At 38.7% G+C, this 232,189-nt stretch overlaps 3 protein-coding genes across 10 annotated transcripts; 1 reads left to right on the top strand and 2 right to left on the bottom strand.

Annotated features, from left to right (window-relative positions):
* Nucleotides 1–25,936: 25,936 nt before the first annotated feature.
* Nucleotides 25,937–64,663, bottom strand: reep3b (receptor accessory protein 3b). Its single transcript, XM_084434506.1, has 8 exons — nt 64,342–64,663; nt 44,276–44,348; nt 36,777–36,853; nt 36,370–36,490; nt 36,002–36,115; nt 31,472–31,607; nt 28,145–28,281; nt 25,937–26,818 (listed from the first exon to the last, which is right to left on the bottom strand). The coding sequence occupies exons 1-8, from the start codon at nt 64,371–64,373 to the stop codon at nt 26,738–26,740; spliced, it is 771 nt and encodes a 256-aa protein (XP_084290632.1). The 5' UTR covers nt 64,374–64,663; the 3' UTR covers nt 25,937–26,737.
* Nucleotides 64,664–67,049: 2,386 nt separating this feature from the next.
* Nucleotides 67,050–205,027, top strand: jmjd1cb (jumonji domain containing 1Cb). 8 transcript variants are annotated; one of them, XM_084434496.1, is made up of 27 exons: nt 67,050–67,418; nt 132,145–132,309; nt 166,786–166,899; nt 177,235–177,340; nt 178,703–178,827; nt 179,051–179,194; nt 179,585–179,626; nt 180,031–180,295; nt 181,094–182,754; nt 186,007–186,179; nt 186,660–188,821; nt 190,334–190,535; nt 191,240–191,454; nt 191,652–191,804; nt 192,854–192,943; nt 193,059–193,186; nt 194,877–195,090; nt 195,909–196,108; nt 196,376–196,654; nt 199,299–199,467; nt 199,553–199,643; nt 199,812–199,942; nt 200,391–200,513; nt 202,114–202,253; nt 202,443–202,619; nt 203,755–203,886; nt 204,122–205,027. In XM_084434496.1, the coding sequence occupies exons 1-27, from the start codon at nt 67,284–67,286 to the stop codon at nt 204,215–204,217; spliced, it is 7,632 nt and encodes a 2,543-aa protein (XP_084290622.1). In that variant the 5' UTR covers nt 67,050–67,283; the 3' UTR covers nt 204,218–205,027. The 8 variants fall into 8 exon arrangements, with proteins under 8 accessions (XP_084290622.1, XP_084290621.1, XP_084290623.1 ...); XM_084434495.1 differs by having other exon boundaries at nt 67,070–67,418; nt 179,582–179,626; XM_084434497.1 differs by lacking the exon at nt 179,585–179,626 and having other exon boundaries at nt 67,070–67,418.
* Nucleotides 205,028–206,061: 1,034 nt separating this feature from the next.
* nrbf2b (nuclear receptor binding factor 2b) lies at nt 206,062–213,157 on the bottom strand. Its single transcript, XM_084434505.1, has 4 exons — nt 212,950–213,157; nt 211,943–212,027; nt 208,140–208,180; nt 206,062–208,036 (listed from the first exon to the last, which is right to left on the bottom strand). The coding sequence occupies exons 1-4, from the start codon at nt 212,977–212,979 to the stop codon at nt 207,425–207,427; spliced, it is 768 nt and encodes a 255-aa protein (XP_084290631.1). The 5' UTR covers nt 212,980–213,157; the 3' UTR covers nt 206,062–207,424.
* Nucleotides 213,158–232,189: the final 19,032 nt, after the last annotated feature.

Raw genomic sequence — 232,189 nt, 5'->3', positions numbered from 1 at the left:
CTAAGGGGACAGTATTTCAAATTTCAAACATATAACCTTCAAATTATATAATTTATGTACGCAATCAGAGCAGTATTTATTGGAGTTAGGGTCACATTACACATGAATTACACTATTAGCTACATTAGCTATCATTTAATAAATGATGACTGAATTTAATGAATTTGTTTAATTAATGATACTTCAATCATTCATAATGTTGAAAAGATAAACAATTATGCAAACGTTATAAATGAAATAAAATAATGAATTAATTATTAAATCAGTTGTGGACTTGTGAATCCTTGAAAATTTGAATATTCAAATGTAATTTCCTTTATCAACTATAAGACGAAAACAGCAATTATTCTGACATCGAATCCACTTGCCTCCCAAGTACATTTGTTTTTGACACAACCTTAAAACACCTCAAGACATCCAGACAAGACGTAAGACAACCAATTACTGTGCGATCCGCTGAGGTGGGAACTAATGATTGACTTTCTGAGACAACATCTGCTATTATGGCCTTCTGACGCACTTTTAAGGCAAGTTCAAACAGTCCTCAGAGTTCAAGCCTCACAGTGGCCTCAAGCTGCTCATTCTGAGGTTTGCGGCGTCTCTGTGTCCTACACATAAACCTGAACAAACGTACGTTAGTGCCTTAGTTTCTCTTTACAACACATCTCAGTTACTGAAAAAACCCGTAAAAACATGAAAAGACTTCTTTTCCCTGCGTTTTTTTGGTTAAAAAGCCGTTTAAAATGTCAGTTGCTTAAGGATTTGTAGCAAACAAATACAAAGAAGAATGTATGGAAGCCAAAGAATAAAAAAGATAATTAACTTTAATCTCACAATTCTGACTTTTCTTTTGTTGTTGTTGCAATTGCAAGTTAATAAGAATTCTAAACTCAAAACTGTATGAAATGAAGTCAGAATTGTGAGATATAATCTTGCAATTGCTAGAAAAAACTGAATCTGAATTGGGAGATAAAAAGTTGCAATTACCTTTTTTAATTGCAAGTTTATATCTTACATTTCTGTATTTTTTCCTTCGTAATTCGAAGAAAAAAGTCAGAATTCTGAGATATAAACTCGGAATTGTAAGATTTAGGCCGGGTTTCAGAGACGGGGCTTAGATTAAGCCAGTATTAGGCCTTAGTTCAATTAGGACATTATAACTTTTATAAACATGCCTTAGAAAAAAAAACATTATTGGTGTGCATGTAGAGATAAAACAATGGCACTGACATATTTTAAGATATGTCAGTGCAAGTTGCTTTCAGTTAAAACAGCTCAAACATGCATTTTAGTCTGGGATTAGTTTAAGCCTTGTCTGTGAAACCGGGGAATAAATTTGGAATTGCGTAGTTCTGACTTTAAAACTCGCAATTGTGGCTTTTTTTCTTGCAATTGTGAGATAGTGAGATTAAGACGTGGCAATCATTGGCGGAAACATGCTTCCATATAGAACACCAAGAAAAAAGATTCCGGACTTAAGAATTTGACTGGAATATGTGCTTAATTATCATGAAAAAAAGGGTCAAAACTCAAAATGTATTTTAATCTAATGAATGGCTCAATAATTGGGTTTCAGGGTTCTAAGTAAAGGTTTATGTGTTAAGCTGAGCTCTGATGAATAACAGCAATAAATCTTTAGAGAGTTTTGTTGATGTTTAGCCCGGTGCACTTGACTTTCAGTGGCAAATCAAAGGCAGATAACCTGCGAGATCCATGTGAGACCTGAGCAAATCTACTACTGCATCTTTATGCTACATGTTTGATTTGGACTCCAGCACAAAGCCACATACCATCGAAAGTTCAAAAGTTCAGCCATGAACTTTGTCAGGACTCAAGTTGTTCTGCAGTCGCAGTATTTTCACCCACGCTCTGTCCTGAGTAACACAGATTCCTGTGGACAACAGCAAAATAAAATGATTGTGAAAGTAAATAAGCGGCTTACATTCCATTTCATCTAAATGCCTATTTGCTTGCTTCTCTGAAAAAAACAAATCCATTTTAGCACATTCTGTGAAGAATGGCCAAACAAACAGTAGGGAATTAAAAACAACAATAAATGTGTCATACTGTTTTATCTTCAAGTGTTTTATTACTCTGCACACTTCAGAAGTGGATCAGGTAGGGTTGCTCCAAGGTCAAACGAGCTATAACCGGGCCGAACTTCATCCAGATAAGATGTGGAAACCTCTCCCTTGTCATATAGTTGTGAATGAATATGTGAAAATATCTTATTTGTCATAAGAAAACTTCACAAGGTCAATGTGAGAAATGTGTCAACCGATAACAGCTTCCGTGTTCATGGTTATTTCAAATCACACGTGTATAGGATATATAAAATCATCTATAACTAATCAGTGGCCTCAAACAAGACATAGCCTACTCTTTTTGGGATCGCTTGTGAAAAAGAAGTAGAATTTTGTATTCTTTTAAAAATAGTATAATGATCATATTCTTCTTAAAAAGAATATACTTAAGTGCAAACTGCTTTAAGTCTTCAGATGCAAAAAACCTCTACGTCCGCCTGACATTTTTCTTTTAAATTAGGATTTTTATGTTTTTACTATTTTACTCTTATCAGTGATTTTTTTTGTTGAAAATAAGGCATTTCAATAATTGACTAATAACCTTTTCATTGCCATGAAAGTGAAATTACTGATATTACTGAATTACTGAACCTAAGCCCGTTCACACCAAGGACAGATAACGATAAAGATATAGTTCTAAAAATCGTTCTCAAAATTAAAGAATAGCAAAGTTCGCACCAGCTATAACCATAACGGCACAGAGAAACGATATCGTTGGAATCCCTTTCAAAACGATTTTTTTTCCACCTGATGAACGTTAAAACATTGACAGCCAATCAGAATCAATCCTGCTAATAGCGAGCTCGATCATTTAAAGTGACAGACAAGAACGCGCTAAGAATAAACAGAACGATATCGTCATGGTGTGGACGCTAATATAGTTATCTTTATAGTTACCGTTCTCGGAGTGAACAGGCCTTGTCATTTTTGAAGGCATTTCAATAACCTAAACATATATGGAGCCTGATAAAATCCTCATTTAAAAGAAATGTCAATCAGACTTCATTTTCAGACACTTAATTGCATGTAATTTACATTTAAATAAAAATGTATTGTAGTTTAAACATATAAAATACAATTAGTTGAACTTGAGGGTGTTTTTGACCCACTTAAATTGGACTTGAGTATATCTTTATAATTTCATACTTCAATTGTCTTTGAAATACGGTTAAATAATGTACTGACAAGCATTTATGGCAAACTAAACATCTATTGAAACTTGATTGTCATATTTGTAAATGCATATTTGTAATTGTAATATCAAATAACTACTTTTAAAATGATAATTAAGTAGGCCTACTTTACATGTGCATACTCACATCAAAATAAGTACAAAGGATTCTTAAAAGAATGATTTTGGTCATTTTCAAAAGATGTTAAGAAACGTATAATCATAAAAGTATACTCTCCTTTTATTTCATTAATAGGCTATGATGTTATCTTCATGTACAATTGTTGTTTTTTCAAAAGTACTCTACAAGTGCATGTTCAACACTATAAAGCGCACTTCCTTTTAAATAAATGTAAATGTCAGATTTGTATATTTCTTTAGCCCTGCACTCTTCCCATCATTCTACTCTGAATGACAAAAGCATTGCAGGTTCATTTACACATCAGTGTACACATTTACACATCTTCACTGCCAAGCAGTGAGTCTGATCCCTTCAGGCCTCCTCTGAGAGCAGACGGAGAGCGTCTTCAACACTGCTGATAAAAACAGACTCTGTGTCGACTGTCATCTCACTCTGGATCTCACCAACCCTCTGTCAGACTGAGTTCATTGTGCTGAGCTGAGCCAAACCATGTCAGTTCATGTATCTCCTAATGACATCATGCCTTTATCGAACATTTCTTAACACTATCAATAAAGAATTTGGAAATGCATGTAGATGCAGGGACATCAGATGAATATGTTTTGATGGTGATGCTTTTATATTCATATTTTACCACAATTAAGTGTTGGTGTCTATTTAAGAAAGTTTACATTACATTAAGTCATTCACAATAGTGCAAGCAGTGAATGTGAATTACGGGAACCCATGGGAAAAATTCCTATTGCTCAGTGGTTGTAGCTGCTTTCGTATCTCATATGAGATTTCATTGACCTTTCAACATTTGTCTCAGAACAGAACAAATAAAGATGACATTTAAGACAATTGAAAGACATGAAAGAACTGAGCTGGAGGAAATGAATGTGGATCAAATGGCTCAGAACATTTGGTCTGGCAAGAATTCCATGGGAATTGTTCATATCGAAAACTCTTGGAAGACATACGACTGCAGACTGTGGCATCTTGGAAAATCTGCACATTGTGAGACGTTATGCAAATGTGCGTTCTCATGCACTACAGTGTAAGTGTGTCCACGGTCAAAATTCCAACTAGAAAAAGTGCACTTTAAATATACTTAACCGAAAGAATTAATTGTGGGAAGTTCTTCAATTCCTGTTTTAGACAGTTAGTATAATAGCATAGATTATAGTACGTCATTTGGGACACAACTCTACTGAAACTCTTTTTCTCAGTAGAAACATCAGAGAAGCAGGAGTTCCTTTTGCAGTTTCAATGCAAAACACCTGATGCTCATGGTTTCTACCTCTTCATTTTGTCATGTCATTCCCTCCCCCATCCGCACTCATTTGGCCTGTACATGAACCCTTGCTGACTTTTTACCCTTCACTCCCTATACCTGCTCACACACAAGCAGCTGTTTTTCTCTGTCCTCATACGGATTCCTCGTGATAAAGAACAACATTATAGCATACTTTTAAAAAAAGAAAAACTTTAAATGTAATATCAAATAACACAACAGGTAAAATTATAATCAAGTACTTTATATGCAACAAATCACTTTTTAAAATGCGTTTACGTTTGTTTTGTGTAAAATGTACAGTTTGTTTCACCTGATCAGGGTTTAGAACCAGCTTATATTATCCCACTAGGTGCAAAATAAAAAAATAAATGGCTGTTAAAGCTGAAATGATTTTATTATGTGAGAAGAAAGAGATGATTTAGAGGTGATTTAGAATAACTCAGATGCCTGCAACAACAGTCAGTTACACACAAACTATGCTGACCAATCAAAATCAAGTGTTCATGGTGTAATTTGAATAAACATTATCATTATGATGATTCCATTAACATTCAGAAAGTGAATGACTTTTTAGTGCTATTAGACACACAATGCTCCATGAGCAAATTGTTTTCTGAAGGCTGAACATTGCTCAGTGTGGCTCGTAATGAGTTAAAGAGCACAACATCACAGGTAGAGGTATGTTAAGTCGTTTCGGTATGAGGAAACAGATAACGGTGGAGTTAAAATGATTAATTTGCTGTTCCCATCAGAAGGACGGTCTGAACAGCTGCTATGGACTCTGAAAGCAAGTGAGGAAGACTGGCCCAGTTCATTGGGAGGGCAGAGGCGATATAGAGTGGTGTGTCTGTGACATTTGTGCGCACACACACACACATATGCTGAAAGAGTTACCTCTGTATCTCCCATTACCTCCTTCACGAGAGGAACGCTTTGCAACATTTCACCCTCATCCAACCTGCCATTATCTTCTCTTCGGGTTCATTCCCATGCCAGACCGAGCGAGCAGCGTCATTTATTTTCAACATCCGTCGTTTCAAAAAGAAAACACAGTTTGGCTCTTCTGGGGAGGCTTTCTAATCAGCTTCTGCCTCAACGATCAAAAACGATGAGCTATTACTTGAACGTGACACGAAGCGGTGGGGGCCAGTGAACTGTTTTTGGAGCTGCTTTGGAAGTGTAACTTATCAGTTGGGGAAAACTCTAATGGTGGATAGCTTTAATGGCTCCTCCGCCACCTCATCCCTCATTCCAGCCATCCGTCAAGAGCCACCTTTGTCTCTCCATTTCAGTCCTGTCTTTGATTCAGCAAAGTTCAGTGCTGAGTCTTTCTTTACACTATCACTGCCTGGAGAACGTGTGTCAGCAGCTTGAGCCAGACTTTTAACCTCATGCTTCAAGTCATGACTTCCCCTACAGTCCTGATTATGCTGGAGTCAGATTAAGAATAAATAGATATTGGGTACTTAATATTTATGAAATCTGTATTTAAAGGGCTAATGCGTCAAACATATCTGTCAAATTAGTTTTGGTTACTTTATTTTAGGATTTGAAGGGAGAAAACTTCATCATGCTGACATCTTTGGGGTCTTTGGGAGGCCAAACATAAAGACTTTTAAATCAATCTCAGAAGAACCATAGATGTAAATATTGCGGCAGTTTAGTTTGTGTGCTGTTGTTATTTATAGTGTAGCTACAGTTGTGGTCAGAATTAATGGCACCCCATTACTTTTTGCAACCTCCTTTTGCCAAGATAACAGATCTGAGTTTTCTTCTATAACGCCTGATGAATTTGGAGAATAACTGACAAGAGACCATTCCTCCATACAGAATCTCTCCAGATCCTTCAGATTCACAAGTTCATGTTGGTGCTTCTTCTGTTCAGTTCACCCCACTCATTTTCTATAGGGTCGCGTTTAGGGGACTGGGACGGTCATGGCAGAAGCTTCATTTTGTGCTCAGTTACCCATTTTTGTGTTGATTTTGATGTTTGTTTTTCACCGTTGTCCTGATGGAAGATCCAACCACGGCCCATTATAAGATTTCTAGACGAGAGGCCGTCAGGTTTTGATTTTTTTATCTGTTTGTATTTGCTAGAATCCATAATACCATGTATCTGAACAAGATGTCCAGGACCTCCAGCAGAAAAATAGGCCCACAACATATAAGATCCAGCAGTATATTTAACCGTAGGCATGGGGTACTCTTCATCCCTGTTTGCACCAAACACATCTGGTGGGTTTGCTGCCAAAAAGCCCTTTTTTTGTTTCATCTGACCACAGAATCCAGTCCCTTTTGATGATCCAGTCGTGTCTGACAACTGAATATGCTGGAGTTTGTTTTTGGAGGAGCGAGGAGTATTTTTCTTGAAACCCTCCCAAACAACATGTGGTTGTGTAGGGGTTGTTTGATACATTTTTTTTTCGGCTTTCTGACCCCCAAGACTCAAGTAATCTCTGCAATTCTCCATCTGTGATCCTTGGAGACTCTTTGGCCACTCAAACTTTCATCCTCACCGTCCATTAAGACAATATAGACACACGTCCTCTTCCAGGCAGATTCATAACATCTTTAGTTGATTGGAACTTCTTAATTATTGCCCTGATGGTCAAAATGGGGATTTTCAATTCTTTAGATATTTTCTTACAGCCACTTTCTATTTTGTGAAGCTCAACAATCTTTTGATGCACATCAGAACTATTTTCTGTGGTTTTACTCATTGTGATGGATGATTAAGGGGATTTGGCCTTTGTGTTTTCTCATATTTATACTCCTGTGAAACAAGACGTCATAGCTAGACAATTTCATGTTCCTAGTTACCCTGGTGTGCTAATAAAGGTAAATATTAATGGGAATATATTTTACTCGTAAAAAATTCTAGGGGTGCCAATAATTGTGGCCAATGTGTTTTGGAGAAAAACATTTATTTCATAATGTGATTTCCTCCCCACTTTCAATTATTTTACTTCAATGAAAGGATAGATTTTTGCAAATATTTTGAATGAAAGATCAAAAGGATAAACAATGGAGATTTATTTTTTACAGCCATTTTTGATCATTTTTTACCAGGGGTGTATATATTTATATATGTATATATTTATAAATTATTTAAAAATATTTATGTATATATATGATGTCAATAGTCAATATATAAAAAAAATATTTACCAACCCAATAGTGTACACTCAAACATTCCATTTTTCTTCTACTTTTCTATTTTCTCCATATTTTCTGCAATTACTTCAGCTCATTTATTAGCATTTTTATTACATTTTTGTTAACTTTATACTTTTAAAGAAATTAAGTTTTAATTAAAATGTTATTTGAGAAATACATTTTGAGTTTTAAGTTACAATGCATACAATTCAAAATGCATCAACAGCAATGATGCCATCATTAAATCTACATAATGAATTCCAGTGGTCTTTTCTTTCTAATATCTAGTAAACCTTTTACTTGCCACATTATGTGTTGATTCTCATGCACAGCTGACACAAAACAAGACGCACAATGAGTGTCATGACATGACATCCTAAAATTGACATTTTTAAAATGAGTAGATGTCACCTGTTCATGTTTACTCTCTCTCTCTCTCTCTCTGTGTGTGTCCTTACAAATCCCGTCTGCGGTGCAACTAAAGAATAATTGGCGTGTGGAGACAGCAGGGTAAGATGTGAACGGTGTGGATGTTGAGTGTGGTAGGTGAGGTGGGGAACATTGAGATGAGCTCCTGCTGAGACAGACAGGGACAGATGAGGGCCGCTGGCGTTCACAGCTGGGAATCCAGTCAGGGCCAGAGAGTCTATCAGTGAACTCCACAGCCCTGCTCAGACCCTTCCTGACCTGAACATAACCCCACTGATGCTAATCCTTATTTATTGCCTATTAAAGAGCAATGCTTCATCCTCTCAAGCCATAGTGTGATTTAGCACTCCTCAAGTCCAGTGTCTCACCTTTCTGCTGCTTCATCATGTTAGCACTCTGCGAGCAGGCCAATGCTTACTTTGGGGGCTTTTCAACAACTCCTTTTGAAACATTTGGAAAATTTTACACATTAATGAAAATGTGGTACTACAAACTGTACCTTTAGGTTTACTAAAACTTTGTCTACCCCTAAAAGGTGCATATTGGTCCCTACGAGTATTAAAAAAAGTGCTTAATCGTATTGAATGCGCGCCTCAAATCTTAAAAGCATATTTTTTAAAAAACTGTACTTGCATATAACATAATAATTAAATAAATGGTCACTTTGATGACCGTAAGTAATACTTGTAATAACGTCAAATTGAAAGTTTTACTTTACTACATTTTAAATGATTGTTTAATAACTTTTTGTAGTGGTTTACAGAAGTGCACTTATATTGATGTGTCGACTAACATACTAAAGCACATGTAAAGTACTTGATTGTAATTATTAACTGCACTGTGTTTTTTAATATTACATTTAAAATTAAAATATTTGTATTTATACAAAACTGCAACTTCATGACAGAAATGATATTGAAGTTTATTTCAGTTTACCCTGAATATATTTCATAATTATGAAATTGCGTATAAAGATGCACTTTAAGTCCTACTTAAGTGGGTGAAAAACAGTCTTAAGTTCAACTATTTGTATGCTACAGTGTACTTCTTTTTCACAAGGGAAGGTATCGTTTAGGGTTAAATAGGGATGAGTGTTTCTTCTCAGGTCATAGTATGTGTTACAGCTACTGCAAAGAGAAATAGCTGGAAAAGTGGTATAAAAGGAGGAATGCCTCTGTATGAAAAGAGTGTCGTTTACAGCACTTGGCACAGGGCCGTCTGAAGAGGTACCTGCTAAGTGCCGTCATTAAAGCTGGAGTCAACGTGTCTACAGGACTTCATTGTGCACCACGGCCCTTGTTTCCTGTCAGACCTGGAGATGTGAATTGTCCCGGGGCCCTCCAGGTTGAACCAGAGCTGGGGGCAGAGACGGGACAGAAGAACACAAAGGAATGAGAGAGGTGACGGTGCGAGTCTAGTCATCCAGTCTGACCCTCCCACCCGACCATCTCTTATCTGGTTTGTGACTGGCATTAGGTCTACAGTAGCAAGCATTTCACACTTTTAGTTAGGGTTGCATTATGTCGCGTGACACCTCACCTGCTTGTGAAAAGCGGAGACACATTATCACGACGGGCCCCCGTTTCTTTGAACTGAAGCCCCCGCCCCGGTGAGTTCGTTTGCATTTTATGCCTGTGTCAAAGCAGTCTGATACACGCTGACGTCGTAATGACGCTCTGAACGTGGTGTGAGACGCCGTCCTCAGATCTTCAGGAGCCTCGGGGACTATTTAGGTGGTGCAATCAAAGAGGTTCTCCTCCATAAATTGGCTTTCATACTCAACTTTATAGGCCCTGATTTGTCAGAAGAAGGAGTGAAAGGAGCCGTGGTCAGGGGTTAACTACAGTCCACCTCGGGGAAGTGCTGGGACAGATACAGATTCTGTGGCACAGTTTCAGACAGCTCACAAATGTATGTGATTGTCTCATTGAGGCCACAGCCAATACGTCATTTGTGCTTTTTTTTTTTCTATGCTAAACTGTCACCTCTCCGAACTTTGAATAACAGTGGACCAGAAAGTTTCGGTCGTCATATTTGATATTAATTGATCTCAAATTAAATGGCCTCCATTTTGCGTGCATTTATTCTTTATAGCCACTGATTCACATGTTTAAGTGTTTAGCTATGTAGAAGTTTGTTCATTTGGAATATGTCTTCAAACACAGGAACATGATGTAGGTTTGAGTATGATGTAATGATATACTTGTGCAAATATATACAAATATAATAACAATTAACATACATCATTTAATTATATTATATTAATTGTGCAAATAAATGTTCTTTCATATACTGTATATAATACATCCATGCAATTTTTAATAAAATAAATAATATATATTTAAATTTAATTGTATTTAACTTTATATAAATTACATTAAAATATTTTAATTATTATATTTTTTAATACAATCATGCAAATAAAAAAACTATTTGTATACTTTCATATAATGTATATAATATGTGAATTTATATAAAATATATATATTATCATATTTTTAAATGTAATTATATATTTAACTACATTACATTAAAATATTTAATGAATCTAAATGAATAATATGATTATGCAAATAAATAAAACATCTATTAATACTTTCATATACCAGATATAATACATCCATTTATATAAAATATATATTACTATATATTTAAATTTAATTATATATTTAACTATTTAAAAATATATATATATATATATTATTAATAATTGTACAAATAAAGAGAAAACTCAATTAACATACTTTCAAATTCTGTATATATCCATGAATTTATGAATAATTTATGAACAAATAAGTAAAAATATATAAATTAAATACTTTCATATACTGTAAATAATACAACCATGTGACTATGATATATATATATATATATATATATATAAATTCATATTATTCATCATACTTAAAACAAATTACTGTATGGATAAATTACTGCTGCCGTGTTTATTATGAAAATAAATGTGATTTAGTTACAATGCACATGTTATGTGACTCATCATGAAAATCGCTATGTAACGGTCTCATATTGCATGCTTTATACCCATTAATAACTGTACAGAAACCATACCTTAAGTGAATTTTCACATATTTTTTGCCAAATTTCAATTTCTTGTGAGGTCCAGTTTTCAGAGCACTGTTACAACTGGATCATTCCCCTGAACTGCATGAAGTACTTCCAAGTTTGTTGCCCTCATTATAGTTCAGTATTTCTCCATGTGCTAGTCACAATGGCTTGGGCAAATTCTAAGCAAGAAAATTAAAGGTGAAGTGTGTAATTTCTGTACCACTAGCATCAACAAACAGAATTACAAAAACAATCATTTTCAAACAGGTTTCACGAACACTCCCGCAGTCTATATGCTTAAAGACGTGATGAAACAGAAGTAGCAAAAGGTATTTTCTTCTGTATTGTGACACATCTGAGGGTAATTGATTATCAAAAAACAAAAAATGTAGGACAGGTACTCGGTTCTATTCATCAGTTGTTAACTGGATTTTGAGATGTGGCCGTTCCACTCAAAAGTGAAGGGAGATGAATGCAGAAGACAATACTTCGACAGTGCAGTTAATCGGAAAAAAAATTTATTATCCCTAACCCTCTTTACATAAACTTGTGTAAATAACTATGCTAGTGTGCATTCAATTTTCAATAATCCAGCAGTTCATCATTAGGTATTTCTTATATTAATGGCACTTGCATATTGTCTCTGAGCATGTTTAATGATCCTTTCAGGCTGGCACACGTCTGTCCAGCAGCAGTTTGAGATGCTTTTACAAACACATTACTTCAGTACTTCCATTAGCTTCTTCTTTTCACGTGTAGTCCTCTACCCCCGTGTGCTTGCTGGTGCATTTATCATCCATTTTCACTTTTGTTGAGGCCATGCATCAAATGATCAATCATAGCCGAGTGTTTTCCTTAGCATTGGCCATCTTTCATTGTCACCATCAAAGGACTGTCTCGTCTCCTTTGTGGGAGTGAGAAAGAAAGAGAGGGGGTTAAAGGACAGGAGCGCAGGGTCTCATCCTTACACGACACCAAGAGAAGCCGAGGTGTACAGTCGGTAGCAGCGAGGTATCTCTCTCTCTGTGCTCGCTTCGAGCAATGGGTTTTTCACTGGCCTGCCCTCCGATTCACCTTGAGCCGTTGCCGAGACCTCCATCCCTCTCCATCTGTCACCAGCAGAGAAGCTCTGTTTTACTGCGGCTGGAACCGCGAACAGCAGATCTGGGTTCAGCCAAGATTCACTAGGAATGCGTTTTAACCACATACACTGCATGTGACCCTTTAACACTTATGAGCTTTTATTTATAGACTAGTCAATCAGAGAGAGAAGGAGTTCAGAAGTTTATAACATTCACGGTGAGCACTGGAATAGTCCTACCCTGTGGAAGATCAGCCTTGATACCATTACAGCTGTCCTCTGGAGCTTTTACTGTGCATGTTACAGAAACGACACAAATTTGGTCGTTTAGGTGACATGTTTAAACAAGCAAACTGAGTCACATTTAATATATTTCACATCTATGGGTTTAGTAAGGCTGCATGATTTGCAATCTAATTGCAATTTTTCTGAAAATAAATATTAAATAAGAACAAAATAAATGTGTAATATCTGTAATATTTTACAGTAAAAATAATGAAGTATTCAAGAAAATAATATGATAATCATCATATTGCAATTTCAGTTAAATATTATTATAATAAAAATGATTATTATTTATTTTACACTACAACTGTAAACTTGCAATTCGACTCACCGGCACATTCTCCATCACCAGCAGCCATCTCTGCCTGTTCCAGACAGGACTTATCGTCCCAGCCCAGAGTGCCCTGGAAGGCATGAGACATCTTCTGTTGTGGACCTGATTTTGATGCCAAAGCCTACAACGGAAACAGAGCCAGAATCAATGCCCGCCACAGACCACGTGCTAGAGCCACCTAAGAGCCAACCAAGTAGCCAGACTGCCAACAAGTCCATCCCGGAGCTAGAGCCAAAAGCCATTTCCATCCCGAGGCCAAAGCCCACCATCAGGTCCATCCCGGAGTCCTCACCACGGGGACAGTCCTCTCCTGAGGAGAGCTCATTAACTTCTCAATGGATCCAGCTCCGACCCTTATCCCTGCACCTGAACTCGCTTCAAGGAATCCGTTAGATGATCCAGTCCCACCATGTCACCTGCTCAGCCCAATGTCTCCGTTATCACAGCTGGCTCCATCCAGTTCCATGGATTCACCTGCTCTGCTTCATCGGCTTCGCCCTCGACACTGACTCCCTCCAGCCCCCCGGTTCCGACTTGGGCCTCCTCTCCACCAGCTCGGCTCTGTGAGACGGATCACCTGGCTGCACCTTGGGCCTCCAGGCCCATGTGTCCACCTCGCCCTGTCAGCCTTTCAGCTCCACCTTGGTTCTGTACTCCCTCAGCTCCATTGTGATCATCACTCAAGCTCCACTGGACTTCCTTGTCCGTCCAGTTCCAGCTTGGACTTTCGTCATCCTGGTTCCACTGCTGAATTCTGGGCCTCTGGCTGCGTCTAAGGCCCTTCACCCCTTCGGTTCCACCGGGTTCCTTCTTCCCTCCGGCTCTGCCTTGGTCCTCACTCCCTCCGATGTCACCCCATTCTGCCAGGCCCCCGTCTTCGCCTCAGTCCCTCAAACTGGCAGCATCGCCTTTCTGGCCTCCAATGTCACTCCGGTCCATCATCCATTCGGTTTTGTTGGGGTCTCCACCTTGACCAGCTCCACCTCCGTCGGTTGGCCCAGCAAGCTCCATCCAAGAGACCATCAGACTCCATCAGCTCCGCCGTGGTGTTCCCCTCTTCCGGCTCCTCCTGTTTCCTGTACTTCGCCAGCTCCTCGTTCTCCTCCAAAGCCCCCTCCCTCCATTGCTGGACTAAAGCGCATGCCAAGTGGACACGCCTTTTGGGAGGAGGACTTCTGTCTGGGATTATGTTTGTTTCATGTATATCCTTTTAGTTTAGCATTCTTTGTGACCTTAATGACTCTGTGTTAGTTTTATTAGTTACTTGGTTACTTGTTTCTTGTTTAGTTCACTCATCAACTCTGAGGTTGATGAACAACATCAAGTTCTGTTCAGTTCATTGTCAGTTCACTTCTTGAGTTAAGTGCTGTTAGTAATGTAATTCTCTGTGTATTTTCCTAGTTATTCTCTCCGTATCATTGTTATTTATTCTGCGTCACGCACCTCCTTATGACCACCATATACGTGACAACAACAGTGCAAGTATTTTATTACTTTGAAATTCCTCATTCATAGCTCAGGAGACTAATGTGCTATTCAAGTGGAGTTGAAAATATTGTTATTATGAGTTACGAGCACATGAATAGCCCTGCAATTTGAAGTTGTAGGCAAAGTGAATGAATTCTAGATGATACACAAGTTGCATCATTGGATAGGGCGTGCCAGTTTGAAACATTGCAGCTCTATATTATCTATAAAATAGATCATTTCATATGTCTAAAATATATAAATATCAGTAAGTGGAAAGCAAATCTGAAGTGAATTATAATGAATGCTTTTGCGAGTAATATATAATAATAATACTTTTGTTTTCTTTAGGCTACTTCCGTGTTATGTATCCGACTTGAATGCTTGACATGACGTAGTAACGAACGAGGTACAAGTTTCCCAACGCATTTGTTGAGAAATGTTTGAGTACATATTGTTTTAGATCTCATCTGAAACTCAACAGAATACAAATGTGAGAATACTAGGATCTTTTTTTAAGGAGAAAAGGTCTCAGTTTTCTCTTCATTAAATCCCATCGCTGTCTGAGAGAAGCAACTGAGATGTTAAAGAGATCTAATTTGTGGAAATACTCATATCGCACTGATGCAGATCATACTATCTCCATCATATGAAAGAATTGGAGTCCAAGGATGTATTTTGATTGTTTGATTGTTAATTTACTAGGTCCCGAAGTGACTGTATATTATTTACAGGAAACCTGGAAATGCTTTGAGACAGCTTAAACAGGTTATCCTCTCAGAATCAGCTGTTATCAGCAATTGCTTTGTGTTTTACCTTTCAAAGAGAGGCATTTCCCTGACCCAAGTCAAGCCAATCAAGTGGCAATGACTGCATCTCAGTGTCAAAGCTAATTGGTAGCCGATCAAAATAAAAGCTTGAATGGGAGTTGTCTCTGCACCCAGAATTACCCTGAACTATGGGTGAACCCAGTGCTGCCCATCAAAGAGTTCACTGGAATTGTCCATGTGCCTGAAATCATCTCACATCGACCTCAAATTAAACAGGGAAGTGCTGTGTTTCACAACTGCCCATTCAGTAGAGGAGATGAGGAGATGATTGCATGAGTGACTGTAAAATCCTGCCTTGATGGTGCCTTGATTAACACCCCTTGAAAGAGACCTAAGTTCAAAAGACAGCTGACGTGACAGTGGAGCAAAAAAGATGACTGTACAATGGTGTCCAAGAAATTAACACAAAACTGACGCGATCAGTTATGAATACAAATATAATTGCTATACTCCACTGATATGAACTTTGAGTTTGTTTTAAAAAATAGTTAATTTTGATACAGTGTTTGAGAATGAGATCAACACATATCCGCCTTCATCTGTGTAAGATTACATCATCAGTAACAGTCTAGCAGCCAGCCACATACAGGCACCATCTGCATCCTTTGTTTTTCAACATAAAATGATGAGGTGTTGATTTAAGTTGGCTGACTAAATGGGGAAATGAACATTCATAGATAAAAGATAATAAATTATACCATAATGAATTTCAGAGAACTGAACTTGGACTTATTGAACTTACTGTGACAGTTGCATCTTTGGTTCCAGCTATAAAACACGTGCACCAAGTCAACAACAAATATTGCAATCAGCGTTTTTAGTGCTGTCTGATAAGGCATATATTACTAGTGCTCATTGACCCAGTTCCCAAGTTCTGGTGTTTTAATACCAGAAACATTCCCATTTACACCTGGTGTTTTAATCCGTCTCTTTTGCCCAATTTCAACCACTCCTGTCCTGATTGCTTCGAGGGGAGGGACTATGGGCAGGTAAATGTATGTTTTTTTACCGATCTTTCGATCTAATGGACAAAGTAAGCTCACGCAATTTCATTTCTGCTATGACAGCTGCTAGACCACACCGAAAGCATTGTGTGTGTTAGAAATCAGGAATGGTGAGAGAACATTGTGCTTGGTACGTTTTTGTGTTCAAACCAAACTTGGGTCTTCAAAAAATCCCGTCTGGCTGGCGCACCTCCCATGTTTACACATTAGGTCAGTAGGTGGAGATTAGACGGTCTTTTGCAGCTGTTCGAACACATCCGACCACATGAAAGCAATCCGGTCAAATGTGTTTTCGACAACCTCTGGAATTGGTCGAAAGTGGACCAACTAAAAACGTTTTAGACCCTCTTTGCACCTGTATTTAGCGTCATCCACTTGTGAACCAATCGACCAAAACGCATCTTAATACCAGGTGTAAACAGGTCCACATTCGAGGGAATAGCGAGGGAGTGGTGAATGGTGCTAATTGGATCGCTTGGGGTTCTAAAGGAGACCCAATTTCAAGAGAGGACCCGATATCTCACGAGACCGGGACACATTCCTCCATATGTTTTCAGTGATCCGATCACAAATCATTTAAGACCCTGTTTCCACCTTTATTTAGTGCTGCCGGAACGGAAAACTCATCTTAATTCCAAGAGGAAACAGAACCAAACTTAGTTAGTGTTTTAAACAGATTTTGAAGTTGTCTCATCCCATTGGTGCTACTTACACGAGATCATGGGAACAATAATACCTCATATCATTCAATTTGTTGAGGAAAGGTGCGCTTTTACTTTTCTAGATTTACGATATTTGGTGGGCAGATTACAAAAACCGAGCCCCATCTGGAGACTAGGAAATCATAGAGACTTGAAGGTGGGCTGTTTTGACTTTGGCCAGTAAGCAACCACCTAGTAGTGAGAACATCCTTGCAAAGCTCCAGAAAACACCCAGAATTCCTTAACAACTGCATAGCAACACTGTAGCAATCACCCAGGGGACCCAGAATAGCAACGCCCTGGCAACCACCCAGAACACCCTATGTGGTTTACTTGGTTGCTACTGTACATAATAGCCATGCTAATGTTCTCATTTGAACAATTAAAAAAAATTGTTCTTGCACCTGCAGCAGCAGGCAAAACGCCACCTGCCAAATGGGCAACACTCAGAGCAGTTGTCTGGCTGCCCCTCTCTCTGCGCAACTGTCCTGGCAGATCTCTATCGTGAGCCCCGGCAGATGCTTAGCCAGAGAGATAAGGGCCCAGCGGCGTTTGAGACGTGCTGACAGGATGCTCCATTACACGGTGTAATTACAACCAGAAGCGGCACCAAGTGTGAAAGCGACTGATAACATCAGGTCAACCTGTGAGCAGGGAGTTCAGCGGGAGGTGGAGGGGAAAGATGCATCCCTGACGGGTTATGTTTCCACAGCCCTCAATTCTGTGAGCACACACACCCGACAACCCGCACTCACGCCTCCCTGTGTGTCCAGTAGTGCTGTTGACTCTGCCAGGACACTGAATATGTACATGCTAAAGAATATTCCAATATTACTTGGTCATATTCTGCAAGTATCATATGAACGCATAAGCCCGATTGTCATGATTAACATGTAAAAATGTTTGGGTTTTTTAGATATTTTAAATACCTCATACAGAATATGTTCAACATTTTGATGAACATTTGAAAAAACTGGAAAATGATTACGTACTTTATATGAAATACAGACAGTTTTGGTATAGAAGTTCAGCAACTGTAGACACATTTTTGGAGCAATGAAGAAGCTGTATTTTTTTATAAACATTTTATGAACATACTTTTCAAAGTATCATGACCGACATTTTGCAATTTCCGCAAAATTATTTGCAGAATTTCTAGCAGCCCAAGCTTATTGGAAATACATGCCTGTGGTGAAATTACTGCGAAATATTACATTGCTTCTCGCACATTTTGCAACACAATGTCCAGTAAGTGGTGCTAAAAAATGCTAAAAAGCGTGATCAGTTTTATCCAAAACAAACATGAATCTTGCAACGTTTTATTACGTTGGTTGTTGCAGCAGTTCATCATTTGGCTAAAGGGTTAATGCTATATCGCATTTGAAAATAACATACCACCTTCTTTAAACCATACCCCAAAACTAACTAATAGTTTTAACAAAAGCAAACATGAGGGAAAAAATGCATTTACATTGCGTCACAAGTGCAATATTGTACCAGGTGAGCTACCGAGCTTTACTACATCATAAATGCCATATGTGCTGATTAAGTGCTGATTATGTTTTAAAATTTGTTGATATTTTACTACCACTAGTGGTCATTTCAGCTGAAAACTGCATTGAATTGTATGTATAGGGTTGTTTTGTGATTTTTGCAAAAAATGTAGGCACATTTTTCCAACGAGTTTAGGTTATTTTTTTATAATAGAACAGCGAGGACAAGTGTGCATGTCTTTGTTCCTGTAATGCAGATTGTAGCACTATAACAATATTCTGATCACTGTATAGCATAATCACAATATGGGCCTTAATGGGTAAAGAAAACATGCTGTGGTCACTCTCAGAACATCAGCACTTGGTGTACTGGTGTATAGATGTGAGAAACCACAACACAGGTGAAGCATCACAGTGCCACAAGGTCGGCGAGGGGACAAACACAGGAAAGCTCTCATAAACTCAAACACAGAGGGCAGCAGTATTGCCCTCTCCCTCTCTCGCTCGCTCGCTCGCCTCTGTCCTCGACTTACCCTTACCCCCCTCCAACCCCGGCCTGGCGACACGTGCTGATTCCACAATCAGATTTGTCCGTTTTATTTTGAGGTCCTGACCCCGCCGCCTTTGGGAATGTGAACTTTTCTTGTTTATTGGTGGCCATCAGGCCAAGAACAGCTGTGTGTGTGTGCATGTGTGTTAAAGAGAGGGAATGAGAAGGGGAAGTGTGCAAAATGCCTCCATTTGGCTGGACGTGGATTGCTCCTATTAAGCAACAAAACCAGTCCAGATTTCACGCTTGCTGTGGGACGTGTAGCATCCAACAATTTGCCACCACAGCGTCCTCATCAGCATCATAAAAGCCGGCTTTGGATGGATGGAATGAACCCCAGAGAAAGTGAACAAGCACAAAAATCAGGAAGGGTGCACTTGGTTCCTTCACCTGTGCTCAGTCCTGCTGGGATATTAGTTAGGCTGCTGCTGGGCTGCTTGTATGGAGAATGGGTGAGGCGGAGCAGAGGTTTGCAGGAGCTGAGGAGGAACACCGTCTCCTGTCGCCAGGCTGGATTTATGATGCTTCCTCTCACTTTGAAGGGCAGCTCTGTTTGCTTAGTCCCCGCTAACTACTTTGCATGGCCTGCCCCAGTGCATGTTCATTCACAATAACGCTCCAGTGCCGCCAACCCCCAGGAATAGGCTGACGTGCTTGAAAAAAGCAACATAGGTCCTTTGTTTTTCTCCTTTATCATTTCTAATGCTTTTAAGGAAAACCCTCAAGGCAAAAGCCTGTCAGGAATATGTCCAGGTCATATTTCACACCAAAAAAAAAAAAAAAAAAAAAAAGTAATTATATTTTGCATAAAGAAAATGACACATATTTATCTTTTTATTTTTATTATTTTTCACAACAATTAAGCACATTTACTCCCACAAATGATCACTAATGAAATGTGGGAAAGTTTTTATTACACTAATGTCATATGAAGAAAAATACATCATGATATAAAATAAAGTTTATACATCGTGATAGAATTTGTTACTTTTCAAATTTGTTGTCTAATAAAATTGTTTTTAAATGATCTTTTTATTACTTTAAAGTAATAAGAATTTGAGACTCACCATTGAGAATGCAAACAAAGAGTAAAATATCCAAACACATAGGATTTTTCTAGGCCAAAATTGTATCACAATGCAATTTTTGTAATTATTTGGCATTTCAATCAAGCACATTCACATTCCTCTATTTCGCATTACTGTAATGTGTTAAAAAATATTGGGTCACACTTTAGTTTAGGGTCCAATTATCACTATTAACCATGACTCAATAAACTCCTGATTATTAAAGGTAGTTGTTGAGTTTAGGTATTGAGTAGGATTAAGAGATATAGAATATGGTCATGCAGAATAAGGCATTAATATGTGCTTTATAAGAATGAATAAACAGCCATTATCCTAGTAATATTCATGCTAGTAAGCAACTAGTTAATAGTGAAAAAGTGTTACCAAATATTCAAATATTATTCAAATTATAAAGTATTTATGCATCATGGTAGTATCTGTTAAATTGTCTTGCATTTCAGTTAATTTTGTTTAGTTACCAGTTAACCATTAACAATACTGAGAATTACAAGCAAATGTAAAAGTAAAATGCCCAGATGCATTGTGGTAATGAGCGTTTATTTTTTTTATCTATACGATCATAAAACATGCTTTATTTCTTTCTGCAAAATCTAATTTCACATATGACCTGGACATTATCTAATGAAATTCACCCCTTGAAGCCTCATCTTGCACTAATCCATTTACACTAATATCGCCACAATAAAAGGTTTTTAGGAAAAACAACACATCCCGACTGTTTGCAGCACTGACATATTCAACCCAAACAAATAAGTGCAAAACCAGGGGGTGATAATAACAGCAAATCTGATCATACGGAGCGAACTAATGGAGTTTCAAAGCGAGGGAACGGGAGGATAGATCGTGCCATCTGCACCTCTCCACGGCACAACACACTGTCTACAGCAGCAACAGGAAATCTCTGCAAAGTTCAGCCATGGGTCAGTGTAGACATCGCTCCTCCCTCTGCCCTCCCTCCACCACACACACACACACACACATCCACCTGAGCAGCCTTTGAGGGGTCATGAGGATTAGCGACGGGGCGGGGGCAGGGGAAAAGGGGACACAACTACCATATAATTCAAACAATTAAGGAAACATTTAGTTAATGGTGCAGTGTGTGTTAAGTGTGCGACTGACCTTTTCCTGAACCCATTTATGAACTTCTGTTTTGGTGTGTGTGCACGAGCGTCACACGGATCTCTGCATGTCCAAACTCCATTTCCCCGCAGAGAGCGTAAACTTTAGCCAAATATTGTTTGTCTTGTGTAACCGAGTGGCATACGTCTTCAGATAACCGCTGATGGGAGGTAAACTAAACTGCTGTCAGTTTGCTGAGCGCTGATATGCCAGCAAAGTTTGCACGCCGCCAGCAATCACTAATGTCTCTCCACACAAGTGCTTGTGAGATATTATCGTGCAACTGGTCATTCCCATGCAGATCTCTTGCTGGGCACGATAAGGTCACCATTATGACTAAACCGGCACACGCGATTCCTCAGATGACGGAGAAATTACCCATGCTGCCTGTTATCTCTATAGAGCAGCACTCTATGATTCCATAGCAGAACATGAAGAGCCAGCAGGGGCTGCCTGACCTCTCTCTAATCGTGAAGTCAAATCCTGGTCAAACCCTGAGGGACAGCCGTGACGGAGGAGGCCGTCCTGACTCCATACATGTGTTTGGAGCCGTGATTAAGCATTCCAGGAATGCGGTATGAAAATAAGCAGCTTTGATTGAAAACAAACAAACAAACAAAAGATTATTCATGTAATCTGACCAGGACGTTCAGTCACATGGAAAACATTCATGTGTCTTTAATGGTGTTTGCTGTCAAGAAGGCTTGAATATGAGCCGTTCTTCATATTTTTGTAGGCAAAAACCCCGGACACACAGTTAGCATTTTAGCACTTCCAGCTCCATCATCCTGAAGTCATTGGGCTTTTTGAATGAGTTTTAAGTTAAATGGCTGAAATACGGGCTGTGGTTAACACCAAAGCTATGTAAAGCGCTTTGGTGGCCATAGGTCCATGAAAGCGCTATATAAATGCAGTCCATTTACCATTTACCATTTAACACAAGCACAAGATATTTTCATGTTTTTATAAAAAATATATCAAATACCCCCTTGTGATTTTTCTAAGCTTTTACTTGTCTTGAAAAAGGTGGTTGCTAACAAGTAACTAAATGGGACTACAGAGTTTTTTGGGGATATTAAACATCATCACGGCATACAGGTTAATTCATCTACTCGCTAGTCTGCTTTCACAGCCTCTTTGTGTTTATAATCACTCTCTTGCAGACCATTCAAACTCAAATTTGCAGGGAACATTTTTTTAAATAAAGAATGAAAGAGTTGTCGGAAGCTGGCGTTGAAGTCTTTCAACTGTGGTGTAGTTCTTTTACAGCCTACATTTAGCTTTTTACTTCTGGTGATTGTATTTAGGCTTCAAAACTCATAAAAGCTGTGTTAATTTGTTCGTTCATTATCATAATGAACAAAATGCAAGCCCGCAGAGCTTATTTTCTGCAGTAATCCAAAAGCCAATGGAAAATCCTATTGAGTTTTTGTCAATGGAACCAGGGTGATGCTAACTTATAGGATGGCCTACAAAAATACATCATCACCAGTTGACCCTGCATGGGGGATATTTAATAATACTTATGTTAAGACTTTTTATAGAAAAACTATTAGATCACAATGTCCTTCCAAACTCATAAGAATTCATTCAGCGGCTATCCAGCTCAAAAAGACAAAAAAGTAGGCCTACCACAAAAGTGGTTCATATGACTTCGGAAATCATTTGATGGATTTTGTGATTGAAATTAAAGCTGTTGTTCAGTGGAAATCCCTCAAATGCACTTGTGCATATTCACAATTAGCACGTTGTGACTGCATGACATGAGAGAACCAATTAACGTTATAGACATCAAAAAGGCGCGCATTCACGCGGCATACTTATTCAAAATCATAATATTTGAAAAGCAGTAAAATCTTCAAAAACTCACCTTTTGTGTTCCACTGGAGAAAAACAGTCATATTACTTACTTTAGAACGACATGAGTGTGCGTAATTGATGACAAAACTGACATTTTGGGTCTTGAGACCTGTCACAGTGAGACAAGCACATTAAATACATACTGTTATAGCGCCCTCTAATGGACATCTAATATAGTGCAAATGCAGTCTGTTATGACAGCTCTAGCAGTGTAGTAAAATGGACAACATTGACATCTCTAGACTAGAGCCGCTGTTAACTGGTGAAAAGCACTTAAAAAGTGAACCAAAAAGGTCAAAATGTGCCAAATGACTAGTAAATTTGTTCCCGGAGCTCTTGACTGCTCTTACCTTAATGATTTCTCTCAGTTTGATTGGAAAGCTCACTGCTGCCTCAACATTCACTATTGAATTATCAATTTAAATATCAAAATTCAATCAAACGTGGTAGTTACTGATAAATTAATTTATTATAAATTACAGATTTATTATTATTATTTAATTGTACTTGCAAAAACTCTAGTAACAGGTTTAAAATGTTGATGAATGTAGTCAAATAATAAAATGGGATTATTAAAAGTCCAAATGTCACTTCCTGAGTCTGGAAATTTGGAACATTGGAACTATTCTTGGAAAATTGTAAACGTTACCTTAACAAAGTCTGTCATCTAGTGGACGATACGCGTAATAACAATCTACATTGTAGATCTACAATCTATATTGCATGCAAGCAAGCTCAGATTTCCGTTTACCCTTTGAAATCGTCAATTGTATTATGCATTTTATTAGACTAAATCAGAATCTGGAAACTTAAAACATTAATTAAATTAGAGTTACTGTATGAAAGAAATGTTAGAAGTCATCTTCACTCCTCTCCTGTCTTCCACTGAGTGAAGCTCAAAGCTCAGGTTCTGTTCTGTCCATCCTTTATCTATCCACACGATTCATAAATCTTGACTTTTTCTTTCCATAAGAACAGCACTGTCCTAAACTAGTGGCAGTGGTGCTTGATGATATACAAGTCAAATATTTGTACACCCCTAGCCATTCATTATTATTACTGACTTTGAAAAGATAAGTCATCAACCAGCATTATCAAAACCATCTTCAAGAGTTCACATGTATGCTGGACATTATTTGTAATTCATGTATGAACCTTTTTTAAGATTAACAAATATATGCATGTATTTCCCGATGTTATGAGATCTATCTATCTATCTATCTATCTATCCTTTAATCCATTCTTCAACAGACAGATCTATCTATCCACACAGATCTATTTATCTATTCTTCAACAGATATATCCACACAGATCTATCTATATCTATGTCTATATCTATCTATCGATCGACCGACCTATCTATTCTTCAACAGATATATCTATCCAGAGATCTATCTATCGATCTATGATCTATTCTTTAATCCATTCTTCAACAGACAGATCTATCTATCTATCTATCTATCTATCTATCTATCTATCTATCTATCTATCTATCTATCCACACAGATCTATCTATCTATCTTATCTATCTACACAGATCTATCTATCTATCTATCTATGATCTATCTATTCTTCAACAGATCTATCCACACAGATCTATCGATCTATCTATCTACACAGATCTATCTATCTATCTATCGATCTATGATCTATTCTTTAATCCATTCTTCAACAGACAGATCTATTTATCTATCTACACAGATCTATCTATCTATCTTATCTATCTACACAGATCTATATATGATCTATCCACACAGATCTATCTATCTATCTATCTATCTATTCTTCAACAGATCTATCCACACAGATCTATCTATCGATCTATCTATCTACACAGATCTATCTATCTATCTATCTACACAGATCTATCTATCTATCTATCGATCTATTCTTTAATCCATTCTTCAACAGACAGATCTATTTATCTATCTACACAGATCTATCTATCTATCGATCTATGATCTATTCTTTAATCCATTCTTCAACAGACAGATCTATTTATCTATCTACACAGATCTATCTATCTATCGATCTATGATCTATTCTTTAATCCATTCTTCAACAGACAGATCTATCTATGATCTATCCACACAGATCTATCTATCTATCTATCTATCTATGATCTGTCCACGCAGATCTATTTATTCTTTAATCCATTCTTCAACAGACAGATCTATCCACACAGATCTATCTATCTATCTATCTATCTATCTATCTATCTATCTATCTATCCACAGATCTATCTATCTATCTATCTATCTATCCACAGATCTATCTATCTATCGATCTATCTATCTATCTATTCTTTAATCCATTCTTCAACAGACAGATCTATCTATCCACACAGATCTATTTATCTATTCTTCAACAGATATATCCACACAGATCTATCTATGTCTATCTATCGATCGACCGACCTATCTATTCTTCAACAGATATATCTATCCAGAGATCTATCGATCTATGATCTATTCTTTAATCCATTCTTCAACAGACAGATCTATCTATCTATCTATCTATCTATCTATACCTTTCGATCTAAGATCTATCCATCCACACATATCTATTCTTTAATCCATTCTTCAACACAGATCTATCCACCCATACCGATCAATCTGTCGTATCTATCTGTCCATCTATCCGTCAATCCATCATTTAAATGTTGCTCTTAAAAAGTGCAAATATTCATTAATATGTATTCATCCATTAATCCATCAGCTGCTCCGCAGAAGAATAAATGTAATTTGGTTATATAATAATGTGTGAAACAATGTGTAGCAAAGAAATAACAATATTTGCATTACAACATTCCAGCTTTATTCATAATTTGTATTCATTTTGAATGACATCAATCCACACGACAGCACAGTTACCTGCACACCCACAGAGATGTTATATTAAGTGTGGTCTTCCTCCCAGAAGAACGTTCTGCATGGAGACCAGTAGTGAAGGATTTCAATCGAGGATTTAAAGAATGTGCAAAAGGGGTTTCCTTTAAACCCATGTACCATCAATAATAAAGAAAACAGTCAGCTTTTTTTTTCTCTCTCTCTCTTTTTTTTTTTTACACATTTGAAAATTGTATTAAAACATCTAAAAAGTCAACAAGAACACAACACTGCCTTTTGTTCTCTTTGGTATTTTCTCTATTACTGATTAGAGACAATTTTGGTCTGATGCTGACAAATCACTGTCAAGTTTTGAAGAATCAGAATTATTACCAAAACTACAATTGTAAAAACGACTTAAAACGTATCTAAAAGGCAGCAAAAGATGAACGAAAACAGAAATATAAAAACCCACATCCAAGAAGAACATTTCTAAATGCAAATACTGAAACAAAAGACATCTGAATGTCAAATTCAGACCAATGAAGCCATGCATTACAAATACAGACATCAGTCAAACCCCATACACTTCAAGCTCATAATACTCACTGTATGTACACATTTGCTGGTAGAAGTAATAAATAGATCTGTTGGTATATCCATGAAAAAGTTAAAAAACAGTCCACAGCCCTTGTGAAAAGAGAAGAATATGAACACACTGGTTGTCTGATAAAGTGAACACATCTTCCCGCACATCAGTAGTCAGCTCAGTTCTCCATGCTGGTGTAAGTCAAGGCATTAAGCCCTGGTCTTTTCCTCCCTTTGATCTTCAGAGATCCATAACGAGCCTGCGACCAATGAATGACAAGCATTTGTTACCAGAATTAAAAATCACGCATTCCGTAAATGAAGAGGCAAGCTAATAATAATATATGATAATATATGATCTGATGAAGGGCTGTAATAACTTCCATCAGTGACGTCACTTTACAGTAGTAAAACAATGCATTTGAATTTTGAATAACGGGTGATCCCACCATGCATAAATTACATTTTACTATACTATTCTTACCTGTAAATGTAACCAAATCAAATTCATGTGAATATTTCAATTTTGCAAATCAGCCTGTGTGAGTTGTGACTTCTTACAGCGTGCAACATACGCGTGTCATCAAAACGCAATGCAACAGAGGAAAAAGGGCATAATTGATTAAAAAAATATATTGCTTTTGACCAAATATTGATTGTTGTATGGTAAATGAAGGTTTTACATTAACCGAAATTTACATTTAACACAATAATGTTTTTGGTACAACAGTTACTGTAATGTGATTATGATGATATCATTATTGTCCTTTATATTTGCAAAAAAATTACAGTAATGTGTTGCTATGTTCAGACGAGGAAATATCTTTTTGACCTGCTGCTTTCAAACTGTGGACAAACAAAAAAACTTTATTTTTTATTTTTATAAAATATAGAAAATAATATGTGGCTTTTGAAAAAATGCATTTAGAAGTCTTTTAGTAAGTTGCACCAATAAGGATTAATCTTAAATCTAGATTAAATCAAGGTTTATCTAATAATTCAGTTGCACCAAAATAAGTAGGTTTACATTTAAACCATCATTTTAATCCTGGATTTAAAGGCCCTCTAAAATCAACATTTTAAGTTTAGCTTTTAGTATGAATATGTTCGTCACAGAGCAATACGGGTTGGAGATGTGTGTTCTGTTGCTCAAACGCTCTAGTTTTATTCCATTTTCGAACTGTACGTTGGTTAAGAATGAAATGGCTAGAATTTATTCACACCTCTACTATTGTATACAACGTATCATCAGCGCTCGGATTCGCTTCCATGGTGCTGTCAAGTACGATGTGCAATATGTGCGGTAAACTAAAGCTATTGGCTATTCGTAAAGGGAGAGGAGCCATTCAATATGTCCCACCTTAGCTTCGATTCGTTCCCACCCGATTTGTTAATCTGTGTTTAAAATTAAGTGGCGCAACAACTCGATTTAAAATAAAGCCCAGATCAACAAATCCTAGATTTGCTGTAAAATGTGCTGAATATAATCCTTATTGGAGCAATCCACCCAAAATGTAATGTTTATTTAGTTATTGAGTCTTGGAAGAACAAAATGGAGATGTGCTATTGGGTTTAGATGGACTTACATCTCTGCGCACTTTTGAGCGGGTTATTTTGACGCTCTGAGATCGTCTGAGCCCGTGATGAGACACGGCTTCATCTTCAGAGAACACACCCTTCCCCTCGTCATCACTTCTGTCATTGTCATCACTATGATAATACTCTACAAAAGAAACAATTTGAGAGTTAAGAAAACATGATGAACACATAGATCAGGGTATTATCATACATAACAGCAGGCAGAAGAGCAGGCATGATCGAGATCAGTGCTACTTAAAAGCTTATCCTTCAAGACACTGAATTTACACCAACATCAAATGGATGTTATCATATGTCAAAAGTTATCTATTACACAATATGTTCTACATTGAAGACTGAGTAGAAAACTTTTTTTTTTTTTTTACATTTATGCATTTTGCAGACACTTTATTCATTTACATTGCATTAGAGATGCACCGATATGAAAATTTTGGCCTATACTGTTAACTTCTTACAAACCGATAATATTTGAAAGCCGATAAACGATATATTGGTAAATATATATATTTCGATAAATCGAAATCCAATTTTTTAATTACAAAAATAAAAGTCTCATCATTAAAAGCCATGAAATAGTGTTTATAATTATAATGTTCTCATTATAATTGTATGTAGCCTATATAACAGACTTGCGCTGCACATGCTGCACTTAACTGTATTTTCCAAAGTGATTCCAATCATATTTCAAGCAATTCAAAAGCATCAAGGCAAACAGTGTCAAATAAGTGTCTCAGCTGAAGGACATAATCCACTATTTATCAGCTTTAATATATTGGACAAATTTTCTTAGAGCCAATAACGATAACATTAAAAATGAATATATATATATATATATATATAGATATATAGATATATAGATAGATAGATAGATAGATAGATAGATAGATAGATAGATAGATAGATAGATAGATAGATAGATAGATAGATAGATAGATAGGCCAATACTGATATGGTGGCTGATATATCAGGCATCTCTACATTGCATTCAAGGTATACATTTTTTATCAGTTCTTGCTTTCCCTGCTAATCGAGCCCATGACATCGCCATTGCTAGCGCCAGGCTCTACTGTTTAAACTACAGTAAGGCTAAAATACATTAATATTACAGCAAAGGAACAACAATATGCAAAATGACTAAGGTGACATTATGCTGGATAGGAAACCTTTTTTGATTGGACGTCAACAACAAGGTATGGGAAGTGTTTTCTCCTCATTTTAAGAAGTTGATAAGCCTATTTATTTATCCAACTGTGCATGATTATTTGTTTATTATTTTGCATTTAGTATTGCTTTTCCTTGTCCATGTATATGGTATTAGAACAGATCTATTTTTGGGTCACGACTGACCGGTTGAGAACCACTGATCTAGTTTATTGTGAAGGTTGGGAATGTGATTCCAGCCGCGGAGAAAGGACAAGCGGGGGAAGAGAGAAAGAGAGAGAGCAGCTGCCGGGTTCAGGCCGCTCCTGGCACCATCACCTCTGGGCTCCCCGGGTGGCGCTGGGAGCTAGGCAGAGACAGCCTGTGCCAGGACGCCTAAAGGCAATCCAGCCAGAGCAGATTCACTGCACACTCCATCACCAGAATGATACCACCAAAAGACAGGCTATAACACGACCATACAGCACTGCACAGAACTGTAGGCTTAATTTATATTGTGTGTGCAGTTCTCCTTTCCACCATCAGGGGGCAGAATATATACAGAAACCAATGGTTCTGAAAAGCCTTCCTTTGTTTGTTTCCACACCCACCGCTGTTTTCAATAACTGAAATATAACAACTTCCGTGGGATTTGGAAAACTATGCAATTCATTTTCCAGAACTATTCTTTTAAGGCCCTGTGCAAACTAAGCAGAAAGAGATTTGAAAGACGACAAATATAAAAGACACAGCTGACATGTCTTTGTTATTTAGACTGTTAGCAGCTCTGCAGTCCAAGTCTGCCTTATAACCAGGAGAGATACAACTTCTCTCAACCTTGGCATGAATTTTACTGAGCATTTATTGAGCATCTGAATAACAGTCGTAATATATTGTATGCGATATGGCTAATTCATATTTGTGTGTGTGTGTGTGTGTGTGTGTGTGTGTATGTAAGTATGTATGTATGTATGTATGTGTGTGTGTGTATGTATGTGTGTGTGTGTATGTATGTGTATATATATATATATATATATATATATATATATTTTATTCTTGGAGATTAGGATAATGAAAAAACAAACAAACAAAAAAAACGGACAAAATTGTCACACTCTAGGAAACTTACTGGGCAAATAATATATTTCAAATCATTGCAATATTCACAATGCTTAAAATTATATTGCTAGCGAAAACACTCAGATCAGACCCCAGTACTTGTGTGAATGTGATTGACAGGAGAGCATAAAAATATATACAGGCATGTTTTATGTCATGCCTGTCATTCAAAGCGGACTTCTGCATCTTTAGAAAAAGCAAAACCCAATATTAAAGGGTGGACGAATAAATAACACACTCGAGCCTCTCTCTTCATAGGCTACCCCCCGTTTTTAAATTCAAACTGCAATTAGCAGCTCGTTTGATCAGTCGGGATCTTTCACCTTGGCTTTGAGCCTCTGAAAGGGAATGCCATTTTGGAGGAGCTGGCTTTCTGATGGCTTCATTGCAGATGAGATGAAAATGACCTGGATGCCAGCGGAATTTCAAACGCGGCGGGCACATTAGCATACTGAGATAGAAGCACATTAGGTATTCTGCTCAGAGGCTCCCTGAGCTGTTTTTTCCTCTTCATCTTCTCACAAAGCGGCACTAGACTATACCTTTCATGCTAGGAATGTGCCTTTATTACTTATGACCCTCCGTTGCTTGAGACAAACACCGAATCCGTTCCATTTGCTTGAAAACCAGTTACCATTGCAGTGATTTCCAAAAGCGTGTGAGATTTGGTTGAGATATCATTATGAAAGCGCTATGGCTTTACTTGCACAACAGACGCTTTCCCAGCTCCTGCTTGCTGTGTTTGGTGGTCACACAAAGGCTGTGTCTGAAACCTCGCACAGGTTTAAATCTTACTGATAGTGAGCATTGTTGTGATAAAATATTTGTGTGATCACCTCTAAAGCTCACTTGAATTTGTTCGACATCATTAGACATGATGTTGTAATGCTTCGGAAGCTCGTTTGAAACGTAGTAGCTTCATAAAAATACTCTAAGTTTGTGACTGAACAGGCAGAGCAAGGCATCTGCCTTCTGTTGTGGACGCAGCAGAGAAACAGCAGTGCGAAAGGAAACAAAGGATGGGATGTTAATAATTAATCTGAGGTAAGATATACCAGCTCCGTCGGGTTGGTCCATGATGGCTCTTCTGGCAGGGTTGGAGCCGTAGGACGAATACCCGTCGTCGTGAGGGATCTGGGTAAGGTCGTGCATGCTGAGGCTCCTGAGCTTCTCTGTGATGGCACCTTGACCCTGTAGAGACAAAACAACCCCCAGTTATGATAAACATGTCAGCGCTGACATTGACAACACACAGAACAGCTTTAACGGAGCGTAACGAGGCTGCATGGGCTTCCATGATGACATCATCACAACATGCATGTATGGATGAATGTTTCAAAGATTTGGGCTCTGTTCCAAGTGACCTGTTACCTAGTGACCTGCTCCATTGTCATATGAACCTCTGGAACAAATAGCGCTCCTCACATGACTCTCTATTTCAAAGGGGTTGGCATTTGCATGTCAGCAAAGCATTTATTAATTAAACAATGAATTAGGGCCCGGTTCACACAGAATGCAGTGTTTTATTTCACTGCACTTATTTTACATTGTTTTCCAGTGTAAACGTGCTAGAAGGACATACAGTTTTACTGCATTCTATTGGCCAGTTCAGACAGCACAGACAAACACCAACAAACCAGTTGGCCATTGGATTTTGAATTTTATGAAAAATAACTCTCATATGCAGTGTTCTTGGTTTTGGAAGAGAGCTTAATTGAAGAAAAAAAAAAAAACTTCAGATGGGAACATTTTAGGCCTCATAACACAAATGTTTTGAACTGATAATACCAGATAATACAAGCAGTACTTAACACCCTGTTTGAGTCAGAAAAAACTGAAAAACTATTTAAAAAATGGAAAAAGGAAACAATGAACTAAAAGTTGTTAAAATGATATTAACAGCATGCTGTAGACACTCTATGGAATTACCTGCACTGGAGAGAGCAGGGCTGCAGTATTCCTATAGGGCAGTATATGTCAGTACAAGGTAACAAGAAAAAGATCATCAAACAGATTTCACAAATAAAACAGAAAGAACATGCCAGAAAGAGGGTAAAAGGAAGGAAAAGGAGATAAGAAAGGGAAAAATATGGTAGCTTTCAAAAATAGAGATTGACAAGCCTTTTCTCAACTTTAGAGACGCCTTTCAATAACGGCAGGCATGCTTTCAGAGAGTCTGGGCAGGACAGTGGCCAAGTGAAAATTGGAGCATTGTTGAGCAGCCCTGTGATCTGCTTCTGATTAGTATATCAGCATGATTTCCTTTACGAATACTAATGGCCTTGGGTTGGTTTCACAAAAGAACAGTGACCTTTGCTTGCAAATGAAAGTCATTAGCGCGTCATTTATTGCTGGTATTGCAGATTTGTGCCAGCGCACTTGTGCTCTTTGCTACATTAAACACTGCGTATATGAAACATCATTTGCAACACTTTTACTTTCATAATGTGATGTACACATTTGTTTTTTGTTTTATAAAGTTTTGGAATAAAGCACCTGATTATATAGTGAAATATTACTACAATTTAAAATAAATGTTTTCTAGTTTAACCTCCTCAGTCCCCGTGTCCACATACGTGGACACCACATTTTTGGCTGTGTGCAGCTTAATACTTAATTCTGTGTAACTGGAACTGGTTTTTCACAAACATGGACACTTATACTGCCATCTGGTGGTGTCAGGAGAAAAAAAAATGTAACATAAATAATTTCAAGATGGCGGAGAACAGAGGCGAAATGTCACGCAGCCACATCAGACCAAAACGCCCACAAGGTAAAAAATGTAATAACATTTCATCGTTGATTCTTGTTAAGTTATGCATAGTAGTGTTGTATGATTAAAATGGCATGCACATTTGACAAACTTTTGTAACAGGAAAGATTTACTAGGCTGCTAAACTTGATGTCCACATATGTGGACATTGGGACTTAACTTCGATGAAACTGTATAAGAATTTTAGCAAAAAAAATGACAATTTGTAGCTGCACAACTTGCGAGCTTCGTGGCGCGCGTGCACACACACACACACACACACTCTCTCTTGATCACTCGCGATCGCACACACAGACACTCTCTCGCCCATTCACGATCGCGTGCGCGAACATACACACACTCTCTTGATCACTCGCGATCGCACACACAAACACTCTCTATTGCCCATTCACGATCGCGTGCGCGCGCACACACACACACACACACACACTCTCTTGATCACTCGCGATCGCACACACAGACACTCTCTCTTGCCCATTCACGGTCGCGTGCGCGCGCACACACACACACACACACACACACACACTCTCTTGATCACTCGCGATCGCACACACAGACACTCTCTCTTGCTCATTCACGATCGCGTGCGCGCACACACACACACACACACACACACACACACACACACACACACACACACACATTCTTGCTCACTGCGATCACACAAATAAAAATAACATTCCTAGTTTGGAGAAGTTGAAGTTTTGGAGTGTTACAAAAAAGAAAGCAAATTTTCAAATTTTTTTTTTTTGGATATGTTTTTTATTTGGATATAAATTTTGTTTTTCCATATCAATGTTCAGAAGTGGTGATCAGTTGACAGCTCCGCCCCTCTCTTCACCGAGTGTCCAAGATATACAGCCAGAGGCCAGATGAAACGTCCACAAAGTCACAAAGTCGATCATCGACCTCCGGCCTAGGGTGTCCTGGTGCCACGTGCACTGATGGACACCCTTATGCTTGAACATGGTGTTCCTTATGGACAAACTGTGACTAGCCCGCTCGGGTTCAGATCAGGGGGGCCATTCCTCCCAATCACGCCCCTCCAGGTGTCACTGTCGCTGCCCACGTGGGCGTTGAAGTCCCCAAGTAGAACGATGGAGTCCCCAGTCAGAGCGCTATCCAGCACCCCTCCAGGGTCCAGGGATCAGGTCGTCGAAGCCCCCGCCTTCGACTGCCGCCCGATCCTCTAAGCACCGGCCCCTTACAGTCCCACCTACGGGTGGTGAGCCCACGGGAGGGCAGCCCCACGTCGCTTCTTCGGGCTGAGCCCGGCCGGACACCATGGAGGAGGCCTGGCCACCAGGCGCTCTCATACGAGCCCCACCCCGGGCCTGGCTCCAGGGTGGGGCCCCGGATAAATTTTCCAACTCACCTGGGCTGAGCTGTGGGTCATGACCGAAAAGACAAGATCCCGGATACAAGTGGCCGAAATGAGCTTTCTCTGCAGGGTGGCTGGGCGATCCCATAGAGATAGGGTGAGAAGCTCGGTCACTCCGGAGGAGCTCAGAGTAGAGCCGCTGCTCCTCCACATCGAGAGGGGCCAGCTGAGGTGGCTCGGGCATCTGTTCCGGATGCCTCCTGGACGCCTTCCTGGGGAGGTGTTCCGGGCACGTCCCACCGGGAGGAGACCCCGGGGAAGACCTAGGACACGCTGGAGAGACTATGTCTCCCGGCTGGCCTGGGAACGCCTCGGTGTCCCCCTGGAAGAGCCGGACGAAGTGTCTAGAGAGAGGGAAGTCTGGGCATCTCTGCTTAGACTGCTGCCCCCGCGACCCGGCCCCAGATAAGCGGAAGATGTATGTATGTATGTTCAGAAGTTATACAAGAGTAACAACGAAAAATGTTCAGGCACAGGCTGTAAATAAAAGAGATTTGCACTTTGTTGCACAATGGTGTATTGATTTTTTTCTGTGAATTCAGACCCAGTGTCCACATATGTGGACATCATTTTTTTCAAAAAGTGCTTCATGTTCAAAGATAAATTCTGGTTATTATATATATTGGTCCCCTCCTAACCCCAAAAAGCTAGAAGAAATCTAAAATGCACGCCAAACCAAAGCTCGGGTCTGAGGAGGTTAATATATTTTCAAATGTAACGTATTCCTGTGATGGCAGGAATTGGTTGAATTTTCAGTAGCCATTACTCTCTACATGAGTCTTCATCCTTCAGAAATCATTTTGATATGCAGATTTGGTTCTCAAGAAATATTTCTTAATATCCATGTTGACAACTGTTTTGTGCTGCTTTGTATTTGGGGGATATTTCCAGGATACTTTGATGAATAGAACATAAAACTAAAGAACAGCATTTATTTGAATAGAAATGGTTTGCAACATTAGAACAGTCTTTACTGTAATTTTTGATAAATGTAATGTCCTTGCTAAATAAACGTATGCATTTACTTTATTTACAATCCCCAAACTAAATAACACCCGACTGCCTTTTAAATGGTAGTTTATTTCTGAGTGAAACAGAATTTATAAAAGAGTAACTTACTGTGTTAACTATTAGCAAGATATTATTATTATTACCAATAAAGGCTGCATCCCCTACAGCAGTCTCTTTCCAAAGCTATTACAGCTATTTGGCCATTGTTTTAGAGGAAAAGCAAGTTATTACATAAAGATGAAAGATTACAAAGACAAATATTGTTTTCTTCTCTTTAATAACTTGCAGTGATGAATATTTTTTAGAAAATCATGAAAGTGCATTAATAAAAAGTAAATAGGGTCCATTTTCATTTCATGTTGACTGTCAAAACAGCTCGCTCTCATTCTGTTTGTCTATCTTTAACACACACACACTTGCCTTGACAGCGGCAGACACAGCAGCAGTTGCAGCAATGCTCAGTCCCTGCTTGCCGAAGTTCACCATGGTCTCGTAGCTTCGCTCTTTTGCCTGGATTATGTAGTCGTCAATTTCCTTCAAGAACATTAGGACAAGATTGAGACCTTTCTGGTCTTCAGGCACAGCATCAAACAACATAATATAGCAATAATATAATAATACAGTACTGGAAATGAAAAGCAGTACTAGACCACTGGTGGTCTGTTCTTATAAGGTTGCAGAATAACAGGGAAACCTTTCATTTTGCAGTATGGTGAATACTAACACAATATAAGTGCTTTGCAAACCCAGTGTTTTAAGAGGTAGATAAATGTGAAGAGGAGATTCACCCTTTCTTTGGAGGAAAGCAGAGGATGGAGGGCTTTTCTGTAGATGACACTAGCTCCTCTCGTGTAGGGAGACAGAAGCCAGATCACAAACGCAACCTTGATCTCGTAATAGAGGGGAAACCTTTAGATCAGAGGAGAGAAAGAGAGATACAAGGACCCCCGTTACATCAGATTAATGAGCTCACATAATTACACTCATTAAAGCTGTATTCCAACAAATTAATTTGTGCTACTCTAAATTAAAACAGCAACTTCGTTTCATTAAACCCTGATTGCTTCCCTGCATTCCTTGGACTAGGGAAACAAAAACAAGATCTTAAATGAAACGGATTGCTTCTTTAGCCTGACATGAATCACTTGTAATCAGGTGAAGCTGGTGTGAAGGAAGCCTCGAGTGTCAGACTCACCAGGCTATGGTTAGATCTGAGATGGTCTCCACTACTGTAAACAAGGCAAAGACAATCCAGTACATCATCCATCGCACCTGAAAAAGGAACAAAACAGCAAACAAACAAAAACAATAGATGTTAAATTTACACAGTTTATGTTAAGTGCAGTAATATAAAAAATGTGACCTAAACCAGTAATCAATAATCATTTTTAATGTAACAACCAATGTTTATGTTCTTTTTTAAACAAACAAACAGATTATCAACCCCCACACCGGTTATTCACCATAGCATAAAAATAATTCTTGGCCATCGATGTCAAATCAAAATTTCCCTTAAATCCTGTTTGTTAAAGCTGCAGTCCGTAGTAGAGATGCGCGGATGGGCTATTATTTCACCCGCAACCGCATCACAAAAATCATCATCCGTCCGCCATCCAGCCGCACCAACGTTTTTGACCAATTTTCAAAACCGCACCCGCCCGCCATCCGTTGATTTGTGTATACATATATTTTTCATTTGATTGGTTCAACCGCCCGCCACCCGCCCGAATTTAATTAAAATATTATTTTTCGTCACGTCATCCGCCCAATCCGCGGTTTATCCGCGGCTGTAACCGCCAACCGCGCATCTCTAGTCCGTAGTGTTTCCTCTTTGTCGCCATCTCTGTTCGAAATCTGCAATTGCAGTTATTCGCGGAATTATCAACTTTACGTGGGTTGTGCCTCGGCACGGCACAGTGCGGATGAATCCAATGTTTTGAGGAGAATGTGCGGCTGTCAGTCGCCGCGCCGGTGTGGGTACTGTCATTCGCAATCACAGATTCTACTTTTTGGAAATATGACCAACATAAAAATTTTCACCGGAAAATGTCATCTGAACAAGTAAGTTACATTGTTCTGACCAACTAAGGGAAAAAAGTATTGCAGTAAATCGCGCTGATTAAATCTAACGATCGCTTATCATATCACACCAAACCGTGCAAATTATACTTTGTTCTCAAATTGTTAATGTTAACAACATCAGCACTGCGTGACAACATTTAATGCCCTTGTTTTCGCATGGGCCCGGCTCTTTTTTTCTGTAGCCACTCCGAAGTCCGAAGTCTTTTGCATTTTACAACAGGTGAATCTCCGGTTGTCACTGGTGATTGTCGTTTGAACCTTTCTGGATCCGCCATCAAATTGATACGTTTAATTATATCAAGTGCTGTGAGAAAAGGCTATAAATCTCCACCTCCAACATCCTCACACTCAACATAGCCTACTAGCCGAGACTCCTTTATGTGCACAGATGTGACGTAATAACGCATGCTCAAATTTCCCGCGGAAATCCACCAGTACCACTGGAATTAAGAACATTATTACAAGCTTACCGTTTTGAATCGAGCTAAGACAAGCAAGCAGATAGTTTTGAACACTGGCTGGTAATGTACTTGTTCAAAAATGTATTTTGGATAATTTTAACCCCAAAAAGTTACGGTCTGCAGCTTAAAAAAAAAAAAAAAAGTGACCTCATCACTGTCGCAAAATAAACCTGACGAAAAGTGGTATTTTTTTCAAAATAAACCTGTACATTATCCCACAATGAGAGACATGAAACTAACATGGCTATGCTGAAAAATGACTGTATATGACAAATGGTCATATATACAGTTTACCATCAACACCAATTTTTTGCTTCAAATTATATGCTGTAATGATTCACTTTGTATATGGCTGGTTTAGTTCATGGCTATAACACTTTCAATTAAGACTTTTACAATTCCTATGGGAAAATACTTCTGGAATCAAGGTCGCTAAGAAAGTGGGCAGGCACTGTTGCACTCCATGATGGACTGATGATCTAATGTTTAGTGAAAACAACAACAACAACACGCTATATACATATATATTGAATCCCAAAGTGCAATAACCACTACTCTTAATGTAGTCTTAGCCGCAGACGTCACGACGCCCATGGACCGCTGGCTGAATGTCTGATGCATATGCCACACTTAACTGGAAACGCTTCAGGATTTTCAAAGTTGTCATTTGATTGGCTGAATTCTACAGTATGTCGGGGAGACGTGTGTGTCACGTTCTTTAACGGTCCGCCTGAAAACAAAGATGCCGTGACGCCAAACCCCCTCACGGAAGAAGAATGCCGTTGTGTTTACAACTTTGACAAAGGGGCTGTTTACACCTGGCCACTTCATGTGTTTTCTCAGATCGGATAGCTATCTGATTTATCAAAACGATTCCATTTACACCTGGTCACATAAATGTGTTTTTGCGAAACGGATTTAAATCCGATCTTCAATTCCCGCGCTATATGCAGATTTAATGGAGTGCACGTCAGGAAAGCAACAGATATGAGCTGCATTTTATTGATCATCAGCTAAAATTTCTAAATCAAAGACCGCAATAAGAGAGAGCGGCAACAGCCCTGGTAAGATCATTTCGTTTCTTTACTTTTAATGATGATGATTGTGTGTTAAGCGTCTGCGATTTACTTTCACTTTGATTTGCGACAGTGTGCACGTTTGCTTAATGAATAGATGCTCAGCTGCTCATCTGCGATGACGCGCGTGTTCCAGTAGCGTCGTCATATCTGGCTATAACATTACATATAGCCTATAACACGCTCTCACACGTTTATATTTTAGCATTTTTGGGAGGAGTACAATTTACATATGTGGTTTCAACAACCAGATGCATTTACACTTGTCCAGTTTCGTCTGGAATGCGGCCCAGACCACCTCCTGAAGTGGTTTGAGCGATCGGATTCAAATCCGTCTCGAATGCGTTTCGGAGGGCATTTACACCTGGTCTTTTCACGATCGGATAGCTATCTGAAGTGGTCAGGTGTAAACAGCCCCAAAGAGCGCTTGGCAGGATCAACTAAACGCTGGATTTTCAAAAGTATCTGAAGTAGGTGTAAAGTTTGCAGCTCTTAAATACATCCAAGAGTTTTGCACACCAGTATGTTATTGTAGGGATATCGACGTTACATTTTCACACCCCTAAACATGACGTAGAACAAAACAAACTGTGATTGGTTGCTTTACATGTCAGTCAGACGACCTCTGGGCGGTCCTTGGCCAATGAAAGCTGCTATGGTGTCCAGAAGGTCCAATCTGAAGGTCTGGTTATGCGAGACTACTCTTAATGCAGCATTGATCACCTAATGCCAAGATGCATCACAGTCACCCAAACATAAAACACCTGATACCATGCTAAAGAAAATATATAAAGAAAATGCATGCATTTTTTATTCTATTCAATAGCGTGAACGCATAATCTTTCCACACAGAGTGGCTTGCTAACACAAATCCATGCGCACCTCTTTTCCTAGGAGGAGACGGAAACAGTCGAGTGTAACAAAAAAATCATTATGGCCGTGACATTAATTTCCATCCCAGCTCTCTGTGCGTGTCTCTCTGCAGCAAGACCTGTTTGGTATGCTCTACCTCTCCTCTGCTCTCAACCACAGCGCGCTTTCAGCCAGCTTCTTAGCATTTCAATTTCAAACGCCCGTGCAGACAGTCATGTGATCCCCAGCCTTGAGCTGCAGCTCTCGAAGGTATTAGGTGATATTTTCAGCCTCACTGAACAAAGTCAAATGAATCCATGCAGAGGCAGCATTACCAGCCTGACAGGAGGCGTCAGATTTAATTGGTGTCCTCCCAATGAACCTTCAGCGGTCTGAGAGAGATCAATGCGTTGCATCAGCCGCAGGAAAGCTGCCGCTCCGTGACAAACTGTCAATCGAAATCCACCAGCAGTGATCTTTTCTAGTAGCCGGAGCGCTTTGGTTGCTGACCGCATCGATACATGAAATCTAATCAGATCTAGAAGCCTTCCTCCCATAATCCTCCAGACAATCCTATTTATTACAAGTCGGCAATTACGTGGCTTCAATTAGAGAAGTATACGAGATGCAAGCAGAATTTCAACAGCTTCTAAAACTGGGTAAAAGGCGATTCAAGAATGGGCTGGCGCCCAAGACAAGCATGCCTTTCCCGTTCCGCACTGCATGTGGATAAGGAGCTGTGTAGACTCGATTTCCAATGGAAATAAAAGCCTTTGAAGAGTCCTGATTGTGAATGGACGTATTCCTTTCCTGCTCCGCGTGTGCACCATGGAGTTTCTTTGTTCAAACATTTAAACTGAGCAGTTAGACATACGAGCTGACCCACTCTGTTTATCTAACAAACAGGAGTTGTAGGCATTGTGCAGATTTGCTCGGAGTGGAAAAACCGCAGTGTGGTTTCTAAGAGCATCTAGTCTATGCTAGTAAACACAGGCTTTGTCAAGCTGCCTTTAAACTTTATTTTAAGTCCAACATAAACCAGCGACTCCAGTCGACCGGTCCTATAAAAAGGCCTGCAGCACAAAGCATCATTTGTCCAGTTCTATTTTGAAAATGATTTGAAAGAGCTTTCTCTATTACCCGTCTGCACTCAAAGGCAAACGCAGCAACGGTTATGACATGTTTTCAAAAAAGCTGCTTTTGTGGTCGATTGAGCTTTCTTCTTTTTTCCAAAGGTTTGCTATTAAAAGTCTAAGTTTACCGAAATTGACTTTCCACTCGAACATTCAGGAACATTAAACATTCTAGCAAAGCATATAAACATCCGTGATCTCGGGCTGCCGGTGTCCCTTGTCCTGAGTTGAGTGATACTGCTACTGCTGTTTACATAAACGTGTCCTTATACTGTGTAATGCATCCACATCTCCAGATCAAATATATTATGGGCTTGACAGTAAGGTTGGCCTAATGGCTGGCTTAAGAGTGATTCAGGCTAGTATATATTAAATATGAGTACAATAACATGCGACAAGTTTGACAGAATCGTTTATTGATATTTAAACATTCAAGCTGCACATTTCTGCTTTGAAATGCTCCAGAACAATGGCATGGTTTACTTCTACTGTAGTTGTTACTGTAACCACTATTTTTGACATTTTTATATAAAAATATATGCATCAACATGATATTCTGTGCTACACGGTAACAAAATGGTCATAATTGTAACAGTAAAGAAATGTAAAAAAAACTGTTTTTGGAAGGGAAAAGAATACAATCTTATTATTTACCACAGTGTGAGAGTTCACATTTTATGGTTTTTCATTTAAATAAATAAATTAAATAAATTTGTCTTGTGTCAGTTTGTTACATCTTATGTTGTTATACGTTTATTGCATTATTTAAGTGTTGTGTGTTACCATGCTCCATGCTCTTTTACACTGTATTTCAGTCAAAAGCTATACTTGTGATGAACTTTGATTCATTATGTAGCTTTCTCTACCACCTATGTTTTTATGGTGGGTTTCAGAATATTATAAAAGTATAAAACGGATTTTACTACTTTGGCATATTAACATTATCAGTTAATCAAATATACATTTTTAAACTGCTACCGTATTTTGTATGGTAAAAGCACACCAATCATTTTTAACAAAAATGTCACAGATTTTTACAGTGTGCTCCACACATGCCTGTCGAAAGGGCTTAATCTGCATTGAACATGGACCATTCCTTCAAGCACACTTTCCTCGCTCTGTTCCCAGTGTCTTGACAGAGTGAATACAAATCTGAAATGTTTTGCATAGAATTTTGTTGGTTTCCACCAGATGAAGCCTTTCATTAGGAACCATTTTCTAAGGAAATGTTAATGCTCAGAAAATCATTATTGTTGATACCCATGACTTGATACACCATTGTTGGCTGCAGGCTGTTACAGTTTATGCAAAGATTTGTTAAAACAAGAAACGTTTTTTTTAAACTGCTTCAACTGGGATTTGGTTTTAATGAAGTGTGCATTCTGCAAGTAAACAGGAGAAGATGGAAAATAATACAGGAGAGTGAGACCTGGTTTGGCAACTCCATAAAGGTTCCTGGCATATTTTAATATTGAGATGAATGACATATAAAACAGTCCTGTTCAGGAGAGGTAGCATTGGCGTAGCTTTTACAAGTGAGGAGCAGAATGCTTTTCACAGATGAAGTAACTCAACGCAGCACCGATACAAACAGGCTCCAAGTAGAATACTGAAATACTACCAGTACAACCACTAAGGAAACCTAAAATTAGCCATCTGAAGTAGACAATTGCATACGAGCAAAGAAAAATAAATGTTTAAAGGGATAGTTCACCAAAAAATAAAACTTCTGTACATTTACTCACTCTTATGTTGCTTCAAACCATGAAACACGAAAGGAGAACATTAAAAAAAAATCTTTATTCACCATGGAAGGTGAGTAAATAAACTTAAAAATACACAATTTGATTTGAGTGAACCATTCCTTTAATCATTTCACAAGAACAAAGGGCACACTAAAGGGCCCTACACACCGGGACGAATATCGGCTCGCGTTATTCGCCAGCGTTTTTCAACGCGTTTTTTGTGTTCACACCCAAGCGATTTTCGCTGACGATGTGCAGAGTGAACATGCAAATTCATTCCCTAACATTAGATGGCGCTTAATGTAAAACAGAAACCACTCCATAACAATTCTCTTTTATCAAGATTTTTGTAGTCGCTGTCGCGTTTGTCATATAGTTCTTTATGTTCCGACACCGAGACCAGCAGCTCTACATTCATCTTGCCTTGCATCTTCCTCGTCTTATTTCTTCCCGGCAGTGTAGACGCAACTTGGTGTATATCTTCTTCGCCGTTACGTATGTGTGCTCGGCAAGACCGTTTTGTGTTTGAGCGCCCTCAAGTTGTGTTTTACTGTAACTTCAGAAGCTCCAGACACGTGAACAAAAGTGCCAATCTCATTGGTCAGATGGTTTTTGACGCGGCGCGTCAAACCAAAAAAACGAACCCGAGGCGTTTTTTAAAAAATGACGCTTTTACGCGTGCCGTTTTTCGCGCCGGTGTGCACACTCACATTGGCGCCCTTTGTTTAGTCACGAGGCGTTAAACGTCGGCGAATATCGCGCGCGAAATTCGTCCCGGTGTGAACAGGCCTTAACAGAAGATCATGACAGTTTTTCCTCAATGAGGCAAAACCGCATTCAACATATTTTTCTTAATCATATCCTGGTTTGCAGGTTCACCACAATGTTGCTTAGAGCTATTGTTGACTATAAATGACACTGATTCTGGCCAGACCTGAATTAGCATTTCATTGCATTGATCTCTCTCCTGAGGATGTGGGATGAGCTCTCACAGGGCGGGTCCTTCAAGAAGTAAGTGCAGAGAGAACGTGTCACCTGATCCGGACATACAAGCCAACACACTCTCCCTCCCAACATGCTTGATCATGCACAGAAACAATAAAGTGCTTCTCTTTTCATGTCCCATTTAAAGGTGTGGTATGGCTTTGTAGTTCAAGATCTGGACTAGTAACACAAAAGTCCATCATCACTGAGCTCTTGAGCAGGTCACTTAACCTCAGGTTATATCAGAGAGGACTGAATTTGTAGTACGCAAACCAAACTGGTTTTGAAAACTCAAATGCCTGCTAAAATAAAAAAACAAACAAATGTAGGCAACATGAATGGACAGTGTGTTTATACTTACGTATTCTTTGACATTTTTGGTTTTCACTGCTTTGTAGGAATAGTACGCTGGGTACAGGTTTCCAAAGACCAGCCTGTGTAAAGAAACAGAGGGTAAAATAAATAAAGGAACACAACTGTAACACTCCAGACATTCTTCAAAAGCAGGACTAATGGGTTCGGATAAATCCTGTTTCTATGTATAGCTCTATTAAAAGCCACTCACTTCCTCGGTCTGATTGTTTACAAGGTAAACAATGATTTCCTTTTCTTTCATTTCCAAAAGAAAAAAATAAGGGCAACAGAGGACACAAAAATGCAGGAGACACCTAATTTAAAACATGTCCTAAGAGATTAAATCCATGTAAACTGCCGTCCATAGAGAGCAAAGGCTGTGTGTGCTTTTGAATGGCAAAAAACTAGCTCTTTTTGGTTGAAAATGGAAACAATTACTACATAATATTAAGGACAGAAATTCATCTAAATGTTATTTTGCAAAAATTCACATTCTACTAAAAGTCATCCTTGAAGTATTAACAAAGGCTGGAATACATTACATGACTTTTGCACAGATTTTTGCTTCGATTTACTGGTGCTAGTTGCCGTAAGTCAGAGCCAGTCTGCAGTTTTGAGTTGACGGATTTCACAGAAAATCGTGTAGTGTATGACGGGCACTAGTGTTGTCACGATACCAAAATTATTGTTTCGATACCGATACCAAGTCAAGTATTGCGATTTCGATACTTTTCCTGAAAAGGGAGAAACACTCTCAAATATCATTGCTGTGCTTTATTTTAAAACCGGGACAACATTCTAACCATATAACACACTAATAAATGAACATATGAACAGCAGATATATTAAACATTTGAACAAAATATGAAATATCAAAATATAAAAAATAAATTAGAGCAATGACATTGAAGGTAAATTTTTTAATAAATTTAGCAGCATTATCTCATTTATCATAAGAAACATAAGAGCTTTATCTTGATTCTGAACTTTGAATAAAAATATGAACAGCGATTATATTAAACAATGTTTAATATTGGTAACATATGATAAGCCTCATTGGTGATATATTTGACATGTGGGGAGAGAGTTGTGGAAGGCCTATACTTCATGTTAAACATAAATATATAGCAGCAAAGACAACATCGGCAGTGTTGACGGCAAAATAGGCTACCGAATAATTCGTTCTGTATTGAGAGGTGCAATATTTGAAAATTGATCATATTTTTTTAAATTACATTTATATTGTATTTATGTCAAAACTTTCAAACATCAAAATGTCATTTATTAATATGTATTCGTGTCAAAATGACATAGAAACATCTTTTCCTATTCTATTTTGCCTGGGAACGCTTCCAACATGCTTGCGTGACGCGTGAAAAATAGTTTTCCGCGCGTCTCGAGCTGCGCCCAGACGCATGTGTCACGCAGGCAGTTAACATGGGAGCCGAAATAAAAACGGACACGACACGCAGCCAGTGTGCTTTACTAAGCACAGCCTTACAAATCTGGAACGCGGTCGTTCTTAGAAGTATCGATACTAATAAATTAAGGAATCGTGACGTTTTTAATTTTCGACTAACTTTTGAAGTATCGGTGCACCGTGCAACAGAGCAAGGTAGGCAACGTACTTCCATATGTCACTCCTCGCGTCATCTTTTTCTACGAGTCGTGGACCATTTGTGCTCGCACATGCAGCCATCTCGCTGTAGTGTTTTGTCACATGACACTGACACCGGCAGGTTCTTTGCTGCGTGCGTCAGAAAAAAAAACACAGATGTCCATAGGGAGGCGTTTTTTTATTATTATTTTTTTAAGTATCGATACTGATAAATTTAGGTATCGTGACGTTTTTAATTTCCGAGTATCGCGATACTTTTGAAGTATCGGTACACCGTGCAACACTAATGGGCACAGACTCAGATATTTCTTTTGATTACATCTAGGGGTGGGCTAGATGACCAAAATCTTGTATAATTTTATTTCACGATAACAATCTATATCACAATATAGTTATTTTTGCTTTAAATAAGGTTTTTACGATATCAAAATTTGATACCATTGAAATTTCATAATTCTTATCACAATTGTCAATATTATTCAAAAAACTAATACTAGCCTAAAAAAAAAAATCAAGTCAAAGTCAACAGTGATTAAAAAAATAAATAAAAAGAGCAAAAAAAAAAACTACAATAGACCATTGTAAATGAATGAAAATACATAAATGAAATGGACCTACCTGAAAAACTTAACCTAGAAATTCTACATTTATAAACTAGTCTTTAATGAGTAAATTAAATATACATTTATGCTTAAAGTTACAAAAGTGATTCAGTCAAGAGCAGTGAGAGATTTTCTCTTTTTTTGTTGTTTGATTAGCATTAAAGGTGACATATTATGCCCTGTTTTATAAATCTATGGTGTCCCGAAAATGTGTCTCTGAAATTTCAGATCAAAATACCCCCCAGATCATTTATTATAGCTTGTCAAAGTTGCCCCTTTTTGGGTGTGTCCCTTTAAATGCAAATGAGCTGCTGCTGCCCCCCGCCCTCGTTCAAAAGACGGCCGATCCTTTACACGAGCTTCGGATACTCTGTCAATAACAAACACGAATTTCAGTCAAATCTCAGAAATAACCAGTAGCGGAGTGCAGCCTTATGGAGAGACTCAGGAAGAGGTTCAACTTTTAGACGCACCTGGACGTTTCTGAATGGTTAGTGGACATGGATGTAGTTGTTGTGGAGTTACAATGATTAATCCCATCGACTTTCATGTACTGTCATTTTTTATTTTTACACAAGTTGACAGTTCCCTGACGTCTTTGTAAGACAGCTGTGACATTTTTTGGTCTACTAGTGTTCTGTGCTCATCTGTGCAGCAACGACAGAACAGTTTGCATGCTTTGCTCCAACTTTTGCCATTGCGTTAGAACTGGTTACACTGTTGTAAACAAAATGGCGGCGCCGTGGGTGGAAACGTGCAGATTAAGGGCCGGTAATATTATAATAATATCCCATTCCTACGTCAGAAGGGGAGCGAAATCAGATCGACTTAATTTTTTACGCTTACCAAAACAAAGCTGCTGGGTTGTCACTTTTCACGTTTTCAGGGTTGGTAGATGCACAGGGGACCCAAATATAGCACTTAAACATGATATGTCCCCTTTAATAATGACAGCAGGTACATTTGGATGCTGTCAAGACCGACTGCACGAATCCAATATACTCGTTTGTTTTCTCTCTCAAATGTTAACGTTCACTTGAGACATAAATGACTGTTTACTTGCAAATACATGGTCACTTTGACACATAGGTGTGTATATTCAACCGTTCAAGCCCAATTAGGCAGCAAAAAGCACTCAGTTCACTTCATGCGCTCTATGAGTCTCAGTCAACACTTAAAAATGCATGCACAGCAACTTCACGTGAGCTTATCCGCGATAGAGAAGCTCAAAACGTTTTAGATCCTGTTTACAACTATATTTAGCGTAGTCCAGGAAGTCCACTTATGATCTGATCTTAATACCAGGTGTAAACTTGGTCTTAGTGTGAGATCCCCAGTAATTTATTATATCATGCCCAGTTTTTCTCTTTAACCATTATAAAAGTTGTCAAGTTTATGATACCAACTGTTATAAAATCGGTTCAGATTTTAAAAGTCAAGCAGGCCAGGTTTCAGAGACAGGGCTTAGATTAAGCCTGTATTAGGCCCCCTTAGTTAAATTAGGACATTTAAGTAGCTTTTATAAACATGCCTTAGAAAAAAACATTACTGGTGAGCATACAAAACAAAGCCACTAAAATATTTTAAGATATGTCAGTGCAAGTTGCTTTCAGTTAAAACAGCTCAAACATGCATTTTAGTCTGGGACTAGGTTTAAGATGACTTAGGTTTAGGCTTAAGTCTGTGAAACCAGGCAGTAGTGTAGTCCAGATAAGTGTTGTCAAAAGACCCAGTACTTCGATACCAAGTCAGTACTAAAAAAAATGAAACCGTTACGGTACCAGCTTTTCTTAAGTACCGGTGGTATCGAAGTACCGGGTTAATCCGGTTCTTGATGCGCTGTCCGAAAGGTGTACAGTTGCGTCCTCTTCATAAAAACACTGAGACATGGCGACCAGCGGCAACGACAGACGCCACAGGAGAGCAAGCGCTTGTGGAAAGAAGGAGAAAGCGGTGCGAACTGCGCTCTCCATGATGATGAGGAAGTATCAGCAAAGAATTTATTTATTTCTAGCCCTTGCATTAGCTTTACTACTAGATACATTTATGGAGATGAGAAATAAAAAGCAGCCCTGAATGGCTGTGATCAGCTGTTCGGCCAAGCTTTCGATGTTACGGAAAGGCCGATCGGTTGGTTTTTGTCACATGACGTGTTGAGATGTTGAGATGTTTTCATCTTGCCGCGGCATAGCCTACATTTGAAATAACGGATTTTCACGCGGAAAAAACGTGATATTTGAGCGGCCCGTAAAGTGGTATCGGGTGCGGTTGTATCGGAGTAGTTTTACGAGCACAGTATCGGACCGACACCCAAATACTGGTATCAGTATCGGTGCATCCCTATTTATGTAATTAAAATCAGTCCGTCAGAAAAGCAGTTCTAGGCTTAAGGCCATTGCACACTGAGTCCGAATTTTTCATATGCGTTTTTTCGTGTTCGTCAGCCTAAAAATTCGTCACGCACAGAAACCTTGCACACTGAGTCCGATGCGTATTTTTTACACATTTGCGGAAAAAACGCAAACAATACAAAATGGATTCGTCAAGCAGTGAGGATGATTTTGTTGCCCTGTCTCTTCTTAAAAAGAAAAGAAAGAGGAAATATGAGTCCATCCAATTCTGACTTTGCGACGAGAGGAAGGAGAGTTTCACCTCCTAATTAAGGAGTTACGAAATTATCCCGAGCGATTTAAAATTTACTTCAGAATGTCAGTGGAACAGTTTGACGATTTGCTAGCGACACTGGAGCCACAAAAAGAAGACTTCCAATTATCGTGAACCAATCCATCCTGAACAGACACACACACACACATACACACGGCCGGCCAGCCGGCGGAAGCGCTGGGCAGACAGAACAGCTGTAGCCTACAGGCTTTAGTTTTTTAACCAAATAATACATTAGTATTCGAATTGGCTGCTCAATCACACCTTCGATCCGAAATTTCGATCAAATTGAAAGGAGTGGTTCCTTTTCTAATACGATCGAGAATCACCTGCCACAATCTGTCTTTATATTCAGTTTTTTTGTAATCTGCATTTTGTTTATCATACAGTGCTTTGTGCTGCGAGACCAAGTGTATCAACTTGTCAGACGCCATTCTGGATGTTGTCGTTTGCTACTTTGCTTGTACGGTGGCTCTGAATAGTCAAAAATCCTCTCAAAACGCTGCCTGTGGATGCGAAAAACGCAGAAAATCGAACCCAATCCGATTATTTTTATTACGGACGAAAGTTTCGGAGGCAGTGTGCAAGCGTGATTGACATAACGTGAGGTCGTATTTATTTTTTAATGTCCGAAAAATTCGGATGCGAATTTCGGACTCGGTGTGCAATGGCCTTTATTCTTGGCTGGATAACTCTTAGCAGATTTAAAAAGCCCTTTTAAAATTAAATATGAACGCAGTTTTGGATTAAATAAAAGTACAGTCAAGTCAAATAAAACACGTTTTATCTCCTGTATAGTTTGGTAACACTACAATAAAATACCATTCATTAACATTACTTAATGCGTTATCTAACATCAACACATTGAGTGAACAATATATTTTTTACAACATTAATTCATGTTTGTGAATGTTATTTATTTAATACAAACACTTGGTTGTGCATGTTTGTTCACTTCATTCATTGTGCATTAAATAATGTTAACATAAAACTTTTGACTTAAAAAATGTATTAGTACATTTTTAAATTAACCCCAAGGAGAATAATTGCTACAGTATATAACTTGTTTATTGTTAGGTCATTTTATCTAATGTTATCTAACAAATAGAATCTTATTGTAAAGTGTTTTTAATACTACAGTTTCCATCTTTGTAACCGTGATATACACTTTAATGTAAATTTAATCTAAATTAAGCTTTGGTACCGGAATTGGTACCGAGAACCGTGGATTTTCACAGGTATTGGTACCGAATAGGGCTGAACGATATTCGGTTTTAACATCGACATCGCGATGTGCGAATGAGCGATAGTCACATCGCCGGAACATGCGATGTGAAGGGTAACGTTACGTTAGTAGCACCCATAGTGTAAGAGAACGGTAGCACACAGTAAACACAAGTTTGTTGTATGGCTTTTTGCTGGGGTGACATAGGCGTTCCGCGTGCCTGCACAGTGAGGATCTGACAGGAACGCGCTCATTCAGCCAACATTCACTGGCAATCCTATAGCTAAAAATGCGCGACGAAGAGGATCCGCCGCAAAAAAAGTCAAAATCAGCTATTTGGGACTAGCCTATTTCGTCTACAAAAAGGAGGATGTTGTTGACCAAAAAGAGGTAGGCTACTTTGCTGGAGTGTTATAAAGTTGTGGATGGTTGTCTTTAAAAAAAAAGTCGTTTCGTGTTCGCATTTATGAGGGAAAAAAACAATGTTACGTGACATTACGGACTCGTCACGCGGCCGTTATGAAAGCGGCAGTAAAAGACTGCTTTAAAACTTTCACAGAGACCTCAAACAGAAAGCACAAAGCCTTTCTTTAAAACGAATTTTGTTTTTTATTAATTGTATCTTAATTTTAATCAGTATTTCATTATCCATTTTCTTGGATTTAATAAATAGCCTAAAAATTAAATATAGCAGCCAGCGCCTGAACTGGAGATTAAGCTATCATCCATGAACCGAAACTCAGCATAAAAGGTAGCCTACTCGCCTCACATACCGAAAAATAACAATAATAATAAAAAAAAAAATAGAAATATAACTATTATCTACAGAAGAACCATTAAAAAAAATAAAAAATTAATCTGTATGAAAAGTGCATTTCTCCCGATCACTGCTGCGAAGATCGCGAGTCAGTAGGCTATTGTCAACTTCATCTTTACAGAAAACACTTGTTTATTAATAAACAATTAAAATGTTTCATTATAATATTTTACATACTATTAATCATTACTTTTGCTGGTTCTAGGTGCCGTTTACATGAACGCGTCACTGAATCAGCACAGAAAACATAATTTTTCGGGTCCTAGAACCTGAAGAACGTTAGGTCCTGTGTAGAATGTTCACCGAATTCTGAGAGAAATATGTTTCTGGAATAAAATATTAAGTGGCCTTTTTGTCACTTGTAATGAAGCTTGCTTATTAGTGAAATTATTAATAACATGGAATGGTAATTATTGACTTTAGCCTGGATTGATGGCTCGCAATATCGCGATATATATCGTTGGGAAAAAAATATCGCAATGTAATTTTTTTTCCAATATCGTGCAGCCCTAGTACCGAATACTGAAATTTTGGTACCGTGACAACACTAGTCCAGATATAAGCTTATAGTTTAACAGTTTTGTATACAGAAACTGTGACCAATAATTTAAATGAGAAATTATCCAGTTTATTTGGATTTAATGTAAACTTGGGTTGGAGACGGAAAAGAGGTCACACTGATATGTTCATTTCAGTGAATCACTAAGATATTCCATTTCATCCTATGAAAGACTGACCTGAGACAAGCCAATAAACCGGCAGATGGGCCCAGTGCCAGCCCTTCATCTGCGGCCTGTCACTCTCACACGAGCCCCATTTATTATGTTCCGCTCGGCTAAATTTGTTTGGGATCTTGCGGAAGAACACATACTAACCTCCTGCTTGTGCAAGACTACCATTGTCACAGAGCAATTAGTGCACGCTCAGAGGTGCCAAACACAAGTTCAGGGGGATAAACCAGGCAAAAACAGGGAGACACACAGATCTGGAGCTGATTTCTGGCCCTAAAGTGCCTGTGGCCCAAATTCCATGTGCTAACAGAGGAAAGCTGCTACTAGCATTCATTTTGACATGCCACGCAGACTTTTCCGAGGTTTCACAGGCAGGAATCAGCCTTGATGTTTCCCAGATGATAATGCTGCTCTCTGAAACCAGTGTTTCACTCTCATACCAAAGCTGTGCCTTGAAAAATGGCATTTCCCCAAGGGCTAAAAGAGTCCTTCAAAGTAGCTTTTTGCTGAACTCGGGTTGAAGCATTCCCACTGATTTAGAAGTACTGTCTTTGCAGACAGGCGGGCTTTCTTGACTCAGCAGTGCATCTAAATTTGGGGACAGCTTCTGCTGTTTTCGCTGCCAATTATAGACAATGTGTTGACACAGAAATTCAGGCCACTCCAATATCAGCCTGAAAACTTGACTATAGTGACAATAACACATCTATCATTTATTTCTATAGTGAACGTCAATAAACAGCAAGATAAGAAAACATAACAATGAAAATAATTTTCTGTAGTGATTCTAGCACATGCAGAACTCAGTATCACGGTGCTAGGGTGTTCTGGGTGGTCACGTCATGTGGCTTATGTCTCTAGACATGACTCTTTCACTTGAAGTCTATGGGTTTAATATAGGGCTGCAATAACTAATCGACAACAAATCAGATTATCAATTAATCTTGTCTATGTACTATGCACGGAAACCATCTGCCAGTCGTGTCACTTTATAGAAGTGAAAAACACATTTCTATGAACAAAACACATCTGGAAAACAGGCAACGCAGAGCGAGATTTGTCCTAAACATGAGAACGTGTCATATTTAGTGCTTTAAACAAAAGCATATGACAGGAAAAGCTTCGCTGTCATAATTATTTCTATCCGATTTAATCAAAGAAATAATCTACAGATTAATCTATTATCAAAATAATCTTAAATTATAATATTTAGCATTAGGGGTTTGTTCAGATCCCTAATCCCAAGTCTTAGCAAACACCCAATGGGGCTTGTGAGCATTTTAATCCACAAGAATTATAACACTGTGCAGTGGATGAGCACAGCACACGTTCACACAGTTCTCCCTGTTGCATGGTCCTCATCCAAGGATCCACCTTGGCAGCAGTTTATTTTCCTGTTGCCATAGAAACAGCAGAGGCACCAAGGCTGTAACAATGGTGTTCGGCTCCACACATCTCTCAACCCTTCCCCCCTCCACTCTCCCTGGAGCACTGTAATTTACAGATCTGTTACTCGCATTCATGTTGCTTTGTGCGCCTAATAACTAGTATTTTTCTTTCATTGGACGATTGTTTTAATCAGCGCCAAATGAGGAAATTCACCTACAGCGTTGCTCAGCAATTTACAGGGAGCTGCAGTAGGCTAGACAATGGATAACAGGGTTTTCCCACAATTCAATTCTAGTCTGTGGACCAGGAACCAAACTCAAATAAACAGACAGAGGTTTTATCTTCTAAACAAGCGGAACGTTTCCAGCAGCAAGTCATTCGTCTTTCTACAGTGAATGACGAATGCTGTATGACGTCACAATCACAGCCAAACAGAAATAAATGAAAAGCAAATTTGAGTTAATGTAACTGTAATTTTTTATTTAAATTAGCAAAACTTAGAATGTTGCTACTAGGGTTGTAACGGTACCAAACTTTTAGTAGTCACTCGTCAGTTAGTCGGTCGTAAAACTTTGCAGTGTTGAATTAAAAACTTGTAAAAAAAATGTTGTCTTGTTTTGTCTTGTCTGTTGGTTATCACTGTCAATCATATAAGCATGCATTTAAACACGTTTGTCATTCCAGAAACTTTTGGAGTCCTACATAGCAGCATAATCTCTAAAGCGCAAGCTCGCTGAATTCTGCACTCTCGCTGAAGATATTTTAATTGTACAATAAATCTCTTATTTACATTGTGTTTACAATTTGTTGGTTATAAAGGATTGTCGACCAATTATAAAACAAAACCTCACATGTTTTCAGTGGTGTTAAGTGGATTCAGACTAACTTACTGACTAGCACCATTATATGCCATTGCGTTCACGCACTCAACAGATATGATTGTGATTGGCTACCATGTTCAACGCTTGTAAAAACACGCTGTAAATAGAAACCTTTGACACTCAGAGAGCGCTCAAACAAACATGCAAACAAACAGAAATGCTGGTACCTGCAACTTTTTTTTTAGTACCGAGCAGTACTGGTAGTCAACCCTAGTTGCTACCGTATTTTTACTGTAAACTTCTGGCAACTAGCTGCTGTTTTTCAGTGTACTGTCTGCTTGTAGCATTTGTTGATGAAATGTTTGCGTGTCTTCACAGGCAGATGGTAGCCTGGAAATCCAAACGCAAATCTGAAAGATTAAGGGTCTGGCATTGAGTAATGAAAATTGCCCAACTCGAGGGGCGGCACCAAGCATGCATTTGAAAAATCTCACTGCACACAATTGGATAACACTACGACCAATCACAACAATACACAGGGTGACGTATCCAGAGCCCCATACGCTTAGCTACCAGCGGAGCTAACTGGTAGATTAGACTCTTGCCGTATCTGGTCGGCAAAACAGCCAAAACGTCTTTCTTGCAAAGGAACGATTTGAGCGCCGTCTTCTGTTCCTCTTTTAGATAAAAAGACAAGTCTAACTCGTTCATTATAGCGGCCAAAGCCATTTCAAACAACTGGTGTTGTTCATCCATAGCCATCTTGCGATGTTTACTAATAACTTCGATGTCACAGTGCTGTCGTCATCCGTTTAGTTCGCCTCTGGCCCACCTATAGCAGATACACCGATGTGATAGGTGCAGCTCGGCTACAAGGGCATATTTAATGAGCATCATTACTCAATTCCAGAGTAACTCGCTGAGCAAATTCAAATCGTGCTCTCGCGAGAACTCTGGATTTCCAGGGCAGGCAGATGGAACAACTTGCAGTGCAGGTTATGTGGGATGAAATTAATGAAAGAATTACTGAAACATAAAAACAAAAGTAGTAATTTCATAAAGAATAAAATAATTAATAATATACTTTTATAAATCATGAACTATTACAAACAAAACTAAAACTAGTGAAATTGTTTTCACAAAAACAAACAAAAATTTTTTTTTTCAAAATTGAATAATAATAACCAAAATAACCCTGCAGGACATAGGTTAGGGTTATTACAGCCGTGTAAACAAAGACAGAAACTTCTGAAGAGTTATTATTATACTTTACATTTACGGTTTAATAAATGAATTAACTGTCCTTTAACTGGATAAAATAGTCTACTGTTACTATTACTCTCTCAACCAAGCAAAACATGTAGTTTGGTGTTATCACCAACAAACCAACAGCTCTGTAATTTTTTAGATATCAGTCATGCAAGTTACTGCTGACTCATTTGTCATGGAAACCCAAATATATATATATATATATATATATTTTAGAAAAGACTATAGAAACATGTCTGAAAGCTATGAATAATTAAATCTGCAGGATGAAAAATATAAAAGGGCATCCTCTCTTTACCAGTATGGAAAAAGCTGATCAGTGTGTTTTGTCAGACATATTTCATGTATTATATAAATAATGCACAATTTTGAACAATCAATACTTAAATTCTTTATAAAGGCCACTCATTTGATTATTTTTAACATTTACTTGAATCCAGGTTGCAAGCCACATGATAAGACTAATAGCACATGAGTGTGTCTCACATTTTGTTGATAAAAAAATAAAAGACTCCAAACATTAACAGTAATATTATAAAAATACGAAAGCTGTTAAATAGCAGATATACCCACACCTGCCACTGCATATAAAGTTAATTCATTATGAATGCGCTACGCTGCTGCTTGGCAACCTTAAACTGAACTCTGCTTTGTGTTGTGCCTAACAAACACCCCTTAATAACAGGTTCTACCCCTTCTTAACTTGTTTGGGACACATCTCACTCTACCGGTTAAGAGGTTTATATCGTTGCAGGGCCCAGACCGCCCAGCCCTGAGAGTGTGCAATGAAGCCATAAAATCTGCTCAACTTGTAGATTTAGCAATCACTTGTTGGAAGGCTTTGATTCTCCTCACTGTCTGCCTGTGGCCTCTCCTCCCACTAAAAAACTTGCACGGCCCCTATGAAACACAAATAAATGTGCTGCACATCAGTCTTTCATTGTTTTCACAACAAGGAGTTGGTTTTCCTCCAGTGGGCCCCTGGAGGAAACGGGACCTGCACTGAGTGGTCTTGAAAGTATTTTCGTGAAGCAGGGTATCGTTCTCAGGGTGTGCAGCTGAAAAAATAAAATCTTCAGATGGGCCTTGACACTCAGGTTTAGGTCAACTTTGAGTTTCCTGCTAAGAAACGGCAAGGCAATGCTCACTCTGATGATGCTGCTGATTTGAATTACTTTGAGCCAGATGCTGAGAGTCTTCTAAAGCACATATGGTTCAGCTCTTGGGACTTAGGGCTGCAACAAACGATTATTTTGATAATCGAATAATCTAACGATTATTAGAACGATTAATCGACTATTCATCGATTATTTCGCCGACTAATCAGTACGTTTGGAACGATTATTCAGCCTTTTCAATTAGTTAAAACACGGAATTATACATATTCTAACTATAATATAAAAAAAGAAAATCACTTCAGCTTTTGAAATGGTTGTTTTAATGAACTTCGAGCAACTAAACAGGTCATTCTCTTTAAGTTTTCAGATTTCTGTCCAACTCAAATCACACACAAATGCTCTCTAAGCATTGTTTAAATTAGAGATGCACCGATTACAATTTTCTAGGCCGATTCCGATTTCCGATTTTTCACTGAGTTTGACCTGCCGATACCGATTTTAGCCGATTCCGATTAAATTTTTTTCTAACCACTTTACAGCACACACAAATATTTATTTTCCATCTTTTCTTTAACCCTTTCACGCGCAAGTTTAAAATATTCTAACTGACACCCCCACCCCCCGAGTGAATATTTTCGCGAACGTTCCCTTTAATGTTTCCATGGCGACGCGTCACGCGATACACCGCAGCCACAATAAAACTGTATGACAGATGTGTCGCTTTTATTTCACTTTTCCTTTTTTATTCAAAATATTCACAAACTTGCTTACCATGTCATCAACTAGCCTATCTGATATTCCGATTCTCAAATACGTGTAAGTGAGTGGTCGTTTAAAAAGATCTTGATCTAATGAGATGGGCGCCGCAATGTTGTCCTGTCAGTCGGATTTACAGCACGTGAATTCATCAGTTTCTCCGAAATAAATGCAAGAAAGTGGCCGGTGAACTGAGAAGAATAGAGTAAACTTTATAGGTACTTCCCCTATGTTTGTCTGATATGAATAACACACATGTCGGCAAATTATATTTGAATAGATTCTTATTGCTGCTTCCACAGACATCAGTGTGTGTTTTACAAACTCCAATGTATTGTTTTAATCGTGCTTATGTGTATTTAAATATCTGAAACCTAAAATAAACATTATGAGGTTGAAAACACTGCTTAGTTGTGCCATAACAGCGCTGAACGCGTCCGACTCTGGCTCAGAGCCAGGCAGCCAACGCGCGAAAGCACAGTTTGAATCTGGCAGTTATGCGACGTCACTGAACATCTAAATGTGGCACCGCACCGTACTCTCATGGGCACAGACATACAAATCTCATATATGAGACCGTACCGCTCAAAAGGTTAATCATGCGGCGCCCGAGTGCATTTGACCGGCATAAAATCGGCATATGTCAGACTGACCGGCCGGTCGCCGGTCATGGCCGATCACGTGAAAATCGGCCAATTCCGGTCACCAGCCGATCAATCGGTGCATCTCTAGTTTAAATATTCTGTTCTCTTTCAATAGAAAAAAAATAAACAAAAAAAATTATCAGCTGCATTACAGACACACTTAAACTGCAAACAATTATTATAAGAATCTTTTTTTTTTAAATTGATATGACAATTGAGCTGAGCTGACAGAGACATTCTCATTCACCTTTTAATTTACAGTATAAAAAATGAACTGACATGATATTCTTCATAACATCTCCTTTTGTAAGTCTTCATGAATATGTAACAAAATACAGGCAAGGGATAAGACTGTAATAACGTTACCTAATAGAGCTACAATAATAAAAACAGCCCCGACTCCTAAGCTCGATCAAGCTTTATTCTATGCAAAAATGAATCATCACATTACTGTAATTATATTATTATTGTTAATATTATTGCTATTATTAGTAGTATTGCATTCTCTAAAAAGAGATTTACTGCTAGTTATTTAGCTTCAGCTGGAGAATATTCACCTCTCACCGGCTCGTCTCGTGCCGGGTTTTTCCTCTTTAAGTGTTTTAACATGCATGTTGTGCTCCCGTGAAAAGCAAGTTCCGCCTTGCATGTATTGCATACGACAGCATTCTTGGTTTGCAGTTTTGTGAAACTTTACACACCTTACTAGTTCGGATTCGTTTGCACTCCGTCATAATTCGCGCTGTGTTTTCTTCTACCGCAATAGCATTTGTAACGGCTGCATTACACTCTAGCGCTACAGCGCCGTAGCGGTCAAATCGCGATATTGCAGGCCCTTACATTAGGTCACGTGGGATCAAACGACTACTCGACAACAAAGATATTTGTCGACAATTTTTTATTGTCGACGTTGTCGACAATGTCGACTAATCGTTTCAGCCCTATTGGGACTACATGTATTTTGCCTAAAAAAGCCTGACAAGGTGCATAGTAGGCTTGCTACGATAGTCGGTGTTACACGGTGTTCAGTTGCAACACCGGTTTCATCACTTGCCCACCGCGGCACCAAAAACCATTTTTTTTTAGTTTTGACTAACTTAGCGTTGTATGATCACGCTCTTATTAATGTGAATGCTTTGAAACCATTCAAATGCGACAAGACTAAAGAGACCGCGCTGTATAGTCCTGTCTATTACACACACGACCCACAGAAAAGACGCGCATCAGTATCAAGTTCTCTTTCGGGCTTGAGCAAAACATAAAACGAGTGTACAGCATATGTGCGCTCAACGGCTGTCCGAATTCGCTCACTCGTTTTCATTCACTCCTTCTCATTCACTCCTTCAAGTGAACAGTATTAGTGGACTAACGTAGGGGAATAGGCCTAACTTAATGAATGAGGGTTTAGGGGGCGATTTCGGATTCAACCCATGTTCTCAAACAGTGAAAAATAGAGGACACTGACAACGCGCTGACAGACAGGACCGAGCAGGTCCTATTAAATTAATATTTAATATGAAACAAAGTCTCAACTTTCAAATTTGGTCAGTCAAATAAAATTAAACAATAAATAGGCCTACTGTTTTGTGGCTCTTTAATGTGTCGTGACAGATTGCCTCAGTTAAAGCCAAGCTCAAATCCACTGACGTTAATCTACTAACTCTCCTGACTGCTTTGTCTGACAAAAATGGTGGATTTTGATTGGTCAGACTCAGATCGCACGTCAATCAAACTCCCTGTAAAGGATGAATTGACGCTAATTTAAAAGTGAAAGTGAAGTATACACCCGATGACACCGATATTACCGGTGTTGTCACAAGTAGATTAACCGGTGGGAGAATATTATCCCCGTCACATCTCTAGTGCATAGCCATTAGGCTATTTTATTTTTAATACTTAACATACAGTACATTGTTAAGAATTGCTTAATAACCCATGTGGGTTACTACTACAACACTATTTATCATGTAGTATTATTTATTTAGGTGATCGATATCAGACGATACTTCTTTCAGTGATTGGCCCCAAAAATCGTGAACAGAGCACCCTTATATAATCTTGGTAAAATCACTAGAGATGCACCGGTCAACCGCTATCAATCAGAATGTGCTGTTTTTTTATAGCCGATCTCTGTTCCGGACTTGCACACAAACATTTCCTAAAATGTAATTTGTGTGAAATATTTCGAGGTCTCTAAACAGGACGTTAAAACAGGCCACAGACGGGACACGCAGAAAAAGCATGCAAAGAGAACACATGCGCCAGCAGAGCAAATACTGTACCAGGCACTGCGAGCTCACTGTTCGCGACGCTCGAAATATTGGAAGAAAAATATAAATATTGAATTGGGAGTGGGGGTTTATAATATGAATGTATCTCTGAAGGGAAGTGACTGTCTTTAGAAAAGTTTCGATGGCATTTTCTTTTCCTCTTACCCCCGAATATTAAAGTAGTGTTTATAAGTGCAGCGGTACCCAAAGAAACACTGCTGTTACATAAGCGCCACCTACTGTCAGCGAGTGAATTAGCATTTTCATTCAGTCCATCTGCTGTTTTTGTTTTGTGCAGTTGTCTTATGTACCATAATTTCACATATTTTTTGTTTAAGGCCAGTTTACCTGATATAGAGTAAATAAACAAACAAACAAACATATTAGCTTAAAGGGGTGGTATGCCTCTTTTTTTACAATATGTAAAATAAGTCTGTTTTCCCCAGAGTGTGCATGTGAAGTTTTAGCTCAAAATATCCCACAGATTATTTACAGCATGTTAAAATTGTCCCTTTCTGAGGGTTCGTAAAAACGCATTGGTGCGTGTGTGTCCCTTTAAATACAAATGAGCTGCTGCTCCCGGCACAGAGGGCGGAGCTTCAAGAGTTCTTATAGCAGCTCTGATTACCTCACGCAGACATGCACTAAAATGTCAGAAACTGTTCTGCCTTTTATGTTTAACCTGGAGTCGGACAATGATGGAGAGACTCAAGAAGAAGAGACAACATGTAGAATGCAGCAGGACGTTTCTGAATGGTTAGTTGATGAATTTATGTTGCTGATGTGGAATTAACTATCTTCAAGTCTTTGATAAGCATATTCTGTCAAGACAATCGATAAAATCGCTTGTGTGGGAACTGTTGTAAGATGCCTACAGAGTGACATGCTATTGCATTTGAGTTACGTACTGTATTGCATGTGAAAAGACGGATGCGACAGCTCGAGCAGACTCACAAATGTTGTCTATACAATAGGGCTGTTGGAACGAATTCCGAAATTCGAATATAATTCGAATATTAAAAAAATCAATACTATTCGAATGCTGAAGTTCCTATTCGAATATTGCTTTTTTAATGTATATTTAATTTTTTTTTGCAATCTTGCCTTTCTCGCCGCCTTGGCTTACACGCATGTGAAAATTAAATGCTTTTGTTTCTTGTGATGAATAAAGTTTTTGAATCGTAACACAATTGTGCACGTTATCCACGCTGTATCATCATAACATTACTGTAAAAAAATCGCAGAGAGCAATGTCTCCACGGAAACGGAGATCACCACTCCTGACAATTTGATTCACAGTCCACACTACAACGTGAAAACGGCGTTTTCAAATGTATCCACTCTGGAGTGCGTTTTCATTAATTAAAACGCCGTCTCAGTGTGGACGGAAGGCCAAAACAGAGAGAAAAATCGGTTATTTTTTATGACAACGCTACACCCTGACTGACAAGCTAGGCGATCTGTCCGAGGAACCGCCGCTAAAACAGGCAAGAATTACTTATTTTCTGCCTCTCTCCTCGTCACGGGGCTTACCAGCTGTCCGCCAAAAGGCAATAACAGACAAACTGACACGGTTTATCTGTGAAGATATGAGACCGATCAACATCACGCATTGGCATTGGCGATCTATAAGACTGTGTAATGTCGTAAATATTAATAATAGGATGAATTTGAGCATTTAATATTCGAATATTATTCGAATATTAAATAAAATAAGGAATGGAATTCGAATAGTATTATAGCGGAAGATTGACAGCCCTACTATACAACAACTCTTCCTCTTCTCAACATGGACTGTGTGTTTCGGGGGCGGGGTTTATGTAAATTTTAGGGTTAGTGATGTCACTAACACAGGAGGAATGTTGTGCAGTCCCTAACAGCCGTTTGTTGTAGTCCTTAAACTATTTCTTAAAAAGCAAATATCTTACTTTGCTTTGAACTTAGAGCGTTGTAACTTTGCAGATGTTGTTTATGCTCAAACAGCAACATTACACACTAACTAAAGTTAGAAAAGTGAAATCATAATCAACCACCCCTTTAAAGTAAAAAATAAATCCGCAACAGGTATCAGAATCGGCCAATTTGCCTATATAAAAACGGCAATCAGAATCGGCCATGAAAAATCATGATTGATGCATCCCTAAAAATCACTTGTAATAAAAAAAATTAAGTAGAAGCTAAAAATAAATAAATAAGCCACTGCAACTAAATACAGGAATCAGAAAAACGGCTCTGAAGTTGATGCATAAACATCCTGACCATAGAAAATGAGGAAAAACCTGTTTAAGACATTTCTACATTTTCCCCTCAGCATTAGAATTTACCTGATAATATCATACTGCTTACTGCATTTTAAAGACCAGTGAGAGTTTTGGGTGTGTGTTCTGTACACACAAAGTGCTTTAAATTTCCAATCGAAAAAAGGCAAAGCAGTAAAACACAACACAGCCACGAAAGCGTCTACGCAGCACAAAAGCCCACGGCATCATTTCAGACAGACAACGAGGTCTTGATTTCTCATCATCTTGCCAGAAGCTTACAGTTATTGTCCTATATTTGAACTTCTACATCGTATATGCTGTAAAATCCTAACCGCAGAATTATAACCTTAAACTAGCAAGGTGGACTGTAATTGGTACTTGCTGGTTTCTGTGACTGACTACATCTCCTCCTAAATGCTTGCTAGTGACTCTTGGACGCTGTAAGGGGACCACGTTGCAAAATGTGTCTTGCCCACAAAATAAACCAAAATGATCCTCTTTCTGCTGTTTGCAAATGAGCTACCAAACAAGGACAGACACATCAATCATTCAAATCTTTCCCACCCTAAAGGCAAATGTGCTCTTTTTGTTGTAGAGATCGACTGATATTTTTAAAGAATACTGATTATTTTTTAAGTTTGAGTGTTCAATAAGTGCTTTACACTGATTATTTATTATTATTTAATGTAATTATTAATTGTTTGGTGTCAGCTTCCGACACAACCTTTCAATAAAAAAAAAGAAACAAATTAAAACAATAAACTAAATATGAATATTTTATCGCTAATAATTATGATTGTTTTATAATTAATTGTTTTTACTGAAAGCAACATGCACTGACATATCTTAAAATATTTTGTTTTGTCTTTAGATGTATATTTTTTTCCTGCCATATTTAAAAAAGATACTTAAATGTCCTATTTTAACTAGGCTAAATCCTAATCCTGGCTTAATCTAAGTCGTGTCTGTGAAACTGGACCAATAAGAATTAATGATGACTATTATAGCTACACAAAGTTTAATCTAAATGGGTGCAAAATAATATATTGTACTTTGTTTTACTTTTCTGTTTAAAATGCTATATGTTACACAATTATTATATATTATAAAGCTAAATAATTATGCAAACATTTCATAAACAAGTTAACTAACAAATACTGTTGTTTTCCTTTATGGACGAAACAAATTCATGTCATATAGTGAAAGGCATGAGATCAAAGAACTAAAGAACTGATTTATTTAGAAAACTGTAAATCTGTAGTATAAATTATGTGATATCTAATGTTGGGGGAAAAAATTTGGTTAAGCAGACATACTTTTTGATTCCCTGAATGGAAAGTAAAATCACATTCTTTCTATAAATGTGTTCAGGCCTGTCGAATGACATCAACCATAAGTTAACGTAAGGTTGATCAAATGTTCAGAGAAATGAGTCACAAGTTTATGACAGCTCCACCTTAACCCAAGAGTAAGTTACCAGCAAGAATCTTTGTAATAGGCGTCAACACGAAAGCATTCACTGACACGTCCATTGTTATAAGAGTAATTTCACTACTGACATAATATCCTCTTATACAGCGGTCCAGTCGTGATGGCAAACTAGATAGCCTATTTATAGCATACAAACACTGGCTTGATGCTGCTGATTCTTTTTCTTCCAAATAACATGAATCCTTCCCAAAAGTCAGGTTTAAAAAACGTAAAGCGCTTAAATTGAACAATCATAGCAAATAAACGTTCGAGAAGAAGATAAATCTACTTTTACAATCTTCAATCCGCTATCATGGATGCTACTAGGCTAACCAGTAAAACGAAGAGCTAGGCTAATTAAACACCCGAGCTATAAAAAATAAACTACTTGTATGGACAAAATGAGGATTATACTCACACGACAGATCTTGATATGATCCAGGACACCATATTTTCCTCAGGATGGAGCCGAGCAGGGAGAGATGCTAGCTAAGCTAACCTTACTTCAACTTCAGTGTACAACTTCAAACGAAGACAAACATTAACTGTCTCCTGAGAGCCTCCGCTCGTTCATTACTGAGTATTACGCACAAACATCTCGCATAAAACTAACTATGAAGTCAAAATTTGTTAAACTAATGACAGTATTGTTGTGCCCATCTTCTTGCTCTCGACCGACGCCGTTTCTGTTAAAGGTGCGCTTTCACGTTGACGTCAGAAATAATTTGATTTCAGGGCTTGATCTTCCTGTTACGTGATTGGCTAATATGACTTGTTTACATGAAACTCGGGCGTGGGTTGGCTAGTTAAAATGTTTGTTAAGTGACGTCGTTTCTGAAACGCAATTCATCACACTCTCAACGCATTCGATGCTGATTCGTTTATAGACACCGGGAGGAGGTACAGACCAATCAAATATAAAAGCGTTGAAAATAAAAACTCTTTGATCTCGTTGGCGTTCTAGTGCAAACACAGATTGGGGGAATGTTGTCAACCTACTTAACCCATTAATACTAACACTTTCTATACTATTTATATTCTTTCTATATAAAAAAACAACAACACCTTGCTATATACTGTGCTAAACGAAATGGGACTTGTCACAACACTTAGCCTGCATATTGTTGCTCTTTTGTTTGTTCAACAGCTTATATTGTCCTCCTCATTTGTAAATCTATCTCTCTATCTATCTAATCATGAATACCAAAATTATGATTTTAATTTGAGTTTAGGCTAATTCTTAAAAAGGATCAGAGTTCAAAGTAACAGATTTGAACCCTATACCTGCTATTTGAACAAGAATCAATGTTAAATATAATCTATATTATTGTATAGCTGCTAAATGTGTAAAAAAAAAAAAAACATTTACACATTTAGAAGCTATAATATAGATTACATTTGTGCATTTTATGCAAATCACAATAGTTAGAAACTGTAATTTCCATCTTTTATATTTTCCTATTTCATATTGATTAATATATGTTGTGCATTATATCTATCAATATATGTCTTGCGAATACATACTCTCCATGAAAGGAAGAACGGCGATGATGCTTTCTAACTGATCAATATACATCAGGCATATACACACATCCACCAACAGATGACATCTGTGAATTGTGGTCTCTCTTGGTAATCTTATTGTTCCCTAAGAAGAGAGATATTCTATACGTCTTGCAGCTTCATGTAGCCTAATTAAACATCTAAGGTGTTAAGCATCTAATATTCTTTTTGTGTAAGCACACATTGGGTTAATAATAACACTTTTTACTCTTAGCAGAAGGTAATTATTTCTTTCATATAGCCTATCCTTTCTTTCATGTTGACATAATGGGTCTATATTAAAGTGAAGCCATGTTATACAATAAATTCAGCCATGCAATCACAGTACAGTACATCTTGTAATTATGTGTTACATACACACTGCGTGTGAAGAAACATGAAAAATGTATTACTATTGTGTGATTTTTCTTGTATTCTCTCTACTGCTGCTTTCTATCATTGATTTTTAAGAAGCTTCTAATTATAAGTGTGCCCTATTGCATTAAACTTTCAGTTTCAGACAGAGATTAGCCGTCCTGCTTTCAGCAGAGTGTCTGCAGGACCAACAACCATCTCAGCCGCGCTCTATGATTTGTGATTCTATCAGCCATGAGATATCTGTCTCCATCTTCTGCTCTGACCTAAAGGTGACACGGACTGATTGTGTCCCGTGGATATGCTTCCCTCTATCAGCACTCCTCTTGTGCTCATCTACGAACAGCCCACAGGTCAACTATAAACTGGCAAAAGTCTGAAGTGTGAACCATCTGTATGGTTGTATGACAGAACGAAAATGAACATATGCTGTGTATTTTCATAAAATGATTCATATGCTAATAGAATTATATTATATATTATTAATAATATTTTTTAGTTATCTTCTTCTTGAATGTTTCCATACTTGATTGGTTTATTGATTGTGATTCCTATTTCATTACAACGGCAGGCCATTTGTCAATTTACATTACAACATTACAGTCATTCCGTGTCATAAATATTTATGGAATATATCATGTCTGACAGGTTTTGATCACTTGAATGGATCATTTTGCATTTGATGGCTCACATGATGAAAGAGTGTTTAGAAGTTGTGAAGAGTTTGACAGTTAAACTCAATCAACTAATCAGTTTGATCAACAATGTGCATTTAGTAATTTTGCAAATTGTAGAGAGTTGTACTTATTCTTTTGCACACATGTGCCACAATTAATGCAATTTTCTTAAATGAATAAGACAGTTAAATCTGATATGAACAAGAAACTAATTGTTCAGAGATCTGAGTATTGTTTTGAGAAAAAAAGTGCAATTTGAGAATTGAGCAAAAGCGATTGAGAAAAACTGTAATGTCATGAGGTCAATTAGTTCTATAATATTGAATTTATTGGTTGATTAATTTTTATTGTTTGTTTTTATGTTCTTCGTTCCTGCGGATACCAAAAACAACAACAACAACTAAGCACTATTTTCAGCACACTGGAGTATAGTAGAAAAGCAGCTTGTCTTCCATTGAGAATGAATCTGTCTGGCGGACGTAGAAATCTCCCTGTTGCGGTTTTACATGGACTTGTGAGTTGTTCAGGCGGAGGGATACCAGTTTTACGTTCGCAGTGATACGGTCCTGTGTTCAGTTTCACGGAGCGCGAGAGCGACCATTCGCGGGTGGAGGCTGAGAGAAATTTAAATCCCCCGGGTTGCGGTTGACACGCAAAAGGCGAAACAAATCACGGTTATTTCTTTCTTTTTGTTCAGAACGCAGTTTAACGGTGTAAATGTGCGGTCGGTAGGGTGCGAGCGTTGAAGTTTTCGAGGGTTTTCGCCATGGTGGTCGGGAAGCGGTTCCTGTGCGTGAGCGGAGAGGAGCCGCTGGAGCCCGCGCACATCGCTCGCTGGTCATGGCGAACCGGAGTCATCCGAGCCGTCACTCACCGAGACCACGACAATCCCGAACTCACGGTAGGACAATGGCTAACATTCTGCGAAAATGACTTATTAGGAGCGGAAGATCTCAGTGAAAATATGGCATTTGTTAACAGGCTGTTAAACGTCAGAATATTCTAGGTTTTGATCGTTTGGTACATGGAAACAGGCTTGGAAGTCAGGCAGGCAATGGAGTCGTGTAGTAGAGCTATATTTGGATCTCAGTCATCGGTGGTGGATTGTAATATTAGTTGTCAGCTTGTGACTTTTATACCTTTTGAAATGCGAATGTTTTTTTTTTTTTTTTTTGTATTCAATTAACGAGATTTTTAATTAAGGGTCTTCTTTAGCTTTAGTGTTTTGCACCAGGATTTCTCATTGAAATATCTAAAATCCTTATGGTATTTTTCCTTTGTCAAGCTTTTAGAAAACATGATAAAACATTTTACAAACAGTTTTACCAAATGTAACAGATCTGTGTAAATGGCCAGGGTCATAAAACAATTCTGGCATGTTTTCATTCATGATGAATATAGTTTCCTAATTTCCCTGGCCCTCCGTTATGTTTATAGATAATTTAAATAAAGAGTTATTATTTTGTCAGTGGTTAAATGTAATAACATATATATGTCTATCCACCTTAAAATGTTTTAAAACAACAGCGCGGTTGACGTGATTATAGGTCCTCTACCCTTAATTCTAAAATTAGCATTTTTGATTTAATTTGATTTTTAAAATTATTATACCTGTTTTTATCTTTACAAGCACAGCTAGCTTATGATGTGCCCATCTATTTAAACGATCCTATTGCCACTTTAATAAAATAAGCACTGTCAAATATTGTGATTACATGAGCATCAAATACAAATAATTATTAATGTAATTAATGTAATGTAATTTAAAATGCAAATGGTGATACTTTTTTTCAGGGTTGTTGTTTCAATAGAAAGTTCAATGAACAGCATGTATTAAACTTATTAAAGTATTTATTAAATAGAAATCTTTTGTAACATTATAAATGTCTTCATTGTCACTTTTGATCAATTTAATGCATCCTTGATGAATAAAAGTATTGAAAATAATATCAAAATTGTTAAGCAACAAAATCTGTTTTTAACATTGTTAATAATAGTAATATTAATAATGATAATAACAATAAATGTTTCTTGAGCAGCAAATCAGCATATTAGAATTATTTCTGAAGGATCATGTGACACTGATGGCTGGACTTTAGCTTTGCCCTCACAGGAATAAATAACATTTTCAAATTTGTTAAATGGAAAACAATTATTTAAAATTGTAGCTATAATTTACAATATTGCTGTGTTTACTGAATATGTGCAGCCTTGATACTTTTTTCAAAAACATAAAAAAATGATTATGTTTTCAAACTTTTGACAGGTACTGTTTATTTCAGCTGTAGGCCGTTACACTAATTCCTTATCCATTTGAAGCAAAATCCTGCCTGGTCTTTGATCAGTGAGACCGCTCTCATGTGGTGGAGATGAATGGAGCGGCTCCTGTCATTGTGTGTATAGAGTAAGTGTGTACAGTACGCTAGCCGTTTGTTTTCAGGGCTGTGTCCTGAGGTCACCAACTGTACTGCTGCTAATCAGCACACAGAACTTTCCACACTCAATAGCTGCCCTGCAGCTGAAAGCTCAAGCTGTAAATGCTTTTGTCTGTTTGCCTTTTTTTTGTTTGTTGGAAAAGTAATAATTAAGCTTGTAGTCTGGTGGGGGCATTTGTGTGTTGCGAGAAATGAAAATAGAATACGGTAACATGGACACTTGTCACTTAAACAAAACCAACAAAATTCCTGTAAAATTTTACTGTAAAAGCCAGCAAGTTGTTTTTATTGTTTAATTTATAGTCCAAGTCTGACGTAGAATATTGTAGAAAATCATAAAGCTATTTACATGATCTAGTCTATTTACCATGAAATAGCAGACTTTTGTAAACGGAGTAAGTAAAATGGCCCACGTATCATTTTGTTGTGAAATTTCTTCAGCTTTTCCCCCGTGACATCGCACCACTGTTATTTACAGAGATGTCTGGGATGATGATGGAAAAGTATCTGATTGCAAAGAACACCAATGCAGCTTTCATTTACAGCCCTCAATCACATTGACAACAACTGGCTGTAAAGAGCTGGAAGTGGCCATGTGATTTGTGGCTTAAGAAAACAGCTCGTAACATGAGACCGGGGGTCGTTCACCGCCCTCCCCCACTGCAGCACAGCATAAAGGCCGCTATGTTCAGCCGTTCCCCTGAACCAGAGTTAACCTACAGAGAAATTGCTCTTTGTTCAGTCTGACTGACACTTATAACCCTGCGCTGTTTTCCTTTGACAGCGAGCCTCCGTTTCCATATCTTCTCTAGAAAGATTCACTGAGCACTCTTCCTTTGTGCACCTTTACTTTGGGAATGACAAGAGTTCTGTCTGAAGCCAGGCGATGACACATTTCCTATCTTAATTGTCGGTGGATTAGGCTTACATAATATAAAGAACCCCTCTTGTAATCTTTCGCGGCTGTAAAATAGTGGTTTAGAACGAGAGATATAACACTTATCGACGAGAAAGGTTTATGGCTGACAGGCCTCGAGTTTAAACATTAAAGGTTGCCCGGAGCGTTAACCTGAGTGCAGGGCATTCTAGCGTGTTCCCTTTCGGGGACGGATTGCGACAGTAGTTTGCCAGGAGTGTTGAAGGACGGCGCATAAGTGAATGCAATGAGGTGGAAAAACATTGAACTTTTGTACTTTATTATTGAGTTAGATAGGCCTCTCTCCTCTCCTGTCTGTCTTCTCATGAAATGCAAAAACCTTCAATTGAACGTGTTAAAGACTAACCTTGTAGTGGACAGTCCGTTACTATATAAATATCTAAATAGAATCCTAGCGTCCTAGTTTGTTCTTATTCAAGAAACCTGCTTGAAAAGGATTTTGTTTGGATAATTTCCACGATGTTGAAAACACAGATGAAATTGTGGAATCTAGTCATAAAAATGGGGGGAAATAAGGATTTGGGAAAAAATGAAAATGAATCTATAGGGACCTAGTGTAGTAGTGATGCTACTGCTTTAGAAATGACGTATTTCATCTTTAGTCTAAGCTTTGTAGCTTTTGTCATCCCAATCTAATAATCAATGTAGATTAAATCTCACAGATGAAATGTTTCTGCTTCATTTGGCATTAGAAGGCCAAGTTGATTGCATTGTGGGATATGGTATTCTGTGAATTGCCCTCTGGTTGTATACTATGTATTGTGGGGTATTCAGTGCATAGAAAACAAATGAGCAGAATATGCACAGTATGCATACTATGTAATATACCATCGCACCCAATGCATTCCCAAACAAACATGCTTTGTATTGGAGAAATGTGCTGTTTGATCACTACTTTTGGTGTATCTGTCATTTAAACTTATGGGTTTAAATGTTTAAACCTTTACATTTTCACATCTTTCCACTGACGAAAGCTTTTACCTTTTTTTTCTGCAAGTTCTCTAATAAAGATCAAATAATGCCACACTGCTGTTAGCCCACTGCATGTGACACATGCTTTTTTCCAGAATTTTTCCTGTTTAACCTGGACTGACCCCGGTCCTGTACCAGCCGGTTTCCTCTCTGGAAAAAACGACTCTTTATTCAAATGTTACTGAGCTCCTCTGTTACAAGAACAATCACATGATAATGTTTACTCATTGTTCTAGCAATATTATATGCACTATAGTTTCTAGTATTATTTACTGTGTTCAATTAGACATCCCAATTAGACTTGTGATGACTAGATCATGAAGTGTGTCACTTCAGACAATTCAATCCTGCAATTTGTTTTGTTTTTTCAATTTATAGATATAGTGATATCTCAGTCCAGTGATCGGACTGTATCCCATAGCAACAACAGCCCAGCGGTGTGAATCACCGTGCAGGTTTGCCGAAACAGACACATTTCATTAGGTTGAGCCACCATACCAACCTAACTCAACTTGGTATGAATGGTATTTTGGGGTTACAGAAATAAGTTACCATGCTAAATACACAATACTAACATGACCTGTTAATGAAACAAATGTAAATTGCTCCTGATGAATAGAATGAACATCATACCTGCTTGCAAATCCTTTTCAGCTAACATGCAAACTACCAGTTACGCAAGTTATTGGTACGTTTCTTTAGCTGTTTATATATCGTGAAGTGATATACACTGCGACTGCCTCTGCACTTGAAGGATGCAGTTGAAGACGCAAACAATTGTGCGACGCTACAAGCGCAGTATAAAGTATAACTGGACAGTAGAGTGCGTTTCTTGAAAGACTTTTTATTTCGTAACGTGACAAAGGTAACATTAGAATAATGACACTTAGGGCTGAGCGATAAAGCGATAAAACGATAACGATAATTATCGCGATATAATTTTTCTCGATAAAACGATATCAAGAGTTCGATAAATGTTCGATAATGTTTATGCGCCAAAAGCGGAACGAAACTCATTTGAACCGCGCGCCACACGGACCATTTATCCGCTCGGCTAAAAAGTCCAAACGGCAGCGCAGCGCGAGCTCACTAGAGCCGATGCGTTTACTCTGATCGCTCTCGTCACGAGATCCAGTGAGAAGCGCTTGAATTCAGCGAAGAACACAAATGTCTCAGTGATTTAAACCAGTTTAAAGGCAGATGAAACAGCGCTGACAAACAGGAGAAACACTGTGCCCAGAAGGCTTTTCCGTCTACAAATTCCCATCATTTAACGTTACCATGGATTTACTGTAATGTTAGCCTAGTAATATTAACTGCACCATGAAATGTGGGATATACATATTGAATTGTATTATATTATTAATGTAGACGATGTATTAAGGACTGATGGAATATAATTACAGTATTTAATAATGTATTTAGGCTACTGTTTTTCATACAAATACCATAGAAACCATAAAGTTACATTTTGCCATGATAGTGAGGTTATCATGATCTAAATGCATGATACTTGATGACCAATGGTTAAGTTTAATAAAACTCAAACAGTCAGAATATTACATTTTACCAAATAAAAATTAGCACATGCAGAAACTAAGAAATTAATTGTCCAATAAAGATATTTATTTTGTTAAGGAAAAATGACAAATGTTTGAATGTTCTACCTCAGATTTGTGAAATGTTCACCAGTTTGGCAAGTGTTTGTCCTGATATGTTCTGACAATAAAGAGTAGTTTAAAACCACAGTTAACGCTCTGGTTTCTACAACTTTCACTTAGGAGCAAAAATCTGCCTTTAAACTTGAAAGAAATAAACTTTTATCGTGATAAATATCGATATCGACTGATATAAAAAAAATTATCGTGATCATTTTTTTGGGCCATATCGCCCAGCCCTAATGACACTGACATATAGCCTCACAACATCTATTCGGTCCGCAGATACTGAATCAGGACAACACGTTTTTCTCAGGCTCTCTTTACTTAAACTGCGTCTGACAGAAGAGTCAACAGCTTTCACGCACGGCTTTTGAAATAAAAGTCTCGGTTCAGAAAAACATTTCGAATTACGGTTTTGGTTGTTGCATCTTTCTTTGTAGACGCTCCATATCGCACACCCCTACTTATGCAGTTCCACTTCAGTTAGGATGCTGCCCATAGGAAGCACACAGCAAGGCAACTCACTAGGTTTTGGAACGGCGCCTATGTCTTGCTGTGAAACGGCTGCACTACAGAACGGTTTAGTGCAATTATGCATATTTAAGCATTTAATTCGGCTAAATGTGCACAGGTGAAATCATTTAGGATATCTGTGCAGTCAAAGAATAAAGTATGTTAGTACATTTATTGGAGCTGCGTTGGCTGACCTCTCTCTGTGTGTACGGACACATTAGCGATGGAGGTCTGAATAGCTCTGGGGTGATGCAATGAGTAAATAGTGTCATATATCCTGTTATGCTCAGCAGTAACACACACAGAGCCTATTCCTCTATTTCTGAATCACACTCATTTGTTTCTCTTGCTCAATTTATGTGGGACTTCCTGCGATTTCGGATGCACTGGAAGTGTTAGTGTGGGTTTCTGTGATGGTAGAGTCTTTTTAGCTCGAGCTAAGACAGCAAACGGTCAGCAGTGAAACACAAACAAGGCTTTCTGTAGGCGGGAATGGACCACTGAGCCAACGCAGGCTTCCAGCCCTATCTCCTTGTGCTGATCCTTCTCTGCTTTTGTTGAATGTGCTCTTAAGCGAAACCAGATGTCTGCCTTTTAGACTGTATTGTATATTCGTTTTCAGCGCATACTTTCACAAATCAAATAACTGGACTGTTACTCTAAGGGCTTGGCTTTTTTTAGCACTTCCATCTGAGGTGGCAGTTATGCTACTTGACGAAGCCTGCTGGAATGCGCTCTTAATTAAATTCGCTCCGAACAAGTAAACTCTTGTAGGCTCATAAAGGTAAATGTGGCTGTGGCATGGATGATTTTTGGCATGAGTGATTTTCTTTGAGAAATACTTTCCCACTTCCGGATTGCAATATTAGAGAGCAATATCTCCACTTCCCTCTTTGAGTAGTCACACATGTTATTGCCCAATGATGCATGTGGAAGTGTTGCATGGACACGGGAAAGCAGAAGACAGGTAAAGTGTTGTAATGCTGCTTGATGTTGTAGAAAGAGTGGTAACACTTAATTTGACTGTGTCCTTGATGGCTGTTACATGTATTTACTGTAGTAATTACTGTAACTTGTGCATAATTATATGCAACTAACCCTAAATCAAACCCTAATCCTTACGCTATAGTAAGAACATGTGTTTATTTAATACTACACTGTAAAAGGACACCTTAAAATAAGGTGTAAATGAAAGAATGTTTGCTCAGAGCACAAACTCTGTGTCTAAACCCAGTTTATATACATCTGAGTCTAAGTGGTTGTTTTCCCTCGATTTGTCTCAATGTCATGACAGCTTGGCAGGATCTGAAGGAGGTTGCTGAGAGCCCACATTTATTGAGTTTTGTTTTGCCTGGGGCTAAAAAGCAACACCCACAAGCTGGAGGCGGCATTGTGGAGCATGACACACCTTTAAAGAGAGGCCCAGTGGGAGGTGTGTACACGCCTGGAGCCGCGACAGCCTTTAAGATGTACACACACACACACACACACACACACACACTCATCTACACATGCCTTTGGCATGTAAGGCACGGCATGTGGCTGCTGCACTTTAGATTTGGTGAAAATCTCCAGGGAAATTTGAGTGCAATTACTGCGAGCAAAGGATCGTCCAGAAACAATGTGAGATCTGGTCTATTCATCATGTGGTGGAACTGTGTCTGCTGCTCTCGAGAAACCTTTGATACAAACATGCCAATTTTTTTTACAATTGTCGAGTCCAGTATTGTTCTTTGTAGTGGCTGAATGTCCCACAATGAATTGTGGCTAGGTTATATGAGAGTGTATATTGTGCAGCAATAGAAATGTATCAGCTGGTAGAGGATGCAGTTATTAAGGGGTTTTAGTTGCGACGTATCTGAATGCATAATTTATTTAATGTGCAGTCCTCAGGTGTGTAACGACTTGTGATCCGATAACAAAAAACAAATGATAATGCCAGGTGGAAACGGGGTCAGAGACTACAGATGTGGCCCATCCAATCAGAATTGAGATTCAGGATTGTCCATTTTATAATATTAGTTGATTTAGTTGTAGCAGCTGCGGTACATATTGCGAAGCTGTTCATGCACTGATGCCAGACTCATTAAATTCTTATGATTAATATCTTTTGCTTTAATTTATCAAGTTCCAAATAGAAAGAGACCCTTTTATTCGTAGAATATTTATTTTTATAGATCCAGAAAATACATAAAAAAAAATCTCTAAAATAGGCATTACCCCACATGGTTATTACAATATAAAACCATTTATTTGTGTGAAAATAAGTTGTTATATGTAGCATAGACGTAATATAAAATTAGGTTACTCAAACGTGAAATGAGATTTTGGTCATACTGCCCACAACCTACAGGAAAATGCTATAGGCTAATAGTTACAGTTTTTTTCTGATTGTTGAAATATTGCGTAATTCAATGATTGTTCAGATGCTTCATCAAAGAACAGTTTTACATTTGAATGATCACTTTTCCTCACTTGTTTTACTTGCTTTATATGATTAAAAACCAAAAACAAAAGGTCATTGTCAGTTTTCAGAAGAAGCAGTAGACAGCAGATGATTAGGCACATCATCCAACTTAAGCTCCAACTTATGACAAATATAAGTTCAGTCAAGTTTCACATATGTCTTTTTGTTGGTTGTCCAATGGATTGTGGGTTGTCTTGCCTTAAGGGGATTACTGAGAGCATAAAATCAGTGTCCTTTAAATGAAGGGCAAGGTTCCTTCTCTTGTGTGAAACACTATTCTTTGTTTGGAAGCTCTATGGGCTTCATTGATTGGTTCCATACAGTGGAAACCTGACCTTTAGCAGATGTTTGAGGTCTTGCCACGACTCAGCGTGATCCCCACACTAGACAGCTTTCTCCTTGTTATGTTGACCAAGGGGTGCTTATCTCTGACAAGATACAAAAAATTAAACCATTGACGTATTTAAATGAGGAAGTCATTCAATCATCACAGGGTTCAGAGGTGGTGATCTGTGATGAACATGGCTGATGACCTGAACACAGCCCTGATGTTCTCAGACAAATCCTATGTTTGATTAACATGATGTCTGATCTGAATGGTTTGCACTGTAGCATATAGCCATTTTTTTTAACAAATAAAAATGTATTTGATAATTGCATTACCATATCACAATGTTGGCTTTACGTCGATTAATCGTGCAGCCCTACACCGATATGACCTACTACGTTTGCATTATGCAGGCCGAGTAAACTGCACGCAATACTATATCCCACAATGCAGTGTTCTCGACTTGACCTTCCACTTACAGTGTAACAACTAAACCAGATGTAGCCTAATTGCAGCCTTGTTTTTTAAAATCTCGTTTTGAACTTTATTTACGCTTTATTGGGCTGCTGTGATAAAGGTCTGTTGTGGAATACTGTTGTGGTTTTAAAATAAGAAAAAAATAGTATAGTATAGCGATGGAAATCTTACTGTTGAGTGGCAGGTGGCCCAACACATGCTTTTAGGAGAACAAAGTAAATGTACCTATAGGTTGCTATGGTGCAAACATTTGAACACATCCAGATAATTAATTGCTTTGTTTCCTTTCCACCATCTCCACATGCTAATGCCCCCTTTTACTTGTGATTAGCAATTAAAACCATCTTGAGGGTGAAAATTAGCTGTAATAATTGGGTTAAATCTGGTGATATGGGCTTCAGTGTGATTAAAGGAAGCTTTTCAAATACACAAAGCGTTTGGCCCCTTAAGCCTAGCACGAGGACCACTTCCACTGGGCAAAGATGCTTACAACACAATAACTTTGTATTAAATCTAATTAGGACAAATTAATGCTTCATCAAAGGGGAAATAACACTGAGGAAATTCACATGTGGATTTCCTATTACATTCCCAGCTCGTGCTAAATGGGTGCTGACGTTTGCTGTGTCGCTTTAGCAGCCTGTGCTAGTGTTTCACCACGGTGGCAAATTTCACACGTTTCAGGGGTACCGTGAACCCGTCCCGTGACCGCAGATTAATCTGGAGTCATTACGAAGGCGGAAGATTCACTTGCACAAAGAATGACGCTGTTTGCGCTTCACCTTCTTCAGAGTCTTCAAGTCTGATGGTTTGTCATTTGCGTGGCATATTACATAAAATTATGTGCCACAGAAATATCACCATCTGGATTATGGATTCTCTACTCGCACCGAATGAGTCATATCTGCGGATTAGTGTGTTTTCTCTTGGATTTTCTCTGTGCATGTCATGGATGAGCTTCCACATAATGGCACAAAGCAGAGACCGCAGAGATAAGGATTTGCCATCTTTCTTCGTTCCTCGCATCTCTGTTTCATAACCCAAAATTCATTTTCATTCTCTGTGCGGATCTTGTTTAAAGGGGAAAGCAGATAATCAAACAGACTTGCTTATGACGTGCCATTTGGTAGTCTGGCAGCGCGAGCAGAGTCAGTGTGCAGGATGTTGTGAATTTGATGTGAGCGCAGCTCCCTAAAGGCCGGCTTAATGGGATGGGAGCAGACACGGCTGCCTTGTAGAGGGATTTAGGAATGAACAGTGTGCGCACTGTTTTTCTCAAGCTTGCTTCATCCCAGTTTGCTGCAGAACCACAGGAAAGCACCGAGCCTTTGTGTGTGTGCGTGTCTGTATCAGGTGTGTGTGTGTGTGTGTGTGTGTGTACATGAGCATGTGTGTGCATGAAGGAAAACAGTCTGGATGCGTTCGCATACCCACTGCTGGAATTTTCTTTCCTGCAGGTGGTTGTTGGCATTAGGGCACTCCATGTCAGGCATGAAGGAAAAGAAAGGAATGCTGGGAAAATATGGAATGAAAAATGGGCCCCATTGTTCCATGGGTAATAAGACATGCTTTGTGCTGTGCTCTATTGTGAGTTTGTCTGCTGCTACTGACTTTGAAGAACTGGAAAATGGGAACATTTAGTGAGAAAAATAGAGCTCTTAAGAAACAAAACATCTGAGAGTGGGATTTGTGCTCCTAAATATTAGACAAAACAAAATCCCTCAGGCAAGTTATGTACTAAAGAAGCATTACTCTTTGATAGTCAGTTGTTATGCAATTCATTGTCAGGGTAGGTCTCTAGTCCTACACAGGTGATGAATTGTGTGTCTCTCCAGTGCAGAATAGATTCACTTACCCGAGACAAAAGTAAATGACTGATAAGCTGCTATTGTTTTAAACCTCAAGGCAACACTTTTTGTCTGTGTTTTATTATGTTGATTATAGTGAAGAATATAGTGATAATAGTGAAGAAATAAATAAAAATAATTACTCCTCTGTTACTTGATATCCCAAGGATTTCACTGCAAGAAAAGCATGTAAAATGTCCGCTGTGCTTAACTCAAATCTTAAAATCCTCATGGATTTGGATGGATCTCCACCAGAAAGCCCTCAAGAATTAGATTATGTAGCCTATATGTAGATGAATTTAATATTATTAAATTAAATAGTGGTTAACTTTAAAGGTGCATTCAGTAGTCATTTAAGTGGTGTACACTCACATGAGATGATGACTGTTTGGCCAAATAAGCAGAAAAGGTCTGAAGCCAGAAAGACAAAGACAAAAAACAAGCATAAATTATTGTTGCGGCATACACTAGGTGGAAGGATTTGATGACACAGAGAATCCTGGTAGTGATCTTGGTTTGAACAGGTAAGGGAATTAATTTCTATATAGACTGCTCTCTAAAGCCCACTAATGTCTGTGTAATCTACTTAAAAACTCAGAAGCGATCATGCTGATCCATGTTAATAGATGGCAGTGCAGTGTCTAATACTATTGTGGTGATTTAAAGTATAAGAAAAGCAGATTGCAAGCTAAAAAACTACTGACTGCACCTTTAAATAACACTTTGTGTTTCTGAAGCCATACACAACCAATTTTTTGGTCTTAGTTGTAAGATGATCTGCATTGTTTTTGGGAACGGTTGTAAATTATTTTCCAGGGTTGCTTGTAGAAACTGGATGGAATTTCTTTAGACCCAGGCTGACATCCTGGCCTGAGTGCCTCATCTGGAACTTTGTTTGCTTTGTCAGTACCCAGTCCTCTTCGCGCCGCTCCCCTGGGGGCCTGAAACTGGGGGCCTGCTCCGAGTATGTCAGAGTGCGGTTTCATCTGAGCGTGGGCGACACGCTGAAAAGACCCGTTGTGCTGCTGCCCTGTGCTAAAACGCAGACAGCACAGAGTCCCGTGCTTTCGTTAAGCGCTCGCATCCTTGAGAAAATGGCAGGAGACTGTTCTCAGCTCGTTGTGTAGCAGTCAGTTATTTTTATTCCCTTCACTGCCGTCACAGACTCATATATTTTGCTGTATATAAAGGAAGCAAAAGACATGGTAAATAATGTGTGTTTCCCCCTCCTGTGGGGGAATGTTTCCTGTAGATGCGTGGGACAGTAATTTAAGGCTGCAGTGGGGAGACATCCCTGAGTTCACACAGATAGCCAGGAGGTCTCGGCAGTCTTGCTCCGGCCGTAGCTCAGGCATCCCAGGAGGCTCCCGATCCACCCACACTCTTCCCACCTCTTTTTTTGGTGCTCCTGCACCTCAGCAGTCTTCATATGTGTGGCTTTTTTTTTTCTTGAATGCATATATAGTACTTTTTCTCACCTCTTTTTGCTTCTTGCATTTGAAGTCCTTCCTTCAGATGTGGCCGTGGTTTGTAATCACCCCAGTGGTTTGTAATCTTGCACTGGTAGAGTCTCATTTTGCATGTTTAACGCAGTTCTGTGCCATTTAACCCAGCAATGATCTTTTTAAATATGGTTTAATGCTGCTATGTGAACGCTGGTGCCTGCAGACTTCACCTGAGCTGAACTCTTCCACAATCACTGTCCCTAACTTTAATATACTAGTCTCAGCCTCAGATGTCATCCCCACAGTTGGTTCTCTGACTGTCTGATGCATGTGTGCACAAAACTGGAAAGCGTGTGTGAAAATCACAGGCTCCTTTCAGATTGCTTGACTGCCATGCAGCTTCTGGGAGTCGTGGTGAATGGGTTTCTATCAGTCAGCCGGGACACAAAATTATATTTAATAGCTTCGGAGGAGGAACTAAACACTGGATTTGAAAACATTTGTAGGGTTTGTGGCTTCAAATCTTTGAAATATGCTTTGAGAAGAAGGTAAACTAGATATCCACAAGCAGAAGTGTCTATTCTGATTTCCAGTGTTTTCTTTACAACCATTTGTGGATATTTTTTCACAATATTCTGAATTATTTATGATCCTATGATATTTCTCAGAGCTGCCTGACACTAAATGACATCGTAAACAATTTACATTGATGCTTTACATGTCAATCAGATGATCTGTTCATGTCTAAAGGTACAGTCACACTTACACTTGTTTGGTGAAATTCTGCAAGCCATTCCCAGTCATTTAAATAGGAATCTGCACAATCTGGATTTTCCTGATTGAGTGAAAAAGTTCCCCAAGCAAGTTTCACTTGTTCAAGTTGGTCACGCCAATTCGCCACATTGACCAACAGAAAACTGATTGGTTTGAAGGTGATTCACATTAATGTGGCCATACCTTAAGCGTGTTTGTGATTTGAGTAAGTGGACCAGACATAATGCCAATAGTCAAAAGTCTGGCCCTACATAATTTTAATCTCCAAACAAAATGGAAAGTCAGAGACAGTTCCTGACGTGCTGGCGAAATGCATGAATGTTCACTTGCGGTTTTGGCCGTGTCCACATGAAATGTGATAATGGAATGCAAGTTTCTTGGGCTGAACTCACTTGCAGTGCTTTCCTGGAAAATCCCATCTGTGAGAATCAGGCCAGGGCTGAAATAAATGCAGCGGCAGAAGGCATCTTAATACCAGACAGAGTCTGGACTACTGCCACTTGGACTCCTTATATTTACCCTTATTTTTATCCTTATATTGTATCTGTGCAAGATTTAACTGCTCAAGTAACAGTAAGATGCAAACGCTTTGACATGTCAAACGTGAAATGCGATGCTCGTAATAGGTTACATTAACTTCAGATGCTAAGGACTGTTTTGGACTGGACCCAAACATTCTTCACTGATAGCCGTTGTTACTGACTCTTTATCACCAAGCAGCTAAAGCCACTGTAATTACAGGTGTGTAAATGTAACACGACAAGCCAATACAGCAATCATGTTGCAGTTTAACAAAATGGGCTCTGATCAAATGCAGGAATTTAGTTATATGATTAGAGTAGCTTTTTATTTATTAAAGAGAGAGAGAGAGAGAGAGAGAGAGAGAGAGCTAGAGACAGAGAGGCCAAGAGGAAAGAGTGGAAATGAAGTTTCCATTCCGTGGTGCAGTTGTTTGCCTTTGCTGCAATTTGGCGAGGATCCTGTGGCCAGACGTCTGCCTTCAATTAGGAGGCTGAAATACCCCACTGTGTTTCTACTCTTGGAATCAGGATGTATACATCATCTTCAACATTTTGAAATTGCTTGGCTGGTGTTTGCCTGTTTATTGAGTAACATGTCTGCAAGCAATTGACACAGCTTTTGGTGAGTGTTTTCAATTAAAAATTCAAATGCTGTCCTGCATGAGGTCACAGGCTATTTTCATGACTTTGCATTTTTGCTGTTTTCAGTAGTTTGCATTCTGCTGTTATGGTGTTTATCTTGGGATATTGTCCACATCCTTTTGCCCAGCGGTAAACTACAGATGATAAACATAGTTAGGCTAAGCATACAGGAACAAACTGGCCAGCATTATCATTTTACCTTAAGCGTGCTGTGAACTCTACACCTCGTGTTATTTCTTGACTAAATATAGTTTGATGGACGCTTTGCCATTGTTTTAATTAGTCCAGACAGTGAATGGGGGCATTACAAAATGCAATTATTATTATTATTATACATCGTATTAATATTTGGACTATATTTGTTACAGGGCTAGCTTAAAAATCGATTCTCATTTTGAAGAACCGATATCGATTCTTAAAACCCAAGAATCGATCTTTCAGGCTGTTTTTAGTTGATGAATGAACACAGCTTTGTAGCGTGCCTCCCATTCATTAAATTGCAATAAGCTTTGTTACTTCTGATATTAAACAGTCTCAGATTTCAAGTTCTGTCAGTTCTATTATGAAATTCGAACAGTGAATACCATTTGGTGCTATTGTGTTATGACAGATCGCTGTAGCTCTTCAGTTCAAGCGAAGCGGCAGCACGGAGCGCACGTGAACTGATCATCTCTTGCGTTTTACTAGTTACAGCACGAAATAAATATGAATGAACATCAGAAGGTATGTTGTAAGACAGTATTTTGTCTGTTTGTTTGAATAAATCTTGTTTTGTATCTGTCATGTCAGAAACATAATTATCATTAAAAATGTATTATTATAATGTTATTATTATAAAACAAACTTCCTTATGTGTAATTTAAAGTAGCCTATACAAATCAATTAATTTGAACGTTTCATTTTATAGTTAGGCTATGTAACAACTGGGGTTCCCTGTATTACATATAGGATTAGTTGAGAGATTTTTTTCTTTCCTTGAGGAAGTTTGCCATGAACTGTACCTGATAGGTAGGTAAGTGATATGAATCAAATTGAAATTGAATCAAAATGCAAGCTTGTAAATCAAAATCGGATAGAATCGTGAAATTTGTGTCAATGTCCTGCCCTAAAAAAAAAAAAAAAGGCTGTACGTATGGTCTGTGTGTGTCCAGACATCACACATTCACATTGATTTACTCTATTCGGGAAGCGTATGCATAATGCACTTCTTATCATTCACAGTGATTAGCAAAAGCAGGCATCTAACATGCACTAGAGTCTGCAGCTCTTTGGTTGAACAGCTGAAATTCATTTAGCTTGATTTACGCAGTCGGCCCCTCAGAATGTGAGTTGCTTGTTGAGAAATATAGTGGCCTCTCGGCAGGAAACACAGATAATGCCAGTAATGATTGTGAAAAATTGAAAGGCCCTTCCCATGATTTCAAGCGCCAGCCCTGAAATGAACTAAAATAGTTTGTTGGGGTGTGTGTGTGTGTGTCTGTGCACATGTTGTCCAAGTAATCAAGTTTCCTGTTTCAGGGTTCACCCGACCTGCTGAACGAGCACATGCATGTGTCATAAAGTTTCACTGCTTGTAATTTTGGGAAAATATTACCACTGTCGATCCAGCAGATCCTTTCCTAATCACATCCTGTTTTCTATGGTAACCACAAGAACATAGCATAGAAGCTCGGCACCCTATGGCAGGAAAAAGTCAGAGAAATGAAAAGAACTAAAGAGCTTGTGAACTGGGTTGAGTTTGTCTAGATTTATGTGATAGCTGCAGGAATTCACATTTCTGCACACAGCTGAAAGACATTAAGACCATGTTGAACCTGAGCCCTGCTTTAAACCCCCCCTCCCCCCACACGCACCCAGATAAAGGTCACCCAATGTCCCGTCATCAACAAACACACTGAGCTGTGAGAAGTGCAAAAACAGATGCATAATTATGACCTAAATCAGTCAATTATTTTTCATGTTATAATTGTGATTGTTTCGATTAATAGATTTGACATAAAAATGCAAAGCTCTGTGGTTCAGCATGAACACAGTTCTGCACTCACAAACACACTAGTTAGAATCAATAAAACTGGAGAATAATGGAGAAGAAATATCTATTTTCACTGGAGAAGAAATATCTAATTTACTCTCATTTAGTCTACACCTTGTTGATTGTAAAGGAAGCATTTAGGAAGCATAGCGTCTGTCTGTCTTTATCCTCTTTATGTCTGTCTGTCGATCTCATTCAGTGTTTTTTTTTTTTCATTTGACATTTGAATTGTGAGCTTTTTGGTTTTCTGTACTATATATGAAAGCATTCTCCAGTAAAATGAACAATTTCATACTTTTCTTGAATAATTGTTTGGAGTTGTTGTTATTGGGTCTGTAGTGAGCAGACATACAGAGCTCCAGCATGTTCATAAGGGACTTTTTGCAGTGACATTTCCCTGTCCTGAAAACACCTCAGGAAGCTACAGAAATGTTTCGTTTTGTTGTCTGTTTTTCCGCCTGGCATGTCGTGAGGAAAAAGAAGGCAGTGGTGTGTTATGCAGAGAGCACATGTGGTACTAATGCTTAGCTAAATGCTGGTGCTGTGACAGATGGCTGTCTCATTCTGTTACTTTTTTTTTCCCCTTCCATCATCCTCTTTTTTTTTTTGACAGAATGACACCACTGATCACTGCAATATCATTGTTATACCAAAGCAGGACAGAATAGCTCAGTGTTAACAAGCCTGTTTTAGGTCACTCTTTGTTTCTTGGTGTGCTTGCATGTGTTCATTCATAACTTCTAGTTGTGTGGTTAGATAACTGTTTGAATACCCAATTATGAAGGAATGCAGCTGACCTGCTTTCCCTGGTGTCGAATAAGGACTCGACGTCTACTGCTTACTAGGGTTGTGCCGATAGACGATAGTATCGTGTATCGACGATAGACAGAGATATCGCCGATGGCAGATGCCTTTGACGATATCAATACGATAATTGGCTCGTTTTCCTATTAATGTATTAAATCATTATTATTATTATGAAGCTAGTATAGTTACAATTATATTTGCCTTGCCTAAATTCATAACGACATCACCACATCAGGCCCGGATTAACACCGTGTAGTGCCCCTGGGTGACAACATTTGAAGTGCCCCCCCCCCAACTTAACGTCCATAATAATTGGACTTTGGGTTCGATTTTTTTTTTTACAGTTTTCAGTGGTTATGAGGAGCAACATGAGAGAGAAATTTGGTGATCGTTGTTTAGGTACATTAAGCCACGTAAAGCTTTTTCACGTTTAAAGTATAAACCCCATGAGAACCGTGTGGAGTCAACCCACAGCCCAACCCACAACCCACGCTGCCCTGCTGAAAATGTGAAGCAGAAACGCTTAATGTCAGATAACGTCCTTAACTTTAACCTGGACTTTTGGTTCGATTTTTTTTACCGTTTTCAGTGGTTATGAGGAGCAATATGAGAGAGAAATTTGGTAATCATTGTTAAACCACGTCATGTCATTGTCAGCATGGTACTTATGAAGTAGATTAGTGGGTCAGAGATGTCTAATGCTTTTTGAAAATTTAAGGCTTTCTTATTCATAAAACGAGTTGGACACAGTGCTCGAATTGAGGGGGGGCTGGGGGGATCCGGGACCCCCCATAAGGTATTAGGGACCCCCCATAAGAAATAAAAAATAGAATTAGGGGGGTCCCTCAGATATTTTTATTTTAGTAAAAATAATAATGACAAATCTGATTAAATGCATGCAATGGATACAGTACATTTCGTGAATTGATTATTTACAATAATTTATTTTAAGTTTGTTTATAGCTAGTTGTCTCTTTAAAATGTAAACGCCCCGCCCCACATCTAAAGAGCGCTGTGCGCGCGCATGACATCGTTGACTGACAGGATTGTTTGTTTGGCGCCGCTTCGGTGAAGCTAATTTTAGCTTTTTAAAAAATGGAGAAAAATAAACCTCCACTCCCAGTCGGGAAGAGAAAGCTTCTTACTGACTTTTTTGAGGGGTAATTGTTTCTCTCTGTATATCTTTCTACTTTATATCTGTACACTCCATGCCGGGGCTTTTGTATTCCTTGCATAAATTGGAAACACTTAGGCTTAAGTTACTAATTTTTCATTATTAATAGTTCTCCTTGTTCTACAGGAGTGCTAGAGATCTCGATGAAGATGGATAAGTAAGGGTTAATGCCCGACGAGGTGTCCATTGTCAGGTATTAATGCGCGTCGGACGGTTGCCTCCGCCGAAGTCCATTAATACCTGACAATGGACACCTCGCAGGGCATTAACCCGCTTATACCATGGTCACTTAACAAATAACACATTTTTAAACCATTAGTTTATATTTTAATTAGTTTTACAATCGAAATCTAAAGGCTGTCATTGATAAACGGACCTTATCTGAGCCACAAAGTCTGATATTAAATATAGAGTCATTTCAGCCTTAATAAGCCTGTTAACAAGCAGAATCACTGAAGGAAAGAAGAGAACAGAAAAAGAGACGAGCAGAAACACAAGAACTACAACTGACTTCAGCCACAGTCTAAGATGTTGTTTGTGGAGTTGTTTAATCCTCCTCTGCTGAGATCTTCACAGATTTAATGTCTCCTTTTCGCTTCAGTTGATTTCATCAGACTGTGGCTGAAGTCAGTTGTAGTTCTTGTGTTTCTGCTCGTCTCTTTTTCTGTTCTCTTCTTTCCTTCAGTGATTCTGCTTGTTAACAGGCTTATTAAGGCTGAAATGACTCCATATTTAATATACACAGTTTTTCGGCTCAGATAAGGTCCAGGTCTGGTTTATTTCTTTGCTCTTGGCTGTGGCATTGCTATGGCCTGCTTGTGGCCCAGATCTGGCAAACAGGAGTGAGCCGCCCAAGTGTCATCATTCCATGCTGCATGTGGGTCAGATCTGCATTCCACAAGTGCCAGATGTGGGCCGGATCTGGGCCGAAACGTGTTTTCTACATTTCTATGTAACACATTATATATAGTTATGTTCAGTTCTCCATTTCAGTTGTGGCAAAAGAGTTTATATATATATATATAAAGTACACTGTAAAAAATTTCTAACCTCCCTAACTCAAAATTTTCTAGTGACTGTAAATCTGTAAATTATAAAATTTAATTTACAGAATTTCACTTGGGCCAATTGCAAAATTTAGATGTTATCAGTCACTAGAAAATTGAGTTAGGGAGGTTAGAAATTTTCACCCTCTAAATCCATATTACTTTAGTAAGTAATTTAAAAGAAGAATTATATATATATACACAATTCTTTATCCAGCGTTTTTAATAAATAGTATATATACGCATATTATGATCAAATATACTGTATATTTTGTATAAAGTGTATATTGCGAGACTAACCAACCCCCCGCCCAAAAAAAACTTGGGGACCCCCCATAAGACTTGACTCAATTCGAGCTCTGGTTGGACATCATCACATTTTTGTATACATTTTTATTTATTTACATTAGTAAGCTACAGGACATCGTCTTTCAAAACATGACCTGCGCGAAAGAGAAAAAAATAAATAATGCGTCATTATTCCCAGCACTTCTGAAAATGCACTTCCGAATGCGTCTCTGTCCCCAGCACATTTCAAACCAAACTGACGCCCATGAGTGAGGTTGTCGGGGTTGTCTTAATCCATTGTCGGCATCTTTCCGCTTGGATCTTGGGCTTTGGAAAGGCGAAAAAAAACGACCCCTCCCTATAAACTTTTGGGGTACCTGGTGTCAGACTTGCAGGTGCCATAGGCGCATCGTTTCACCATCTTGCTGAAAATCGCAATGTTTGACGGTCACGGGGGTCTTTCTCCTTAGTTACAGTTGCTGAGCTAGGATTGGACGAGGACCGTTCGAGGGCGGGGTTTTGCGAACGGTCAATTCTTTATGGATATAATTAATATTATCTCTGTATATATTGTATCATTAACTGTTCATTTTGTATCTGCATCTCTTCCAGCAAAATAATATATATACAAAACATGAAAAATATTTTAAAGTCTAGTCATTATCTTAATCACTTGGTGCCCCCCTATTGGCTGGTGCCCCAGGGCACTCGCCCAATCCCGTCTATGGATAATCCGGCCCTGCACCACATAACCACACTTGCGACATCACATAACCACACATGCGACGTCACCGACGCGCGCGTATGAGGACTCCTCAAAGAAAATATTTTTAAAACAGACTAAAAAAAACTACATCCCACAACTAAATTTAATTGCAAGGTGATCCATTCACAAATTGCCAAGAGTGCTTGTTTTAACAGACGCATCATTCTTATACAGAGCCAAGATGAAGACGCGGCATCGTTGTTCGTCAGTATTTTGTTTCCATAGCACATTAACAAAATATTTAATGACAGTAAAAACACTAAAAACAGTACAATTACAAAATATTAATTATAATAATAATATCAATAAAAGTATATAGGCCGCCTAGGCCTAATAAAGTCTTTAGTAGGTTACACGAAGCATCTGTGGAACTCTGCCTGTGAAAATCACAAGCAACTTCAAACTTGTTTAACAAGAAATATTCTTCTATTTTTTTCACTGTCAATAATGTAAGTCCACAAGAGAAATATTAAGCCAGTAAATTAAGATGCTGTAGCCTACCGTTATATCCACCGTCGTCTCTGAGAGAACGCGCCGTTAATGCAGTGAAAGCGCAGTCCGTTTCTGCTTTTGTTTTCAGGGAATGAGCGCGTTTACATGCACGTTATTAACTCGATTATGCTGAATAAACTGACAATGCATGTGGTCATGTAAACGGATTAACCCATTTTCCTTTATCAGAGTCAAGTCATAAGTAAGTACCGATCGACTTTTAGATGTTTGCCTCTGATTTCTCCCGGCATTTAAAACCCGCGTTATTTGGGCTTATTGAAGTGCGGTGCGCATAAGTGAAGTGCATCCAGACAGAGGAGGACATATCGCAGACTCCGACTCTTTCTTGACCCAATAAATTAAAACGTGTTTTCATGATCTCGTGCAGAAGCAGCCTACAGTCAAAATGCTGCATCTGTAACGGCATGAGAGGATAATGTGTGTCCGTAAATTTCCCGCTGACATGTTGAAATATACAAGAATGTTCAGATACAAGAATGATTAGGATCTTTTTTTTTTTACCTCACTATACCAGGAAATAACCTGATTTAGCCTATTAATAAACACTCCACCTTTGCTAGCAAAATAGAAAAAGATTCTCATTTAAAACGAAGTAATAAAACAAGCAAATTGATGAGTAAATAAGCAAGTTAATAATCAAATAAGTAAGCCCCGCCCCCCTCACGATAATATCGTGTATCGCCGATTTCACAGGCTGACGATAGGACGATATGAAAATGGAGCATATCGCGCAACCCTACTGCTTACAAGAGACTGGCCACAGCTGATAGCATTCCCAAAAGACATTCCAGGATCTTACATGTCAAAACACTGGGAATTAGAGCTTGACAGTACGACAGTATACTGTATACCGTGCAATGGTCAAATTCTGGTAACCTTATGGTTTTGCTGTTCTGTTTATACTATGGTAAGAATATTTTCACAGCTATAATTAGGCAGGGCTCTTCTTTGCATTATTTATACATGATTGATAGGGAAGAAGAAACATGGAGTAATGTGAAAATATAGAGCAGGACGAGTCACACACATATATATATATATATATATATATATATATATATATATATGTATGTATGTGTATGTATGTATGTGTGTGTATGGTCATGTGGTATATTGGCTATTTCTCAGCTGTTCCATTGGTTTGTCAGATCAGAATTTAGTCAAATATTAGTAATATTACTAATATTAGTAATACTGTTTTGAGTCTCCAAAATTCTAAGAAGTTTTTGAGAATGTTATGAGATAAAAACTTTTTCAGGAAAATTCTTTGCAGGAATTCAAGTTCTTCTTAGATTTTGACTTTAGAACATTATAAAAAAAAAAGATATTAAGAACATTCTTAAAATGTTTTTGAGAATATTTTTTTTTCTTGTGTCCAACAAATCCAAAATAGTAAGAGAAGGTAATAAAATAGGCTAAGTATTTTATGATAGTGATGTTCATATAAAGTGTATAGTATCCTGCTGCTGTTATAAATGTAGTTCTTTAGATTTTACAACAATATTCCACAGTATACAAACAGACATTGTAGTATGACGGTGGTCGCTTAATGCATCTGATTAGAGAATTAGCTTATATGCAGTTAGATTTGAGTTAGTTTGACTGTGTTTCTGGCAAGAGGCACACTATGATTATGGATATGTATTCATTTTCATAAGACATTTTTTAGAATTGTAAAATGGCATACAAAATGCCTGTCAAGATTGTCCACGGCGCCTGTAAATTTTCCCACAGAATGCTAATGTTTGTGCAGGGTTTTCCATGCAATTGACCTAGCTATAGAAGGGAACCTTATCCCAAGATTAACCTTAACGCAGATGTTTCCCCCCCCTCTATAATCCAGCCATACACACGGCATCAACGGAGTTCTTGAAACGTCCAGCTAATCAGGTAATCTGAAACAGCCCCACTGCTGTGTTGTTCCTCAAGTGGGAAGGCCGTGATCTCACTCGGACTCCGTCTCGGCCCCTTTTTCTCATTTCCGTCTTCAATAACTCAGACCATTCAAAAGCTCGCAATTACTCCATATCTACTTCCGAGCTTTTGAGTCCACATTATCATTGTTCTCACGTCACCTCTTGTGAATCGCCAGGCCTCTACAGTTGCATTCAGCTCATATCAGCAGTGCTACAATACGGCCTGGTCTCTCGTGGGCTCTCTGAATTATTGATCACAGGCTATAAGTCTGAGCTATAGATGGATGAACTAATCCCGCTGCCCGTGCCAAAATTAAACTGCGCTTGCAATGGAAACATCTGGTCCTGTGCTCTGCGTTGTGACAGATGTAGTATGGGTGCCGTTTTATGACCTTGTATTTAGGCAAACATCTCTCCTTCTGCTCGTTCGTCCCCATCTTTTATAGGTGGCACACTCAATTTTATCAGCAGATGTTCAAACAGAGCAGAGGCGAGAGAGAGAATGCTGGTGCTGTTTTTTCATTTCAAACCTCAGACCCATTGAAGCTCTGCAGAGAGTATTTATTTCATATTTGTTTTTCTCGATAGGTTGACTGAAATTGTGCAATAAATGAAAGCACCAGTGAGCATTTGGAAACCTCTGGAAGGAACCTCTGAATAAGGTTTTAACAGTACGATACACTCTTAAATATAATAATTTTCTTTATGGGCATCTGTGGTTCCATGAAGAAGCTTTAACATCCATAGAACCTTTCCATTGCACAAAAGGGTTGTAGTGTTTGTTTTTGTAGTGGAAGAACGTTCTTTAGATTATTAAAATGTTTATTTTTTACAGTAGGAAAAAATGGTTCTTCAGGGCTCGATAATAAGGACTGCCCGATGGCTCGGGGCCAGTGTGAAAGACGCTCAGGACAGTTGATGGATTTATCACTTACCCGATCGGGCCAGTGCTGCGTCATCACAAAAGTTGCATTCGGTTTTGATATGACAGCACAGCAGCTTTATAAACCTGTCATTAATGTTAATCAAACAACAAAAGACCAATAGAAAATCACTCACTGATCTTGCCTGAACAACGTTTGCAGCTTTAACAAGGATTAATCTATATTTATTTTATTCAGGGAAGACTATGCAGTGCTATTTTACGTTTAATTGATTTTTTTTTTTGAAAATGAATAATTTATTTAATTCGTTTCTTTGTTCTGTTGTATTTATTTGAGCTGTTGCTTGTAATTTGTTTGTTCTTATTTTAATACTGAAGACTCACTTGTCTTCAATAATGTTTGAACCTTATAACTAGACCAGTAGAAAAATTCCTCAGCATCGAGCCCTGGTCTTTTTTTCAAAACTGTTCTTTGGGGAAACCAAACTAGTTTGTTAGTTTGTTTGACCTACAACTCTTTCAAGAAAAAAATATATAAAAAATATGCTCCAATTTTTTGAAGGTTAAAAATGTCATTGAATAAATATGTAAAGGCTAAAAATTGTAAGAGAAAATTATATATATATCCTGTCTGAATATAGAGCAGTCAGCCAACATTTAGAAATGATTTTGATAGTGGGGCCAAAATCTACCAGCCTTTTTAATGACTTTTCTGTGAACTTTTCAGCAAATCTTCGGTTTTAAAATCTATTCGGGAAAAATATATTGCATAAAATAAATGTTAATTTGAATTCATCTCATTTAATAGTTATACCAGCAATCATCCACCTTGATCTCTATGTCAGTATCTGCACCAGCCACTGAAAACCCCATATCAGTCGACCACTAATTAGAATCTTTTGTAATGCCTGAGAGTGATTTAATAAACTCTCTATGCCTTTCTTTGATGCAAATGGCTTGCTGCATTGATAGTCTTGTGTAATCAAAACACATCTCGATCATCTGTTCCACCCATACAAGCAGCACTCTTGCTATTATATTTATCTGCTCTGTGAGTAAAGGCTTATGTGAATAAATCAACATCATTAGTCTGGCTGCTTTGTTTGGTTGCTCACAGGGGCTGTGCGTGATGATCAGTCAATACTACGCTGGAGTTGGCATGCTAGCTGCAAACCTACATAACCTACAAATTACAAAAGCCTTGCGGGAGGGATGGCGATTGGAGCGGGGATGTTTTTCCCTGCCTTTTAGAAAAATCATCTTGTACAACAGCTAGTTTGTAATGCAAAATGAAATGTAGGCTCTCTTTTATCATTGTATGCACCAATACAGTGAGTTGAGCATGTTGTATTCAAGTTATGCGTATAGTGACTAGTGATAGACTGACATATTGGCTTGTATTTGACCATGTCCACTTTGCTTTTTTTTTTTGTGTAGTTTTAGTTTAGGTAGCCAATTTAGTAAAATTGTATAGTAGATATATATTGTGTAAAATAATACAACAAGACTTATGTTAATCATATACCATTCAAATGTTTGGGGTCAGTAATTATTAATATTATTTTTTTTACAAATACTACAAGTATTCAGCAAGGATGCATTCAATTGATCAAACATTTATAATGTTACAAAAGTTTTATTACAAATAAATGCTGTTCTTTTGAACTTTCCATTAGGGGTGCAACAAACTATTATTCTGATAAATGATTAATCTAACAATTATTGGAACGATTAATTGAGTACTCATTGATTATTTCACAGATTAATCAGTAGGCTTTGATCGAATATTCAGCTTTTGCAATTAGTTTAAATATTGAGTTACACCTATTCTAACTAATAAATAAAACAAGGAAATATCTCCAGCTTTTGAAAATGTCTTTTCAACCAAACATATTTTATTCAAAGATCAACAGTCTGTCATTAGTCTTTAGTCTGCCACAAAAAAAACAACATTAAAATCATGAACTCAAGTGTCATTGTTAAAAAACAAAACAATGATTGTTGTAACAGTGTGTAAATCAGACATTTCAGGCTATAGCCTAACGCTAATAAGCCTTATGCTAAATGTATTATTACAACTAAACTGTCGGTCATTAAATAAGAAAACTAAATTATTGTGTAGATGATTTGCTTTGTGTAACCCGACATCAGACATTAGGCCGAAGTATTTTTTTGCACACAGTGCCGCAACCAATCAATCACTCCTTTATGACTGGCTGCCTGCACATTCACTGTCCTCGCGGCTGCTGCAACTTGCGCTCGCTTATCAATGCATATCTTAATTCGCGGATACGGTATCTTTGTAGAACTTCAAAAAAAGAAACAAAAAAGATGCTGCAACCAATGAGCAGCCGGCGGGGGCTGGCTGCAGGACGACTCAACCTCCACGGACAGTTTTTAATGTTTTATCAGACAATAACTACTCAAGATTTTGCTTTAGTAATAATTTTCGGTACAATTAGGGCCGGATTCTGGATTTTGGGACAACAGCTTAGATTTCGGGACCGGGACGTCTGGTCACCCTAGTTGGATTGCCTCCGGGAGAGCTGCATTGCAGTTGTTAGCTAAAGTGCCCAGCTGGTCAAACCGCATTATTGCAGGCCCTTTCAATAGGGCCCTGACACAAATGGAACCCTATAGCCCTCACGTTCTTCCTCTGAGTTCACACTTTCATGACGTAATGCTGCTTTGACTGTCGAGTAGAAGTCTACTGCGGCGCTTGCTTCAGTGCAGGCTTGGCAAAAGAGCATCGAGGGTGCATATAGACCGCAAAGGGGGCGCTTGTGGGGGACTTCTGAATCCTAAAATGACAAATAGGACACGTGGACTTAATGGACATGCGCACGCGGCGGCCATTGTAAGTCCTCAAGACTGTAAGTGCTTATGATGCGTGCCATTTAGGGCAGGGACTGGGGTCGGATGAGATCAATGTTGACTAATCATTTCAGCCCTACTTTCTATCTATCAAAGAACCATGAATTTTTTTTCCTAAGAAATATTATGCAGCACTACTATTTTTGGCATTGAAAATAATAAGAACTAATTTCTTGGGCACCAAATCGGCATATTATAATGATTTCTGAAGGATAATGTGAGACTGAAGACTGGAATAATGGCTGCTGAAAATTCAGGAATAGATGACATTTTAAAATGTATTAAATAGAAAATAGATATTTGAAATTGTAATCATATTTTACAATATTACTGTGTTTATTTTAAACTTCTGTCAAAAGCATTTAATCTTATCACCCCCAAACCTTTGGTAGTAGGCTACACCACACACATATTTGTCCTACAGGCTCAACAAGGTCTGTTCTTACACTGGTGTCTTGTGCTGGGCCTCGTGTAATGTGATGCTAATGGCTGCTGGGTAACAAGAGTGATGTCAGCCGTCATTCACAGTCTGCGTGGGGGCCGTCGTCTTTCAATTCAGCCTGATGAGGTGGAGGATGAACATCAAGCCATTTGCAATAATGAGATGAACCTTGGAGCCAATGCACTGTCCATAATTTATGAATGCCTTCATCTACAGAGAAAAAAACCACTGGGCCTGATCAGTACGCTCGACTGCTTTCTGACATCACATGCAACGAACAACTCCAAACTTTAAAAGCACAAGGCCGTTTGTTCACACTGCTTTTATGTTTCTATCTTTTTGTGCTCTTGTTTGAACTGCTGAATCTTGGCTCTCGGTTAACGCCTCCTCTCATGTGTTATAGCAACTCTACACCCGTCTCCATGTGGAGACTTGAGCTCTTGGCATTCAGTGTAATTAACACGACCTGTATGGCAACCCAGGAAACTGGTTGTGCTTGACTCAAGGCAAAGTTTTTCAAGTTTGGGTTTCACAGCCATAACACAGGAAACTGTTTTCCCAGGCTAGGAAGAGGGGGAGGAGGTGGAGTTTAGGGAAGTTGCTGTAAGACAGCACACTTTATTTCTTCTTCAATGAGGTGCTGATTTCGTGTGTGTGTGTGTGTGTACAGGCATGGTGAGACAGCGGTGTGGTAGCCAGGGGGCTGGGTGCGGGAAAACAGGTCGGCCACTCCCTCCACTTGTACCAGCCTGTTCCATAATGAAGCAGTGCTGTCAGGGGATCATCTTTCTTCAGCCCCGGTTTGAAAGCCAAACATTGGAAGGCGCCTGAAAAATGTGCCGGGCGCTTAAAGAAACACTAACCTAATATGCTCCTTCAGCGAGCACATGTGTAATGAGAAACAGAGGCCCTCTTTGTTCATGCACCATGTGGAAAATCATTGACCCCCCCCCCCCCCCCCCCCACCCCAATATGTAATTTTTTTTTTTTTTTTTTTTTTTACAATGTTATTTTCCTTTAGCTCAAATAGTAGAACATTGCGTTTGCAATGCCAAGGTCATAGGTTTGAATCCCAGGAAATGCATGAACTCATAAAAATTGTATACCTAAAATGCATTGTAAGTCGCTTTGGATAAAAACATCTACCAAATGCATAAATGTATTTTGGCTCAAAAAGGTCAAAATGGGCTCTTGTTCACTTGAGCATAGCACGCCAGGTAAGACTTTCAGGGGTTGATGTTTGGGAATTGTTGTCCAGAGAGTCCACGACCGTTCCATTGCGCACACACTTGACTGGACAGGTTGAACTTGCTCGGGGCTGTGCAGAAAAGATGTCTTCATATGAGGGAGTGGACCTGTCGTAAAAACACCTACATGTGTGTGTGCGCTAGGGGTCAAGGTTATTAGGGAAAGGTGATTGCAGCTTCGCTTGAGCTGACTTGAATGAGCGCCACTTCCCCAGTGGCCAAAACCGTGATTAATATCCTGCCTAGTACGGCCATAAATCGTCAGTAACCATAAAGTGTTGTAAATGAAAGAGCATGTGAAAAAAATGGACACCAATGGAAATAGGGAAATTTGGAAACATCCCTTGAATGTCATATGCCATATACATGTTTCAATATGAAGGAAAGTCAGTTTAGATAGACCTTTCCCCTCTTTTGAGGCTCTAAACATCATCTTATATTTCATTTTCAGTCATTTGACTGCTTTCATGCCTTTAGTTTATGGGAGCATTTCATAAAATGGAAATGATTCAATCCTAATTCTGAATCCAGTGGGTTATGATCAGCTTTGATGTGGTATAGCGGTTTAGCTCAGTGAAGGTAAACAGACTGCTTCATGGGGTGTGTGTCCTGGTGCTGCGCTTCCATATGGCGATTAGAAAATAATGGTGATCGCACAAGTCTCGCCTAGATAACAGTCATTTCCTCTTAGTAAATACTCTCTCTCTCTAGGTCCTTCCAGTCAACCGACGGCTGAGATATTTCTGTATGTCAACAACCTAACATTCTGTTGTGTGTCTAACTCTATTATTCACCAGCGATGCTGCCCTGTTGGCAGATCTACAGCTTTACAGCAATTAGGGGCCAAGCCCCGAAGGGGCAAGGCACCTATTGTATCTGTTAGTTTTCTTATTATTATTATTATTATTATTCTTCTTCTTCCCGAATGGGAGTCAATGGCAGCCCTATCAACGGAACATAGGAAAATTATGAAATTTGGTACACTTCTAGTGATGCTAATGATTAGTAATTGGACCAATTTTTAAATCTCTAGGACCAACTCCATAGCGCCACCACCAGTTCAAAAATTCAACATTGAAATGGTTATAACTTTTGAACCCTTTGATCTAGAGAAATGAAACTTAGTACACCTGATTCCTCTCATCATTCTGATCACAACCAATACATTACATTAAGACTCCGCCCATTACAGTAGTGGCCATTTTGAAAAGTACAGTATTCAGTTTTTTCGCTACTCCTCCTTCAAAATTTCTCCAATTTTGTCCAAAATTTGCTCAAATGATCTTTGGATTGAGCCGCACAGAAATGACTGAACAGATTTTTTTTTATTCATCTTTGTTCAAAAGTTATGATGTCGCAAACTTAATGAGGTTGACCCAAAATTGGTGTAGAGGCTGTATCTCGGCCAAAGTTTGATCAATCGAAACAAAAATTGGTACACTTGATTGGAAGCATTGTTTGAGGGTCCTTGCCAAAGTTGGGAACAGCGCCACCTACGGGTCATGAGATATGGAAAATAGCTATTTTGGTCAATAACTTTTGAACAGTTTGTCAGAAAATCATAAATGTGGTATCTATGGATTCCTTGGGTCATGCCGAATCCATGCATACCGATTTTGCCAGGATGGGATGTACCACGTGTCCGCCATTTTGAATTTTGTCATAATTTGCAATAACTTTTAAACTATTTGACATATCTTCACAAAATTTAGTATGGATCATCGACACAATGTCCTGAAGGTACATGAGAAGATTGAGCACAGCGCCACCTAGTGTTCCAGAGATATAAGGTCTTTTGTAAAAACGCTTATAACTTTTGTAAATATTGTTCAAATTTTGATTTCTTTATGTCATTACATTCTTTGGCTTATGCCGATTCCGTCGATATCTCATTTGTCATTTTCCAACAATGTGACTATCCGCCATATTGGGACAAATGAAAAACAGTTTTTTCGCTACTCCTCCTTCAAATCTTGCTCAATTTTGTCCAAAATTTGATCAGATGTTCTTTGGACTAAGCTGCACAGAAATGACTGAACAGATTTTTGATATTCGCTACCGTTCCCGAGATATTCATCTCCGAAGTTGACCTAGCCTGTGTTTGTTGCCTTATGCTAGTTACCTTAGCATAATAATTGGTTAGCATGCTAACCAGATGCCATTCTTTCTAATGTGGCTCTTCAGCTATCAGGATAACCATAAGCTACATTAGCATTAAGCTAGCTTAGCATGCTAATCTCGTTAACATGTTTTTGTGTGCTTATTCTTACACTGAAGCCTCTCCTCTACAGCTTTGAAATTTACGTCCTCTGAGTGGCGCAAGTTGTTAAACCATGTGTCATGAATCCCGAACCATTACGGTCGTGGGTTCGATTCCTGTGTGGCACATGTCCAGACTGAAGAGGTACTGTGGCCTTAAGTGGTGGAAAAGTTGTTTTAGTTCCACACATGATGTGTATCTGAGAAAGGATCTCCATAAATATAACATGCAGCAAATTTATATAAAACATGTTTTTTTTTTTTTTCAAATTTAGCACACTTGTAGTGATTGTAATGAATAGTAATTGAACCAATTTTAGAGTCTCTAGGACCACCTCTATAGCGCCACCACCAGTTCAAAAATTCAAGGAAGGGCAGGAGAGGGGCAGAGGGGGCAGGAGAGGGGCAGGGGTCAGGAGAGGGGCAGGGATCAGGAGAGGGGCAGGGAGGGGAGGGATGGGGAGAGTTGCTGCTGCTTCAGGGCTTGGCCCCTGTATTGCTGCTTGCAGCTATATTTGAGTTTTGGGCTTGTAGTCTAAATTGTATGTGGTGATACAGAAATACCGACAGCTACCAAAGACTATAGATATACAAAGACTACAACTACAAGTGTGAACACAAATAACCTAACTCTCTTTTGAATTGTCCTTTCTGGTTGCGTGCAACAACAAATACGTTGTTGTTTTTAGATGAGTCATTCAAAACTATTCTCAAACAAGTCTGAATCAAACGTACACATTATCAGTCTGAATCAGTCAGAGTGATTACTGAATAGCTGCTGACTCTTATTGAACACCAAATCATTATTTTCTGTAATGTCAGACTCAACATGAGCTGAGATCCACTGTACTGCGTTGCTGTTATTTTAAGCAAAAAAAAGTTATAAATAAAAAAATACCCTGAATTGTTAGCAAACTAATTTGAGAATGCCTTCAGTTCCTGAATTTAAATTGATGTAGTAAACATGATGCAATTAAAGTTACTGCTGTAGGTGGCGTTTTAGTATTTATAGACACAATACACTGGCTATTTCCAGAAACACTATGTGATTTAACCTGCAGAATATTGTGTTATAATTATCCGAACAAATAAGTGTTTTTGTGTGTTAGCTATTTTATTAAATGTAATGAAATGTATATACATATCATTAATAATAAATCACCTATTTTATAGACTGTATGACGCTATATTAAATAAAACCAATTAGAAATAAAAACTCTGAAATAAAAATAAAATCTGTCAGAAAATGGTGTTTCTCTGTGTGATTGTTGAATATCTTTGAAATGTAGTAATTCAGTAAATTTCTCTTCCTGTCATTCCAATTCAAATTCCAACTCATGCCACTTCTTAATGTATGAATTTTGTCCAAACCTGGTAGGAAACAGGTTTTCAGTTAGCCTGTAACAAGTTATTCCTGAAGAGCTGTCTAAATTGGTGTATGGGGAAGGCCCATGAACAGCGCAATCCAGTACAGCTGATGAGTCCTGCTCATGCCATGCTCAAGCTTGCTTGACTGGATTCCAGTGAATTATTTGTTTGTTGAATCCTTATGCATAATACACATGCTTTTATACCAAAACTGACTTCATAGTTTTGGACAAAGAAACAATATGTGAGGAAAAAAAGTTGTCATATTGAACTTATTTTATTACTTTCAGATATTTACCTTTTGTTTGTGAAGATATCAAATGAGCAACAGATTAGAGAATCCTTTTGAGATTTTTCCCTAGCACTGTTGGCTTGTGAAGGCATGTACTGTAATGAGATGAGCTTGTGTGGCCACCAGTTAGTTTACATTTGGCTCTTATCAGCTGGTCAGAATAATCACCACCTTCCTGTGGAAGGAGCGCTATCTAACTCACTCCCTTTGATCCAGAGGAAGTAGACTATGCATTACATGCAGTGCACAACCTATTTTGAAGAGTCAGTTTTACATTAAGAATATGCTTTTTGTCTTGTGGCCAAACCAAAACAAAAGCATCCTGGTGGAGGAGGAAAGTATTTTCCCATGTTATGTTGAGAGTGCCCTAGATTTCAGCAGCATCTCATCTGGATATACAGGCGGCTATTTTTAGAGCACTTTGTTCATTGGAATAAAACGCATACCAAACCAATAAACGGCACCCTTGGTGAGCTGTTTTGTTTTGTTGACAGATGATGTGTAAATAATGCAATATTTAAATAAATGACGTGCTCTGCTGACAGGCTCCAGAACTTTTTGTGTTTATTTTTTACACCTGCCGTTGTTGGTACATTAAGAATTTATGGATATAAATATTCCTTACTGGCAATTCCTTACTACAATGTTTTGTAATCTTTTTTTTATGTTATTATACATCATTTAAGCCCCTATGATAATAGAATTGATTAACTGATGTTTTTTCTTGCTTATTTCTACAGGTAATTCACTGACTGACAGTATCATATAGCCAATGAGATGAGCCAGGCTTAATGCACCTGTCATGTAAATCATAAAAGGGTGTTGTTTTTCATACTGGTGGCTTAATGTGTGGAATATTCCACATTTGGTTTCCACATGTACTTCTAGTGACAAAAAAAGTGTAGGTAGGCTACTATATTAATCTGATTCAGTCACGTGACCTTTCAGCTCATCCACCTCATTTATAATGGCTGTGAATTAGTAATGGCTGTGAATTAGGGCTGCACAATTAATCGAATTTCTAATCGCGATTACGATTATGGATGCCACGATTACATAATCGTTCAAAGCCGCAATAAAAAAAGAAAAAAATTCCACTCTGCATGCATTTAGAGCATGTTATGAGAGGCGAATCACAACTACTTAAAAAACCCCAGCACAATAGGAACTACCAGACAGTGACGTATGTGTACGCTGAAATAAAAAGTCTTTTTTTGGCAGCAAAACGAACGAAAAACGGACGTTCCTGTCCTGTCAGCCGTTATACTGTGTTCGTAGCGCACACTCTTCAATTGCACGCGCAAATGCGGCGACGCGCGCTGTGTATAAAGTGCAAAGGGAACTACGAGCATGCAACGTTGTAAATTAGTAAGTCACAAAATAAAAGTAAAATACCAATAAATCACCTTACTGGTACTTCGTGTGTTAGCTGAGAAGGATTTGCATGCATGGATGATTTTCATTCTATTCACCAGGAGCAGTAGGCTATTCATGTTTCATAGTTCTTGTTAATATTGTATATTCACCATGGTAACTGTCGTTTCAATATAAACCCCAAAATGCCACCTTATTTTCACTTTGTGTTATTTTTTATATTTTTAAATGACTGTGGTGGCTCATAACAACATTGTAATAACAAAAGCGAGTTTGGGACTGCTATTTAATAGCTTTAGCGTAGGCCTAATGTTTATTTCTTTGTAGTCTTTACTATTAGTCATATTCTTACAATTTATGTGTATGTTAAGTAAAGGGGGACAGTGTGTGTGTTCACAATTTTTAAGTAAACATGTATAATAATATACCTATATATATATATATATATATATATATATATATATATATATATATATATATATATATATATATATATATATATATATATATAATTCAATGTAAATTGTGATAATCGTAATTAATAATCACAATTACAATTTCAAGGGAATAATCGGCAATTATGATTTTTGTTATAATCGTGCAGCCCTACTGTGAATACAAAAACACAAGAACAGAGATACCAAGAAAAAACATTAATAATTTTTACAGATCTCAAGTTAGCACAGACCCTACCAAATCTAAAAATTGCTGCTTCAGTAAGAATCAGACCAATTCAATTTAAGCTATGTATTAACTATCCATTCCTGGTGAGTGTTTTTGGGCCATGTCTGCTGCATTTCTGAAGCTATGGGGGTGATATTTTTGTTTATTATTCACACTGCATCCCGGATATTCACTGTGCATGTTTGGTTTCTACATTAGATTATGCAAGACTCGCATGAAAACAGACTTACAGAACTGTAATGAATCAAGGCTTACATCAGTGGAATCAAGGGAATCAGTGAGATTTTATAATAATAACAGAAGCTCTTTTTACACTCTAGTTTGAGCATCAAAGCTACAGAATCAAAGTTTTTTTTTTTTTGTGGAGATCTTCCCCAGGGGTTTACCAGCTCTAACAGTAGCAACTCATGGCTGTGTTTCTCTCTCTCTCAGAGATGGGCTGACACGTCTGACCTTGATGCTAAATGGATGCTTCTTGAAGCTGTCGCAAAGCATTTCTTCAGACTCTGTGCCAGACATGTCATTCAGAAATGCTTTTAACACCCCTTTTTCTTAATCCAATGTGAAGATGGTGGAAGAAAGATTACCAGAGTTCCGGTTTCATTTTTTTCATTTTTATTTTTGCTTTGTTTTTGGCAGAATCACTACATCTGTTTGCTTTATGATGACCTCTGTGTCTTTGTGTATCTCGAACGTGATTAAGACTTCCTCATTGCTTTAAGAGCTTCATTTAAGCTTCCATGTGCCTATTTAAATTGTGCCTTCAAGGAGGATATTGTTTCTCAAACACTCAGGCGGCTTTGTCATGGTGCTCTTTTGCGGCATTATGCGCTCCGATTTAAGACCTCTCCAGCGGTGAAGTGCCAGGAGGCTGGGTTGAACGGTGTAAGACAATCCTTCTTCTGAGTACCGTCTTCTCATTGATTTTTATTATCAGGATAAATAGTGTGCTGCAACTCTCATTACAAGACTGTGTCTTTACAGATGTATCTCTAATTTCTCAGACATCGCCTCCTGACTCTTCTGCTACTGTTGGCATATGCTAAATCGGATCGAATGGATTATATTAATGAAATGCTATGAGATATCTTTAGCATGTCTGCTTCTCTCCATCATGGTCGAAATTCACTGGAGTGTTTTTGTCTTCAAGTTCATCAGTGACATTGGCACAATGAATCTAGCCTTTCACAGTAATGATTTCTGAAGACACTCTGATGATTAATGGATAGCAAGATCGGTTTTAAAGGTGATGGATTTAAATAGAGCACAAATGGATTAAAAGTTTACAATTTCTCAACTTTTGGTTGAATGACGAAGGGTTACTTTCACAAAACCCTTGCAGTTTCCCCCCACTTCATCAGTAGAGTTGAAACATTCTCTTATGCAGTGTAAAGTGTGCAGTCGGCTTAAAGGGATAGTTCACTTTGAAATTAAATTTTGGTATGTTTTAGCTTACCTGAAGGGCATCCAAGATGTAGGTGTCTTTTTTTCCTCAGTAGTTTCAATTTTGATATTTTAGGTCAAACCGTTCTTGTCTGTCAGTCATATAATGCAGGTCTATGGTCACTGTCTCAAAGAGCATGCACAAGTCCAAATTAAAACAATTCCCCATCGTCCAAATGAAACAATTCCCCATCGTAAGTACACTTTGATGGCCTAAGACACGAAACGAGCGGTGTGTGTGAGAAAACGAACCGTATTTATATAGTTTTTGCCTCTTGAACAAAGCCGCGTCCAACTGATCTGACGGCGCGGGCGGGTATAGATATATACACTGATGTCGCCTTGGCTAATGAACTGCAATGGCGAAGGCGACATCTAGTGTTTCTATATCTATATCCGCCCGCGTGCGGGTATAGAAACACTAGCACTAGATGTCGCCTTCGCTATTGCAGTTCATTAGCCAAGGCGACATCAGTGTATATATCTATACCCGCCCGCGCCGTCAGATCAGTTGGACGCGGCTTTGTTCAAGAGGCAAAAACTATATAAATACGGTTCGTTTTCTCACACAAACCGCTCGTTTCGTGTCTTAGGCCATCAAAGTGTACTTACGATGGGGAATTGTTTCATTTGGACGATGGGGAATTGTTTTAATTTGGACTTGTGCATGCTGTTTTGAGACAGTGACCGCAGACCTGCATTATATGACTGACAGACAAGAACGGTTTGACCTAAAATATCAAAATTGAAACTACTGAGGAAAAAAAGACACCTACATCTTGGATGCCCTTCAGGTAAGCTAAAACATACCAAAATTTAATTTCAAAGTGAACTATCCCTTTAATGCATCAACTACAAATTGCAGAAAATTGACTACTGGTCAGACAAACTTTTTTATTTTATACTTATTTTATACACTACAAGATTTCTTTCTTCTGTGGAACACAAAGGATGATATTTTGGTGTCAGTGTTTATATTCGTCATTCAAAAAGGGAAACCGACGCTGCAGGCTACAGATACGCAAACCGTTAACAAAGCAGTGCGTGCTTACCGTTTTGAATATCAATCCTACTGATCCTGTTAATGTTACAATATTTGCCCAGGACTTCTTTGCTCGCTGTTTTGCTATTATTTTTGTGCTCTGACTCATTCACTGAGCTGAACAGCCAATCAGAGTACTCTGAATCGGCCCAAAAAAAAAACAGACGGCGTCTGACTAGAGCCAACGGTGCGGAACACACCGAAAAAACTAAGTCGTCTGGCACGCATTAAGCCGACGTTGCCCGCAGCCGATTGTCAGCTTGGTGTGTCCCGGGCTTTAGATTGTTAAAATCAGTTGAAACATTCTTTAAAATATTGGCTAGCCACTTTTCCACCGAAATTACCCAGAACATTTTTTTGCGTTTCTATCGCAGTCTAAAGTACCATGAAGATTAGGCAAATTAGTCCGGTGATGTAGGACTGCACTTGACTTTCCAGTTCCCGCTGGATTTCGTCCTCCGCATGTAAGATTAATGCAGCCTGAACCTCGTCGTCGGTCCATCTGTCGTATTTTTTTAACTCAATTGTTGATTCGAATAGCAAACAGCTCTTAATGCACGCACCGCAACAGACTTTTAAAAATGGTTGTTGAAATAAAATGCTGCGTGAATCCAACCAATCAGCATGTTCAGCGCCCAAGTCCCACCCCCAAAAGTTCCTGAACTTTGAAAAAGTACTACCTCGCGAGCAGGACTTCCTGAGGGGGACATTTTTACCCAGAACTTCATTTAGACACTGGTCCCTGCGGTCGAAACACAGAGTACCACCCCAAAGTTCCTGCGGTGGAAACGAGGCTTATGTTTTATCTGCTGAAGAAAGTCTGGAACAACATGAATTAATACATTATGACAGAATTAAAATTTTAACTCTACAGGCAGCATATTACCCTGAAATGATAGAGTTGTACCTACATCTACATTTTATTAATTTATCCAAATTATAAGAGTGGAATACTGTAATTCATTGCAAGGAGATGGTAATAACGTTGTATTATCTAATGTCCAATCTTGCATTCTTCTAACTCTTAACTCTCAAAGTTAGCCGTGTTGTTTATCCGCCGCTGCTTGTTAATGGCTGATATTGGAGAGCGGTGTGTGTAGAAACGCATGGATCAGTTTCGTGGAGGATGTGGTGTCATTATTAGCGTAATAAGACCTGTGTTTTAAAGCCCATTGGCTCGGCTGACTGAATTGCACTAGTTTATATGCAGCGTCGGTGTACAGCATAGCGACCTGTCCACCGCCAACCTCGCCAGCACTGCCTCCGCCAAGCAGGAACGGCTCAGACACAATGGGTTTGCACTGCAGCCAGCAATGCCAGAAACGACCGCATTCTTCTCACTACGGTTATTTCACGATTCTGTTGATCTGTTCTTCTGGATCACAGTTGTATGATAACATTTTGTCTGTATTCTGCTAATAATGGAGAATGACGACAAGCTGTTTCCCACTGACCATGAAACCGCTCCTTATCTCCTGTGGTATGACGTGCTTGTCATTTGTATGCACCACATGTACACCCGCGTCCCAGTCTAGTTGCCATGCACACAACATACTAACCTGCTCAACATGCTAGGAAACGATCACTTTCAGACAGCATTCATGATCGAAGCAACAAATGAATGACCTTCGCTATAGCGCTCAAAGGGAGGCTGGTGTCATTACTTGTATTAATTGTTTGTTAAATGATGGCTGTGTTGGGACCAAAGGCAAAGCGGTGTGGTTTTGCTCTTTTATTCGGCTTTAATGGCACTAGCAGCTGCAGTCACGTTGAGAACACAGATGTGTGTGTGTGTGTGTGTGTGAGAGAGAGACAGAGTTAATTGGTGTGTCTCATTGCCAGGCCAGAGGAGTAGTGCCTTTTGGGAATGACACGGTTCCAGAGGTGCAGCAAAAAGTATTTAATTGGATTCGGCAGATATTCTTCTGTCTTTCTCTTTCTTTCTCTCCCTCTGATTCACACAGTGACTCCATCGGCTCTAACAAACCCTATTCAATTTTGCTCATTAATTTCCACATGTAGCTATAGCAATAGTAGTCCGAAAACAGTAAATCTGACTTTTTAACGAATTGTCTTAAAGATAAGTCCTGTCCGTCCTGGAGATCCTCATTATATTGGTGAATGATTGACACTGTATGGACACATACACACTGCAGTTAAACATGGTTTACATCAACGACACATATCGTTGCATTGTTATATTGTGATATCTCGATATAACGATGTATCATTACACCTCTAATCTGTATAATAGACAAAACCAGTACAATAAGTAACAGTTACTATGCTAATGCGTATTAATAAATGTAAAGTTAGTTCATTATTAGATAATTATTCAAATTTGTGTTAGCGATTTGTAATTTTTCCCCCCCATTTTTCTTACATCATTAAGACTAGTGTTGTCAGGTTATCAATACCAGTAAAATGTCACGGTTTTTAGTACCAACCATAGCAAAACTACTGAACTTTTTTAATATTTTAACTATATGAAAATAATTAAACAGTTTAAATAAGTTATGATAATAATTATAGGTTAATACATTATAACAGAATGTTTGCCTTAATTTATTTTATTCTTATAAATCTCTTATTTACATCATGTCGTACTTGGTTATAATATGTAGACATTACCAATAGTCAAATATAGGAATTATTAAACAAAAATATTAGCTAAGAGATAACTTAACTACATTTTAGTGCTGAAAGCACCACTATTATGCGTGTTTCCGCATGTTCTCAGCATGTTGTAATTACGAGTTCTACAAGGAAGTGAACGCTTTTTACAAGTCAGAATCTTGTAATGACTAATTCAGACATGGTGTGAACGCACCTAAAATCTTTCCTTTCGCTGACAGAATATCAAATATCATATTTTGTAAGATGTTTTTGGCCTAGGCACTCAGTCTAAAGAGGATTTTCTGTCTATTTTATGGTTTTATCACTTAATAACAAATTGGCTTGTGGTGTGTTCATCCTAGAAAATGTGCATTCAAGTCATTTTTTGCACAATACTTTCAATGTATTTTTGAATTAATGTGTGCAACAAAACACAAACTTCATCGTTTTCTAAAATTCTTTATTATGAATGCATAATAATGAATATTAATACAGCCATGCTGTAACTCCTCTTAGCTTGCTAAAGTTAGTTTGGTCTAAGATAGCAACCACCCACCTAATGGGTTTAACTATTGCCATCCATGTTTCTTGTTTACAGTAATGAGATGCCAAGATGGTGCTATCGATATTGCCATGACAACCATCAAAAAATCAGGGTAGTGGGAATGACTCCTTTATTCCATAAAAAAAAAAAAAAAAATGTTGGATGTGCTCTATGATAGATTATGAGATTTTGGACCAGTCTGTTAGCATATTTTCTGAATGTCTTGTTTATGAAGCTTGTCTTTTCCCTCATCAGAGAAACATAGCCTGCTTGCATAATTTGTTGTAATATCTGATTTATGCGAAGACTGTAGCTAAGCAGAATGTCTGTTCTCAAAAGGAGCTGTTCATGTTGACAGCCTGCTTATGCTTGTGTTTAGTGCTTCTAGTGTCAATATTTCGCGATCCTATTGGTGTGGGGGCATGTTTTAATGTGGCTGTCCATTTGACACGTTCTGATATACTCTTCCAGCATCTCGCAGATGCTGTGGCAATAAAACGACTAATGATAGCAATTAGAGGTCGTAATGCGAGATGTGTGTCAAAGCCCTTTTGATATGTTCTCAATATTATGATGGGCCACTTTAATCTGGTTTCAGTGTCAAATTGGCTGTCAGGCCAGCTGTAATGGAAGCAGACCGTTTTTCTGATTTGCTGCAGCAATGGACCTCCCTGATGTAAACACACACACGCTAACACACATGCATGCTTTCGACCACAGATTGTCGGCATTGTTTTTAATATCGCTGCTGAGCGGGCGGTCGGAGCTCAATACAAACAGACCTCTGTGTGTGTGTGTGTGTGTGTGTGTGTGTGTGTGTGTGTACGCAGGTGCCCTTCCCTGTCACTCGCTCTCCTCTGACCACCCACAGACCAGCACACACACACACACACACACACACACACACACACACACACACACACACACACACACACACACACACACACACACACACACACACACACACACACACACACACACACACACACACACACACACACACACACACACACACACACACACACACACACACACAGTCACAGAGCTTTACTTTCAATAACACGAACATGATGTGATGATCTTAACTTCATTTATAATAATCATAACTACAAGTTACAATAATGTTAACTACATTTGGTTGAACAAAATGTGAATGGTGCTAGGGTGTTTTGGGTGGTTGCCAAGGCACATCTGTGCAGTTGCTAAGGTATTTTGAGTGGTTTCTAGGATTGAATGGATTACTATGTGATCAGGTTGATTGCATGCTGTTTGCAAGGCAGGGTTCAAATGGTCCTGGAAAACCTAGAAATATTAGTGTATTATTAGTATTATAAAAGTTAGGGGTGGGTGATATGACCAAAACCTTATATCAAGATATGAGTAATTTTGTTTCACGATAACAATAAATATCACAATATAGTTATTTTAGCTTTAATTAAGGTTATAATATCAAAAAAAATTTAAACCATTGAAATATCATAATTCTTATCACCATTTTCAATATCATAAAAAAAAAAAAAGTCAACAGTGATAAATTAAATTGACCTACCTGAAAAACTTCAAGCAGTAAAAATAAGAAATACTACATAAAATGTATAAAGTAATAAAGCAACAACAATGCATAGTCTTTTCTGTGTAAATTAAATTGTGTCTATCGGTATATCACCCACCCCTAATAAAAGTGTATTATTATTATTATTATTATTATTTTCTCAGGCCTGGTCAAGTCATGGAAATTGATGTATTAGAGTAATTTTTTCTAGTTTTACTCAGTATTTGCTGAGGTAGAAATGGCTCTTTTTGAGTATGATCTCTATGAAGTACTTGATCAGAGGCTTGATCAGCCTAGGCCTAGAAGAGGGTGTCTGCATCAGAGTTTGTATGAATAACTGTTTGCTAGTAACCGCACACCTGCAACATGCAGGATTCAGTCTGAGCAGTAGTAATAGTGATTATTTCTGTAACAGAAAGAATCGGTTTTGTTGCAGTGTTATGAGCCGTAATTATTGAACGTGGCTCCCGCACTGTATAGACTAGGGGTATTGAATTTGAAACGTATAAACCATTAAAGCCAGACTTACTGTGAGCTACAAGGTTGTTAATTGATGGTATATGCTTTTGTTGAAACCATCAGCCTGAATTTTTTTAAATCGTGTTTAACAGTGGAATTCCTGGTGAAAAAACTGCATTGCCCATTCTCCTGAGAAACCTAAACCAATCGGAGAATTGCAACAAGCATATCGCTCCCATGAAGCACTGCAAATGATCGGGCCAGTTTCCCTACACTTTTCTAATCAGTTTAAAGCCCCTGTGTAGTAAATTTTTCAATAATCACCAGTTACATATTTAAAAAGTTTTTTTTCCTGTAAAAAACAAAACAAGTTCCTCATGTTTTAAAATAGCTTAAATATATTTCTACACCCTTGATTCAGTTAATATACGCAGATCTGTGAATATGCAAATTAGCCCCATCTCTTCACTCGCACAGGCTCAGAGATCTACTTTAGCACACATTCTTGTACCTTTTGTCTTTGATCTGAGTTTCAAATACTTTTTTGCTTCAAATCAACATTTGTAATGTTGTGATTCACATGGCTGGTTGGCTTGGTTCATGGCTTATAACTGTAATGAAGATATTTATAAAATCCCTATGGGAAATTTAATGGGAAAAATATTTTCGGAACTGCAAAAGTGGGCAGGCACAAAAGAGCTTACTAAAGCTTTGTGCTGATTTTGGATGGTTTGCCGATTGCTTCTCTCTCTGTGTTTTTTTTCTTTAATGATAAAAGAAACTTTTAATGGTGTGATGGAGATTCTATTTCACAGCTCAGTCAGCTCGAGTAAATCAGATTAAATTTGGCGAGGAGGGCTGTGCCATGAGCATCTCGCCTATTATTCGTGTGAGGAACACAGAAATGGCCTGCAGAAATACGCGTATGGAGGTGTAGGGGTTAATCAGTGCTGAGGTCATCAGAGGGAGACAGGGATTGATGGCTTTATTAGGGGCCTGTGGAAATCCCCTTCCTTTAAGCTCCAGCCTAGCACATGAGCGCTGCTTTCTCTCACGCGTGCTCATGTGAGTTGCATTAGTACACACACACACACACACACACACACACACACACACACACACACACACACACACACACACACACACACACACACACACACACACACACACACACACACACACACACACACACACACACACACACACACACACACACACACATTCCTTTAGTTTCCAAGACTCACAAATACTCCCCCTCCCCTAGTTCTCTCTGTTGGTCTTATTCTTTCTCTGTTCATATCCATTTAATCGTGTTCCCTGGCGTTTATTCTTAGGAAAGGACGGGCAGTAAACAGAGCCAGTTCAGTCTGAGCTCTCACACCTGGGGCCATAGCTAGAAAACAACAGGGAACACCCACTTGTTTTAGTGGCCTTTGGTTCTGGAAGTCTTTTCCCCGTTTATTTTCTCAGTATAGAATCAATACGCAGTTTATTTAAAGCAAGAAAGAGGAAAAAGATTAGACAAGACTGTTTGCTCAAAGGGTTAGTTCACCCCAAAAAAAAAAAAAAAACTGTCATCATGTATTTACCCTCATGTCATTCAAATCCTGTGTGACTTTCATTCTGCTGTGGAAAATATGAAAAAGATATTTTGAAGAATGTTGATCACTTAACCATTTTGATGACCGTTGACTGCCAGAAAAACCCTGAGACTTTTCTCAAAATATCTTTTTATGTTCTTGTCATGTTTCACAGAAGAATGGGTTTAACTTCTGTTATTCTTATACGAGGGAATGAAAATCTCGTCTCATCCCATAAAGCATTGTTTATTTCGTTACCACAAAACTACTGACTAGGGGTGGGCGATATGACCAAAATCGTACGTCTTTACATGAATAATTTTTTATCACGATAACGGTATACAATATAGCTCTTTTTGTTATTTGATCTTTATTATAAAAACGTTTAAAGATGCACATTTTTAATACGTTTAACTTCCTATACAACAGTATATTAGGCTGTTGTCACTTTAAGACGTAATGCAAGGATCTAATATACTGACACACATCCTGCTTCTTTTACGATCGGTTTACGTTCACTTAAATCATAACCGACCTTGTACTTGAACACTTGCCAAGACAGGCATGTTGACATCATTTTGTGCGTATTTCATCGTATAAGTGCAATAAGCCGTGAAAGAGACCTGAATTTGAAATTGTGTGCACAGTTCTGGTGTGTCAGTCAGGACGGGTTTTTAGTTTTTTATTGTGCTTAATAAGTTTTTGTTAACATCAAGTGTGTCCCACACTTTATTTTCTTTATTATTCATGTTTCTTTATTGCTCTAACGTGTCAATAACTTTAAAGGCGCTGTATGTAATTTTTTCACTGTACTAAAGCATAAAATACCATAATATGTTTGCAGATATTTAGGAAACATGCTAAGTTCACATGCTCGTTTCTCTGAAAATCAACACAACAGCCAGTTATTTTACTTTGAAATGTGTTTTTATGTGTGTTTTTGTTTAGTTGCCAGTTTACCCAATAGTATTTCGACACCCCAGGTTGCCAGTTGGCGGAAAACACAGCGTATTACAGCCATGAAAACCAGCAAACAAACCGGGTCAACACAGTCACTATCGATAGACACTTTTTATCATCGCCACATTATATATTGTCATACCGCTCAGCCCTACTTTTGGGTAAATGTGTCAATATATTGAGTATTAACACTCTAAACGTGATTGGCAATGTCCATCTGCTGAGCTGTTTTTTGTTTCCATGGTAACAGCGACTTCTCTGATTGGTGACTCTCTCCACAGTGTTACGGGTGGTGTAGTTCTTCACAGGGAATTATTAAATGTTTTAAAAACTGTTTTGAGTTTCAGTGTCTGTTTTATTATTTAGTGTTGAAGTCCAGAATTGCTGATACTGATGCTTATACTGAGGTTCAGCGAACTACACGAGCACTTGTTGATCAGAGATGTGTTGTTGCTTTTCTAAGTAATCGAATTTGCAATTACTGCTTTGCAGACGATAAAACGGGGCTGAGCTCTTGGCTAAGAAAGCAACCATCCTCGAACACCCTAGCGACTGCATAGTAGTGCTCTGGCAACCGCTTACAAAACCCACACATTGTGGTATCGACTTTTGCCAGCACCATTCACAGTTTCTTTCAAATTTCTTTAGGTGCTCTGCTTCGAAATGCTTTCCCTCTCTTATACTTTGTTCCATCAGTGTGCCTTGCCACGTCTTGATTTGCACTGCGGAAAGACTTAAAGAGTGCTTACAAAGACAAAGAGAAGATGAGCGTGCGTCTGTGTCTCCAATGGCCTTTTGTTCCTCGTCTCGGCCTGTCTTTCTGCTCAAGGTGCATTTAATCTCAGCTGATGTCAAAGCACGTGCTCCAGTGAGAGTGTGAGAGGCTCTTCTCTTATGTAAGCGCGGCATTATCTCCGTAGTATCAGTAAGACGGCGAGGATGTGTCTCATGACGGCTGTGTTTGCTGTGCCGCAGGAACCCTGAGCTCTATGGCTGATAGATAAGCCCAATAGACTTGACCTACTTTTGTTTGTTTACTTTGGGACGCTCCTCGTTTCTCTGGTCAGTGTTTGTCTACAGCGAGACATGTTGTTTCGGGTGACATGTGGGACAGTGTCCTCGGCTGTTTCGTGCGGTGTTTGTTTTAGTAACGTGGCCTCAGTCCATCAGATGAAAGATCATTTTGATGACTTGTTATTCGATAATAATGTGCTTTACATGGGTGGCCTGAGATGAATTGTTCTGTGTTAAAGTGGCATATGGACATGGAGTTCTTTGTTCATTTATGTATGAATGAGCGAAATCACAGGAGTAGTTTTTCACTCGGACGTACGTCACAATATTGAAGACTGAACACTGTGTGCATTCAGTGTTTGGTGTTTTAACTACAGTATAATTATTTTTCGCAAATTAAAAATGTATTTTTAAGAAGTTTAAAAACAAATGAATCCGGTGACCTCACATTGATGTTTGCACAGTGAATTGCAATTGGTCTTCTGAATGGCATTGGAACACTGATATCTCTAATCATCTATGCGTTGCCATTTGATCTCTGTTCAAGTGGTTCTTGGCACAAAACGGAGCTTATCGCTTATTGACATATTTCATCACACCGCCATGATGAAACTGCCATCATTTGTGTTAGAGTTGTGCTATTTCTTCCTCTGTCGGTTGTCGGTGTCGGCCCCGCCAGGCCTTGTCTGCAGCTGAGCTCAGCAGCACCGCAGTGTTGACCGATCTCTGTTGTCATGTGGGAGGGAGAAAGCGTTTGTGAGGCGGGGCTTTAGCGTAAAGGTGGTAAACAAAGGCATTGTTTTAATCTGGAGAAAGTACAGAGCGCGCTTTCGCTGCAGATGTTGCCTCGGGGTCACGGCAGAGCACGGTTTTCTTAATGCTCTCTCCACACATACATAGCTGCGTTTGTTGTTATTTTTGTTGCGCTGTCTCTATGTCAGCGGGTTTGCAGACAGGAAGTACAGTGAGTTGAGGTTTGTTAGATAAAATCTTACAGCTGAAAAGATTTGTGTGATGTGGTTTCATCGTGGAATCTGAATAGAGCACGCTGCTCGTAAAACGTTCGGTTCCTGGTTCACATGCTAATATGCCAGATGTGAATAAATATGGTGAAATTATGTATGCATGTCTTGTTTACATCTTGAGCTGTTTTAGTTTAGGAAAAACCCAAAATGAAAGGAGAAAAATCTGTTACTCTTTAAAGGGCTCTCATGTGGTTAGCAGTCTTGCACAACAGGCAGATTTCTGTATGCTTTCTTTTGTTAGCTCAGATGCTAACACATGTTCATGTCCATTTCCCTGTCCATGATTATTAAACGATACAGTAAATGCCTTTTTTTTTTTTTCATGTTAAAAAAAGTGCTTATTGTTAATCATCAGTGGTTGGTGGTATTAGAGGGATGGACAAATTCATGTGAGTCACTGAGTGCCAGATGAGTCATCAATGTTTTAGTCTATATTAAAGACTTGACAGAGAAGGACTATTCATTTTTAATCTGCATAAAGCCTAATTTTGAGGATATAAAATCTGGATTAGAGGTTATAGATAATGATGTGGGACTGACACAAGACCTCAATACAGGCTGTTTAGACTGATTATAAAAATAACACTGACACTGATTAGATATTGTTGCAAACGTGTAAACACAAAAATCTGCTTGAGATTAGATATTTTTTTGCATCCGTTCTTCCAAATGTGGTTTCAAAACAGATACAAGATCTGGACATCTGATCAATGTCTGACACAATTGGCCACAAAGATAACTTCTCTTAATGTTGCAATAAGCAGATGTGCCTGTACGCACTCGCACAAACTCGCAGCTTCTGTTATTAAGGAGGAAACTTGAATTTTATAAATACAACACATTTCTCTTTAAGGATGTAGTTACATCACTGTTTTTTTTACTCACAGCTTCACTTTAGTGTAGAGAGGCTTCACAAGTAATCACACTCACAATGTACTTTCTCACTTCTGACTTATAGATATAACGATCTAACGATGGATAGTCGAACCATTTGACGTGAATTATATAAATAATTGTATCAATTATATAGCAGAGACATTCAAAACCCAATGATCAAATGTGTTGCTGATCACCGATATCAGATCTGTGACTCTAAATCGGATATGGTCAAAAGATCAGATCTGTGCTTTAAGCCTTGCAATGTAAACACATCTAGGCTATAGTCTTCTCGACAAAGGCTGTCCTGTCATGATATCTAAAGCTGTTCAATAGCATTGAGCCCCGAGGCAAGATAACTGATGCCGTATGATGAAACGGCAGCGTAAACAAGATACTGTCCTTTCTCTTTCCCCTAGGCTCTGAGGAACACAGGATTCTGTCTGGCCCGTGAGAGCGTCTGTGTGTGTGTTTGTGTTTACGAAAGTGACAGATGTAGAGAAGATGTGACGGCCTATGACAGGCAGGGGAAATGAGGACACTCATATCTGCAGCAATGCAGGTTTTCTCACCGTGTACATTGTTATTTTTGTCTCTTATGTTTAAAAGGATCAACACTAGAGGGATGGTCCCCACAGGCTATAGTTTGAGTGACATTAACGTCTCATTTCATCATCTCCGCTGCTTCGTATTGTTCTCGTTTCACCACGAGGATGCCGAGAGCCGCCGGTGTTTCTGCGCCCAATGCCGCAAAAGAAGCTTTCCTCCGCATTAATCTGATAAAAAAAATAAAAAATCACTAAATCCTTCTCTCTCCTGTGCACTTTCTCTCCGCTCCAGTGATTTGAAAGGCAGATTTGTGGTTGCGCGAGGTTAGCGTTCAGCGTCTGGGCCTGCAGTGATTGGACTGCAGCGGTCTGGACTCAGCCAGTCAGGAAAGTCCTGCTGCTGTTAGTGAGGGGCAGATTTTCCAGCGGCGTACACACTCACACGGCGCGGTGAATGATAATCACTCGACAGTCTGAAGCGGCGGGGAGGATGTGCAGACGTGCTTTTAGAAGTCATTTATTGATGAAAGTGTTCTTTCTGTGAGCTCTCGGAAATGTCACTGAGCTTGTTATGAGCTTGTTTTTTTCACATTTTCTTTGTTCCTCTGTGCGTATGCTTATGTAATCTACACATTGACATACATTTATTTGAATTATAAAAGCACAGGTGATTCTTCATGTGAAGTAATTTAATTATCCCCAATTGGGTAATAAAAAGTGTACTTTTAATGTCGTTAGAATTACTCGATGCCCTTAGGAATAATTCAAAGGAAAATTCTGTAACGAGTTACTCATCCTTGGAAAAGAAATGAAGAGTTTTCTGTCCCTTCATTGAAAGTCCATTACACCAAACTTCGGTACAAAGATAATAAATACATTGTAAAACAAATCCATATGAATTGAACATTGAGCTTCAGTTTACCATATTTGATAAGCTGTATAATCAGTATGTGCATTGATCAGTCTTTTTATGTGAATCAAAGCCTAAAGTAATTGTGTTTATTATATAAAGCAATCTTGTATCTTCAGAAGACTTATATCAAACAAACCGATACGACGATGTCTTTATGAATTGTTTGGAGCATCACAGTTTTGGTGGAATGGGCTTTTGATGGACAAAAATCTCCTAGGTTTTATTAAATTATCTTCATTTGTGTCTCGAAGACGCACAAAAAATCTTATGGGTTGGAACAACATGAGGATGAGTAAATGATGACAGAACATTTTTGGGTGAACAATCCCTTTAATGTTCTTTTCTCCACACCTTTCCTGAAATCTATTTATAATGTTACTCAAGGTTTCTTGTACCGTTTTCATCCTCTGACTGTTACAATTAAATGGGCTGTTTCTGCTTCTGTACGTAAAATGATTCATCTTGATTAATGTTTAACTTAAATTTAGACTGAAACAGACTTAGTTATTCGCCCAAAATCATCCTCCACACTGAATCACAATCTAATTATTAACAGATGCCTCAATTTTAAGTTGATATGTCATTTAATCTGTTGCTCCATCCATTGATGTTCAGTGACACTGTTCTTGTGTGTCTCACTATGTGCCCAGTACACTGTAAAAAAGGTCTAACCTCCCCAACTCAAAAGTTTATAGTGACTGGTCACATCTAAATTTTTCAATTGGCCCAAGTGAAATTCTATAAATTTAATTGTTGTTGCAATAGTCTGTTAACATTGGCTCAATGAGAAATAATACGTTGAACCAATTGAAAAACAAAAACCAAACCATGTTATTGGCCCAATTATATAATCATGCATTTAAATTCAGGATTCTGATAAGATACGCAAAGCTGATGAATTACACCTTACATTAACAAAATCAAATTTGAAAAACATCAATTATCAGTAAAAACATCAAAAATACCATAAAATGTAATTAACTGGGGAGTGTACTCACCCAGTGTTTAGAGAAATTTCACTTAAATTTTAGTATTTAGGGACTTGAGTTCATGAAACTGCAGTTTAACAGTTTAAATTAAATATCTACAAATATTTGCTAAAGTTCAAAAACGTCAAAAACACCATAAAATGCAAGTAAATGTTCAGTGTACCTTCACTTGAATTTTTGTATTCTCACAAGAGGTAGTACTTTGAGCTCATGAAACTGCATCTTAACAGTTTAAACATTAAACATCTAAAACATTTAGAAATATTTGAAAGAATCACACACACAAAAAGGAAAAACGGGAAGTACTTCAGGGTTACTTCACTCAGGGTTGAGTGTAATTTCATCTGAATTTTAGTATTCTCACAGAAGGTACTTTGACCTCTTGATGTCCTCTTAAATGGTGAAGAAATGTTGATTGAGAGCAGATGATGTGGCATTCTCCTTAATGCCAGTCTTTGGATGTACCCTCCACAGATGTGTTTTTAAAGCCCCAGTTAAACACAAACACATTCTGGGTGTAAACAGGGAAAGGAAGTTGCATTAACTGACCAATGGTAAGTTCTGTAGTGCTTGAAAAGGATGTCTTGGTGAGGTGATGAAAACTTGCAGAAGCGGCACTGCATGGACTTCTTATGCTGAAAACCTGCAAAATAAATAAATGACAAAGCCTCCTTGCATCAAATAGCTGACGACAAGTGATTTTACATAACACTGCCAAATTTGATTCATTTATGTCTTTAAATCACATGCAGCAATATTTTTAACCTTAAAACATCTTAATGAATTTTAAATTCATGAGGATGTCTTGTGGCGGATCCTGGCAGTAACACTCTGGGCAACAAATTGGAAAGTCTTGCATAACTGAGAGATTAGTATGGGCTAAATAAGGTTATAAAATGCTTTCATGAAACCAGCAAAGGCGTGAATTAACTGTTATTCTGCAAAATACAATGTTATGTATGTAAAATATACTGGGTCCTAAAGTAAAACATTCAGAGAATCGTTCTAATTTGTTTAGCTAATGCTTATCGGGCGCGGTAATGTAATACTCATGTTTTATGGTTTAATGTTGAAATTGAGACCTGCGCTCAAATTAACATACACAAGACTTAATAAATAAAGAGTTCAGTCCTCACTGTAACTTAAATGATGGATAATCTGTCTGGAAATGATGTTCTGTCGATACCCCTCACTCTCACGCTTTTATTTTGCAAGGCTTGTTCGGCAAACACAGATTTTTCACTTCTACCTGATGGATTGGCGGAACACAATTTAATATGTTCAGTGAACATAGAATTAATTTTACCTTCAGACCTTAAGCTAAAATTACCACAATGCATCTTTTTGTTCGGGGATAATTAGTTGAAAGCAATTTGTTGAGTCAATATTTAATTGTCAGTTTCCAAAAAATGTCTAAATATAATTTTTTTCACAGTGTATGAGTATGTGAAAGTACAAATCAGATATGAAAGCTGCAGCAGACAAAATATTTTTTGGGTGCAAAAAGAGCAGCATTAACATTTGGCTTCAGTTCTCCTTGTAAGCGTTCCACACGATGGTGAACAAATGAAAAACATTTGTCATTTTTGGCTGCACTATCCGTTTAAATGCGTTGAGCTTGTGATGGGTTGATTCTCAGGCACAAGGTGAATCAGTGACAGTCGTGTCTGTTGGAGGGGGTCATTTCAGTTCAGTTCTTTTATGATGCGCCCGGTACGCTCTGCTCTCTGATGAGTCCAGTAAATTCACTGACCCACAACGAGTCCAGCAGCTCGCCACGTTCCCCAGGCGTTCATTGAGAGCGGACATTGTCCTTTTGAAAGAGATCCAGAATGGAGAGAAAGATAAAGACGGAGCGTTCTGGTCTATGTGCTGTTAGTTGCATAGCAACCAGCTCTTACATTTCGTAATGTCTGCACATTTGTTGTGTGTATTTTGTATCCCTGCGAGTAATCGCCTTAGAGATCCATGTGTGTGCTTCTGCACGTCCACTTCATTCTTCAAACCAGGACAATGACTTTTCCTTGAGGCTGGTAATAAGGTGTAGTGAATTTTATTAATCTATTCATCATCCCCAAACTGCTCCACCATAAGAACGATTAGTCGAACAGTAAGTGTTAATGTAACACTGTATAATTGGTTGGTTTAGTTTGTTTATAAACAGTATGTGTCATTTAATTCAACGTAAAGTCTTGTGGCTTTTCTCTGGTCCGCCCCGTCACAGGAAGAAAAGACTAACAACTTAATTGAACACATTCAGTATATAGATATTACTAGTATCGGCACAAAAGCCTGTTTATTATCTTTATTGATACATTATTATAGTATAATCACAAAATCAGAAATCCTATATTGATCATTGATCGCCAAGGCAACATTCACACTGTCAGTCCAAATCCGATTTTTGTGCATATACGATTGAAATCCGATTCAGTTTAGCAATTGTGACCGGCAAAAAATCTGTTTCAGTCTGACTGCTCAGCCCGATCTCATCCGCATAGGATGAGAATGCGTTGGACTGCTCTGATCAGATGTCTCTTTCTCACGCCGCGTAAAATGTAAACGGCGGACGTTATAGGAAACATGCTGAAAGTTTGCTGCAGAAACAAGGTTGTGTTGTTGCAAAGTGCCGGATGAGCAGAAAATGACAATATAACGGAGACATGTTTTGAAACCGACGGGTTGTTGTTGTTGTTTAATGCAGATATTCCGGAAAACTAAAGAATGGAGCGCACACACGAATCGGATCTGAACATTGGCGATACACACAATGTGGACAGCCAATCATTTTAGATCAGATTCCAATCGGATACACAAATAATCGGATTTGGACTGATAGTGTGAACGTAGCCTTAATTCATATATGGGTCATTGACGAATAAGGTTTTTAAAAGTGTAAAAAAATAGAATGGAGATATTTGACTATAACTATATTTGAAACCATTTTTCAGTTTACCTAGGTGTTAACAATAAGATTTTGTGGTTTGTACAATCAACACTGTTTTTTGTCATTTTTTACAAGATGGAAAAAATTTGTCACCAAAAAAGTCATTCGGTTTAACCACTGATTTGAAAGTTAAAACCTGATTTGACATTGATGTTGAGATAGTATATAGTGTGTACCACAGAATAAATATTACATCAAATTATCACTGATCTCATAAATGTAATAATTTATTGGACTACTCTAAACACTCCAACATATTCAAGTAAAACATTGCACAGGGAAAGGAGAAAAGGGGCAAATATATATCTGCTTTATATTTGTATTATTGTAGTTCCTTTAGTTATTAAAAACAATATTATTCCATTTAAATATTTACTATATCGGTTTTACCGAATGACCTTTTGACACTTCAAAATCTTTAAAATACCTTTATATGTAGTAAAATATAATTAAAACCTTTTGGATTCAGTAAAAGAGATCAAGTTGTACTACCTTACATACTTTGGATGTTATATATTTGTTTTTTTAATATTATTATTAAGGCCTTTGGACAAAAAAATGACCCGTCACGTCATTGACCCATATATATTGATATATTAGTACACAAACCAGTGTCAAATACCTATGTAGGGTAGAGTGGGGGAAAACGCCCCCCTTAAGGAAAATGTGACATTACAGTGAAACAAAACATAAATGTGACTAGAATTGCCATCCCGGTTTTGAGTGACTATGGCAGGAGTTATTCACCAAATATTAAAATTGCTCAGCCTTCATAATTAATTAGTATTTTCACTGAAAATATTTTTGTACAAAGGGGGCGTTTTGCCCCAGCGGTGGGGTAAAACGCCCTCCAAGGTGGGGTAAAATGCCCCCTTTCTTACCAACCAGTTTGCTTCATAGATCAACAGCAAAATTAACATACAATAGTTTTTAATCTCTAAAGGTAAAAGGCAAGTAATGTATCAACATGTGTATATATATATTAATATTTATTTCAGCAATGTCCAAAATAGCCAAATTTAACTACCTTCCATCAGTGAGCTAACTTTGCTAGCAAGCTAGCTAGTTAATGCTCACTTGAGGTAATTTTTTCATGTTTTGTTCAAATATTTAGATTTTACCACCTGGTTATACTGCATTAAGTGTAAAACAAAGGATTTGATAGACAGAAATATTTTATTATAGTAATTATGATAGAGAAACTATGCCCCCGGGGGGGGCGTTTTACCCCTCAGCGTAGGGGGCGTTTTACCCCACAAGCTATGAGTTTTTAAATTTTTTTTTAATTTTTAAAATATAATTATATTCCTTATAAATAATATATAATCTCAAACTACAGACTTCACTATTCATCTATCATACATCACTGCGATATCCTGCAGAACAATATTCTCTTAAACACTTATTTACTAATATCTGAAAATTATAGCATTTACCATGTAATCCTCTTCTCTTCAAATGTGTCGCTGGTGTCAGCTTCTCCGTAGAGATTTGTATATCCCCGTTATCAACGTAGTGCATAGCAACAGTAAAAATGTATCTTGACTACTTTTAGTGGTTATTTTGGGAAAAACAGGTCGGGGGCGTTTTACCCCAGGGGGGCGTTTTCCCCCACTCTACCCTATATATTGAATAAAACAAGTCCTTAAGTATTTTAATCTGGCAGTTACCCAGTGTTGCTGTTGAACGCAAGAACCTGAGACACATTATTTATATTAAGACTGTGTGGGTTTGTTCGAATGGACAATGGTGTTGATTTTATTTGTGCAGGTTTTAAAAAAAAATTACATAATTTCTTGCGTTTGATGAAAAAAATTCTGCAGATACACCGATACAAGGATTTTAATGACTCTAGTTCTGATTCTGTTTCTGTAATATTTCCATTTCAGGAAGACAGTGGTTGTGAAAAGGTACTTATTGCATTAATTCTCTGCAACATGTTGTGAAATTAAGTCATTTCAGATTTCAGACGAAAGAACTTGTATTGTACAAATTGTGAGGGGAAAAAATATTACCCATTCACATTTATTGTATCTAGCTAGTTTTCGATAATATAGCCTGATATCTCTCCTAAACCTATTCCTGCTGTTTGTTTTGTGAGGCATGTCGTGCGCCTTTTGGAGTCTTTCCATTGATTTTATACAGTTTTAATCATGGTGAACTATGAATCACATGCTTAAAGCTGTTTGTTGATTCTCGTGCTCTGCAGACAGAAGACGTGCACTGATCGTCATGACAACAGCAGAGTTTCAAGTGCCTCTGATACATGTACTGAATAATTCTGTCAGAGTTCGGTCCACATTGGCAGAGGAAAACAGATGTTATAACTATTAATGGCACTGAATGTTTGAAACACGAGAACTGGCAGATGTTCATCAAATTGCCTAAGTATCTATAACCTTTTCGTTGCACATATACACACTAGAGACCTATGGATTAGACATAATAATGAGAATTTTTTTTCTTCACACATCAGCATTTGAAGTAATTGTTTCTGATTATTTTGAATGGCAGTAACTGTTACGTTACACCCCTCTCCAAGACATTGTGTCTTTCAATTCCCTTTAAAGCACTGCCACTAAAAAAAATCTCTTTACTATACAGACACGATACAGTAAATGACTAGTTGGTTGCCAGACAACTAGAACTGATCTGTTCCTACTCCTAAATCATGATCATATTTTCCAGAATAAATGTCTAGCTTTTTTGTAACATCCGAAATGTGCTGCAATTTATTTTCCAAAGCAGCCTATATAATGCAATTAATATAAATGTTGTTTTAAAGTCCCCCTGTAGTCAATCATTTCATCCCTTAAAACTCATCTTTGATCACCAAAATTACATATTTAAACGTTTTTTCCTTGAATTTTTTTCATAAAATAGCTTAAATGTAAATCTACACCTTCTATGAATATGCAAATTAGCCCCGCCTCCACTCACTCACACCAGTTCAGAGATCCACTCGTAGACGATCAACACGTTGACCTGATTGGTTGCAAGGTAGTTTGTGACGTCAGAAACACCAGCGATCTCAAACCGCGTTTTCAAACGGTCTTTTAAAGAGAAAATACTCAGCAATGGTGTTGACTTATGACTTTACACATGGTTTGTCTTAAAGGGGTCATATAATGGTACATGCACTTTTACAAGTTGATTGCACTGAAATGTCTGTTGGCAGTGCCTGTACACAACCATCCTATCATGATAAAAATCCATCCAGTGGTTTTGTTTTAATCTCCTTATATGTTTGACCATCTCTGAAATCAAGCCGTTCGATATTGTGACGTCATAAGATCGTACGCCCCTCCCGCTATTGTGATTGACAGCCGTGTTTCAACACAAGACCCGCCCTGAGCAAGCTGTGATAGCCGTCGTCATAGTAGTCCGCCATTGTTGATATGCTGGAGTAGAATGGCGTCTAAGCGATTGTGGTGTTCTGTTCTTAGATGTAATAAGGAACACAGCAGTCATTTGGATGTTCCTAAATCCGAGCCGTTGAAGAAGCAGTGGCTGAGTTTTGTTTTTGAAGCGATATACCCAAAGGATTGACGCGGGGATTCCCTCACGGGGATTCCCCACGATCGTCTGTGCTTTCATGTTTGCACGAATCATTTCACACCAGACAGCTTCACAAACGAGAAAAAACGGATCGGTACCAACGTGTTCCTGCTGAACCTCCAGAAGATGTGAGTGTAATGTTTTATTAACCTTTATATTAGTATTTATATTCATCTTTGCGAAATTTGCAAACCTTGCTGCAGGCTTCACGATGAATGCGTCTAAGGTTTACACTCAGGGTACATTACGGCATGTTTTCTATGTACGACGTTCTCAATATAATTCATAATCCCACGTTTATAACGAATAACACGTGGTTATTGTGTTAGATACGGTCAGAGAATGTCTAATACGGTGTACCCACAGAACAGAGGGGCGGGGTGAGCAAAGCTCATTATCATTTAAAGACACATGCACTGAAACGGCGTGCTGAAAACAGAGCTGTTTTTGACCAGGTAAAATGAGTGTTTTCTTACAATACTAATGAGAATTTTTAATTAAAGTATATTACAAACTTTTAATTTAGACCCTAAAGAATCATATTAGCTTGTACAAAAATGGCATTATATGACCCCTTTAAAGCATATTAAAAACACCACATAGACATAAAACAACATTAAAAACATTATTTTCACCACAGGGTACTTGATTTATTTAAATAATAAATGCCACTATAATTTATGTTTGTTAGTTTCCATATTTTATATGGATTGTTGTGGCGTGATGGGAACTAAAATACATGTTTAGTGTCTATAAATAGTTGATTTTATTTACCGGTGTTTTACTTTATTTTGGAGTATACAGTCGGAAAATACAGGAATTCGTTCAATAAATACAGTGAATTTATTCACCAGGGGTTTACTTGCCCTGTGCAACATGCTCGACGACTCCAATGGCCAGATTCCAGAACTGTTTAGCAACAAGGAATTTTGCAGCCTCGTTATTTTTCCATTTTCGGGCATTTCCATAGCCTTACATAAACCGGTCAAATCCTGGATGTGCCTGGCCCATGCAGCCCAACTGCTTTTCTAGACCTTAATCTAGTTGTGTAGGGTTCAACAACCAGGCAGGCAGCTCTCATCTCCCCGAGCGTCTGACTGAATGCAGTTATATAACACCCCTGCTGCCCCTTCATGATTTTTGGAGTCTGTACAAGCCTCATCTCTTATGCATGGTCAAGCAGACCAGAGCTGACCCTTTAACTGTTCCCATTAAAAACATTTCTTCTCTCTCTCTCTCTCTCTCTCTGGTCTTGCTCTGCCTGTGTTGTCTGTGAGCTGTGCATCCTGAGTTAACCCTCCGTTATCTCTGCTCTGCTGTGGAGCTGGCACTGGATCCATAATCAGATTAAACATTGGAGCCTGACCTCAGTTTGGTTCTGTGGGTCACGGCAGAGGCACGTGTGTTGGCGTCCTCCATCTGGATACGGGATGGGGAGGTGTCATCTGCGTTCAGCGTTTCCAGACTCTTCCTGCTTTTGTTCTGCTTTGTTATCTTGGGTTAACCCATCCTGCTTTCATAGAATGTGCTTAAGAATTTTAATTAGTGTATTGCTTTAGTTTGCTGTCGCGTGTTTTGATCTATATTGTGTTTCTCACACTTCTCATGTAAATAGCAAATCATTAGTTTAGCAGAGATCAGTAAGCTTGGTAAACCTGCTCCGAGGTCAAGAGGATTTTCACTGCAGTTATCCTTGTGCTTCCAGCTTTAGATTGCCCCTTTTCATCTGTAGTTAAACAGATGCGGCGTAATGTGTAAAAGCTCTGGCATCTTGCAGGATTTGTTGCATCACGGAGATGGTGAAATGATGTTAAAAATGTTCTGCCTAAAAATGTTCACTTCTTGGAATTGAAATCAGAAAGAAATAGTTACTTGTGAGCATGTCATTCTGTACTATTTTCTGCACATTATCTTTTTATTTTCCTCAGAAGAATGTCCATGCTGTGCTTTTCCATACAATGAAAAATATAGTGACCCTGACCAGATTGAGAATCTCATTCATGCTGACTAGTGGTGGTGTTTGGGGTCATGGATCAAACCTGGCGTTTCATTTTGAGTATTTGAGAAGTACAAATAAAGAATACTTGCGAAATACAACTAATGTATAGCTTCAGAAGACTTGGAATATTGAATAAGTACTTTTTATCATGCTTTTTATTGTATTTTTGGAGCTTGACTGCATCCAACCTCATTCACTTGCAGTGTAAAGAAAGAAAAATAATCTTGTTTGTTTGGGTTTGGAACGATATGAGTAAATAATGACACAATTTTCATTTTTGATTGAACAATGGATTATGTACATAGACTTTAGTCCTGGAGTCCATGTTTTGTGTCCGTTTATTACAGTTCTACATTTAATTGGTTTGTTAAAGTTGATGATTGATGGAGTTCTGTAGTCTAGATAGAGATCAGTTTTAGATGAAAATACTTAAAACTGGAAATTCTCGTTTCTCTGTTGAAATGAGTGAAATAGTGTGACACGTTTGATTATTTTGGCAAAGCATCAGTGCACACATTACCACTGAGAGAGATGGAGATCTGGCGTGTTTGACAGGAACTTATGGAGACGGGACAGAATGACCTGCCCTGATTCTGCAACTAACAGACACATACTCTTAAAATATTAGCATGGCATGATGATGTTTGTAGTTGTAGTCTAGACTTGCATGCAGGAAGGTTTGATTTGTTTTTTAATCGTGTGCTCGAGGGCTTCCTCTCCGTTCAGGTTGGTAATCAATCTGAGCAGCTCAGTGTCTGTTGGGTGAGGCTTCATCCACCCTGCTGGAGGAGCAGAACTGGACCATCTGTCTGTGTCCAGCAGCCTTCCCATACTCCCTCTGCTTATTTACAACCTGATTCTTCCAACCATCCTGTGTCTTATCAAAAACGGAGTATTTCAGAGAAATAAAATAACAACAGTGAAATTACTATAGTAACATTTATGGCTGATTTCATTTCTTTATTTTTAAACATTAAACCAAAAAGGTTTAATTTTGTTGGAAAATTGCATAGAAAGCCTCTCTTTTGTTGACAACAGCCGGTTTATAATAGCCTCTCATTACAAGAATTGGAAGATATTTGGCGCATATTGCATTCCTAAATGCATGTTAAAGTGACATAAACTCAGAGCACTTGCAATGATTTTATGTTGAAAAGCATTTACTGCAAACAGAGCTGCTCTGAAACACTGAAAACACCGGATCATGAGCTGCTCGCATGTAAATAAACAGTGTCGTGTGAAATCCACTCTGAAACATGCAAAGTGTAGTTTAATTTAATTAAATCGCAGCCTTTGCAATTTGATATTTGCACTAAGCCATATAACGATTTTGGTTTTATTTTGATTAATTGTGCAACCCTAATTATAGGGTACTATTTGTGGCAGCGGTGTATGCGCCTCTCACTAATACCAGAACCTCAGGCTTTACAGGTCACTGCCTGAATAACCAGCATAAGAAGTAACTGTGCCCTACACACACACATACTCATTCTGGCCCTCTGCCCCATGTCAATTTTTAATGAGAGTGAATTTTTCATCTGGCCAGCAGCAGAGACTCAACTGAGAGGGTGGGTTCAGCAGAAACACAATATGAAGTTAATGTTTCATTCTGAGACAGAGAGAGGGCGAATGAGGAAAGCCGTCCTCCATGATCCCTGCAGTGAAGGGGATTATGGGAGGGAGGGGTCAGCGGGACGGGGGGAGGGGAGAACAGAAGTCGGTCACATGTGTCATTACAGGAATCAGGGCTGGACTTTACATGCCCACACACACACACACACACACACACACACACACACACACACACACACACACACACACACACACACACACACACACACACACACACACACACACACACACACCTACACACACTCAAAATGTAGTAAGCAAACTACTTACCATTTTTGGGCATATTCAGATGGTCATATTAGTCATTTTGGAGGTGGAGAGAACACTTATTTTTCTTTAAAATGACATGGTTGATGAATTATGCATAGTAAGACAATTGACTTTAATGAATAGGTTTATAAGTTGAAAGAATAATTTAGTATGTTTTCTAAACAACGTTTGAGTTACAGTTATTAACGTACATACTTAGAAATAAAGGTGCCAAAAGATGTTTTTTTTTTTTTTTTGCAGCGATACCATGCAATCGCTTTTGGGTTCCTTAATGAAACTTTCAGTAAACAGGTCTTAAAAGATTTTTTTTTTTCTTAATGTAAAGAACATTTTAATAATTTAAAGATCCATTTTTTTTATTATAAAGAACCTATGGTGCATTTGAAAGGTTCAGTCAATGGATGTTAAAGGTTCTTAATGGAACCAAAAATGGCAATAAATAACCTTTATTTTTTTAAGAGTGTACACATCCAGATGTACAGATGCTGAGGTGGGAGTGTCTTGTTCTGTTGTGCAAGGATGTGTGCATCACATGTGCCAACCAACCAACACACTAAAGATGGTGGAAAATACATTTTTCTGAGCTTTTTGACTGGTGGTTATACTTTGGACTGTTTGTGCGATTTATATAGGATTTTTAATTCTGCATGTGCATTTTCTTAATTTGTACATTTTACATGATTTGTTTTGTTTTCTACCATTCAAATTATTAAAAAAAATATTTTAATCACACATCTAAGCGTAATTTTTTTCAGCTTTTCAAACTGTACATCATAATTTTGTGATCCCTTAATTCCCTTGCAGCTTTTGAAATGGCTGATTTTGGTTTATTTTTAATTAATTTAGAATAGTATACAGCTTTAATATTGGTTCAGCTTTAAATAATAGCTGAAATCATGCAGCTTGTTGAAGAGAGGTGTGCTATTCATTTTTAAATGATTATGATTATGATTGTAAACGATTAAAGATCCCATAGATTAAATAGATGGACTTGGGGCTATTCACGCCAAGGACTATAATTATAATTAAAACCTATAAAGTTTTAATAATCATTCTATGAGAACGATTCCATTAGGGAATCCACAACACAACTATAATGATAACGGCACAGACATTCCAATACCATTGGTATCAACTATCAGAAAGATTTTTTTTCCAGCTGATAAAAACATGGACAGCCAATCAGAATCCACATGACATGATCCACATTAAAGAGGTCGAGCATGTAAAGCAGCAGACGACAAAACCGCCATGCGTGCTAATTATAACCAGAACCGTATCGTCCATTGGTGTGGATGATAATAGTTATTATGCTTGGTGTGAAAAGGGCCTTAAGAAATGGTGTAAGGACTAACAGAACCCTAGCTAAAAAGCTACTTTTGGATACAGGCTAGCTCCATTCACTTTGTTTTGGTATTAAATTGTTTTATTGTCTTTCATTCATTTGCCACTGGGTTACTGTTGGGACAACATCCCTATAAAACACCACTGTGAGATTTTTGTTGATATCAGAAATGGGATAGGTTGTTGCTTCAAGTGATACTTAAAAATTGGCCTTTTTCTTCAGCTCAGCCTGCACAAAACAGGGGGGTCCAGATGTGAAATCTGCCCCGACAGGTTTGTTCTTCACTCGTTCCCCTCCAAACACTCATTAGAGAGCCTCACAACCCCAGTCATGGTGAGAGAACCACAACAGGCAGTCAGTGAATCATTTCTGGTATGAATCCACATGATGAAACCCGCTCCTGTTACTGCACGTTGCTCAGCACTGGGGTTGTGCAATGTGCTCTTGGCTGACTCACTCGCGCTGATGATTCCCACAGCTCTCAGCACTAGATCTGTGCATTTCAAATCATTAGCTGGGTGCTTTCTGAACGCACTTTAGAAGTGTTGTGCGCAGGATCGTATTAGTCAACAGATGGACTTTGTCCAGTGGAGGAACAGTTTTTCCAGTTGGAAAACAGGCTCAAAAATAGTGCCAAACCTTCAGTGCGGCTTATTTTTTGGAAACCAGTTCTCCAGCCTATCACGCTACGCCCGCCTTACGCACACACGCGGTGAAAGAGGAGACTTTGACAGGCCAGAAACATGCTGTCTTTACGACATGCTGCATATGTTGAAAACATCCAGCAGCTCAAACACATGTTCTCCCTCTTGTCTCGGTGTCTCACAAACACACAAACGTCCTGCACACCAGCTCCGCTTTGAATCACATGGCTGTGGCTTTCACAGCTAAGCACCGCAGCGGGACAGAGGCACAGTTTTAGCGCCATGACTGTACATTCAGTGGGTCTGCAGTGACCACGTCTGTCCATAAAATCAAATCCAAATGAGGTCATTTAAGACCAATGAGCTTTTATGGCTGTGAAATTGCACTGAACTTTTTTCTGTTACAGTAAGTTGTTGTTTATCAGATGCTCTTGTTAAAACACTGCGAGAGGGGTTCCCAAAGGTTTTTGTCAGCTGAACCCCTTATATGGAAAATAATTACTTGAAGTACCCCCTTAAATTTTAAGTTAACATTTCTACGCATAACAACTACACATTTGTTTGTTCAAGGTACTCTGATGTCTGTTAATGATCACATGACATGCAAGTAAATATATTCCTGTTGTAAATTTGAATTTTACTTTAAAATACAATTGTTATATACATTTTATTTTACACTGCAAGTTACAATACTAATTAAATTCTTCACTTTTAACAAACACTTTTAATTCTTCCCTAGTGAAAAAAAACCTTTACCAAAATGTATTTAAAATACATATATTTTATACTAAGTATACTACAAAATCCATTAACATAATCTGACATATTGCTTTAGACTTACTGCTATTATAATTAAACTTTATTTGGAGAACTTTACTGCACAATGCACATTTCTTAATATTAAGCCTACAATTTGTTTTAATATCACGATTAGTAAGGATAGTATAATATCCGTCTTTAAATGCAAGATATTTAAAGTGTACCTAAAGTATACTTGCAATAGTTCCACTTTAGCACAATCAAATATACTTAAGTATAGACTTTAGTTGGACCTCGGCTCTCTTTCCGGAGAACTAAAGTGCAAAATTAGTTGTTCCAATTTAGCAGACTTTAAGTATACCAGTTAGTATACTAAAAGTACAATTGCATGGTATTTATAGCAAGTACACAAATATGTAAATGTATTTGTAGTATACTTAGAATAAAATAAATGTATTTCAAATATGTTTTAGTATATTTATTTTTCACTAGGGTTTACTTTTTCAAATCCGGAAGCTTGTAACATTTCAAATTCTTGAGCTTTTATTTTGGTGGAATACTAATAAAATGCTGTAACTTTCACAAAAATGTTAGAAATGATGCTAATGTGTAAACTAAACCTAGCCCGTGTTGCATTCCCAAATGCACATTAAACTCGCAGCTCATACAGAGATGGAGTTACTGTGAACTGAGCTGCTCTGAGATGCAAAAAAATTAAAAATTAAAAAATCTGATCATAAGCTGCTTGCGTGCGCACCGAACACTTCACTCTGAACACGCAGTTTATAGTTATAAGATGTTCTGCAATTTAGATGGTACATGTTATATGTCAAGAATGTAAACTGAAGCATGCTTGTTCTAAAGACTTGAAGTGCTTAGATTATGGGTTTTTCTTTTTTTCTTTCCTTTCTTTGTTTAGTTAGACCACCATGGTGTATTAAACCCCAAAATGCTCTATAAGGGGAGTGAAGGGGGTGGATTTCCAATTCCATCCATTTTCTTGTATTATAAAATGTAATGGAAATCATAGTTGTCTTAAAACCAGTGTTATTTATTCTAGCATTATGTTACAGGAAATGTCTGTATTTGGTATCTGAGAGGTGACTGAGTGTCTGACCCATGTTGGGAATGCAGTAACAGTTTTTTTCTCATTTGGCTTGTCCTTCTTTTGTAATGAATCAGTTGTAACTTGATTTGGTTACACTTTATTTGAAGGTGTCATTGTTACAGTATGTTACAGTATATTTAAGTACTGATTAATATTAATTAACAACATGTACTTACTATAGGGTTTGGGTAGGATTAGGGTTTGGTTTAGGGTTAGTTGCATGTAATTATGCATAATTTACTGTTATTACTATGGTAAGTACATGTAACATATGTATCAAGGACACTGTAAAATAAAGTGTTACCCTTTATTCTTTATTTATTTTATTCTGTACCCTGTGTGGATGTAGATTTCATGTTCTGTTCCAGTGAAGTCCTGACAAAAACTCAGCCTTGAAGGGAAAATATAATCTAATTGCGCTCGCAGGGGTTGTTTATTATTTTTAGAGGCAAAGTTGCTTACGTATATAGAACAGAGTGTCAAAGATAATGTCTTGGAGTTTTTGTGCTTTAATATGTCAGTGGTAAACAACATCAAAGTTGAAATTGAATGGCAATTACAACATGATGTAATTACAACAAAGCTTGACCTGGCGCTTTACTCATTAAGGTTCAATGCAATGGGTAACTTTGATGCAAGTCCTGTGAAAGTCCTTAACAATTCCATATCAACTCAAAAAATGTCTTTCCACACCACTTATATGCTTTTATTATACAGCAGGAGAACTTCTCTAGCATGACGCTAATGTGGGCCGTACAGGACGAGGGCTCAGAATGCTAATGTGATCAAGCTTTGACCCCTCTTCTTGCTCTTTCCGCAGGTGTACGTGGAGTTTGACGACCTTGAGTGGGAGAAGCGTGAGTGGGTCAAGGTGTACGAAGACTTCCAGATCTTTCTGCTGGAACATCAGCTGGTTTGGGCCAAAAGGAAGGAGGGTGCCCAGCTGCAGGGAACAAAAGCCAAGCAGATCCAGTGGCCAGCTCTGGTGAGTCATTCCTCCCAAGATCTTTGATCCGGAGATGTGCTGTGCGTTGAGCCGCAGCTGTGGAGTATTTCAAGTCGGAACAATAGCTCTGCGGAGGCAATATGACGGGATCCTTTATGTTGCTGGAATGATTTGGGGTTTGGATGACTCTCAGATCAATGGCTCATGTCTGACAATAAGATCATTATTTGTTTAGAAGGCCTGCTGAAAAGATGGAAAATAACAGAGGGTTTGACGTCCTTTAAAAGAGACAGAAAGGCAGCGAGCAAGAGATTGTAAATGTTTCACGGCTCACGCTGTTTTGATTATGTAACGTTAGCAGCAGCACAGCGCCATCTGGGCCATGAGCACACGATAAAAGATTTCAAAGAGAAATCTTAGTATGGCACACGGGACGGTAGTCATAGCGCCCACACATGCACAGGCCGACGACCCAGCATGTGTCATGGTGCACTTACCCTCATCAAGAACTTGTGGGCACTCTGTAAGTTTTCAAACAGGACATTTTTCATATTCATGACGTTTACGCAATTTTCCCCCCCCCACTTTTTTCACTATTTCTGTTCACTTCCTGCCATTGTTTAAATTAAGTCTGCTTCAAATAAGTGAGGTGAATATAAGGTGAACATTTAATCTGAAGTTAAAGGTACGGTAGGCTATGCAAAGTTACCTAAGAGATCCCACTTCAGAGTGCTCTCCAAAGCTACGCCTCCTCCAAAACTAGGGATGGGTACCGAGAACCGGTATTTTTTTGGACCGGTACCTAATTGGGTCAATACCGGACTACCGATAAGCTTCAGGACAAACGATACTGTTATCGATACTTGTGCTGTTTTATCTCCGTATACTTCTGTGTTAGTAGCGAATTAGAAACTGCTGCTTGTCATATTCCAACCCTGAATAATGGTCATCACATGGCCGACGTTCGACCGACGTAAGTGTGATATCCATGCGCATACGTGTTAAAAATTAAAATTTCGATTCCTCTTATTGATATCTTTGTGTGCATTTCAGTTTGACTTTAAGCCATTCAAACGACTTGCGCGCTGTTTTCTGCGCTGCAAACCCATCCAAAGCGCGCTCACAGAAAAAGTGATTTCAATGTGATTTTAAACCATTCAGCACAAGACGACTTGTGCGCTGTTTTCTGTGCTGCACGCTTGAAACAGTGCAGATCCGTGCAGCTCTTAAAGTGACAGCACTAATATTCCTGCTGATGTCACTATAACAACACCAATCAAACAAAAGACACTTGTTCTTGACTGAATAACTTTTGTAACTATATTTGTAATGTATAATTTTATTTATAAAGTGCAGTGCTATTTTACGTTTGATTACACTTTCTAAACCTGAATACCTGAACATCTTAAAACACTGTTTATTTCGATCATATCATATCTTCATTATCATAAACAACTTACAGAGCTCTGACCTCTACGTCCTGACTGCTGCAGATTCATTTCTGCGTTGATAGCGTTGACATAGAAATGCATAAATCCGAGTCTGAGGACGTAAACAGCTCTGGTTGGAATGTTACGGGTTGCCATCTCGTAAATATAGTTACATCATGGCATGAATGCAGCATAAGCTCGTTGTTTTGGTTTAGGAGGAACTGTAAAAGTTGGCCTCTGTTTGTTTGTGGCTTTTGGTGACTTTTGGTGACTTGCTTAGCCTAACGGAAGTGCTGATGACGTGTGATGTCTGCGCGAAGGTATGGAAATACATATGTTGACAGGCAGGTAGGGCATCTTATCATTGCATTCGGACCAAATGAAATTATCGGACAAACAGTTTTTGGTCCTGCGACTTCCACATAAGACCACCTCTATTATTGATTGCTAACAGGATGTAAATAGAGTTTCAACCAGCATAACAAAAAGTGTTGACAAATTGACAAAAAGAAATTGCCTATAATAGTTAGGCCTAATAGTTGATAGAAATTTTAATAGTGTATTTTGTGTGTGTGCAGTGATATACAGTAATATCACGAAATATCATTACAATTTAAAACTACTGTTTTGTATTTGAATATATTATTTACAATGTAATTTATTGCTGTGATTTAAAGCAGAATTTTCAGCATCACTACGCCAGTCTTCAGTGTCACATGATACTTCAGAAATCATTCTAATATGCTGATTTGGTGCTCAAGAAACATGGAAACCGCGATACACTTTAAACACAATTTAAATAAACAAAATAAATAAAAATAATTTCAAATAAATGCTGTTCTTTTGAAATTTGTTCAGAAAAGAATCCTATCGGTTTTTCTCAAAAATATTAAGCAATTTTCAACAATAATAATAAGAACGATTATCTATAATTGAGCGCCAATCATAATTGAGCACCAACTCAGTATTTTAGAATGATTTCTGAAGGATTGTGTGACACTGAGGACACGGTAGTGTACACAGTGACTAGGTAAACTAGGTCATAGCTCTTACCAGATTGTGTATTTTAGCATGACTGGAACAAAAATATATTTACAAATCAGCATCCATTCCACCAGCATAATTGTTTGTTGGTTTTGGATGGGTTAGTCGAATTTTGTGAACCTACCTTTGTTTTCTGAGTTATTTAACTGGAGAACTATTTGATGTAGTCGATAGACTGTTGACAACGCTGGATGTTCAGAGAAAACATTCTCTGTCATTGTGAATTAACAATGTCCATGCTTTTAAAACTGGGACATATTTTTCACCGATTCTTTACACTTAACACTTATCTAACTTATGATGGGTTTGTACAGTTGTCAAACAACTTAACCTAATTACTTTACTCAACGCCTGACCAAACAGCAATTTCCCAACAAGACTCGCGGGATTGTGTTGTTCTCTGGCCTTCTTTGAAAGCTGTTATTTTTCCATCGTCTTTCCCTCTTTCAAGTTTCCTGTGTCCCTCGCTCACACACAATTTCCTTCACGGCTCCATTATTTATGGCTGCCATTGGAGGAGAGTTTACTGCCACCAGATCTCCTTACTCAGCACTGCCTCTCTCTCTCTCTCTCTCTCTCTCTCTCCTTTTTTGCAGCACATTTTATCCTGTCTCTGTAGTTCTGTTGATATATGAGGCCCAGCACAAGCTCGCTGATTTCTCCTGTGTTCAGATTAGCACACCGGATCTTTTGTCTGAATGTGACCCGAGCAGGTTTCTTCAGTGTTTCCTGCACATTGATTGCATAGTCATTCCCAAACATGCAGTGTGACCAGTGTAGTTCCATTTGTGAATGGTTTGTGGTTCTTTTAAGTGAGTCAGCAAAAACTCAAACTCATGGTGAATTATTGTTTTGAGTCAGTCTAACGACTCACTTCAGAGCGGTTACAGAATTAACATTTGACTCACTGTCTGAACCACAAGTCATTTCAGTCTCAATAAATAACCGAGAATTACTATTGTGTCATCTCTGACTAGTTGTTACCATGACTATGTTTAAATGTAATACATGGTATTTCTCAATGACAAAATTATCTTAATAATTGTGTTCCAAAAAGAATTTTTGCATTGCGCAAAAGTGACAGTAAAGACTTTTACACTGTTTAAGGCTTTTTCTGCATCAGAAACAGATATCATGTTCAGAAGCTTAGCAATGTTTCTGAGGTGGAAGACAAAAAGACAAGTTGCTGTCTAACCCAGGTCTTTAACTGTAGAAGTAACAGTACATCCTTTTAAATGCAAATTGTATTCGAAGAGATTCTGTGTACAGGTTTCTGGTCCAATAAGTAATCTTATCTGAATTTAATAGAAGAAAATGACAGGTCATCCAAAATTTTATATCTTTAACACACTCTGTCAACTTAGATAATTTAGAGATTTCATCTGATTGTGATGAAATGTATAACTGTGTATCATAACAGTGGAAAACTATTTTCATGTTTTCTTATAATATTACCAAGAGGGCCTAACACAGATCCTTGTGGCACTCCATAATTTACTGACGTTATCTTAGATTTTTCCCTGTTTAAATAGACAAAATGATAACGGTCTGATAGGTACGATCTAAACCAGCTTAATGCCCGTCCCTGAATACCAGTGTAATTTTGTAGTCAATCTAAGAGTATTTAGTGTCTAACGCAACACTAAGATCAAATAAAACTAGTATAGAGATACAGCCTTGGTCAGAAGCTAGAAGTCAGTCATTTGTCATTTTAACAAGAGCAGTTTCTGTGCTACGATGGGGCCTGAAACCAGACTGAGATTGCAAGTAAGAGCATAATTTAGCAGACACAACTTTTTCTAGTATTTTAAACATAAATGGAAGATTTGAAATGGGTCTGTAATTTGTTAATTCATTTGGATCTAATCGTCGTTTCTCAATAAGAGGCTTAATGACTGCCAGCTTGAACAGTCTTGGGACATGACCTAGAGACAGAGACGAGTTAATAATATTGAGAAGAGGCTCTTCTGCTACAGGTAACAACTCTTTCAGTAGTTTAGTAAGAACTAATAAGAAATGTAATGTTTCTTGAGCAGCAAATCAGCATATTAGGATCATGTGACACTGAAGACTGGAGCAATGATGCTGAAAATTCAGCTTTGCTGCCAGACAAATAAATAATATTAAAATTAAAAACAGTTATTTCAAATTGCAATCATTTTCTTAATATTACTATTTTTGCTGTATTCTTTGATATTCTTATGTGTGTGTCTGGCAGTTGTCTGTTTGAGATGTTCATCTTGCGCCAGATGTGGTGCGGCTTGTTCGCAACTCTCACTCCTTCTGTCTGATTATCAGTGATGACTGTAGTTTGTTCGTTCAGATCGGATTGTGTTCTACAAACACAGCTCTTCCTGCACAAACTCCGCAAGGCCGTTATGCATTTACGACATCCTGTAAACCTTCTTTGTCAAGTGCTGTATTTTACGCATTCATGCTGATCTAGCCAACTCTCTGATGGCTTAATTGTGTTTAGCCCTGCTTGACCCGTAGCCTTAAGGGCGATCTTTTACTGCTGATAAACGCACAGACCCCTGCCCCGCTGTCTTGTTTAGTGAAAGCTCTCTTCATTTTGCTTTCAAGGGATGAAATCCTTCCGCAGAAGGAACAATGCTGTGGATTAAAATCTTCAAACCCATTATTTTCATCAGCCCACATGAGTGACTTTAATAAACGGTTTGGCTTCAATGTTTTGGCTTGATCATTATGATGTGAAAAGTGTGTGTTTGAGGCCTTATGAAGCAAAATGAAAACCCTTTTTTCCCTTTGTTTTTTTTGCTGTTAAACAATCAAGCCCAGTAATACAAGTTCTCCTGTTAATATTAACTGTAAATGCTGATTAAAGCACAAAGGTTTGGTTGCTTAGACAGTGAAATGGATGTTGTGTAACACACATGTGGTTATTTTTAGTCAGTTTGTGATGGGAATCTTGCGGAACAGCTGTTGAGGTGATAACACATAGTGATTGGTTTAGGTTTGCTCATGTGGCACAGCAACAGATCTACAAACACCCAGAGAACGCACACCATGTGCTCGCTCTTAAGGTCCTTGCACACTGAGGCCGAAATTTTCGTATACGTTTTTTCGCATTCAACATTCGGTGGCTCTGAATCAGCAAAACACCTCTCAAAAGGCTAGCAACGGATGTGAAAAATGCAGAAAATCGAATCCGATCCATTTTTTTTATGACTGACGAAAGTTTGTGAATGTCATTGACAAAAAGTGAGGTCGTATTTGTTTTTTAACGTGCAAAAATTTCTGATTCATTAAAAAAGAACCCCATTAATTGAGATTTTTTTTTATTTTTTTTATTTTTTATTAAAAATCATTTATATTATTATTATTATTATTATATTTTTTTATATATATTTTTTTATTATTGTACAATTATTGTACAATTCTTTTTATTATTGTACAATTTATTGACATTATATGTTGCACCATAGCTTGCACCATCAAAATAAAATTTGAAATCGCAATATTGCTTAGTGCACTTATCAAAATGTAAAAGCTGCGATTTAATTAAGTATAGTGTCTGTGAATATCTATTCAGCAAACTCCATCTCTGCATTTGTTGTGAGTTTAATCTGCATTTGGGTTAGGGCTGTGAAAAGATTAATCGCGATTAATCGCATCCAAAATAAAAGTTTGTGTTTACATAATAAATGTGTGTGTACTGTGTATAATTATTTTGTATATATAAATACACACACATGCATGTATTTATTTAAGAAATATTTGCATGTATATACTGTATATATTAACATATCATTTATATCATATATAAATATAAATATTTGTATATATAAAAAACAAATTTTTCTTAAATATATACATGCAAGTGTGTGTATTTATATATACAAAATAATTATACACAGTACACACACATTTATTATGTAAACACAAACTTTTATTTTGGATGCGATTAATCGCGATTAATCTTTTCACAGCCCTAATTTGGGTGTTTTGTAACTTTTTATAATAGAAACTTAAAGGACTCCAACAAAATAAAAGTTTGAGGTTTTAACTCTTGCAAGGGAAAAAATTAAGACAAGTATTGTGATTTTGCTACTATAATAATTCATTTACTTATAATTAATTAATTTATTATGAAATATTAATTATTTTACAGTGCAGTTTATGTCTTAGAGATGATAATAAGTATTTAATAATACAAAATTATTATTGTTGTTGTTGTTGTTGTTTCTAATAATAATATTATCAACTTAAAAGTGTATAACAGAGGTTTTCAAAGTCTAAGACAGTGGGCCTCCCTTTTGACACAACTTACCCAGTGGATATGTGCCAATGCGACTGTCATGTAAACAGGCAGATCGGATTTTCTGAGGCATTAGGCAACATCTCCGCGGTTTAATGACGAGAGAAACCCTTCTGCAAAGGGACGGATGGCCCGACAAAACGTTGTGTCGTCTATAGGAGAGGAATGTTGACACAACATATCAAAGATTGGCTTGCTCATCCTAAAATTTCGGACCCACTGCTCCTCGTTAAAGTCAATATTTAAACAGAATATGCTCCCACCAGTCATGAGATCTCTCTTGCACACAATAACTGAAGCACATGCGCAGGCTGCAATGATGGAACTTTCGGTCCTCCTCCGCCTCAAAATCATGGTGATGTTTGGCGAACTTTGCATAGGCCTAAATCACAGAGCTAGCATCAAGCATATTTCGCGTTCGTCCATCTGTGCAAGAGAATTAACCCTTTAAGCATGTGCGATGTTTCAGATTGTAGGCTATGGCAAGTGTAAACGTGTAAACGGACGGTAAATTGGGCATCAAGACATGCAGTGTAAACGAGGCCTTATTTTCAGAATAATAACAATTTAACTTTTTAAATGTATTAATTTAATCTAATTATTAGGCTATCATTTTTAACACTCTCCGCGCCTCCCCTGGAATGCTCTGGCGCCCCCCTGGGGAGGCGCGCCCCACACTTCCTTTTCCTTGCAGGGGAGAATGTAGACCCTTAAGAACCTCAATGAATCCTCTATGAATCCTGTGGGGAAACACTCCTTTACTGTTCCCCTATTTTTTGTCTGTGTTTATGTAGTTTTGCTGGTGGAAGATGCACCACTGCTTGTGACCTTTGCTTCTGGTCTCTTTCTGACTGGCTATAAAAATAATCCTGAGGGAAAAATACACTCTCTTTCTCTCTCTCTCTCTCTCTCTCTCTCTCTCTCTCTCTCTCTCTCTCTCTCTCTCTCTCTCTCTCTCTCTCTCTCTCTCTCTCTCTCTCTCTCTCTCTCTCTTTCGGACACTGAGTCTGCGAGCCCTGTCAGGTGGCAGCACAGAGGGCAAAGTGTCATGCATGTGTTTTGTGCAGAGACAGTGTGAGAGAAGAGGTACAGACTCTTCAATGGTTCATTGAGACGGAGGAGTACACAGATGATCTTTCACTGCCAGCAGCACAGCTGGCTGCTTAATGGCAGCAATCATAGACAGCAGCGTATACAGGGATCGCCTGGGGCGGCTCTCTCCTGCCTGCACTGAAAGGACTGTCTCTGTGAGTAATGAAGCCCGGCTGATGGGTGGGTGTGGGACATGACTTCACCAAAACCCCCCTCTGCACATTTGGCTTTGATTTGCGTCGCTGCTCACTTGTGATTTGGGTTTCTCAGTCAGCTCCTCTGCCCACAGAACTATAGATTCATGGGTAAAGGCAGCTGTGAACCTATTTAATGTATAACAAAGGGACATGATTGTCATCCTCCTTTTTATTCCCTTTCATCACACGGTTGCAGTAATGGTATACAGTGTTGACGTGTTTACACATCATATGTGTGTCAGTAATGTGGCTATTTGTTGACTGATGCAGTTCCATACAGTATATAAATTCAGTGACTCAAATAGTGACACTGTTTATTTTTAACTGCACACAGCAATCTCTTGAAATGTAAAAATATTTTTCATGCCAATTATTCCATTTTAAAATGTTTTCTATATGAATATATTTTAAAATGTAATTCATGTGTTGCCTAATATTTTTGTGGAGACCGTGATTATTTTTTTTATTTTTCAAAAGTTCAAATGAATAGGTCAAAACAAAGCCTTTATTTGAAAACTTTTGTAACATTATAAATGTCTTTGTCACTTTGGATCAATTTTATACATCCATGTTGAATAAAAGTATACATTTTTCTCAAAAAGAAAAAAAACCCTCACTGACCCAAAACTTTGTAACGGTAGTGTAAAACTCAAACATTTGGTCTGTTTTGCATTGTATGCCTTAATTTTCCAGTAAAAGTGTGTTTTTGAATGTCTGTCATGAAGCTACATTATAGGTGCATAATGTCCAGATCTATATTTTATTTTATTTTCTGGCAAAAATGAAAATACAGTGATTAAAAAATAAAACAGTTTTGTGGTGTAACTATTGAAAATATCAGCAGGTTAAAAACTGTACTTTTACCCTGCTGTAATTTTAGGCCTGTGTGGGCCAGCAGAAAAAAACGTTTTGTGTACGTTATCTGTACAGTGACCCTTCACTGAGACAAAAAACCCCGTCTGTCGCCCCAAGAGCTGCTTCCTGTCATAATACCACTGTTTCTCTCTTTGTGTCGTCCTCACCCCCGCATCGGCAGCTGTGTGGCAGGAACTGAGACCTCTGTGGCTTACCTGTGTGTTGTCTCTGCTCTCATGTGTCTGCATATGTGTCGTATAATGTGTCATTCTGAGGGCATGTTGCATAACAGCTCTCTCATCTTTTTATCAGACCTGCTCTTAGTGTGTGACTGCAGGAAGGATATTAACGAGAGGATTCGGTGCGTGGGGTCAGGCCTGCATCTTCACAGTGGGAGTGCAGTTTTGTGGTGGTCTCTAATACACCTTCCCCCATTAGGGTTTATTTATAGAGAGAGACTTCCGTTTACACAATCCCGGCTTGCTTGAAGCCTCAGAGAAACAGTTTTTCCAGCGGTAGTGTATGGGGATGTTCACACAGGACATGTTATTGCGTTCTAGCTAGATGGAGCGTGATGAAATGGAACAGGATGTAGGGATCAAAAGAAGTGTTTTAAAAGCTATTTTTTGGATACACAGTTTTACAGGTTGTTAAAAATAGTTGAAAAAAATATTTTATTATTTTCATTCTTAAAGTGGATAGACACCTATAGTTCAAAATGTTACAGCTATTTATATAGTGCTTTTCACAATACACGTTGATTCTAAGCAGCTTTACAGAAAATCATGATGTTAATGTTTGTCATTTCTTAATGTTTTCATGCCTTATTGTACAGATTAGAGCTGAATGATAATATGGGTTTTATTTTGCAATGATGTAAACAATCCAATAGATTTGCTCTATAGTATATATCGGCAAATGTGAATATATATATATATATATATATATGCAGATATATTTGCAAATATACTGTAGGCCTATATACTGTATGTGGATAAATGTATTGGACGTACTATATCCAATTTTATATAAAGAGCATGGTGATGATATATACAATTTATTTATTTTCAATTAGATTATAGGGATGTATAGAGACCCTCATGTCACGGTTCGATACATATCACAATACTGAACTCACGATATGATATTATAAAAGACATGATAAAAGGTTTTTAATGCTGATTAAAATATTAAATTTGGTATTACATTGGGGTGGAAATGAATAGGCTTGGACTTGGTAACCCAATCTGCACAGGACAATAGTGACACCAGAATAAAAGTATTCATGATTCTGAAGCTGAAAATACAGAATTATTGTATACAAATATGCTTGCACTCTGTCACTGTCTAGGTATATTTAAAATAATATAGGACACTTTTTACTGGTAATATAAGACATTTGGCATTATCATAGCAAGTTTAAAGTACTGACACTAAAACTCTGAAAACTCAAATTGTTTTCTCACACAGTATTTTTCATTTTGGGTGAACTATACACATACACATTGTCACTAAACACGATACATATGTTGCATTTTTGAACTGCGATATATTGTGACACGATATATTGTTGCACTATTAGTTAATTAATTAGAGTCATCTATGAGTAAACAATTTTTTAATTGACTTCCCCAAAAGTGTAACATCCAAAACATCGTATGACAAGAATCTGGCGTGGCGTGGGGCTATGTTTTTTCATACCAATGGCAGATAGGAGGGTTTTTTAAAGTGATTTTCTTGCTTTTTCATTTCTTGCTTCAGCTATAGCTGCAAGAATCACACGCTTCACTTTCAAAAAACCAATATGCTGATGCGGTGCGATGCTGACAGTGATGCAACGGCCAAAGATGTCCATCTGAAGCATGTGTACATAGACCAGGAATTAACATAATTCAGATGGAGCGCAAGAACCTGTCCTGTGTGAACGGCCCTTAACACATGGGAAATGCTGCATACAGCTGCCTCAACTGTAACTTTGTGGCTAAAAATGAGGTCTTGCACAAGGGACGTGTTGCCATTGTGTTCCTGTGTGTTCAAAAGGTCTACTGAGGCCTACAGTGTTTTCACTCAGTCTGCTCAGGGTAACGCAATATAGTGCTTTAGCGTGACTGACAGAAATATGTTGTGTGGGAATGAGCAGTGTAAAGGTCATAGATAGTAGTATTTACGTAAGGTCCACAGGACATGACGGGCTGAACTTTTGTACCACTCATAGTCCTAGACAGGCCTCTTCAAAAAGTAGGCTTCATTGTCTTTGCACCCTTTTCATGAATTTTACTGTCTTATTAGCATTTAATGTATTCATAGATACATAGGCAGGCTGTATAAATAACAAAACACAACCTCTCAATATATATGAATTTTTTTTACACGTGAAAGACGTAGCCGCACTAGCCGGTAACAGACGAGCCAGGGAAACACATACGCTCACACACCTGCTCGGAAACGGGCCGCATCACACTGCTGCGACCCTGAAACGCGTGTATGCGCCTCCTCACGTGTCCTACACAACTGTTTGAAGGGATAGTTTACACAAAAATTATAATTCTGTCATCATTTACGCGCCCTAATGCTGTTGCAGACTGACTTTCAGTTTTTAAGTACTGTCAATCTTCAAATATGATGATAAATGCATCATAATTATAATCATAAAGTAGTCCATACGGCCTATATTCCAAGTCATACTATGGTGTGTTATGAACAAAATTAAAAGTAAAAAAAATAATAGCTCAGAAATATCATGCATGCAATTAGAAAATGCACATATTTAAGTGTTGTGCTCCCCAGACACTTATGAGACATATGACAACCGCTAATGTTTGGCATGATTTACACTACTTTACAGTGTTACCTAAGTACGGCGGCTGTGCTATTTCTACATAGGCAGGCGGTCAGGTAACAAGCATGTTCTTAAGTTCAGTGGTACACAGGTGTTTAGGTCAGCATCGGATCAAGGCCACTCTGCCCTGTTGTGGCACCCTATTATGCAAGTTGAAGCCAGTGATGTAACCAGTGATATTACATCACAACTTCCTTGTTCTTTCATCTAATGAAGCGGGACTTTGCCGTCCAGACACATGTCTGGTGATTAGATGGCACAGGTGACTTTGAAGTTACAGTTTTCTCCTGCAAATGCAGTCAGAACAAACTAGCACTGTGCTGTACCATCACACTGAGATCAGGAAATAAGAGAATCGCTGGTGTGAATCTGGTGCATTTACGAGTCAGGATACAGCAGGATCGGTGATCATTGCAACAAGGTGAGTCAAGAGAGTAACATGCTCTGGTTATCAGGAAATTAAATGTCAACCAGTTTTATTTGTGTAATGTGAAAATTTCTGCGTGAATCTGGATATTCAAGACAAAAAAAATGTACACTGTAAAACAAACAAAAATCGGTGAAATTTACGGTAAAAAAGCAGCAGCTGTGGTTGCCAGAAATTTACTGTAATTAAATTTCTGTAAAAAAACCAACATATTTTATTAACACATGACACTAAAGTAATGCAAGAAACAGTAATTTAACAAAGATGTAACTCAAAACCCTAATGCACATAACTGAAGAAAAAAACTAAGAAGAAATATAGTTATTTCAGTGAAAATACATCAAATGTTAAGTGTCACGCAAGGACTTTTTGGAATGTCAATTTACGTTTTTTCACTGGAAATTATACAATTACTTCGTATTCACTTCCAAAACTGTAAATTTAACAGTATTTTACTGTAAAATAATAGACATTTTTTTTTCACCTTTTGTTAACCAATTTACATGTTTTTAATGAAGCATTTTTTACTCTTAAAATCACAATCATTTTTTACAGTGTAGGACTTTATTTACTCAACATAGAATCTAATAGCATATGTGGCCTAAGCGATGTCAACAGAAAAGAAAGTTGTTTCAGAGGTGATGGAGAAAGTCATTACGTTTTGATGAAAGATTATGCATACAAAATGCATACACTCAATGAGATCAGCAACATTCATTAAGTAAATGGGGTCAGTTTTGACTTCATGTTGACTTTAAAGGCTTGCTCTTGCTCGTGGCATAGATTAACTGAGATGTGAATAAAGCTAAGGTAATGTAAACACAGCTCAACCAGTGAGCGCTGCAGCTGCACGTTAGCCTGTAAACAACATTTCTTTCTGGGTTAGGGGTGGTTTATTTTGCCTCTCTGCCAGATATTACATCATACACGCTGAATCTGCTACATCTATAGACGGGCTGACCCGATGAAGGTCAAGGCCACCCCTCCACTGCCCTCCTCCCTGTTCACTTGATCAGACTGCAGTGCACCCAAACCACTGCGTCTCCATTCTAAAGACATGAATTAATACGGCCGGCCCGTGTTCAGAGAGAGAGAGCAGCGAGCAGAGTGCCCGTCTTATAATAAATGTAATGCACGCTTGCCCTTCCTCTTTCTTTACAGATTTCTTTTTGGCCGCATGCCTCCAGCTTCAGAAAAATGTTATTTGGCAGGCTGTTCTGTCCTCATTCTGAGCCTTTCATGTTAGAGCTGAGCTGCTTTGAAAGAGAGAGAGAGAGAGAGAGAGAGAGAGAGAGAGAGGAAAAACAAGCTGAAATCAATAAGACTTTCAAATTAAAGGGCTTATTTCTGTAGAAAATAATGGGTTGTGATTATCTTGTGTCTTATTTTGGTTTTAATGTGTGGAATAAAGTATTTTCTTTTCTGGTTTTGTTAAAACATTATTTATAGTCAACATGGAATCAAAATGTACTCTGTTTATGCTCTTATTACACGTTCCTGGTCCTATTGTGTACAATTCATCACTTCATGTTATTCCTAAGAAAAAAATGTTTGTCGTTGTAATTTTATCATCAATTTATTTACCTCTGAAAGTCTTTCTTTATCCTGTGCCGTCTCCTAGCTACTGGGTAATGTTTCCCAATAGCCAAATAGCCATTTAGGCATTTGTTTTTAGCAAACTCACATTCAGGTCTGGCTCCTTTCTGGAATGGAATTCTCAGTTTTGCCATTCAGTTAATCCCCGATGGATAAAATAAAGTCCTGCCATACATTTTTCGTTGAATGTTCTGTTTCATGACTTGTTTTATAAGCATTTTTATAGACCTTGTTCAAATGTATTTCCTTTGCAGTTATGCAGTTCAATATGAAACTATATTCACAACCCATTTCACTTCTGTAATGTGAAACATTTTTCAGTGAAACAGGATGTTCAAAGAAAAAAAAACATAACATTATACATCAGATATTGATTGAATTGTGAAAGTACCCATTCCATGCCAGAATTGAGTCAGACCTGAAATCAGGTTTGCTGAAACAATGTCTTAATAGCTATGCACACTGTAGGTGAAGTCATTGAAAAGGTTGTTTTAACAGGTGGAGCAAGTTTTGATGAAAGGTTATTCATCAAAGCATGAGATATTTTTACTCTGCAATGATGAATCTGGCATGATAAGACCTGGAATTAGTATTAAGAAACTAAAGTTTTATCTTTGAATTTGGTTCTACAAATACATACCTAAATATCTTCTCTAAAGCTTTAGATTCTGTTGTCTTATGCAACAACAGATGTACAGAAAATGTTAAGTGCTTTGGGAAAACAAAACAGATGTTTTCATCTGCCTAAAGAATTGTATTTCTGTGCAGAGATGGTGCCCTGAAAATATCTTGTTCTCCAGAATGCACTCACTGCGGTAGCTGTGTATTATTTATAGCTTTACTTTTCGTTTTTTCCGTGTGACCTCATTTTCGGCGGGAGGAGGTTGAGGATGATGGGTTTGACAGCGACCGCAGCATGAGAGAGAGAGAGAGAGAGAGAGAGCAGTGCAGAACCAGCCTTTTCCTCAGCCAATGGGAGAAAAACAGGATTGTGAAAGAACTGAATGCATGGCCTGGCTTCTGTCGTTTCTGTAAGACCCTGATATTCACAACTCCAGAGTTAGTCCCCTATAGCCATACATCTGACTAACAACATAAAGTCTGGTCCACATTGTTCAAAAAGCACCATCTAAAAGTAATTAATGGGGATTAACTCACATAAAGCACAATAGACAGTTACAATACCTTGTAAACACAATTTTGTTTCAATGCACCATATTAGAGCTTTCCCAAAGAAGAAAGGCTGTCCAGTTTTATGACATATGTATCATACAGTCATTGAGTGGACTGTGGTTGGACCATGAACTCCAGAGTTGGTTGAGAGACTAGTCTAGAGTTGCTTTCCTCACCCAGACTGTAACAAACCCAGAATACTTTAATCTATGAAGCTTGTTTCATACAAGTTTGTGGTATAGATGACAGTGTACCCTCCATATAGTGTCAGAATGAGTAAAAAGCTTGCCAAGAATAGAAATGGGCTTTTTGAAATATTCATGTAATAACGAGAAAAACTGTCCATTGTTTGGTGGTGAGGACAGCGTTCCCTCAGGAAGTTTGCTCGACTGTGATTGTACACTCAGCGAAACCCTATCAGCACCACAGTACTACTGATCATAAAACTGTCATTTGCATATTCCAGCTGGCTTTGATTTTAAAGCCACAGCTCTCTCTCTCTCTCTCTCTCTCTCTCTCTCTCTCTCTCTCTCTCTCTCTCTCTCTCTCTCTCTCTCTCTCTCTCTCTCTCTCTCTCTCTCTCTCTCTCTCTCTGGTGCCGGAATACTTCTCCTCCCTCAAATTCAGTGTTACGAGTGGGATTTTGATTAATTCACAAAGGAATTTTCTAAGCTTAATTGCTTTAAAAATCCGGCTATCGATAAAATGAGCCGTTAATTGTTTGAGTATTTCGTAGGCAGTCCTCAAGGGCTCTTTGACAATAGATGATGATATAATTATCCATCATGGTTTGTGGAGAGATTGTCCGTTGCCGGAGGCTCTCAGGAGATCAAGCTCTCCACCCAAGACATTCACACTGTAGAAGATCTGAGCAGTGTTTTATGGATTTAAACCTTCTAACCAGTTTTTCTTTACAAATCTAACTTTACATATAATAGCTAAAAGCAGCGGAGGAGGTGAAGTGAATTTAAAAATCACCACAAACACAAGTGTGGAAGTAGAGATGGGTGACTCACAGAATGTTTAGTTTACTACTTGTATATCTCGGTTCAAATCCTAGAAGTTCCGGACACCCCCGTTCACATCGGAGCCATCCATAAAGCTTCACCGGCTCTCACAAAGGCGCCGCTATTTTTACAAGCACAGCTTGAAAGAACACACACAAATTGATATCATGAGTCAAGGCGACCACAATCTCCCTTTTATCTGTCCAGTCCCTGAGAGCAACAAGTGGGCCTGTTGACAGACAGTTGTCCCTTTGTCTCGGTGTCTTCTTCTGAGCTGCTGCTGCTACCTTTAGAGAGTTGTTCTGTGAATACTCTGCTCCATCATCCAGCTCCTTTAATGTGTGTGTTATGGGGGCATATTCTACACTTTTTGTAACACTCTTTGTAATTCCTGAAATCTGTTTATACTTTTCTGATACTGTAACTTTAAGACAGGTGTTTGACTGATATGGGCTTTTCTTAAAGTTGTGATGAAACAGAAGGGCAGGGACATTGTTCTATGCATCAGTTGACACACAAAATTGCCAACAATTACATGAAAAACATATTTTACCTTAACTGGATAGTTCACCCTAAAATGAAAATCATGTTGCATCCGATGCACCGAAATTAGTTTTTTTCCGGAATACTGAACATGAAATTAAAGTTTTCATTTAATTGAAAAGCGAAAAGAAAAAATAATCAAGCTAAATTAACTGAATACTATTCAGGGTGTTGTGTCCTTAGCTGGTAAACCAGTCATAGTAAATGAAAGCCTCTTGATATTTAAGCCAAACTAATTTTGCATATCTAGCATAATGTTTGGTCATGGTGAAGTGCATCTACACACGTTTACCTGTTGAAGCTTATCCATGTTGTGGATAAAACATTTATGGACACTAAGGACTAAAACTAAGCTCCTGATATTTTAAAGAATGTTATTAACCAAAACATTTGTGACAATTCACTTTCAGTGTGAGTAAATGATTACGGATGTTTCATTATTTTGGTTGAAATGTCCCTTTAAACCTCTTTATTAATGTTGCACATTAGTGTCCATCCATTTTTATTTTTATTTTTTTTTTGGTAAAAATCTGACTTTTATTTCAACAGAGCAGTCCTATTTTCCATGGTACTTCCCCTTTAAGAATTTCAGGAGAGAAATTAATCATAAAGGCTAAAAAAATGGTATTAGTGTTGTCTGGATATAGCTACAGATGTAATTTATACTGACACCTCAGCTTAGATGCAGCATCATGCAAAAGAAAACATTTTCATTTAATAATGCACTATTTGCGGTCGACCTTAATCTGTTACACATGTTAAAAGGGACCTCTATTGGTCATGTGATTTCATTGTGAAGCCACTCCATATCAAATACAACCACAGAAATGTCTTGTGTTGAAAGTGAATATCATTTTAAACACATTTTTCAACTGTGCCATTTCTTTGTGTAAAACTTTTTAATGAGGAGTAAATCTCCAAGGCCATTCAGCAGATATGGAGCGTGTGAATTGTGTAATAAGTCAGTGGAGTGTCACAGCAGCCGTGAGAGTGTAAATAGTGTCTTTGTGCCTTATTTTAGAAGCAGTGCACAGTGACAGACTGAGATGGCTCATTGGCTGTTATTTGTGCCTATGTCTTCTCAGCAACCATATGAGAGGGATTTTATGTGTCTCTACTGTGTATTCAGTGACTGCCTGCCTCACCGTTGACAAGCTCCTTAAAAAGACTGAAAAATTACTGCTGAATTCACTGCTATGCCAATTATGCTATGCATGTGAATATGTTCTCAGTGCCTCCTAAGTCATGTTATGTGTTTAATAGACCATGCTTTTGCTCATATTTGGATTCTTTTGGCTACAAGTGGATTATTTGATATTGACATTATCACAATCAACAAAGAGAAATAGATTTGTTTGTGTGTCATTAGAACAAGCCTGAAATATAGTTTGTTCATGTCTTTCAAGTGAACTACAGTTGGTGGTGGAGCAAAAGTTTGAAGAGCATCTTGCTGAGCGACTTACTTGCTAGAACTTGCTACTTCATAGCATTGACACGGTCTTCACTGACATGGTCATTTGCCTGTGGAGACGTTTGTGTGATTTGTTGATTTGCAGTGCTGGTGGTGAGAGAGCGAGAAAGTGAGAGGAGGAAAACAAAGGCCTATTGACAATCAGATAAATGTCAGATGAATCTCACAAACCAACCAAAGCTTCCACCGCTACCACTCACAGATCAGTTCTCCTGCTTGAGTCTCTCTTTTTTGCACTCAACATGAAGTCAGGCAGACAGTTTGCATGTATGCTTTATACTTGAGAAAGCAAATTAAGTACAATCAATAGCTTTAAGATGATGCATTAAGGCTACAATAGGGCCTTTATGAAGGAAAATAACTCCCTGGGGTAAATATATGTAGATGTTCACGTTGTTTTGCAAAACAGTTGTGCTGCTATTGAGGTAAGGTTAGCACAGGTTTGGTGTTGGAAGGTTTTAGGGTGGGTTAAGGGGTTAAAGGATAAAGGTAGATATGCAACGATTGTAATTTTCTTGACCGATTCTGATTTACGTTTTTTTTTTTTTTGCATATTACGATGTTCTTTCAAAGAACTATAATTGACAGCATATACAAACAAAAATCTACTTTTCTTCAATGCTAAATTTTATTTTCATTCCAAGTAAAAAGAATAAAAAGAATAAACTAATTTCAAACAACAACACATAAATGCAATAAAATAAAGAGAGATATGAAATAAACACTGTTTTTCAGGTGGGTATACACTATATTCAGGTAAGAAATGCTACAGGAATTAAAGTAATCAAATATATAATATACTATATAGTATATAAAGTAAAATATCACTGGATAGTCTTCATTGTGAAAATTAAATACAGATTAATGATTACAATTAGTTACAAAAGTTATTCACTCACGAGCAGAGAGTGATTTTCTCTTTGTCTTTTGTTCTTTTATTAACATGACATACAGCAGCAGGAATATTAGACTGCTGTCACTTTAAGAGTTTATGCACGGATCCAATATAGTATTACACAACTTGCGTTATCTTTCTCAACTAATTAGGTTCCAAAACTAACTGTGTTTAACTGAACACTCGCCAAGATGGACATTTTGACATAATTGTGTGTGTATATTTGGCCGTTTAAGCGCAGTAAGCCACTCATTTTGGTACTTGCGACTCACAAGCTGCTTGAGACTGAGAGAAATGAGAATTTTGGAATGACACAATTTTATTAGACTATATTCAACAACAACAGCTCATTCCGTGCATCATACGTCATTATGCTATTTCTTTGTCATTGCATATGCAAATGTCCAGTTTCAGTTTTCAATCCGATCAAGGGTATTCATAGAAATGGAAAAGATTTAAACCACCCCTTACAATCCAACTGAAATTTCAATCGGATTTGGCCAATTCATTCTGATTGATGTGGTTACTTGTAACTTTTTTATTCCGACTGTGCTACTAGTCTGATCAAAGACAGATTATTAGGGTCCATGTAAACACAGCTAATGGTCCTGTTTGTGCAAGCAGCCTGACATTCTCATAATATCTGCCGTGTTAATCATAGGCAGTGGCAGATGGAGTCTGTGGTATTATGGCAGATCGCTGATGGGGGATTCCTGGGGATTCAAACACTGAGCATGACCTATGGCCAACTTTATTACCAGAACAAGTGTTTGAGATATCACTAATAAACATATAAACCACTAAAGAAACCAATGCTGTAGTAGATTATATTTATACTACCATATTTTCTGAAATCTGAATTTCTAAAAATAAGGAGCAGAGACGTTAAATCAATATTGTATTGATTGATTTATACTTTCTCTCACACGAGGCACCTGTCATGGAGTTTCACAGGTGGCACTAAATTAATATTATGAGTTTTGGTCATTCCAAAGGCGAGTTTGAATGTGTCAGAACTCTTACCCCCTTTTCCTCGGGGCACCAGCTAAGGAATTTCGTCTTAGCAGTAAAATAACAATCAAAGATGTTTGTTGAATAGATAAAAGTATGTAAATTGGAGGTAGTTTGTCATCTGATTAATCTGAAGGATTTGTGAGATACCGTTAACTTGTAGAGCCTCTTCTGTATTATCAGCACAAGGAAGACGCAAGTGTAATATTATAATACATCTTATTAACAAAAAGATATACGAGAGTAATCAATATAGGGATGCTCCGACTGATCACATTGTATGACTCGATCGGGAGTCATAAATATCTCACCAACCGATCGCAAATTGATGACACCAGAAGTGCCGCAGTCATGTCATCACAAGTGTGTAGTTATTACGTGGTCTCAAGAAACAATGCATTTTTAAGCCTTGCGATTTGAGAACGAGTGACTTGGTACCGCTCACGCGCAGTAAGCAGTGAAACAGTGCTCATTCGATATGTGCGCGCGCTGTCTGAGAGACACGCAAATAAAGACTATTTATTTTGTTCACAGTTAGAGGTCTTTACAGTGTCTTTAAGGTTTTACCAGTGCATTTCTCACTTTCCAAAGCACCACCAGAATACCTTTGGCAATGTTCTGAACATATGGAGTCCAAACAAACAGCTACAAATATCTGTCATTGAGAGAAGTGAATAAGTATGAAATGGATGTATTGTAGGTTACATCAGTTTTAAGGTTCCCAAACATGGTTATGAATGGATTTGGATGGATCATGTTGGCCTCTCTTTGTTTCAGCCACTGTTCTTGCATCCATAGGGTCCTGAGGAATTTTTATGGCAGTTGGCTTAAACCTCAGGGATTAGTTTCAAGATGGGTGCAGGGCAGAAACTGCCTGTGGACCAATGAGAAGTCCTGTCCTTCCAGCGCTTGAGGTGTCTGTCAGTTGTCATAGCATCCTTATCTGATGGTGTCGGACATTTGTTTGTGCTAGTCCACCAAAATCCAATCAAAATGTAGCAAAGAAGAGGGGCCCTTCCATAAAACAGTAATCAAGAGAGTGAAGCTCAATATCACTCAACACTTCAGCCTATGAAATGCTTATGTCAGGACATCTGTATACAGGTTTGCCACGTTGTCTCTTGGGCAGCTGGCAGACATATCAACAGGCTTGGAGTCCCTGCACTAAAAGGGATATTCTTAGAGCATTCACCCGTCCATCTCCAAACCTGATCCACACAAGCTGCTCTCACTGCGCTGAAGATAACACTCTCTTATTGATCAGGAATCATACGAGCTTGCTGATTACAATCTGCACCGGTGCAGTTCTTCCATCTTGGTGCACAGTGCTTTTCTGGGTTGACACATAATTGGCACCGTATTTCATCTTCATGACCTTAAAGCAGGAGATAAGGCAGCGTTTGCTGAGGTTTATGCCGGAGCATTTGGTGGAATGTTAATTGCATGAATGCGATCACAGCTGCCGAGCTGCTACCTGACCCTATCGGAGCGGAGCAATTTGAATGGTTAAAGTTATTATGCAAAACAGGCAGAACAGAAGAGGAACGCTCCATTAAATGAAATGTCACAGTGTCTAGAGCTTCCGTTTTGCATTAGAGAAAATAGGGAAAAATTATCATCAACCCATAAAGCCTACTTGATGTTTCTTTTGTTCTCTCTGCAATTCTTGTTTGTGTGTTTAAAAGTTTGGGGTCAGTAATATTTTTTTTTATGTTTTTGAAATAAGTCTCTAATGCTCAAAACGTCTGCATTCATTTGGTCAAAATACAGGAAATTTTGTAAATCATGCAGCACTGGGGAATATACAGAGCAATCAAACATGTGATTGACTGAAACCTAGTCTTATTATAAAGTATTTAATGTAGTTAATTTAGCTTAGGGCTTTTTCCTTTGGCTAACGTGATCCTGACCGGGAATTCTTGTGTAATTCTTCCATTATTTTACATTTTAAAACGCCGGTTTTACTCAGACTGTGTCAGCGAGGCGTTTCAGTGAATGGGACTAATTCTGGGACGTGACTCCACACAGGTCATGCTCCCAGTGTGAATGTGATGAGTATCCGGTTTGTTGAAGGGAATGATTAAAAAGTAGTTTCACCAGTAGCATGCAGACATTGTACATAACATAATTGTGAAGGCAGGATCTACAGAGAACGGTCAAAGCAATGCCATTACACGTACATAGAATGAATGAGGACTGAAGAGAGCGCGTCAATAGGAACACAAAGCCAAAACCCATACATTTTAGGCTATTTAGAAATCCCGGCCAGGCGATGATGAAAAAGAGGATGTATAGGTCACCCTTAATCCAGCGAATTACACAGATTCCCAATATCAACATCAATCCACACATTCTGGGTAAGAACTTGCAGTCTGAGAGAATGTAATGCATTTACTAATAAAAGACTTGTGGGAAATCACAGCAGCATGTCTGTAATTTTTTAAAGCGGTGCTGTGTTTGACTGCGCGCTGGCAGTATACTGAGAGACGGAATGAGCGCGAGACGTGGGATTGGGTTTCTGCACGTGAAAATGTTCTTTGATCATGGTGGAGCGCTTTGGGTCTTTTGAGCATGACAGCTCGGGTGCCAAGAACACACTGCGGCATATACGCTCTGGACTTCAGCAGGCTTTTATCAAGCTGTCTGAGAGAGAGGGAACACTCACGCACCCATACTCATTTCCTGCCACATCCTGCTTTTCAGCACGGGCGGCTTCAAATGTCATGCTGTTATCTTCCCTGGCTCCTCATTCCTGATGTGTGTGTGTGTGTGTGTGTGCGCCTTATTCACATGTCTGTGCTTGTGCCTCTTATAAAGCCATTTATAATGGCTTAAATTGGCATAATTGTCATAATTTCTTCACTCTGATGTCATTTCAAACCTGTCTGACTTTCTTTTGTCTATGGAACACAAAAGAATAGATATTTTGATGATAAAGATATTTTGAAATGTCTGTTTGTTTGTTTTTCCATACAAATGGAAGTTAGTGTTCATCAAAACTGTTTGGTTACCACCATTCTTCAAAATATATTTTCCACAGAGGTAAGAACGTCATACATGTTTGAAATAACATGATAGATTTTTTTATTTAATTTAATTTTAAACTATCCTTTTAATTGCAATTCTGAATGATCTACTGGTGAATGGTGGATGTCTGAAATTGTTGGTGGTGCTAAGTATTGAAGTATTCAAATTGTGTGGCTTGTTTAAGCAATTGGACTTGATTATTGCCTGTCAGAAATTGTTGCCTGAGATTGTAGTCTCCAAAAAAATGGACATTGTTGTCTTTAAAAGGTCATGTCTTCATTATTTGGGTCTTAAGCATTATCAGTGTGCCTGTATCTGTAGGACAAACAGAGCTGTTATTTGCTCACAGTTCCTGTCTTCGATTCGGGAGACTGAACATGGTGTCCTGCCCTTGAGGTGGGCACAGCCACTGGAGTGTAAGGAAAACCACCCTCACTCATGCGCTCTAGTGGGCACACACACTTCCCTTTAATCCTATACTGTATTACACACCACGTCTGAGCCAAGGACATCCTACCTGCGAGCCAAATGCCTGTCCCTTCATTTTAATTTATGTGTATTATTGTGTCCTCTCTGAAAGTGCGTCCGGTGACTAATGGGTTTCAGCGGGCTTGTATTTCAGCCCAGCATGGCCATTTGAATACCGAGCTGCTGAGAAAGTCGCCTGGACCCACGAGGAGGAAGCGTGTCCATGGCCTTGCTTACTAAAGCTTTATGAGCTCTTTAAAGGAATAGTTCACAACCCACTTACGTGCCTACCCTCTTGTCACCGCTATGACTTTTCGTGGAACACAAAAAGAGAAGCTATGCTGAATGTCCTGGCTGAATGGACAGATGACATTGAAGACAGCTCCCAAATTGTCATTAAAATTGTGTGTTGAGACATCAAGCAGTCCATTTGATATCCAATGGGTTGTTTTGTATTATTATTTTTTTTTTGGTTACTATGAATAAAAGTGAAAAATCATAAATCAAATATTATATAATAAAAACAAACTGTAATATGCTACAATGTAATATTGATTCAATGTATTGACCAGCGTTGACGCCATTCATGTCAAATACCCTTAAATGTCAAAGATCGCCTTCCTCTTCGGACATGGCAAACTTATTATTATAATTTTTTTTATATGACTTTAAGACGCAGATAATCGCACACTCTCAGTTGATCTCTCTCATACTCACTGTTTGTTTAGGCTTGTTTAGTGCAAATCTACATAGCCTCTTTACAAATCACGATAGTACACAGTCTCAAGTAAAAAAGAGCCAACTGGAGGGAAAAAATCATTATTAACTTAACATTCATTAACTTTAACTTAACATTAACTTTCATTAACTTAACAACATTGAATTTTACATTCAATACCAAAAAAGGTAAAAACGAGAACATTGTGGTTGTGGCGGTTGGTTGTGTTCCTCTGTGGTGGGCTTATGGTATGTTAAGGTGCTTTGTGCAAGATTTGATGTCAGTGATTCTATGGGTTGTTGCATGGCTTGTCAACACTTTTCCTCACATAAAACCACAGCACTGGGTGACTTCAGAAGACTTGAAACATTGCTCATGGGTAATATGAGGTATAAAGGTTTTTATTGTCATTTTTGGAGCTAAAGAGCATCTGATCACATTCACTTCAATTGGCAAAAAGAAGCCAGGACTTTCAGCCAACGATCTACTTCTGTGTTCCACAGAAAGTCATACGGTTTGGAGCGACATGACAGAATTTTCATTTTTGGGTAAACTATCTCTTTAAGTCTTCTTAGTATGTGTGTGTGTTTGTGTGCGCGCACCAGTGGCCTGCTCATCGGGGTGAGTCATTCTGTGGGGCGGCTCTGCCACCTGTGATGGCAGACAGATTAGTTACATTGTACATAGCAACGCCCTTTTCATGGTTTACACTCGCCTCCATGCCACCCCCACCCTCTCTGTTCCTCTCTCACTCTCTCTCTTTCTCTCTCAGATTCTTTCATTTCACTCTCTACAGTGCCACACTGATTTTCTCACCACACAAACAGCCACTGAAAAACTCGTCTGCGCAACAGCAAACCAAAATCCATGACGAGGGGGAAAATACAATAGCAGCCTGTGCGTGCTTGTTCTTTCAGTACGTGGCTCTCAAGAGCTTCCTGATCGCTGCAGTGGCGGAGTGTGTTTGTGTGTGTTAACTGCTTGTGTAACCGGGCTCTGGAGGAAGCAGGCTGCCTGACCCAGTTCCAGACTCAGGCAGGCCGAGAATCATCGCTCACTGAACGGATCGGACTTGTTCTCTGGCACCGCTGACGACAGACTCGCTAACAGTCTGATGCTCAGATACAGAGAGACGAGCGGACGAGGGAGCGTGTGAGCGAACGAACGGTCCGTTTCACTTTTTGGTCCTCCTCGCCCTGTTTCTTTGAGCTCTGCGGCAGCGGAGGCTTTTCTCTCATTCTGTGTTTCCTGTCAGCCACATAAAATGTCTGACATGTGGTTAGCGTCTGAGCAGGGAAGGTCTCTCTTCAAAGCACGCCTCTTCTTTTAAAGACCACGAGACGCCTTTGAGAGAAACTTGTGCTTGTTTGTTTTGTTTTTCTTCCTCTTTTTCTCTCACTCATCCGAGTCCCACTCGAGTTCCTTTAACTTGAGCGGCGCATGTCCACTGACCGGGCTCCACTTTTGGCTTGGGCTCATCCTCAAGACCAGCGAAGAGGTAAACAATCTCTTGTTTTCCGTAGATAAGCCTTTTTACGACTTTGAGACTGTATAGCCTGAAGACATTGAGGTAAATGTTTCATGTTGAGCCGGTTACATCAGGGCGTGTTGGATCATTCATGTGTTCGTCTAACAGGATGTTTATCAACCATCTGCTTGTGTGCAGTCAATTGTGTTATTGTGTCTACAGCTACAGGGCGCTAACTTAACTGGTTGAAAGCACAAGCGCCTTTCGGAGCCTTGCAAAAGCTACAAGCCTTTTCTCTTGAGCACAAAAATCAGTCAAGGACAGACCCAAGTCAGAGTTTACTGGCAGAACTGAGAATTAAAGTTGCAGGGGATTTTTCCTGGTTGTATGCTTATTAAAGCAGTAGTGCGAAAGACACGTGAGCGGCCCAGACAGACGTGGGTGTCGGATAGAACTGCAGCTGTGTGGAAAGCCCCCGCTTATTTAAGACTGGGGATGGATGGTGTGCCTGTTTTTGGCTGGTTGTTGGACAGGGGTCGTCTAGTGTCAGTTAGGGTGATAGGAGGCGGAGGTGTCTTGTGTTTTGACAGGCCTGTTCGTTCATTCCTGCAAAGCTGATCATATCTTCCTGTTCTCTCTCTCTGGGGCAAAGTCTAGAGGGGCATTTAATCTGCTTGATCCACTGAGAAGTGTACTGCCTGAAACGGTGTATGTATGTGTGTGTTTGAGGGAGGAAGGGCAGGGTTGCACTATGACCCATTTAGCAAACAGCTCCTTCAATGCAGCACTGTGCATAGTGCGGCTGTTTCTAATTATGGCTCTCGCATCCGAGAGAGAGAGAGAGAGAGAGAGAGAGAGAGAGAGAGGACTAGAGACAGTCTTGTTCCAGAACAGTCATTTTAGAAGGATAGTTCACCCAAAAATGAAAATGGTCATTGTTTACTCAACATCATTTTGTTCCAAACCTCTGTATGACTTTATCTCTTCTGTGGAACACAAAAGGTAGTGTTTTGAGGAATACCCTGAGTGCTCTTTTCCATGCAAGGAAAGTGGAGGAAGACCACAAGTAGGTCAAAGTGCACCATGAAAGTGGGACATACAACTTAAATATCAGTCTGTTCCTACATAAAGGTAATGGTTTCAGAAGACTTGGAAAACAGTGATGAAAGAGAGTTTTGTTTCAGACCAGTCATTTTCAAACCAAAAGTCATGTGGGTTTGTAACAATATGAGGGTGAGTAAATGATGGCACAGTTTTCTTTTTTTTGAATAAACTATTTCTTTAATTCCTGTCTTTTCTTTGTTTTGATCAGGTCTGTTGTTCAGATTGGTTGAAATGATAAAAGTCTGTTTGCGCTATTATTGGATGTCATGAGGGAATGTTGGTTGGGTTTCAATGTGTGTTTGTGTGTCTGTGTGAGGTTGGATTTGTCAGGCAAAAGTGGGAAAGTACCGTTCCTCCTGTTGGGATGTGTTTTTCTCTGCAGTGTGTGGTGGTTTCTCACGAGTCTGTCTTTTCTTAGGATGTCAGAGGGAATGTGCAGCTTTCTCTTGAGCAGAACACACACATACTGCCAGCTTTGTGCTTCTCCTTAGAAACACATTAGGCAGGAAGTGACCATTGAACTGAAGTCGGTCTTTAGAGCTGACTTGGCCGGGTGTCCCAACCTTCTGCTCAGTTTCACTGTTTTAAGGGGATGAAGTTCTGCGGTGAGGTTGTAAATCTTGTGTACTGCAATATTACTTGGAATAGTATGGCTCGCTCTCTGTCTCTGGGTGCGTTCGCAATGTCATACTGCTAAACTGCTACTAGCAGTCTACAAATACATGTGGAATGCCAAAATGCGCAGTAAAAAACTGCATGGACCGTCTATTTCCACTGCGACAAATTAAGCAGAAGGGATACCAACCACAATCTTAACTAACGTTCTTATTGAAATTTAGAGTTCAAGTGCATTCAATAGTTTCACGAGAGAATCCTCACCTCTGTAGATACGCCAGTAGCGTAGTGTTGTTGTTGAGTGAAAATTAGACAATGAAAGACATTTATGAAACTGGTGGAATCAGCCTCTGTAAGGCCAAAGATGCAGCCACAGAAAGACAAAGAACAAAGAAAGAAAAAAAGAAGCGTAAACATTGAAGTGCATACATAAGATATTTTGACAGAGAAAATCCTGCGTTTTGTTGGACAGGTATGGAAATTACTAAATAGAACTGACTGAAGTATTGGTCATGTTGACATACATCGATAGATGGCAGTCCCAATTTTACACAAAATTGGTTTCTTTAAATACATTGTCACTTGGGATGTATTTAGTAAATTAAACATGCTACATAGTGAGGTCATGCGACACATTTAGTCGGCAGTATACATTAGATACTGCATAGTAAGCTGCATACTTGTAGTGTATTTTGAACATAGTCTCTCAGAGACATGAGAACCGAATTAGTAACGGTTGTGATTGAGACATCCTGGGGGGAAACTAGCCCCCTGCAAACACTGGATACATTGGATATGGCATCTCTCTCCACAACAGATCTGTCGTCTGCTGGAGTTCAAAAACTCTGCCGGCGAGCTATATGATGCAACAAATCTAGATCAGTGTCAGTGCTCACACTTGCTGTGTAGGCAGCTTAGTCATTGATAATGGGAGCAATCTACTTTTCTCAGCCGATGAGGGGTTACTGACACCTCAGGACATGCCTGACTATTAACCTCACTAAAGGGCTTGTTTCTTCTAAACCACTATCAGTATGATGTCATTTCTCTGAGCTGCCCAAATGTTACCTTCAAGCCATGGTAGGCATTTCATGCAGGCTCAAGCCTGCTCATATGCAAATTGGGAACGTGATGCCATTTGTGGTCTTAACGTTATGAGAAGGGTGTGTGTGGTGATTTAAGCAGTCTGCGGCATAACTGCTGTCTGCTGCAACTGCTTTTGCAGATCGTCAGATATTTGGCCAAAACAGTGGGCTACAATTACACGTTCGTGCAGAACCACATTGATAAATGGCAGTGCGTTTGGTTACACTTCATTTTAAGGAGACTTTGTTACATTATAATTACATAAATAATAATGAGCTACCTGTACATGTACTTACTGTAGAGTTAGGGTTAGTTGCTTGTAATTATGCATAATTGTAGGGCCATCAGAATTCCTTTGATTAAATTCGAGGAATCGAAGGGGAGGCGGGGTTCTTGCTTTTGATACATTATTTGAACCCATTATTATTGCCTCATTGTTATAATTGATGTATTTTAAGTCATTTTAAAGGCTATTGTTCACTTTGGTCTATTTTTATTAACACAAAAAATCTGATAACTTGATTAATCGTCAAAATAATAGTTACTGACAGCACTACATAATTTACTGTTAATACTATAAGGACATGTAACGTGTAACTGTTACCTTAAAATAGTGTTACCATTCTTTTTTTTACGCAAAATTGGTTTTTAATTACAAATTCAAAATAGACATATTGCAACTTAGTAAAGTAAACATACTAAACTACATAGTGAGGTCTTCTAACTACATAGTGAGTGCATTTTGAACTTAGTAACAGTTGTTACTCATTCATGGTGCTATTTGTGGTCGTAACATTACATGAAGAGTGCGTGTGGTGATTTAAGCAGTCTGCAGAATACACTAAAAATTTATCTAGGATTTACTTTGAAACAATTTTCCTTCACAAATGGTTAGTGAATTTCACAAATAATTACAAAGTAACGGCAAGTACCACATTGAGTTAAGCATGAAATTTTGATGTCGAAAAACTGAATTGGTATTTTCTTGCAAAACGTACTCTAATAATCTTGCTTAAAAAAAAACTGTTTTACACTGTAACTGCTGTCTGCGGCAACTGTTTTTGCAGATTGTGTGAAATTTGCAGCCCACCATTTTGGCGATTTGCACATGATTTGAGGGCTTGCGTCAGAGAAAAAGAGACAACAGAGAGATGCATTTATGTGTTCAGAGAAAGACAGAGTCCGTCACTGTTAATGACTACTTCGCTGTGAGATCCCACACGTGCATGTATAAGCGCAGTCTGCGTTCCTTCATGACCTTCATCAGATCGTCCTGGAGCGTCCCAGCCTCCCGCACACTATTCTATGCATGAACCCCCCTCACAGCTCCATGCACATTCCTGTGCACTCAGCCTTATCAAATATTCATAGCCGAATTACGGCCCGCCGTGCAGCGGCCAGACGAGGACCGTATTTCGGAGATGCTTTGTCTGCCACGGCCAGGCTGTGCTTTCTCTGAAAGAGCCCCTCCTTTCATTGGCCTCTTTTTGTTCTTGCAGAGGGAAGGGGAGACATGCATTGTGTGTGTTTCCATGTGTGCGGCTGTGTGTGTGTGTGTGTGTATCATGGATCCACTCAGGTGTATTCTGTATTCTGGAGATGCGCGGCAATTATTGCGCTGTCTGTTTGCCAGCTTTGATTGTGATGAGAGGTAACTCCCTAATGACAAGTGGCAGATGTGACCCAGTTGCAATCGCTCAAGGAAGTGCTTTTGTGTTTCTGCGTTTGTCTGTGTTTGTGTGTGGAGGTGTCGCAGGGGTGATATCTGGTTTCTGATGAAATCCTCTGGCTGTAAAGTGCAAATTGCAGCAGTTGTGGTAATGTTGAATGTTTCATTTGGCTTTCAGCAATAGACTGATTGATTCCAGAGGCCGTCCAAATTTTAAATCACATACTTGTTTTCAGAAAGCACTGAGTAAAACTTAGGCTGCACCTGCAGACCTGCTCAGAGGACTCTGTATTTGTTGGATGTTTTTACATTTCTTCTCACAGCTGTATCAAGTGTGCATTTTCCTGAGGTCTACGTTGTGTGTTTTTATTAGAACAACAAAGCCTGGTTTTCCTTTAAGAGATGTAGATCTGCTGTTGCTATATTTATCTGTCCTAGAAACGGCTCGTGTTCCTGTAGCCTTGATTCAACTCCCTATACGCCGAAGAGGAGGTAGACAACAGCAGTGAAGCTCTACTACAAGTCTGATAAATTCACGCTTCATTTCTAGTCAATAAAATTCAGAATAAGCTTCGGATACTCAACTATGAGTAAAGCTAGGTATTGGCAACTACTACTCAATATAACACAGACTAGGTATGTTTTGCATGCACACATTTTCTTCAATCTGAACGAGTTCAATCCAGTTTCAGATTCTGAACATTTTGCTTACGTACCCTAAACGTTGCAGTCCGATTTGCATATTCGTTTGTATCACATCTATCCGGAACACACTTTCAGGGCAAGTGTCAACAGAACTACCGCAAACATAATTTAGTTCTGATGACATCTTTTTTATGGGTAGCTACTATTCTGTAACCTCCGCTGACCAGTTCGTAAGACTTAAAGAAACATTTATCTGATTGAGAGTTGTCAGATTCAAGGATAATTCAATTGGATCGAAATATCATTTGGATCAGTTTCAGTCAGATTGATTGAGATGTTCACATGAAGGCTATCAGTTTTATTTATCCATCAGTCTGATTATGAACAGATTATTAGGTTACATGTAAACGTAGCTTGTTTCAAGCATATACTGTATCATGATTCAACTGTAGGCTTGGTTTATATCTCTTAGGAGGTTTGCATCTCATACGTGGGTTGCCAAAGGTTTTCGAGTTTTAATGAAACTAGGAAATTACATGATTCTGCACACAAATAAATGAAAAATATGCAAAAATCTCACATGTTAAGGAAAAAGAATTACAATTATATAAGTTTGTGATGGTATCGACACAGCCTTAGCATTGACTACTTATAAAATGGTTACTTCAATGCAAAAATATTTTTCATTTTATTGAGCAAATTCATTGTGCCATCCTTCAGCTAAAAGATACAATCCCTTGCACAGTTTCCCATTATAGTTACTATATAATGTATTTTTGGATCCCTTAAAAGTAGTATTAACCATTAACTATGTGCAGCAATTCTTTTTGGGTCTTAATAGTAGGTCAGTTCTCCATATAGAAGTCAAATTCAGTAGCAGTTCACTTGACTGCTTGTGAGGCTGATGAAAGGTTTATTTTGGTAGTGTAAATCTACAGCTAGTCTTTCCCTCGCTGCTGCTGCAGGATCAGGTTCAGTGAGAGACATGCAAGCCAATACAGACTGTCTGAGCTCAAATCTGAAACAATCACAATTATTCAGCTAGACTGCACGATCACAGCGATAGGTGGTCAGACGCTTAGTGTTTACTGGTCTAAAAACTCTTCCTGTTGGTCAGTGTGGTTGAGTTTCACTTCTGCGTGTTGTTTTGGAGGCGGCCAGACATGGGCATGTCTATCTGACCTCTGTTGATAGAAATAGAAATGGTCGGTTGCGAAGCCAAAAGTTCAGCTTGGATTAAGATCACATGCACACACTTGTATAAGATGCAGTGTGTGCAGTTTTTTTTTTATTATTCAGGGGTTACATTATTTATTTAAAGATGGCTCCTTTAAACTCTAAAATAAAAAAAAAGCAGCTACACTGGAAACAAATTGGTGAGAATGCAGTCTAAATGTTTTTTTTCTTACATGAATACAATCTTAACTTGTTAATGACCTCCAGTTACGCTTGTAGGAATTATAGGAATGTCGTAAACGAGAAACTAAAATGACATCTAAATCCATAAGCTCCTGGTACTTAGTGTTTAGAGTTGCACAGCACAGTTGTGGATGTGTTCCCTTCCCAGCAGACATGAAGAATAGCTTGTGATGCTGATCATGTGCAGCTAGTCTCATGACTGTCATGTCTGTGTGTAGTATGAAGACTTCGACCAGATGGCATGCCATTTTCACACACACACGCACGCACGCACACGCACACACACACACACGCTCAACTGCAGTCTACTGTGAGGCCGGGCTTGTAATGAATCCAATTACTGTCCACTCACTCCAGCTCTTGTGTAGTCATACTAGTGCCAATTTAGCCTTCTGATTCAATTAGAGTCTCAGGAAAGACCTCTGATCTAAGGTGAAGCTGCAGATGTTTACTGCGCCGTGTGAACATTCTCTCAGAGCCCAAGCATGCGAAGTTTAGTTCACACAAATGCATCTGTTCCTTTAGCGGTATTGCATCCTTTTGTTATTTTATTCAGGTTTCCTGTGGGTCTTTAAAATGTGTTATTATAATTTGAATAGATATTGAATATGGGGCCAGAAAAATAGGAATTGCGATACAGGCAAATGTGATTATTAAACTTCAAAAGACAATGATTTAATTTAATAAATGTGGGTGGTACACTCTTGTCTCTTTAAAGTAAAAATGCAGTGCCGTTGCACGTTCTACAGGCTCTTGGTTTCAGAGCAGTTCGCAACCAAAGAATACTGCAAAAATCATGCCGAGCGATTGCTAATGAACTACTGTTGATGAATTATGGGAATGTTTACTTAATGGTGTTTATATTGTAATATGTTGCAGATGGTTTTAAGAATGTATATTTTATCTCCCTTGTCTTTTTGAACGATCAGCTACAAGTAGTAAAGCAAAAACATTTCAAAATAAAAGTCCCAATATAGTTTGGGCTTGTTCAAAATGAAAACTCTTGTGGCTTCTTTCACCCAGTGAGGAAAGACTAACACATCTATTTAACACATTCAGAATATTGGCTCTAGTGTTGTCTGTTTATTGCCTTTTATTTAAAGTCATTATTATCATATCAGAAAAATCTAATAATGACTGACCTCTAATTTGTATGTTTTGATATATTATTTAGTACATATTCCAATTATGAATACTGTATATATGGAATAAAACATGCCATGAGTATTTTAAGCTTGCAGTTCGCCTGTTTTGCAGTTGAATGTGAGCCCAGCTAGAATCGGAGAAAAATGATTTATTTTGAGTTTGTATGGAGTTGTTCGGTTTGGATTCCGTATCCATACGGTATTATGGATGTGGTTTGGACATTATTTTATTGGTAAAACTTTACAATGAGGTTTCATTTGTTAACATTTAGTTACCTACATTAGTTAACACAAACTAACAATGTCTACTGCATTTATTCATTTTTGTCAATGTTAATTTCAACATTTACTTATACATGTTTAAAATCAAAGTTTGTATTTAACATTAGTTAATGCACTGTGAAGTAACATGAAACAGTGAACAATTATATTTTTACTAAATAACATTAACAAAGATTAATAAATGCTTTAAAAATTATATCGCTCATTGTTAGTTCATGTTAGCTAATGCAATGACCGTTAACAAAAGGGACCTTATTGTTAAATGTTAACATTTTATTTGTGCAGGTCTTAAAAAAGATTTGGTTTAAAAAGAGCACCTTGTTTATTGGTTCATTGGCAGGAAGAACAGCCAGAAGGAAAACAAATGGGTATTTCTCACTTGAAATGGTTTATTTTTAACCTTAGGTTTACATAATCAGTCGTTTTATTGTATCATACTGTTTATGCTTTACTCGGGTTAGCAATTAATTCTAGGTACTCAGGTTTCAAGAACGCACACTGTACTTTTGTTGTTGTAATACCATTGTTTGAATCAAAAAATAGAAACCCGTAGGTGTGTTTTCTTTCACGGTTCCTTATTTTTAGCGGTTTCCTCGGATGCTGAAACTAAAACAAAGCACATGAAAGTTTCTCTGACTCTACAAAGCATGTGAATATTTATTGAGGTGTGCACTGAGGTTAGTGTATGATTGGTTGCATGTTGGTAAACAGTTCCCTTTCTCATTCCAGCAAATTCACAGCAGTGACTCCAGAGTAAACTAAGGTGTACTATGATGGCTGATGATCCCCATTCAAAATGATGTGAAATGTTGTGTAACTTTGGGTATAAAAGTCCATTCACCCAGCATTAAACAGTGTGATTATGTGCTGTTTAGGTTGGTTGAATGTGAAAAGGCATGCATCAAACTTATTTTTGTTCTGTTTGAGCTGTCAAGCATGACACTCTTTCTTTTTTTAGCTTCTGAAGCCCAGAGCATTGACTAACCTGAGTGTTTTTTATGTCATTACAGACGTTCAAGCCTCTGGTGGGGAAGACCGTGTTTGGGTCCATCACAGCCATCGAGTTCTTCTCTGACAGACACCTGGACTTCCTGACGGATGAAGGAGCCTTTCAGCCCTATCAGGTGAGAGTCTTGCGCTGCGTCCGAAATCGAATACTTCCCTAGATACTATATAGCATGCGAAAACAGTACGCCAAAAGAGTAGTATGTAAGTAGCCGAAACGGTCACAAAGTAAGTTAAAATTCAAATGCAGTACCTACTCAAACAGCACGTGACTTCGGATGCACCGTTGGTCTCATTTGCTTTGCATTCTCTATTACGTGTTACTTTAGTCTGTGTTTACACTGAGATAAATGTTGACCCCTCTCACATCCCTGCCCACGTAGGGATCTGTAATAGCCTTGTCAGTTTATCAATCTTGTCTTCCAAGAGGAATATTCTGGTTTATTTTGGTTAAAACTACCTTCTGGTTGTTTGTCCTTCACTTGTTTTCATCGAAATCTTTTGCTAGTATTCACCCGCCATCAGAATACGTTCCCTCCAGCTTCCACTAATGGATGCTGCTGGGTGGATGGGTACACAAGCTGGTCAGCTATAGTTTGCCTCCATGGGCGCTTCATGCTCAGAGCGCTAATAAGGACAACAAACAGCCTCTTCTATTGTTCTGTGCTCAGCCACTCTCATAAACAGCTTAATTATTCTAGCTTAGATAAAACACACAGTGGCAGAGAGACGGGCTCGGAAAACAAACACACATGACAGATGGGAGGAGATGCTCTCCACTGCTGGATTCATATTCACGACATGTTTTATCCCCAGTGTTGCGGGCTCACCTCCATCCTGCATGACGGATAATGAAAGGCCATCTGCCAGCAAATTATCGTCGCTCTCATATCATCGCCCTGATCCCAAACCTAAGCGTTTTGTGTGTGGGGGAAATTGTTGTGATATTTTTGAGGGGAATAATGAAACGGGTCCTTGTTTTGTGACTACTGCAGTGGTGTAGTTTACGGCGTGTGCTTTCAGTGTTCACATTTCCGTAGGTGATTTTGACTAATCTATGGGGATGCTTGTGGTTAATCTCTGCAGGAAGTAGAAAAAAGAAAATAAATGCGTTTACAGTAAATGTTGCAAATATATCAATAATATGATGGGAAATGAAGATATAATCTGTGTTCCAAAGCTTGACGACATTTGTAGGTATCATATCTGTGCTTGTGATTTAAAAGGTTGTTTTAGTAAGCAGAAAAAATATGCTATCTTTTAAGGCACCTCACTGCATGCCGACTACCTGCGCTCCACTAGATTCCACTAAAATCTCAGCACTACGCAAGCTTCCAGTTAGTATTTCCCAAAGCAAACTGCAGTACCTGCAGTGTCTCAACTCTTTTTGTCATGTGTCTAGTAACTGTTGGTCACAGCAAATTATATTATTTCTAGGGCTCTCAAAATGAACTGGTCAATTTTGACTTGTTAAAAATATTTTACGCAATTAACACAGCATTAGTTTTTTTTCTGTCATCCTCTGGCTGCGCTAGTAATCTTTAAGCATTGTTTACAAGGTTACATGTGTCAAAAACAAAATGCATTTTGGCAGGGCAAGTAAAAATCTGAACCAGTAGAAAAAAACCTTAGTGTTGAGCCCTGATATATTAAAAGCACAGCTAAATGTGACATTTATTACAATGAGTTTATAGAGATTAGAAGGAGAGCAGCAGCATACAAACTGAACAGCAGCTACTGTTAGTGCCGATTGGTCGGGAGTTATTTAATAAAAAAAAGTATAAATATAACACCTGGAGACTGAGACACCGCCGCCGCATGTTCATTTGCTTTTACAAGCAGGTATTGTTGGTTACCACGGCAACCGCTTGCATGTGCACATTGAACGCGAGGCAACAAGGTCTCAACAAGATTGCATGAAAATCTTGTCATGTGCCGGTAACTATACATTATTTAAAGCTATTTTCTAGTCGTTAAGATATAGGAACTGCTTCATTCATAATGCTTCCCCCGTTGGAAGCCTGTGCGCTCTCTAAACTGTCAGGGGCCTTCTTTTTTCCAAAAACATCACGTTATTAACAAACATAAAAAAAATAATAATAATTGAATTTGTGAAACGATTTGAATCTGTAGAAGGTAGAATCACATTTCATATGTGAAGAATACATTTTCACCCCACACCTATTTATATATAGGCCCAATATTGATGCCCAATATTGTAGGAACCACTTTCAGAATGATTTTTCCAGCTGGTGAATAATAAAAACATTGACAGCCAATCAGAATCCATCCCACTTTAAAGAGCTTGAGCATTTAAAGCGGCAGAGACAGAATGGCAGCGCGCGTTTAGAATAAACTGTTGTCTGCTGGTATGGATGCTAATATAGTTATCTTTATAGTTATAGTTATCGTTCTTGGTGTGAACAGGTCTTATGCCTTTAGCTATGCGACATTGCTAATGTAAAGGTGCGGTCCATTTACCCTTGCTTGGTGAAATCTCACAGGCAAATTCCAACCATTCCTTTAGGAACCCGTGCAATTTGGAGTTTTGCGTAAGGGCAAAAAATGTCCCCATGCAGATTTCACTCAAGTTGAGGTTGGACAACTGAATTTGCCTTGTTTATCAACCAAAAGCTGCTTGGTGTAAAGTGACTTCTGAGTGAGCAGTGCTTCATTCATCTCTGCATAATTAACAATGGACACTGAACCTGTTTTTTTTACACACAAAACTGCATTGCTAATGTGACCGCACCTTTAAGACTGGTGTTTTCATTTGTCATGTTCGATTCTTAATGCAAAAGGAAGTACTTTTCAGCATTTCCACAAGGCTCTGAGTATCAGTCACTTATGAGATTTAGTTAGGTTGCTACTTTAGAGCTTATTTAAACATTTGACCATGAGACAACTCACTACAGAGTGTTTCACTCTCAGGTGAAAGTGAGATTATGGTGCTACAGTCACCGATAGCACACTCTCACATTTAACAATTTGCACATCACAAGCGTGTCAGGAGGAAGCAGGTATTTCTTCTTCTCTACAGTTCCTCTTACAGCTGAGAAATGTCCTCAAAAAGGAGTATTCCTCAGTCCCAGATCTGCTGCTGTGACTCTCACGGGACTCTCACACATTCCAACACACCATCTTGTTCGAGAATCAAAAACACGCCTCCTTTTAAAAACTCAAAGTCTGACCTCCGAAGTGCTTGGGAACTGTTGTTTGCTTGCTGGAGTGTGATGAGCTGGCTTGCTCACATCCTGTCCTGGCCTCTTTTCTCCTTCATGGATTTGTTTTTCCACAGTGCAGCCTGATCCAGGGATGGATAGAGGAGAGGCTGGAGCCCAGGAATCTGTTTGGCATAATTGCAACAATTGAGGCTCTGTGTGTGAGGCCAGCCGGCGAGAGAGAGAAAGAGAAAACAGGAGTGCTGTTATGGTGTGCATTACTGGAAGAGACGACTACACGCTTGTGACTTACACTCATTATTCTCTGTGGGCTACATTACTGAATGGGGATTGGGTCTGGGCATGCATTTGCATTCGTTTATCCTTGAGTGGGATGGGAGAGGAGCAATTTGAACTCTGACCTCAGTGTGGCCGCATAGAGGACTTGAGAACTCTATGTAACAATGAAACACTCTTGTTTACTGTCATGGCAGTTAAGGTACATTCACACTGACAGCCATTAAATCGCTGGAGGTCGGAAAGTCGCTGTGCTGTTGGTCTCTAGTAGCTGTATTCAACCATATCAGTACTGTCTGAACTGCCGTTTTAGGGCCTTGATGAATTCTAGGGGATTTTTCAGGGCTGATTTTGGGGCAAATTCTGCAGAAATTGATTTAAAATATAATAATAATAAAACATTACAAGTTTAAATATTTAGTTGTTGACTAATATGGATTTTTTTGATGGCTGATGCAGATATCTTAGCCGATGACCAATATAATTTAAAGATAACATGCACAATTTCTATTTTTATATTACATAATATTTACTCAGATAATCTGAAATAAATTATTTGAAATTAAATCCTATTTGAAAAAAAAATGATTTGAACTTGATAAAAAAATCTGTAAAATAAAATGATTTATACTTTAGATAGAAACGTTTTGTTTCTGTAATACAATTATAGTATTTTCACAAAGAAGTTGTTAAAAAACTTAAACTAACAGTTTGAAATCAAGGATTCAGTCTAATCCTATAAAACTATAAACATTAAATACATATATTTTTTTTAGATTTGCAAGACTTGCTGCTGGCTATGTTCTATGCTTGATGGTCAGTTCCTTATTTCACATCAAATCACCAACTCTCATCGAAAACAAATGACTTCCATTCGCTTTATGGCTGCAAACTGCTGTCACTGTGAATACCCTTTAGTGTTACGCCCTCTGTGTTGAGTGGTGGGATTGTTTTTGCACCCTGCATATGAAAGCGTGCATATATGAGTCACAGTGCACACGCACAATATCCCACCATCCCGTAATGCTATAACAATTGTGTGAAATTGTATTCATGGATACCATGCATCACACTAGCGTACTCTCTTTTAATGAAGAAACATATATCACACTCACATACAGGCGGCTCAGCCACCCTCCCCCATACGCTTACACACTTTCGCACATTCAGACAACTACCGTTTCAGCATGCGTTATTTATACACAAGGCTGCAGTACTCCCTGACTGATTTAATCCACAACGTATAGAATTACTCACTGTAACTGTGCTAAATAAATTACCTCAGCAACACATCGCTTGAAATGACACGGACCCATATAAAAGACACAAACAGCGCACACACGCTTGTATTGCCCCAGCAACAAGCTTTTTTTCACACACGTCACGTATGTAGTATTGCCATAGCAACAGGAGCGCACACATCGTCTGCTCCTCAACAAAAGCTTTTACGTGCCGCTGGGTTTCTGCTCTCGCTTTTTGCGTTTTCTCAACGCCGCAGCGGTTAATTGAGCTGATATTTAGGCCTCTGTTATAAGACGTCACCATTAATACTATAATGGCGTTATTATGGTATCTTTCTTCATGTCATTCCAGCTCTCCGCACAATGATTCATCCTCTGAATGCGTCATCTCTGTGAAAAGCATTTGTAGAGCACTGGAAGGAACATCCTGTCTCCGTGCGCTCGTTCGCTGTTTACACCTCTGACTGATGCAAGCATTGTGTCAGCTCCCCACGCTGGCCACTGCCATGGCAACACTCCGCCTGCATGTTCCTCTCCCATCTCCCATCCGAAAAACTTACTTTTTAAACATTAGTCCATCCTCAAATGCACTGAAATGCTCTATAAAAGTGCGTTTGTGATTTGAAGCAGCGTCCTTTGTGTTAGGCTGGCTAATTAGGTGTATTTGTGGTTACCTTGACCATTTCAAACATCATAGACAGAAGCAGAAATGACTCTGTTCACTTGTTCACTCTGTCCTGTCCTAAAACGTTTCCTTGGAAGCAAAACTGTACAAATGTACCAGCATGATTAAATTTTTTATTAGACTAGATTTGTGAACAGGCTTTTTTGTTGCACGTGGGGCATAAATTTGGCCTGTTTCACCTTGACACGTGCTCGTGTCGTGAACCTTCAGAGGACAGGATGACATTAACGCAGGAGCTATGCTCTTCAGAGAGGGACAGATCAGGAACACGTCTGCCCTTTGTGTGCACAAAGACAGTGGAAAAAGAGCGACGGAGAGAGTGAAGGAAGCAGAGGAATGCTAATAGGAGCACTCAGTCATGTGGAGCGGGATGGTAATGGGACCTCATTCATTCTTAATGAACACATTGTTAATTTCACTGACGTACAGTAACAGCCTGAGCTGCACCCTCTACGATGACTAGATATTGATTTGAATTTGGCACATTAGAGACCATTTTTTATAATGTCGCATACCTCTTCATTTTAGACCTGCTTTTCTGATGATGTAAGAGTTTAACTATTTGTGGTTAATCTGCCATTGAATTAAATTAAATCTGAACGGGTTACCAGAAGCAAATTGTACAAAATATATTTGATATTATTTATAGAATTATGTGGTGCACAATTTTGGTGCAATAGGATTTAATTTTGGGTGGGACTATCTAAAATGTCACTGCAGAAAGGAACATTAACAACAAAAAAGTCCTGTCATGGTTGTTTAGTATAAACACTTGTGTACATGAAGATATAGCTTGTCGTGCCTGGTTTAAGACAGCATAAAAGATGAGTCAAATTTACTGTTGTTCAGCAAAGCTTTGTGGATGAAATCCAATCATTTCAATAGGGAATCCACATGATTGGGAATTTCACATGAGGGCAAAAGATTTCTCCATGCAGATTTTGCAACAGGTTCAAGTTGGTCAAGCGTATTTGCCTCATTGACCAACAGAAAGCTGCTTGGTTTGAAAGTGTGTGAGCTGTGCTTCATGCATCATAACACTTGACAATTGACAGCACACCTTTTTTGCCCTCAAATTTGACCACACCTTAACACTGCTTCTAAGTGTAAAAGTTAAGATCATGAGATGTTTTTTTTGTTTGTTTGGCCTATTTACAAATGTGTCACTGGAAACTTGGTTAGGACATGGTGTAATGCCACATCTACACTGCAAACAAGCTGCACAATGTACATTTTATAATTGATTACACTCACGTAATGGACAGTTCAAGTTTTGTTTAGTAATGTTAGATCAGTCATCACACATGATCACAGGCTTGATTGTTATCATTCAGGCTGGGTGGATTTGTAGTCTTTAGATAAAGTTCTAACGTTGATTATATAGCTGTCAGAAGTAACATGAAAATTTTATGGTTATATATGTACCACCTCTTTCTCTTGTCCATGTGAAATCCCAGTCTCATCTGATCAGCATTAGTTTGTCAGCAGACACAGATGGTGCACAGACAGGGATTCTGGACCTCATTAGGAACCACGGTGTCATTTTACGGGCAGCACCCTAGAGCACGTTCTTACGGGTCTGCATGGCACCAAATCTTACTGAAGAATGTTATTTAGTTATTGGCAGACACACTTCTGCGGCTTATGCCTGTCGAGAACAGCAAATATGAATGAAACATGTCACATGGACAATACAAACAAGATGTTTCTGAAACGTGAGTCCTTCGGAGAGCCAGGGAACAGTATGGAACACATCTGAGCAGCTGTTGGATGGAGAGAGGCTGCTTGTCGAGAACATGGAGACGGGCTGGAGAAAAAGTGCAAGCCCCACGCCCAGCCTTTTTCCAGGCTGCAGGCCGATGGACGGAGAGCAAGAGAGGGGAAGGAAGCTGTTTTTATCTGGGTCAGAGTTTGGATCTGGAAGCACTTTCCTTTTCCCCCCCAGTGCTGAGCACCACCCTGTTTCGCAGTGTCTTCCACCGCAGCGCCATGTGGAAAATCCTGGAACATATTGCTGTTAAAGTGATGGATGGCAGCCCGGTGCGGAATGGGGGGGTGGAAAGAAAAGTGCATCTGCTCCGTCCTTCACAAGGGGGTGTGTGTGCAGAGGAGATGAGATTACAGCTGAAGTCTTGCTGAAGGTCCTCGACCAGACTATAGGAATGAGATCACGTCTCGCTCTGTGATTTAAATTTCATTGTGCTTATTCACAACATTCGTCATTCGTCTGATTGTGAGCTGCTTCTCATTCCTGCTAGTGTGCATTGCTCTGATTGGAAACATTTGGATATGGGATATTTTTCGTTTTATTTGGATGTTCCTCTTTCTGTCGTTAAGTGGAAGGGCAATGGGGAAACCAGGCTGTCCTAACAGATTCCATTCTTGGATGCCACCAAGAGAGAAAGTGCCCTGTGAAACCTCCAGGCCAATAAATAAACCATGTGCCCTGCAATGCTCTTGCTTTAAAATAGAAACTGGAATGAAGGCGTTTGTATGTGTGTATGAGTAATGCGATGGTTGTCACTAGGGAAAGGAGGATACAACAGTTTACTTTCGCCGAAGATTAGGCACACTGGTGATGCAATGCTATATTTTTAAGACAAACCACAGCACCACTTAGTTTCCAATCTACACACATCCTCATTCAGTGCAAACATGTTACTTTATGGCCTCATTTTTGCTGGTGTCACTTCTAAATTACAGATCTGATCTGACATTTATTATGAGCAACAGTGGATGACCTAAAGGAGACATGTCATGGATGGCATGTTTCACGCCAAAGTAAAGAAAAAACATCATCACAACATGACATCACAATGACAGCGGCAAAATGTTCCAGAATATGAAATCATAATAACAATAAGCACATTAACAATCGACCACCTATATTTACGCATCTTCACCTACCAGTATTGACCCGCCCTGATGAACGTCAGTGTGAACCTTATAACTGGTACATGGAGATTAGCCAATTAAAACAGTAGTCATTTAGGCTACATATAGAACTCTTAAAGGCACAGCACTATTGAAAACAGCTGGTTTAATTTTGTTACACTAGACACTAACACTCCGTGGCGTCTACACAACAAAAAGTGTATTGTGACCACCCCTTAAAGGGGTGATGAACTGAGAAAACTAATTTTCCTTTGACATATAAGAGGTCATAGGAATATCCTGTAAGTTTCAGAACTGAAAACTTCCTTGTTAGTCCAATAAAAGCTTTTATTGACACCAGGCACAGCGAACGACAGGTTTTTCAAAGTGGGGATCTATGACGTCAAAGGGTATCAAACACCGCCCCCGCAGCTGAAGATCAACGGCTACTTCAACACTGCCTGTTTAGCCCCGCCCACCGATTCGTGCATTACATGAAACTCATTATAATATGCAAAACTGTTGTCCAATCATAGCAGTGGGCGTTTACTTCCAAGTCTTCAATGTGGCACGTCCATAAAAAACAGAGCTTTCAGGAGCTAGGCTGAAAACCAGTGTAGAAAATAGCCTATTACTTATTCATTTTGATGTTTTTGAATGTAAAAACCAAGCGAACGTCATAAGTTGACCTCAGACAACAATATAATTTTTTTTAAAAAGCCAGTTCTTGACCCCTTTAAGGGTCAAAGAGAGGATGAGATCAAATTCTACACAAAGGTTGTATATGGCCCTATTGAAGTACCTCTGTTTCTGATCAGGGATGTGCTGTCATTCACCCTAGCCAGCAATCACACCACATCAGTGTAGGCTTTTGTTTACACTGTGTGTGTGTGTGTGTGTGTGTGTGGGGGGGGGGGGTTCCAGGGCTCAGTTCATGTGTTCACTAGGCCTGCTGTGTGATTGTGTAAATAACTGGAGCTCCTGTCAGCCCCCGCCCTCTCTCCACTCCTCATCACCATCAACAATTAATGGAAGTGCAGGGCGGATATCCCTCTCACCCTGCCAGACCCATGACACACACACACACACACACACACACACACACACACACACACACACACACACACACACATCTGCTTCACTGTTGGGCTCCTGCTAAGCGGAAATGTATAGCATTGCCATGCCTGAGGAGGTGTGAGAGCTTTCCTGTGCTTGTTTCAGATTCTGTGGGTCACTGGCCTTCATCAGATCGTTCAAATCTCTCTGTAACTGGAAATATGTTAGCGGTAATTGCAATGCCTATTGCTATTGCTCATTACTAAGGCTTAGGGTTTTATTTAGATCACTAAACCTATGTATTACTTTTCATGGCATATCTTGCCCTGCACCGTATGTGCTACAGACATGTGTGACACCTCAAATCATACAGCTTGCTTAGGGGTGGCTGTCACTGTAAACAAGGCTTAAGATTAATTTCAGATTTAAGGTGCAGTCACATTTACTGTTGCTCTGTGAAATTTAATAGGCGAAATCCAGTCGTTTTAATAGGAATCCATGCGATTGAAGTTAAGGTTCCCCATGCAGATTTTGCTATTTTTCAAGTCACATTTGCTGTGCTGACCAACAAAAAGCTGCATGGTTTGAAAGTGACTGCTGTGTGATCAGTGCTTCATAGATCTCTACGCTATTGGCAATGGACACTGGTCCTGGTTTTGTACTCAATTTCACTAATGTAACCGCACCTATAAAATTGATTGCACTCTCACACATTGTTGCACATGGTTGTTGCATAAAGGTGTGTTCACACTTGCAAAATTTGGGCAAAATAGCTCCATCGTCAATCGCATAGCGATGCATGAAGCACCATTTACACCGAGTTTACTTTCCAACCAAGCTGTTTTACTGTGGTCAATGCAGCAAATTCACGTGACAAAGTTGAACCCGATGCAAAATCTACGTGGAGAATTTTTTCACTCACCTTCAAACTCAAGATTTCGCGATCAGCGGTAAATGTGAGCGCACATTAAATCTGATTGATTGTTTGCGTGGCTGATCCCTTAATTTAGAGGTCAAAGAAAACGCTGGGACTGGTCAGTGGGTTCATTATTAACTCCAGCACTGTTTCGACTTTGCATTGTGTCCTTGTAGTTTTGTAAGTGATATGCTAATGTTTTACCTGTTTGTTTGGTTTTGCAGGATGAGGTGGACAGTTTAAGTCCTGTTCTTAGGGACTATCCACATCTCCATGAAGAAGTGAAAGCCTGGGTGAAAGATCAAAAAGTTCAGGAAATTTTTATGCAAGGTAAGCTTGATCACATTTCATCAATTATTATTATAAAGGGCCTGTTCGAACTAAAGGAAATCATTTTTGTTTTTAAATCTCATGCTTTTTAGATGACACAGCATCAATAATTTGTGCCCACCATCCTGCCTTTTTTGTTTCGGCAAGTCAACATTAACTCAAAAATGACCTTTTTTACTTGCTTAAAGTGATCTCAGGTTATGTCCCGTGAAATTAGATGATTATTGAACAAACATTATTTTAACGTTGACTATTTTGGTTGACTCTTCATTTCGGCTAATGGTCATATAGTAATGGTGATGACAATTATGGACTTGAAATTATACAACAATTATACAACAATAGATTTGAAAAAGAGAAGGTGACCTTCAGCCTGCATTTCTTGTTCAAAGTTTTTTCTGTTTTTTATTTATTTATTTATTTATTTTTGAGAGAAGGGGGGTGGGGTGAGGTGGGGTGGGGTGGGGTGGAGTAGTTCTTTCTGAACCGACTGCCAACTCACTTTCAGTCGTAGCTCTTTTCTGGTACGGAATGCCCACTCTTCAGGATCCAAAACAGAAAAGTCCCTTCCTTTTCACTTGGTAAGAATTACAGAAGTAAAGGGGGTGTTGTTGTGGTCTTGGCAGAAGGTCTTGTTTACAAAGTCCATCACAAAATTCCAGGCCCACAATTAGTGATAATTGTTGAACTTGGCAGTTGACAAGGGCAGAATGGAAAGCATCTCAGAGCCAAAGGTTTTGGTGGGGAAACAGCACAAAAATAAAAAAATAAACGGCCTGTGGTTTTGTGCAAACGTCGCCCCATGGTTTATGTGCATGTGAAACTTGATGTCAGGGGGATGCATTTTGGGTTGTTGTGGGCACAAGGACAGTTAAGGGTTATCTCTTCTAGCAAGGCAAATGAGCGGTGTGTTCAGGAGTAATTAATGGGAATGACCTGCCCTGCACTAATGAGCTCTAGTCAGTTTGGACACCTGCCTGCGTTCACTGCGCCTAACAGCATATACTGTAGATACAAGGTTTGATGTGTCATCTCTGAGGTAAAGGTCACCCAGAATGAACAAAAAAGAAAGCTTTGCAGAATGCTCACATTGATTTTTCCGTACAATGAGAGCAGACAGTGACCAAGGGCAGTTGAGCTCCTAAAAAGAACAAAAAGGCACCATGAAAGTAGTCTGATGACTCCTGTGACTCCTGTCCTGTTGAAATGAATTGGTAGCCAGTTATGTGATAATGTGTATAAAGCCACTGTTTATAGAGTAGAAATGCCACGCTGAAATAAAGGGACTGTTAAATTAAATTAGTGTACTGATAAAAATCAAAGTGCATTTTTGAAAGTGTTTCTGGTTCCTGATTTCTCCAGGTCCCTATTCATTGAATGGCTACCGTGTACGAGTTTACAGACAGGACTCAGCCACCCAGTGGTTCACGGGCATCATCACCCACCACGATCTCTTCAGTCGCACTATGGTTGTCATGAATGACCAGGTACATCTGATACCACACAGTGTTTTAGTTCTGTAAAATGTTTTTCTTAATAAGATAATATGGTATGAGACGCATATGCTATTATTAATGTAATTTTTTTTTCAATTATTACAATAAAACTGAAAATTGATGGAAAATGTATGATTTTAAAGCATGCCTTTCATGGTTCATTGTTTAAAAAAAAACAAAAAACATTTGCTCTCTCCTCTGACTCTGTGTGCAGGTACTAGAGCCTCAGAACGTTGACCCTTCCATGGTACAGATGACCTTTCTGGATGATGTGGTCCATTCTTTATTGAAAGGAGAAAACATCGGTATCACGTCGCGACGCAGGTCTCGCTCAAGCCAGAACAGCAACACTGCCCACGTGAGTGTAACCTACAAGAGCACACACCTATCTCCATGCCTTTATGTGCTTTTGTTGCTAGATGATCAGCGCACCTGCCTTCCTGGATTAACATTGTGTTCACTGATATATGCCAGATTGTATTTCTGTCTTGTGCATGTCTGTCCCAGTGTCTGTCTGTGCTTCTTACTGGACGTTGTGTCTGTAGCTAGCTTTGAAGTAAAGTTCCTATGTGCTTTTTTATTTTTTAAATCTTTTTAAAGAAAACTAGAGCCTTGTAGAAAACACATATCATTGCTCCCTTCATCATTAACAAGACTTCTCTGTTCCACCTTGTTTTTTTTGTTTTGTTTTTGTTTGTTTTCTTCTCTGTTTCCCTGTTTTAAACATTAATTGGGGATATGCAAGCAGACCACAGGAGGGAGACCAAGCGGCTCTACAGGAATCACTCAGGTACCGGGCCGTACCCCCCTCTCTCCATAGATTTAGAGCATATCCCTGTCTATTATAATTATTTTGAATTAATTTATTACAAGTGTTAATTTTCCAATTAATGCTTACCCCGATTACCGTTTCACGTGCTGTGCTTTTATGGATTAAATTTGGGGTGTAAATATTTTTTGAGATATAGGTTTGGAAAGCATTTTTAAGAGCCATAGGAACTCTTCTTTTAAGCATAGCTCTGTGCCCACATTTTTTACAGATGTGTGTAGTGCAGTCGTTGCTGGCAAGGAAGTGTTTTTCATATTGGTGGTTTTTAACTTTTAAAAATTCTCTCTCACTCTCTATAACCTAAATCCATTACAAGTCCTCTCATGCTTGTGTTTGCTGTTTGTGCTCTTTTTGTGTTTTTCCAGGGTCATTACACACGTGCCCAGGCCAACAGCCCCAGACCTGTAATGAATTCCTCTGGCTCCACCCCCAAACAGGCCTCTCAGGCCCAGCAGCAGCAGCAACAATCCCAGCATGTGCAGCAGCAGGGATCCCAGCTACACCAGCAGCAGCAGCAGTCCTCACCAGGTCAACAACGCGGCCCACGATCTTCACGTCGGAAAGGTTCCGACAGCAGCGTTCCAGATGAAGAGAAGATCAAAGATGAAAAATCGGACAGTGGAGGAAAAGGTAAATGTGTGTTTCTTATACATAAAGGTGACAGGTACGTCTGTATATTATAAAAAAAAAAAAAAAAAGAAACAAAGTTGCTTCTGTCTTCCCTTACCTGTCTTTCATGTCTTGCTCTAAACATGGTGAATGCAGAGGATTTTTGTATTACTAGTGTGAAATGTTTTCATAAATTATGCTTAAAGGACTATAGGTCTATGACTGAATTGCTTTGATTCAGTTTTGTTAGGATTTTGATGAGAAACGAAACAGCAATTGGAGCTCTTCACTCATAGGAATTAAAACTAAATCAATCTCTGGATTGATTGGATTTTCCTCTATTATGGCTTTCATGTTATGCAAAGGCCTTTTATATTTGGCTCGGTCTAGTGCTTTATGTTTAAGTTGACGAAACCTTCTACTGGATAGGTTCAGTGTTAGCTTCTTGGCCGGATGGCCACCTGGTAAAAGATCATTTAGATCCTTCCATCATAATTCCTGCAGTACAGTGTTTGGCAGGGTGCTGGGTCTGTGAGAGATGAGGTGAGTGCAGCCACCGCAGTGAAATGGACATTTTAAGTGTGCATAAATTCTACCGGAGTCCCATACATCACACTTCTAATGCAGCACTTAAGATTCAATCAGCCTTTAACCTAAGTACAAAATGACATCATCCTTATCCATTCTTGATGAATCAATTGGATCGAGTTTCTTATGCTCTCAGCTTGCATTTAATTATTTGCTGGTGGCACGTTTTGTGTCAAAGTTCTTGTTTGTGTTGAAAATTCTTCCTGACAGAGTGGGTCTCTTTTTTTCTAGATCCTTCTAAAAACAAAAGCAAGCAGACAAACAAGAGGAGGAAAGCAGATGAAGAAGACAAGAAGGGTAGTCTCAAGCGGCTCAAAACAGAAGCGTCTGACCTCTCTGAGAGCAGCGACTCTGAGAACTCTAACAAGCAGAGCGTAGACTCTTCATCAGAGCACTGTTCAGAGAATGAGCTCAAATGCAAGAGCACTTCAAAAGTTCCTGAGGAGGAGGAGGAGAAGTCCCAGGGATCCAAACCCGTGGACGAGTTGAGTGTAATCAACAGGCTGTCTCCCTGGGATGAAATGCAGGATAAAAGTGTCAAGCCGGTGGCCGTGGAGGTAACTCAGCTGGCAGACAGTGAACGGTCTGGAGAAAAGAGATCTCAACTGCCTCCTCCAGCCTCCTGTACACAGAACCAAGCCTCTGTACCGGCAGAGGTACAAAGCTGCATTGTCGAGATGAAAAGCACTGTGAAAACCCTCCCTAAGGACCTTTACTGCACAGGGACACCTCGGATGCCCAAGTGCGTGATTGATATCACAGAGGATGCAAACACGCAGCCCAGTTCCAGAGAGAACTCTGAGGCTGTATCGGCCTTGTTGGCATCACAGAAGTGTGATGCCTACATCCCCGAATCGAGACATTTGGTGCTAAACGCCTCCCACTCAGAGTGCAGGAGGCCGGATGGCGAGCAGCCGCAGAACGCTCGCAGCATAGGCAGTAAAATCGAATTCGCCCACTCTGAGGTCATAAGGCCGGTGACATCAGTGAGTGAGTCAGCAGCCCTGGGCGAGAGAGGGAAGCTCCAGCAGCAGTATACATCTATGGTCATTAAAAATGCCTCTCTAACCGAGGACATCAGGAAAACCCATAAACTCAGTCCTTCTCCTGAATCGCCCAAACCTAAGTCCAACTCGTCCCCTGACATCCTCAAGCCCAAGTGCAATCCTTCACCTGACATCATAAAGTCAAAAACTCACAGCATTCATGAATCCTCCAAGCCCAAACCAAATACATCTCCTGAAGTATCCAAACATAAACCTCGCCACCCTGAAAACCTACCTACAATAGGCCGTTTGGCACTCAAACCTGATCCAGATGTACCCCGCTCCAGTTTTAAGCCTGTGCTAGCCCGTGGGGCACTCTGCGAATCCACAAAAAGCCCTCTTGTTGTCGACAAAAATGAGCATTTTACGGTGTACCGGGACCCTGCGTTGGTGCGTCCTGAATCGGACGGCAACCACGTGGCGTACCTGCACCCACACCTGCATTCACTACATGGTTCTTCTCACACCACGTGTCTCACACCCAGCTCACACCACCCGTCCCACCTCCTCCCTTCTCCCCCCATGAGCCACTCGGTGCACCACCCACACCTGCTGTCCTCCGTACTGCCCACAATTTCACCATCCTCTCTCCTGGGCAGCCATTCCCGGCTGGATTCCACAGGACTCGGGCACCTGGCCTTGGCCCACCACCATTCCCACCAGCAGCAGCAGTTCATCCAGCAGCAACAAGGGTTGCTGGCCCAGACACATGGAGGTGCCTCATATAACCAGCTTGGCCTCTATCCAATCATCTGGCAGTACCCTAACGGTACCCACTCCTACCAATCTGGGTACAAGTGGGTACATCCCGAGAATGCTGTCAATTCAGACTCCAGCCTACGGAGGGTAAGTGTGTGCGCCTGTCTGTTTACTAGCCCTGGCCTTTATAATTTATGTAGACCGTATTGCAGCAACTTGCATTGTGAATTAAAATGCACAACGTGTGACTGAGGTTGTTGTAAGGAGATCCTTTAGAGGATGGACAAATACTATCTCTTTCTCTTGCTGCTGTCAGGGATTGTTTGTTTTGAACTCAGCCTGAAACAAGCTATCCTAAAGCAATTAAAGGGATACTTAAGGATTTAGCATTAAGCTTTGTATTAGTAGAAAACCTGTAGTATTTTCGAATTACCGTGCTTTCCACCCCCCCGAGACGAGAGATTTATGTATTTTTTGTCTGGAAAAAAAATCCTCAGATGATGCAAAATGACGATTTTTGCGTCATCTGAGGATTTTTTTCCAGACAAAAAATACATATAAATCTCTCGTCTCGGGGGGGTGGAAAGCACGGTAATTCGAAAATACTACAGGTTTTCTACTAATACAAAGCTTAATGCTAAATCCTGAAGTATCCCTTTAATTGCTTTAGGATAGCTTGTAGGATTTTTTGGCCAGAGGCTAAAGACTACAGCCAGTAGTAGGGGTGCCCGTCCTGCATGTTTTCAACCCGCCCATAGAGGGTGGGATCTCACTCACAGAATGTACACATAGTGTCAGCCATCTTTTTTTGGAAGCTGAACTAGCAGGCTCTTGTTCTGTGGAGAAAGCTGAGTAGTTGGAGAAAGCTGAGTAGTAGGGGTTACCATCCTCTTTTTCCCGGACATGTCCGGCCGTCGAGATCATCCAAAATGTCCAGGATTCGGCTTTTGCTTTCTGCAGTCGCCATTCATTGTTTACATGCACACCTTTTGTTTCAGTCTAACTGAATTCATTCCGATTGGTGAATCTGAATGTAGTGTTTACATGAACGCTAAACAAGTGACCGGTTGATGTGCGTTTTAACATTTCTAAGAAAATTCCTGCTCCTCTGTGAGAGATACGAGACCGGTGCGTCTCACAGGTGTCGCTCAGTAGGCTAATCACGCCACCGGCCTCGCACCGTTCTCCCACGGCCCTCAGTCTCGTCCTGCTCACCACAGTAAACATAATGAATGGCGACTGTAGAATGCAAAAGCCGAATCCCGGACATTTTGGGCGATCTCAAAATCCCAGGCAGACTCGTCACGGAGACTCACTAGTAGCCTAGTCTTGTTGTTTAACTGCGCGCTCTTACCGGTAGGCGTGGCTTGGGAGTGGCCTCGTAGAGCAGCGAAGCAAGTGCATTCTGGGAGTTGTTGTCTTTCATCCACATAAGCCAAAAATACATTTTCTGGCTTTTCACAGTCTAGAAAGCTCCAAATTCAAAAATTATTTCACATTTCACAAATGACCCATTTTAAATACACATTCATCTTTCCAGAGGTGAAGTATCCCTTTAAGCTTAATGTGTGTGAGCATGTGCTTGGATGTGCTGTATCATGTCTGGACACATTTCCTAGCGATTAGAGATACACGTTCATGATAATTCAGTCAAACTTAAAACTTATTTAAAGGGTTAGTTCACCCAGAAATGAAAATTCTGTCATTAATTGCTCACCCTCATGTCGTTCCAAACCCGTAATATCTTTGGTCATCTTCAAACTCAAATTAAGATATTTTTTATGAAATCCGAGAGCTTTCTGACCTCCCCTATTGACAGCAACATCATTACCAATTTCAAGGCCCAGAAAGGTAGTGAGGACATCGTTAAAATAGTCCATGTGACTACAGTGGTTCAACCTTAATGTTATACAGCGATGAGAATACTTTTTGTGCACAAAAAAAAAAAAGATTTATTATTTATTCAACAATTTCATCTCTTCCTCGTCACTGTTCACGTGAGCTCCACGACGCATACATGTGGTGCTGACGCAGGATCCGGCCGATACTGAGCCGCTGTTCTGACGTAGAACCCGGAAGCGCCGCGCTGTGTTTACAACGTGAAACTCATCAGAGACTGTCAGGGAAGAGAAGAAACTGTTGAATAAAGTTTGGGAGGGTTTGTGCACAAAAAGTATTATTGTCACTTCAAAACATTAAGGTTAAACACCTGTAGTCACATGGACTATTTTAACTATGTCTTTACTACCTTTCTAGGCCTTGAAAGTGGTGATTACGTTGCAGTCTATGGGGGGTATATCTTAATTTGTGTTCCGAAGATGAACGGTCTTACAGGTTTGAAACAACATGAGGGTGAGTAATTAATGACATACATTTTATTTTTGGATGAACTAACCCTTTAAGGAACATTCTGGGTCAAATACAAGTTTAGTTCTGTTAACAGCTTCAATAGCGATGTTTCCATCCACCTAGTTTTATGCGCATTTTGGGATATCAAATAATAAAACGTTGGATGGAAGCACCAAGATGCACATAAATTAAAAAAATTTGCATAAAAACTTGTGTGCTCAATTGAGTCGGATACATTTTTTATCCGATAAGAAAACATGCACATAAACTATGATGGAAACACTTTAACTGAATAAATTCATTGATGCGCATCAAAAAAGACATGTGACACTGCGCCGGGACGGCATAACTGGACAAACCAGCGGATTTCGTTGCACAGCATTTGAAATGCTGTTTTGGTCATTCTCAAAGGAAAGTCTGTCATCAAAAAGTGGTTAATCTTTCTGTCATCACCGCTTTCTGTCATCAAAGTGGTATAATTGCCTCCCAGAACTGTCTTACAATACTACGTAGGATAATGTGACGTGGTTTATTGCGTTTCGTCTGTGTGCTCTGAGGCGCAAGTAATTTTTATATATGAAAATTAGTATATACAATGCCTTTTCTTACTGCAGTAACTTCCATTTTTCTTATATCTTTCTGGTTTTAAGCACCTGTTTATCAGGAAGTGACGATTTTGTTCTCTTCAGCTCATTGGATGGAAACGCTACTCTATCTCCCATTTTTCCCATAAGTTAAATTTGCAACTATGCATGGAAACATAGCAAATGGCATGAAGGGTGTTTTACCACAGAAAATAATACAATAGTTTCCCTATAGACTTTTTTCCATTTCTGTCAACCCAGAATATTCCAAGATAATGTAACTCAACTGTAATTACTTTGTTTCATTTTGCTCATTATAAGCATGTGTGAGAGAAATCACAGAATATCACAGAATAAGAGACAGTCATTCTTATGCACAATTTGTGTGCTCTGACTTCTGTCAGAGAAGTGTATGTTGCCTTGAGTGCATTATGACCTTCTAAGTGTGTGTGTTTGTGTGTTGCAGAACACTCCCAGCCCCTGGCTGCACCCGCCCACCCCTGTAACCTCAGCAGACAGCATGGGGATTTTGAGCCATGTCCCGGGCAGACCAGCCAGTGCAGAGCCTCATAGACCCATCAAGATCAGCTCACACTCCAGCCCGCCACTCTCCAAAACCCCCGGAGAACTCCACAAAGAGTGAGCACGCATACACTTGTGTCTCTCTCTGTCTGTCATTAACACACACGGTTAATCCATTCCCACAGTCCTGCAGTGCCTGGAACTACGGCTAACTGTTAAATACCTTGTGACCAGAGGTGGAACAAATGCCATGTGATAGGAGCACTGTACGCTCATTCAGTGACTGTGCGCATAATTAAACTATTCTATTATAGCCTGCTGAATGTCTGTACTCATTTGAACCACCCCCATTGCAGTTACCTAATATCTGAGAAGGAACATACTTTAGCACCTACCCTAGAATAAATATTAGTCCAGCATCACTATTGCACAAATCCTTCACGTATTAAAATATTCAGTGTGTTTGATAATTTCAGATATGCAGATATATCAGGTTTTTTTGTTTGTTTTTTTTTTACTAATGTTTTCTATCATTCTATTTTTTTTCGGTGTTGACGGTTTTACGTTTTTTTTTTTTTTTTTGTATTGCTTCTTCAGGGATCCGGACAAGAATGTGTTTGTAGACCCTCTGCGTGGCCTGTCCAGTATCCACCTTAAGCAAGAGCCGGACCGCAGCCGGACACCTAACAACAAGGAGCTACACCGCCTCTACATGGAGTCACCCCACAGCAAGCAGCAACTACCACCACGCATGCCTCAGGATGGGCCCGACCGCACCAGCAAATATAAAGAAGAGAACCGCCGCATCCTTCTGGAGAGCATTGAAATGGCCCCCTTCACAGCCAAGATTCGCGCCGGAGAGACAGAGCATGAGCCCTACTCCCGCATTTCCTCCCAGCCCAAAAGCCATGAGAAAGAGGTGGAGCACTCTGTGGCTGATCTGTACAAGTACAAACACTCTATATCCCAGTCCCTCCCGCAAACCAACTACTTCACCACGCTGTCAAACAGTGTTGTAAACGAGCCACCACGACTTTTCCAATCCAAAGATCTCAATCCGTACTTCGACAAGGCACCCGCAGCCTCTAGCCCCTTGTCTTTGAGCTCGTATAACTCTAGCCACACCAAGTCTTTGTCCAAGCCTCCCCCTCTCATTAAGCACCAGCCAGAGGGAGAGGGACTGGTGGGCAAGATCACCGAACAGCTCAGTCAACAAGCACCCATACACTCACTCAGTACCTCAGTGGTGACACTCAGTGAACGCTGCAGCCCAGCCATCTCTCCCTCAAGTCAGCCCAAGGGCATGCCAGCCTTGCGTAGAGCACCAGTCTTTCGCCCGCCCACCCAGCAAGCGCTTGACCGCAAGGAGGGGGCCTACGGTCGCCTTTCTCCACCCACACTCACCCCCATCCAGCCTGTTAGCTCGGCGGGAAAGGTGTCAGAACAGCAGAAACCACCCACCCTGCTCCCAGAGCTCAGGGACGAAAAAAGCGGAGCCGAGCCGGGCTCGGCCGAATCCTGGCAGGCTAGCGGGGAAGCAAAGAGCCACGAGAAAGTGGCCTGGCATTCAGAGAATAGCCAAGGGAAGCCGCAGGCAGCCATGGCATCTGTTATTGTCCGCCCTTCTACTTGCATAAAATATGACGGTTCTCTAGGTCCCAAGATTGCCTCCAAAGAGCAACTTGGTGGCAGATTGTTTGCTGGCCGCACTCAGTCAGACTGCCTGAAAGTGGCCGAGAGCAGGGAATCTGGGAGAGTCATCCTACCAAACACAAATTTGGAGGATCCCAGTGATCAGTACAACAAAAACTTGATTAGAGCATCACCAGGTGTCATTCCCAGCTCAGTAGCAGTTGTGGCCAATTCTGTGTGCAACACTAGGACTAATGAAGCCATTTCTACTGCCAGCAGCACGTTTAGCACGCAGAGCTACAATGGAGCAGATCTGTCGTACTCCATCTCTGGCACTAGTGGTAGTTCCAGACTGGAAAGCACTGCTTCAAAAATCCGCCCTCCCACTGTTGTTGAGTCACAGGAGGGAGGTTCGAGAACCACCTCCCCTAGTTCGCTGCCTCAGGCCGGCTCTGCTGGCTCCACACAGGCCTACTCAAGGAACTATATTCACCTGAAGAAGGCCAAAGCGGCTCTGGCTGCGGCACAGTCTCGTGGTTCCAGCAGCGCCTCTGAGAGCGAGAGCAGTAGTGTCAGATCCTCTCAGGACTCGCCCACCATTGCCCAGGATAATTCCATGCCCAGCAATCCTCCCAGCAAAGCCAGCCCATTGCCCAACGGTCAGCCAGCACAGGTGTGCCAGTCTAACTACCACAAGCTCAAGAAAGCCTGGCTCACACGACACTCGGAAGAGGACAAAAACACAAACAAATCTGAAAAAGGCGGGAATCCCATATCTGAGCTAATTAAGCCATGCTCCGTCAACCTGATTGCCCCTGCTTCTAGTGATGTGGATCTAGGCAAGGACAGCAAAGTACAAGAGGACAAGCTGTCTCAGGAGGACAGAAAGACACGGCGTACCCTCAAGCGTTCCTACGAATCGGGCTCAGAGAGCGGCGATGACTCAGACTCTAGTGAGAGCAAGCTGGAACAAAGGACTAAACGGCAACCCAAGCCCACTTACAAAAAGAAGCAGAATGACCTGCAGAAAAGGAAGGGAGACAATGAAAAGGAGGAGGATGAGGTGAAGCCAAATGGTATTTTCCGGAGTGCCAAGGAAAAAACCAAGCTCAAGCTGGCCAGTACTAGTAAGTGCACCTTAGTCCACATCACAGTTTGAACATGCGTGTTTAGTACACTGCAAAATCATTTAGCTTGCCCGGTCTCCCAAAGGGTCTTAGTACATTTTTAAGGAAATTTTAGTTTCTATGGCACATTTGATATTAGATAAAGTGAATATGTTAGTACATGTTCCAAGTGTTATTTTATTGAAATTATTCCCAGAATAAAGGCTTTAAAATGTAGTAACTTTGAACTACACTCACCAGTGAACCAACATTTTTTTGGATATGTTACCTAGGCTAGAAATTATTTTAACCAATACCTAAATAACAGTTTAGACATTTTAAGCTGTTTTTGTACTGTGGGCAATGCAGCTTTTATAACGTTTTGGCAATCATTTTTAGTAGTTAATATTTAATAGTACATAGCAATTCAATGCTGATTAAATGACAATTCAATCCAGCTTTTATTACATTTTGGTAATAATTTTCAGTATTTAATTGTAAATAGCAATTCAATGCTGATTAATATGAATGTAATAAAGGTCACATCGATAATAGTAAATAATGATAGTTTAGAAACAGACTCAGTAAAGAAGAACCTCAAAATGTTAAATATTTAATTAATCTTAAACGGTAACGCACACAGCGTAGAGGAGAATGACAGCGCTACTAACTTTGAATATTGAGAATTTTGGCATAAACATGTAAATTGCAAACCTACAGTAAAATGATTGACAAAGAAAAAATTACAATAGTGATTAAAATATTTAATTCAAACTAATAAAGGTTTGTACTGGTCTTATTCATCAGGCCTCACACACAATGAAAACTTCTTGTTCCTTTTGAGTTTGGAAAATTTGTTACACAGTAATCATCAGAATATCTCTTCTTCTGTCACTGAAAATGTACAGTTTTAAAAAATAAACTTCTTACGAACACTCATTTTAAGTAGCGTTAGGTGCCTATAGCACATTGAAAATGTACTTGACTGGTAATAAATAAGTTGTACTATTTAAAAAATCATGTTTTATTGAATTTTTTTCCCACTCATATACATGTATATCCCACAATATGGAAGTAAAATGGATTGTGAATGCCGTTGTGAATGTTTCATGTTAACTGTGTGTGAGAAAGAGAGCAAGGTGTGTTTGGTGAACATCTGGATGGCAGCTGTGCAAATAGCTTTTCCTAGAATGCTCACGTTTATGTGGAAAACATCTCCAAGAGCACTTGGGGTTTTATTAGCGCTTTCTGATGATTACTGTGAGCAAAATGGAGCCTCTTTGTAACTGCATTGCTTCTAAAGCTGTAGGTCACTGTAACGGTACAGCAGGTCACAAATGTCAGTTACGCTTGCTTGTGGTTACAACTAAAACATTAACTCTTCAAACCCTGCACACTCACCATCCCCACCTAGTGATAGACTGATACAGTATATCCCGGCCACGCTAATTATTGAGTAATAAATGTTTTTATGCAATACATTGTTTAATGGATAACGTAATGGAATCTATGATATGCAATCTGTGGAAATAGATGGCATTCCCCGATCAGTACTGAAGGACTGGAGGAAAGTAAAGAAGCTAAAACAGACGGGTGAGTCCTTCCTGCAGGATGACTCGTGCTCTGAAATCGGACCCAACTTACAGAAGTGCAGGGAGTGCCGCTCCATCCGCACCAAGAAAGGGGAAGAGTCTGCCCACTCACCTGTCTTCTGCCGCTTCTACCACTTCCGCCGGTGAGTATAAAGTGAGGAGCTACATACCATATTTGCTGTGCACCCAACAGGCTACATGGTAAATAGGAAGGGGTGGTGCTCCCGCACAAATATTCAAAAACTGTAGTGCAGTAGAAATAGACAATATAAAGCCAATACAAAATAGAGAACATGCCAAGAAAAACAGAAGATGGTTGTTTCTAGGTTTTAGAAATGATGAAATAGCTTTTTGCAGAATGTGAATTACATGGTCTTAAAATAATGAAATCTCTACTTGTCTGACAATAAGCAAACATCATTTCCTTGAGCATGAGTCATTTGAATTGAAACTTGTTAAACTGTAGCTATCCCACAATTAATTGTGTTTAAAATATTTATTTAAGTTATTGAGTCCCATCTGTGGGCACAAAGTAAATATAGATCTGTGTTTTCAGTGGCAAAGATTGGGACATGGATTCTAACTATTTTTGACATGTATAAAAATACTTACCGTTGCTAGGCTCCTTGATGGTTGTTTTTAATTATTCTTTCCATTTAAAATAGGCCAGGCTCATCTTGGTTGTTCTGTGAAACGAGTCTAATGTTATCTCACAGAATGCACTAGTATTAAGTACTTGTGCTTTTCAACCGTCTCTTGTGTCAACGTTTTTCTCATTTTGTTGTTATAGAATTGCTCTTAGGAAAGGAAATAAACTCTAATTGTACATTCTCCTCCTCATTTCCAGCCTCTCGTACAGTAAGAACGGAGTGATCCGGATTGATGGCTTCTCCTCTCCTGATCAATATGATGAAGAGGCACTCAGTCTCTGGGCTCCTGATGGTTATGAAGAAAACAACCTGGACCTGGAGACCTCTAAATACATCCTCAGCTACATTGGAGACAAATTCTGTCAGCTGGTTTTAACTGAGAATACCGCAACTACATGGATAAAGAAAGATGGTGCGTTATACTGCCCAATAGAGCCTTTCCTATTTATTTAACAGTATTAAAACATACATGACCTCCTAAAACATTGTTATCAGTACACCATTATATTTACAGCAGACTGTAAGTCAAAAGTGAGAAAGGAAAAAGAAATAGTGGGTGAGCTCTGTGAATGTCCGTTTCATCCTTCCCCTGTTTGCTTTGCTCTGCAGCCAAGATCGCCTGGAAAAGAGCGGTGCGCGGAGTGAGAGAGAGCTGCGACGCATGTGAAGCCACATTGTTTAACATTCACTGGGTCTGCCAAAAATGTGGATTTGTGGTGTGTTTGGACTGTTACAAAGCCAAGGAGAGAAAGAGCTCCAAAGGTCAGTCGTCATTTTCATATTCACCTTTGAACACTGACTGTGCTTGTACTCTCCTGCTGTTGATATGCAGTAGGCTCAAAAACCCTAACTGGACTGGAAAAATGCCCAGATATTTAAAATGCGGGTGCAAAAAAAGTCTAGTTAATTCTTCTGCTTTATTTATTTTTATTTACTGTTTTTTTTTTTACAGTAGTGACCAGTAGCTATCAGATTTCCGTGTGAGTGTTGTTAAATGTGAAGCTATTATGCCAATATATAAAAGCTTTTTTTAATTTTATTTTTTATATAATTTAAATGTGATGGAAAAACAAAACACTAAACTTGGTTATGGTATTTACAATTATTTAGTAAAAAAGGCAAACTACAGCTACAGGTTTTATTTTACCATGCAAAAAAAAAAATGCATTAAAAAAAAAAGCTCACAGGAAAAAGCATACATTGACTATAACATAATCAGTTATTAATTTTTCATTGTCTCTCTCTTGCTTTTTTTTTTAATGATTTGATGAAAGACAAAACTGTTCAGTTTTTTATATAAAAGTAAACAAAATAAGCTTAAAATACAATTAATAAAGACATGTCATAAAAGGTATAACTTGTGACTGCTGGTGTGTAGTTTTCGCTATGGTTTGAATGGCAGCACTTGTGTGTGTTTGTGTGCTGTACACAAACACATTGTACACAGACACATTGGCAGTTGTTCTATGACTGTCTAGCTCGGCTGTCTCAGGGGGTTGAGATGTGCCTCTATCTCTTCCTCGTCTTTGTTCGCCTCATTTAAGTCCCCCATTCCTGCTGCAGATCTTCCTGTCTTCTCCAGGCTTGAATTCTGCCGCAGGGCATAAAAAAACCCCTCCAGCTCTAGAGGTGTCATTTCTGCCGAATCACATCTGTGCATCTTTTCCTAAAAGGCTCAGAGCTCCTTTATTTACTTTGAAGCATAAACACCACGGCTCCTCTATGGGAAAATGGGCCAGTGACAGCGCCCTTCTCTGTGCATGTTGTTGCTCTCAGTCTCTGTGAGTAATCCACCTTTTCTTATTCCGCAGATAAAGAGCTGTACACCTGGTTGAAGTGTGTCAAGGGACAGCCTCATGATCACAAGCACCTGATGCCAACACAGATCATTCCAGGAACTGGTACGGAAAGAGATGCTTTCACTCTCGTGTGATCCCAGATTGCTTGTAGTTAAGCCTTTGGCTGGAACTAGAGAAAGTGTGCTTCTTTGACTTATTTGTTTTGTATGTGTTTTAGTTCTAACGGACTTGGTGAACGCTATGCACATGCTCAGGGAGAAGTACAGCATTAAATCACACTGCTCGTGTGCTGTGAAGCAAAACACCCTCTTCAACAAACTGCCATCCACCAATGGTGTCTCCCAGGTATGTGTGTCAATGGACAGACCATAGTCAGGGTTGATGTCATTTTGTAATTTTACACGAATGCAAACGGAGCTGTGAGGGATGTTTGGTTGTGGTACTGGATGTTGAGAATCTGATATCAGTGCACTTCAAAAATGATTTTCCTACTTAGTATTTTTGTCTTTATTTCCAATACAAATATCTAAACATTCATAAGGTAAGACGCTACAGGCATAGTACTGGTCAGGTTTGAGATTTTGGGTTATTTGGCTTTTCATAATGTTGTTTCAGACTAATGGAAAGAAAATATCCAACATAATCTTTTAAGGGTTTATTTTGTTGTACTTTATCTATTTGCATCTGTAGATTTCAATTACAATACATAATTTCTCAAAATGATTTTTTTTTCTCCTGCACTGAGCCAGAAATCTCCGCTTCAGTTACACCTCACATTACAGTTTTATTCCTACCAATATTTTAAAGGTTTTTACATAGGTGTTTGTTTATATATCATTTGGCTGATTTTAGACAACATATTATTTCTAAAAACATGGTGATTTTTTTTGTTTTCTGGCTGTTGACAGTATTTTCTGAATATGTATGGAGTGATAAAAAAAAGAGAATTCCAGAATCCCTTCCAGAATACATTTGACTGTAATATGTCAACAAAATGAAACTTTGAACCTGAAATTTCGAACCTGAATCCAGTGTTCCAGATTTATTTTTGGGAAATATGCAAATTAGTGTGTAGTTATTTATTTAATGTCATTTGCATATTTAAACATAATATTTCAGAAAACTTGTAATACTTTTTTTTATAATCAACTGGGAAAGTATGATGATATCAATTAGTTTGCGATAAATCAAGACATTTACTTGAGAAGCAAAATTACATCTGCCAATGGGGTAATTCATAGGGAAAAGAAATTTCGTTTTTGAACACCATTGGCAGATATTTAACTCGCTTAATTTTTTTCAGAAAACAAGACTTAACGTGTTTTGCATTTCGTCTAAATATATTTTTATTTTAGAATTTACTGGACAAAGATAAAAAGCAGTGCAATCTTAAAAGAGCCAAATATTGACAAATGAATTGCTGCTTTCACTATTATAATCATTTAAATCTGTTCATTTCAAGGAATGGTATCGGACATACAAATGGAAATCTGCCTCAGCAATTTCTGTAAAATGATTCAGTCAAATGCCAAATCCAGTAATCACATGATAGGTTCATTCTGACCAGTGTGAGAAAAGTAATGGATACCATGTTACAACACTTTGGTTGTAAAGTTTGCTACTTCAGCAGTGACCTGGTGTGACTCAACTCAATTCTGTTCAATAGATTGCACTGTTGATTGTTCATCCAGTAAAACATTAATACATTTTGACAAAACGATCAGATGTGATTTAAGGCCATAAGACAGTACATCCCATTGAGCAAACCATACATCTATCCCTCTCAGCCACATTTCCGTTCACATGAAATGAAATTGGGCATCAAGCCTGGAGTACGCCTCATGAAAGTGCGTGCTCTCAGTGTAAACACAAACTCTCACACTCTCTCAATCACACACAGATTTTCACATTCTGTTCTGCGTTGGAATGTTGAATTCAGTCCTGGTTCATCTCTCAACCACTAAAAGTCCACAATATTTCCCCTCACTCCCCTCGAACTGCTGAGCTGTCTCTGACACACTCTTTCTTTTCACAGGTGTTACAGAACGTGCTCAATCACAGCAACAAAATCTCTCTGTGTAAGCCTGAGGGTGGCCAGCAGAACTCCTCTCTGAAGGTGGAGGCCAATGGAGGGAGCAGTCCCGTCAGCGACACCAGCACTGACAGCAAGTTCACCCCGCCCGAGTCCCAATCGCCTCTGCACTTCCTGGCCGATCTGGCAGAGCAGAAGTCCCGCGAAGAAAAGAAGGGTGGGTACAAAACAATAAAAGTACAATAAAAAAAAGGTACGATTGAAGTTATTGGTAGCCAGGTGCCGGAGGTCTGCCAGCTGCCCCGTGTTTTTCCTTTCTCTGCAAGCGTGTGCGTGCTTGACAGGCCGCCAACATTCCACAATCCTCACATTTAGTGGTGTACGTTACAGGCCTTCTCAGTTGTGAGCTCCCACAGTCTAAAGAGCTCACTTAACCACATGTTTATCCAGTTCTTCAGCTGCTCTCACATGCCGAACACGCTGCTCTCTCCAAATGAACTGCACTTAAAAGACCATCAGCCCTGTGGTCGTTGGCACACGTTCAGTTCAGTTTGTTGCCCAGTGCAGCATATAGAAGTTTCTTCATTTAGCAGCTGTGCTTAAGTGACATTTTTTGATAAGTCTACATTTTTTTTTGCGTTTTATGTCAGCTCTTAAAATATAGTCATATATTTTGCTTTGCTAGTTTTTTGAGCAGTATATTGTTCTCGGTACTTAAAAAAGAGCCTACCCTCAAGTCTGTGATATTCTCTGCTGTTCTCTAGATATGTCTCATATCTCTTTTCCACCAGCAGCATGATTTGAGGCATTTGATCTGGTAAATCTAATACAAAAGGTTATGGGTTTCGCTACTTACATTTCATTGCAGTAAAAAGTCCCACTAAATCAGTTTCCTTACAAAATATTTTAGAAATGTTTTGGTGAAATGTTTTACCAAAAGTCTTACTATTTCTTTTGCTTTTGACTTTCATATGATGTGAAAGAGATTGAAATCTGAGGTTTGAACAGTTGTACACCTGTGCTTCTCTCCTGCAGAAAATAAGGAGTCACTTGTTGGGAAGATAAAAGAGGAGAAGGATCAGTCAGATCCTTTGGAGTCTCTGCACAGTAAAGCATCATCCCTGGAGCAGGGATCAACCCTACGAGACCTCCTCACCACCACCGCAGGCAAGCTGCGCCTGGGCTCCACTGATGCTGGCATCGCATTCGCTCCTGTGTATTCCACTGCCTCGCAGGTCAGAAAAACAACATCTACTGATCACACTCAAACAGAGAGACTGTATTAGCATACAGAGATGGCAACATATACACACCCAATCAAAAGTATGCACATGCTTGACTTTAAAAAGCTTTTTATCTAAAGGTTTATGATTAAAATGAGCTTTTTAGTAATTATTAGACTTGGCGTTTCCATGCTTTTGACTAGTGGACAATATAAATATACAAAAACTAATGTTCATTGTCCTAAAATAGCTTATAGTTTCATTTGTTGTCTTCCACAGATTGTCAAGAGTGGTCGCAGCATGCCCAACATCCTGGATGACATCATCGCCTCTGTGGTGGAGAACAAGATCCCGGCGGGCCGTGGCACCAAGCTGAACCTGAAGCACGAGCCTCTGGAGGAGCCCAAAGCAGAGAAAAAGAAAGCAGTGGAAGAAACGCCCAAACTGTACACTGACATCTCTCACTGCTGGCTCTACGAACGCAGGCTGCTCTGGCTCAAAGACCACCGCAATAGCAACAACTGGAAACTTTTCAGGGAGTGCTGGAGACAAGGACAGGTCTGTGAAACAAACCCACAAAAATTCAAAATCTTACATTACGTTCTGTTCTGCTGGAGCGGTGGTTCTTTTGAAGCCAACAAATTGCCAAAACGGCAAACAAATCCCAATTCTCATGTAGTGTTTTGGGTCACTCCTCTTGAAGCTTTTCCACTGATATTCTTGCTGCCAGGATAATCCTAATAATTTTGTGAACCTCTCAGTGTTACAGATAATCATTATCCATCTATACTTGATTTTGTTTCCTTGATTTATATACATGGATTACCGTGTTCCAGTGAATTTCCATATTTTGTGTCCTGAGGACTATATGGAAAATGAACCAAGCATCAAATATAAATTGGCACTGGCGAGTATATGAAACTGTTAAGGTGCGGTCACATTAGCGAAATTTCAGTGACATTTGGCATGAAAAAAGCGTTGAGAGTGTATTAAGCACTGCTCACACAGAAGTCACTTTCAAACCAAGCAGCTTTCTGTTGGTCGGTGCGGTGAACTGTGTGGGGAATTCCTATTACAATGACTGGATTTCTGCCATGAATTTTCACAAATTTTCGCACCTTTTCTTGCCAGTTGGTTTGATTATCAAATCGCAGAAGCTGAAATTGAATTATATAAATATAGTCTTACACGCTATTTAGTGAAGCTATGACTTCGTTCTTTTACAAGCGAGCAGCTCGTGATCCAGTGTTTTTAGTGTCTCAGAGCAGCTGGTTTTGCTGCTCCACATAAACTTCATCTCTGCAAGTGCTGTGCATTTGAAAACGCAATACACGTATTCCAAAATTTGCAATGAGAAATCTGTTGTAGACAAGTTTTAAGGTCTCCCTGTCGAAATTTTCACCAAAATAAAAGTTCTGTGGTCTAACATTTGAAATCAAAGAAAGTACTTTTTGCTTTTGTTTGGAAAAATAATAATAATAATAATTATTATTATATTAAATATACAATAAGAAAAAATTAGCTCAGCAAAAGTTGTCTGGTTTGTCTTACTTTAGTCTGCGTTATATGTGCAGTGTGTGTCCAAAGAGACAGGCGGCATACATTAGAGACAATTTATTCAGTGTCTACTTCACAAAGGCAATTATAGACATTAAGTGCTTTGATGCTTTTATAAGATGTAATGCCTCTTCACATGTGCTGCTCTAAAGCAGAACATTTCAAGTGGGCATATAGGTACTTTACAATGAAATCTGTTTTTCTCTAATGGACAGAAGGATACAGAAGAGGTGTGAGGTTGAAATCTTGAGGCATACATCCTTTTTCTCTAGTCACACGCAAAAAGAGGTCTCTTGCTGCATCCCGAAATCAGCCTCTATACCCATTATTCCACTTTTTGCACCAAAAGGGCTGTGGATGCCATCTTATGGCGAGATTCAGTAATTAATTTGGCACAGCACTTACAGTGCATGGACATTAGCGTGCATTACATGTGCATTGGCCGTGCACTCATTATTGGGGTGCATTAAAGGATTGAATGAATGCACTCAATATTGCCCACTATGGCGTTGTACATCACTTCAAATTACTGTATAGTACACTAGATAAGGGTATAGAGGGAGATTTTGGACACAGCCTCTGTCTCTGCCGCTCTGGGTTTGAGCTGCACTTCCTTTTCCAAGATGACATTTATTGACTTCTGCTCAGTGGACCATGACTTTACAGCTCTGCAGGAAGTAAACTGACATTATGAAATGTTGGTCTCCCAACACATAGGCTTTCTTGGAAAACCTAGTAAGCTGCCTTTGTAGGCGGAATTTTTAAGGTTCTCAATGCAAAGGCTGTTTCAAAGGGTAGACATTATTATGTTTCTTTCTAAAATTTCTGAAATAGTCAGACAGTATCGCAAATATTCATGCCAGAGAAGGCAGTTCTAGAATAAATGGCACTGATCTCAGTAGACAAATCCAAGATAAGTGAAGACATGAAAAAAGTCAGTTTTATGTTACTGTAGATTCGTACGAGACTCTTTGTCTGTGTATATTTAGCCGCCTATGTAGTGCACGCATTTTTGAGGATGTGCACTACTTAGCCTTGCATGTGGATGTTTTTAGGCTGATCTGTTTTTAGAATTTTCAGGATTTTTGAGAAAAAACTAATAATATTAAATGCTTTTTTTAGTTTGCAGTCAGGCCAGCAGTTTCCGTTTTTACTTACTTTACCACAAATGACTGATACTTTTTTTATTTTAACCGTTATAACTTTTTTCTTCACAAAATATTTTTACAAAAAGAATATTTGGAAATAGAGAAAAAAAAATGAAAAGCTAGAAATAAAGCCGCTATAATGTACATTCATTTTTATAATGTAAATTCATATTTATGAAACACAAAGCTCGCCCAAAAGGGAAGGTGACTGATCCATCGACTCGCCCAAAACACTCACACTGGCCAGTGCGCCATCCTTATTATTGAGCTCCGCAATTTTGCAGATGCTTGTTTGGCACTCAGTTTATAATAAACTCACAGATTAAGGCTTTTCAATAAATGTAAATTGCAACTTTAGTCTTTGGAGTAATCCATCTTGCAATGTCCCTTTTTAACCAGACCTCATATTTTTTTCCACTGTTCAAAAAGTAAGTCTTGGTAGTGTTTGTGATCTCAGCTGTCATTAAAAGGCTATTTCCTGTGTGCTGTTTTTGCAGCCTGTGCTGGTCTCTGGGGTGCACAAGAAACTCAACGCCAGCTTGTGGAAGGCAGAATCCTTCAACCAAGAGTTTGCGGATCACCAGGGAGACCTCATGAACTGCAAGGATGGAGTAATGTCCAACTCAGGAGTCAAAGAGTTCTGGGACGGGTTTGAAGATCTCACGAGTGAGTGCCACCTGAAGTAGACAAAGAAGCATTTATCTAATTAATCGGTCTGTTTCTATTTATGCTGATCACGCTCTCTTTACAGAACGTCCCAAGTCTAAAGATGGAGAAAGCGTGGTGTATCGACTGAAAGACTGGCCCTCGGGCGAGGAGTTTATGGCTTTGATGCCCTCCAGGTAACTCATTAACTTAGGAACACAAGAAGTAGATTTGCCAAGTAGCCATTTAGACATTAAGGGGTTGTGAATGCTGTTTCACGACACTAAACATTTCATTCGTGCATTCTGATCGGATATAGCTCTGGTTTAGTCTTGTTTTAGCATGTGCGTCATCTCATTGTGTAGGTATGATGATCTCATGAAGAACCTCCCCATGCCTGAGTATTCAGACCCCGAGGGAAACCTCAACCTGGCCTCCCATCTGCCCTCCTTCTTTGTGCGGCCAGACCTGGGCCCTCGTCTCTGCTGCGCTTACGGTACTGTCTCTCTCACATTCTCACAGGCAGATTTATTAGTAGCTTGCTATGTTTACTGCATTGTTTTACTGTGGAAAAATGTATAATTTCATCAAAAATTATATTAAATTACTGGAAGGATCTCATCAAACCTGTCATATTTCACCCCAAAAGAAAATAAAAAATAAAATGTGGCCTTTTTTAGGACCGTTTAGATTGTTTGAATTGTGGCATTGTTTTCATGATAATTAAGAATATTTTCCTCTAAATTGTGACATGAAAAAAATCTGCCATTACTGTAATGCAAAAATGCTGTACTATTTACTAAGTATTTGTATATCGTGGTAGTAATTGTTGTATTGCCTAATTATGCTTAATTTAAATGGGATTGAAATGTAATGAAATGGGAATGAAAAACTGAATGTTTTGGTAACATGCTCACTTGAATGATGTATGATCCATGTCACAGGTGTGGCGGCATCTCAGGAGCAGGACTTTGGCACAGCTAGCCTGCACATGGAGGTGTCTGACATCGTCAGCGTGCTGGTTTATGTTGGAGTGGCTAAAGGGAATGGTGTCCTTTCCAAAACGGGTAAGCCTGAGACCAACTCGCCACGCAACTGTCAACAGCCTGTCCGTTAACTTGGTCAGCCGTGTTCGAGAAAGAGACGGCGGGGGAAAAGCCTCTGCTAGAGCTGAATTGTTCCATAAACCCCTGAGCTCAGAAAAAAAAAAAAAAAAAACAGAGAACATGGTTTCCACCCTGGAAACAATGAAATGTGAGAGATGCATCTGGAATGAGTTTTCTCTGCCTGTACATGGCCATAGCAGCACTGCAAAGAGCTTTTCTCTGCACTCATCAGATTAAATCAGTAAAAACTCAATCCAAACCATGGAGAAGTTTCACATTAAAAGGGCCATATTACTATGGTATCAACTCAAAACCATTTGTAGTTTTACATGACATCATCTGCGCTCTCTCTGATCGTCTACAGTTAATTATCCGATTGGTGTCCGCTACAGTAGACAGTTCTCTAAAAGCCATTTTAACTATTCAGGGTATGATGTTACATCTGAAGCACCATAGGTCAGTGGTTCTCAACCTTTTTGACTCCAAGGCCCATGTTCGAAGGGCCCATGACTATTCCATTTGTTCTTGATTTACTGGATAAGCATTTAGGATAAGGATTTTATTTTTAAATAAATATTTACTTTATACATTATGTACTTTATTTTATATTTATAAGATATTTAAAAACTTGGCAGAACTAGAAAAATGTATGATCAATATAAATATGCCTGTGGCTCTTCAAGATTTTATTAATTTCATGACATATCCAGATCTAGAAGTCCCACTTTTAACATTAGGGCTACCTCATATATCCAGGGTTTCCAAGTTGTTGAAGCCAACCCTTAACCCTAACCCTAACCCTTACCCTAAATGAAATGAATGAAACCGAAGGGGTGACCAGAGTTCAGAGACCGGCTCCTGGTCCACTTTGATCACTTTCCTCACTGTCCTGCTCCGCTTTCTGTCTAATCTAACTAATGTTAGTCGTTTTTAGCTATTTTAATGCTTGTTTTGTCTTAAATCATTTAAGTCGCCTTGAATGTTTGCTGAGGTCACGGCCCCCTGGTTGAGAACCACTGCCATTGGTGATCACCTTTGACCCTAAGCAAAAATTTCTTCATAAGTCATGACAACATGCATTCATCAAAGAGATGCAGCAAGACCTTATCATCTGTTGTGTAAAAAAGCAGGCAGTTTTTCCCCCCGTGCCTTAAATATACAGCGTGTAAATGACTTGTACTGGCATAGTTCACACAGACGTTCATCGGTGTGATCGTGGTTGTGATTTCTGAACGACACATTTTTTGTCTTACTTTCCGGTCGTAAGTTTGAAGTAATTTTGCAATCCTTGCTTCGTGTCTCATGCCAACAGCTGCTCCTCTCCCTTCTCTCTTTCCTTCTGCGATGGCCGTTCTATTTTTAGACCACTGTCTCAGACACGAGGAGTGTATATATATATAAGCCAGATGAGCACACACACACACACACTTCTCCATTAATTTTTAAACATCGCTCCGTCTTCACAGGGGGAAGGCGCTCCCTGCCTTTGTAAAAAATTAAGCTGACTTGTGTGATGTGTTTGCTGTGTAACCGCATGAATGTGTTTGTGCCAAACACACAGGAGTGCTGAAGAGGCTGGAGGAGGAAGATCTGGATGACAACGTGAAGAAAAGATTAAAGGACTCGAGCGAGACTCCCGGAGCCTTGTGGCACATCTACACGAGCAAAGACGGCGAGAAGATTAAAGAGTTCCTGCACAAGGTTATTTTGATTTGATTTAAAATAATACAGTGGATCACTGAGGCGACGCTCACTCCCTCTCTCTGAGCGAGTGTCCTCGTAAAACCTTGCGTCCTTCTAGCACGAGGGAGTTTTATAGGATTCATTTCATATGTTTGCAGGTATGTTGTGCGCGTGCTGTTGGTTTAACTCAAGGTTTGTGCGTGACAGGTGGCGAAAGAGCAGGGCGTGGAGATCCCAGCGGATCACGACCCCATCCGTGAGCCGGGCTGGTACTTGAGCCGGAAGCTGCGTCAGCGTCTGCTGGATGAGCACGCCGTTCAGGGCTGGACTGTGGTGCAGTTTCTGGGTGATTCAGTCCTGATCCCTGCCGGAGCTCTGCACCAGGTCTCGTTGCACTCCTTCCTCTTCTGCAATGAGCAGATCGTGATAGTTCTTGATTCTGAAGGATGTATTGTGTTATTGATTATTCAGACCAAAAAAAAAGCCCACTTGATTGACATGGAAAGCAACAAAGCCTAAGGATGCCTTGTTTACCGTGTTGCTAACAAGTGTTCAGACACTTCATTATTTAAAACAAAATAATACAAATCTTTACTCATGTAAAGCCTGACATTTGAAATCATAGAAATTCTATCATTTATTTTAAATGGAACAGTTTATTGAACAAAATATATATAACAAAAGTTTGCATATGTGTTTTTTGTTGAGTATCATATTTGATAGATCTGGCTTTTATGGCTCATATAGAATGATGTAGGAGAATATGAAAAATACACTATTTAATGCAGTTGCTGATATTTATATGGCCAAAAAGGAAGATGAGATTCTGATAGCTTGTAATGTAAATCAATGAGATTAGAAGACCACGTGCATAAAACACATACAGATATCAGTTGTCACGCTATATCCCGCAATAATGTGTCTTCAGTAAGATGATATTTAAATGCTTAGTTTAATGATCAATATCCTGTAGGCAAAACATTTAATGCAATGTAATATAATGATGATTGAGAGATGAACCAATAAATGTTCCTCAAAATCCTAATGTATCATTTGATACTCACATTTTAACATGATTTTTCTGAAAATAATGTATGGGTCGCTTCACTCCAGTATGCGCTCATCTTAAAATATTACGAACAATATAAAAGTTATTCTTACGTCTACTTTATAAAAATGAGTAAAGAAAAAAGGCGCGTGTAACATTACCTGGAGGACAGTTTTAGAATTCTAATAAAAATGCCTTTGACTTGCTAAAAAAGTATGATCTATCAATCAAACAACAGAAGGCATGTGGGTTTGATTGTAGATTGCTAGTAGGTTGTGTACAACAAAATGTAGTTATTTACATTTTATTTATGTACAATTACACACACTGTATGTTATTTAGGGAAGTATATAATGAACCAATCACAGGCGCACTTCCTCTTTCTGTACTAGCTCCAGAAAGTCTTCCAGAGTCTTTATGATATAGTCCCATCAGCGCACACTCACGTTTGTGTGTGTCTCATCCGTACAGGTGCAGAACCTTCACAGCTGTGTCCAGGTGATCAATGACTTCGTCTCTCCGGAGCATGTGGTGCATTCGTTCCACTTAACCCAGGAACTCAGATCCTCCAAAGAGGAAATCAACTATGAAGATAAGCTACAGGTAGAGTTCAAACGCACTGGAAAAATCTTCAGATGCATTTTACGACACAAGTTACAAATATCACCGGTCCTCGGGTCCTTAAAAAGTGTTAAAAATGTGTTGGAATTCATTTTGATAAAATTTAAGGTCATAAATATACATTTCTTACATTTGTGGGGCCAAAAAAACAGGAATAGCATTTCAAAATAAGAGTCCCAGTGGGCTTGTCATTCTAACAGCCTGCCGTTTCTCTCAGGTCAAGAACATCTTTTACCACTGCGTGAAGAATGCCGTGGGAACATTAAAGAGGTGCTGCGCAGAGGAGGAGGAGGAAGAGGAGACCAACTCATGACACCCGTCGACACGTTCCCCCAAATATGCACACTAACGCTCACACCGCAAACCTCCAGTGCCAAGCAGAGAAAAAAAAAAACACACACCAGGAAACTGTATTTATTTGTTACCGACACCATAGCAGTATAGCCCATCAGGATGACTGTGATTGACACGCCACGCATCTGAAGATAATCCGGCAGCGCCGCTGTCACAACTAGTGTTTGTTCGTCTGTTTGCTTTCGTTCCCCTTTTGTTCTTTCCTACTGTATAGTTTCAGTGGAGAATCGTATTTATTTTCAGGAGTTCTGCTCTGTTCTCGATCAAATGTAAATGTGACTTGTACAGTTTGCTAATGGATTTCTGATGCCGCTCACTACTTTGGAGACTTGGAGTTACTGTGAGAGAGATCCGCTGTCTCGTGTCCTCATGCCATATCTTTTGAGAAGAAGAACTGCCAAACAATTGTAAACATTGTAAAGTTCTATTATGTAAAGAAAGACTTAATAAATAACACTTCAGCATTTTATTAAGAAGTATTCACTGTAAAATGGAGACATTTACAAAAAAAAAAAAAAGTTGTAATTTATTTAAGAAAACTCTCATTTCTCCTTTTTATGTTCAGATTTACTATGGTGAACTTTTGAAGTTCAATGGAAAAAGGAAATCGTACTATGCTGTGTAAATATATACATATATACATTCACTGATGTATTTTTTTAAACATGGCTTGCTTCAATTTCAAATTTTAAAGTGCAAGTGTTACATGCTTTGTACATTGAAGTTCAAAAGGGTTTTACATTTTCCATTAAAATGGATTTATCAAATACATGCCTGCCTTTTGCCTTATTGACAAGCTGAAAGAGAAATTCACACACACACACACACACAGTAGTGTCCGAAAGTGATGTCCAGAGGGGATGTTGGTTTTTAATGACCCTACGAGTTCCATTAATCCGTCAAAATGAGGAAAAAATATATATAAGGGAAGAACAAAACAATAAAATTGGTTATGGTATTTATCTAACAAAAGTATATGACAAAAAATGCAAAATACAGCTACAGCTTTTATTTCACCGTGAAAAAAAAAAATGCATAGAAAAACAAAAGCATGCATTGGAAAAAGCATACATTGACCACAACATAAGTTATAAAAAATGTATTGATTCTCTCTTGTTTTGCATGTGTTCATAATTGTCTACACTATTTGGCATGTTTCATTGCGTTATGACAAAGAAAAGAATTGACTCCAAGTATATGATTACAAAATCTTAAACAAGTTTTAATTATATTAAAATAAAGGGCGAAGTCACTTTTGGCCACTACTGTATAGTATGTATCTGTATATAGCTACAATGTATTCGTGCTGCATACATTACTGTAGCTTATTTCATCTAAAACGAGCCTCGCTGCGCAGTTCACACGAGTTTGTTCCCTCGTTGTTTCTTCAGATTCACATAATCTTTCATCGGAATGTAACAAATTGCTCCATAAATTGCTGATGTCTCCAAAAGCGAGAGAAAATAATGATAACCACTTTTAAACACGTGCTGTCATTCAAAGATTGGGCACAAGAGGACGCTATTGAGCTGTTGTGGAAATTTAGAAATGATGACCTCATATTTAATAGAGAGACAGCCTGGAATATTTTAACTAATAATTAAATAATTTATGTTAAAGTTAAACAATTCAATAGCCTCCAACTGGCGGCATAGAAACGAGTGCATTAACACAGAATTCATCAGATGTGCAGTCACAAATGTGTACCACTTTGTTGTTTTACAATAGCTTTGAATGTGGCTCATCTAATAAACTGTATTAAGTATAAGAGTCTAATGGTGGACAAACAACTCAGATTAATGCTTCCACTTGTTAAAATCTTTAATGCTTGTCAGAACAAGTAAACTCACAAAAGAATTATACATAAATTCTTGTTTTCAATATCTTAATCTTGTACGTACAGCTACTGCAGAACAGCCATTCATGCATCAAAACACTTTCGTCGTATGATTTTCATTGATTTTTACATCATAAAACAAAATGTAAAATAACAAAACAATCTTACGCACCCTGATTACTGTGGTAAACCAGTAATTAAACATTGAATTAAAAAGAATAATAATAATAAAAAGAGCAAAATGTGGATTTGGTTCCCTCTTCATGACACAAATATGAGCCATACATTCATCTCTTCCCAGGCGCGTCTGGCACATGTTGGTACGCTTTTGATTAGTGTGAGGAGTGAACCTGGTTTATTGTTAGACGATGTATGATTGTGCAATCAGTAACCTGAAAATATTAGCATCGTGATCCAGACGATCCTTGATTGATGAGTACAATGCAAAATGAAGCTGCAAAAGAACCAATAACGACGTCAGTTCATCCAGAGTTCCTGATGTGGACGAAGAGTGAAGGTTTCGGGACAACTCCATTCCTATGCTGAAGAATGACACGGCTGAGCGGGAAACAGTAGAGATGAGAAACGAAGAAGTGATACTGGAGCACGTGACATGATTATTGCTTATAGTTCTGAATGCAATCGTTTCACACTCCCAAAGTCCCTTCTCCTACAGAAATAATCCACGGTTATTAGCACGGCTGTCGGCGATCTGGCGGAGATGATTCGTTCTAGTCTACAGGACTTCTGCAATAAGGCGAAACAAGAGCTGCTGCCGCAAAGCTGCTTATCTGTGTGTGGAAACAGAATGCAGAACTAATTGCATTGATGCCTCTTGGCTTCCTCTATGCCCTAAATCTGCGCTGTTGATAGACGACTGAAACTGCATGAACACAGGTACTGCACAAAACCCTCACACACACACACTCTCACACACACACACACACACATTATAGATGTAATTCACAGTGTCTGTGTAGGAAATAGTTCTCAATTCCAAGTGGGATTTTGCTGATAAAAAGTCTGATAGCATAGTGTCCGACAGAATCTGTTCGTCTCCAATGTCCCTTTTCCCTTGTACTTCATAACAAAAAAACAAAACAAAAAATGCGTTAGAAATGTTCAAAAAGGCACACGTACTTCAAATAGAGTTGTTTTCTTTCTTCGTATATCCAATCGCTACGGGCGCCGCTGAGAAAAGTCGTGAACCAAACCTGCCGACGGCCGAGTGAGCCATCGTTTACGCCACCGAGCGCGTTTCCAGATCTTTCTAATGCGCTTCCTCTGGCACTCGATGGCGATGGAAGTCTCCCTTTGGTGCGTGAGTGTTCACAGCTTCTCTCCGTCCAGCAGCTCCTGCAGCTCCTGCTGGATGTCCTCGGGAAGCTCCAGCCCGGGCAGGTCTTCCAGAGGGATCTCCTGAGTGGGCATCTCCAGTGGAGGGAGCTGTGGGATGGGAATGTCCTTGGCCTTGCGCTCCTCGGCCGTCTGCGGAAGCACCCAGAGCTCGGACTTCTCCACGAAGTCTGCATCAGCGTAGTGCTCCTTCTTCAGCCGCACGTTCTCCGCCCGTATCTGCTCGTTCTCCTGTTTCAGCCGCTCATTGTCAGACACCAGGCGGTCCACCAGCTTGCGTAGGTCATTGATGGTGGTCTGCTGCTCTTCCAGACGGGTTTTGTCGTCTTTCTGGGCTTTGCTGCCGGCGCAGGGCTCTGGGACGGTGCCTTTGTTCTTCAGGAGGTACAGCCAGGTGTCGTACTCGCGTTCGGAGGGTTGGGCCGTTCCTCCCGGCTGTAGGTAACGGCGCGGCGTCTGGTCTGAGGAGGAGACGTGCTGGAGCGTTCTGGGCTTGTCCTCTCGCTTAGCTCGCTTCCATCGCTCCTCGATCAGTCTCTGCTGTTTGATGTGACTGTCCCTCTGAAGCTCCAGAGACAAGCGTGCCTGCGGAGGGAAAAACATCTGAACATCTCAAGAACTGATCTATCGACACAGCAAAATAATAATAAAAAAACAATACCGGACTTTGATGAGCATCTAGGCGTACCTGTTCACACTCCGTGAGCTTCATGGCCTCCTTGAGAAGGTCTGTGGAGAAACGACAGCTTATTTAAGCACACGCTTCCAGGGCTGGTTTCTCAATCACAGATTGAGCCCAGTGCTAGTCATAGATTATACAAGAATTTAAGGAGACTGAAGCACTATTCGTTTTTTGACGGTAATCGTTTCTCATGGGGATGTAAGGTCATTTCAACATTTACATGGGCTAGTCTCAGGGCTTGACATTTACTTTTTTCTTCACCAGCCACTAGAGTTGTCAAAAGTACCGACTTCGGTACCAAGTCGGTGCTGAAATGTGACGATACCAGCATTTTGAGCTCTGTTGAACGGATTCTTAAACACCTCTGATTGGCCATTGTGTCGACGCGCTCAACATATATGTCTGTGATTGGCTACAATGATCAACATGTTGTTTTTGACGCTCTTCATCGAATGCTTACACAGATACAAACTGGAGTATTTGAAAGCGCCGTCTATCAGCGGATACATTAGGGATCTGCTGATAGACGCCTGCTTTTAAATGCTCACGTGTGTATCTGTGTAAGCGCTTGGTGAAGAGCGTCAAAGATATCATTGTTGATCATCTTTGTTGATCATTGTAGCCAATCACAGACATATATGTTGAGCGCGTCGACACAATGGCCAATCAGAGGTGTTTAAGAATGCGTTCAACAGCGCTCAAAATGCTAGAGGGAAATGCTGGTATCGTCACAATTTTACATTTCAGTACCGACTTCGTATCGAAGTTGGTACTTTTGACAACTCTACCAGCCACTGTAGCTAGTGGTTTTCCACAGTTACTAGCCACTCTGCATTTTCACTGGCCAAAATTTTGGCGTCGATACCATGGGGAAAAACTGCCATATAGATATTTTTAATACAACCCCAAATCAGAAAAAGTTGGGACACTGTACAAATTGTGAGTAAAAAAGGAATGGAATAATTTACAAATCTCATAAAATATTTTATTCACAATAGAATATAGATAACATATCAAATGTTGAAAGCGAGACATTTTGAAATGTCATGCCAAATATTGGCTCATTTTGGATTTCATGAGAGCTACACATTCCAAAAAAGTTGGGACAGGTAGCAATAAGAGGCCGGAAAAGTCAAAAGTACATATAAGGAACAGCTGGAGGACCAATTTGCAACTTATTAGGTCAATTGGCAACATGATTGGGTATAAAAAGAGCCTCTCAGAAGTCAAGATGGGCAGAGGATCACCAATTCCCCCAATGCTGCGGCGAAAAATAGTGGAGCAATATCAGAAAGGAGTTTCTCAGAGAAAAATTGCAAAGAGTTTGAAGTCTACAGTGCATAATATCATCCAAGGATTCAGAGAATCTGGAACAATCTCTGTGCGTAAGGGTCAAGGCCGGAAAACCATACTGGATGCCCGTGATCTTCGGGCCCTTAGACGGCACTGCATCACATACAGGAATGCTACTGTAATGGAAATCACAACATGGGCTCAGGAATACTTCCAGAAAACATTGTCGGTGAACACAATCCACCGTGCCATTCGCCGTTGCCGGCTAAAACTCTAAACAGGATCTAGAAGCGCAGGCGTTTTCTCTGGGCCAAGGCTCATTAAAAATGGACTGTGGCAAAGTGGAAAACTGTTCTGTGGTCAGACGAATCAAAATTTGAAGTTCTTTTTGGAAAACTGGGACGCCATGTCATCCCGACTAAAGAGGACAAGGACAACCCAAGTTGTTATCAGCGCTCAGTTCAGAAGCCTGCATCTCTGATGGTATGGGGTTGCATGGGCAGCTTACACATCTGGAAAGGCACCATCAATGCTGAAAGGTATATCCAAGTTCTAGAACAACATATGCTCTCATCCAGACGTCGTCTCTTTCAGGGAAGACCTTGCATTTTCCAACATGACAATGCCAGACCATATACTGCATCAATTACAATAGCATGGCTGCGTAGAAGAAGGATCCGGGTACTGAAATGGCCAGCCTGCAGTCCAGATCTTTCACCCATAGAAAACATTTGGTGCATCATAAAGAGGAAGATGCAACAAAGAAGACCTAAGACAGTTGAGCAACTAGAAGCCTGTATTAGACAAGAATGGGACAACATTCCTATTCCTAAACTTGAGCAACTTGTCTCCTCAGTCCCCAGACGTTTGCAGACTGTTATAAAAAGAAGAGGGAATGCCCCACAGTGGTAAACATGGCCTTGTCCCAACTTTTTTGAGATGTGTTGATGCCATGAAATTTAAAATCAACTTATTTTTCCCTTAAAATGATACATTTTCTCAGTTTAAACATTTGATATGTCATCTATGTTGTATTTTGAATAAAATATTGAAATTTGAAACTTCCACATCATTGCATTCTGTTTTTATTCACAATTTGTACAGTGTCCCAACTTTTTCTGATTTGGGGTTGTATTATGTCATAATTTGGCAGCAGGTGTAATTAGGCTGCTGTCACTTTAAGACCTGACACACGGATCCATTATACTTTTACATATGAATTTTCTTTCTCAACTGAATTTTATGTTACGTTCACTTAAAACATAACTGACTGTGTTTATGTGAATACTCACCAAGACTGGCATTTTGACATTATTTTGTGTGTATTTGACTTTTTAAGTGCAGTAAGTATCGGAAAAGAACTAAATTTAGTACTGAATGAGTAAAATGATGCGCAATCCCACACCTAAATTCAAGCCCTGTAACAACAACAATGCTGACCGAGTGATCAATGAAATGAAACGAGTGAGTGAGGAGAGGCGGGTTTGTGTGTAACTCGCTGTCGGAGAGATGAGAGAGTGAGAGAGAGCAGCTGGTATTGTGTATCTTTTCTGTGGAAAATGAGCATTGGAAGTGTTTCAGATATTTCAGTATCGATATGTTATCGAAAAATCTATATTTTCCACAACACTACATTGGATGTGGTGACTTTTTAAAAGTCTACAATGGAAAAATGTATGTATATATATATATATATATATATATAAAATTAAACCCGCCAAAGTGGCTAGTAGGAGTGACTGTGTTACATGCCACTGCTGAAATAATTATTTTTAATGCAAAGCCCTGGCTAGTCTGTGAATTTATTTCCATCCAAATCCAGAAAGTCTGTGTTTTTCTGCCACCACACGAAAAATGACTAACTGCTTTTTGACAAACACAGAGGTTGTATGGTACTTTACGCATTTACATCTGTAAATTTACAAGAAGGGATCAATCCAAAAATCATTTTGCAAATCCTTTTTCACCACTATGGATATAAACCACAAATATGGAGACTTTTATTACTGAAATGCTGGAAACTGTTTCCAAGAATAATATTCCGCTCCACTATAGCGAATGGGAGCTGTCAAGTAGGAAAAGAAAATCTAAATCATGTAAACTTTTTAAACAGGACATTATTATAATTAACAGATATATTTATTATCTACATTTATGTAAATTACGGCTTGCACAGTCAAATGTATAGCCTACCTTGTAAACAAAATTACTTATTACTGCTAATTTCCAAAAAAAAAAAATTATATCCACCATTTTGAGAAATGAAATGTAAGACAGAAACCAATTCAAACTACAGTGTGCCAATTTTCATATTTTAAATAGGATATTTAAATAATTAAATAATAAATATGTTATTATTTTCCTATTATTAAATTAATGTGAATTACAATAACAGACATTTTGTTTACCGCTGTGAATAATTTGCAATCCGAAAGCACGAGTTGTTTCACTAAGGTGCCACTCCAGATGTATTTTTATAGACGTCCCCATGAGAATCACTTAAAACAGAAACCCACCTGCAGCTTTTCTGTGGCAGGAGATGGCATCTTCAAATTTCCCAGCAGCCACCAAGCGGTCTGCTTTCCTGCACTGTTGATGGGCCTGAAAGAGATGATATAACATATTACATTATTTCATCATGTGACTGATAACAGTACAGATAATCAATGACAGCTTTCCTGCTTCTAAACTCGGTCCTGGAGGGCCACTGTCCCGCAGAGTTTAGCAACACACCTGTTTGGAAGTTTCTAGAGCCTAGTAAGACCTTGATTAGCTGGTTCAGGTGTTTAATTGGGGTTGGAGCTGAACTTTGTTGAACTTTGCAGGACTGCATCAGCATGGGCTGATGGAGGGATGCTGGAAGAATTGTCACTGGAGCCATGTAGGCTAATATATGTCTAGACCGCAAAACTTACTAAATACACTCTTCTATATATCATATAGGCCTATATGTATATTGTATTTATATAATATTTGTTTTTTCTTTAGTCAATAACTTAACATTTATTAAGTTATTTAAATATCACAATATAGCTAGCAGAGGGAGAAAGAGGTGTCAAAAAAAAAAAAAACACAGATCCACTGATTTGCTTTTATCTTTTGTTCTGCTGATAATATAATCTACAATGAAAAACTAATAATCTAACCAAGCTTTCAATAACGTACTGGCATAAACGTCATAAGACTCTAGGAAATAATAAACCACACATTTAGAGTCATATGTTAATAAAGTAGGCTAACGTTACTTGTGTGTTTGTTTGTTTAAAGGTGATCAGCTGTCAGCAGTAAACAAACACACATTTAGAGGCTAACTCCGACAGACTAACTTACATAAAAACCTGAACACGGTCTATACGAAGCCTTCACATCACGGTTAACGTAATTAAAAACCCGGGTAAATGGGCTGCACGTGTTTCCGGACAGGTGAAACTCTTCACAGCTGTATTTTAATTTGTTCAGTGATTAAATGCGGCTAAGCTAACAGCAGCTAGCATGCTAATGTGGCTTGTAAACAAACACTTACGAGATTGAGAGGACTGTCCAGCACCTCCATTCCTTCATCGACTACAGCCTCAACTACACGAGGGACTCATTGGCACATTATTGTGTTTTTACCGGGACCAGAGACTCTGGTTTCACCGGTTACTCATCCACTGCTACAATAGACGAGCAAAAACACCAACTTCCTCCTCCGCGACGTCACCGCCGCGTCACATTACGACCTACGTGTCGTGAAAGCGCTGTTCCTCTCGTCATTTCAACTTCCACATTTGCTAAAACACATTTCTAGAAACCTTAACCCATTTTCTCACAACATTAGACACAAAACTAAGTCTTCAAACTACATTCACAAAACCATCGAATCTTCAGGCAAAATCAAACAATCGCCTCAAAACCATTTCACCTGTTCTCAAAGTCGAACAATGCTTTCAGATCATACACACATCAGGCTAGATAAACAATACAGAGCATTCATCAGACACTACATCAAAAACTGGAGAACACAGCTTCCAGAGCATGAGTTTACAGTTAAAAAGAAAAAAAGTAGGCCTATAATGCATACAGCAAACTAATTTACGTTAAAGTATAGTAACCACAACTTAGTAAGGTTGTGGTGTATACTGTACTGAAAGTAGGCTATATTGTAGCCTATAAGTGTAAAAACTAAAAGAAACCTGGATGTTTATATCATATGAATAAAAGTTTCCCTCCTATAAAGTGATTGAGTGCGTTCATATCGATCAGGTTTTTTTTTTTTTTTTTTGATCTCTTTATGAACTTTTTGAAGCGTCAAAGTGTCAGTTGTGTTAGCTGTCAATGGAGGCGCAGAAAGCTCTCAGATTTCATTAAAAATATCTTCATTTGTGTTCCGAAGATGAACGAAACTCTTACGGGTTTGGAACGATATGGGTGAGTAAACGATGAACTATCCTTTTAACTTTTTCTGCTTGTGTTATATATGCAAAAATGTGTTTTAGTGCGTGAGAATGCTGTTAAGAGTTTTGCAAAAAGAGTGCATGAGATTTGGAAATGGTGCCTAACTGCCTGAACTTGTTTAAGGTTTTGCAGAAAGAGTGAATTATTCGACAAATTTAGGCCTTTGGAGAATTTGGTACAGAGAGTGGAGTTTAGCGTCGTAGCAATTGATGAAAGCTGTTAAAAAAGCGAAATCATATCACAATAACATGTTTTATCCTCAAAACGCGTCTCGTTATATGATGTTCAAACTCTGTTCTGGAGTTCTGTGATGTTACTTCACCACTAGAGGACGCTTCTGTCCGACAAATTACTTTTTTTCTTCCTCTTCTTTCTTTCTTTCTTTTTTTTTTTTTTTTTACATGTACCATGTTTCCTTTTTTGACTTGTTCAAGCACTCTGAAATCCCTAAATATATATGATATATAAACGCAAAATATTGCTTTCTGATTTTTGTAGCCTACCGGATGGGTACTTTGAATCAACAACATAACAACAAAGCTACATAATATTATTTTGGTATAAATATTAAGATAATTGAACAGATATTCATAAATAAACATAAAATATAGGCCTAATACAAATTCACTATAAATGTATATAATATATAAAATGGTATATTTAGTAAATAATGCAGCACAATAGATTGCACGGCTCCAGTCACAATTATTCCGGCTTCCCTCATCAGCCCATCTTCACCTTTATGTCAACTTTATTACTAATTCATCTAAGTTCAGGGGTTATTCAAAGGTCAAGCCCTCCATCATAGACCGCAAGCAACGTATGTTACATTTATCCTTATAAAGTAGTGGCCAAAAGTGATGTCTGGAGGGGATGTTTGTTTTTAATGGTCCAACAAATTTAATTAAACCATCAAAATATAAGGAAAATATTTTATATATTTTAAATATGAGGAAAGAACAAAACACTAAACTTGTTTAAGGTATTTTTCTGACAAAATTATTTGGCAATAAAGAGCAAACTACAGATACAGGTTTTATTTCACTATGCAAAATAAAAATGCATATTAAAACAAAAAGCCCATAGGAAAAAACATACATACAACATAATCAGTTATTAACATTTAATTGATTCTCTCTTGTTTTTTCATGTGTTCATCATTTGTATGACAGCGTGGACAAAAATTATGTCCGCACATATGTCCGCACTTTCATTGCATTATCACAAATAAAATAATTGACTCCAAACACAACAATGCAATATGCTTACAAAATCTTTAACACATTTTCAATAGGCTATCATTTTAATAAATGGTGAAGATGTCGGTTTTCCTAGGCCGAACATAACTTTTGGCCACTACTGAATGTTTTCTTTTTTTCACTAAATAATCAGATTAATGTGATATTAATGTGTTCATGTTGTATTGCAAAATACTTTTGCTTCTATTGAGGTGGGATACGGGTAATGTTAGGGACAGGTATCTGTTATCCCTGGATGTTGTGTGTCACTCGGACACTTTGGCCAATGTAACAATGTAGAAGCACTGAATCTATATGATACACTGAATCAAAGACACAGGCAGCATCACATGCTCTGTTTCTCTGTCCAGCGGTTGGAGATTCTTCCTCGCACAGCATATTTTGTTCATTCAAAGAGTGCACTTATTGGTCAGTGACATCATCAGCTCAAGTACTTTGTTTTTGTTGTCAATTGCCACTTGCTTTATCCAAATGCTCTTCAATTACTACTAATAGAGAGCAGAACGGGAACTGATACCGCCTCGTGAATCACAGCCTAAGCACGCTTCTCAGGGCCAATGCACATTTCATATAAGAACCTTTGATCATCCCTATGCAGCTTTTGTTTGACTGAGTTCATACTGTTTTTACATTCAAATGATATTACAATACTGGTACATTTCAAATATATTGCTCAGAAGGGACTCTTTCATGAGACCAAACTATGGAAGTCAATGGCTGTCAACTGTTTGGTTCCTCTTCTGTATTTAGCAGAAGAATGAAATTCATATACAAGTTTGGAACAACTAAATATAGTAAAGAGTAAAGATGGCAGAAGTTTCATTTGTGGGTGAACTATCCCTTTAATAGACTTCTTAGTTATGTTTAATTAAAGTGTCAGCTTAGTCAAGTCATGTCACAGTTATTTAGAGCGCTTTATACAATACAGATTGCTTCAAGGAAGCTTCACAGTAATAAACAGAAAAATATGAGGTAATGTTGCAAAATTAATCAGTTATGAAACAACTTCAATTTTAACTGTAAAACAGCTCTACAGAAGACAATAGTACCACTATTGAGCTCAATTTAATTAAATGTTAATTCATTGTCTCACCTGGTTCTAAAAAAAATCCTCAGGAGAAATACAAAAAAGACACAAATAAGTCCATTAATGCTGATAGCACAGCTTAGACCATTTGGTCTGGCATGAATTTGATGGAAAATGTTTGGTTTGGTTTGCAGATACAGTAGTGGCCAAAAGTGATGTCCGGCCTATAGGAAAAATGACTTCTTCACCCTTTATTCAAATGATATCTAAAATTTGTTAAAGATTTTGTCAGCATATTACGATGTTGTGCTTAGAGTCAATCATTTTATTTGTGATAACGCAATGAACCATGCCAAATCTTTGGCAGGTTGTCATACAAATAAATAATGAACACATGCATTCAAAAACAAGACAACCAATGAAATATGTTTTATATTTATTTATAAATAAATAAAACCATTAAACCATATATATATATATATATATATATGTACTGTATGTATGTATTATGTATGTGTATATATATATATATATATATATATATATATATATATATATATATATATATATATATATATATATATATATATATAATTTCCTCATATTTGATTTGCAGGGTCATTAAAAACAAATATCCCCTCCGGCCACTATACTGTATATATTCTGAATATAATATTTGTGATTCATAACTCAGTCATGTTGCTTATAAGTATAAACAACCCATATTTAGCAGGGACACTGCAAAGCTCTCTCTGTGTTTTGTGTACTGTATCAGAAGGCCGTCGCTGGAACGCTGTGGGTGTCCATCGAGACAACGGACAAATGTGAATCGAGTCATAACTCATTGAAAAAAAGTCTGGCCGTTCATACGACAGGCCACTGGAACAGACTCTCCTTTGTTTCTGCCTCTGAGGTGCAAAGTTAGCCTGCTTTTCTCCTTCAAAGCCATCCTAACTGCTGTGCTTCAGTGTGGGCTTCATTGTAAACCTGTTTCATGCTGCTGTACATTTGTGTGACTGATCCTTTATTTAGCGCATGAATAATGTCTTCTGAGCTGTGATGTTCTGAAGCATCATAGGCTGGGTTTTTCATGTTCGGAAAAGCATTCAACCATTCTACTCTTATAAGTGCTGCAGGATACTATATATACGTATATTCTGTATGCACTTTTTCTGAATGTGTAGACCTATTACATTTTTCAAAAATATGTAACACTGTGCCTTCTCCCACAATGTAATGCGTTTACTTCACTTTCCATTTCCTGTGAGAAGTACAGTGTGAACCTGATATTACTGTTCAAAGGTTTGGGGTCGGGGTTTTCTTTAAAGGAAATTATTACTGCATTTAATTGCTCTAAACAGTAACAGTAAAGACAGTTATAATTTTACAAAAAATAAATGCTCTTTTAAACTTTCTATTCATCAAGGAATCATGAAAAAAAATCATAAATAAAAATTAAGCAGCACAATTGTTTTCAACATTGATAATAAGAAATGTTTCTTGAGAAGGATTTCTGAAAGGTCCTTGTGACACTGAAGACTGGAGCAATGATGCTGAAAATTCACAAAAATCAACTACATTTTAAAATATATTAAACTATAAAACAACATATAATATGCTGTATTATATATTATATTCAAAACAAAATCTTAAATAGTAATAATATTGATAACACTTTACAATAAGGTTCATTAGTTAACATTAGTTAATGTGTTAAAGGAGAACTCCGGTCAATTTTAATATTGAGCTCATTTTTTTGTACATTTGGAGTGCTGTCAGTACAGAGAACAACGACAAAAATCGGTGTTGCCTACACTTGTTATCCTCTTTTCAAAATTTGCACCCTGTTGACTTCAATGGGGCAACCTCTTAACATCCTTGATGTGTCATTACAAGTGCACAGGTCATGTGAGTGATTCCTTCGGAGTGAACGCGGGTTAATCTGACTGCAGTAGATGTGAAAGAAATATATAAAAAATGATGTTTATTCAGCCAGCGCACATACCTGTATTTACATCCTGTTTTCGGTCGAAGTCCATAGTAATCGATTGTCGAGTTCACGCGCATAGGTTTAGTACCTATGATCACGCGCGTGAACTCGACAATCGACTACTGTGGACTTCGACCGAAAATAGGAAGTAAATACAGGTATGTGCGCTGGCCGAATTAACTTCATTTTTATTCATATCTTTCACATCTACTGCAGTCAGATTCACACGCGTTCACTCAGAAGGAATCACTCACATGACCTGTGCACTTGTAATGACACATCAAGGATGTTAAGAGCCTAAAAGCAGGTTTAAAACTTGCCCCATTGAAGGGTGCAAATTCAACAGGGTGCAAATTTTAAAAAGAGGATAACAAGTGTAGGCAACACCGATTTTTGTCATTGTTCTCTGTACTGACAGCACTCCAAATGTACAAAAAAATGAGCTCAATGTTAAAATTGACCGGAGTTCTCCTTTAACTAACATGAACTAACAATGAGCAGTACATTTGTTACTGTATTTGTTCATCTTTCTTAACGTTAGTTAATAAAAATACAGCTGTTCATTGTTTGTCCATGTTAGTTCACAGTGCATTAACTAATGTTTTTAACAAAGTATTAGTAAATGTTGAAATTAACAAAGATTAATAAATGCTGTATAAGTGCAGTTCAATATTACTTCATGTTAACTAATGTTAATGAACCTTATTGTAAAGTGTTACCATAATATTTCAAAATATGACAGTTTTTACTGTATTTTTGATCAAATAAGTACAGCCTTGATGAGCATATAAGACTTCTTTCAAAAAATCAAACAGACATCAAACTATTGAACTTACAGTATGTGCTGCAATTCATATTGTCTGATCAGTGCCAGACAAAATAACTACTTTCCTGGCAAGATAACTTATATCAGCATAACTTACTGTATGTGACAACACTGTTTAAAACATTTATTATGGAACAATGTCAAAACATTGTAGACAATATACTATAGTGCAGTAAGTACGCTACACTGTAAAAGTGATCAGTTGACTTCACTTAAAAAAAAGTGAGGAAACCCGTTGCGTTAAAATTATTAAGTAAATAAGCCTCATGCGTAATGGAGTTCACACAACTTAATTTTTTCATCTACGCATGAAGTCTATTACTTAATTTTTTTGAAGTGAAGTCAGCTGATGACTTTTACAGTGTGTGTGGCAGTCCCTGCACTTCCTGTCGCTCTTCTTCTGTCAGCATGTCACCAGAGCTGACAGCTGTGAGAGAGCGTGCCCAGTGTCCACTGGAATCCGCGTGTAGGAGGACGGCCCGTCACCTCTTTCACCTGGCTGAAGTCCGGCCTGAAAAGTAATGATGAGCCAGCCAAGCTATAGAGGACCCCCGGCTACTCCGGAGCAGAATGTGTCAGCCCACACTCTGACTGCGCTCCTCAGCCGCTCTCTTTGTCCTCTGTCCCGTCACGAAGGATTCTGCTTAGAGCGGGTCTTCTGTCGACGAGCAGAGGCAGGTTCCTATGTGCTTTTTGGAGCTGTTTGTATGGGGAATCCCACATAGCCTCCTACACAGAGCGCCCTAAAAGACAGAAAGGGAATGTGATGGGGGTTTTGAAGGCCGCCCCCTTACACACAATGGGAACCCCACAGTGAGCTAATGTGCCTGACAAATATTCTTACACATGTTAAACTAGTAGACAGCTCTCACCGCTGTCAGGTGTTCAGCTTTCTCACAAGTTTCTCAAAGGGTTATACACCGGATGAGGAGCACGTGTTGAAACGCCACTCGATTTAGACTTTCAGGGAAATGTTTTTCACACATTCATTGTTCATAATTCTAGTTATGGTCATGAAAATAGAGACAAAAGCCAACTAATGATGTCTGAATTAATCTATTTTTATAATAGTACTACATGTGACTGCTGTGTGATGGTGATGATGTCAGAGGTCACCGGGGTGATGACAGACAGACATAGAGTTATGAATGACCTGACAACTGAGCAGCAATTATTAAAGAATAAATGACGTGTTATGTTGTGGGTTTAATTGATTTTAAAACTATTAATGACTCACATTTTCATTACAACAGTATTTTATTAAAATTCTGCCATCATTTACTCATCCTCATGTCGTTCCAAACCTGACTTTCGTTCATCTTCGGAACACAAATGAAGATCTTTTGAATGAAATCTGAGAGCTTTCTTGTCCCTCCATTGACAGCTCACAACTGACACTCTGACGCTTCAAAAAGTTCATAAAGAGAGCGTTTAGATCGATTAGTTTAGTCTACATTTTCTGAAGAGACTCGATGGCTTTATACGATGAACAGATTGAACTGAGGCTATTATTCACATATAAACATTGATCAGCGAACAGAAGCTCAACCGAACCTGCTTGACACGCGAGAACAAACCTCATTGGCTTTTCAGATGGATTCGTTTTATGATCCCTTTATGAACTTTTTGAAGCGTCAAAGTGTCAATGGAGGCACAGAAAGCTCTCAGATTCCATCAAAAAGATCTTCATTTGTGTTCCGAAGATGAACGAAAGTCTCGCAGGTTTGGAACGACATGAGGGTGAGTAACTAATGACAGAATTTTCATTTTGGGGTGAACTATCCCTTTAAGCAAATTCATGCAATCATTTTTATCATTATAATTCAGTCAGCACATTTTAGTTTAAATGTCAGTGTTTAAGAACGTTAACAATGTTCTGAACGCTGCACCCCCATCAATGACTTTTAAAAATGAAATATAGGATTCTTTCCACAGAACTGTTATTTGTTTCCAAACAAGGGCATAAAAAAAATGACGAAATCCAAACAATGGAAACATCTAGTGTTTGTCACAGCCGCTCTGATTGGCTAACCGAACTGACTTGTGAGTTATTTGGCAATATGAGATAATCAACCAAGATGAATCATTTAGTCCTCCTCTGGGTCTGAGAGTCTGAAATCTGACAAATTGTGATTTTCACAAATCTCAACCCAGCAAATTAATAATATCATTATATTTAAAGTCTGTCGGTCTAAGTTATCGTTCTTCCTTTTTGTCGAGGGAAAAATCTTCCTGTACTTAATATCACTTATAAGGTTAATGACTCCATAAACAGCTTTTTCATATTGCACTTGAAAAAGATTCATTCACAGAGCTATTGGTATTATTGCAGTCATAACTCTACTGACTAGCGGTGATAATGAAATATTATGAATATGAAAATTTTCCTCAGGATCCAAAATAAATCTGATTGACTGAATAGATGGATGTGTTTCGTTTAAGCTTTGTCTTAGCATTAGGAAGAGTGAAGTAAAACGTGGCTTTGACTCTTGGATTGAGGATTTTCAGTGCTTTATAGAGCAGCTCATGTACTGTGTTTGTCCACACTGCAGCATCAACAATATTATGATCATGTGGACATTTACAATACAAGCCAAATGAAGTATCAAAGAAAAGCTTAGTTATTCTTAGACATAAATTCATACAGCCAAGTCCACAGTGGAACAATTTCTGTGTTTTTTTTTCTCCTTGCGTATCCTATCTGCAATTTAAAAGAGTAAAGATAATCAACATTTTACTGTTAGGTATCACTCTAAATTTTTATCCTTTGTGTTGTGGCCCTTGAATGGTTTGAACATCACCCATTTGACTTCGAGACATTGTGTAACGTCTCTAATAATAGAGGCAGGCAAGTTTCTAAAATCAGTTTCCTGACACAGTTGACCTAATTTCAAGAAACGTGTCCATTTCTACACCCGTGATAGCAATACAGTCGCAATCAGATGAAATAACAGGCGGAAAAATCTTTGTTGTGGCTCACAGAGAACAGGATGGGGAGAAGCAGGCCAGATATATATATATATATAGAGAGAGAGAGAGACAGACAGACAGACAGAGCGAGGTGCTGGTCGAGTGGGAGACAGGAGGAAATCCCCACACTAGCCGGCCTCCCACAGTCACTGCTGAGAAGTCTGCCAGTGGACCATCAGCAAACACTACTGATGGGATTTTCCTGATTCTGCAATAGATTACTGAATAAAAGCTGCACGACACAACATAGCTTTCATTTTTCATTCATACTAATATAAAAAAAAATTATAATTCTGAAATACCAGCGAACAAAAGATACTTAATATACAATCTGTAAAATGTTTGGAATAATTACGATTTATTATTATAAATGTTGGAAACAGTTTTTGCTTCTTAATACTGTTCTGGAAACTGTCTATCTAACATGAGCATTCCAAAGTTTGTGGTAAGTAAAATAAAATAAAAATTAGTAAAGTGAATGAATGCTTTTATTCAGCAAGGATGCATTCTGTTGAAAAGACATTTATAATGTTAGAAAAGATTTCTATTTCAAATAAACTTTTGGAATTTCTGTTTAAAATCCTAAAGAATCCTTAAAGAGTTAGTTCACCGATAAATGAAATTGAAGTACTCGCCCCCTAGTCATTCCAAATCCTTAAAACTTTTGTTCATCTTTAATTGGAACACAAATGAAGATCTTTTTGATGATATTTTTAGCTACACAACTGACACTTTCAAGCCCCAGAAAGGTAATAAAACATTATTAAAGTAAATCTATGTGACTCCAGTGGTTTAACCTCAATTTTAGGAAGTGATAACATAATTTACCACTTTATTAAAGGGCCCCTATTATGGATTTTTGAAAATGACCTTTCATGTAGTGTGTAACATAGCTTTAAGTGAATGAAAACATCCTGCAAAGTTTTAAATCTGAAAGTGCACCGTATATAAAGTTATTGTCTTTCAAAAGTAGGAGTCGACTCTGAGTCAATGAAATGTATCGTTTTTCAAACGAGTCATAAGTCGTTTCGTTGTGACGAAACATTAGCATATTGTGCGCGCAGACACCAGGGAAAACTTGAACCTCAAACCGGCAGCTGATTTCTGTGGATACTGGATAGCATCATGTCGAGGAGAAGCTGTGCTCTATAATGTGAAGGTAAAGCCAGTTTTTTTCACTGCCAAAGGACGAGCATGTGAAGAATCAGAGGTTAAAATTAATCTTTACCACGATATCACAGCAGTATAATCCTAAACTTTTGCTGTGTTCCCTTTATTTTATCGACGACTGCTTCTCAAATCTTGGAATTCAATGCAGGATTCGCAAACTGCTTGCTCTTGAACTTAGTTTTGAGTTTTATATTGTGAAGGTCTCCCGTTAACTGGCTAACTCATGTTATCACTGTCTTACTGAAATACTTCTGCTAATTAGCTGTGGGCCACTATTACCTATAATAACTGTGTCTATTAATGCAGATTGTATGTCGTTCCCACTACTTTGAGGAAAGATTAAGCATGGAGCAAGATTTGTTTTACCAACGTTTATGTTACATCAGTCATTCATACATCTTGCCTAATGTATGCACTGTTATTGATACAGTTTCCACATGTTCACCGCAATAAATTAGAAAAATACTTGGAAAATAAATAAGTAGGCCTATAAGTAAAATAATCAGTTTGTTGATGGACCTGCACTTGTTAATGCTGATGGTGAGGAATTACAGTTGCAACATCTCATAATGTACCCCAAACTGAGTAGTGTATCACTGAGAAACGTCCTGCTCGAGTCGTCCTTGCGATGGAGGTTCAGGTTGAATAACTAGCCTGGTTCTTCATCATTGGACTCACGATCGCATTGATATGGTCAAATCAATGTCATTGTTCATTACTGTGTTTAGTTTACGGTGTAAGAAGCCTCAGGACAAGCAGAGATTACGTTGTTATGGCAATGGATGTTTTGGTTTTCGACGTGCGCGCTGGTACGCGGCAAACCAATCACAACAGACTGAGCTGTCTGGCCAATCAGAGCAGAGTAGCTCGGGGAAAGGAGGGATTTAGAGAGATTGATTCATCTGACGAGGCGTTTGAGAATCATTGAAAATGTGGTGATATGCAAATGTATTTTCTGAGAAAATGAAACAGTTTTTTTGACCTTTGATGCATGTAAACCTGTCGTAGGAGACTCCAAAACAACATTAGGAAACTTTAAAATAGCATAATAGGGGCACTATAATATGTAAATATGAATCACCAACAAAAATATTAAGCAGTTTTCAGCATTGATAATAAGAACCATTATTAATAATTGAGTGCCAATAATGACTGATAACTAAGCACCAATTAGCATATTAGAATGATTTCTGAAGGATCATGTGAAACTGAACACTGATGCTGAAAATTCAGCTTTGCATCACAGGAATGAATGACTTAATAAATAAAAATATACTAACATAGAATACTGTTATTTTAGATTGTAAGAATAGTTTACAATATTATTGTTTTTACTGTATTAGCAGTAAGAGCATAAGAGACTTCTTTCAAAAACGTAATAATAAAATAATTCCATGACTGGAATTTCATGAAATTTTGACTGGTTGTGTATGTAATTATTTGATGGAGCTGCCTGCAAAATGTACTTCATTATTATTATTTATTATATATAATTTGGTATTAGGTGTTATTACTTAAATATGCATGTCGTGTAGTATGAACACTGTAGTATCAAATAGCATGAAAATATTTGTTGCATGTAAACACTGGTTGTAAATGAGAAAAGCTAAATTTTGGACAAAAGGTTGTGCAAAACATTTGGTGGTCAGGGCATTCTGGGTGGTTTCTATGGTGTTGCTAAGCGGTTACTCTGGTGTTCAGGGTTGTTGCTGGGGTGTTTACTGGCCCAAATCAATGATATTTTGGTTTCTAGATATGACTGGGGTCCCTCCTTCAGTAAGTCTATGGGATTTTTAAAAAAAATCTGTTTTAATGTTGCCAGGTAAAAGTTCGCTTCAAGTCTGATGACTTAGAAAAGTAAAAGCACAACCTCTTCAACAGTCAGAGGTTGATTCATATCTGCAGTACAGATGTGTGAGATAAGTTAAGTTTAATACTTAGGGTAAAGGGATCCGAATGAGCATTAATAATAGTGATACTGGCCTTAACAAACACCAATAATGAAACTATCCCAATGTTCTTAAAAAATATTCCAGCATTTTAGGTCATATGAGGATGTTACATTTAAAACACCCCATAGCTATAATGTAAAAAAATAATAATTTTGTGTTCATTGGCATGTTTGCTTTGCAAATGCATTAGCGCTCCATTTCCATAAACATGCAAGCAAAGCTGTGACCTTTGACCCGTCTGCTCAGCGACTGTCATCTGATTCACCGGTGACAGAAGCTACAGTGTCGGTCCTGCTCAGAAAGCCTCTAGGCAAGTTCACTTTTAATAAGCTGCACGATTACCCTTTCCTGAGAATCCTGCATACATAAACACCTTGTATGATTTTATTAGCTGCCTCATAACGATGCTTGTGAGCTCGCGTTTCGTTTGAATAGAATTGATAGGAAACAATATCTGCCCTAAAGTACATCTAATGATGTTAGACTTGAGTGGGAGGAACTTGGGGGAAATTTAGCCACAGAAGCCTTTCATTTAGCTGTACAGGAGTGGGAGGTGAAGACATTACCAGGTCCAATCTAAAAAAAGAGAAGAGTTGCTAATGTTTGTACATCAGAGTAGGAGTAAATTAGTCAACTCTGGTCCCTGGCTGCTAATATCGGTTAAATTGAATGCCGATCAGTTGTTTTAGTTAAAAACAAGCCCTGCTCAGCAGTGAGGTGTGTTTGTCGCAGAAGTTTACTGAGAAATGCTAACTGTCGCTGGCTCGCGTAGACTTTGAGTAATCTTGTGGGAGCCAAAACAAATCATTGCACTTTGTCTGGGAAATAAGGCAGTTTGATTTTTCCATGATCTGACAGGCTACAAAAATGACATCAAACCTGAAAAATAATAATGTGAACGGTGGTGTTTATCTTGGCACCACAATGCCATAGTGTATTTTGCTAAGGCATTGCTACTAGTGATTGATAGGGAGTTGCTGGATAGGGTGTTCTGGATGGTTGCTAGGGCATTGCTAGGTGGTTATTTGCTGTCCAAATTTAAAAGGTCCCACACTCAAGTCTTTATGATATTCTGGTCTCTAGATTTGACTCAGGTTCCTGAGTCAAGTAACTTTGCAACTACATGTCAACTAACTCTGATTAGAGTATTAGTAAACTGTCTAATATCATCTCTTTGTTATGATGCTCCAACAGACGTTCTACTGACCAAGTAACTTTGTTTGCAACTTTATTGCAATGTCAACTTATTCTAACCCTACCAGTCTACTACTCGACTAACACTCTAATGAGAGTAGGTAGACATGTAAGTGTAATGTTACTTATAGTCAACAGAATGTGTTAAAGGGACTATCAAAATAAAGTGAAACCGGATCTTTCACTTGTCTTTGTATAGTGAGTAAGCTCACGCGATTTATGTTTCAATTTCTATTTCAAATAAGTGCTGGTCTTTTGAACTTTCTATTCATCAAAATCCTGAAATCCTGAAAACAAATGTATCACAGTTTCCACAAAAACAAAAATGTACCAAACCCTAAACATTTGAATGATAGTGTAATTATTTGATAATAAATATTTAAAATTAAAGAACGAACATGTGATGTGAACTTGTTACTATTCTACCTCATGCAACCCTTAAAGGGATAGTTCACCCAAAAATGAAAATTCTGTCATGAATTACATACCCTCATGTCGTTCCAAACCCGTAAGACCTTTGTTCCTATTCGGAACACAAATTAAAGGCCTGAAATCAAAATTGAATTTTTTTATCTTTTAATATAAATATGTTAGCCTTCAGGTTATTAATAAGCTGGTGTGTTCAAAAACAATGACAGAATTTGCATTTTGGAGATGTAAGAATTCAAAACGTACAGTTTCTCACTTCCGCTGAAATGGATCACAGATTTTTATGACATCACCGCAGACTTCAGCTTCTCATCACATCTTCTGTCCAATCAAATGCTCTCTAGAATCTAAAGCCTCCCACCCCTATGCTATAAATCCCACCTGGCCAAAGCAACCATTGACACATCACGTAACTATATGTGTTGGAGATGTGTGTTCTGTTGCTCAAACGCTCGAGTTTTATTCCGTTTTCCAACTGTACGTTGGTTAAGAATGAAATGGCTAGAATTTAATCACACCTCTACTATTGAATCCAACGTATCATCAGCGCTCGGATTCGCTTCCATGGTGCTGTCAAACTAAACACTATTGGCTATTTGTAAAGGGGGAGGAGCCATTCAATATGTCCCACCTTAGCTTCCTGTTTCAGTGGAAATTACGTCAACGCATCATACAAAGCTGCGCTTTCCAAGGCACTTCAGTGGGCCTTTAAGTTATCGTTCTGATCCATAGACAGCAACGTTATTGCAACTTTCAAGGCCCAGAAAGGTAAAGACATCGTTAAAATAGTCCATGTGACCACAATGGTTCAAATGTAATGTTATGAAGCGATGAGAATACTTTTTGTGCGCAAAAAAACAAACAAAAATAACGACTTTATTCAACAATTTCTTCTCTTCTGTATCAGATCTCCTATGCGATTCACATATTAAACAGAGTACAGCGCTTCCTGGCTCTATGTCAGAATGCCGGCTCACCATTGGCCAGCTCCTGCATCAGCATCACACGCACGTGTCGTGGTGCTCATGTGAACAGTGTTGTCCGGCATTCTGGCGTAGAACCCAGAAGCGCTGTGCTGTGTTTACTACGCGAATAGTGTAGGAGATCTGACACAGAAGAGAAGAAAGTTGGGCCTTGAAAGTTGCAATGACGTTGCTGTCTATGGAGGGATCAGAAAGCTCTCGGATTTCATCAAAAATATCTTAATTTGGGTCGAAGATGAACAAAGGTCTTACGGGTTTGGAACGGCATGAGGGTGAGTAATTAATGACTGAATGAACTATCTCTTTAAAGGGGTCATATAATGGTACATGCACTTTTACAAGTTGATTGTACTGAAATGTGTGTTGGCAGTGCCTGTACACAACCATCATATAATAATAAAAATCCATCCAGTGTTTTATACTGTTTGTGCTTATATGTTTTCCCCTGTCTCAAATCAAGCCGTTCGATTTTGTGACGTCACAAAATCGACACCCCTCCCACGATTGTTGATTGACAGCAGCGTTTCAACACAGACCCAATCATAGTCTGCGTGGTCATTGTTGATACGCTGGAGCACTGTCTATGAGCAGAATGGCGTCTAAGCGATTGTGGTGTTCTGTTCTTGGGTACAATAAGGAACACAGCAGTCATTTTGATATTCCTAAATCTGAACCGCTGAAGACGCAGTGGCTGAGTTTTGAAGGGAATATTTCCCACGATCAACGTCAATGCTTTCATGTTTGCGCGAATCATTTCACACACCAGACTGCTTTATAAACGAGGGTCAGTATAAAGCTGGTTTTGCTAAGAAGCTGCTCCTGAAAAAAGGATCGGTACCAACTATTCGTGTTCCTGCTGCACCTCCAGAAGAAGAAGTGAGTGTAACGTCTTATTAACCTTTATATTAATCTTTATATTAATCTTTGCAAATCGCTAGCACGCTTCACGATGAATGTGGCTAAGGTTTACACTCAGGGTACATTACGGCATGTTTTCTATGTACGACGTTCTCAATATAATTCATAATCCCACGTTTATAATGAACAACGCGTTATGGTTATTGTGTTATTGTGTTACAAACGGTGTACGCACAGAACAGTGGGGCGGGGTGAGCAAAGCTCATTATCATTTAAAGACACATGCACTTAAACGGCGTGCTGAAAACAGAGCTGCTTTTGACCACGTAAAATGATGTTACAATACTAATGAGAATTTTTAATCAAAGTATATTACAAACTTTTAATTTAGACCCTAAAGAATCATAAGCTTGTACAAAAATGGCATTATATGACCCCTTTAATGACATAAACTAACCCAGGGGCTTTTACCATAGAGTTCATGACAGTACTGCAGGTGGTCAGACAAATTACAGCCGCTCAGGCTGTAAAAAAACCCCCCAAAAAACATAAAATGCTTAAAAATACAACTTTAACAAGTTAACTTAAACTAAACCAAAGCAATAAGTACTATGTGTAACAGGGGACAAGAAAAGGTTGAAGACATTTGGTGTGACCTAATAGCCTGGTTAATATTTTTTTACTTAAATAAATAAAACCAGTTAATATAGATGTTACCATAGGCGGAGGGTGAACCAACTCCAGAGTAAGGCTTGATGCCCTTCCTCCTTAAAACACATTTAACAACCTACACATTCCAATATATCAACGCTACAGATAAATTATTTGTTATTAGAGCGACTACGTTCGCAAACCAATATGAACAGAAAAGCAAGCATACTGTATGTGCAAATTTGAATAATAAATAACCATTGCCTTACCTAATGCAGCAAAACAAGTTTTATTCAAATTCTGAATGAATTTCTCTATATATCGCCTTGAAAGCGTGCAAAGAGCTCTCCCTTTATAATCACTCAAAAGCTGTCACTCATTTCAATTCATAGCGATCTCACAAAGTTCTGCTATAATCAATGAAGCCGACTGCACAATGAATCTCTTATTTAGCCTGCATAATGTCTACAGTTTGTTTGTTATAAGTTAACTCATAACGAGAGGATTTGTGAGCGTGCAGAACTCAGCACTGGACAAAAACAGCCGTTTTGAGCGGTGATCGGATTCTAACTTAAACACGTCTGATTGGCCACTGCGTTCAAGAAATCAACTGATATGTTTGTGATTGGCTACACTGCTCAACGCTGCAAAACACATTGTAAATAGAAACCTTTGACGTGCTCAAATGCGCAAACACCTCTTTCATCTTTCAACAATATACTATTCTTATGGAGAAAACTGATCCTAGACCAGCAGTTATGGGCAACTCTTCCCTATAAAATCTTTTCTCAAGTCCATGGCCATGGAAAGTCTAAAACTGTGTCTGAAATTGTATACTATGTAGTAGTTACTACATTTGGTTTAAAACTTACTTTGCTGTCCCGTGGCCTTCAGAATCCGCCAGAAGTAGAAGGTCATCCGGGTATTCTCTACTGTTTTTCAAATACTATGGCTGCGCCTGAAATCGCATACTCTCTTGAGTAGGTACTTACTTCACGACCACTGAAAAAATAAGTTCAAAGTAATCCGGACGTACTACATTCGTCATGTTGTCATTATCATGTGACCTACCAGCAGTTGCGTCGCTTCACTTCCATTCATAAATTCTCATCCGTGGCCTAATGGGATTGTAAAGTGTCCATCGTATGAACACTTAAGAATCTCGCAAGAAGAAGTAGGTCATCCTGGTACTTTTTGACTATACTCTTTAATGAGTACTGTGAATTCGGACATACTTTTGTCACGTACTGTTTTTCGCCTACTACATAGTAGGGGAGTATTTGATTTCGGACGCAGGGTTAGCCTTGCCAAGCCTTACACACACTCTGCCTATGGTTGTTATAATGTTGACAAAAACAGTGTACTTGTGCTTCATTCACACCCTCAGAATAGTTCTGCAGTTAAGGCACCATTAAAATAGTAGTTCTCATCCTTTTTGATTCCAAGACCCCCTATTGTCCACAACAATATTCAAAGGCCCCATGACTTTTCTAGTTGGTTTACTGGATAAGGATTAAGGACAAAGATTTTATGTTACGTTTCCTGTCTGGAAGGTCTACTTATCCAGGTTTTTGTAGACAATGGGAATCTTGGTTCTTCTATAATTTTTTATAGAATTTTTGAAATACATTTTTGATTTAGCGTATTTAAATGCTTGTTTTGTCTTGTATTTGTAATTTCTTAGAATTATCATTTCTTTATTCTGTCCAATCTTCTGATCGCACAACAATTATTTCACAAAATTAGACAAACTAGATTTCACCGCATCCAAAATTTCACATGGATTCTTTCCAGCGAGTCGATCTACACATCTCACATATCAGGCCGTCTCTGATCACCAGGTTTCGTCAGCCTTATTTCCTTCACTCCGTCTCTCTCTCTCTTCAGACATATCACTTCCTCAAGGATAAATACACCAATTACTCCGCACCTGCATTTCATCATTTAGGAAAAAAGAGAGAGAATCGTGGTATTTATTAGATTTTCTGTCACTGGAGAACAAACCAAATTCCCATCATTTGCATGGAGAAATATGATGCAGCTGGGTGAGCTCATTTGAACTGTTTTAATTGGTGAGAAACGGAAGATTGAGAGACAAAAACATCATTACAGGCTATGTTTCCACATCAGGGCATTACTGATTTTATTACCTCTTTTATTGCCTCGTTGTTCTTGAGAGAAGGAGAATTCGCAGGTTTTTGGCATGTTCTTCTTAGGCAGAAGTTCACCTTAACTAGAGATAAGAAAGACTGCGAAAACAGCGAAGGCAAAAAAAGAAAGAAAATAACTGTGGTTAAATCAAATTGTGCATCTTAGACAAAGCAACTTGTGTCTTCGCAAAATGTGAAATTCCTGAGTTTCATCTTGGGCTTCTTCACACATGTCACCTTCGGTTTTCATTACAGACCTTGATCTTAATGCTTCCATCCACTTAGCAAACGCAAAGAATTTAACCTCGTCTAGAGCAGGATTAATGCTTTCTCACAAGCAAAGCAAGCACAGTTCAATCACGCCACAGGAGGACTGTGGGTAATATATGAGCCAGTGCCTATTCTCATATCCCTGCCAGACAATTTAAGGTTGTAATGATCTTTCCAAATCACTGACATCTTTATAGATGTTGCAATACTGACAAAAGCAGTAATTCTATTTCGACTCAATCCAATAATCACTTTTGAACGTTAATCTATTCTGCATTTTTTTCCCCTCTCTAATAGCTCAGCTGTGGTAAATGTATTCGATTTCCACACGGCTGATGTCAGATTCATTCTCTTGTTTTTTTTTTTTTCGGTTTAACCTTTATAAGCTGGTTGAGATTGTGCTTGGTTCAGGGTGGGTATATTTCCGAGGTAACGGAATGCTACGCTCAAATACAAAGGTTTTCGCAGCAAAAAAATCTTTCGTTGCATCTATTATAAGCTTTCGAGAGATATTGTTGAGCCTAAGAAGATATTTCATGACAAAATAATTTTGTCCTTTGACATTTGTTAGTCACACTGAAAGGCGTGTAAACACAC

This window comes from Rutilus rutilus, assembly GCF_951802725.1.
Source record: "Rutilus rutilus genome assembly, chromosome: 16".
Classification (NCBI taxonomy): domain Eukaryota; kingdom Metazoa; phylum Chordata; class Actinopteri; order Cypriniformes; family Leuciscidae; genus Rutilus; species Rutilus rutilus.
This window is presented reverse-complemented; position numbering and strand designations above follow the sequence as displayed.

Excerpts from the sequence above, each read along its gene's own strand:
- reep3b (XM_084434506.1), bottom strand. The coding sequence starts at position 64,373 with ATGGTGTCCTGGATCATATCAAGATCTGTCGT. Across the intron at positions 44,349-64,341 it reads ATCATATCAAGATCTGTCGT|GCTGGTCTTTGGAAACCTGT; the intron begins GTGAGTATAATC and ends TTCTTTACACAG. Across the intron at positions 36,854-44,275 it reads CCAAAAATGTCAAAGAATAC|GTGCGATGGATGATGTACTG; the intron begins GTAAGTATAAAC and ends TTCCTTTTTCAG.
- jmjd1cb (XM_084434495.1), top strand. The coding sequence starts at position 67,284 with ATGGTGGTCGGGAAGCGGTTCCTGTGCGTGAGCGGAGAGGAGCCGCTG. Across the intron at positions 67,419-132,144 it reads ACGACAATCCCGAACTCACG|GTGTACGTGGAGTTTGACGA; the intron begins GTAGGACAATGG and ends CTCTTTCCGCAG. Across the intron at positions 190,536-191,239 it reads CGCTTCTACCACTTCCGCCG|CCTCTCGTACAGTAAGAACG; the intron begins GTGAGTATAAAG and ends CCTCATTTCCAG.
- nrbf2b (XM_084434505.1), bottom strand. The coding sequence starts at position 212,979 with ATGGAGGTGCTGGACAGTCCTCTCAATCTC. Across the intron at positions 208,181-211,942 it reads CTGCCACAGAAAAGCTGCAG|ACCTTCTCAAGGAGGCCATG; the intron begins GTGGGTTTCTGT and ends GTTTCTCCACAG. Across the intron at positions 208,037-208,139 it reads AGCTCACGGAGTGTGAACAG|GCACGCTTGTCTCTGGAGCT; the intron begins GTACGCCTAGAT and ends TTCCCTCCGCAG.